Source organism: Sitophilus oryzae, unplaced genomic scaffold, assembly GCF_002938485.1.
Source record: "Sitophilus oryzae breed Bouriz unplaced genomic scaffold, Soryzae_2.0 scaffold_172_pilon_pilon, whole genome shotgun sequence".
Taxonomy (NCBI): Eukaryota; Metazoa; Arthropoda; class Insecta; order Coleoptera; family Curculionidae; genus Sitophilus; species Sitophilus oryzae.
The window spans coordinates 4,589,737-4,857,633 of NW_022146424.1; the positions used below are offsets into that span (position 1 = coordinate 4,589,737).

The 267,897-nt window shown below is 33.4% G+C and overlaps 2 protein-coding genes across 2 annotated transcripts in view; one reads left to right on the forward strand and one right to left on the reverse strand.

Annotated features, from left to right (window-relative positions):
• Positions 1–17,671: 17,671 nt before the first annotated feature.
• LOC115881559 lies at positions 17,672–149,272 on the forward strand. Its single transcript, XM_030899101.1, has 4 exons — positions 17,672–18,028; positions 143,478–144,574; positions 148,399–148,555; positions 148,621–149,272. Exons 2-4 carry the CDS (start codon positions 143,494–143,496, stop codon positions 149,270–149,272), a joined length of 1,890 nt encoding a protein of 629 aa, XP_030754961.1. The 5' UTR covers positions 17,672–18,028; positions 143,478–143,493.
• A 39,596-nt stretch (positions 149,273–188,868) lies between these two features.
• Positions 188,869–267,897, reverse strand: part of LOC115881607 — a 109,823-nt gene continuing 30,794 nt past the window's right edge. Inside the window, exons 2-13 of the mRNA XM_030899155.1 lie at positions 234,130–234,389; positions 230,714–230,853; positions 203,328–203,523; positions 201,072–201,182; positions 198,933–199,043; positions 198,105–198,317; positions 195,724–195,889; positions 194,130–194,399; positions 193,161–193,299; positions 192,977–193,100; positions 190,084–190,286; positions 188,869–189,235 (exon numbers count right to left, since the gene is read on the reverse strand). Of these exons, the coding sequence (XP_030755015.1) occupies positions 190,101–190,286; positions 192,977–193,100; positions 193,161–193,299; positions 194,130–194,399; positions 195,724–195,889; positions 198,105–198,317; positions 198,933–199,043; positions 201,072–201,182; positions 203,328–203,523; positions 230,714–230,853; positions 234,130–234,252 (1,779 nt within the window). The 5' untranslated portion in view covers positions 234,253–234,389 and the 3' untranslated portion in view covers positions 188,869–189,235; positions 190,084–190,100. The remainder of the gene's footprint in view (positions 189,236–190,083; positions 190,287–192,976; positions 193,101–193,160; positions 193,300–194,129; positions 194,400–195,723; positions 195,890–198,104; positions 198,318–198,932; positions 199,044–201,071; positions 201,183–203,327; positions 203,524–230,713; positions 230,854–234,129; positions 234,390–267,897) is intronic.

The window sequence follows — 267,897 nt, forward strand, 5'->3', positions numbered from 1 at the left end:
TATGGTCTCTTGTTTCTTTCGTTGAAACTTCAATTCCTCTTTGTAAGGATTAGTAGATACGTATTGTGGTAAATTGGAGCCTAACTCAAAACAGATAAATACCTAGTTAGTTTTTAATTGGTAACATTTAAGGCATATATTGTAATATGTCGGTTTTGTAATTTCACCCAACAAACATTTAAAGTTAAAATTACGCTAAATTAACCTCACCTGACTATTATTAACCACCTGTAAATTGGTCGAAATTTCCAAGAATTGACGTTAAAATTCCCAAAGTGGGGAATAAAACAAAAGTAATTTGGAAGTTATAAACAGGTTAACAGGTTATAATGTCTTGTATGAAATATAGGCTATGAGGTCAAAAATAACCGACCTGAGGTCATAACATGGTAAAATAGAGGTAAATTTTACTAAAATATCCTAATTTATACCCTACATTTTAACATGGGAAAGAAAGGGAAAGAATAAGGTAAAGTATTTTTCTTTTTAATATGTGTATGTAAATGAATTTCCCAATAATGAACCAGGAAGACACAAACAAGTGTAGTAATAACTGGCATGGCCGTTTGAACATTAATCCAATATGGATGAAATACCTACATATTATATGCACTTCCTAGTAAATGTAAATAAGTTAGTAAGAAGTGGATTACTGGATTCGCAAGATAATTATGTCTGCGGAGAAAATTTTTTAGAAAAAATTTGTGAGATGTAAATATTATAGGCGCTAAAAAATTATGCGCCATTAAAATTTTATATATTTTCAACAATTAATTTTAGAATAAATCGTTGCTTTCAAGGTTCTAACCTAACTTTTTTCAGCTAACTTCCTTGGAACACTTTTAAAGTTTTTAATTAGTTAATTTAACTTGTGGTAGGTAGTATTATTCATAAACGTCTGTTTATTTTTTTCAATAGTTTAGAACAATATCAAAGGTCAAGATTTCTTGCTTCCGGTATTTTTCCTTCGAGGTGCAAGTTAAAAAATGGGCTATATTAGGTTGAAGCTCATTTCTCTTCGCCTGACTTTTGGGGTATCGCCGGTAAAACAGAAAACTTTTATTTTCTTTGAGTGACAGTTGACAATGATATTTTATGCTAAGTTCGGTAATTTCTTCGAGCAATCCGATTAACTTTTCACAGTAATCATGTGTCCTAAAATGAGAATATTTATTGAGAGTCACGTGACATGTCAATTTTTTTTCCTTTTGCTAGCCGATGCAATTACCGAACTGGCCTAAACTACTAACTAACTAGAAAACAAAATTAGTTTTCTTTGCCTTTATTTATTATATGTATATAATAATCATATATATAATATAAATCATATTATTTTTTATGGCAAATAAACTATGAACCATACAAATGCAGCAAATGTTTTACAATATACAAATAAGGAATAGGTACATAAGATAATGGGTAAAATGTAAAATATATTTTAAATTTTGGGGTTTGAAAATCGATATAATTTAACAAAAAAATTCAATATCTACTAATAGTGATATATTATTATTTGCATTCACGAAATTTATATGTATATTTTGCAAGAATCAATGTTCGAAAAATTATATTTGCAAATAATACAATATCATAGAAAAAAAGGCGACAGCGATGGCTATGAAACAAAGATCGCTGTCATTTTATGTGTAAAATTATTCTAAAATTTTTGATTTTCTTGGGATTTAGGTTCGGGAAAAACGCTGAATAAGTTTTCATTTGGTTTTTCATTATTTTTTTTGGTTTAAAAAAAAACGTTTATAGCCTTCATCAGTGTTGTGTCATATGAAAAAAATAGTGTCGAATATAATCCCAAAAATTACATATACGAGGAATAATTATGTTTTCCATGTATTCTACAACATAATTAATCCGTAGTATCTAACTAGCGTGACGTCATAAATCTCGCTCCGAGGCTGTTCTATTAGAGACGGCATTGCATCAGCATGGCCGCAAGTTGCTAACCTAATAAAATTTACACTAGAAAAGCCCGCGGGAACTGTCAAATTCAAAGTTATTCTATTCCATTATTTGTAAAAGTTTTGTGTTTTGGGATTGTGAGTGTTATTATAGAGGACTTTTTGTTTTTATTGCACATAATGGACACGTTTAAGATTGTGTCGGTAATAAAAAAGAAACGCATTGAATATTCTTTCGTTCCCCACCAGTGGGAACAAGGTAATGTGCTATGACGTAATAATCCCTCGAAAACTATTTTAAACGGAAATCACCCCGAGGAAATTAAAAAAGGTAATTTTTAACCTGCCGTATGTCTGACTTTCTTCCAAGTCGAAAAACTAAGTTACTTTTACCTTTAAAGCACAATAGCGACTTATGAGGTCGAAATAAATTAAATTTTCAACCTAATTTGAACTCCTCCAAATAAGGTCCCATTTAAAGTTATTAACAACTAAATTTTAACATAACTTGAAAACCAAACAATGCTTTCGATCCCCGAGACAAATTTGAGGTTATAATAAAGTAACATTTGACCTACTTTAAGTCCCTGTAGTCTTAATGCCCTCAATAGGTTATCAGTAACTAGATTTTAAAAATGCCAGCTAACTCCAATGTTGCGACTTTTCAAAGGCATAATTTTAGGTTATTATTAACTAGTTTACGACCTCATTTTTAGATTTCTCGCACTTTATTCTCTATAAGAAACTTATTAAGTGAAATATAAGTAAAATTGAACCAAATAGTGATTAATTTTCCGTGGTCAATGGTTTTTTCTCCTTCCTATGCTACTTGGGCAGCTTCATACAAAAATTGTATTTTGTGGTGAATGGTATAAAATATGAGGAAGAAATCTACACTATATCGAAAGAGGCGTACAACTTATTTTAGATAGGAACTGTCGGAAAAAAAGAATTGTCCGATATTCAAGCAACCTTAAGAGCGATCAACTCAATAACCATCACTTCGAAGTTGTTCAAAGACTGTATAGAGAAGCTGAACATATTAGACAAAGTATAAAAGTTCTCCTATACTGGGTGCCAGCACACCAAATAATAGAATGTAATAAAAAAATCTAAAGCTAGAAAATAATGAAGAGAATACTCCAATAACTGGACCAGAAACGTTCTGCTTGGTGGAAACTAACTTAAAACAGAACTCAAGAGCCTGGAAGATTTCATCCGCAAACTGGAATGGGAATCTTCCAACGGTCTAAGACACTCAAGGGAATTCATCAGGACCTACGACTGAGAGACGACAACCATTCGTGCCATAAACTTTGGTACGATTGTAACCTTTGTAAAACCATCTAGATAATGGCTTTTGTTAAAGCCCTGAGATGGTATGAGTTATAGCTAAAGAAAGGGGGACACAGTATATCTATAAGGTCGAGTGATTAAATTATCCCCTCCGATACAATCTACATTGAGAACTTCAGTGTATTGAAATGAAATATTGTGAGCATAATATGTAAATTGTTATGATGGGATTTAAAATATATAGAGTTACAGTTTGCCCCCCACCCAAAAAGTTACATGTCAAAGTTTTATTTTTTATAATAGAACACCCAACGGTACTAGTAATATGGAATAACCAATAGTACCAATTTTTATATAATAAAATACAACTAAGCAACTTCAGAATAAATATAATTTAATTTTCACCTGTCTTTATACAGGGTGTTCCAGAAATAAGCGCAAATATTTTAAGGGGTGATAGATCTCGATAAAAGAAACATATTTTCTCTTTATCGTTTTTCAAATAAGTCCAAAATAACGGAGTTATTTTACTTTGAAAATTTCAAAAAAATGATTTTTTGGTAAAATTTTGAGAACTACTGGATCTTTTCTGGATTTTCTTTCTTGTAAATTTAATCTAATATCTATGTTGCCATATTATCAAGAAATTATGTTTTTTAACTAAAAACTAAAAAAAAATTCCACAATTTTTTTTCGCCAAAAAACCTCATAGGCGTGTTTCTAGGGTTGAACGATACTACCAGCTAAAATACTGGCATTTATTTCTGAGACATCCTGTATAGAGATACCTATACTTGTTTTATTGCAAATGTATTTTAAAGCAACTAACAAAAACTTAACACTAAAAAATCTTTGTTTCTAATGCCCATTGGATTTTTTAATGTCGCATTTTGTATTTATGGCCGCTATAGCATTTTTAAGAACTCGTTATTTTGCTTTTATGGCCACATAAAAATGAACGATAATGATCAGAATTCCACAGATAATAAAAGATTTTTAGTATTCCCTGTTTTTTCTTCTCTATATATTTGGTGACTTTAGTGATGTAATAAACTTTTAATGGCCTTATTTTAAAGATTTATTTTGAAAATCAAAAGCATATAAAATTTTTATTAACTAGAATTATAAAAACCGAATATAAAATTTGGGACATTATTATTAGCCGACCATACCAATAGGTATGTATATAGACGGACAGACAGACGGACGGACGGACGGACGGACAGACGGACAGACGGACAGACGGACAGACGGACAGACGGACAGACGGACAGACGGACAGACGGACAGACGGACAGACGGACAGACGGACAGACGGACAGAACGGACAGACGGACAGACGGACAGACGGACAGACGGACAGACGGACAGACGGACAGACGGACAGACGGACAGACGGACAGACGGACAGACGGACAGACGGACAGACGGACAGACGGACAGACGGACAGACGGACAGACGGACAGACGGACAGATCGGACAGACGGACAGACGGACAGACGGACAGACGGACAGACGGACAGACGGACAGACGGACAGACGGACAGACGGACAGACCTTGGACAGACGGACAGACGGACAGACGGACAGACGGACAGACGGACAGACGGACAGACGGACAGACGGACAGACGGACAGACGGACAGACGAACAGACGGACAGACGGACAGACGGACAGACGGACAGACGGACAGACGGACAGACGGACAGACGGACAGACGGACAGACGGACAGACACCATGAAAATATTTTGTATTTAGGGTCATTTATGAACCAAATAACTTATTTTGAGTGAAATTAAAAAAACTTTTTGCCGATCTTAATAGCCTACCATACCTATTGGTATTACGTAGTTATTTATAACGGTTGGTAAACAACCGGTATAACGGAGTTATTTTACTTTGAAAATTTCAAAAAAGTGATTTTTGCTAAAATTTTGAGAGCCACTGATCTTTTCTGGATTTTCTTCTGTTAAATTTAATATAATACCTATGTTGCCATATCCTCAAGAAATTATGTTTTTAACTAAAAAATAAAAAAAATTCCAAAAAATTTTGAATTTTCAATTTTTTTTTCGCGAAAACCAAACTATACTACCAGTTAAAATACTTGCACTTATTTTCTGGGATACCCTGTATAAAATCCTTAAGTGACTCACTGAATAATCACGACCCTGCTCAAACCACTAAAACGTAAGAAGCTCAATTTTGGCATACAGGTTGATTCTAGGGTGTAGAGGTTCGATAAGAAGGAATTTTCGAAATTCCAGTTCCAAGGGGGTGAAACCACCCCTCAAAATATTACAATATTTTGATTCAAAAAACGGTCAAGTTTCCGAAAACGGCTAAACACGTATATTTTATTTTGTTTTTTTACATATTTTAAGATTTTTATAAATGTAAACAGGGTGTTTCGAAAAATCTGGTCATTGATTAATCACGATTCTGCTTAAAGCGTTTGACGTAAAAAGCTGATTTTTGGAAAACGGATTGACTTTAGGGTGTAGAGGTTCGATAAGGAGGGTATCTCGAATCTCGAATTCTAAGGGGGTGAAACCACCCTCTCAAATAATAGAATATTAGAATATTTTTATTTAAAACCGGTAAGTTTTTCGGAAAAACTCTTAAACACGTATATTTTATTTTGTTGTTTTACTATTTTAAGATTTTTTAAAAATTATACAAGGTGTTTCATAAAATAAGATCATTGAGTAATCACGATTCTGCTTAAAACTGCTTGACGTTTAAAGTTTATTTTTGGCAAACGGATTGACTGTAGGGGTGTAGAGGTTCGATAAGGAGGGTTTCTCGAATCTCAAATTCCAAAAGGGTGAAAACGCCCCTCAAATATTACAATATTTGTTATTTTAAAAACGGTTAGTCTTTCGGGAAAACACTTGGACACGCATAATTTACTTTGTTTTTTTTTTCATATTTTGAATCTTTTTAAAAAATCATACAGGGTGTTCAAAAAAGTTGGGTAATTGATTAACCACGACTCTGCTTAAACTGCTTGACGTAAAAAGCTTATTTTTAGCAAACGGATTTTTCGAAAGTCAAATTCCGACGAGATGAAACTACCCCTCAAATATTACCAAGTTATATAATAATATCGCCATATTGTTTTTTCCCATGCTGACATAAATGTGAGAAAATTTTATTCAGTTTGTATGATAATGGAAATTCTTGCTTTGCTTTATCATCACCATTACAAATGATTAATTCGACGCGAACGAGGTCGCGGGTACACGCTAGTAAATATATAAACAGTTATTATTTACATCAATAAAACTCACCTTCTTAAGAGCACTTAAGGGCCACAAAAGGCCATTACCATCGCTAAATATTCCAATAAAGTTGTGAGGAGTTTTTATGACTATTAAGTTATCTTGTACCCCCATTTCGCACTAAGAAGTTCTAAAAAGAACAATATTCGAATGCAAGGCCTGCTAGTAAACATTTCCAAGCTTAAAGTATCCCAACACTATTTATTTAAACGAAAAACTCGTAATACAAAACTAAAGTGTCAAAACGAAAGACAATGTCAGGAAATAAATAAATAAATCTCTTTGAATAAGAAGACTAAGAAAGGAGCATATCAAAAATCTTAGGTCCACCGCGATAGGCCTCAAATATGGCCGACTTAAATTCCGGTTTATCAGTGCCGTTCTAATTTTATTTAAAAAATGTAAAACTATGATGTAGGGTAGACGTCGGGTAGACTCAATAATTTGTTAGTTTATCTTACGTTGTGAATAAATGTTGGTAGTTATTAAAATTGTTATCTTCTCCTTCTTTTAGAAGGCGTATCGCCTGTTTAGTTCCGGTTTCCTCCTCGTCTAAGCAACTCTTGCGAGGTTGACTGCCAACTGTCTTGCCAACGTTTAGGTGGTCGTCCAGTAGGTCTTCTGCCATGGGGTACGTTGTTGCGAATTATTATGGCCATTCTGTCGGGGCCCATTCTATTGACATGCTGGTTCCATTCTCTTCTTCTCTGCCTTATCCATCTGACAACGTCGTTTGTTTGGCACTTTTCTCTTATGTCTACATTTCTCTGTCTGTCCCTCAATGTGTATCCAGTTATCATTCTTAAGGTCTTCATTTCAGTAGTTCGTAGGATTCTCTTTGTTACTGATGTTTCAGCTCTGGTTTCCGCACCATATGTCATCACTGGTCGTATGCAGGTTTTGTATATTCTTGACTTACATTCTGTACTCAAATGTTTGTTTTTCCATATGGGATATTTAAGATGTCCTGATATTGCGGCAGCTTTATTGGCTTGTTTCCTTACTTCTTCTTCCAGGAATCCTGAGCTTGTAATTTTGCATCCGAGGTATTCGAATGACATTATCTGATCAATAGTTTTGTTTTTTATTACCAATTTGCACCGTAGAGGCTCCTTTGTAATGGTCATGCATTTGGTCTTATTTGTGGAAATTTGCATGTTAAGTTTTTCTGCCTGTCTGTTAAAAGCTTGTAGCATTCTTTGGAGGTCGTCCTCTGACTCTGCAATAAGTACTGCGTCATCGGCATAGCATAATATGTTTACTTTATGCATTCCCATTCGATATCCTAATCCAGTATTCTTGACGGTTTTTATTACTTGATCCATGATTGTGTTGAATATCAGAGGGCTGAGGCTGTCGCCTTGGCGAATACCAGTTGTAGTTCGAAGATGTTGCGTTAAGGTAAAGTTTGTTCTTATTTGGGTTGTTGTGTTTGTGTTTAAGTCCTTGATAAGTTCTGTGAGTTCTTTCGAGACATTACTGCTTTCCAAGATGGTGATGATGTCTTTTAGTTGGACTCTATCAAAGGCTTTTGTTAAATCTATAAAACATAGATAGGCTGGAGAGTTATATTCTAAGGATTTTTCAACTAGCCTGAGTATGAATAGTGCATCGGTAGTTGATCGGTTTCTTCGGAATCCTTGTTGTTCCTCGCTTATTGGCACTATTGACGATATTTTGTCCGCAATGATCTTAGTCAGAAGTTTTAGCGAGGTGCTCAGTTGCTAAAATTGTTATAAAATATAAAATTCCAATAAAAATAGATAAGTTATAATAATTATTTATAGCCATAAACATCCGATACGCTACTGAAGCAGGCAAGTCAAATTGACGTATCTAAATTCTTTGACATCTAATCTTTGACAAGTAGTAAATAAAAGCAAAAATGCAAGAAAAAATATATAATTAGTTAATTTTAAGTGAATTTCATCGGTTTACTACACGTATGTATATTATATAGTCACTTACTAGCGAAAAGTTGTTCCATTATTTCACTCGATTTTTGCCGAGATCTACCGCACGCTACACAACAAACTATTTTAGAGTCTTTTTCGATAAATCGTGATAGTGTCACTGTTAATTTAAGTTCTGCCACAATTTCCATCTAGATTTACGACCTTTATACAACTATCAGTAGTAGAGTAAATGATAAATAACATAAAATAAGCTCCGTAAAGACTGACAAATCCACAAAATTTCAAATCAAATTGCATGAATACATGGATAGCATTATGATGTATATCACCATGCATGAATACATGGATAGCATTATGCTCCTTCCTTAGCCTTCTTATTCAAAGATAAATCTAATCTAATAACCTGAATCTAAAGCTCGAAATTTAAATTCCCTCTCGTCAGCGCAGCGCGGAATATGTCAATGGTTGGCAACAATGAATTTAAAATCGCGCCCTCGATTACGTAACTAAAAGTTTAATTGATATCAAATATATATAAATAATCTAATGCAGGCCACGAAGCCGTTGTAAGAAACAGACGGGCATCGTAAATCAGATCTCTGTTGCTTATGACCATTAATGATATATGATTTGAATTTTTACCGAGAGAGCACTTCCCGCTTCGACATGATATATGCGAATCTCTGGCAAATTATTGCATATAATTTCTTGCAACAGGTAAATAAAATGGATTACGCTCATTATTAAATTTATAGCCGTTATGCACAAAAACATTTCGCTGATTAGACTATAAGCAAGGAACTGCGGCTAGATCGCAGATAGATACGTAGAGATAGGATTCTGGCTGGTATTACGGGCTTGGCATAAGGAAGAGCGTTACAGTTTATTAATTTTTACTGGGGAAGCAGTCGAGATGCGGCCAGTTTGCTAATTTGCCAACGATTTAAATCGCCAATCACGTTTTTCAGGAAATATTTGCTGAAGCTCCAATTTCTGTTATTTATTATATAACGGGCTAGGAAGAAAATCGATAAAAAAACTATTGACCAGCTCGTGCTTTTAATTAAAATTAAAATGTAAATAAATAATTAAAATATGAATAAATAATGAAGAAGCATAATATACATCGTTATTAGATTATATAGATTTTCATATCTACATTCACCGGCACGAAAAACGCACTGATAAAAAAGATAGACTTGAAGAACTAAAGTCGTTATCGTTCTTGAAAAAAAAACCAAGTAGCATTTGGACGTTATCTAACGTCAGGTATACGTCGCGTTCAATAAACCCGACGTCGGGTACCAACGTCGGTTCGACCGCCTGACGACCCTTATTTGCACCTAAATGGGGAATACAGATTCGGGTCGCCTCGACGTCGGTATCTGACCTAATAGGGAATGTAATTCTACCAATTACCAACGTCATATTACGTTGGATTTTAGTCGCTTAAAATTCGTCGCTAAGCACTTACGTTACGTTTGGTTTCATATTCGCTACCAAGAATACATAAAAAGCCTAACAAGAACTACCCTAATTACAAATGGATTCATAATCACCACTCGAATATAACTATAAGTGATTATTTAATTTCATATTATAATAATTCTGAATCATTAATCCAGACATCAGTGTTGTTAACGGAAGTCACTTTCTTGATATATCTGATTAAAATACTCCAGGAAAACAACGAGCGCCTTCAAATTTAGTAAGATTTATGAAATAAAAATATCTATAAAAAAGTAACTCGCAAAATATTTCTTTAATTTTCTAGCTGGTTTAATCATAAAACTGTACTGTGGTTCCCCCAAACTCAACCTTATTAATATTATTCTACTAGAAATCGAAATGTGAATATAAATTTAAAAAACAAAAAACGATTTTTTTAAAATGGCTGACAATCGGATACGTGTTAAGAATGGCGGATTTCTGTGTCCGACTTAATATGAACTACCAATATACCAATTCCGACCGGGTCTCCAACATTAGTCGTCTCACAGTGCTTTTAATTAAAATTAAAATGTAAATAAATAATTAAAATATGAATAAATAATGAAGAAGCATAATATACATCGTTATTAGATTATATAGATTTTCATATCTACATTCACCGGCACGAAAAACGCACTGATAAAAAGATAGACTTGAAGAACTAAAGTCGTCATCGTTCTTGAAAAAAACCAAGTAGCATTTGGACGTTATCTAACGTCAGGTATACGTCGCGTTCAATAAACCCGACGTCGGGTACCAACGTCGGTTCGACCGCCTGACGACCCTTATTTGCACCTAAATGGGAATACAGATTCGGGTCGCCTCGACGTCGGTATCTGACCTAATAGGAATGTAATTCTACCAATTACCAACGTCATATTACGTTGGATTTTAGTCACTAAAATTCGTCGCTAAGCACTTACGTTATTTTTGGTTTCATATTCGCTACCAAGAATACATAAAAACCTAACCAAACTACCTAATTACAAATGGATTCATAATCACTCCTCGAATATAACTATAAGTGCCTATCTAATTTCGTATTATAGTAATTCTGAATCATTAATCCAGACATCAGTTTTGTCAACGGAAGTCACTTTCTTGATATATTTGATTAAAATACTCCGGAAAACAACGAGCGCTTTCAAAATTAGGTAGATTTATGAAATAAAAATATCTATAAAAAAGTAACTCACAATTTTTTTTTTATTTTCTAGCTGGTTTAATCATAAAACTGTACTGTGGTTCCCCCCAAACTCAACCTTATCAATATTATTCTACTAGAAATCGAAATGTGAATATAAATTTTAAAAACAAAAAACGATTTTAAAATGGCTGACAATCGGATACGTGTTAAGAATGGCGGATTTCTGTGTCCGACTTAATATGAACTACCAATATACCAATTCCGACCGGGTCTCCAACATTAGTCGTCTCACACGACCGAAATCATCAAACCGTACGACCGACAATCGTATTATGACGTATATAATTCCAACGTACGCCACGTAACCTCACTTTGCGTTTTGCGTGTCAGTGATTTGTGGATTTGTGCAACTATATTTTAGTTTTTGTTTTCTCGTTAAAAAAATGGGCAGCCACTTTTTTAAGTTTAACCTCACATGTCGGAGGAGGATGGGGTCTGCTGGTATCCTAAGCTAAAAAATGAAATTAAGATGCACCAGTGTAATGCAGCATCTCTTCCGGATAAAAAGCATTTACGGGTGGAGGCAAGACATCACCACTACTATTATTATTTTGCAAAAGCCTCGACCTTTTTCTGTAAAATGTAGATGAATGTCTATCTTTTTAATGTTTTTTTAGGCATAATAAAAAATTTAAGTTTGTTTACAAAAACTTTTTATTAGGTTATGTTGATGATGTTCATTAGGTCGCAAATGCTACTTAATGGGTTGTATTTACGGACATAAATAGAGATACGTAAATGAAATTAGGTTATAAATATGAACATAAAATACAACAAAATATAATTGGAGGATAGTTTAGGGATTATCAGTGAGACGTATCATATTCGGACAACGGGTAGACGTCGGGCTAGTTCAAGTATATGTACGTCGTGCAAGCCAACGTGGACACGACGTTGCGAAATTAATAAAAATGGTACGTTGTTATTTTGTACGTCGACAGATCGTTGGATTTACCGACTCGGATCCAACGACGTCGCTTTTACTAAGAAAGCGGCGTCACAGGTCGTATCACGAGCACCCGACCAAAATTTGCACAAAGTCTGACGTCGCTTCAGGTCAGATTTAGTTCGAAGTCAGATAGATGCTACTTGGGAAATTGGTAACAAGAGAATTTATTTTAGCGTAAAAGAAAATATTTTGCCTGAAGAAAAACTCTCTTAACTCAAGGAAACTGGTTCTCTTGAAAAATTCGAAAATTTCTCTTGAATCTATTTTCATTCAACCAAGTGCAAGTTACTTTGTTTTAAGATAATAAGAAAAATACGCTAGGAAGTACTTCATTCAAGAAACATGGCCATTTTTCCAATAGCTAAATACTCTTTTGATGAAAAACAATAACGACACGCAAAGACGATGACGAAGGACGGTATATACAATCAGTCGGCAGTCCGATCATCATATCATAGTAATCACGGGTTTTGTTGCTCGGAATTTTGCATAATTTGCTTTTTAAACGCATATCGTATAACAAATTAGTGATCGTTATTAACATGTATTTGTAATTTTTTATGGATAAATTTTAGGATATATGGATTCTTTGAAGGAGTTTCTGAAAAAATGGAAATTAGAGCATTTATTTGCTCTATTTGAAGGTAAGAGACATTTACCTAATGCACCTGTTTAGATAATGCATGCGTGACTATAGATAGAATAAGAATATAGGTATCGATTTTTTTATGCAAATAATTACAAAAATTTTAGAATTTCAAGTCGTCGTATAAAAAAATCAAAATGTGACCAAAGCTTATAATTTTAATAATTTATTTGCTTTACTTTGATTAATCGCGATGTAACATTTTTTTGTAATTTGTAGAGTGATGAACCACCCCAAAAAATACCAAGGAGTGAAGAAGCAGAAATAACTACTATCGAGGAAAATAATATCACTTTACTTACTACAGACCAGGAAAACCTAAATTTATCAGAAAATAATATACCTCGTAATATGCCTGTATATGATAGACTTCTCTTAGATCAAAATAAATTTTAGTTGAGTCAATAGTATTCGCTATTGGTTTAAGAAAAGTGTCTCTTTAATCAAGAAATGTCCCTTTTCAATCAAGAATTTTTGCATGAATTAAAGAAACTGTTGTTCTTGTAGCAAGAACTTCTTTGCATATTCATTTTGGGTCAAGAGTGAAATACTTTGGACAGATAGATTCTTCTATTCTCTAAAGTAATTTTTTAAAGCTTATGAAAATATAGTTAATGTTTTGGGCAAAGAAACGTCGTTCTTGGCCCTATTGAAAAGCGCCAATCTTTTGGGTCAAAGTCATATTCATTTCGACTGAGAGATCTTTTTTTCAGTGCGGGCACCTTAAATTTTTCATGTATTTTAAAATTTTATACAGGGTTGTTCACCACATACGACACGGAGTATTGTAGCTAAAGGATTAGTTTTTTACAAATTGTAAGTTTTGGATTCGTTGCAGGACTATTAGGGCTACAATTTAAAAATAGTTTTACAAGATACAGAGTGTCCCAAATAAATAAAAATATCAAAGTTGTATTTTTTTAAATGGGATACCCTGTATATTATTATATTTTTAGTTTCTACGATTAAAATAAAGTTATATTCGATTAAGGTTTACCGCATTTTAATATTACCGTTCTTGAAATATTTTGATTTTTGTCAAAATACAGTAATAATTTTAATGCTTAATTTCTCCAGGAGTATTTAAGTTTTTCAAATAAAATATTGTACTGAAGTATTTTTTTTACTAAATTTATGTTGCAATAATAAAAATTATACTACTTTATATAGAGTGTCTAAAAATGTATTTAAATAATTACTAGGTTTAAACGGTAATAACTTGTTTATGTTAAATGGAACACCCTGTATATTTTATGAAAATCAGATGTCCAATTTAATTGTCTATCAAATTGTGTTTTACCATTTTTTACCTATCTCTTCAAGTTTTCTAAGCGCGTCAGATCAGAATACTTAAATCGGTAGTTAAGTGCGCGCTCAGCAAAAATTAACGACATATTATACGCTGAGTGTCTAAAAGCGCTTAGCGTTTCTTAAGTTACAGAATTCGGGCCCTGAGCCTATTAATGTCTTCAATGAGCTTCTTTGGCCATTCTTCTTCTTCTTAAAGTGCCTTCTCCATTCAGTGAAGATCGGCAACAACCATGGCAAATTCCTCTATATTTTTCGCTCTTCTCAGCAAAGTATGTGAGTCCAGGCCTGTCCAATCTCTAATGTTCTTCAGCCAGGAGCATTGCCGTCGTCCGGGTCCGCGCTTTCCCTCAATTTTACCCTCGATGATGAGCTGAAGGAATTCATACTTGCTGTGTCTCATGATATGGCCCAAATAGGCTGCTTTCCTCTTTTTTATTATGTCGAGGAGTTCTCGGTCCTTGTTCATTTGGTTTAGAACTCGTTCAATCGAGACACGGTCAGTCCATGGTATTCTCAGCATTCTGCGATATATCCACATCTCAAATGCTTCCAACTTATTCATTGCGCTTACTTTGAGTGTCCACGACTCAACCCCGTAGAGAAGTGTGGAAAGTACGTAGCACTTGACGAAGTTGTCTTTTATATGGATGTTGAGACGTTTATCGCACAGTAGGTTCCGCAATTTTAGGGAGTTTGATCTAGCCATCTCAATTCGAGCTCTGATCTCAATGTCTGGGTTTAGGTCTTCACTAAGCCATTACATCTGCCTTTGGCCATTACATCTGCCTTTTTGTTACCTCTGTGACCGTCGTTTTTTTAACAGCAATCTGAAATTTAGGGTATGCTTAAAGTGACTGACAGTAGACAATTTGTATTCGTTTAGATAATGATCAAGATAATGACCATCGTATACTTGGAAATAATCTTGGAGAATTTGTATCTGAAAATAGAAGCTGGAATTTGATCGGTCCAAGATGGTATCTGAAAGCCGTCGCAGGAGAGAGAAATCTCTCCAACGTTCTAGAGACAAAGTCGAGCTTCAGGTAAACGCGCACTATACGTATCCATTCACGGCGAATAAACGCCTACTTTGACCAAACAGGCCAGATATTATTAAATAGGTATTCTAGTATTTACTATATAAATGTTTGCAGCTTCTTGGGAGTTTGGAGCTTCTTGAGTTCAGCTTCTTGAGATGCGACATAACCTATGATAAAGATACACGAAAAAAAAAAAATTCCAGTCAGTGTGTGGAACTATCGCAAAAACATTTAAAAACAAAGCACGGCTAGAAACGCAAGTAAGACTGTATAATACATTACCGGTACCGATAGTATTATACGGAAGTGAAGCCTGGACTACCACAAAAATTAAAGAACAAAGACTCACAACAACGGAGATGACGTTCTTAGGAAAAATAAAAGGAATAAGTAGAGAAGATAGAATAATAAATGCTACAATATGAAATGAACTAAAAACACCATTAGAAGAAAAAGTAAGAGTATATAAAAATAAATGGAAGAAACATGTAGAATCAGATGACAGAATTCCACAAAAAATGCTATGATATAAAAAAATACTTGTTATTGTGGTGATTTAGTGTTTTTATTTTGCTGTGTAACACCAAATGTTCCAACCCTCAACTGTAATAGATGATTAAAACTGAGTTTTAATCATCTGCTTAAAGTAAAGAGTGGCGAATAAGTGTTTTATTTTGCTGTTGTAACACCAAAGTTTCCAACCCTCAGCTGTAATAAATACATGTAGCATTATTCTTGTGTAAATATTCTTGTAATAAGCATTCTAGTTATTTTATTACAATATATCTATGAGACTGGTCTTGGTTACTAACAATAATAATTTATAACAAAATTGTAGAATAGGTGCTTAAGTAGAAACTATATAAAATAAACTGACTTGGTTTGACAGTTTGACATGAGATCTCACAAATTTTTCTAGTGGAAGAATAATTTGCTCGACTTGGAATTTTTTTTACATTCTATGTTTTCGATGGGATCTCATTTATTCATTCTCACGATTCAAAATAATATTAAAGAAGTTTGACTAGTAAAGTCATATAATTCAAAAACTTTGAATTATTGTATAAAATCAGATAATATCAAACCGATTAATTCTAGTTTTCCGGCGACTTTCGTTATAATCCAAGCGAGGGGTGTCTCACTATTGGAATTACCTGTACATTTTCTTGGCAGTCGCTGGCAGTCATTGGCAGTCTTCCGGCATTCTCCTATAGTAATTACATGGCAGTCATTGGCAGTCGCTTGGCAGTAAAATGATATTTTGGCAGTACATGTACATTTTTCACCCAAGTGAGACACCCCTCGAATCCAAGTTTCAGCTTTAAAAATGTTTAATTCATGCTTGTTCAAAACCAATGCTTGTTCAAAATCATGTTTTTGTCAATTTTACACATATTTTATTTTTTATCTCGAAAACTTTAATAGATAGGTTAGTATAATAGAAAAAATATAAGATATAAAAGAAGTTTGCCAAAATGTAATAATATACTGAGTGTTGTATTTAAAATATCAAAGATGCTACCACTTTTCAAATTATCCGCCAATTCTGTTAATATTTTAGATAGATTAGAAACAACTGTCATTATGTAAAAATGGAAATTTTTAAAACAATTAGCGGTTCTCTTATTACCATTGCCGAAAAGTCAGTTACCGCTAGCGGGTAGACAGCTAAATTTTAGTCCATAAGGATATTTCGAGATTTTTCATTTTTTCCTTCTATTATAGGCTTAATGCTACCTAAAATTCAAAATTGAAGTTTGTGATACTTCTAGAAGCATGGTACAAAGAAAACAAGGTATGATCAGACAGCGGCTCCAATTTCGTTAAGTTTGCGCATACCACCTGTGACGTCATACGCCATACAAAAAAATATCCATATTGTTCAATTGCCACTAATAAAAAAGACCTAAAATAGGGAAGAATTAGGACATAACCCCAAAAGTTATGTCAAATCATCGAGCTTGACATTTGACAAATTAATTTCACATTTATTATGTGTCATCTGTTTGTCAATTTGAAATTGGCGCGCCGAACTTGCCGACTAATGGTGCCGTTTATCACCTGTGACGTAGTGACCAACCTCCGCAATATCATACCTTGTATTCTTTGTATCATGTCTTGAAGTACCTTGACGAGTTTAGACAAATTCTAGACATTTGGGCGACTTTTCAAAAAATGTTTCGCCTGTGCTTCTTTTTCACCCTCTCGTCACCCTCTATACTTCTTATTTTGAAAGTTGGCAACCCTACCCATAACCGTCTTAGAACTCTAATCTATCTAAGTTTTACACTTCTTCTAAAAGCTACGGATGAAGGACGAGGAGAATGTAACCTAGAGTTCAAAAGAAGACAACACTAGATCTGTGTGTGAAATAGTCCAATTTTCATCAAAAAAAGATCTAATCTAATATAGTTCGCCTTAAAATGATCTTGTCATAGGAATGGTCGTTTCAAAATCGTTGAATTTTACCTATGTGGTAGTTCTTCGGCCGTCGATGCAGATGGTAGGCCCGACTTCCACCTGTGATCGGCTGCAACCATCCGCGAACGGCCACCAGAACAGGTGGTCTCTAACTGGCGTACCGGCGCTCAGTCACTTGTTTTCACCGGCAAGAACACAACCGACAACGACGCGCCAATACGCGTTTCCATAGCCGACTTTTCGCGCCGACAGCTCGCGCGGAATTTCCCGAATTTCCACTGCAGTTTCCCCACGGAAAGCTCCAAGAGTTCGGTGTCAAAAAAAAACTTTTAAACTGTATTTTTGCCTCGAAGAACTGTTTAATTGATTTAACTAGGACATAAACTGTTTCATTTGGTAACATTTTTGTGTTTTATTTTGACTAGTGAGTTTTTTGTTTGAGGATGTTTGTTATTTGTGTTGGACAAGGATTGTTGCAGTGAATTTTTGGATTGATTTCGAATTGCCGAAATCCAATGGATAACTTTTGTTTTGGATAGTTTTGTCGGGTGAGTTTCGTTATTATCATTTTTACAAAATTTATATTTTGACAAATAAAATATACTCCCGGGTACAAAATTCCGCCACCCTAAAAATTTGACCAAGTTTGATGTTTCATAACTTTTTATTTTGTAATCCCATTTTTACGATTATAGTGCCAGTGTGAAGATAAATTTATCGGAATTACTTTTTAATATTTTAAGGGCTTATATTCTTCAGTTAGGTGGGTTCATATCGGGGTAAATCAAAACGGTTTTTGCAATAAATTCAAAACAGCCTGTGGAAAAAATGAGACTGGCATAATTTTGGACAAAAAAATAGTTTCTTGTAATCTTAGATGTATTCCTAACATTTCATTTTTTGATTATCTCTATTTTTTTATGAGAAAATTTTTTTAAATCATTTTTAAATAAAATATTGATTTTAGAGATTCTTTTATTGACAAAAACAGTAATTTTGTAATAATTTTAATAGCGTGTATGTCCACCTTTCGCAGCAATACCAGTTCGAGGTGTTCGTCGTATCGAATGTATCGAAGTATTAATGTACACTTTGGATGAAAAATAGAGGCAATCTACACTTATTACTTTGGATAATTCCTCCAAGATGATCATTAAAATAGGGACAAATTTAAAAGAGCTTTAATTTGAACTCAAAAAAATACAAAAAAATTATAGAAAAACTTCTTTCGGTCATAGTTAAAGAATATTTTAACGTGTTGTAGTTTTATGCTGTTATGCAGATATGTTGTAAAAAAATAAAATATTCAAAAATTTTGTACTATTAGGAAATTAAATATGTTAAAAAATAGAAGCAGCATTAATAAAAATCATTTCTGTATCGTTTTTTTGGATATATTTTTGGTCAAGGTTGAATTTTTATTCTAGATAATGAATATGTTAACCCTGATCCTAAAAACTAAAATAATTTATTCAGTGATCTATAATATATATTTTTTTTAATTTGCTTAATTTATATTAAATGAGATGAAATTATATCATAAAACAGCAGACCTCCGCTAAATTATTGTATGAATAAAGTTAAACTTGAAACAAACTGGTGTTGTGTAAAGGTTTGGTTTGGTTCAACGCAAAAAAAACTAGTAATCATGAAATGAAGACTAGTAATCATGAAATGAACTAAAAACGAAGACGAGGATGTTTATACTTTTCACTGAGCCTCCATTCTGGATGAATTATAGGATCGGAGAACGATTCTTTAATGAACAGTTGGTTTTGGGGATCAAAATGGGTATATAAAAAGATATAAAAAAAGAAATATAAGAGGTAAAATATAAATATGTACAAAAAACACACACAAAATGTGTAAGAGACCTATAAAAAAAAGAAAAATGTAGATACCGAAAGATAAACTTCAAGACAGTTACAAACATAAAATTGTAAAAAATAAAAAAAGAGAAATAAACAGATTATATACACTGAAATATTATCAAATTAACAATTCGCAAATTCGTAAATTCGCAATACAGGCGGCATTTTTCTGGCTTGAATCGTGTCGCACAGCGTGCGGGAAACTGGATACTTAGGATAGTTGTATATCTCGAGGTTTTGTCCTAACCTAACCACATTCGCATAATGTTGATGGATCTCTAAGAAAATTCTATATAACCTTCTGTTATATTCATATAATCTATACTTAATTACTTTGGAGTCTTACCACTTACCATTTTTGCCAAAGAATGCCTAGAGAAGCTAAAGAGTCCTATTCTGGGTACCAGCCCATCAAGAGATAGAAGGTAATGAAAAAGTAAACGACTTATCTAGAAAAGAAGCAAACATGGGAAGCCTCCAACTGCCCAAGACCAGGGAAAAAATTTCCTAGCACTGAAAACCAAGAAACCGAGAAAACCAAGATTTTCATTGTTTTGGTTAAGAACAATCTTCGGATTGTCACGGGATTTTTAACAGGACACTGTCGCCTCAACGAACACCTCAGTTAGATTGAAACTAAGAAACAACGGCGAATGCAGATTCTGTCGAGAAAATGGGGAAATGCCAGAACACCTCATCACTGAGTGCGTCGAGACGGCAACCATTCGTGTCATGAAGTTTGTTACGACTGATATCGGAAGAACTAACCTCTGTAAAACTGTCTCAGATAATGACTTTTATCAAAACCCTGAGCCTGTATGATGAGTAATAACTCGTTAAAACACAATAGATCTGTAAGGTTGCGGTGCCACTTTACACGATTCCTTCAAGATGACCATTAAAAGTGTTACCAAGACAAATAATCCTTTACTGATAAGTAGTGCAAGGTCTAAACTTAACATTCACAGAGTAATACCGATAAAAAAAGAAGAGTCTCGTTGACAAATCAACTGCAAACCACATTCCGATTTGAAACCATAGAAGAAGAAGAAAAAAACAATAAATCGGGACGTCCAATCGATCAAAACCGTTTCAAATTCATTTCGAATCGCTATTCGATTTGGTTTGATGAGAAATTTATCATGGACTCGAAATTTTGACGGTTCTTTTCAGATTGGGCTGCATTAATAAGACAAGGAACGAAAAAATATGATGTATGTGGTGTCAATCAAAAAACATTATATAAATAATTGATATCCTCTCGTGTTCTATGAATTTTTATTAAAATATTCAATGTTTGTTGGGATTTAATCTTTGGATTGTATCGTTTAAAATTATGATCTCTACAAACAGCTGCAGACACAATCGGTGAATTTAAAAATATTTCCTAAAAATTTCCTAAATATATATTCTTTATTACAGTAATTACAATTATTTCCTAAATAGATATTCTTTTTGAACAGCTAATGAAATCCACGTGAAAACCACCTGTTGCGAAATATACTGCGCATGCTTAATATATTCAGGAGCGTGTAAAAGTGTACAAATATTATCTGACTATAGTCATTTATTATCTGACTATAGTCATTTGTTACCTGACTATAGTCGCTTATTATCTGACTATAGTCATATATAAAAAGAACTCACCTGGCTCCTCAGCGCTTATATAGAGCGTCGGCTACCTCTCGCATGTACCTGTGATGTGTGTCATCAATATTTCACAAGTACACGGGACCTACTTACATGCAGTTTATCCCCGAATCCGAACGGCACTATTTGAGAGGCTGTACAAGGCAAATATACTCAAGGTGGTTTGCCATTGCCTTCCTTGAGGTAGCGGCTCGAGCGTCGCTCTATTTAGATAAATAAATATTTTTATTTAAATAAATAAAGCGACCGTACTGGCTGGGGATCGAACTCAGTACCTTCCGCTCCGCAGATCGACACTCTACCGCTGGAGCTACGGCCGCGGCCACTCTTTATAGAAACTATTAAGTTAAATAGTACTTTGTTGAAACTATTTTAACTATACTACTTCTTTTTTTTTTTTTTTTTTTTTTTTGAGGATGGTAAAAAATCTTCTTAGACGCCTGGTCTGTTGTTCTGGCGACCGAGGTGTGCCGGATTCCTACCGACTAAAAAAAATTCCACCCTATTTGGTAGACAAACTGCGCTGGAACTGCTCACGCATTACTTCGGCGCAGATGCCCCTCTCTACGTTAGACTTTGGTCATTCTTCAACCCTCCGTTGATCCAGCTCCTTCTGTCGTAGAATTTTTGATATAAACGCCACGAAAGCCTCCCATATATCTTCGTCCTCCACAATAGATGGTACTAAGTTTTCTTTTTTAAAGGGTACCTTAAAAATCCCCTTGATCTTTAATCTACCTGGTTCCCAGGCCGAGCATTCAAAAATGGTGTGACTGACATCGTCGATGGCACTGCTGCAATATTTACAGGCCGCACTAGCTCTTTTCTTGAAACGATATAAATAATGTTCGAAAGCTCCGTGACCGCTAAGTATCTGGGAAAGATAATAGTCTACCTGTCCGTGTTTTCGTTCAGTCCATCTTCTTATATTCGGGATTAACATATGTGTCCATTTTCCACCGTACGCCTCATCCCATCTTCTTTGCCACAGTTGATATAATATCTCCTTCGCTTCATTTTTGATATCAGCCTTATCTGTTCTTCCTGTAGTTTTTTGATCATATATATATATATAAGCCCTTTCCTTTACTACCAGGTCTATTGGTGGTATACCTGCGATTACGAATACCGCTTGCTCCGCTACAGTTCTGTAGGCAGAAACAACTCTCAAGGCGCTCCGTCGCTGAACTGATAGAAGTTTCTGTTTTTCTTTTTTAACCTCCAGTGCCTTTGCCCATATTGGAGCGGCGTACAAAATACTGGCGTGGACCACTTCATTTAAAAGTATCCTTTTCTCCTGCCTTGGACCTCCGATGTTTGGCATTACTCTTGCTAATTTAGCCACTGTTGTCTGAGCCTTTACCACTACTGCATGTATGTGTTCTTTGAAATTCAGCTTTTTATCAATTTGTACTCCCAGATATCTGAGGCTTTGACTAGGACTGAGGACCATTGATTTCCGTCCCATCCAACACAATCTTTGGATACGTAAAAGATCGCTTATCCGTTATCAGTACAGCCTCTGTTTTATGGACAGCCAGTTGCAAATTTTTCATCTTCAGCCAACGGTGTATTCTATCTAAACTGTCGTTAACTTCAATCTCCAGTTGTTCTGTTTTACTTGCCGTTGCCACAACAGCAATATCATCTGCAAATCCCACTATATCTGTGTTTTCAGCCATTTCCAGTTCCATAAGCTCGTCATAAAATATGTTCCATAGGAGGGGTCCTAGGACCGATCCTTGGGGAACTCCCATTGTTATGTCATACGTTTTTGTTCCTTCAGACGTTAGATAGAATATTTTTCTCTCTGTAAGATAGCTATTCACCATATTTTTCAAATATTCTGGGAAATCTTTTCTTTTCAAGGCTTGTATAATTTCTCCCCATCTTGCAGTATTGAAAGCATTTTTGACATCTAAAGTTACTAATGCACAATATCCTTTATTTTTCCAATTCCCTTCCTTTACACTCCTTGCAATGGTGATTACTCGATTGATTGCGTCGATGGTCGATATGCCTTTACGATATCCATACTGCCGATGTGATAATCCTCCTATGGTGTCCACATGGACCTCCATTCTTTGTAGTATTAATCTTTTCAGGAGTTTGGCACTGGTGTCTATTAGGCAGATTGGTCTATAAGATGACGTATTCTCTATTGGCTTGTTGGGCTTGTGTAGAAGGACCAAATTTTGCTGCTTCCATTTGTTTGGGAAACATCCAGAAAGAAGACATTCATTCACTGTGTGTAGTAGTAACTCCGGCCATACATCAATGGCTATTTTAAGAACTTCGTTTGGTATGCCGTCAGGACCCGGTGATTTATTTGCCGAAAGTTTTGTACTTGCTTGTTCTAGTTCGACTACACTAAAATATTTTAGTTCCATTGTGTTGTTCCTGCACACTTTTTTCTTTCCTCCGTCATATTTTTTATGCTGCTCCTTTGGGAAGAGTGTCTCTACTATTTGGCAAACCCAATCTGGGTCCAACAGTCCTGGTATATTTTCGTGTCCTATCCTCTTAAACACTATTTTGTAAGGGAGTCCCCACGGGTCATTTTCAATCTCTTGGCATAAATCTCTCCAGAACTGCTTTTTACTCGATCTTATAGCTGTTCTTAAAAGCTTTCTCCGACTTTTGTATTCCTCTGCTAGTGTGGTGTTTCCCTGGCTTCTTGTCCAATTCCTTCTAGATTGTAAACAATCTTTTCGTAAATTATCGATGTTTGATGTCCACCAATATACTGAGGTTTGGTCTGGTTTTGTTTGTCAATCAATGTCACATAAATGACATTGATTGGCAAAATAAACCAGAAAAACCAGCCTTCTCCCGCTGGTTAATTTGGTGCCAGTTATGACCGATATTTTTCAGTAACCGTGTTCCGTAATAAGAAAACTTTCAGGAAACCGGCAGAAACGGAACATAAAACCATAACCAAGGTAAGCCACGGAATACACCCTAAATGTGGCAACTTGACATTTTTTACAGCAGAACTACCCAGGGAGAAATTTAAATTCCAGTGGCGCCGAATATGTCCATGGTTGACAACAATGAATTTAAAAATGGCGTCCTCGATAACGTAACTAAAAATTTAATTGGTATTAAATATAGTTTAAATTTGTTTTAATTATGTGATGATAATGCTAACATGGTTAGCGAAACGTGCGTCCAGCGTAAAATTAAAGCGTTTGTGCTAAATTAGTGTATTATTTTGCCGATGAAATAGTAAAAATATCAATAAAAAATTAAAAATAAAATATTTGAAAATTAATATTCATTTAATAGGCTCTTGGCTATGATTTTTATTAGTTGTTAACTGTTTTAAATATTTTACTTTCATTGATCTCATTAAAAAATAATATTAAGTGATGATTTGCATAGAAAATGAGATGATCTATTGTATCTTGGTTAATTATTTAAAGAAAGGAAATTTATTAATTTCTCTTTCTTCTTTTATGGTCTACAATTTCGTTTCGATTCTTTTTTATTTATAAAATATAGCCTTTATTAATTTAAATCTTCATTTTAATTCTATTTACCAATATAATATATTTACAGTACCTACATAATAAAGTCACAATAATTTAAACTTATTTTGTTATGAAAACGTTTGTCTGCTATATTTATATTCACTAAAATATACAGGGAGTCTTAAAGTGTCATATTCTTAGGGGTGGTAGCCCAGGAACCCTATGAGGATTTTTTCGCGAAAAAAACAATAATTTAATTTTTTTCTTTTAATTTTCTTTTTTTTTTCTTTTTTTTCTTTTTTTTAATATCTTTATGTATCTTTATAATATATGGCAACATAGGTACTATATTAATTTTAGACGGCCGAGAATTCAGAAGATTCAAATGGTTCTGAAGCAAAAATATTCTTTTTTTAATTTTCAGAATAAAATAATTCGGATATGAAAAAACGAAGAGAAAATATGTTTCTATTACTGAGATCTACCAACTCTGTCATATGTGCACATATTAAAATATGTATCTGTCAAACCGACTCTGTATAGGTAAACATTAGCATAACTAGCAATTCATCCTGGGGGGGCCTAGGTTTGAACCTATGGGGTGCCTAGGGATTTTGTTTTTTAAAAAAAATATCATTAAAAATAAATACATTTTTTGAATAAAACGTTTACATGAAGTTCTCTATCAATAAATTTTATAAACTTGGTTATATCAACCCGTGTTCCAGTGGATTACTGAAATACTTACCAATTTTGTAAAAAAATAAAAACTAGCACACATTTTTTGAACACAGATTATTTTTAAATAATGTTTACTTCATCACAAGCAAAAAAAAATAATATTTAGCCAAGAGCCATCGTTCAGTCAAAATTCAAGATTTCTCTGAGGGATGCTCAGCAGTACCTATGGGGCCGGCACCCCTGTAGTTACGCCAATGGAGGTAAACTACAAACATATTTATTATTGCAATTATACTGATTTGAAAGTTTTAATTATCAAAGTAGTATTACACTACAAAAACCTACTAATTAACAAAACAAAACATATTCATATTTTCAATGCACAATTATATTGCAAATTGTCACTTAGTACAAGGATATATTATATTCTTGTATAACATTTGATCACAAACGTACATAATAATAGAATGTAAAAAAATCATATGAATTAATTTTAATATTTCTTTATAATAGTCAATTATTTTCTTATATAAGAACGAGTTAACTTTTCTTTATTCAATACACAATGATAGACTTTTTTTTTCTATTTAACTCTTTCTATTAAAAAAAACTTTATTAAAACGGTTGTATAAGAAAAATATAATAAAATATGTATGCCATTTATTGTCGACAACAATAATTATTCATTTTAAAACTAAAATATCGAGAAGAGAACCTTCTGTTACATTATTGGATAGGGAATAAAAATCATTAAAAGTTGATAGATGCTCAAATAGTTTTATGCTTATATACTACACTTTAGATGAAACAAATATTAGAGGCAATTCTGGAGATTTCTGCAAGATGATCATTAAAAGTAACAAATGTAAATGAGCCTTTAATTAAAAATATTTTTCTTAATTTATAAAAAAAATCTTGTATGTACTTGAGAAATAGATTTATATGTTAAAGTTATAATATATTATGTTCTAGTTTTTTCGTTATTAAAATTAAAAAAGCTGTCTAGACCTGAGTGAATGGCCTAAAATACACGGTACAATAAAAGTGTTTATATTTTTAATAGCAACGTATAATTAACAAGTTTAACATTAACACGGTAAGGCACCATTAAATATGAAATATGATAGAACGTGGGAAACACTGAGCTGCTGGTCAGTTATTTTCTTATATGTTTCTGTCATACTTTCGTATTATATATTATAGAATCCGAATATCACAAGAAGATTTTCTGAAATATTTTTTCTTTAAAAAAATTACTTGTACTTTACAGAATTAAATTATTTTTTGTAAAGAGCGATAAACAATAATTCATATAGTTGGCTATCCTGCAGGTTTTATTAATTTAATTATTGAATAAGTGTATTAAAAAAATACTTGTTAGGTTATGTGCTTGTAATATTTTTTTATAAAAAAAGGCAAATTAAGGTATCATAAACTAGGTTTATAAAAAAAAAAATGTTTGTTAGAAGGTATCCAATGTACAATAATCACTATCACTATCACTTCCACAAACCACTGGAGGTGAACAAAATGGATCGAGGAATGTGGACAGATATAACATTCCTTCAGGACTGACTAACCTAGTATACACACGGGTCAAAGACCGCTGAAAGAACAGGGGCTGGAGTATTTGGGGAAAGATCAAGGGTAAGCTTATCCTTTTCCTTGGGTAAATACAAATACTCAGCCGTATTCCAAGCAGAAATCTCCGCCATTCTACAATGTACGACAAAAAACAATGGAAGAGCTTATTCAGGTAAGATTGGGGTGCTTATGAGCCCAAAGGTATCGGCGAGATTCGTTTGGGAATTCCTAGGTGAACTGGAAGCTCTGGCACGAAGGAACAGAAATAAATTATTCTGGGTGCCGGGCCAGAGCGGCATCCAAAGCAACGAAAAATCCGATGAGCTAGCTAGGCAAGGATCATCGGCATCCTATCTTGTTACAGAGCCATTACTGGGAATAACCAAATATATGGCCCGTAGTGCACTAAAACTCTGGATGAGGATCCCAGAACAGAATACACACTGGAGAAACAGACAGGGGCACAAGCACAGCAAGGCCTTTATCCAAGGACCTAGCTATAAAATCGTAAAAGTATTTCTAATGCTTAGCAGGAATAAAGTGCGGATTACAACAGGCCTCTTGACAGGACACATGGTTGTCAAGTGTTACCTGAATAAGTTCAAACTGTATCAAGGAAGTCTTTGCTGCATATTCTGCGATGAAGATTCTGAAACAGTGGAGCACATAATATATGTCACTGCGAGGCTCTGGGTCATAAGCGACAATTTTTATTTGGGAAATCTAGGCTAGAACCGGAGGAACTTCCTATCAAGAACCTGCATAAGTTAGAGCAGGGCGCAGGGATAGGAGAATGGGTACAGATATAGAAAGGGGACAAACACAATAGACCTCACAGGTCGCAGTGTTTCCGGCAGGGGACGGCCCCTTGTTATTGAAAAAAACGTAATAAAATATATTTAAAATTAGAATTAAGGTGCAGATAATAAGGTGCCCGGTGGCGTAGAGGTACAGGCTCTAGTCTACCAATCTCAAGGTTGCGAATCGAATGGGGATGGGAAGGGGTGGGTTCGAATCCTACACCCGGCATTTCATTAGCCGGTTATTTTTATTAAAATAAAAATAGTTTGGGTACCTAGGGTGACTCAGCCTTAAATGAGTACTTGGGATTCACAATCCTGAGGTAATAATAGGCGGTTGAAGCGTAATGCTAGCCACATTACCTTCCTTGTATACAGAACGGCTCTAGTATGGCAAGCTGTACCTTGCTACTCCCAAGGCCTTAAACGCTATATACGGGAGCTATTGTTATTATTATTATTAAATTAGAATTAAGAAGTTCTACATATTTTTATAAATTTAAAAGGCAAAATGTACCTTTATATGGCTTATTATATTGTTCCGTCTTCGTTTGTTACACCCTGGTTAACAACATTTTGAAATCGTCAAACTATTATACGGTGCTCAAAATTGCCGATTTTGTATTGATCAAAAGATACTTCGCCGCGCCGGCGCCGATTATGTTTAATTTCTAACATTGTTTTGAACGTCAGCATGAAAAGAAGCTGTGATTATGTAAATATTCCTTTTCTATGTTGAATGCTATATCTGTATTAAAAAATGGCAATTTTTTACATTGAAAAAAAATTATATTGATATCACAAATGAGAAAGTCAAATCTTAGATGTAGATTATAGATTGTATGGGAGGGGGTAAGTTAATTACAGCAACCTTCTAGATCTATTTTGCTCCCCTTTGTTGAGTTATAACTTATCACACAGTCTCAGAGCTTTGACAAAAGCCAGTATTTGACACGGTTTTACAGAGGTTAGTTCTCCATCTCCGATATCTATCCTACCAAAGTTTAAGGTACAAATGGTTGTCCTCTGAGTGCACTCAGTGATGAGGTCTTCTGGTGTTTCCCCATTTTTCCTACTGAATCTGCATTCCCCATTTCCTAGCTTCAATCTACTGAGGTGTTTATTGAGAAGGCAGTGACTTGTTAAAAACCCAGTGACAATCCGAAGATTTATTTTACTGAAATCAAGGAAAATCTTTGATTTCTCTCGGTGATAAGTCCTTAGAAATTTCTTTGAATGTCTTAGACCGTTGGAGGATTTCCATCCAGGTTATGGATGGATCCTTCCAGGTTCTTGAGTTCTGCTTTAAGTTGGTTTCGATTTGGGAAGCAGAGCGGTAAGTTCATTTAGGTATTATTAGTTAAATACCTACTGTAGTTGAGATGGCTAAATTTCCTGTTAACCTCAAGTGATGGCATGTATAATAAATCTACTTAAAATGTCCTCACAATAATTTACTGATAATGCAATGTAAGAAACCTGCTTTGATTTATTTTATATTCTCCAACAGTATCAGCAAAAATAAATTGAGCCAAACTGACATTAAAATGTAATTTCACGGTTAAGATATTTTTTATAGCCATATAGCATTTTGGTGCGTGCAACTATTCTATATCAATTAAGCATAATTATACAATGTCAGATGTGATTTAATAATAACAGTCGACTAATTTGAAATGCACATTCTATGGAAAAGTGCAACAGCCAATTATGATCTAAAAGCGTACAGTTATTTTTCATAGAAACCGCTTCGGATTACTGTAATTCTATTACCATTCTTTAGTGGTTCAATACTATCATATTCTTGTTCTTTCTCTCGTTTTAAATACCACACAGTTCAACTTCACACAGTGGCGGGTCTTGGTAATTTTTTTAAGGATTCTTCAAATTTTATAAAAAAAATATTTAAAAATTACTTATTCCTAATTTCCCATTTTTTTAAATTTATTTACCATCTCGCCATGATCGGATTACTGTTTTGTTCTTTTTTTTAATTTTTCTTTGTCATGTGTGTCTTGGACGGCCAGTTCTTCTACTACCTCTCAATAGCTCTGTTAGCGATGTTGTTGCCGCTTCACTCGAATATGTGATCAATACACCTCTATTTCATCAGGTTGATCTCATTATACACTTACTTTTAGTTGGTTAAGCTCCATAAATCCTTATTTCTAATAGTGTTTGGCAAGCATATTCCTACAATTTTTCGCAGACAATGGTTTATGAATACTTGGTGTTGAATACTTGGAGTTGGAGTTGTCTCTGCACAATAAAATAATACTGACTTGACATTTGAATTGAAAATTTTAAGTTTGGTAAGTAGAGAGTAGACATCTAAATTTTGTTTAGCATTCCTAAAGTTATTCAAGCCTTATTCTATCTTTAATATCTTTCTCTGTGCCCGGTCTGTTATAATAATCAAGTAAGTAAAATTATTTACCTCATTTAGAGGTGTTGTTGCCATGATAAAGGGAGCCACACTATTGATACAGATTCTCATCGATTTAGTTTGCCTAATATTGATCTTAAGACCTGCAATTTCTGCTTCATTTGATTCAAATCAAATCTTCTTACTCAGCAGCAGCAAAAATACCATACTATCACGTGATATGCTGCTGCTTCCAAAACCAAAGCAAGAACAGAGGTAGAAGTATTTGGGCCGAAAAATAAATACCCCCAACCACATAAACAACCAACCCAGCATCCAGGGAGAAATCTACGCTATTGAAAGATGCGTACAGCCATTAGAGCCATCTAAAAGAAAAGAAGAGGCAATATATTTATCTATAAGTATTAAAAAGAAGAACGTTACTTGAATATGCGTTCATGTCTTAGATAGGAACTATCGGAAACAAGAAATAGCCGTCTTATCCGATAGTTAAGCAGCATTAAAGGGTAGTCAATCTAGTTATGGAAAAAGCAATGCAATGCTTGGTGTATCTCTAAGAGACAAGAAACCTAATACAGTTATAAAACAGCGTACACGAATAATAGATGCTGTATATCTGCTGAAAAAACTCAAATGGAACTGGGCTGGGCATATTGCCAGAAGAACGGACGATAGATGGACCAAGCTTATACTAGAATGGCGACCAAGACAGGACAGAGGCCAAGACTTAGAAACAGAAGCAGACCTCCGACAAGATGGTCAGATGACCTAAAGATATTTAGGGGAAACTGGATCCAAGTGGCGCAGGACCGAGAAGAGTGGAAATATTTGAGGAAGGCCTACGTCCAGCAGTGGACACTTCAGGCTGGTTGATGATGATGATGATGATGAATCTAGCTTTGCTCAAACTAGCTAGCTTGGCTAGCTAAGCTAAATCAAGTTAGTCACTATCAATTTGAAGTTGGTAAAAGAATGCTTAGAGAAGCTGAAAAAATTGAGTGACAGCTACACCACACCAAAGGATAGAAGGTAAAAGCAAACGATTTAACCTCTGCAAAACCGTTCCCGATATTGGCTTTAGTCAAAGAGACTATAATATGATGAGTTATACCCAAGAAAGGGACACAGTAGATCTATAATATTCCATATAATCTACATCTACAAGATTAAATTAAAAGATATATCATTTTTTTTTGGGTGCCTGCAACATTGCATCGCTTATGGACTAGCCGCCACTGACTCAAGGTCTATGACAGCAGGCGCGATAATCAAGAAACTAATTAAAAGCGCACTTTACATAATCAGCGGAGAGTACAATGAGCCCGAATGTCAGTTTCGTAATTTAACGACGAGCGATGTTCTCTGTCATGTGGCCGACCGACAGGTTGAACTAGGTGCGAAAGACTGTGTAATCGAAGACGGCAATAAGGAAGCGGTTCGAAACAATAAAAGCGCGGCTGGAGGAAGGAAGAACGACGAAAAGAAGCAAAAGAGAGTAGAAACGAGATGGGCATGTGAAAGTTGTTTCGAAATGTGCAGTGAAATTTGTGGGAAACTTATAAAAGGAACGTTTTAAAATTAAGTTGAAGTCATCTTTGTCCTCCTACATTTTTAAACTTGTATTTATAGTAGATTTCGTAAATAATGCCTATAACAAGCTTGGATTAGGTTTAGGTTATCAATCTTCTCTAGGTAGACAGAGAAGAGCTATTATGGTTCTTTTAGAGCTATTATAGACCTTCTCAGAGCTATTATGGTTCTTTTTTAACCTCTAGATTTTGTGGGGAAAATGGGAAAACACCAGAACACCTTATCACTGAGTGCGCCGAGATGACGAACATTCGTGCATGCTTTTTTATGACTCCAATACATTCAGACCAGCCCATTGCTGTTTTAGAGAAATTTTTTTGCAATTGCTCTTTGGGAGGCTGTAAAAAAGCATGTACATGCAAGCGAATAGGACTCACCTGCACTATGGCATGTGGTCAATGCAATGGTATTACATGTATGAACCCAACAAATGTGGAAGTGAATGAGGACTATCCTTAAGATAAGTTATCCCATTTTTGAGCTAAGGTTTTTCCTATTTTGTTATTAAACGTGTAAATTTTTCAATATACCTATGTCATGGGAAATTATTTGTAAAACTGCAATTTTTCTTATTCAATGTTTTTAAAATGTAAAAAACGCAGATTTAAAAAAGTTATCTCCGCCACTGGTAACTTACCTTTATTAAAAGATGGTTTTTATAGGAACTTGTATCCTAATAAATTTTTTGGTCTCGATATTTATCTTAAAAATGCTTTCATTTGAAGTTAAACACAGAATGGTGGGTTATTAAAACAATCCTCCTAAATTAAAGAATTCGCACCTGCGCCAATGAAATTCTAAAAAGTTTGGTTCTTTACCTATGTGGTAGGAAATTTTCATCTCTTCAATTTTTTACTCACGACTTCCTAAAATTCGTAGTTTTAGAGTTATTGAAGAAAAAGTAAAAAATGGCTATTTTTACCCTTTGTAGGGGTGGTTTTTGGGTGACGGGCTCAATGGTTCATCGCTGGGGTTTCAGAATGTTTAAAGATCTACTAAAAAATTGCAGCTTGTCTCTAACATGAGAAGTATAATTGAAAAATCAAATGACTTACCTGAAGGAAATTTGATTTAAATTATACGAGCATGTCCCATCCGAAATTATTACAATCCCACCCTAAACATGGTATCCCACCCTAAAGGCGGTCTAAGGTCTACAAAAACAGAATGAATTGGCTGGTACGGCGGAAGATGTGGGGGCGGCGTTGCCGCATTTTCTTTCTTTAAACGTTTGCACGAACACTCCAAGCAGACAGCTACTATACATGGTGAAAAATTGTAATAATTTCGGATAGGACATGCTCGAATAATTTAAATCAAATTTCCTTCAGGTAAGTTATTTGATTTTTCAATTATATGACTCTGCTTTCAGGTTCTCCCGAGGGTTCTCCAAAACAATCTCATTATTACTGCATACTCTTCATATCAGATCGGTTGATGTTATTGTTGTTAAGTCTCTTATCTACCATCGTTCTCTTGTCGAAATAAACAGTAAGAAGACGATTCGAGAGATGTTTTTGATGGGAGATGCGTGGAATCACGTCTAGATGGAATGTGCATTTTCTAAATTGTTTCTTTAAAACAATTTCGACATCACTATTCGTAAATAATGTCAGATGATCTTATCTTATTTTGTTAAATGTTTCGTTCTTTTTAGCAAAATCATTTTGGTGTTGCAACATCTCTATATTTAAGTAATTATTATCAGGCAGTAATCGTTAATTTAAAGCTTGATTTTATCTAATGTCATCAGATTATCAGAACTTCTGAAACTGTTTTATTAGACGTGGCTGTGCTAAAAAGATAAACTGTTGTCGATGTAGTTATACTTAAATATTTTGAAAACTTTTTTAATTTATTCTTTTTGATTTTTTTTTGCTCCCTACCAAGGGATTAGGTATGCCTCCTAAAACATTAAACATTTTACGGGATTTTTAAGTCTCCCAATGAACACCTAGAACCCACGGTGAATGCAGATTCTGTGGGAAAAATGGTGGAACACCAGAACACCTGAACACCTCTTCACTGAATGAGCCGAGACGACAACCATTCGTCATAAACTTTGGTACGACTTATTGACTGATAGCGGAGATGAAGAAATAACCTCTGCAAAACCGTCTCAGATACTGGCTTTTGTCGAAGCTCTGAGACTGTATGATGAATTATAACTCAAGAGGGACACAATAGGCTCTATAAGGTCGCGCTGATAACTTCCTCACTTTCATATGATCCAGTGACGGTGGAAATCACTAAATTTGACATTTAGACTATAAAAATTTTTTTGACAGCCAGTTTTTTTCCTCCAAAAATTTAGATATTTTTTTTTCAAAAACGGATAATGTTACCGTACACCGTGTTTGATATCAAAGTTCATAAAAAAATTACAGGGAATTTAAGTACGTAATAAAAAATGGGGATACCCATTTAAAATAAGGAACTGGTGACAACTTCCGGTATTTCCGGAAGTGCCGCCATAATGAAAATATTTTCAGTCGATAGATCGCGTTGTGCAAAAAATCTCCGATCTAGATATTGTAGTTCTCTAGAAAATTTTAATGAACGCTCCAGCCTGGGACATCCTCTATACTAGTTCTACATTTAAACATTCTATAAAAGTTATAAATAAAAAAATCAATAGCCATTAATCATTAACTTGAATGTAAGTAGGTACCTTCTTCTTAGATACTTTTATATTATGCTATTTGTAAGGAATTTGAATTTGTGTACTTAAAAAATGACTAAATTAACATATTTGATTAAAGTTAGATAGGATAATGTCAGATAAGATAATAGATAAGATGTGATTCTTAAGAGACTTAATTTGTGACTCTGCTTAGCCCATTTCTTGGTAGGATTATTGAAACAGTGCCTTAAGGCATTCTAGCCATTCTGGTACAACTCTTCTCGCCACCAAACGCGTTCGAACTTTTAATTATTCCCCTCGTAGCCATCTTGCAACAGTTAGACGTCTCGCCTAGTTCTCTCCTAATTGGAATCCTTATTTACGATCATAATTTCGATAATAAATCCTTTTTTATTATCATCTTCGTTCGGCTCATTTAACTCGAGATTTACAATGGTGTCTCGATGTTTCCCTACTGCAAAAAAGTTCAGTGCATCGAGGGTTTTATCTATATTTTCAGTGGTACAGTCAAATGTCAGTTTATCGGTACTAGTAATTTTACATGCAAAATTTATAAAATCCAGATTTGGTATGTTAGTATATGACATAAATTAGAATTGATTGACGTATTCAATTGTTTTCGGTCACTTCCGGTTTCACCGGAAATGATTACAACTTTTGATTTATAAATGGCACCCTCGGTATTCTGTTACATTATTCGATAGAAAATGGCACTCTGAATAGAATGACATACAAATGCCAACTTTTGACATTTTCACATATGGCTTATTTGAAATTGCAACACGCGATTTGACTCGAAATACCAAGTGTGTGGTATCAAATTATTCGTAAAAAAATGCTTTTTCCAAATATGCTAATGAGTCACCCTCGTTCCATTTGAAAAAATTGAGATTTGATTAAAAATACCATTTGGGCATCTTTAAACCGGCCAGGACCAGACACCAAAAACATTAGACGGTCAAATCTATTTTTCCCAGGCTCCTTGATTAAAAATTGGTGTTTTTAACACAGCCATGGCACTCTAGATTGAATTTTAAAGTACAATTTTTTATTAAGCGAGAATGTCAAAATTTGACATATGATATGTCATTCTATTCAGAATGTTATTTTCTATCGAATAAAGTAAAAAAATACCGAGGGTGCAATTTAAAAATCAAAAGTTGTAGTCATTTCCGGTGAAACGGGAAGTGGCCGAGAAGAATTGAATACGTCAATCAATCCTAATTTACGTCATATACTAACATACCAAATATCGTTTTTTTACCTGAAAAAATAAAAAAGTTATAGGGTTGAACCTCTTTTGAGATGCACCCGGTATAATAGATCAACAATGATTGAAAGATTTGGCGATAAATAAAGATTCGCGTGACAAATTTGGGTTCAGTGTTAGTATTATAAAGATGATAAGGGAGCTTATTCTTATACCGCTAACAAAAATAATTATTTTGTGCTTTAGGGAATGCATTTTCCATGTTGTCTCAAGGAGGCTGTTGTCGTACCTGTCTTCGAAAAGGGGGACAAGAATGATATATCTAATTATCGCCCGATTTTACTGCTTCCTGTTTTTTCAAAAGTCATTGAGAAGTGTATGGCCTCAAGAATGGCGTTATTCCTTGAAGAGAATTTATTGCTGAACGACCAACAGTTCGGCTTCAGGTCCGGACACAGCACTGTGCTGGCGATTCTGGACCCCGTGTCATTCATCTTGAATGGCTTTGAGGGTAAGGAACATGTTGGCGCGGTATTTTGCTATTTAAGTAAAGCCTTCGATTGTGTCTCACGAGTTGCTCATTAAAAAATTCGACTATTATAAATTTAGCGAGGGTAGTGTTGCCCTTTTGAAATCCTACATGGAGGGCAGAATACAGAGGGTGGTCGTTGATGGTGTGTGGTCGAGCCCAAGACCTCTTAAAAATGGTGTTCCACAAGGCTCAGTACTGCGCCCTTTACTTTTTTTGATTTATATAAACAACTTACCACATATCCGACGTGACGACCACTACGTTTTGTTCGCAGATGATACAGCGGTCTCGGTCAGAGGAAAAGAGCTAAAAGACCTAGAGGGAAGCGTGGATGACGCTCAAGCGAGGGCGGCTGACTGGTTCCGGAAAAATAACCTAGTTTTAAATGAGGCCAAAACAAATCGTGTAATTTTTTCTTTGAGGAGTGTGCCTGAGGACTGTCGCTTCTCCAGGGAATCTGTTCCATTTTTAGGGGTTCAGTTGGACAATGAAATGCGATGGGATGCTCATATTGAGCAACTATGCAAAAAGCTAAGAAGCGCGCTCTTTGTTCTGCGTAATTTGTCAGGTACTGTTTCCTGTTGCGTATTGCGGACGGCTTACTACGCTCTTTTTTATTCTTTATATTTTATTCACTTATATGACTCACCCTGTATAAGTTTTTTTTAAATTTCTACTATCATACCTCTAGCTTCTAGCCACCGTATCTCTGTTAATTCTGATTTGAGCAAAAAAAGTATAGAGGTCATTTTTATGTAAAATTTGACGTTCTACAACTTTTATTTGACCGTTTTTTCTAATCCTTACCGTTTCTCCCAAATTTTTCCCCCTCTGGTTTCTCATTTCTAAAAAAAATCTTTCACAATTATTTTTTAGATCTTTCAAAACAACTTATATAAAAAAATTGAAGTTTTTACCAAAAAATTCGTATTTGAAGACCTATTTTCTTGGGCTAATATTTTGCTTCTACGTATTAACTTGGTTTGTTCAGTATTCCGTATAACCGTTGGCATTTTCAGCACACAACCTTTCTACCGTATTTTAGGCCGAATAACATTTCGCAGCGGTATTTCTGTAAATGTTAGAACCCATCTTACACACATACGTACATCGTCGTGCTTCAACAACACGATCCGTCATTGTAATGGCGCACATTTAACTCTTTGCGTACCTAATTTTCCACATGTCGTCGCATAATTTCGTTGAATTTGTTTGTCTTGCCCAATAGAACATCGTTCTTTCAGCCACAGCAATAAACCTACATTTTGTCGAACATAAATACCTCAAATTGTGACTTATATTTTAAGGTTACAATGTGCAACATTGCATAGCGAAATAGATAACACTTGGTATAAAATGTGGTAAACTTATCTATATCAATTTAAAAACGGATTTAAATAAATAAACTTAAATAGGATTAAATATTAAAACGATAAGTTAATGTCAAAACTTTAATTACATAAAAGCACACCTATTTTTGCAATATCATATTCAAATCTAGAAAATGCCACTTTACCTAAAGACGAAAACATACGACCAATGTGTACTAACAGTCATGACCTATCAGGAAAGACCGTAAAAGACTGTAGTGGATGCGACAAAAGACCCAGGTAATAGATGTCATCCACAGAATCAAATCCCTCAAGTGAGTAGGCAGGACACCTTGCAAGAAGGACCAATGTATGGACCACAAAACATGGTACTTGCGAGGAATTAAGAGACCTGGAAGCTGGACGGAGACCAAACCTGAAGTGGGACCATTAGGAAATTAGCAGGGATAACTTGGGCCCGTATAGCCAACAATAGACAACAATGGTCCCAACTTCAAAGAGAGTGAACTAAATATGGGAGGGAGGCTGCACCATAATTGGAAATCGTTGAATAAGCTGAAAATGATGATGATGATGATTCAATATAAGCTTGCTCAATGAGAAAAGGAACTACACACACCGGAAAAATCTAGGGATATAATTTTATTAAAGTTAAAAATAAATGTTTTGAATAAACAACCACATATTTGTAGGCCGATTCTTTCTACTTCGATTGAAACGAAGTAGTCACACTAGTTATTAACTAACTACTCACACTAGTTCGAATTTAACCTGTACTGGCTATGTTTTTATGATAACTGGCCAGAATTCATTCAAACAACTCTGTTTAGTATTAAACGACATTATGGAGCGTAGACATCTTAACAAAGACGAAATGCTAAGGGCCATTGTTATGCTTGAAGCTGGAATGCGCCAAATATACGTAGCTAGAGCATTAAATACAACGCAAAGTGTAATATCGCGATTAAGTGCACGCTACCGTGAAAGTGGTGATGTTGCTGAAAGGCACACAAGGCGACATCGCATTACTACCCCTCAGCAAGATCATTTTTTTACAATTAAATGCTCGACGCCGACCGACTCTTACAGCACCAGAGCTTAGTTTAATTCTCCAGGAAACACATAATGTAACCGTTAGTCCTGACACTGTTCGCAATAGATTAAGGGAGGTCAACTTAAGAAGCAGACGCCCCTGGAGAGCTCAACCCTTAACGAGAGGAAATCGAGAGGTACGATATTTGTGGGATCAAGATCATGTTCAGTGGTCGAATGAACAATGGGCCAATGTTCTCTTCACGGATGAGTCACGCTTTGGAATTCATCCGGATTCGAGAAGGCTTAGGGTATGGAGAGAACCGGGAAATCTTATTCGGTTGGATCATGTTCAGGAAGTACAACCTTATCAAGGTGGAACAGTTATGGTCTGGGGAGGAGTCCAGTTAGGCCGAAAAACCGATCTCGTTTTTCTTGAAAGGTTTCTAACAGGAACCACATATCGTGATTTAATTCTAGAGCCTGTCGTGTTACCATATGCCAATGATTTTGGGAGAAACTTCATTCTCATGCATGACAATGCACGGCCTCATACAGCCAGAGTGGTAAATGTGTTTATCAATGCTCATCAATTAAACATCTTACCCTGGCCGACACAATCTCCTGACCTCAACCCCATCGAGCACGTATGAGACGCGGTCCAAAGAAGAATTTTAAGAATAGGTATGCCTCGTGAAACTCGTAGGGATCTGGTTCGGGCCGTGAATGCAACGTGGCAGGCTGTACCTCAAGAAGAGATCGACAACCTGATCAGGAGCATGGAGAGACGATGTAGGGCTGTAATGAACAGTAGAGGAGGCCATACCCTTTATTAAGTAAAAATGGTTTTATCTTTTTTTTTTTAATTCACAGTTAAGAGTTAAAAAAAATGTGTGTATTTTTTTGAGTTCAATATAAATCAAGGTAAATTTGAAAAATTCGGTAAATTTCGCATTCTTATTTCCAATACGTCCTGTAAACTATTTGTTTATTTTAATTTTATTATATCAGAAATGCAAATAATAAAATTACTGACAATGGGTGGATAAAATTGTAATATCCCTAGACTTTTCCGGTGTGTGTATTTTGATTAAACCTTTGTATTAAACTGAGAGACAACGCCAGTCTTACTATTTTTTTAATAGAAAATCGTTTTGCTTTTGAAATAACTTGCATAGACACTTAGTACTGACCCTGTATCAATGGTACTGTATAAAATGGAATGGAAATAATAAAAAACGAGTAACCTACGCGAGTTTCAGGAAGTCACTTAAAACGTGATTCATTCATAGCAGGTCTTAGCTGAGGCTCATCTGTCGGCAAAGATGATTGCGGTTGCAATTTACCACAGACGCCACGATTGAAGCATGATAAATGATAGGGATCTAAAAGATACTAGGTAAATACTGGGATGAATCAAAAATTAAATGTACACAGAAAGAAAATACCGTATGCTGGAAAAAAGGCGTCTTCGAGATCAAGTAAAAATATTGAAGACATATGAGCATTTGCTTATACGAAACTTAGCTCAAGCGTGTGACGCAGGGCAGATGTCCCTGACAGAGAGCTGCATCTTAATATAGTTAATTCAAGTGATATATAAAAAATAATTGACAGAATAAAATACGTCAAACTAGAAAAAGGAAGAGAGATCTGATTATGAGTATAATAGTCTAAGAGCTAGCAACGTTTTCGAGAAAGTATTTTAAGACGTCTGGCTCTTTGATATATCTTTTACTATGTTCTCTGGAACAGAATGCGGCCCGTCTGGCTGCCGATACCCGTTGCGTTCACTACTGCGCATCGAAAGAGGATCCTATATTTTTTATTAATTTAGTCCTCTAAATTCTAATATTGAATATAATTGGAGCATGTCTCAATAGCGCAGTGCTTAGAGTTTCCGACCACGAACCGATGATTCAGAGTTCGAATCCGGGTCAGGTCCAAAGACTTTTTTATTTTATTTTCGTTTATATTCTGATAGTAAAGTATTAAATAATTCTGGTAATTAAAAAAAACAAATTAAAAAGTCTTTGCCCTGATCCGGATTCGAACTCTGAATCATCGGTTCGTGGTCGGAAAGTCTACGCACTGCGCTATGGAGACATGTTTGATTAATATTCAATAATAGAATTTAAAGGACTAATAAAAATATAGGATCTTCTTTCAATGCGCAGTAGAGAACGCAACGTTTACCGGCAGCCAGAAGGGCCGCATGCTGTTCTAGAGAGTATAGTAAAAGATATATCAAAGAGCCAGACGTCTTAAAATACTTGTTTTTCCGACGTTGCTAGCTCTCGTACTATAAGAACGAGAAACTCAAAGCCATTTCTGATCTATGTCAGTCATAATCAGAAATGTCAGGCTCGTGCAAAGCAACGTCTTGTGTGACAGTTTCTTCTTAATTCTTTGATTATTTTAGGCGTATTATTTAATTTTGATCTATCGATTTATAAATATCTTTTTAATCTTTTTAATTTTTTAATAATGACCTGATGATTATTTTGAACCATAAATACACTGTTATCGGGCATTATAAATAATTTATGTATTAACTAATGACTTAAACTTCATTCAGAACCTCGTAATTAGTGGAATAAATTAATGGTTTCAATTACACTTTATACTTTTAAGTTTACGATCATTCACAATACTTATTTCAAAGCATAATTAAAATTAATAGAATATCCTAGCAACAGCTTGCGTTAGTCAGTTGTATCCATAGAGAAAGCCTAATATGTAGCTTATAAAACAATTAACGTTTGATTTATAACCACAATTTCTTTTGACGAAAGATAATCAAAGGCGAACATGACTTTTCTGGCAAATTTTGAAGTATACCTTACACCTTAATATGCATTTCATTTTGTATGATTTTAGATCAACATTAAAGACAACTTTATACGTCTTAACACCCTTTACAAATAAATATTTTATTATTTCTACCGTTTTTACTGGCTGTAAACGCGTTCTCTCGAGATCTGGGTTATGGAGGCAACAAATGGCATTACGGATTTAATGAATAAAATATTTTACAGTGCTCGACTTTATCGACGTACCTAAATCTCGAAATAATCGACTTATAGAACAAGCACAAACTATTTATGATATTTGTAATTCTTGTTTGATTTTATTGGCCGATAGAACTTGTTATAGATACTTAATGTTCTCATTAAAAATATTCCATTTCTTTAAGTAGGTTAAAGTTTGTTTTTATTTTATATTGAAAATAATAAAAACATATTTATTTTCTTTAATACATTTTTTTAAGAATACATAGTTTTCTATTATTTGTATTTAAAAAAATTGTGTTGGGTTGGTGAAACCTCTTCTTACTACTCCATTCAAGTACCTCTATCTAGGTGCCGAGTTTTGTTCCAATCGATCCATAATTAAGAAAACTCCTGACGATTTCGTCCATTTAGAGGCATCGGTTCGAAACGCCGAGGGCGTCATCTTGTAAAAAACCCGTCCCAATTATGCCGCAATCGACCAACTTTTTTTCTTCAATATCAAATCCTTAGTCCCACACTGATGAAGATGTAAACGAAACGTCGTATCCGACTTTGCATGGTGGGACCGTGTGCACCGTCGCTCACATAGCCTACCTACCAAATTTGGTCGCGATCGGACATCAACTTTTGACGTTCTTTACGTCAAAACTAACTGTCACAGTGACACGTGTCGGACACGGTGAAATTGGTCTTGATTCAATCCAAAGACATCTAAATGGGTAGACAGAACACTCCATTCATAAAACTCATTTTATTAGAATCATACATGGTTTGACACTTTTATGAGAGTTAAAAAGAGATGGGTACATAAATATGACAACATAGTTGAGTCACTTGGCTCTATCAGGGGCGTGACGGTGGCGTGATGTTTTTTTTTTATCAAAAATTGATGAATTTTATCAAAAATTGGCTGGGATTTTTGATAATTTTCCCTCAGACCAATTTTCCATTATAACTAGTTTTGCCTGAGGGTAACTCTAATTTCACAATCGAAAGCGCCAACACATAAGAAAATCTACGTATTTTTGTAATAATCTACTTATAACTAAAAGTAAGCATGGCTAAAGGTAAAAAAAACGACAACACTTAAAAACGAAATGACACTTACCGTCGAAATATCATTTCCGGGTTAGAATAGTCCACCTTTTTACAAACTATGCACTAGCGAATCATCGTAGATAGTTAAAAACTACTTTAAATAGTTTTCTTTGCAATAAACACTAATAATTATTAGAAAGTTGTTCAAAAGCTACGAAAACTTTCAACTACCGCAGAAAACTCACATCCGCGCGCTGTCAAATATATAAGTAGAATGAAAACAAATGAAAACGTCAAATGTCAGCGTAATTCCTACAGATTTCGACAATTTCGTAGTAAAGATGAATCCACAGCGATGCCGTTAGTTGTCATTGTAATTTCCCTAATATAATTTAATTAGAAAACTAAAAATAATTTCAAAGATGTAATCCTGGCACAATTTATGTATATTAATTAAAGTTATATACCTATACAAATATTTAGTTTAACGTTTCTATAGGTACCCAAAAAGATTAATAACAATAATAATATACCGCGTAAATCTGTCATCATCGATTTTTGTTGAACACGGTTCGTGATCGCGATAAAATGTAAATTGTTTTGGCTCCCATTATTTAGATGCCTTTGGTTCAATCCTTATCGACATACCAAAGTTCATTTAAAGGACGATTTTTTCGCCGTTGTTGATGGAGTTTCATAGTGCAAGAAAGGTCGTCAAAATATTTTGAAAATCATCTACATTCCGACTTTCAACCCCTTAGCTGACATAGGGCATGAGTTACGATGCTCCTAGATCGTTACCATTTTTCCTCTCGCGTCTGGTGTGTCATGACCGTGTCACGGTCACGGCCTTCAATTTTTATTCCCATAAACGCGTAAAGAAGACATTGAAGAACATTTGCGCGTAAAGCAGTTTCACTTTAAAAAAATATTCGATTTATATTTATTTTTTGAAATTTTAAAACAAGTGAAAATATGTGATCTACCTGATACCCTACCTAAAATTTAATAATGCATTATGCATTATTATTCAACAGAGTATGTATTCTACATACTATGTATTAAATATTGACCACAATTGAATTGAATAAGTAAAACATGGTTTCCGTGTAAGAAGGAAAAGGTATGAACAGGGTCGTTAAACCTCATTAAATGCAAGGATAACGTAAAGGTAAAGGTTGACACGATGCATGTTTACCGCCATTTTCAATTTGAATTTATAAAATGTAACGGTTAAGAGGTCGACTTAACATATTCCTTTCACATTTTAATTTAATATACCAGCAACAAATACATATATTTCTACAAACTTTATTTCTAAAACAAATTGTATATTCTTCTTCTTATCACGCCCTCTCCTGCCGAAGGTTGGCGATCCAAATGGCAATTGTGGCTCTGGAAACTGCAGCCCGGAAGATTTCCGCAGACGAGCGTTCAAACCATCTCCTCAAATCTTTTAGCCATGAGTTCTGGCGTCTTCCTACTGATCTTTTCCCTTGCACTTTACCCTCTATTATGAGGCGCAGTATTTCGTAGCCACCACCTCTCATCACATAACCCAGGTATTGCATTTTTCTTTCCTGGATGGTGTTCAGTATCTCTTTTTGTTCCTGCATGCGCTGGAGTACTTCATTGTTGGTGATCCTTTGTACCCATGAGATTCGCAGCATCCCCGTCTGTATATATACATTTCGAAGACTTCTATTCTCTTCTCGGTCTGTGAATCCAGTGTCCAGCTCTCACATCCATAGAGTAACACAGAGAAGACGTAGCATCTGGCCATTCGAGTTCTGAGATCCACACTGAGGTCTCTTCTTGTAAAAAATGATTTCATTCTCACGAAGATTTTTCTCGCTTGCTCAATTCTTGAAAATATTTCTCTTTTCGGGTCGCACTGACTATTGATGTTAGCTCCTAAATACTTTATTGAGGTCACTTGTTCGATTGTTTGTCCCTTGACACGCAGGTGTGCATTTATTGGAGTCTTAGAAAAGACCAATAGTTTGGTCTTGGAGACATTGAGATGCAGTCCAAACATCTCACTATAGTGGACTTGTATATTACCGTATACCAAAATGCTATATGCAGGGTAGATCTATACAAGGTATCCCAGAAATAAGTGCAAGTATTTTAACTGGTAGTATATAGTTCAACCCCAGAAACGCCTGTGAGGTTTTTTTCACGAAAAAATTGTTTTGAAAATTCAAAATTTTTTGGAATTTTTTTAAATTTTTAGTTAAAAAACATTGTTTCTTGATAATATGGCAACATAGGTAGTAGATTAAATTTACAAGAAAAAAAATCCAGAAAAGATCCAGTGAGCCTCAAAATTTGAGCAAAAAATCATTTTTTTGGGAAATTTTTAAAGTAAAATAACTCCATTATTTTGGACTTATTTGAAAAGCGATAAAGAGAAAATATGTTTCTTTTATTGAGATCTACCACCCCTTAAAATACTTGCACTTATTTCTGGGACACCCTGTATATCTAACCGGGAAACTTGGGCAATATATTTTACAAATAAAAATAATGGTGTAGAACATTTTTATTTTGTGCTTTTCCTAATAATTTAAGTGCTAATATTGATGTTTGGGCTAAAATCGATGTGTGGGTGTTTTTTGACATGAGAAATTCTATTTCGAAGCCTATATGACTATATTTTTTAACTGTTTTGAAGAGTAATAACTTTTGTCCGTACCTGTATTACCTATTACATTAGTGAAAATCGTTACAAGTAATGATTCTAAAAATATTTGCAATTGAGATGATCAATAAATGTCATCATTGATGAATACATATTCAACATGTTGATTAGATAGTTATTAGACTGAACTCAAACACATAAATTTGGAAATGTTTTTGTTGAAAGGTTCAACAGAAACCGTTTTGTCATAAGTTTTTCTAGAAAAATAATGATTATCTAATTTAAAAAAAAATAAATACCTAGGTATATCCCACATTTATCATTACACTCAAATGACTATCTAGTCAGCATGTTTATTTTTTTGTCAATGACGACACGTATTGATAATTTCCATTCCAAATATCTTGAGTAGTGTAATACAGGTACATGCGAAATTACTCTTCAAATCGGTTAAAAATAATATTATTTATACCGGGTGCGTCTCAAAATTGGCTCACTCCTATAACTTTTTTATTTTTCCAAATAAAAAAACGAAATTTGGTATGTATGATATAAAATAGGATTGAGTGACGTACTGAATTGTTTTTGGTCACTTCCTGTTTCATTGGAAGTGACTACAACTTTTGATTCTTAAACGGCAGCCTCATTTCTACCGTATGATCGAATAAAAACGGCGTTAGCGATGGCTGTGAAATGAAGATCGCTGTCATTTTATATGTAAATTTATTAGGGAAATATTATCGATCGTCATTTCCCAGCCAACTGGACGCCGTTTTTTTTTTGATCATATGGTATTTTATTTGATAGAAAATGACTCTCTGAATAGAATGTCAATTCATATGTCAATTTTTGACATTTTCGCATATGGTTTATTTGAAATAGTAACATGCTGTTCATAACGACAACTTGACTCGAAATACCAAGTGTGTGGTATTAAATTATTCGTAAAAAAATGCTTTTTCCAAATATGCTAATGATCCACCCTCGTTCCATTTGAAAAAAATGAGATATGATTAAAAATACAATTTGGACATCTTTTAACCGGCCAGAAAAAAAAACACTGAAAACATTAGACAATCAAATTTATTTTTCCACGGCTCCTTGATTACAAATTAGTGTTTTTAACATAGCCATGGCACTCTAGATTAAAATTTAAAACAGAATTTAGTTTTAATCGATAATGTCTAAAGTTGACATATGATATGTCATTATATTTAGAGTGTCATTTTCTACCGAATAAAGTAAAAAAATACCTAGGGTGTCATTTAGAAATCCAAAGTTGTAGTCATTTCCGGTGAAACAGGAAGTGACCGAAAACAATTATTGAATATGTCAATCAATCCTAATTTATGTTACATACTAACATACCAAACTTTGTTTTTTATTTGAAAAAATAAAAAAGTTATAGGGGGTGAGCCACTTTTGAGACGCACCCGATATAACAATTTCAAAAATACCCAAAGCAGTTTTTTTTTTCGCTGTTTTTCCACCTAAATGAGGCATAACCTTCAGGCCTGTAACCAGAAAAATTAAAAAAATTAAAACAATAAAAAGATCAATAAAATCAGGCAAATATATTATTATTACCGATAACGACTGCACTGTTCTCCAAGCTCAGACTACTACCGTTTTAATCGATCTTTCTCGTAAAATATTTAGGCAATGCCAAGCGATTCGTTCCGTCAATAAAAAATTCGACAAATTTGCAAGTAGCCAATATACCTAATGAGTGGCCGGAGTGTGTTTTTCCGTGACATACTCGTCAAGTCCACGTAGACTCTCCTGTATGCCGCCTGTATGTAGGTAGCTATCTATAAAATATATTGCTGTTTATTTAAATGTGTTTTGTAGTAAATTGATCAAATTCCAATATCGTATCAGCATTCTTGAAATTCCTTTCATAGACACAGATCCAGGAGACGTACTCTAGCTTACGTAACGCCCGCTAGATGATGCTTTTTTCAACTATAACAAGTTGTTCGTTTCGCCCACTCTCTCGACCTTCTAATCGTCCATATTTAGTATCCCTCGATGGCAAGAGGAGCGCGAATGCCGACCATCCGACGGCAACGTTAACAACAACCGATATTTTTGCCGGAAGTGGATTTCCTTCTCCTTCTGGTGAAGTTATTATTATTGCCGTTCGTTCGGAGCCTTGACCATAATAAATCGACGAGAAAAACATAAAAGCATTGTTGCGCGATGGTGATGAATCAATAGGTCGACCGTGTATAGGACGTGCCAGCTTGCGCCTATTGTTCTTCATACAGGGTGGACGAGTACTAGAATATATAAGTTCTTATGTCTGTCCAAGGAGTGATGGAAGATTTTTTTCTCTATATTAAGGAACAACCTCTAAGGCCTATTTTATTTATTCCGTTTCTATGTCTGCACATGTTTCTATGTCTGCACCAACTTGTGTGGGTCCTTGATAGGATGGGAGCATAGTTCCTCCACATTTAGCCTTGCTTTCCCAAATGAAGAGTGTCGCTGGCAATCCAGAGCCTCACAGTGACATATATTATATGCTCCGCTGTTTTTTTTTTTGATACCAGATTAGTCCGGTCTGAAGGAACGTTGTATCTGTCCACTTTCCTTGATCCATTTTATTTATCTTGAATGATTTGTATGTGAGGTAGTGATAAAGAGGGGCGGTTCCTCAACAAATGCATATGTGCACGTGAACTCCCAGATTTAATACCTCTCCGTTAGAAAAAAAAATAATTTAAATTCTATCTTTTTGTCATTAAATTTATTTATTCCAAAAACTATTCATCGTACACTCGAAATTTATACAGTATGTCCCGAATTGTCTTTACAAGAGGAAAAACTACACACACCGGAAAAGTCTAGGGATATTACAATTTTATGCAGCCATCGTCAGTAATTTTATTATTTGTATTTCTGATATAATAAAATTAAAATAAACAAATAGTTTACAGGACGTATTGGAAATAAAAATGCAAAATTTACCGAATTTTTCAAATTTACCTTGATTTTTATTGAACTCAAAAAATACACACATTTTTTTTTATTCTAAACTGTGAATTAAAAAAAAAGATAAAACCATTTTTACTTAATAAAGGGTATGGCCTCCTCTACTGTTCATTACAGCCCTACATCGTCTCTCCATGCTCCTGATCAGGTTGTCGATCTCTTCTTGAGGTAAACCACGGCCCGAACCAGATCCCTACGAGTTTCACGAGGCATACCCATTCTCAAAATTCTTCTTTGGACCGCGTCCCATACGTGCTCGATGGGGTTGAGGTCAGGAGATTGTGCCGGCCAGGGTAAGATGTTTAATTGATGAACTCTGCATGAGAATGAAGTTTCTCCCAAAATCATTGGCATATGGTAACACGACAGGCTCAAGAATTAAATCACGATATGTGATTCCTGTTAGAAACCTTTCAAGAAAAACGAGATCGGTTTTTCGGTCTAACTGGACTCCTCCCCAGACCATAACTGTTCCACCTTGATAAGGGTGCACTTCCTGAACATGATCCAACCGAATAAGATTTCCCGGTTCTCTCCATACCCTAAGCCTTCTCGAATCCGGATGAATTCCAATACCTGACTCATCCGTAAAGAGAACATTGGCCCATTGTTCATTCGACCACTGAACATGATCTTGAGCCCACAAATATCGTACCTCTCGATTTCCTCTCGTTAAGGGTTGAGCTCTCCAGGGGCGTCTGCTTCTTAAGTTGACCTCTCTTAATCTATTGCGAACAGTGTCAGGACTAACGGTTACATTATGTGTTTCCTGAAGAATTAAACTAAGCTCTGGTGCTGTAAGAGTCGGTCGGCGTCGAGCATTTAATTGTAAAAAATGATCTTGCTGAGGGGTAGTAATGCGATGTCGCCCTGTGTGCCTTTCAGCAACATCACCACTTTCACGGTAGCGTGGACTTAATCGCGATATTACACTTTGCGTTGTATTTAATGCTCTAGCTACGTCGATTTGGCGAATTCCAGCTTCGAGCATAACCATGGCCCTCAGCATTTTGTCTCTGTTAAGATGTATACGCTCCATAATGTCGTTTAATACTAAACAGAGTTATTTGAATGAATTCTAGCCAGTTATCATAAAAACATAGCCAGTACAGGTTAAATTCGAACAATTGATGCTAGGTGCTTTTTATACATTTGACAAAAAATGCACAAACACTTCTGCAAATATCCCGAATTTAGAAATAACAGTGTGACTACTTCGTTTTAATCGAAGTATAGAAAGAATCGGCCTACAAATATGTGGTTGTTTATTCAAAACATTTATTTTTCACTTTAATAAAATGATATTCCTAGATTTTTCCGGTGTGTGTATTTTATTATTATGGAGAAAAATACATTCTTCATAAGAAAAGTTGCTTGTTCTAAAACGGTTAACCCCGTTTATACTTTTTCAAATTTCCATACCGTTTTAGGGAAAATAAAAAACAGCTTGAAAATATGGTTGAATTTTTTCAAGCCTTAGTCCTAAAAATCAAAAGGCGTTTCTATCTAATTTTATATATAAGAAAAATTCTCGTTTCACAGTTTTAGATACTATACTCCTCCGAAACGGCTTGATCGATTTTGAGGAAATTTTATATGTATATTCATATTGAGTAGGTCTGAGATTAGGTTGTTATCTATTTTTTATATCCTTAAACGATAAGGGTGGTCCATCCCATTTTTTTTATTTTTTGGACATTTTTTTTTATGATGTGGTATTAAAAAATACATACAACCCTAAATTTTCACCTGTCTACCATCAACAAATCAAACCAAATCAGCCTAATGGTAATATAATTTTGATTTCATTTTTTGATAGATGTTTATTATTAAATTTGATTAACATCATATTTTTTGCTGTTTTTAGAAAAACTAAAGTGTTCTCGAGATATTTTAAATAGTTTTTTTCTTTGTGTTTTTCAGCAGTGTTTACAAAAAATAACTATTTTATTTTGTAGATTTTATTACAGTAGCCAAATACCCATACGACTTTATTAAAGTATACGTCACAACAGTACAGAAAAAAAAATGAATTAAGTTGACCTATTCCAATTTCTTTAATAATTTTATGTCATTATTCAGAAAAAGGGTTTTCTATACAACCCTGTCCTTTAGTCATGTCTGGAATGCGACTATGCAACCGTCTAGATGGGAAAACGGTGTAGTCGGCCGATACTTTATGGACAATTAGTTCGTGGGCCGAGTGGTTCTCGCGGTAAACCGTAAGTCATGAAGCAAAGCCAGTGCTCGGTTCCCATATAAAAACACCTTTTAAGCATGCTTTATTATTTGGAGTGTCGTTGTTGCTTTTATGCTATGTGCGAGGATGAGTCTGTTGTTTCTGAGTGGTTTATTATTAGATGTTAGACGTTGATGTCGTGAAGAAGGGGCTTTAATATGAATTATTAAGGTGGGCATTACTGTAAGTATTAGAGTGAGAGAGTTACCGTTATACTGAATAGTCTTAACTATTTGATTTTTAAATAGTACCATCGTTATTTTTTTACTTTATTCTATACCGGGTGCGTCTCGAAAGTGGCCCACCCCCCATAACTTTTTTATTTTTTCAGATAAAAAAACAAGATTTGGTATGTTAGTATATGACATAAATTAGATTGACTGACGTATTTAATTATTCCTGTTTCACCAAAAATGATTACAACCTTTGATTTTTAAATGGCACCCTCGGTATGTTTCTACTTTATTCGATAAAAAATTACATTCTGAATAGAATGACATATCATATATGTCAACTTTTGACAAAAATCGTATTTTAAATTTTAATCTAGAGAGCCATGGCTGTATTAAAAACACTAATTTGTAATCAAGGAGCATTGGAAAAATAATTTTGATCGTCTAAATTTTTTTCGTATCTTGTTCTGATTGGTTAAAAGATCTACACAATTGTATTTTTATCATATCTAATTTTTTTCCAATTGAACAAGGATTGCTCATTAGCATATTTGGAAAAAGCATTTTTTACGAATAATTTGGTAGCACACACTTGGTATTTTGAGTCAAATTGTCGTTATTAACCGCATGTTACAGTTTCAAATAAATCATATGCGAAAATGTCAAAAGTTGACATATTATATGTCATTCTATCCAGAGTGTCATTTTCTATCGAATAAAGTAGAATAAAAAAAAGCTAAGGTGGCTATTTAAAAATCAAAGTGTGTAAAAAACAATTGAATACGTCAATCAATTCTAATTTATGTTATATAATAACATACCAAATCTGGTTTTTGATCTGGAAAAATAAAAAAGTTAGGGGTGAGCCACTTTTGAGACGCACCCGGTATAGAAAATTATATTATGAATGACATTTCTTATTAACTTTTGATATTTTTGCTTAAAAATATTGTATTTTAGATTTTAATCTAGAATGTCATGATTGTGTCCATAACGAATATTTGACTCTTCATACCGTATATTGTAGGTATTTGTATTTTACTAAGAGTGGGTTCCAGGTGGAACCCTCCACTGCGGCCGCGAGGGCCTATTGTGGCTCAGTTTCTACAAGCTCTTTAATAGAAAAAGAGCATTAAAGTTCACCCTCAAGACCCAGCCTTTTAACATAGCCCGTTATGTCCGAGGGTGATATGTCTTCTAGGTCTGATAGGTCTAGCTTGGGTTTGCCAAATACCTCAAACCTGGTCGTGCCCCCAGCGGGGCAGGTACACATAACGTGCCTTCATTGTTTCTTCATCTTCCATACAGAGTCGGCATTCGGCGTCTTCCACCAGTCCCATCCTCTGTAGGTGTGATCTCAGCCGGCAGTGGCCCGTGTATACTGCAACTGCAGTAAGCGTACGCGCTCCGTTCCTACCAGCCTTTAGGAGTTCATCTATTGTACGTTTGGATGGCCCTGCTAGGATTGTCTTGGCATGTTTCATTCCGGGACTGTCATACCAGTCCCGAAACGTCGCACCCCTAACCCATTCACAGAGCCTGTCTCTTGCGAGATTTTTTGGTACGCTAAGTATCGGTTCTGGGTCCACGAATGGCGAGCCTGCACCAGTTTTGGCGAGGGAATCAGCACGTTCATTTCCCTCTAGGCCGACATGTCCCGGTATCCATATTAGCGACACTTTGTTTCCATCTTCTAATATATTGAGTAGTTTCTTACAATGAAGAATCGTCCTGGACGTGCTTTTCGTTGCCTCAAGTGCTTTCAACGCGGCTTGGCTATCCGAAAATATGCTTATTGTTTTCCCGGTGTATTGCTGTTTTACCAGCAGTTGCACACAGGTTTCAATCGCATATAGCTCAGTTTGGAAAATTGTGGTGTGTTTTCCAAGACTGTGGTAGATCTCAGTCTTTGGACTGCTGCAGTAAATTCCTGCGCCAGATCCTTTATCGTTTTTTGATCCGTCCGTGTACCAACACATTTCCGCAAGTAACAAGCCGTTTCTTGGCTTATCCCATTCGTCCCTATTCGGAAAAAGGACGTTGTAGGTGCGCGTCAAGAGTTGGATTGGTGGTGTGAGATCCGAGACCATTCCCAGAATCTCATCCGATTGTAGTTCGTCTACTACTCGGTTTTTTATGAACATGATTGTTCCTTGGCTCTCTCGTGCCATATTTAGAAACCTATATGTAGCCCATCTCGCCTCTCCCTCCAAAAGAATTTGAAGAGGAGGTAAGTCGAGTAGGGTTTCCATAGCCTTTGACGGCGTAGAATGAAAGGCACCAGTCACCGCTAAGCATGCTTGTCGTTGTAATTTTGACAGTTTATTCTTTGCCGTTGTCTGATATGCCCCATTGAGCATTTTATTCCTTTAAGGAAAATGTGTTCTAGATGACGTCGTTGTTACGTCACCAGGCCCTTCTTTTGCCTGATAAAAATAAACAAAACGCTGATACGTAACTGTTCCATAAATGTCACTAAATGTGACAAAACTTTGCTCACTGGGGTGGTACCAATATAGCAGTTGTAGTATAGTAGCAGTATGCGGTACCAATGAGCCAACCCTCGTTCAATTAAAAAAAATAATTCAAATACGATTTGAACATTTTACCCAGCCAGGAAAAGTCACAAAAATATTAGATCTTCGTTAAAAATTAATGGTTTTATCACAGCCATGGCATTCTAGATTGGAATTTAAATACTATTTTTAAGCGAAGATGTCAAAAGAATGTGATATGTGATTCTATTCAGAATATTAATTTTCTATCAAATTAGTTAAACATATTCCGAGTGTACCATTTAAAAATCAAAAGTAGTAGTTATTTCCATTGAAACAGGACGTGATCGAAGCTAATTGAATACCTAAATCAATCCTGATTTGTGCCATATACATCATACCAAATCTCGTTTTTTAGCTCAAAAAATATAAAAGTTATAGGTGTGAGCTACTTCTGAATAACACCCGGTATAGCTGGTTTCCATTTGGATTCTAACGTAATGGGGCATCTTACAAAAAATTACTTTTTATAATTCTGATTCAGTGGCGAACTACAAAGGTCGTTTTGAAGAAGAGAAATAAAATAATTTTGCCTTCTTAACGACTCTATTAGTATAGCTGAATATCCGTTTTAAATATATAACAGCCATTTAAGTCCTTCCAAGTCCTTCAATACGAATTACAATACTATATCAAACGTAGCGCAAGAACATTCTGTGCATTCCCTTCTCCGATATTATGCGCGTTGCATTATAAGCCACTTTTTTATTTCTGCTTGCTTTTTCGTTCGCTTCGAGAGGTTTCCATTGATGAATCAGAAATAAAAGGTATTTTACAAAAGGAAATAGTTAAGATACGTAGTACTCGTTATATAGTGAATAGTTTGTTACTTGATACTTTACGGATGTAAGAAGGCAAGATCGGGTTGCATGTTTCACATTGCTGAGTCTATTCAGAGTTTTTTCATGGAAGAACTAACAAGATAATATACAGGGTGGCCCATCGAAAACGTTCCGCAAGGCATAACGGCCAGGGTATTCTTTTTTTCAAAAAATCCAAAAACACGTCAATTTTGTTTGTGAGGGGGACAACTTAGACAATCTTTAACCCTCTGAGCGGGGGTGTCCTCCTCCAACTTTTTTCAAATGGGAAGGGGGGTCAAGTGGCGCCGCAATGAAAAGAGCTTTCTATTCTCTATATTTCCCCGCCTCGTTTTTGAAAATCGGTCGAGTCATTGAGGAAATATGAAGGATTGAAATTTGAAAAGTTTATTTAAACATTTATCAGAGTAAATGATAAGGATAAATTCCTTCCATCAAGTTACTGTGGTTTTTATCTTCTGATTTCTAGGATGTGTAGCTTTTTTTTCCACAAGGCTGTCTCAGATACTCGGCTTTTGTTAGATAGCTGTTCTGAGACTTGTATGTTGAAGTTATAACTCGTTATAACTCAAGATACTGGGGAACACACAGATCTATAAGGTCGCTTGGTAATTACCTCCCCTCCCAAACATTCTACATTCTACAACTTTGTTAATTATCATTCGCCAAACTCTGTTCACTCATATCTTTTTACAAAATTGCAAGCGACGATCAAAATGGATGTTTTCCTTGAGTTATTTACCAATTGAATTTTGTACGGGTGGAACTTGCGTTTTAATTAATATTACTTAATATCCTTTGGACTCTTGTACGATTCACGCCGGTCTCATTGGCTAATTTCTTGCCTTCTATCCAACAATTTGCAGAATTGATGTCGGGATGTTTCATTGAATATCTGCGCAACCCGATTGCCACATTCATTTTTTTTAAAATAAAAGTTCGATTATTTCCACATTTTCTGCAAGTGAGTATACCATAATACCTGTTAAAAATTTAACGATACTGAGATGAACTTCAACGCATAAGTCACAGAACAGCTATCCACGAGGAATTAAAACACCTAGAAGAAGTTCAATCTTGTGGAAAGTGAAAATTGGTAACATCTAGAAATAATAAGCAAAGTCAACAATTGGTCGAAGGAAAATAGCCTCTATCATTTCCTCGATAAATGTTTAGAAACTTTCAAAAAATAATCCTGCATATTTTCTCAATAATGCCACTGATTAAAAACATCTGCCTGAAAGTATAGAGAATAGAAAGCCTTTTCATTGTGGTATACTTGAGGCCCCCTTCCCATTTGAAAAAATTGGGGATGACACTTTTTATTAGAGTTTTAAAAAGATCTTGGTTCCTTTGGGGCAAAATATGCCACACACAAATTACTTTTTTTTTGATGTTGATGTTTAAACCCATTGCTTTGCTCTGTTCTCCTACCTTGTTGACCAGTTGTTGTAGGTCGTGTATATTGTCTGCAATTAAGACCGTATCGTCGGCATAGCGAATATTATTAATCCACACTCCATTAACTTTGACCCCCATTTCCACGTCCTCCAGAGCCTCTTGGAAAATAGCTTCTGAGTATAAATTAAATAGGACTGGAGACAGCACGCAACCCTGTCGCACCCCCCTTCTAACTTGTATGGGATTGGACATGGTATTGGACAATTTTATTTGTGCTGGTTCCAGTATAACTTCTCAATGCATTGGGTGTCTTTATGATCTATATTAAGTCTTTTCAGGAGCTGCATTAATTTGTGGTGCTGTACGCGATCGAATGCCTTTTCGTAGTCTATGAAACACAGGCACACATCCTTTCTCTGATCGTAGCAGTTCTGGACAAGCACCTGTGTTGCAACTATTGCTTCCCTGGTGCCTAACCCTTGTCTAAACCCCATTTGCGAATCGCTTATGTCCCTTTCACATTTTTTGTAAATTCTCTGGTGTATTATTTTCAGAAATATTTTTAGGGTATGCTCATTAGGCTTTTATTGTGAATTTGAAATTCTCAGTATACGATCTAACAATATGCATAATATTAATCGTAGTTATTATAAATAAATCACTTTCTACAAACTAGTTTCTAATGCTCTACATGTTCGAAAGGGTTACCACCTTGCCTATTGCACAAATTTATTATTCTTTCAATTTTATTTATAGCTCTTTGAACATATCTTCTTACAAAAGAGTATCTAAATATGTGAGGGAGGCTACACCATAATTGGAAATGGTTGAATAAGCTGAAAATGATAACCAAAATAAAAGCTAGCCAAATTCATACATTTTATTAAATACAGAAACACAAATAAAATACATTCATAAAACCATTTAAAGAGTGAATAAAAAATACTAATATTCGATAAAACTTCATCATTAGTTCTCATAACCACTCAGACACCTCGAAATGGATGAAAATCCGATTAATGAACGCACCGTATTGTTTAAATCCTTAATAATCATTTAAATTCATTAGGTGCGGTACTTCTACATCGAGAATAAGAGAGATAGAGAGAGAAAAAAAAGTATTACAAGGTAATAAGAAGAGAAATTTATATGTTAAGTGTTGCTCCGGGCGTCAAACAAGTCTTACTAATGTTTCTGCGTTCGGTTTTGTCTGTTCTGTCGGATTTCGTTTTTGTTTCGATGGGAACGAGAATTGGAGTTGATTGAGAATTGAGATTTCTTGTAGAGGTAGTAGGTACATAGTAGGACAGTGATGACGAACCATTTGAGCTCGATGTGTCGAAATTTTGAATAATTTTGATACATAATTTTCATGGCGTGTCACACATCATAAGAGCAAAGACTAAAAAAAAAGATTTAGATCTCTTTTTTCTATTAACAATCCCGTACGATTTCTTACGTTCATTCAAGATATATGGACCGTTCATAACAGCCAAAGTTGGTTAATAATAATACTATTATATTATTATTAGCGCCTTAAGAGCATTCTGGAAATTAAAAAACAGGGTTTTCTACAACTTGAGCACAAAAACGAAACTTGCAGTGTAATAATAATCCCCACCATGTTATATGGAAGCCTAGGTTCCGTACCGACGGTATACGAACGCGTTAAACAAGTTGCAACAGAGACATCTTAGACAACTGTTAAGAATCAAATGGTACCACTATATCTCAAACATATTGATCCTTGAAAAAGCTAGCTGCGAGAGCGCTGAAGTCGTGATTACGCGGGTTGTCTGCCCAAAAAAACGCCCGACTGTGCAAATCCCTGCCCATACAGCAAAGGACATTCACGATGTGTTTACATTATTAGATGTAGACACACGGTGACACAATTCCCCCGATGTAAATATGTTACGTTTACACATTGTAGTTCAACACGTATGCACAAAGGTTAAACGTCCGCCTCACAATGTAGCCACAGTATAGCATTTACGTATACACAAAGTAAGGGATACACAGTGTGCCGTAGGATACACAGTGCTTGTGTATTACGTTTAAACTCTGTTTACAAATTGCAGTTGTGACTACCGCGTGTATACGTATGTATTTTGCTTCGTATATACATCTTGTGCTAGATAAAACTACTTCTTATGAAAGAATTTAGGAAATAATACAAGTTTTGATGCCTAACTTTCCGTTCTTTTTAAGAAATATTTATTCAATGATACCAATTATATCTTTTTAGAACGAAAATTAGGAAGGCAAAACTTTGTATTTTCCAAAAGTATCTCGATCGTAAGTTCAAGAGAAGTAGCCTTAAAATTGTTCCATTTTCGTTTTGTATTAAATGTACTATTTTTCTTCCATAAAATGGATTAAGTGTTTAAAAAATAAAATTCTTATATTTCTTTATATCATGGGACGCAATAGCGCAAATAACACAATAATAATAATTATTTACACTGCAGAAACCAGAAGTAAGAAAACACTGTAAAAGAACAGAATTTGTATCAAAATGTATTAAAAATATAAGTACCTAGTATAACAACATACTAAAATGGTAAACACTGGTATATCGCCACGATTTGGTGGACTTCGTTTATTCATTTTTTCATCCTTTTTTTTCCTCCAAGCAGTTGGTTTGTTAGCATACTCATTCATCGAGCACTCTGTTGGACTTTGTTGTATTTTATTTCCAGATTAACAATCTCACCCTTAAATTTTATATGAAACTGATTATTTAATATTAAACATATCTGTATATTGATCCATCAATAACTTACCGAATATCAGTGTAAGATGTTCTTTCAAGTGTTTTAATCTTTCTTTTTCTGGTCCATTTAGATTTTTATTATTTCCAAATTAAAAAAAAAATATATTGCAGAGCTAACCACTTTATCATTATATGAGAATATTTGGAGTCTTCATTCATTGGAGTCAAAATTTGGTAAATTGGGTATCGAGTAAGGGAAGAGTCGCTGCTATAATATTAATAATACTCTTAGGAAGGTATAACAAGGTAATTAAAAACTTGTGCTTTCCTTAAAATCTCTTTTAAACTACACACAAACAGAACATGTATATAGAGCTTCCGAATGATAAAACAATAATGGCTGCTAACAGATACCACTCCTAGAAAGGAGAAAGGAGAGAGGACACATAAGATACACTTGCTCGGTGTGTCTACGCTGAGGTTATACGCGCGTGCGCACACATTTTATGCTAGAATGTGGACACAACAGTACACTATTACAAAGTGTATAGATATTTATATTATGTGTATCGTCACATTTTTACAAGGTGTGTACTATAGGCACAACTATGATACGAAGTATCACACATACATATGACTTATACATTGTATGTCTCATATACCGACGTCAGATTTCATCATTTTAATAATTATTTGTTAAGTTACAAAAAACTCTTTAGAATCTTGAGTGCATACGGTATACAACTATTAAACACTGTATCACACAATTCTATCAATATAAACCTGCGTGTATCTCATTTGTATATGTTAGAACTAGATGAACACTTAGGTTCACTTTAACATATCTTATTTCTCATGTGTCTCCCATGTAGAAACGTAATTTCATTTGGACGTGCTGTATGGGTGACTCAACTGGAGTGGGATCTTCTGGAGGAACCTAACAAACTCTGGAATGTCAAAAAGACATTCTTCTGTGGTTTCGTCACATCGAGTTATGATCGTCGCAAAGCCGTAGTAATTAACAGACTCATGTTAGGACATTGTAGGTTTTCTCATCAATTTTTACTTAAGGGCCAACCACCGCCTCTATGTGATAAATGTAGTAAACCTTTAACTGTCAAGCATATCCTTAAGGAATGTAGTCAGTTAATTAACCTAAGAGAGGCCTGCAATCTTTCGTCAGACATGTTGGTTATTTACTCTACAAGTGAGCAACCAAAACTTTTTGATTTTCTGGAAAGATCGGGATATATATCTAAAATATAGGTATCTAAAAAGCTACATTTTGGTCTAAAGCAACCAATTACTAATTCAATTGTATATATTTTTACGTTTTATTGATTTATTCCATGTTGTCTGTACCATTTACTTTTTATTTATACAAAATCAGTGTCTGTACTCTTAACATATAGATACAATCTGTCTATAAAAGTGTTGTTTAGTAAAATGTCAAATATTGTACTGTAATAAAATAGCAGGCGATACGCCGCTAAATAGCCTTTGATGCTGATGCGGCTTGAAAGCTAAATTTCTTCTTCTTCTTCATACCTCTGCCACGCCATAAGCCTCTGCCACTTCTGTGGGCGCTCTGCCTAAGACCTACAAATGGCATTGATGAGCCTTGTTCGGTCATTTAATCTGCCTTTCCGTTGTCCCTATAACCTATTACGCCAACATATTATATATTAAGAGAATATCGTTACGTAATAAGGATAATAATTATCGGGCATTAAATGAAAGGCTGGTCGCGTTAGCTAGCTGCCTCGGGTTTAGAGAAGAAGAATAAAGGAAGAGAAAAGAAGAAGAAAACACGCTCTAACGGATTAATGCAGTTCGGTACCGATATTTTCTTCTATTTGGCTGCCTCGGTAGTGAATGGTACCGACATTGAAAGAGGAACGCCGCGCCTGTGTCGATTTTAATTCCTCGATTTTGTTCAAGCTTGATTTGAGCCTTCTCTATTTTATGTAGAATGTAAAAATAGTGTCCCAAACTTCAGTGGGTGATAATACAGATAAAAATAATCAAAAAGTTTTTCGGAGTAAGTTATAGTCCTTGAAAGGGAAGATCAAAATAATATAATCTTTTGTTTACAGCGTGATAGACTCTTAATGGATAAAGTAATTTCAACATAATATGACATAACAATCTAGGAGGTTTTTACGTAGGTCCTCTTCTTTTGATCCAAAACGGGAACTGTTTTCAAGATATTTATGTTAATATACGTTAATTTTTGATAGGTAACTAGTAGGAATTTGAATTGAGTGCATTAACAATTTTTATCAATGTAGTTACATACCAGATATGCCCTAAAAATTAAATATATTATTTGATAAAAATCTTTTTATGTTATTTATATGACAGCATCAGACATGATTTCAAAGCTTGCCTGTTTATATTTGAATATATTCGTAAGCTTTTGAGTCACTGTTTAAAATAATCAATTACCACTTTTGTTATATTGTTATATGGACAAATAAATAAATATTCTTAGTGATGTTGAACTATCCTGTATGCCTTGTTTTGTGTTAAAGTATATATGATGGAAATGTTTTTTTATAGGTTTGCGAATTAGTACCTACGTTTTTGTTTGACTTATAGATGACGGTCACAATGCTAATTAAAATAAGTTCGCACTTTATTAACATAAAAAATAAACATATTCAAGTTATTTTTGTGTCTATTATATCAGTTAGCGAGTTTATACTATTATTCATAGATAATGAAGTTACTGTTTATTCCTTGTCACGGGTTCATTGAAAGCAAATTTTTATTAAATATGTAATACAAAGGCTAACTGAAGTCTGTAAAAATAATACAAAAAGTTCCTATATCCTGAAATACTTCTCGATGAAGTATTTTAGGGCATAAGAACTTTTGTATAGTCTATAAAATGATTAACTTTGAATTTTGACCGTTATTTTTAACAATTTTCTGCCAAAAAAGTTACTGATATTCTTTAAATTGAATGCCTGAACGAATCAGATAGGTAACTCTTTTTACTTTCGTGAAATAGAAAAGGAAAATAATAAAACAAGTGACAGTTCTTCCTCTTCTTGCAAAAATCAACACGAAATGTCATAATTGTCAAAAGTAAAATGTCATCAGCTTTTGATATTTCTAAATATCAGACCAATACCGTCTCTAATAGAACAGCCTCGAGATTTATGACATCGCGCTAGTTAGATACTACGGATTAATAAATATGTTGTAGAATACATGGAAAACATTCCTCGTATTTTTGGTTTGTATTTTAAAAATTATATAGTTTACATGAAATATACATAATATACAGTTAATATTCTTCTTCTTCTTCTTATCACGCCCTCTCCTGCCGAAGGTTGGCGATCCAAATGGCAATTGTGGCTCTGGAAACTGCAGCCCGGAAGATTTCCGCAGACGAGCGTTCAAACCATCTCCTCAAATCTTTTAGCCATGAGTTCTGGCGTCTTCCTACTGATCTTTTCCCTTGCACTTTGCCCTCTATTATGAGGCGCAGTATTTCGTATCTACCACCTCTCATCACATGACCCAGGTATTGCATTTTTCTTTCCTTGATGGTGTTCAGTATCTCTTTTTGTTTCTGCATGCGCTGCAGTACTTCATTGTTGGTGATCCTTTGTACCCATGAGATTTGCAGCATCCGTCTGTATATATACATTTCGAAGGCTTCTATTCTCTTCTCGGTCTCTGAATCCAGTTCGAGTTTTCTCTAGTGAATCCAGTCTGTGAATCCAGTTCGAGTCTTCTCTATTCTCTCGGTCAGTGAATCCAGCTCTCACATTCATAGAGTAACACAGAGAAGACATAGCATCTGGCCATTCGAGTTCTGAGATCCGCACTGAGGTCTCTTCTTGTAAAAAATGATTTCATTCTCACGAAGATTTTTCTCGCTTGCTCAATTCTTGAAAATATTTCTCTTTTCGGGTCGCACTGACTATTGATGTTAGCTCCTAAATACTTTATTGTGGTCACTTGTTCGATTGTTTGTCCCTTGACACGCAGGTGTGCATTTATTGGAGTCTTAGAAAAGACCAATAGTTTGGTCTTGGAGACATTGAGATGCAGTCCAAACATCTCACTATAGTGGACTACGGAATCTATAATGCTTTGCAGTTCTTGTATATCGTTGGCTATTATAACCGTATCATCGGCATATCTGATATTGTTTATTGGGATTCCATTGAACTTGATTCCGCCCTGGATTCGATCCAGTGCTTCTCTAAATATAGTCTCCGAGTACAGGTTAAACAGGAGCGGAGACAAGACGCAACCCTGCCGAACACCCCGTCTGATTTGTATATCTTCCGATGTTGACTGCTTCATCTCAACTACCGCCGTTTGATGCCAATAAAGTTCTGATATGAAACGTAGGTCTTGTTCGTCAACTCCGGTTGTTCTTAGAATTTTGATCATCTTCTGATGATTAACACAGTCGAACGCCTTACGATAGTCTATGAAGCATGCAAATACATTCACATTCATGTCCCTACACCTCTGTGTCATTACATTTAAGGAGAAGAGTGCTTCACGCGTTCCGAGTCCGTTTCTGAAGCCAAACTGGGTGTTGTCCATCTGATTTTCGCACTTCTTGTAGATTCGAGTGTGGATGATTCTAAGAAAGGTTTTGAGGAGATGGGACATAAGACTTATCATCCGATAGTCATCACATTGTGAGGCGTTGGGTTTCTTTGGCAGGGTTACGAATGTTGATTTAAGCCAATCTGACGGTATTTTGCTTGAGCTATATAATTTGTTAAATAATGCTGTTACCAAATCTAGACTGCTGCTTTCGTTATCTGCAATGAGTTTAAGTATTTCAACGTTTATTTTATCGGGACCGATAGCTTTTCCGCTTTTCTGCGCTTTTATTGCATGAACAACTTCGTCTTTGGTTATTGCTGGAGCCTTTTCATTCAGTATGTGATCTATCGGTGGTGGGGAACAGGGGATCATTCAGTATGTGATCTATCGGTGGTGGGGAACAGTTAATATATTCAATATATATACCTATTTGTAGTAATAAATAGTTTGACAAATAAACTATGAACCATACAAATGCAGCAAATGTTTTACAATATACAAATAATGAATAGGTACATAAGATAATGGGTAAAATGTAAAATATATTTTAAATTTAGTTTACATGAAATATACATAATATACAGTTAATAAATACAATATATGTATATACCTATTTGTAGTAATAAAGAGTTTAACAAATAAACTGTGAACCATACAAATGCAGCAAATGTTTTACAATATACAAATACAGAATAGGTACATAAGAAAATGGGTAAAATGTAAAATATATTTTAAATTTTGGTGTTTTAAAATCGATCTAATTTAACAAAAAATATTCAATATCTACTAATAGTCATGTATTATTATTTACATTCACAAAATTTATATGTATATTTTGCAAGTATCAATGATCGAAAAATTATATTTGCAAATAATACAATATCATAGAAAAAAATGCGTCAGCGATGGCTATGAAATAAAGATCGCTGTCATTTTATATGTAAAATCATTCTAAAATTTTTGATTTTCGTGGGATTTAGGTTCGGGAAAAACGCTGATTAAGTTTTCATTTCGTTTTTCATTATTTTTATTTGGTTTAAAAAAAACGTTTCGGCTAACATTATAGCCTTCATCAGTGTTGTGTCATATGAAAAAAATAGTGTCGAATATAATCCAAAAAATTACATAAAAAATACTCATGGCTCAAGTCGTACTCCATAGTCAATGTAGATAGTTTTAGTGTTAAGAATAATAATTTTAAAAAATATGTGGGCATCTTTTGACCACCTTATGATTTTGGTCTAGTTGTTTTTAATTTTTCAAATTTAGCATACCATATTGTTATCTGTGATTGAACAATTTTTGTGATAGATATAACTTTTTGGCTTTGTAAAAAAATTTTGACTTTTTAATTTGTTGTGATTGTATTTTATAAATTTGACCTCTGTAATTGTTTTAGCTTTTGGGCCTGATGATGGGAATAGTTTAAATTCCCGAAACATGTCGCCCCCTTGCTTTTTTGAAGCATTAAAATTTAAATTATACAACTTAAAGATTGTGAGTTATTTGTCCTTTTACCCGCCTTCAAAGGTTTTGCTTTGATAATATGTACTCACACTGGGTTAGAGGACGTTTAGAGTTTTACAACCGTTTAGTTATAACGTTTTTATATCACTACTTTTCTAGTATTTCAGTTACGTTATGAGATTCATAACACAACTAGTGGTGTTATGAATCTATAACACAACTAGTTTTTATAATAATGACAATTCCCCACAATTATAATTAAAAAAATGAGACAAATGTCATAGTTAAAGGTGGGCGACTAATAAACAAAAATTAAAACAGCATTTTCTTATTTTTCGGTTGTAGATAAAAAGTTGTACATGACACGTGCGTTTAAACATGATTACAACACTCGTGTGATTAGAACGACTCGGTCTACGACCTCGTCGTTCTAATCGTTCACACTCGTTGTAATCATGTTCATAAACACACTTGTACTGTAAATAACTATTAACAACATTTATTGACAACGTAAAACAAACTGAACAACTTTGAGTCTTGCCTATTATATTTTTACACGTTTGAAATAAAATTGCAGTGGCACTGAGAAATCGGAATTTAAGTCGGCCATATTAATTTAACGTTAATATTTTTTAAGTTTGTCGATAGGCTCCTTCCTTAATTTTTTTTATTGGAAGGGTAATCTTATAGCCGGCATACCAAATCATGAGCCGAAACCGTTGGAAAATCCATTGCTTCATTCCGAAACCTTTATCGCCTTGTACGATCAAGGAACTAATATTTGCCGTAGCTGCTGCCGCTAATTTCATTTAACGACGTTATTAAATGGCGTTAATTAAATCGATGACACGGCGATCTTCCCTCTATCGCCGGCACCAGGTTACGTTTGCTATTGAGCGGTCCAAACACCAGAGAAACAAGTTAACCTAGAGAGGTTTTAAAATACTTCTTGATACAGTTGTCACTGATTTTTTGATGGTATTAACGCAATTGGCAGCAGCCCAACTGCAATATGGAATAAAAGAACTCAATAGGGTTAGCAATTCGGGAGCGAGACTGGTCTTGCTCATCACTAGCGTTAGATCTGCAAAAACAAGGCCAAGACCGACCAGTGCAAGACATACGCAGGACTAAGATCCAGTATGCAAGACGCAACAAAGACAAACTCAAAGAATAGCGAAATCTTTATTTACTTATTACTCCTTTTTTAATTTATTCAATAAAAAATAATAAAAAATGTCAACGAATATGTGATCTCTGGTAGGCGTAACAATAAGCTAAATATATTCGGTAAATTTGCAAGTATAGCCAATATAATGAGAGGGCGGAGTGTTTTGCGGTGACATACTCGTCAAGTCCACTCTCTGCCACGTGTATATAGCATATGTAGAAAAAGCATTTTTTACGAATAATTTGGTACCACACACTTGGTATTTCGAGTCAAATTTTCGTTACGAACCGCAAGTTATAATTTCAAATAAACCATATGCGAAAATGTCAAAAGTTGACATATGGTATGTCATTCTATTCAGAGTGTTATTTTCTATCGAATAAAGTAAAAAAATACCGAGGGGTGCCACTTAAAAATCAAAAGTTGTAGTCATTTCCGGTGAAACAGGTGACCAAAAACAATTGAATATGTCAATCAATCCTAATTTATGTCATATGCTCACATACCAAATCTCGTTTTTTTAACTGTAAAAATAAAAAAGTTGTAGGGGTGAGCCACTTTTGAGACGCACCCGGTATACCAGAAAACCATAATACCAGATCTATTAATATCTAATAATTAAGATATCAATGACAGTTAATAAGAAACGACGCCTCAGTGAAGTCATGGTAGGCTTTGGAAAAAAGTTGCTTTTGACGTAATAGTATAATCGTCAAAGTGTTATTAGATCAACATTAGCTAAAGCTCTAAAAACAAACATGTTTTCCAAAGAGACATAAACATAGTAGAGAATCTTTCTTCACAGACTTGATAAACAAGAGCTCAGTTTATTAAACAAAGGTTTAAAGTTTGCATTGCCCAACTCTGGTAGCGCTTTGGAGGAAATCGTCGTTGGTGTTGAAACTGCTATTCAGCACTTGCCCGAGGCTTCTAAAGTATTTACAAGAGAGGCTTGTAGAAATCAGTTATCAAAAAATATCGTTTCAAGTAAATCATTAAAATCTAACAAGGAGCACAATATTGTCAAGAGTTTGCGTAACAAAGATTGTTTCTACCTAAAAGCTGATAAGGGAAATAAGGTTGTTATATTAGATAAAAAAGACTATTACGATAAGGCTAACAACTTAATCGATAATGGCCCCTACATAAATTTGAAAAAGAATCCTTTGTCTAAGATGGTAGCAGACGTTAAAAAAACTCTAAAAGAATGTAACACCCTTATTGATCTTTCTTTAAAGAGGAAATTGCAAGTATCCAATCCCTCATTACCAAAATTGTATGCTTTGCCGTATTAGCGGTTTTTTTACCGAAGAAAGGCATTTTTAGAAAAGCAATCAAAAGATAAAAAACGCTGCTAAGACTATGAAAATATTGATATAATAATATTTTGATGTTTAAACTATCTATATAAAAGCAACTTTTTTCCAAAGCCTGCCATGAATTCATTGAGGTATCGTTTCTTGTCCACCGTCATTGATATCTTAAATTATTAGATATTAATTTTTGAATAAAATAATATTTTTTATGTTATTTTTTATTAAAATGGCCATAATCAAGAGGGCTAGTGATACTGTGTTAGAAAAATAAGGCAATTAAGGTCTTATATTTTCGTATTTATTATAATTTTGCTAATAACTTTGGTTTGGAAAAAGATGTCTAGATGCGGTTTTCGCTGACTTGTTAAGCTTTTACTACTCTAGCTAAAATTACATATACTATCGCATTTATTTTTTTTTGAAAAAACGCGCAATAATGTTTGTTGGATTGTAAGACAGCGCCCCCTAGCGTCTACATTCGAAAGCTTATTATTATTGTTTATACCGTAGAATATAGAGTAAGAAACGCTCTTTTAAACGAGCTTTCATTTGTTGGATTCTGATCATCCAGTCCGGAGTTATTAACATTTAAATAAAAACAGATCTAACCTTTCTCCACCACTTTATTAGCAGATAGGGAAAATGGTTCTAACAAAAAAGATCCAAAATTTACTGAAGAATTTGAAGCTATTATTTATATTACACCGTATCTAGGCAAAATTTCTTAAAAATTCCATTTGGATATTTTCCATAGAAGTTACGCCCTCTAGCGGCCGTCCTACAAACTTGAAAATAATTTCTAGTAATTTCTCATGGTCTCTTTAGTTATAAATCTTTTTTTCTAGTTTCTACGACTAAAACTTTCCGAGATACAGCCGAGAGCTATTCTTAGTGGGACACCCTGTACATAATAATATTTTTATCAAAGTAATTTCAAATAATCTGTGCGATAAAATCCCTTGGTGTATTCCAGCTTAAAATAGGACTACGAACGATATTACAAATGAACAGGCACCTTTGTATTTACTTATTTCTCTGGGAACCCGACGGAAGAAAAGAAGTCGCGTACCATCGATGAAAAAAGAACACGTCCGATGCATTCTTCGGCCCGATACGGAGCTGATAGGGCGTCGATAAAATCGTGGAATTTTCTACGGATTTTTTGTGTAGCCTGTGCAATCCGATGTTACGAAACTCTCCGCTTAGGTATCAGTTATGTAAGCTAATTTCTTCTGCGAACATACATGGCATAGATGAAGTTCCATATTTTACATTTTTCATATATCAAAAAATTAGTACATTCTTGAGCCGTATAGAATTACACTTTTTAATTTATAATCAACAGTGCTTTAACATTTTAGTAGAATGTAGATTGCAGAATGTACGGGAAGGCGGTTAATCACCGCGGTTTTACAGATCTGGGGCAGGCCCAGGACTTTGACAAAACCCAGTAACTGAGACGGTTTTACAGATGGTATTTCTCCATCTCCGATATATTGTATTTTGTGTTTTACTAAGAGTGAGTCCCAGGTGGGACCCTCCACTGAGGCCGCGAGGGCCTATTGTGGCTCAGTTTCTACAAGCTCTTTAATAGAAAAAGAGCATTAAAGTTCGCCCTCAAGACCCAGCCTTTTAACATAGGCCGTTATGTCCGAGGGTGATATGTCTTCTAGGTCTGATAAGTCTAGCGTGGGTTTGCCAAACACCCCAAACCTGGTCCTGCCCCCAGCGGGGCAGGTACACATAACGTGCTTCATTGTTTCGTCATCTTCCATACGGAGTCGGCATTCGGCGTCTTCCACCAGTCCCATCCTCTGTAGGTGTGATCTCAACCGGCAGTGGTCCGTGTATACTGCAGTAAGCGTACGCGCTCCGTTCCTACTAGCCTTTAGGAGTTCATCTGTTCTACGTTTGGATGGCTCTGCTATGATTGTCATGGCATGTTCCATTCCGGGACTGTCATACCAGTCCCGAAGCGTTACACCCCTAACCCATTCACAGAGCCTGTCTCTTGCGAGATTTTTTGGTACGCTAAGTGTCGGTTCTGGGCCCACGAATGGCGAGCCTGCACCAGTTTTGGCGAGGGAATCAGCACGTTCATTTCCCTCTAGGCCGACATGTCCCGGTATCCATATTAGCGACACTTTGTTTCCATCTCCTAATATATTGAGTAGTTTCTTACAATGAAGAATGTCCCCTTACAATGAAGAATCGTCCTGGACGTACTTTTCGTTGCCTCAAGTGCTTTCAACGCGGCTTGACTATCCGAAAATATGCTTATTGTTTTCCCGGTGTATTGCTGTTCTACCAGCAGTTGCACACAGGTTTCAATCGCATATAGCTCAGCTTGGAAAATAGTGGTGTGTTTTCCAAGACTGTGGTAGATCTCAGTCTTTGGCCTGCTGCAGTAAATTCCTGCGCCAGATCCTTTATCGTTTTTGGATCCGTCCGTGTACCAACACATTTCCGCAAATAATATGCCGTTTCTCGGCTTATCCCATTCGTCCCTATTCGGAAACAGGACGTTGTAGGTGCGCGTCAAGAGTTGGATTTGTGGTATGAGATCCGAGACCATTCCCAGAATCTCATCCGATTGTAGTTCGTCTACTAGTCGGTTTTGTATGAACATGATTGTTCCTTGGCTCTCTCGTGCCATATTTAGAAACCTATATGTAGCCCATCTCTCCGATATAAGTCGTATCAAAATTTGTGGCACGAATGGTTGTCGTCTCAGTGCACTCAGGCGATGAGGTGTATTGGTGTTTCCCAACAGAATCTGCATTCGCCATTGTTGCTTAGCTTCAATCGACTGAGGTGTCCATTGAGGAGACAGTAACCTGTTAAAATCTCGTGACAATCCTAGATGTTCTTACTTAAATCGAGAAAAATCTTTGACCATCCAGGTTACGGATAGAGGCGGGAATTCTAGTTCCTTGGTTCTAGTTCCTCTAGAGTTCCTTCCTTAAACTAGATCTTTAGTTCGCAATAGTTCACGACTAACATTGACATTCCCGTTGCTTGCTAATAGGTCTCGTTGTCAGTCAGAACTATTCACAGTATGATCTGTATAATTTTTATAATGTACGAAATATAACGAGACGTGTAATTGCGTCTGTTAAAAACATATTGGTAAGTTTTATTGCAGAGAAAAAAAAATAAACTCAAATCAGAGTTTAAAAACCTGTATCACAAATCAATTGGAGCAAATAATATGAAATTTTTACGAAAAATTGCATTTTCCGCACTTCAAGTTTGTTATTTTTGTCTAAAAATTCAGAATATCTACTTCTTTTTATAAGATATTTCCTAATTTTAGGGACATATAGTGAAACATTCCATAAAATATAATAAAACCATAAATTCCATAAAGAACAAACTAAAAATCAAAAACAGTATCCACAACAATTTTCTGTGGTAATTACGCCGGCTGTGGCAATAGGCAATGCCGAATCCATCGTCGTCGCCTTGTATTATATCTCGGTAAACCTGTGAACTAGTCTTTTAATTAGTTCCTCTCAGTCCTTTCGGTACGGGACAGATAACATACGGCTGGCACTCTCCATTCCCGCTTAGCATCGGTATACGATCGCGCTGGCCGATCCGTATGTAAACTAGTTCTTTTATTCTAATTCTAATAATTTATTATATTTAGTTCCTCTAGGTCCGGATCCGATAAACACTCTCCACTCCTGCCTAGCATCGGGCTAATATCGCGCTGGCTGATCCGTCGCCGTCGCATATTATTATATATCGGTTACAGTCTCGATCCCGGAATAGGTTCTGGGGAACTAGTTCTTTGAGAAATCGGGAACTAGTTCCTTTCATTCCGGGGTCGGAATAGTTCATTGGAACTAGTTCGTTCACGAACTACACACCTCTAGCCTCTAGTTACGGATGAAGCCTTCCAAGTTCTTGAGTTTCGCTTCGGTTCTGGTTCAATTAGTTTAGTATTCGCTCCTTTTCTAGCTAAATCGTTTACTTTTTCATTACCTTCTATCTCTTGGCGGGTGAGATGGATATTTCTTGTTTCCGATACTTCCTATCTAAGATAAGCTGTACGCATCTTTCGACATCGTAGATTTCTGCCTGTAGATTGCTGAATTAGGTGTCCATTATTTCGGAGTATTTAGTTTTCGTCCAAAATACCTTAATCATCCCTATTCCCGTGTTGGTTTGGGAAACATCAGATTTCCAAGTTATGGTATGGTCTTCTTTAACTGCGGAAAAAACGTTTCTCTCTTCCAATTCTTTGTATTCCTCCATACTACATTGAGGTGTTTCTCAAAATTGTACATTCTTAGTATGACAACATTTTAGGAGCGGGCAGAACGCTTTTTTTGTTACAAATACAAGTATTTTTATTAAAATTTGGTTCTTATGACTAATCAAAAACATCAACGAATAATTTTCTTCGAATAGAACTGTATACGAAATTAAGTTTGTAGCTCATATTCCAGTTAAGTAAATCAAAAATTAATAATTGCTAAATTTTTAATGATTTAATTACATAGAAAAAGAGTGTAAGACCTAGTAAACTTAGAAAGTAGAATCCGCCATGTTATTTTTTCTTTTTACCTAATATATTAACTTTAATTACTTACGTAATAAAAAATATGGGTTAATATTTACGAATTCACCAGAGACATAATAAAAGAACCAATTAAGAAAGTTCAGAAGAAGGCGATCTAATTTTAATTTTAAGAAAAACATCTTGAGAGTGATGCTTTTCTAAAAATTGTCACTTTAATCGCAATAACGCTTTTTAAGTTAATGTAGTTTAATGAGTTGACAGTTTAAGTAGGTATAAGCACACTTTTTTATAATTATAAATGATTTAAGCTTCATTCATCACCTCCAAATTAGTGGTTTCAATTAGCATAGAAGTTTGTTTCTCTAATATCAATGTAAGCACTCACACCGTCAAAATTAGTGGTAGTAATATTCAGTTAAAAAAAAAGTTAATAAACTTTTAACTTTTCCACTAACTATACTTCAAAATTTGCGAGAAATGTCATTTTGGCCTTTGATTATCATCCGTCAACAGAAATTGTGGTTAGAAATCAAAATTTGATTGTTTTTTAAGCTAAATATTAGGCTTTTTCGATGGATACAACTGACGCAAGCTGCTGCTAGAATATTCTATTAATATTAATTGTGTTTTTTAGACATTGTGAATGATCGTAAAAAATCGTATAAAGTGTAATTGAAACCACTAATTTATTCCACTAATTGCGAGGTTCAGAATGAAGCTTTAGGGCATATTAAATCATAACACGAAAGTATGAAATATAGCTATTTCATAAAAAATTGGATGTTTAATAAATAATAATGATGAAATTATTTATTTTTGTTTGTTTGAAACTTGTAGACATTATAGTATATTGGAGAGATTAGTGATGAGATGATGATCAGAATGATGAAGAATATGATGATGATGACCCATATAAATCTATAAAACTAAATCCCTTTGAGTAAAAACATTCCAACAACGCAATCTAAAATCCGTTTAGGAATTTTGCAATCTCAGATCGTTTCTTGACTTGTTCGCGTCGACCCACAAAGACAAGACCTAGAAAAAGCCAAATATTCCACCTTAAGAAACATTGCTCTACGTGTAAACAGGCCTTTATTAATCGTCTTACTTTACAAACACCGTTTGACATCCATTTGCATTGCTAATGACGATTCGAACAATCGGTTCGACGTTTTTTATTCTGTCCAAGGTACGCGCACGTTATTGGACTGGAATTAAATTTGTCGCAAGACAAATTTATGTACGCCCCTGGAAAAAAAATAAGAAAAACAGGGCTTGAGATGTCGGTTGCAGGAAGCAGAGGTTTTTGTAGGACGTCATTGGTATGACTGGGTCGTTGTGTGGCATTGCACGAATATAAATCGTAACAGAATTAAATTATTGATTGGCGGGGTAATCGAGTGTAGTAAGTGGAGTTTTGGTGATAAGTTGATAGCTGACATTGCACGAATGTAAATATAGTTTAAGAGAGTTTCTGATGGAAATTTGACGAATTCAAAACATTGAGTAATATAGTGTTCTGTCAATGTTCTGAAGAAATATAATAAACACTGGGGGCACGAAAAATATTTTCATGTATTTTAAAGTTCTATACCGGGTGCTTCTCACAAGTGGCTCACCTCTATAACTTTTTTATTTTTTTAGATAAAAAAACGAGAATTGGTGTGTTAGTATATGACATAAATTAGGATTGATTGACGTATTCAATTGTTTTTAGTCACTTCCTGTTTCACCGGAAATGACTACAACTTTTGATTTTTAAACGGCACCGTCCGTATTTTTTTACTTTATTCGATAGAAAATTACATTCTGAACAGTCAAATTTTAGTTACGAACTGAAAGTTATAATTTCAAATAAACCATATGCGAAAACGTCAAAAGTTGACATATGATATGTCATTGAATTCAGAGTGTTAGTTGTTATCAAATAAAGTAAAAAATACAGAGGGTGCCATTTAAAAATCAAAAGTTGTAGTCATTTCTGGTGAAACAGGATGTGACCGAAAACAATTGAATACGTCAATCAACTCTAATTTATGTCATATACTAACATACCAAATCTTGTTTTTTAACTAAAAAAATAAAAAAAAGTTCTAGGGGTGAGCCACTTTTGAGACGCACCCGGTATACAGGGTCCGGCAACAGTTCGTCGGGCATCTGTAGCTCCTAGAATAAAAAAAAATGAGACTTTTGTTTAAGTGCAAACCTAAAGTATGTATGAGGATGTATTTTAGGAAAATATTTTTACTTCTATAGGGTGGCTCAAAAAAGTGTGAGTGGATCGGGATGATCTTTTTAAATGTAACACACTGTATATTATTGCATTTTTGGCTTTCTTTCCGATTACTTTACATAATTCTAAGATATGAGTAAATATATTTCGAAAATTTGAAAGCTATTAAGAAATAAATAAAAAATATGTACCGGGTGCGTCTCAAAAGTGGCTCATCCCTATAACTTTTTTATTTTTTCAGATAAAAAAAGGAGATTTGGTATGTTAGTATATGACATAAATTAGGATTGATTGGTGTATTTAATTGTTTTTGGTCACTTCCTGTTTCACCGGAAATGACTACAACTTTTGATTTTTAAATGGCACCCTCGGTATTTTTTTACTTTATTCGATAGAAAATGGCATTCTTAATAGAATGACATATCATATGTCAACTTTTGACATTCTCGCTTAATAAAAAATTGTATTTTAAAATTCAATCTAGAGTGCCATGGCTATGTTAAAAACATTAATTCTTCATCAAGGAGCCTTGGAAAAATAGATATGATGGTCTAATGTTTTTAGTGCCTTGTCCTGGCTAGTTAGAAAATGTTCAAATCGTATTTTTAATCATATCTCAGTTTCCTGGGGGTGCCATTTAAAAATCAAAAGTTGTAGTCATTTCCGGTGAAACCGGAAGTGACCAAAAACAATTGAATACGTCAATCAATCCTAATTTATGTCATATACTAACATACCAAATCTTGTTTTTTTAACTAAAAAAATAAAAAAGTTATAGGTGTGAGCAACTTTTGAGACGCACCCGGTATTTTTCTACCTTCTTTAGAAAAATTATTACAAATACAAGAACTGTCGTGAAATTAAAACTATATTAGGTATTTACTTTAGATGATCTATACTTACTTTGCTTTAAATATCTTCAATTATACAGGGTATATAAAATTCTACGCCAAACTTTCTAAATTATAAAATAATTTTTCTTTGTTTTTTTTTTAGATAGCAATATCTCGGAAATTGTCGAAATATATTTACTCATTTACTCATTATAACATCAAGATCTGAAAGGAAGTCAAATATGCAATAATATACAGGGTGTTCCATTTAAAAAAAAATCATCCCGATCCACTCACACTTTTTTGAGTCACTCTGTAGAAATTAAAATATTTTCCTGAAATACATCCTAGTACATACTTTAGGTCTGCACTTAAAAAAATTCTCAAGTTTTTTATTCTAGGAGCTACAGATGTCCGACGCACTATTGCCGGACCCTTTATTTTGTTATAGGTAGTTCTTTTTTCTTGACATTAGTTCCCATCTTTTTATTATACGACAAAAAAAACAAAATTATTTGGGAAAAGTTTGAAATACCATGTGGAATGGTTTATGGAAAGGTTATGAATAAATATCTTCTGTGGGAGTGTAGTGTATAATTTTATTATACAAATGTCTTTTGCTATTTGAGAAGATAAATTTAACGTTTAGTATGATGGTAAAGCTTCAAAAATCCATAAGTTTCACTAAAGGCCTGGAGGCACTGGAAAATTATTCTGTCTTGGATAATTTGTTGTGATATGATTGTATATTTAATACACAAGCATAACACACCAATAAAATACTCTAGGAGAGGAAATGTAAATGTTATTATAATCTTACATATGATTCTTAATTTCATTCTGAGTTATTTTCCTTGGAAGAAAATCGAAACTCCAACAAATAACTAATCCCCTTTTGTAGGTACTATAAAACGCTTAGTTCAACGCCTACAATAATCAGTTTATCACAAGGCCTATAAGTTAAGGTGTCAAATGTTTCTGAAAAAAAGCTCCTTCAAGAACAAATTTTCATGTAAAACATACAGCTTAGCATTATAAAAAGGAATAAGACCTTAAAATAAATTACGATGACATTTATTGTATTTATTAGGGTATAGTTTTACATTGGGATAAAATACCTGATGGGTTTAAAAAAAGCTGGGAGACGATGATGTTACACCTGTGGTGTTTGCTTACAGTTTCGTTTCGCAAAAATACATAAATAACGCAGAAAATGGGGAAACGCCAGAATACCTCATCACGGAGTGCGACGAGACGACAACCATTCGTGCCATAAACTTTGGTACGACCAGTTTCGGAGATGGAGAACTAACCTCTGTAAAACCGTCTTAGGTACTGGCTTCTGTCAAAGCCCTGAGACTGTATGACAGCTCAAGAAAGAGGGACACAATGGATCTATATCAATGACTAAAGATACAAGGACATGTAACGCCCATATACGGGCTGCAACAGAATTTGTAATGTTACACGCCATTTTTTTGGTTGTAACGAATAAGTCATGAGCTGGTCATCAGCGACAATTTTAGCGATTTTTAACAGTTTGTGTGTAGTGAACTTTGTATAAACTTTATTACAATGGTGATTAGTTCTTCAGCTTTCAATAGCGATAATAAAGGGCCAGGAGTTTTCCATAGGTAAATAAACAGTCCCCTCCACCTTTTTAGAGTTTTCTTAATTTTCTTATTGAATTCGATACTTATTTTTCTGATATTAGATGTACTTGATATGGGCTAAACGTCGATACTAGTTTTGTACCTTTTTTTAACATTTTAATACGTTTTTTTCGTAATTAAGTAATATAATACTACAGCAGGACTACCATGGACTGACTGTGTCTCGAATGAACTAGTTCTAAACCAAATGAACAAGGACCGAGAACTCCTTGACATAATAAAAAAAGAGGAAAGCTGCCTATTTGGGCCATATCATGAGACATAGCAAGTATGAATTCCTTCAGCTCATCATCGAGGGTAAAATTGAGGGAAAGCGCGGACCCGGACGACAGCAATGCTCCTGGCTGAAGAACATCAGAGATTGGACAGGCCTGGACTCACATACTTTGCTGAGAAGAGCGAAAAATAGAGAGTAATTTGCCATGGTTGTTGCCGATCTTCACTGAATGGAGAAGGCACTTTAAGAAGGCACTTCAAGAAGAAGAAGAAGAATACTACAGCATACACCATAGGCGTAGTCAAAACATTTGTCAAAAATATAAATATCTCTTCAAGCAGCTAAGTTAAGATAAATATGTGCCACGGCACATATTTATCTTAACTTAGCTGCTGATGTTAAACTGATATTAGCTGATGTTAAACGTTTGGTGGTATGGTAACAATTTAGTCTCGGGTGTTATTATCCTTGTATTCTTTAGTCATTACAGCAAGAATAATGGCAGGAAATAGATGTGTTAGTGCACTACAGAAAATTATTAAGAGTAAGTATCTCTAGAAGTTTAAAAATCAGAATGTACCAAACAATGATAAGACCAATAGTGCTGTATGCATGTCAAACGTGGACGTTCAATGCAACAGAAAGTTTGAGGCTAGAGATTTTGGGAAAGAAATACTGACGAAGATTTTTGGAGGAAAGAAGATAGACAACATATGGACCAGAAGAACAAATGAATAATAAAAGAAACTATATTGGGCACCGAGTATAACGGGAGTAGGAAGAGCACACAGACTGAGATGGCTGGCACACATTGAAAGAATGGCTGAAGCAAAAATTCCTAGTATGATAATGAAACGTGAAATAGGTGGAAAGAGAAGGAGGGGTAGACTGAGAACCAGGTGGAAAAAGGATGTTGAAGAGGACTTCAGAAGGTGTTTATAAGTGTGGATGGGTGGAGAATAAAGGCAGACAGAAACAAATGGAGAAAGATAAGAGCTTTTAGAGCTGTTAATTATTATAGTATATGTTCTTTAGTCATATAATCAACAATATATATATTAATTGAAATAAAAATGTCCACAGATAGGGCAATAACCAAAAAACTCGAATTTTTCTTACAATACAATAGACTATGAGGTCTTTATCGAAATAGGCTATAAATATAATTTTTTCCAAAAAAAAGTAAGCTGTCAATATGATATAAAAATGTATGATACTTTTTTTGTGTTTGTTTCCCCAAAAACATGAAAATGTAAGAGGCAACTATAGGAAGAGGGGTGATATGGTCGAGAAGTTGTGTCTAAAGACATGTCGGCCCGGCTTCCGGAATCCCATTGTTTTTTCGGTGTCCGTCTCGGTTGACGGTCCCGGTGAATCACCCACATGGGACACGAGACGTCTGGTGGAACGGCGTGGACTGCGGCCGACATTATGGGAATTTTTCTCACCATTATACCGTGTCGAGACTCTTTTTACAGGATGTTCGTAAATGGGTGCTCTTTGTCGGATGAAATCAAAACTGAAAGTGATCGTGGTTTAGTTTTTTCTTCTAGAGGCTTTTTAGTACAATCTAATAAAAATAAATGTATTGCTCATGCATCTGTAGATGTTAGTAATGTATGACAATTGCTTCTTTGAATTTAAAGAACATAACATACGTAAACATTAAAAACAAATTAAAAATAATCATACAGAAAGTTTGAAGCACTTTGATTTTACCCTTTTAGTCAAAGGTTTTACCTCATTAAATAATTATTATCAGGTAGTATTTTTTTTTGTTAATTTTGAAGTTTAACTTGATATAATGTCATTTTAACAGAACATCAACGGTTTTTGTAGACGTATCTGTATATAAAAAAAAACAGTGTTCTCGAATAGTTGAATTTAGATATTTTAAATAGTTTTTTTCTTTGTTCTTTCTATTTTTTTGCTTCCGACGACGGAAAGAGATATACTTTCTGAAACGTTAAGCATTTTTTTGTCCGTTAGAGGCAAATTTGTTTACTAGTAAGCCACTGCTGACAATTAGTCTTCGTTGGATTAAGCAGCAGTGCTAAAAATAACTATTTTATTTTGTAGATTTTCATATAGTGGCGAAATACCTATAGGACTTTTTTGGAGAGTACCTAGACTACTATTACAAAAACAATAAACATTGTTTCTTTGGTTTACTAATTACCAAAATTGTTGTAAATCGTTACTGTTTTTTTTTTCAAAAGCGAATATCTCTAAAAAAGATCTTGAGTTGAATAAAAAACAAATTATTGCAAAAGGTCCTACTCTAGCAGTGATGGTTTAAAGTCTGTAACGTAGTAACACTAGTCGAACACTCCACTGACTGGACCATCACCGTTCTGCTTCCCAAGTTGAAACCAATTTAAAGCGGAACTCAAGAACCCAAGAACGGTGAACTAATAGGATTGCTCATCCTCATAAGACGTACGTTCGCCTCTTCCCGCGCTTCAGCTGACAGTTGCGACGTCATTGTAGCCCTTGTCAAAGCCTTCGTGGCCTTGTCATGATAGTGTGTATTATTAGTTGCCTATGGTAAACTTATAAAAAAAGTATAAAAATAACAGCTGAGAAATTGATTAATCACGATCCTGCTTAAAGCGCATGACGTAAAAAGCTGATTTTTGGAAAACGGATTGACTTTAGGGTGTAGAGGTTCGATAAGAAGGGATTTTTCGAAACTCGAATTTAAGGGGGTGAAACCAACCCTCAAATATTAGAATATTTTTATTTAAAAACCGATGAGTTTTTCGGAAAATCTCTTTAAAACGTATATTTTATTTTGTTGTTTTACATATTTTAAGATTTTTAAAAATTTATACAGGGTGTTTCATAAAATATGACCATTGAGTAATCACGATTTCTGCTTAAACTGCTTGACGTTTAAAGCTGACGATTTTGGCAAACGGATTGACTGTGTGGGGTGTAGAGATTTGATAAGGAGGGGTTTCTCGATTCCAAGAGGGTGAAATGCCCTCAAATATTACAATATTTGTTATTTAAAATACGGTGAGTCTTTCGGGAAAACGCTTGGACACGCATAATTTATTTTGTTTTTTTACATATTTTGATTTTTTTTAAAAAATCATACAGGGTGTTCCATTTATATTACTACTTATTTTAAAAAAAGCTGTAAATATTTAATAGCAATCAAAATACGGATTGCGCTGGTTTCACTCTTTTTGGTGGGGTTAGATTGATTATTTGGTGGAGTTAGTTGCGTTGGTTAAGTTGGTTATTTGGTGGTATTGATTGCATTGGATAGGTTTGCTATTTAGTGGGGTTGGTTTGGTTTTTACTAATTTACATTTGTTTAGCGTTGGTTAGTCTCTGGGGTAAGTTGACATTTTTATTTTCGAGCCGGCATCTGTAAGCCTGAATTGTGGAACCCGGCACCGGCAGCGGAGTCACTTCCCTATATATACTTCCGATTACAGGGTGGTCTGGTCACAATTTCTTTCTTCATAGTCTAAATACATTTGTAAAACATAAATAAGGGATAAAATTTGTTGACACACCCGGACCTCCGTTTTCCGTTTATTATAGGCGCTCTGTGCTCTCAGCTCCATTGGAACGAACTATAATTATTATAATTATCCCTAAATTTCATCTCCCAAAAAAGGGCAAAAGTCGGTACAAACATTCCGTAAAAATTGGTTCTGGGAGTTTAATATTTTGCACAAAGGTAAATTCATCCCCTAGAGAGGTGAAATTAGTGGTGGAAATTTATATTTAAATTTGTAAAAATCTCGTCCTAAGAATATACAATAATTTTGTTATTAATAATTTCAAAAGGTTTCTTAAGTAACGCAATGACTATATGAGGGGCGACTATGAAAATTCATCCCCGAGGAGGGTAAAATTAGGGCTGAACAATTATAAAGCAAAACATAAAATAAAAACCTGTTCATTCAAAACATTACACAATAAAGGTTTCTCTAGGGATTCAATAAAAAAATTCATCCCTTAAAATAAGGGAAAATGATTGTAAATATTCGTTAATATTTGGTATAGAAGTATGATATTTCGGTGTGGCATACTTACGAAGCGTTTTCTCGAAACTCATTTCCTAAAGGGGTAAAATTAAGGGCAAAATTTTATGAAAATTCGTTACTACTATGTGGTTTAGAAGTACATAATATTTATGAATTAAAATTTGGCCAAATATGCTTAAGTATAATTGGGAAGCAATAGTATAGAGTAGAAGAAACGATTTTTGAAAATTCCTCATCTCGGGGTTGATATAGGGGTGAAAGTTGGCATGAAAATTTATTACTACCTGGCATAGAAGTATAATATTTTTACAAAGTTTATGTAGTTAATAAGTCGATTATTTGATCGAACTGTATGTCTATTTAAATTCGCTTTTTTCATATTAGAAAATCTAGGTATTTTCGGAAAAAAACACTCACAGTTTTTGATATAATTTAGTCCTAGAAAATCTAAAAAATGTATCTTCTTCAGTTTTTAATGAAATGTTTTCTCATCCATTGAAAGCACATTTTTTTAAAAGTATTTTAAATAAAATCAAAACAAGAAACTTAAACTGAATAGCTGAATTAACTAAAACAATACTAAGAACACCGTGAACTAACTAAATGTAAACCAACAAAACCCAACAGAAAACTAAAATCGGAAACAGCTAATAATAATGATGTATGTAATATCCATGTGAAACAACTGAAGAAACTGACTTAAAAATAGGGATGTGCCAAAATAACCGGTTATTTCGATAACCGGTTTTTTTTCAGTTAGTAACCGGTTATTAACCGGTTAATTTCTACGTCAGTTTAACCTAATAACCTTCAGTTTTGGTCAATAACCGAGGTCGGTTATTTTCATTTTAGCTAAGTTCGGTATTTTTATCTTACATATTTCACAACAGTTTTTCTTTTATTTATCGAGATTTGTCGGAGCCATAGACAAAGAGTCGAAGCATAATACTGAACACTTCTACTCTACTACCCCAGCTACTTCTTCAAATATGAAATGTCAATAATCTGTGGTCAATAATGTCATCATAATATCATATAATGTCATGTCAAAGTCAAACTGGCATCCTTCGTTAACCTTAAAAAAATAAAAAAAAATAAAACTCGTTCTCTTCTCGTTTTTGCTTTATATTTCATATTATTTTGCAGTATTTAGTGATAGTGCTTTTTATTTAAAATTAAATACCATGGCAGACAGCTCAGAACAACACCTAGAAGGCACTTCTGGCACTTCCACTTGAAAAAAAGAACTTTGACTTTGGACCTTTTTCCAGAAAAGGTAACGGCATTTAAAAGTGCATTTTGTGTAATAAAACTTATAAGACTGGTGGAGGCACAACAAATTTAAAGAATCATTTAAAACTTAAGCATCCATAAGTAGTGTTTTTCCTTCACTTTTTGGTGTGTTTGAGTTTGTATTGGTTTTAATAAATTAATTACAAATATTACAATTAATTGTATCTTTTATTTTTACACGGATTACGAATCTAATTATAGATAAAATAACCGGTTATTAAGATAACCGGTTATTTTAATATACATTAACTGGATCAGGTTAAATTATTATGTAAATTAACCGGTTAACCGATAACCGGTTATTTTACAATAACCTCCCATCCCTACTTAAAAATCCTCTGAAAACCTTCAATATTCCCATCTTAGATTCCCATATTCTTTTTCTAGGACACTGTTGCCAATTCTACTTACCAATTTGTATAAACTATATCGGTATCACGGCACATGCAAACAATATGGTGTATCTGTATCATAAAAGTACCTATTTGCTATATAAAAGATCAGCTGCTAAATTTTAAATCAATTTAAAATATCAAATAAAATGATAGTAGTGCATAAAACTATTAACAAGCAGGATATAAAAATAATTAAAGATAATTTAAGCTGGCTAATAGTAGATAGACTTTAGAAAAATATTTGAAATTAACAGCTGGAAGTACAGCTAAATACAAACGGCAAGCTGACAACAAAGATCCTATTCTTTAAGAATTTTATATTTCTGATATTTTATATCATTTTTAATTTTAAAGATATCGTCATTTTCTTTATACATATGTATTGATCTTTAACCCATTGTTAAAGTTTGTAAATCTTCATACTTTACAAATAAATATTAGCTGATATTTCCTAACATCATGTAATTATAGTTATTTATTGTTATCCAGGAGAAAGCGCTAATACAAGTACATATAACATTTAATTCTCACATAAAAAAAGTTCAAGCTGGCAATCTCGCTTTGACTTTATAATCGTGCGGCGGCTGCGACGGCCAGACGAGACGGCGCGGTGTATCAAAGGCAAGGTTAAAGGCGAGAAAGAAACGAAAGAAATGGAAGCTTAGGAAGGGGGGGAGTGCGGGAACGATTTGAAGTGACCACGGCTGTTTGTTTGGCCGAATATTTTGCCTTCATCGACGGTATCGCCGCTCTGTCGTCGCACTCCCGAACATAGGTCTTTTTGAACACAAAATTTCCCATAAGGTGTCGCATCTGTTTAAGTTAGTTTGTGGCGGAACTCAAGAACCCAAGAACGGTAAACTAATAGGATTGCTCATCCTCAGAAGATGTACGTTCGCCTCTTCCCGCGCTTCAGCTGACAGTTGCGACGTCATTGTAGCCCTTGTCAAAGCCTTCGTGGCCTTGTCATGATAGTGTGTATTATTAGTTGCCTATGGTAAACTTATAAAAAAAGTATAGAAATAACAGCTGAGAAATTTTGAGTTAATTATTTTGTCAATTTTAAATGCGAAAAAGATGTCTTTAAAGTTTTTAGAGCTATAGAGTGTATAAATACGTTCATTTTGTGTTGTGGATTGTGACAAAGTGCCCACGATTTTATTTATTAATTATTTTAAAGGAAAATATGGAAGTACTCTAAAAAGAATGCTTGTAAAAGGTGATGCTGGGATCTGCTGTTCTTAAAAATGCATTATCCGAGTATTTAATACGATTTATACAGTTAATTTTCTTTACTGCATATATAAGGTGCTTAAATAAATAAACTAAATAATGAACGTTTTGCATTCGGTAACCAATAATGCACGTGTGTGTATTATTGGTTGCAGGATAAGGACTAATAACCATGACAAGGGCTACAATGACGTCACAAAGCGAGTAGTTTTTGCATACACCTGGCGGACACTTTTGGCTGAATGAGCAGTCCTATTAGGTTAACTGTTCTTGTCAAGAACCTACAAGATTCTGGAATGAGAATCCTTGAACGGTCTAAGACACTTAAAGAAAGTTCTCAGGATTTACCTTTATAATTTTTATTATATACAGGGTGGTCCGAACTGTATTCCGGAAACTTCGGCAGCATATTGTATGTCCTAAAATGCTTAGTTTCGGAGATACAGAGTGTAGAAGTTTCAATTTTATTTCAATTTTTTCCAAATAGTTTCTTATAGTGTATTTCTTATAGTTCCAAGTAACGTCAATATTTGGATGAAAATTGGTGTGTGGGAGTTTTTTGACATGAGAAATTTGATTTTGATGTCAATATGATTCTTACTTGTAGAGGGCTCCACCTACATATTTTTTAACTGGTTTGAAGAGTTATAACTTTTCGTCCGTACCTGTATAAAACTATTAATTAAAAAAATATACATTTGCGACGTGTTTTATGTAAAAAAGGTATCTTGGTAAAAATCGCTACGAATAATATGGCTCTCGAGATATTTGGAATCGGAATTATCAATACCTGTCATCAATGACATAAATTAAACATGTTGACTAAATAGTTATTAGGCTGAAATCATAAATTTGAAATGTTTTTGAGCCAAAGGTTCAACAGAAACTGTTTTGTCATCACTTGTTCGAAGTAAAATTTAAAATTAATTATAAAAAATAAAAAGTTCCCAAATTTATCATTTCAGTCAAATAACTATCTACTCAACAGGTTTATTTTTAGTCAATAATGACATGTATTGACTATTTCCGTTATAAATATCTTGAGAACGGTTGCTCGTTGCGATTTTTACAAAGATATATTTTTTACGTAAAAAATCACGGAAATGTATATTTTTTCAATTAGCAGTTTTATACAGGTAGGGACGAAAAGTTATTACCCTTTGTTGAAGATTGAACTTTTTCTTTGTTGATAGTATTACTCAGAGGTATTACTATTGCAATTAAAAACTTGTATTAAAACAGCGGACGTATTACTGACAACTTTATTGTTCCGCCATCTTCTTTCGTCTTTTTTGACAGACAGACTCTTAAGGTCGTCCCACACGTACAATAACTAAAGGCAACTTTACATATAAAAATAGGAAAACAGGAAACAATAAAAACACTGAATGACTATTAAACACCCTTCAAAACAGTTAAAACACATGTAGGTGGCGCCCCCTGCAAATACGAGTCATATTGACATGAAAATCGAATTTCTCATGCCAAAAAACTCCCAGAAACCAATTTTAATCCAAATATTGACGCTACTTCAGAAATTATTTGGAAAAAATCGAAATAAAATTGAAACTTCTACACCCTGTATCTTCGAAACTAAGCATTTTAGGACATAGATTTAGACGATCTTTTTTACTTATTTTTATGTGCAGAATATGCTGCCGAAGTTTCCGAATTACAGTTCTGACCACCCTGTATATATATATTTTTTTACCGAGAAAAATCAAAAATTTTCCTTGATTTAAGTTAGAACAATCTTCGATTTTTAATAGGACACTGTCTCCTCAATGCACACCTCAATAGAATGAAGCTAAGAAACAACGGCAAATGCAAATTCTGTGAGGAAAATGGGGAAACACCAGAACAACTCATCACTGAGTGTGCCGAGACGACAACCATTCGTGCTACTGATATCGGAGATGAAGAACTAACCTCTGTAAAACCGTCTCAGATACTCGTTTTTGTCAAAGCCGTCTGAGACTGTATGATGAATTATAACTTAAGAAAGGGAGATACAATAGATCTACAAGGCCCAAGTAGCATCTATCTGACTTCGAACTAAATCTGACCTGAAGCGACGTCAGACTTGTGCAAATTTAGGTCGGGTGCTGGTGAAACGACCTGTGACGTCGCTTTCCTATTAAAAGCGACGTCTTTGGATCCGAGTCGGTAAATCCAACGATCTGTCGACGTACAAAATAACAACGTACCATTTTTATTAATTTCCCAACGTCGTTCCCACGTTGGCTTGCACGACGTACATATACTTGAACTAGCCCGACGTCTACCCGTTGTCCGAATAGGATACGTCTCACTGATAATCTCTAAAGTAACGTCCAATTATATTTTGTTGTATTTTATGTTCATATTTATAATCTAATTTACGTATCTCTATTTACGTCCGTAAATACAACCCATTAAGTAGCATTTGCGACCTAATAAACATCATGAACATAACCTAATAAAAAGTTTTTGTAAACAAACTTATGCCTAAAAAAACACTAAAAAGGCATTTAGACATTCATCTACATTTTACAGAAAGAGGTCGAGGCTTTTGCAAAATAATAATAGTAGTAGTGATGTCTTGCCTCCACTCATAAATGCTTTTTATCCGGAAGAGATGCTGCATTACACTGGTGCATCTTAATTTTATTTTTTAGCTTAGGAAACCAGCAAACCCCATCCTCCTCCCACATGTGAGGTACTGGTTCCAATTCTTTTAAATTTTGTATATACTATCTTAAAAAAGTGGCTGCCCATTGTTTTAAAGAGAAAACAAAAACTAAAATATAGTTGCACAAATCCACAAATCACTGATACGCAAAGTGAGGTTACGTGGCGTACGTTGGAATTATATACGTCATAATACGATTGCCGGTCGTCCGGTTTGATGACTTCGGTCGTGTGAGACGACTAATGTTGGAGACCCGGTCGAAATTGGTATATTGGTAGTTAATATTAAGTCGGACACAGAAATCCGCCATTCTTAACACGTATCCGATTGTCAGCCATTTTAAAATCGTTTTTTGTTTTTAAAATTTATATTCACATTTCGATTTCTAGTAGAATAATATTGATAAGGTTGAGTTTGGGGAACCACAGTACAGTTTTATGATTAAACCAGCTAGAAAATTAAAAAAATATTTTGCGAGTAACTTTTTTATAGATATTTTATTTCATAAATCTACCTAATTTTGAAGGCGCTCGTTGTTTTCCGGAGTATTTTAATCAGATATATCAAAAAGTGACTTCCGTTGACAAAACTGATGTCTGGATTAATGATTCAGAATTATTATAATATGAAATTATATAGGCACTTATAGTTATATTCGAGGAGTGATTATGAATCCATTTGTAATTAGGTAGTTTGACTAGGTTTTTATCTATTCTTGGTAGCGAATATGAAACCAAACGTAACGTAAGTGCTTAGCGACGAATTTTAAGTGACTAAAATCCAACGTAATATGACGTGTTGGTAATTGGTAGAATTACATTCCCTATTAGGTCAGATACCGACGTCGAGGCGACCCGAATCTGTATTCCCCATTTAGGTGCAAATAAGGGTCGTCAGGCGGTCGAACCGACGTTGGTACCCGACGTCGGGTTTATTGAACGCGACGTATACCCGACGTTAGATAACGTCCAAATTCTACGTGGGGGGGTCGCGGTGATTAAACTACTCCCTTCCATACAATTTTCATATCTACATCTACACACAGACTAGACAGATGGGCTTGTTAGAAATAACATTTTATCTGACTAGCATATTAGTTTGTGAGTGCCATTAAACCATTACTCCCATTAAAGTAGAGAAAACGTAACTTGCTCGCTTTGTTCTACAAATCAAATAACTGGAGCCCGTTAGTTCTGCTATCGTCGTCACCAATAACGCTAATAACTATTTTTGTCGTTTTGTATTTATTGCGGGCTCGCGCTCCGCTTGCCGCCGTGCATTTTTGCCATGATCTGCCAGCGTTCTTTCACTCGTTTTTCACCCGACCATCGGTTCGTAACACTTAACACAAGTAAAAATTTGTCGAGAAGTCGACCGTTCCCATTTAAAAGTAGCACTCAGCACACTTGTTGCATAAATAAACGGTTTCGTCGTTTTGCGCGAGTACGTCAAGTGCTGTGACGATCGTTATATTTGTAGTTTTTGAAGGTTTTGCAAATGAAGGCGCATGTTATAGTTATTTAATTACATATCAAGGGAATTATAAGGAATTATATATTTTATTTCTTACTGAATTTAGTATATTTTGTTCTATTTTAAAACGACACAAATGTTGCATTTGTTAATCTTCCAGTATATTTTTATTAACGCTTCTGGTAGGAACTTTGTTGTCAGGTTACTATTGCTTGTTGCAATGACATTCTCCCTATAATTTTACATATAAAATCATAAACTTGGAAAATTTATTATTCTTGAACCTTGTAATTAAATATTCTGTTTTTTTTTTATTTTCTTGGGATTTAGGTTCGGGAAAACTCTGATTAAGTTTTCATTTGGGTTTTCATATTTTTATTTCATTTTTAAAGGAAATAACCAAACGTTTCGGCCAACATTACAGCCTTCATCAGTGTAGCTAGTGTCTATAACAAAATGCCAATTTCAAATTAACTTATCACAAAAATCTATTAATTTTTTTTTTTACACATTATTTATACAAAATCACGAATACATAGTTAAAATTAAGAGTCAAGTAGTTAATGTATAAAAAACCTTAAGTAGCTAAGTGTGACAAAATTTATGTAATAAACACAATAATTATTTACAAAAATTTTTATTTTTTTTTTCATACTTATTTACCCGCTATTGAAAGTTAAAAATAAAATCTTACAACACTCACCAAAATCAAAAAAACAGTGCCGAACATAATCCAAAAATTACATAGAACAAATTCACAAACACACACAGCATAATGTTTACTATAATTAATAAAACTAATATCAACTTGTCAGAGGATGGCTACATATTTTTTTTTTAAATGATTATTCGTAAGACCAAAACGATCCACGTATGTATATTGACTACGGCTGAAATCGCACTAAACCTAATTTATATTTCATTGGCCAATAAACTGTAAAAACACTATTCTTTTTATGGTTTCCAAAATATTACTTCTTATATATACATGATTTTTTTTTATATAAAACAGGGAGAAAACAATAAACAAATTAATTTACAAACTAAAATACACTTGATTCAAGTTTTTTATGTCAGTTCTATCATTCATAGATTCAGGTTCTTTTTTAATATAGATCATTTCCAAAAATTCTCTTTTATGCTTGTTGTATTCAGTGGCTAAAATTTTGGTCTCCTGATAATTCATTTTGTGATTTGTCGTGCTTTCATGTTTAGTCAGAGCAGTTTTATTTTTTTTGTCATACTTATGACCTTTTAACCGGTTTTCTAAATATTGTGCTGTTTGACCAATGTAGACGTTTGGGCAGTCTTGACAGGGAATTTGGTATACTATATGAGTTTTTTTATTAGTAGGTATTTTACTCTTTAGGCGACTAAAATGCTTTTTTAACGTGTTATATCCCTTGTGACATACGGAAATATTGCTTTTTTTGAGTAAATTTTGGAATCCCTCAGACACTGTTCTTATATAGGGGAGTGGTAGATATCCGTTGTCTTTTTTGTTTTTATTGCTACTAATATTTGAGTTTATTTGTTGTTGATTTTCTAATAGTTTTTTTTCCTAGATTTTATGATACCATTTATTAATTTTTCCGGATAGCTATTCTTCATTAAAACTTCTTTGATTTTTTTTAAGGCATTTAATCTGTATGGAGGATCACTAAGGATTAAAGCTCGGTCTGTCAAGCCAATAACCACAGATTTTTTTTGGGATATGTGATGTTGAGAGTGGAAATTTAAGTATCTGCCGGACCATGTATTTTTTGTATACCATTCTGTTAAAACTTTATTATCACTGTGATGTAATGTCATATCGAGAAAGTTGATTTTGTTATCTGTCTCTTTCTCGATAGTGAATTGTAGTTTATGGTTATAACTATTGAAGGACGTTAGTATAGAGTTGCATTTATCATTTGGTACTGCAGTAATAACGTCATCAACATACCGATAATAAAACGGAATAGAAAAATTAAGATTTGGTATTATTGAGTCTTCTAGATCTTCTAGAACCATTTGTGCAATAACGCTTGAGATTGGCGAGCCCATTGCACACCCTTCGATTTGTTTGTACACTTGTTGTTCGTACATAAAATAAGTGGAGGTAAGACATAATTCTACTGCTTGTTTAAAATCTTGTATAGGAATATCTGTAAATTCTTCAATTTCATTCCATCTTTTTTCGACAATATCTAGTGCCAATTTAATTGGTATATTTGTGTAGAGAGAAACGACGTCTAAAGATATTAATGTATAATTGCTCGGAAGTTGTACATCTTTAATTTTGTTTTTGAAATCCCATGAGTCTTTAATATATGAATTTGTAGTACCAGTTACTTTTTGAAGGATATCTTTTAAAAACTTTTCAAAAAAAAAAAAAAATTAACAGATTTTTGTGATAAGTTAATTTGAAATTGGCATTTTGTTATAGACACTAGCTACACTGATGAAGGCTGTAATGTTGGCCGAAACGTTTGGTTATTTCCTTTAAAAATGAAATAAAAATATGAAAACCCAAATGAAAACTTAATCAGAGTTTTCCCGAACCTAAATCCCAAGAAAATTAAAAAAAAAAATCATAAAATGACAGCGGTCTTCATTTTATAGCCGTCGCTGACGCCGTTGTTTAGATCGTATGGTATTAAATTACCTCTTTGTTGGGTACCTAGGTCGACTCAGCCTTAAATGAGTACTTGGGATTCACAATCCTGAGGTAATAATAGGCGGCTGAAGCGTAATGCTAGCCACATTACCTTCCTATCAAGAACCTAGTAGCTCATAACATGTAAAGTATGGCAAGAAAGATTACAAGGATACTCTTCTAAAGTGGTTTGAAGGGACTGGCAGCGATAATAGCAAAATAGTGACAAAGAATCCGAATGTGGGGAAAATTTTGCCATAGAGAGCGATCATAATTCTGAATTCGAATTAGAAGGTAAAAAACGGTTTTTAACTAATGTCTAATGGTATGTAGCTGTATATGTTTTGATATAGATGATGAAAATATGGATGTGAACGATCAGTAAACTAATATCGAAGAAAGTGAAGAGAACAATTTGTTTGGAATGCGCAAAAAAGTGTGTAGGGAACAAGCCCATCTTTAGGCATTGTCATTTTTTTATTCTTTATATTTTCTTTTGCTTTTTTTGTGCTTAATCGATAGGTTTTTATATGCTAAATATAATAATCAATATATTTTTTCATTTTCCTTTCGCTTTTTTTTCTATCTCGATGAGAAACAAAGATATGTCAAAAATCCAAAATTAGTACTTTTATTTCAAAAATATAAAACATGTTCGCATAATATAAGCATTAGATCATTTTTTCCTGTAGTTTTAATGCTAATGATTCACTCCACTTACAAAAAATCTGTTAGACACGAACAAAATATGATTTTTTTTTAATGCGTCTCTCAGACGGTCTGTTAGTATAGGAGCGACTATTTCACATGTTAGTACTTAAGGGTTAAGCGGCCCTCACACGATCAATAATATTGTCAACGTTTTTTATTGTCAATATTTTATCAATATTTGAAAGTTGGCCTGACGCGGTCAATACATATATCAATATTAAGTTTTGTGCAGATATTATGTGAATCTATGCCAAAAATTAAAGATAAAAAGCGTTTCATTTTGGCAGTGAGTGTCAGCCAGTGAGAAAAATAGAGGAAAAAATTTAAGAAAATACGTTATATAAAAAATGGATATCTAAAAAGAAAAGTTCGGCCAACTAAATCTTCTAGAGTACGTTAAGAAACGGGAGCCTGATGATTGCGATCTAAAACTGGTGAAAACAACGACGGCGATGTTTCGTCTTCCGCCATGGTTACGAATACACTATGTTCTAATGTTATTCCAATTCTTTTTTATCACAGGGATTTATTTAATACTTACACCGTTTTCATACTATAAATTATTATTTCCTTAGATGGAACACAGCTCCCACATTTTTATTATTTATAAGATTTTTTTTCATAAACGTGGGACTAAGAACATCATCATTTAGTACAATGAGAGTAGTCATCATTTGTATCAAATAAACCTAGTTTGAATAAATTGCCTACAATAAAAGAGAAGTTTTGCATTTTTGTCCTCTAGAGCCATATGTTCGAAGCACTGTGCGATCCCTCGAAATTATTAGGATTTTTTTAATTATGTATCTATTGGAACCAAACTCGGCACCTGGATAGAGCCCGAATGGAGAGGTACATACATATTTTTTTACTCGTAATTGCATGTGAGCGCCTAGCCCAAAAGAGATAATGGTAAATGAACCTTTAAATTTAAGAAATAATGAAAAAGAAACACATGCCTCACATTTATCAGATGATGATACGAGAAACGTGTGATGTACAATGACCGTACCAAATGATCGAAATAAAAAAAAAGAGCTGGACCAATTTTCAAAGTTCATTGTACAAGTTGCGCGTGTTCGTTGAAAACAGTTAGGTAATTTCTCGACAAAGGTTACTGTTTGTTGTCGACTTGCAAAATTAGATCGGCGAGCGAGAGTCATCGGTGTTTGTTTATGGCAGATGGAGAAAAGGTCAGTCTTGCTTCGGAGAACAAGCCATTTCATGCTTGATTCTTTTCGTTTTGAGATACTCTGTCTTTCTCAATCTTTTATTATAAGCTTTTATTTAACTTGCTTTGTATGTATGTATGTTTGTTCGGGGCAAATCTTGTAAGCTAAATTAGAACCACTTCCTTTCATTGTAGGAAATTGAAATTTGGCATGTAGGTTCAGTTCCGATGACAATACATTTTTTTGCAAGGCATGACCCGAATTTTTTGACAGCTATCAAAATGGCGGCATTTTTGAGGTTTTTGATTTTTTAAATTCTATTTATGAATTAGGCCAGTAAGCGAGGATAAAAATAGGGTATTACCAGGGGCGGATCGTGAATTTGTGGGATCGTGTTGATCTGGTGTAGAATCCATCACAGTTGAATAATATTTTGTGTCTTTGTGTGTTTTTAATAAGTACGATACTCGGTACGAAATTATCGGTTTTGGTCGCAGCTCCCGTTGTTCAATGTGTTCACGAATGAATGGATCGAACTCTGCCAATAGCTCCAGACCCTCCATAAAATTACCATTATGTGGAGAACCAAATACTTCCTCGGAACCTCTAAATGCTAAGCCTCTTATACTCAAAAATTTTACAACTACAATTACCCGTTTTAGGACATTGTGATAATATTCTGTTTCTTTTCTTAATTACGCAAAGCTAGATCGATTGTCATATGTCTCCTGAAAACGGACTTATTTTCTTTTCGTATCAACCACACTAACATGGATTTCTTATGTTCATTAGAATTTTCGTCGGTTTCTAAACAAGTTTCTATGTGTTTCCAATCAGAAATTCCGGTCGTGTATTGAGAATAAGTTTTAAAAAAAAGTTTCCAAGGCAAACAAAAAACAGCGTCAACGCTGGTTGAATATATTAGCCAAGATCTTTCCAGTGATTGACCATTTTTCATTTTTTTAGTGAAATGGCTATTTGAAAATGCTCTGTTTTGTTCCTTGTATTTCTTTTTAGAAGCTGAATATATATTTTTTGAATTTTTATTTTGAAAGTCAGTCATTTCATGTGAGAGGATGTCATTAATAAAATCATTATTTAGCAATTCTGGCCACAAGCCCACGTCAACATATTTCTCAAACTCAAAATTAATATTGTCTAAATTTCTTTCCGTCTCGGTGTTACCATCCTGTCGCTGAACACCAATATCGATTGCCGGTTGATCAGAGGGTTGCTGGTAGTCAAGACTTTGCACATTTTCATCATTTGTCTTTTTTTCTTGGTGTTGCGATTTGCTACTCCCTTTAGATAGATTCTCTTCAGATAAGATCCCTCCCTTGTCGCTTGTTGATGGATTTTCAGCGATTTCGTCGTTAGTTTTTATGTTTTGATTGGAAAAAAGTCCCAATTTTTGCACATTTTTTACTTTCTTTTTTTCGATCTAGCTGTAATTTGCGTTTCTCAGCTCCACTTTTATACTTTCGACCAGACATTATTGTAAATTAAGACTTTGATTTTTTTCTGATAAATAAACAGTGAACGAGATAATCGTTGCATTTGAATACGTGAATACTTTGTAATGAGTGCAGTAATTAAAAATTATGGTATTTTTTTTTAATTTTAGATTTTTTTTTAAATTCAAATTATCGCCTATTGTTTTCAGTGGGGTCTGGGGGCCCCCTGTAACCTCGGGGCCCTGGGCTGCAGCCCAAACAGCCCTTAGGTAGATCCGGCCCTGGGTATTACCTCTGAATGCATGACACCCGCACCGAGTGACGTTAAATTTTAACATTGAATAGAGATAGTAAGAAACAAAAGTTACATAGTAGCGATGTGTGCTTTCACCCTGAGGGTGAGTGCGGGGGTGAAAAATAAATCACCCATTTTAATTGCAAAAATCAATAAAGGGATGAATTCTAAGCAAAAAATGTTCTATAACATTCTATAACATTTTTTCAGAAAATTAATATTTTCCGAGTTATTTAGCATTGAAAATGTTGTTTTTTCATATAAAAATTCCATATTTTTCTGCATTTTTTTATAAATAACTCGAAAATCTTGCGTTTTATCGTAAAACTCATACAAAGCAAAAATTGATTCATTTTTTGTTGTTTACCGTAGATGTAGTAATAGCCGAGTTATCACTCTATAAACTTGATTCTTTATTTTTCGAAAACTAAATTGCAATCTGCTTTTATCGTAAAATAATGGCGAAAGAACACATTTTTCGAAGAAAATAAATATGACTGTTTTTAAAGTGCTTGAAATGACCTTTTAAATGTCTTTTTCAAAAGGTCTTAGCTCAAAAACTCGCCGAGTTATGATAAAAATAAAATGGTCACCTTATTTTTCGGAAAAAAATTAATAACAAAATCTATAACTAAAATCATGTTTATGAATCATTTTTTTTTTCAATAAGTCAAGTTACAACAGATTACGCATTAGAAACATCTTGATATCGATATATTTTTAGTACGTTACTGAGGTAATGAAAAGACAGATGAAATGTCCAGACTAGGCGCTGCAGAAGCAATTCCAAAAATGGCCAATAAATAATGGAGTTCCAACAAATCTCTTGAATGGTGGAAAAACTTATCAGAACCAAATCAGAACAGACGCAGGCGAAGCAGTTCATCGCCAAGACTCGCTCCGGAGATTTCTGAATATGGCTATTGACTCACAAATAAAACTACTGAGTTTCCTGATTGTTTACAAAATATTACTTCGACTAATGAAAGCACTTTTACAAATTGTGGTGTGTTCATCATAGAAATAATGAACACATTTAAAGTACAAAAATAATCCCAGACACTTTAGAAAAGTTAGACTTCAAGTTCGTTTGAATGTGTGGGCAGGTATTTACGGTGATTGATTATTAGGACATCATTTCTTTAATGAACGTTTAACTAGAGCAACATATCTGCAGTTTTTGACAACCCATAACTCTCGCCAATATTTACGGCAGACCTGGTAAGCAAAAATACTGCCAAAAAAGTGAAATTACTAACAGGGCAGCTCAATAAGCATTTAAAACTGATGGGACTGATGGACGAAGCCATGGGCAAACAATTTTGTACTAGACAATGATAAGTCAAAGGCAAAGACCTATATGGAAGTAACAGTCTCAAAGTTAGACTTTTTGACAAGGATACGACTGGATATTGTCACTTAAAGAAAACAATAGAACCACAATACAGTTATTTAGTGTTTTTGTGATATTTTCTCTTGTACTTGACCAGCAAGAGTATTAGTGGATTGATTATTAATAGAATATAATATGATTTCGGCAGGCAATAACTTAAAATGGCGAAAACCTCTGTAAAAGTATTCTAAATTCACGTATTTTTTTTACATCCATATAGCTAATCTGGAGGAGCCTACTTTCCTGAAAATATATGGGTATTTTGCCACTAAAACAAAAAATTGAAAATAAAAATGCTGTTATTCCTAAAATGTCAATGGGCTATTAGGATTCAAATGGAAATCAGCAGATTTACCCATCATTATACGAGCATGTAGCCATATACCATCAAATATGATATAACGACAAACCCAATATCGACCAACGTTAAATTTTTATATAGATTTTTAAAATGCCACAAGCAAAAAACTAGAGTAATTTTAACAAGCTTAATTGCTTTTGATGTCGCTTTGATGTAAAATTAGTTTCCTATTTTACGTTAAAGAATTTTGAATACCAGGAATTTTATTTTAATTTTCTAATACATAAAAACGTGTTTGGAAATTTTATATGTGACCTAATTTACTTTGATTTAAGTTTATTTTTGATTTAAAATTATTCCATAATTTTTTTGACCTGCAAACATTATTTTTGGAGTTTTTTTAGAGCGAGAATATATTTTTGTCCAATTTTTTTGATGTTACTGTTCGCCAAAAATTGGATTTTCAGACAATTAAAATGTTTAAACTAAACTGGTGGTCAAGAAATGCCTTAAAACATTTTTTTTTCTAGGTTCTGTAACGGTAAAAATAATTTTAAGCCTATTGAGTGATATTTTAATCTATTTTTCCTGATTTTACACCGAAAATTCTCACAGAGTTATTATTATTATAATTTCCAAATAGAGGTGGGATATGGTTTAAGCCATTTTTTAATCTTTTTTACAGTAAGTGTGATTATTTTTTACGTTTTGTGGTATATTAGATTTATGATTTGGCTGACCTTTACGTCAAAAATTCGATTTTCACAGAATTATCGTTTTTAAATTATTGGTGATATGGTGGTTGATCACTGAATATATCTTTAGGCTTCTTTACGGTAAAAATGATTTTAGGCCTGTTGAGTTATACCAATTTTATTTCTTTGTCAAGCCTACAGTCCAAATTATCAATGCATATTATTTTAAATTTACTGTTTATTATGGAGATTTTTTTTTCTATAACCGTATCTTGTAGGATCTATTTTATTACTTCTTTTTATGAATTTGAGGAAATCCTATTTACATTGATCTATTTTATTATTTGGCTATTTTCATTTCCATACTATCTTACATGTTAAAGTCGCCTGTAAAATTATTATTTAATTTTATTTATTAAGTAATAACTACTAATATTAGTAAGAGAAATAAATGTAAAGGTCTTGACATAGGAAAAAACAACAACCTTGCATTAGGTTTTATTTTACATCTTTTTGATCTAAACCGTAACTGCAAGTTTAGTTTTCCAATGTTATTCTATGATTTAAAATTTTCAGAGTTTAGACTCTGCCGATTTCTTTTTTTAAGTGTTGTGAATTCAAGGTATTTATTTTACTATTTAATTTTAAGAACTTTATCATATTTTTAAAAAATAAGAAGCTTTTTTTTTGAAATTTTTATACATATATTTTTATACTTAATTATTTGTTATTTTTAGTACTTAACATGTTTTTGACAGTAACAGTTTTAGACATTGTGAATTATCGCAAACCCTTAAGTATAAAGTATAATTGAAAGCACTAATTTATTCAATTAATTTCGAGGTTCTGAATGAAGCTTTAGAAATATATGCTGGTTTTTTTTAAAGATCTGCTTGTACTATTACAAGAGAAGGAATTTTGTGTAAAGCATTTTTAAAATATTCTAAACGATTAAAGCTTGATTTTCATGCATCCGTTGTCCGACGATACGATGATACGATATTAATTTTATTGGTTGAAATTAAAGACTTCGTTTGGGTAACCGTTTCTAACCAATCGAAGACTTTAAATTCAACCAATAAAACTAATATCGTATCATCGTATCGTCGGACAACGGATGCATGAAAATCAAGCTTAATTTGTAGATAAAATGAATGCATCATACTAGTAAATAGTAATAACATTATTTACAAGCGGAAGGCTACATTAATTATTCATTTATTACATAATATAACACTAATAAGTTGTGCTCTATCGGTGTCAAATTACTTTTACTTAGCAACAATAGGAAAAAGTAATTAAACTGGTATAACAATGGAGAAATATTAATGTTCGGTCATATCATCTTCGGTTATGCAACGCAAAACAATTGTAAAGATAATTGGCATGCCAGGCAATTTGTTTTTATAATAGTTTGAAAGAGATAATACCATTTTCTTTTACATAACTTCTTAAGTTTAATTATACATGGTTTTCGCACAATCCGCGTATTATTACCCATTAATTTTAGAGCCTAAATTAAAATTATTTTTTTTTATCATAAAATATAAATTATCTCAAAAATTTGAAATAGAACACGTTAGAGGTGCTACAGAATTGTGCATCTATTATCTTATAGTCGAAGGTTCCTTTAACTTTAGAATAGATAATGTGAGTCAGTCCACAAAAACGTTACGAAGGCACACAATACGAAAAATATTCATTATTCAATAAGAAACCGTTGTAAAGGTCAGTTTTTATCTTATTTTCCTCTAAATATCATTATTATTTGAGAGGTACCTTACATTCAGAAGTGGGATTTTTTTGTGTAGTGCGTGAAAATTTCCGTAGTGAATTCTTGTATTTTTGTAGCAAAATTAGCGCAGTACTCCACTTATTCGAAATGCTTATCTTCGTTTCTTAGTGTTAGAAGCCAAGTCAAAAAAGCGTGAGTCAGTCCACAAAAACGTTACGAAAACACACAATACGAAAAATAGTCATTATTCAATAAGAAATCATTGTAGAGGCCAGTTCTTATCTTATTTTCCTCTAAACAACATTATTATTTGAGAGATATTTTTCATCAGAAGTGGAATTTTTTGTGTAGTGTGTGAAAAATTATCGTAGTGAATTCTTATTCGAAAGTAGTAGTCCATTTATTCGAAAAGTTTATCTTCGTTGCTTAGTGCTAGAAGCCAAGTCAAAAAGGCGCAAAATCTAAAACCCTCCAAAATACAGAATATACCAGGTCTTCATATGAAAAAACAACCAGAGGGACTTCAAATTGGTCACCTTCTGCTCATTAAAATTGCCTACCCAGCAATAACGACAGAAACGACTAGTGGAGATATTCAAAGGTGTTCAGGTGTTCTTAAAGTGATTGAAGTGCTACCAACGACCGATACAAGGTGAAAGAAGATATACCTGCTACAAAACTAGCAATTCTTTATAAAGCGGTAGTATTTTTAAAAAGGTCAGGACCCACTTTATTTTTTACTATAACGGCCATTAAATATTAGTATAAAAAATACTCACGAAATCTTTCGTGACTTTTACATGCAAAGATGTGGGTGAAAAGCCAGCAAAGTGAAAATTATTACATCATTTCCTTTCAATCACGATTTCGTACCTAACAAAATTATTAATTTGTTGAATTAAACTGAAAAAGCGTAGTACCAAATAAATGACATTTGATGGTTATTTTTAAAAGAGATTTCAATAAAAAACAAGAAAGCAGTTTTCGTGTGATTCAAGTTGCATGAAAAAGTCACTTTCCGTTTCTTTTATAGCTCTTTCGTGCTCGAAATCACTAAATTCTAGAGCTTATTTGGCGAAGCCGACACAGTTTAGAGCTTAATGGCTACTTGTCGTGACCTTATAAGTTCTTAAATATGAAATTTTCTATTTTATGTTATATACAATATCAATAGAGAGAAAAATAAATATTATAGTCGGTGTTATACTTTAACAGAATAGATATTCAATTTAGTTTTTTTCTCTCACAGACAAATAATATAAATAAACAAACCTCATTGCATGTTAAAACGAAGGTACCTAGGAATATAAGGTGTTCCAATATTCCGTGGACATAGAACTATTATGTATTTTTGGAGTGAAAACAAGTTCATTGGACACAATTTATAAAAGTGCTTAGTTTGTCCGCTAGAAGGCATCAAACTTTAAAAATATACTCGTACACACATTTTTTCAGATATTTTGAGAACCGTTATTCCTATTTGAATAAGATTTCTATTTGAATAAGTGCTTTAGCATTTTTTGGTAGTCACAAAAATCAAGAAAAAATACAAATAGTTTTAAATGTTATATTTTTTCTATTTTTAGTCCTATTTTCTTGATTTTTTTTTGCAGACTGGATATAAATACATCACCTTTAATTCGTAAACTCAGTTTATTATAAACTTTAGTGTTTGACTTATTATACCAGGTTAATCGAAGAGTTGTTTTTTACCCTATTTTTAAAAGACCCCGTGCAATAATTTCGTGGGCAAATTTTCCTAAAACATTATTTTTCGGTTAGAACCAGATCTCCTGAATATTTTGTTTCTTGACTCATGTCAACACATGCCTTGGTTAACTTTTAAGAGCAAATTGAACTTGCCACAAACATTTTGCAATTTTTTCAATTATCGTTGTTTTTGATGTTATTTCATAATGACGAGGTGGATTTGTTGAATATTGTTGTGTACGATTGAATATGGTTTTATAGTCGAAAATTGTGCAAAAGTCATTGATCTTGTTGGAGATGATCGAAATTATGAATATTCTCTTGATACTAGTTGAAGAAGAATGGGAAAAAATAACACAATATATTTGCAGCCTCATTAATAGCATGAACCGACGGCGAAGTTTTTTGTTTGTTTGTACACTTAGTTATTACAGTTATTTTTTTAATATAACTGTAATAACTAATATATCCTTAGTTGTGTTAAACTAAGCGAGTAATAGTGTCGATATAACATAACGACAATAGTCACCAAAATCACCTCGTGATAATAAAATATCGTTATAAATTAACGATAGTTGAAAAAATTGCAAACTATCGGTGGCAAGTTCATTTCGCTCTTAAAAATTAACCAAGGCATGTGTTGACATAAGTCAAAAAAGAAAATGCTAACGAGACTTGGTTCTGATCGAAAAATAATGTTTTATGTTGTAAAGTTACTAACTAAATGATTGCACAGGGTGTTTTAAAGTTAGTTTTATTCGATAGAAAATGTCACTTTGAATAGAATGACATATCATATATCAACTTTTGACATTTTCGCGTATGATTTATTTGAAATTAAAATTTGCGGGCAGTAACGTAACGCCGGTTTGATACCAACTGTGTGGTACCAAATTATTCGTAAAAATGCCTTTTCCAAATACGCTAATGAGCCACCCTCGTTTCATTTGAAAAAGTCGAGATATGATTAAAAATACGATTAGAGCATTTCCTAATTGGCGAGGACAAGACACTAAAAAACATTAGACGATCGAATCTATTTTTCCAAGGCTCCTTGATGAAGAATTAGTGTTTTTAACATAGCCATGCACCCTAGACTGAATTTTAATATACAATTTTTTATTAAGCGAGAATGTCAAAAGTTGACATATGATATGTCATTCTATTAAGAATGTCATTTTCTATCGAATAAAGTCAAAAAATACCGAGGGTGCTATTTAAAAATCAAAAGTTGTAGTCATTTCCGGTGAAACAGGAAGTGACCAAAAACAATTGAATACACTAATCAATCCTAAATTATATCATATACAGTACGCCTGTTCGTTCTGTAGCTACGGAGTATCCGTGAGAGGGGAAACGATATTCTCTCGATGTTTTGCGTAAAAAAACAGACGACGCGTCCCATCAATAAAAAATCAACAAATTTGCAAGTAGCCAATAAAATGAGTGGGCGGAGCGATTTGCGGTGACGCACTCGTCAAATCAACGTATAAAATATATTGCTGTTTATTTAAATGTTTTTTGTCCGCATTCCTTTCGTAGACACAGATCCAGCAGATGTACTGTACTAACATACGAAATCTCGTTTATTTATATGAAAAAATAATTTGATTTACAATACCTTTTCTTTATATAACACAAAAACTAAATGGCACTTCATACTTTCCTCTACAGTTTGCTAAAAAAAATCATGAAAATAGGACTAAAAATAAAAAATATATCACTTTTAATAAATTTAATTTGTTTTTTTTGGATCTCAGTGTAGTTTTTCCTGAAATATGTATATCGAACGAAAAACATTCGTCGTCGTTTTTCTTGTATTCGGCCTGTCAATTAGAAAAAGCAAAAATATGGCGGGCAATCTCCCGAGGTGGAAAAGAAATACAGTTATGCGCAGGCTGCGTGCGGGCACTTAATTCATATTAATTACGTCGTTTATTCCTGCACGTGTGAAAACCTGTTATCGAGATTTTCCTGCGGTTTTATCTTCCTCCGTCTTCCTGCAACCGTTTCTTGATGGCTACGCCAGCGCATTCCTCAGGAATTTCTTTTTTTTTTCTTATATCGACAACGTAGACAAAGATTAGAAAGACGTAGGGCTGTCCTAGGAGAAACACAAATCAGTCGCATTCAATTAGATAACATCCTTTGAATAAAAATATCAAGGAAGGAACATATCAAACTGATTCTATAAACCAGATAGGGCTGTACTAGTTATTTTCTAGTTTGGTCAAATTACTTTAAAAATATATAAACTAGCACAAAGGGAGCATATCTTCTTAATAACATTTTTCAAAAAGCCAACAAATAAGGGAATGGGGGGTGGTCGATTTTTCACTGGACCATCCTTTACTTTTCCAAAAATTAAGAATGAACTTACTTGTCAAACCAAACCAACCTGGTATACAGAGGGATCAAAAACGTCAAAAGGCGTAGGAGCTGGGATAGTAGAGTGCTGAAACAAGGGAGATCCTTCCACGTAAGCCTGTAAGGATGTCACAATTTTCCAGGCAGAAATAACGGCAATCCACTATTGTGTGGAAGAAATAATAAGGCAACAAAGAACAAATCGTTTTGTGGCCATCTTCAGAGAGAGCCAAGCGGCGCTAAAGGCACTCGGCTCTACTATAGTGGGACTGTGTGCGTGCTCTGAATACTTTAGGCGAATGTAGCACTGTTACGTTGGCCTGGGTGCCAGGGCACGAGGGTCACAAGGGTAACGAAAAGGCAGATGAAAGGGCCAAGCAAGGCTTATCAATGCCATTCATAGGCCCAGAACCCTTCTGCAGCGTTGCAAAGGCGGTCACGAGAATGGCCACGGAACGATGGATGGCCAACAAATTTCTAGAATGGTGGAGAAACTCACCAGGGCAGAGACCGGCGAAAAGGTTCATTGTAGAACATTCGCCAAAATTCACAGTAGATTTGATGAGCAAGGACAGAAAGACAGTCAAAGCTGTAGTAGGTCTACTAACAGGGCATTGTAAGCTAAATAGGCATCTAAAGCTGATGGGACTGACAGTCGAAGCTATGTGTAGGTTCTGCCAATCTAAAGAAGAAACGTCAGAAGACATTTTATGTCGGTGTGAAAGCCTGGCAAATGTGCGGTTCTCGGTAATAGGCAATGATGGACCATTGCCAGGGAGCTACATGGAGGGTTCAGTCTCCAAGTTGCTAAACTTTGAAAAAAATATAGGACTGGAGAATATAATCTAAGGATCAGAAGAGGACCACAATAGATCTGAGAAGGTCGCAGTGGATCAAAAGCCACCTCTAAGAACCTAATCTAATCTACTTGTCAATGGTTCCCATACCTAGAAGATGCAGTTAGCGCCGTCAAAAAATTAATTTTAACGGTTTTTGATGCGAGTGTAATAACTGCCTTCAGAATATAGTGTTTAAAAGTTATCTACCCTCGTAAGATCACCGATCTAACTCGTGATATATACCAAGTGATTTAAAGTCGTCGAATTTTGATATGGATTTACATTGGGTTTACTACAATTTTGTATCAAAAGTATTATTAATATACATAGTTAACCGTTATCTAACTTCGTCAGAATAATAACTAACCAATCCGAATCAGTAACTGATTATCAATTGACCTCCGACGCGCCAGAAGAACGGTCCTCGACGATAATGAATGACTTTCTATTTATTTTAGTCAAGTGTTCTTGGGGAGTCTGCGAAAATTGCAAAGATTAACGCAACAACCGTCAAACAACTTTCACTTTGCGTCTTCTCCGACTTGTATTATGAAGCAACTTGTCATCTCGTTGTTTGTTTAATAAATGATCCTTTATTAGCAAACCTATTCAAGAGAAGCAGTCAATTACTTTGTTTGCCTCTTGCAGTTTGTTGCTTTTAATGAATTTTAAGTTTTCAATATTAACGGGGTGAATTATTTCAAGAGGATACTCCCCAAAAATATATTGTAATCTTTTTAAGTTAACCAATGTCCAAAATAATGCCAAAGTAGGATCGAAAATACGAGTAACCTGTGAGTAAACTGAAAAATTGTGACGCAAAATAAGTCAAAAAAATTAAAAAAAAATCGAATTTATGTGTCAGGTTAATAAATGTATAATTAATAATTATGTATTGACATGTGTTGTTTTCCTGAAAATAATTAACATTAAATTTCGATAACAAATTACTCTTGGTTTTTTGAGTTTTTGGACTTTATGCAAAATAATTAATTATCATTATCGTGATCGTTCTCAGCTTATTCAACTATTTCCAATTATGGTGTAGCCTCCCTCACATATTTAGATACTCTCTTTGTAGTTGGGCCAATTGTTATCTATTGTTGGCTATGCTGGTCCAAGTTATGTCTGCTAATTTCCTAATATCATTTTGTATTTGTATTTTACTAAGAGTGGGTTCCTGGGTCACTAAGGGTTTACTAAGAGTGGGTCCCCCTATTTTACTAAGAGTGGGTCTCCACTGCAGTCGCGAAGGCCTATTGTGTCTCAGTTTCTACAAGCTCTTTAATAGAAAAAGAGCATTAAAGTTTGCCCTCAAGACCCAGCCTTTTAACATAGGCCGTTATGTCTTAGGGTGACATGTCTTCTAGGTCTTATAGGTCTAGCATGGGTTTGCCAAACACCTCAAACCTGGTCCTGCCCCCAGCGGGGCAGGTATACATAACGTACTTCATTGTTTCGTCATCTTCCATACAGAGTCGGCATTCGGCGTTTTCCACCAGTCCCGTCCTCTGTAGGTGTAATCTCAGCCGGCAGTGGCCCGTGTATACTGCAGTAAGCGTACGCGCTCTGTTCCTACCAGCCTTTAGAAGTGCATCTGTTCGACGTTTGGATGGCCCTGCTAGGATTGTCTTGGCATGTTTCATTCCGGGACTGTCATACCAGTCCCGAAACGTCTCACCCCTAACCCATTCACGGAGCCTGTCTCTTGTGAGATTTTTTGGTACGCTAAGTGTCGGTTCTGGGCCCACGAATTGCGAGCCTGCACCAGTTTTGGCGAGGGAATCAGCACGTTCATTTCCCGCTAGGCCGACATGTCCCGGTATCCATATTAGCGACACTTTGTTTCCATCTCCTAATATATTGAGTAGTTTCTTACAATGAAGAATCGTCCTGGACGACGTGCTTTTCGTTGCTTCAAGTGCTTTCAACGCGGCTTGACTATCCGAAAATATGCTTATTGTTTTCCTGGTGTATTGCTGTTCTACCAGCAGTTGCACACAGGTTTCAATCGCATATAGCTCAGCTTGGAAAATCATGGTGTGTTTTCCAAGACTGTGGTAGATCTCAGTCTTTGGACTGCTGCAGTAAATTCCTGCGCCAGATCCTTTATCGTTTTTGGATCCGTCCGTGTACCAACACATTTCCGCAATTAATAAGCCGTTTCTCGGCTTATCGCATCCGTCCCTATTGGAAACAGGACGTTGTAGGTGCGCGTCAGAATCTCATCCGATTGTAGTTCGTCTACTAGTCGGTTTTGTATGAACATGATTGTTCCTTGGCTCTCTCGTGCCATATTTAGAAACCTCTATGTAGCCCATCTCGCCTCTCTCTCCAAAATAATTTGAAAAGGAGGTAAGTCGAGTAGGGTTTCCATAGCTTTTGACGGCGTGGAATGAATTCCTAATATCATGGTCCCATCTCAGGTTTGGTCTCTTAATTCCTTGTGGGTACCATGCTGTAATTTTTGCGGCCCATCAGTTGTTCGTCCTTCTACGTGTTCTGCCCATTGCCACTTAAGCGATTTGATTCTGTGGATGATATCTATTACCTAGGTCTTTTGTCGTATATCCACTTTATTCTTTTACGGTCTTTCTTGATTATTCGCAGCATATTTCGTTATTAAATTAAAAAAAAACATCTTCACTTCCTATTTCTTAGACAACGAAGGTTACAAGAAAGAAGGGGCATAGGAAGAAGAGATGGCAATAACACAGTTATTTTATAATTGTTTGTTGTACATAGTATTCAGTTTGAAGTGGTGTAATTAACCTGTTACAGGTTTACTACCGCATTTATAATACCCCCTAATGCGTAATTTATTGTGGGGTACAGTCCAGTGGTTTTGATTACCTCAGTTATATTTTTATGTAATGCAACGGTCAAAATTATACGCATTCGTACAGATGTAAGTTCATTTAGAGTTCAGAGTAATAAAAAATATTTTCGTAAACCAGTGAATAAATAGAGCAAGGAAGAAGAATATCATCAAAATTATCAGGATTGTGATGATGGTTATTTATTATGACTGACTATTATGATATACGTTTATACGTATATCATATATATATATATATACGTCAATAAATCTTATTAGCTACTATTAAACGTTATTAAAAAATGTGTATTTGTATGGAAATAAATTTATGTATTATAGATATTAACTTTCGGTTTTTGGGTTTTTAGGTTCTATCTTTTAATTCATCATTATCATCATTTTCAGCTTATTCAACAATTTCCAAATTATGGTGTAGTGTATCATATACTCTCTCGTAGTTGGGCCCATTGTTGTCTATTGCTGGCTATGCGGGCCCAAGTTATAAATAAATAAATAAATGCTTTATTGTCAAAAAGTATTACAATTTTTAGGCAAAGGTAAAGTAAACAAACAAACAAACAAAAAAGAATACAAAACAAGTATACAAATTACATTGTCAGTCTTATTGTTTAAAATAAACATTTATAAATGTTTACAATCTTAAAGAATAAAACAAATAAAAATAAGATTCAAAAATATTTTGAAAGTTTATCGTAAATATAGTAATAGCAAATATTAGACCAGTGTTTACAAGATCAAATTCGATTATCAAAATATAAGTCATTTGCGGCGTAGAAAGCCTTGTCTAGTAAATAAAATTTCAATACTTTGCGAAATGAAGAAAATAATGTTATGGATTTGATTTCAAATGGCAGGTGATTGTGCATTTTTGAGTTGTATAATATTGAACTTTTAACTAACTCTGAGCGTGGAGTAGGTACATAAAGATCTTGCTCCGCGTTCCCGAGTGGATAAGTGTGAGATGACCTTTCTTGGGAAACTGATACATGCTTACGTATTAGGCAAAGGATTCAAATATAAATAAGGAAGAAAGAGTTAATATTTTTAATTTTTTAAAAAAGTCCTGGCAATGAGTTCTGCTGTTTATAGTCCCAGTGAATATCGAACAACTCTCTTCTGGAGCTTGAAAATGCAGTCAAATTGAGTCGCACAACACGCACCGCAGAATGGAAGGGCATATCTGAGGTACGACTCAAAAAGTGCATAATAAACAGTTCTAGCCACCGACAAGTTAAGCTCTTTAGAAACAAAGTCCTTTCCACTCTATACTTTTGCGGTCTCTCTTGGATATTCCCAGCATATTTCGGTCCATTGCGCCGTTGTGCGACCTACAATTTTCTTATGATAGTGGCATCTTCAAAAATATTTATTTGCGTTATTTCAATTCTAGAAATCATTTACAATTCTTCGGACAGTTCTTAAGTTATATAAACAAAAACACTTATAAACTAGTACGTCTGGTCACTTTATTGACTATAATTTCATTGACCAAATACTTAGCTTTTCCAGTTACTAAAACTAAAACTTTGTCTTTATCACTCTGAGCGTTGCGTATTATTTCTATAAAATCTATCCATCTACCGGGCCCGGATTAGTTCTAACAACCATCTTTAGTTGCGACCCAGGCCGCTAATTAAACAACATTCTGTGACGTCATGCGTGTCGTTCTTCTAGCTGCCCGCCGTTTCCATTTCCATTTCCATTAGAGCGACCGTTGGTATGGTTGCTTTCTTCTTTTCCGCACGTGGGTTTCTTCCCGCTTCGCGTTTCAAGATAAATCCACCTCTTGATCGTTGCGAGAAGATGATGAGTTCCTGTGAGTAACGCGCCGACTTGAATAATTAAGCTAGACTATCCGATAATTAATTAACAAACAAATAGAAGTCCCTCACGCGTTTGCATTTTGGACACCATTGACATATTTTAAGCTATTTACTTACCTGCACATGGTTTCAGTGAACAGATCATACTATAACCTGGTATACCGATGCTTTCGATAGAAAATCAATGATTTTTCTTGACTTAAGTGAGAACAATCTCCGAGACGACAACCATGAGTGTCAGGAACTTTGGTACGACTGATATCGGAGATGCAGAACTAACCTCTGAAAACCCGTCACAGATAGAAAATTTCGTCAGAGCCCTAACATTTTATGATGAGTTAGAACTCAAAAAGGGGGCACAATAAATCTATAAGGTCGCGGTGATTAACTTTTCCCCCTCCCATACAATTTACGTCTACATCCTAGATCATATATACTTACGTGGATAAGTAAATCACTATGGAAACTGTCGCAAACATATCAACGACTTCTATTTATCTTCTATTTTTGTTGCACACGCGGTGCTTCTACTCTATCTATCCTTGTCGAGGACCTATCGTCCACGCGCCAAATTTGAACATTAATTTTAAAAATATAATTTATAAAATACATATATTTGAACAATAAATTAAATGTTTACTGTCACAAAAACTAAATTATATAAACAATACATTTAGCCACTCCGTACGAATATCAATATTCTCAGGAAATCTAACCAGAAAGTATGCATGTGGTTTCCGATCCGATAGTCAAGCAGCACTAACGCGATCAACTCAGTAACCATCAATTCGAAGTTGGTCAAAGAATGCCTAGAGAAGCTCAACAAATTAGGCAAAGAAAATAAAGTCCTCCTACTCTGGGTGCCTGCTCACCAAGGGATAGAAGGCAATGAAAAAGCAAATGATCTAGCTAGAAAAGGAGCGAACACTCCACTAACTGGACCAGAACCGTTCTGTTTTCCAAACGGGAACCAACTAACAGCGGAACTGAAGAATCTGGAAGACTCCATACGTAACTTGAAATGGGTGTCCTCCAACGGTCTAAGACACTCGAAAAAGTTCCTCAGAACTTACGACCGACAAAAATCAAAGGTTTTCCTTGATTTAAGTAAAAACAATCTCCGGATTGTCACGGAGTTTCTAACAGGACACTGTCTCCTCAACGAACACCTCAGTAGGCTGAAGCTGAAAAACAACGGCGAATGCAGATTCTGTGGGGAAAATGGGGAAACACCAGAACACCTTATCACTGAGTGCGCCGAGACGACGACCATTCGTGCCATGAACTTTGGTACGTCTGATGTCGAGGATGGAGAGCTGGCCTCTGTCGAGCCGCCTCAGATACTGGCTTTTGTTAAAGCCCTGAGACTGTATGATGAGTTATAACTCGTTATAACTCAAGAAAGGGGAACACACAATAGATCTATAATGTCGCCGTGATTAACTCCCCTCCTAAACATTCTACATTCTACATTCACGCAGGTGGTTTAATATAAATCAAAGAACAACTGAATACTTTACTTGCCTAGGAAAAGATAATTCGGGGATCTTTACATTAGAACTTCCACACACCAAACACTTTCTAGTCATTTTTACGAGTATTTAGAGAGTCCAACGAAAAAATATAGAAATATAGTTGCACAAACTTAAAATTAACTTCTCACTGAACACACTTGCATCCTTGGCTATTTAAAAGCGGTCGATAAAAGAGTAATTAATACAATTTTTAAAATAAAAAAACGCAAAAAACAAGCGTCGTTACACAATGGAAATAAGATTATGACAGTATGATGACAATAAAAAGTTGGTTTCCATAACAATGTATAATTTGTACTTTCTAAACTGTATAACATTGTGATTATTTTGGAAATAAGTGCAACTTTTAATGCACATGGGGGGCGCAAAGTAAGGTCCTCGAGAAAGACAGACCTATTGAACGTTTCATAAGTGCAATAAAGAAGGTTTGAAAATGGCATGTGGTGATGTTGGAGACATATTTTTATATGCTAAACTTATGGCGTTGATTTATCCATGCACGTAAGTATATATGATCTAGGGTCTACATAGTCAACATACCGATAAAAATAATTTTAATAGGCAATAAAACACTGAGAGATAAGCGAATTGTAAGCGGAACGACCCTGTACATGAAAATATGTAACCAGGATTAGGTTTCGTAGTCAGATGGCAAGCTGGTGATTATCGGAAACGGTACATACACAGAATTGGCGCTCATCATACGCCCCGAGATTAGAACAAGCGCGAGTCCCGTTTTATTTCACGCCTGTAGCTCCACAACTTATCATTTCTATTAATTCACCACCGCCCATTCTTTTTCTCGTTATGGAGATACAGTTTCTTTTTGGCTTGATGACTTGACATTGTTAAATTAACTACAAGTAATTTCTTATTGGCTTAACATTTATCATATAATAAGTGATTTTATTAAAGTATAACTATAGTATAAGTATCAGAAAAAACATCGAGCAAACACCAGATGCAGTAACCAAGCATCACTTAGTAAAACTTTATTTGTTTATTCCGTTGCTTAACTTGGTTATGGTTTTATGTTCCGTTTCTATCGGTTTCCTGAAAGTTTTTTTTTATTACGGGACACGGTTCCTGAAAAATTCGGTTATAACTGTCACCAAACTAACCAGTGCGAGAATGCTGGTTTTTCTGGTTTTCTTTGTCAATCAATGTTATTTATGTGAAAGAAATCAAGCAAATATTTGAAGTTCGAGTGAAATTCTCATTTGATTTCTAAAATTTGTAATCATATTTTGTATTTACATCCAAAAGCAATAGAGGTAGGCAGTAAATATAAATCAATTTCATTAACTAAAGAGAATGATTTTTTTAGGACCATTTAAACTCATGCAGCCATTCTTTCTTAAGGTCAGTCTAACGAGTTTAACAGTTTATTAATAAAGTACTTTTCAATATTAAACACCATTGAAAAGAAGAAGCAAACGTATAAGAAGGAAATAAGTACATTAAAAATGCATAAAAGATAACTTTTATAATAGAGGTATTGAAATTTAGAAAAGGTCAGCATTTGACGTTTCCTGTATTTTACCCTTTGAATAAGAAGACTAAGGAAGGAGCCTATCAAAAATCTTAGGTCCACCGCGATGGGCCTCAAATATGGCTGACTTAAATTCCGGTTTATCAGTGCCGTTCTAATTTTATTTAAAAAATGTAAAACTATGATGTAGGGTAGACGTGGGGTAGACTCAATAATTTGTTAGTTTATTTTACGTTGTGAATAAATGTTGGTAGTTATTAAAATTGTTATAAAAATATAAAATTCTAATAAAAATAGATAAGTTATCATAATTATTTATAACCATAAACATCCGATACGCTACTGAAGCAGGTAAGTCAAATTGACGTATCTAAATTCTTTGTCATCTAATCTTTGACAAGTAGTAAATAAAAGCAAAAACGCAAGAAAAAATATATAATTAGTTAATTTAAGTGAATTTTATAAATGATCGGTTTACTACACGTATGTATATTATATAGGCACTTACTAGCGAAAAGTTGTTCCATTATTTCACTCGATTTTTGCCGAGATCTACCGCACGCTACACAACCAACTATTTTAGAGTCTTTTTCGATAAATCGCGATAGTGTCACTGTTAATTTAAATTCTGCCACAATTTCCATCTAGATTTACTACCTTTATACAACTATCAGTAGTAGAATAAATAATAAATAACATAAAATATGCTCCGCGTAAAGACTGAGAAATCCACAAAATTTCAAATCAAATTCAAATGTGTCAAATGAATCGTCAAACAGAACTGTCAAGGATCCCCACTCTAGAGTCCTTTTTCCGCCCACCATGCATGAATATATGGATAGCATTATGCTCCTTCCTTATTCTTCTTATTCAAAGATTTTACCAAACCGTTCCGTATCAAACCGATGTTTTTCAGGAACCGCTCTTTACCGTAGTTTACCGGTCTGGTTCGCCTGGTTTTGCAACGGAATACATCCTTAGTGTTGAATTTAAAAAAAAACCCTTATAAAAACTCCACAGCGTAGACTTTTTGAGGAAAAAATATATTTCTCCGAATTTGATAAGCGCCAATCTAAAGGCGTATAAAATCTATTATGTGCTAATAATCTAGTTGTCGAAAATATTGAAATTTATGATAATATCATAAATTATACAGGGTGGGCCACTGAAAACTTACAATGGCTATAATTTTTAAACCAAAAAAGATACCAAAAAAATAAAAAATACCGTTTCTATAATATCGAGGGGGAATACATATGACGTATTTTTTGAACCACCCCGACCTACCCCTAAGGCGGCACCACTACTCACTTGAAAATCTTAAATGGCAACACCCCACTTGTGGCGCCTTTTTGGAAAGCCTATGAAAAATGCTAAACGATGAACATAAAGTTTTTAGGGTGAAATTGAAAAACTACCCCTTACACGAAAAATTAAGTGGACATTAATGAGAAAAGTGATTTTTTCAGCATAAGTTACAAATTGGGACCCAGCTAAATGATATTTTTTTCAAACTACCCCAACCCACCCCTAGGTGCCACCCCCTCACTTCTAACCTCAAGATAGCGATACCCCACTTGTGACACCTCTTTGGAGAGAGTATAAAAAATGCTGAACGACTGTCATAAAAAAGAACGAAAAAAATAGAGCCTAAAAATAAAACAAAAATGTCAAAACGTGTCAAAATCAATAGAATGAATTATTTTTGTATCCATGAACCATTGCGAGAAAAAAAAAGCTGGTACAAAGAAATTTATTATAACTCTTAATGAAGACCTCATACACTTTCAGCAAGATGGAGCCCTTTCGCATTATTCTATTGTCACAAGGCGGTGGTTGGATAAATATTATCCAAGGCAATGGATTGGCAGAAGGGGTCTAATCGAGTGGCCGCCAAGGTCACCTGATCTCACTCCTTTAGACTTTTCCTTGTGGGGTTACACTAATTCCATAGTCTACAAGACAAAACCAGGTTCGTTGCAAGAATTTTTTTGCAAGGACTTTCCAAAAAGTGAGAGAAATATTTCCAAATCGTTTGTATTTTTGTATGGAACAAAACGGCTGTCATTTTGAGCAATTATTAAAATAAATTATCATTTTAAATTTCTTTCAAATTGTCACACCTACATTTCTTCTCACTAACCAGTAATTAAGTTGAAGTCTGTATGACCATCGTTTAGCAATTTCAATTAGCTTTCCAAAGAAGTGTCACAAGTGGGGTATCGCTATCTTGAGATTAGAAGTGAGGGGGTGCCACCTACGGATGGGTTGGGGTGGTTTGAAAAATACTTCATTTGCGTCATTTAGCTGGGTCCCAATTTGTAACTTATACTGAAAAAAAATTTTCTTTCATTAATGTCCACTTAATTGTTCGTGTAAGGGTGGTTTTTCAATTTCACGCTAAAAACTTTACGATCATCATTTAGCATTTTTCATGAGCTTTCCAAAAAGACGCCACAAGTGAAGTGTTGCCATTTATGATTTTCAAGTGAGTAGGGGTGCCTCCTAAGGGGTAGGTCGGGGTGGTTCAAAAAATACATCATATGTATTCCCCCTCGATATTATAGAAACGGTATTTTTTATTTTTTTGATATCTTTTTTGGTTTAAAAATTATAGGCATTTTAAGTTTTCAGTGGCCCACCCTGTATTTGACAATACGCTTCATAAATATTAAACTAATTAACGTTCGGGTTTCTTTTATGTCCACGGAATATTTGGACACCTCGTAACGTTTGAAATTGTTTAAAAATGATTTGAGGTTTGAAAAAAATATTTTTTTTTCATACGTTACAAAAGTATTAATTTTTGCGACATGATTGACGATATAAAAAGTAATTTTAACGCCTAGGCATAAAAGTAAAGCTCTTTTACGCCTAAGCATGAAAGTATGAAAATATTAGTTATTTTTTATACAAGACGATAAAATGGTATTTTATGGTCGACCGAAAAGATTAATTCACGAGCGATGAAATCGCAAGTGAATTAATTTCGGAAGACGATAATGCAATTTTATCGTCGTGTATAAAATAATATTCTTTTCCATAGCGAGTTACATTTTAAAAAATATTCAGAAATTATTATTTCAAGCAATGTATTACGAGTAGAAAAAATATTGTGCTGTGTTGACGTTGGTTTCTATGTAATTTGACAAATAAATAAAGCTGTCTCTTTAGTTGTCAGTTTTGAGTCAATATTTTGTAATTCTCTTTCGTGTCGATTGCTGATTGAATTGGAGCCAGAAATGGCTCAAAACGAAATAAGTAAATTACCAACAGATATTCAGGCTGAGGCGACAAACGCCATATCCAAACTACTTCCATTTAAATCCCGAATAACTTATGAAAAGGAATACAAAAATTTTCAAAAATGGAAGCAATTAAAAAACGTGCGAGAAGAAATAAAGTGTTTAACCTATATCCTCGCTGTTAAAGTATCATTTAATCTACCCTGGCGGTTAAAGTACTACTTTATCTACTATTTTTGATAGATATAAGGCAATTTTAACAGTTGTTATGGAAAAAATTTCACAACACACTAGTTTGTTCTAACTTCAAAAACTCACGCGTGTGTCATTATTTATTTTATATGCATTTATACATGTAAGTAATGTCTGTATAAGTAGTGGCTATTTGATAAAATTACTTTTTGTATAGTATTTTGTTATTGTCAATCACGTTGCAAAAACTAATACTTTAGTGACGTTTGAAAAAAACCGTTTTTGCCCGAGGTTAAAGCGTTTTTAACTAAAACAATATTGTGTGCATCCAGCCTTAGGGGGTGTTTTACGATCCAGTATGTAATAAAGTTGTTTATGCAGTTACTGTTAAACAGGCACGTGGAAAATATGATTATGTTATTGGTTAGCGACTGTTTCTAAATGCGAAAGGTAAACGATCTGTTGACTTTTGCGTCATCTCAGCGCCAATAATAGGTGTTGTCAACGCAATTATTATTTGCCCGACCGACAAACTCGACCGACTCTGCGTGCGAGAGACGTGAAAGTCTCCGCTCGGCCATAAATGGGCGAACATCTTCTTAGGAAATGTAAACTTTGCTTACTCGGGCCTCAAACAATCAGCTATTAATGGAATCGACGAAGAATTTATGTTAAATCTGCCATTTTGGTTTGTTTTCCGTCGTTTTCTCTTCTTGAAGTCTATACTTGCCCGAAGGCTTGATCATTGCATCACTTATAGAATAAAAGACACAAGTTAAGAGTATCTTAATTTGATTTTTTAATAAACATTGTATTTAACAACGATTTTGGATTTTGATAATTAATTTTAATATTTTTTTCTCAAAATTAACGGATCATTCTATGAGGAAACACTGCGACCTGTGATACCTATCCAACATCATTCAGACAAAAACCTACGCTATCGAAAGATGCGTACAACTTGACTCAGATTAGGAACTATCGAAAACACAAAAATAGCATCTCATCCGATAGTCAAGGCAGTCTTAAGAGCGATCAACTGAGTAACCATAAATTCGAAGTTGGTGAAAGAATGTTTAAAGAAGCTGAATAAATTAGGCAAAGAAAATAAAGTCTTCTTACTCTGCCAGAAAAGAAGCGAACATTCAACTAACTGGACCAGAACCGTTTTAATTGTTTCATTTAAATGGAACACCCTGTATATTATACGTGAATCAGATGCACAATTTAATTGTCTATCAAATTGTATTATGCCATTTTTTACCTATCTCTTCAAGTTTTCGTAGAAAATGCATTTTCTTATAATTTAGATCTCATTTATCACTATATCCCTGGAATATTGACATTTCACATTTTAATAAAGCACCATATGTACGAAATGTACAGGTGGTAAAAATAATAATATTGCAAGCCGATTTGCTTCCAAAAAGAAAACTATTTAAATCTTTGTAAAATAGTATACCAATAATTAAATATACCACCATTATTTCCGCCCAAAAATTAGTTAATTGCATACTTAATTGTTTTAATTAATAAATTATTCTAAATAAATGTGCATTTGTCTCAGAAATCAACATAATAATAAGTTATGAGAACGAACGTCTCTGTTGTTATCAATAAGCATTCGTCAAAAAATGAAATAAAATTTATAAGGTGTTATTTTTTACCAGAATACAGATACAAAATTCATTTTTTTAGTATTTGGAACAATTATTATTTATTAATCAACATAAACAGTCAATTAATGTAGTTTGGATACTGGGATCATATTAATTGGTCATCTTTAACAAAAAATATTTAAACAGTTTTTTTTTATTTTGTAATGAAAAGGGAACTATGTCGGGAATATTAGTATCTGTACTCTTTGAAACTTTGTTACATCTTTAAAAATAATCAAAATTATCAATATTCCATGGGTATATAGTGATAAATGATAAGAAAATGCATTTTCTACGAAATCTTGAAGTGATAGGTAAAAAATGGTATAATACAATTTTATAGACAATTAAATTGTGCATCTGATAATGAATGAAATGTATGATTGTATGATAAAGTCGCGACCCTGATTTAGAAGGTTGCGGCTAGGGACCTTTTAGGTATCGAAGATCATTAAAACAATCAATAGACAATAAATAAGAATAATAATATATTGGGTGATTTTAATGATAAATCTTAATATTCTTGTTCTTGATAATAATAACTAGATTTAAGCTCGAATTTAAGCTGACTCTCCTTGAACTGTTAAGAGCTTTCGATATAAAAAAGAATAATTTTTCTATCATTTTTAACTTAAATTAAAAAATATCTATAAACAGGTTTAGTGAAACGTTTATCTGAAAATTGGATTTTATTTGTTGATTGATTATTGCGTTAGTGTAGCGTGAAATTGGTTCATATTAATATGCATCGATTTCGTGATAGCTTGTGAAAATGTCATGAATAATACGAGGATGGTCCAGTTTTTAATAAAAAAACCCATTGCAATTAATAGCTTTAAAAGGTTTTTAATGGCGATGAATTTTGAAAAAATAAATCTGGTATGAAAATTCAGATCTATTAAATAAATCATTTTAATTGTTTATTCTATTCTTAATTGACTTAATAGCTTCAAAGTAAAGGAGTTAAACTAAAATTCGATGAAGAATAGTTTCTCTAGTCTCACACAATATGTTAAAAGTGTTTAAGGACTATTATTTTTTTATTAAAAGAAATAAACCACTGACTTCAAATTCTCTTGGTGTAAATGCCTGTCAATAGAAATATGTTGTTGATTTAATGCCAGTCATTAAAAGCTTCAGCAAAATGGCTTACTGATACTAAAAGAATTTTGGACTTCGATTGTTTTTAATAAATTTAAGCGTTATTAAGTTAAATATATTTAGCTAATTCTTTATGTTTCAGTCTGATGTATCACTCACCGTTATCAAATGTGAACTATCAATATAGCTGTAGTCAATTACTACCAATAGTTTATAATAACAAATAATGCAGTTTTCAGATCTCAAATTGAATTTGGAATCACCACAGTTGTAAATGTTAAATTATGAGTTAAGGCTTTGGAATTATTTCTCTTTTGATTGTTGTAAGTTTCGTCTATACAGGGTTGTTCACCACATACGACACGAACGATTAGATTTTGGCAAATTGTAAGTTTTGGGTTTGTCGAAGGACTATTAAAGGCACAATTTAAAAATATTTTTACAAGATACAGAGTGTCCCAAATAAATAAAAAATATCAAAGTTGTATTTTTTAAATGGAACACCCTGTATATTATTACATTTTTAGTTTCTACGATTAAAATAAAGGTAAATTTGATTAAGGTTTACCACATTTTAATCTTACCGTTTTTGAAATATTTAGGTTTTTGTCAAAATACAGTAATAATTTTAATGCTTTATTTCTCTAGGCGTATTTAAGTGTTTAATACCAAATATTTACTGAAGATTATTTGTTGATCAGATATTGTGCTGGAATAATGAAAATTATACTACCTTATACAGAGTGTCTAAAAATTATTTTAAAAAATTACTAGCTTTAAACGGTAATAACTTGTTTAATTTAAATGGAACACCCTATATATTTTATGAGAATCAGATGCATAATTTAAATGTCTATCAAATTGTATTAAACCATTTTTTACCTATCTCTTCAAGTTTTTGTAGAAAATGCATTTTCTTATAATTTAGACCTCAATTATCAATATACTCAAGGAATATTGACTGACATTTTAGATTACTTTTAAAGATGTAACAATTTTTTTAAGAGTACATATGCTAATATTGTCGATATAGTTCGTTTATTTCATTAAAAAATAAAAAAAATTGTTTAAATATTTGGTAATGAGGGCTAATTAATATGATTCCAGTATTCAAACTACATTAATTGACGATTTTTTCGATTTCATTCTCTGATGGTTATTATTAATTTTCATTAACGTCATATTTTTGCTGTTGTTACAGTATCACATTTTTCGATAACTACTATCAAATTTTGTGTTCTCTAACATTTTAAAACAGCAGAAGATATGACGTTAATTAAAACTCATATCAATAAAAATGTATCAAAGAATGAACACGAAATTAAACTACCATAGAAACGCGTTTTGATTTTTACGACTTCCAAAAGGAAAAAATCCAACTATATTTTCATATTTGTTTAATATTCTCTAAAACAGTTTGGAAGTTTGGAAATAAAAAAATTTGGATTAAGGTATGCAAAGCTTCAGAATTTGCCATAAAATAGCGAGCAATTTGTTACAAAACTACATAAATTATATATCACTATAATCACAAAACTTCAATCTTTGTCGGTATTGTAACAGAATTTTAAATTATTTCTTTATTTTCGAGAAAATGTAGTCCAAACATAAGGTATATTTTGTTGATGTTTGACCATCAAAATCTTAAAAATAAAGAAGTTATCTAGAAATGTGCTACTATACCGACATAGTATAATCCTTTATCTTTAATTTTTATTTCTTTTTGGAGGAGAAATTAAAATCAAGCTAAAGATATCCGGTCAAATCGAAAGTAATTAGGAATGTTACCAACGGACGAGTGAAATGGAATGTTTTTCGTCCTCAGTTAGCGAGCGAACCTTCAAAATCCAGCTCGCGTTTCGAAACCATCTCAATTAGGCGGATCTAGGCGGATCTAATGGGCGTTTAGACGTGAATCCGACCGCGACTATTAAGTGGATACGAGTGGTACCTTTCTGTTTCGCACATTCTCCCAAATCACTGTCGTTCATTAAGAACGAATAAAACGACCAAGTATTCCCACGCTCAGGGAGCGATCAATTTTTTTCACTTTTATTTTTAAAACTAGTTAATATACAGGATGGTACGAATTGTATTTGGGAAACTTCGGCAGTACCTATATTTTGCAGATAAAAATAAGTAGAAAAGGTCGTATTAATTCATGTTCTAAAATCCTTCGTTTCGGAGATCCATTTCTGAACTAGTAACGAGATTTTCATAAAAATTAGTGTCTGTGAGTTTTTTGGACATGATAGACATTTGAATTTAGATGTCATCATGGCTCAAACTTGTAGGGGGCCTCCCCTACATGTTTTTTACTATTTCGAAGAGTAATAACTTTTTGTCCATACCTGTATAAAACTATTGAGTGAAAAAATATAAATTTCTGCCATTTTTTATGTAAAAAAAGTCTCTTGGTAAAACTCCCTACGAGTTATGATTCTCGAGATATTTGGAATCCAAATAATTAATATATTATGTATGTCATCATTAACAAAAATTAAACATGTTGACTATATGTAATTATTAGATTGGAATCATAAATTTGAAATATTTTTGTGTCAAAGGTTCAAAAGAAACTGTTCTCTTATAATTTTTTTAAAAAAATTATGATAATTCAAAAAAAAAATAAATAAAAAGTTCCCAGATTATCATTTCAGTTAAATAACTATATAGTCAACATGATATTATTTTTTGTCAATAATGACATGTATTGATTATTTACTTTCCAAATATCTTGAACGGTTAGTCGTAGCGAATTTTATCAAGAGGTATTTTTTACGTAAAAAACGGCAGAAATGCATATTTTTTCACTCTGTAGTTTTATACGGGTACAGATGAAAAGTTATTACTCTGCAAACCAATTAAAATATATTGGTGGTTCCCCTACAAGTACAGAACAAAACAGATACCAATTTTCATCCAAATAGTTACATTAGTTCAGTTATTTGGAAAAAAAATAAATAAAAATGAAATTTCTCTTTGCATTTCCGAAACGAAGCATTTTTGGACATAAATTTATAGAAACTTTTTACATATTTTTATCTGCAGTATATGCTCCCGAAGTTTTTCGAATATATTTCGGACCTCCCTGTATGTAGAATGTAGAATATTTAGGAGGGGAGTTAATCACCGCGACCTTATAGATCTATTGTGTGTTCCCCTTTCTTGAGTTATAACGAGTTATAACTCATCATACAGTCTCAGGGCTTTAACAAAAGCCAGTATCTGAGACGGCTCCACAGAGGCCAGCTCTCCATCCTCGACATCAGACGTACCAAGGTTCATGGCACGAATGGTCGTCGTCTCGGCGCACTCAGTGATAAGGTGTTCTGGTGTTTCCCCATTTTCCCCACAAAATCCGCATTCGCCGTTGTTTCTCAGTTTCAGCCTACTGAGGTGTTCGTTGAGGAGACAATGTCCTGTTAGAAACCCCGTGATAATCCGAAGATTGTTTTTACTAAATTAAACTAAAACTTTGCTTTTTCACGGTCATAAGTTACGGATGGAGTCTTCCAGATTCCTCAGTTCCGCTTTCAGTTGGTTCCCGTTTGGAAAACAGAACGGTTCTGGTCCAGTTAGTGGAGTGTTCGCTCATTTTCTAGCTAGATTATTTGCTTTTTCACTGCCTTCTTTCCCTTGGTGAGCAGGCACCCAGAGTAGGAGGACTTTATTTTCTTTGCCTAATTTGTTGAGCTTCTCTAGGCATTCTTTGATCAACTTTGAATTGATGGTTACTGAGTTGATCGCGTTAAGTGCTGCTTGACTATCGGAGAGGATGGCAATTTCCTGTTTTCGATAGTTCCTATCTAAGATAATATGTACGCATCTTTCGATAGCGCAAATTTCTGCCTGAAGGATACTGGGGTAGGTGCCCATTGGTTCGGAGTATTCAGTTTTCGGCCCAAATACTCCTATCCCTGTCCCTGCTTTGGTTTTGGAAGCATCAGTATACCACGTGATGGTATGGTCTTTTATATGCTGAGTAAGCGTTTCTTTCTTCCAATCTTTTTTTATTACTCAATACTACAGTGAGGTGTTTCTCAAAGTAAATTATTGGTATGTCATCCACTGGGAGTTGGAGAAGTGGAATTTTCTTTTTGAGGGTGTTCCAAGCCCCTGACCTGAAAATTCTCCCAGTACTGTTTCCGTCAGTGACCATTTTAATCATTGTCGCATTGGCATAACTACCGACGACAATATGCAGTGGTGTTAGGTCTAGAATGACCTCCATTGCTGCTGTTGGACATGTTCTCATGGCACCTGTGATGCAGATACATGCCAGTCTCTGTACTTTGCACAGAACCTCCCTGTATAGTACTAATGGCATTTTTGTTATTTATTGCCTTAGGTGAAATTTAACTTCAGCGATAGTGTTTTCTTTTAATTAGATTAAAAACGACATAACAAATTATTACCTAGTGCTTTCTTCTGGCTAAAAAAATGAGTTTCTGACGGATTCAAGAATTTTATTTAAATTGAAGTGTCCTAAATTTCAACCTTATCATTGGGATCTTAATGGGAAAATGACAACTTAAAAGTTTAAAAAATTCTAATCCTTCCGAAGCTTTTCGGAAAACATTAATATGTTCTCATTTTTATTTTTTTTACTCGTTGCTAATGGGGAACTTATTTAAAAAAAAATATTACTAATTTTGATAGACAATGAAACATAAATAGACACGTATTTTTTCTTTTTTTCGTACGTTGAATATTGACGGAAATATAACTTTTTGAAAAAATTGCTCAAGCGTGGTGTATGACGTCACGCCATGCGCCACGCTCAGTATATCTATATATAAAACACAAAAACTCTTGTAACGTTCGAAACAATATTGAACTAGGAAAAAATTAAAAAACACGTGTTTTTTAATTTTTTTAAATTCGCCACAATTTCTAATAAAGAAAACTTAATTTTTTAGGTAAGTTCTACATTGTTCTACACGATCGATGTCTAGATTTCAAAACCGACAGTTCGTTTTTAAGTTGCCATCATCAACTTTCTTTTTTTAAATATGGCTCTGGGTTTTTTATCAAGGATTTTAAGAGGTTCAGTTTAGGTCTCAATAAAAGGTCTCAAGAGGTCTCAATAAATCTATCCCAAATCGGTTCTATTTATACTATATCAGAAGCATCTAGCTTCCTATTAAAATGTTTTTGAAAGGAAAGAAAATTCAATCCTCAGAATATATATATTTGTATAATCATAAGTGTGTCAGAGCGATTATTAGTTTTAGGCAAGACTATTGCGGAATATTCTAATATCCGTTACAAGGTAGGAAAACATTAAACAAATTAATGAATTAACAAACTTTATGTCAATTAAACAATAGTCAAACACCAAGCTATTAAGAATGTAATTAATACTGCGAATTTTAAGAGAGAAAACCAAATATTATATAATATTGACTATTGCTGTTAATAGTTGAAAGTAATGAAAATATTAAGTATTATACAGGGTGTCATTGAAATCGTGTAAAAAAAATCGGGTAGTGAGAGTACTCCTAAAAATAGTAAAAAAAGTTCGTATAAGTATAGGACGGAAAATGCATTTTAAGGAAGTTAGGGGCACTGAAAGGGTGAATTTAAAAAACGGTTGTTTTGAAATTGTAGGTTTAAAAAACGAGATAAAATTTCGAAAAAAAGATCCTCTGAAAAATTATTTGGAAAAGCGGAAAGGGTAGTTTTTCCAAGGGTAGGGGGTTGTTTTGTGAATAACTTTTTTGTGGTTATTTTTTTTTGCAACATGGGTCATTTTTTGAAAACTACATACTTTTTCTACAAAAAAGGTAATCTTGTTGCACATCACCCAGAGTGATGGGTTTCGAGAAAATTGAAGGCAAAAACTTTGCTCTGTTGGGTTGCTAACTGGTTAATCAATATAAACTTATGAAAGTTATGGCGGTTCAAAAGTAACCAAGTAGTATAAATAATTAATTGGAAAATCAAAATTTCATGATTTTTAAAACATCTTATTGCTTTAAAAACGAAATAAACCAATTACCAAAATTCCTTTTTAAAATAATGCATTCCTTAATTCATTAGTAAATGTTTAAAGTGACCACCATTCATTGCAAAGCTCTTCGTCAGACATCTGCTCTTCGTCTTCAAGATCTGAGTACCCTGTGGAATATCCTTGGTGTTGTCCGAATTTGATTGGACCAGTCAATAATGCGTTGCCGGAGTTGCTCTTCAGTATTAAGCTGGATTTATAAACTCGGAAGTTGGCGTTCAGTTGAGGTTCAGTTGCAGTTGGATGTTCGCGGCAGTTGAGGTTCAATATTTTCGCATTTATAAACTGTCAGTTTCGGTTGTAGGTTAGGTTTGGAATTGTGAAAATTTCGAACGTTTTTCTTTCGATTTAAAAATACTTTTGGTAATTGTCAAAGTTCAAACACAGAAACACACCAAACCAAACACAGTAATACACGATTACGCAAAATATAAACATTACATTAAGAGAAATAATGAAACAACAATAAGGGTCATTTTCCAATGCCACGGCGTACTGTGCTTCACGTGATCGACAGGCGCTTATTCATTGGCTGTCGCCGAACGTCGCCAGCGGTTGCCAACTGCCCGCAACTGCCGACATAAACATTGACCATCTTTGAACTCCGTTGAACGTAAAACGAACTGCCAACTTTTCGACCAACTGACTTTATAAATGCGCGCGTTCATTTCATAGCGTTGAACATTTTGAACGGCAACTGAACCTCAACTCCCGAGTTTATAAATCCAGCTTTAATCGGCACTGAGTAAACTAAAGCTTTCAAGTGGCCCCAGAAGTAGAAATCTAGTGGATTATTTCGTTTTTTAAAGCATTAAGATGTTTTAAAAATCATGAAATTTTGATTTTTCAATTAAGTATTTGATAACTACTTAGTTACTTTTGAACCGCCATAACTTTCATTTAACCAGTTAGCAATCCATCAAAGCAAACTCTTTGCCTTCAATTTTCTCGAAAACCATCGCTCAGGGCGATGTGCATCAAGAGTTACTTTTGTAGGGAAAAGTATGTAGTTTTTAAAAAATGAACCCACGTTGCAAAAAAAATAACCTCAAAAAAGTTATTCACGAAACAACCCCATACCCTTGTAAAAACTACCCTTTCCGCTTCTCCAAATAATTTTTCAGTATCGCCATTTGATTTATAGGGCCAAAATTTATGGCAGAGGATTTTTTTTCGAAATTTTATCTCGTTTTTTGAGCCTACAATTTCAAAACAACCGTTTTTTAAATTCACTCTTTCAGTGCCCCTAACTCCCTTAATATGCATTTTCCGCACTATACTTATAGGAACTTTTTTTACTATTTTTAAATTATATTTTCAATAGATCTGGAAAGGAAGCAGTGTAGTAGTCTAATCTAATTTAATAGACATTATTTGAATCTCTGGACAATGAGGAAGATGCATATATTTTATTTTTCGCCAGAAACTAATTTATTAGAATAAATATGTATAAATGCAAAAAAAAAACTTTTTTTCTTGAAAGCAGTACGACAATTTTATAAAATGGGCCATTAAAATACTATGGATAACGCAAACGACGCCTCGCGAATTGAAACGATATTCTATTGGCCTGACGTCACCCGCCGTTCTCGTCGACGCGCGATCGACGTGTTCCGTTTATGTACGTATTTAGGTGGTGTACTAAGACATTTTTGTTGCTTGTAGGGTTGATTGAAGGAGCTTTTTATGCTTTTTTGTGCAGTTATTATTTGTATGTCTTGTGTGTTCTGAGAATTTTTTAAGTAATGGCAGATTCTGGGTTTAAAGGTTAAAAGCACAATCAGATAACTTGCCAAAAGTGGATGCTTTTATGTTGGCTGCTTTTATAAATACAAATTCCCAATTTATTGGTGCTGAATTACGAGGAAAAAAACAGAGAGGTATGTAACATTTATTCTTTGCAGTACTGAGGCATATTTAAGTATAAGTAGGTATCTACTGTTACAAACTTTTATATAGTTATAAATTAATGTTATAAACTTATTTTTCAGATCAGGTAGGGAGACGTATGGAGATAATGCTGTAGGTTATGTAGAAGTGAAAAGAGACAAAAATATTTGTTTAGTACGTGGAAAAATAACTCCAGAGCATAGCGTGAAAAAGAAAGTTTTTTTTTATATATTGATACTCCCTTACCCTTGTTATTTTTAAAGATTGTTTTTTTTTCACGAAATTATAGGAAATAAATTGTTTATCAGTAATGAAAATATTATACAAGGTGTCCCATAAGCAAACGCCAAAATCAAGTTACTTTTTTAAGTGAAACACCCTATATATTTTTGGATTCTTCGGAAATTTCTAGATATTCTAGATATATTTCATGTATAATATCCTATACCTATCTTCAAATGTTTATGAAATATTGACAGTTGAAAAGCGAAAAATACCTACAATTTTCTGGACCACCTTTTTTGAGACACCCTGTATAACTAGAATTAATTTTAAAAGAGAGTATATGAAAAACCATGCAACTTTTTTATTTAATGTTTTCTTCTAAAACTTGCAGTTAAGGCTGTATGTGGGTGTCAAAATATAATGAATAACCCTGTACATTCAAATTTCATATACCTATGTAAGACAATATACATAGATATATGAACTTACATCAAAATGATCTTCACAACAATAAATCGTAAAAATAGAGGATAATTTAACGTTTTTCTTTTCATCTCTTCTCATGGCCTTGGATCATTTTTTTCTGTTTTCGCCCATCCATTACTATTTATAAATATCACTAATTACTAATTATGTATTAATTAACACAAATAACTAAAATTTTGACTGGGATTCAACAGCGTTTAAAAGCAAACTGTGTAAAATAAACACGCGTCTGGTTCCACTCAAGCAGAAGAACGGCGGGTGACGTCACAGCGGCAAGGCGCAGTAGAGAGCGTTTGCCCGGCCATTTAAATTAACAATATTTAATTATTTTATATTAGAGGCATTTCTTAACGGATATCAACGGTTTTTTTTTTGTTCAATTTGTAATTATATGAACTATTTTTTAAAACCATTATTTAAAAACATGCATTTTCCTCATTGATAACTCTAGCTAGGTTACTAGAAACGAAGTACTTTAAAACGACTAAAGAAATAACATTAGAGAAAGTTATATATATTTTAATAACAAAATAATATTTTAAATAAAATTCAATTTAATGTGTCTTTTATAAATATAATTGATAAAAACTCACTACTGCATTATTTAAATAATATGCTATTTAAAACTAATGCGTTTTCCTTTCATGGTCGTAATTGGCATTTAACAAACGTCCACTTACACAGAACCAAAACAAGGAAAACAAAACAAGACACAGCTCTTTGCCGAAGAAATTTCTCCAAATATAGTAAATATATCATTAGCGATATCTCCAAACAAACTTTCTAATATTTCCCATAACCAATTTGTCAACTATGTTATTCTTTTTCTGTGTACTCACCTGTCTCTTTTGTTATGTTGTAAAATGTGTATAATTTTTAAATAATAGTTTACAGTGATGGTAGATTATGTGATAGCTCACAACTGTGGTAAGGATTTAACAGACATCATTAATTTTTCTGCCAAATGCATTGTACAATACAGTTTTTTGTATATTTAAGGTTGATTTCAAAAGCTACTTTAATCGTTCCACTTTCTATTAAAAATGACAAAGCAAACTATTTATTTAATTATCTGTTGCTCTCGTTTTTCAAGATATTAAGTTTAACCACTAAAAAATGAGCCCCTTAAAAAGTCTAACCGCACTGTATTGTCTGTTATGTTCTTGTTTTTTTACACAATCAGTTTTAAAACACTTAAATTAATTATAACTAAGTGGCTATCAGAAAATGAGGTTTTCTAAATCATTGACATTGACACTTTAGATAGAAAAAAAGTAAAATATAACACAAATTCACCACAATACACCAAAACACTTTACTTTTGCACTGGACGCGCGTTTCGCTAAGCATGTAAGCATCATCAGTAGATGATTAGAACTACTTTAGATGATTATGAATTTAAAATTAACCTATTGTCATCATCGTCATCATCATTCTCAGCTTATTCAACCATTTCCAATTATGGTGTAGCCTCCCTCACATATTTAGATACTGTCTTTGTAGCTGGGCCCTAGCTATACCTGCTAATATAGTTGATAAATTAATTAGAAAACGTAGGTATAGGTTAATGATTTCTGAAAATTCGACTTTTCAAGTGGAGAAAGATACGTCTAAATATTTTTCAATACCGTTTGATAGAGAGTTATCCCGTGGTCTAAAAGGAATTTTTAAGAATGTCAATTATAAACTTGTGTATAGTGCTAATAATAAATTACAACAATTATTAGGTAATCCAAAGGATAAAACACCTCCACTGGAAAGGTCGGGTATTTATGAAATTTCTTGTAAAGATTGTAATCAGAAATATGTTGGGCAAACTAGAAGATCAATATTAACTAGATTTAAAGAACATTTAGCTCAGATAAGATATGGTAGACCGGATAAATCTTGCGTTGCCGAACATATTGTTGATAAAGAACATTGTATAGATCTTAATAATTTAAAATTAATTAAACAAGTCTCAAATTACAGTAAATTAGATGCATATGAAAGCATCAGAATTAATAAATGTAAAGATAGTATGAACAGGGTCAACGGTCCAATTCCTTCAAGTTCTTTGTTCCTACTACTCTAGTGGCGGAAATTAACTGTTACGCTCAGTTGGCTCTGACTCGGTTGGCTAGATTTTGCCACGCTCACTCGGTACCTACTGGGCGAGTATATAAACGCTCAATTTGTAGATTGTACTTTAGTTTATAATCATCTGCTGATGATGCTAACATGGTTAGCGAAACGCGCGTCCAGCGTAAAAGTAAAAGTGTTTTGGTGTATTGTGGTGATTTAGTGTAATTTTATTTTGCTGTGTAACACCAAAGGTTCCAACCCTCAACTGTAACCTGCTAATATCCTCATATCATGGTCCCATCTCAGGTTCGGTCTTCTTCTAAGTCTCTTAATTCCTCGTGGGTAACTGCTGTAATTTTTGTGGTCCTTCTGCTTCCCGTCCTTCTTGCCAGGTGTCCTGCTCATTGCCATTTGAGGGATTTGATTCTGTGGGTGACATCTAATACCTGGGTGTTTTGTCGTATCCACTCTATTATTTTACTGCCTCTCTTGGTTAGTCCCAGCGTTTTTATTTCCCAGTTAAACCATTTTGAGAGTCGTTTCACATGCATAGGTCATGACTGGTAGTACATATTGGTCGAATGTTGTCTTCTTTATATAGAGTGGCATTCTAGATTTGAGTATGATGACAGAGCGAGAATTTTTTCCATAAGTACTCCACACTAACATACCCAAGTAGCATTTTCACGACTTGCGACCACATGTTTACTAAACACAACGTTGGATTAGTTACAAAAAATAGTTAGCTCCGTACCTTGGGTATTAAAATAAATGTAAACGTTTTTGTAACGTTGTACCGACGTTGAACTAGTACTACAACAAAGTAAAAGCTCCTGCGACGTCGAATAAACGTTGTCTTCTAACCTTTTTTGCTTAAGCGATCTTTAGGTGATTCGGACAACGTAGTTACAATGTTGGGCAATAAAGAGTTTTCCGACGTCACTTTCAGGACCTATTCCAATGTTATGTAAACGTCGTTTGTTTTACTAATTCCAACGTTGTTTAGATTTCCTTTTTCTTACGTTGGTAGGACGTCGAACCACTACCTTTTTGCAACTGTATTGAACCATAACCATAAATCTTAAGTTTTTACTTCGTTCTGTTCAGTCAGACAGTTCAGTGCTAGTTTTTATAAAAAAAACTTAATTAAAATGGGACGAAAGAAAGGCACATATAAAACTAAATTTAAATATACATCGACATATTACCGATACTTTATCCACTCTCTCGTTTATTTGGAACATAGAGGGCGGGACAAGCAAATTTTGCTTTGACGTTGGTCTAGACTCTAGAATTACTAAATTAGGCAATCTTGCGACTAGTATACTACCTGTTAAGGCCTAACTGCGACTTTATTAGTCCAGTATGCGACTACTCGAAATACTCCATCTTAATCTCCTAAACAACAACAAAGTGAAAGCCGCCATGTTGTTGAATAAGAAAATGTTTCGTTCCTAAAATAGCAATTCCTGCTTTTTTAATACATTAACTTGAAATATTTGACCCTAAAAAACACGCGGAAACAATTTTTTTTTCGACTGCGAATAAATTATTCTCATTTTACTAAAAAAAAAATTCAAGAAATTTTTTAAAACTTCTTTAATTTTAAGTCCCATTAGTATTTTTCAAAGTAGAAACAATACATTTATCAAAAAAGTTGTTTGCGTTTAACTTTTTTGCCTTGAGTAACGAGTTACAGAGTTGGTTAAAGTGTTTCAATAATTATGATCTTCAAACATCCTCCACACTTAAATACTTTTGTTTTGTTTTCCTTTACTGCCATCTGGCATATGTCTCTAACTAAATCATAAAAATAATATGTTTACTATAATTATCCCAATTTAGGATAAAACGCGACTTGGACGCCATATTATTATAGTTTTGTAGTTCTGTGTACTTTATTGCTGGCTGTATTTAGTTCGTTAATTTGTGTTTGTAGTTCTTTAGGACTACTGGCTATTAGGAGTATGTCGTCAGCGAATTTTAGATGGTTAAGATATTCTACATCTATTTTTAATCCTTTGTTGGTCCAGTCTAGTTGACGGAGGATTTCTTCTAGTGTTGCTGTACCTTATTATATTATTAACTAATTTATGATTTTTTAATTTAATCCAAAAATTTTTAAAAAAAGAAACGGAAAACCTGCCATATTCCATTTATTTAAGGAGGAGGATTTTAATTTATTAAAAAACTGAGGATTTATGTTCCCCTATCATAAGCACACTTGAAAGATGATAAACCAGTAACTCAAGAGAGATTCCCATATAAATCCTGGTTGACATAAATCAGAATACCGTTCTCCATTTTTCCGTAATTAAGCAAAACATTTTCTATATTTGTCGTATTGCATGTCGATGTGCACTTAAACTTGCGTAACGTTAGATAATATACAATAAAAAATAAAACTGGCTGCTGGAAAAGGAGTGTGTACTGTCATTGAAGAATAATCTCGTTGCTTAATTGGAGGCGAATAAGCAAAATACCAACCGGTGTAATTATTACAAAAACGTTACTAGACCTAACGTAATAGCTTAGATTGAGAATTATGCTCGGATATGTAACCGTACCAACCCAGAGAGCAAAAAACAAATAATTAGAATACATTAATATTTATGTTGGTTCGTGTCAATGTCAACTAATCGTTTATCGGCTGTTTTGTGTTGAACTGTTGGCTGCACTTTGTTTATTAACGCGTGGCTAGTTGAATCGGATGCAACGATGATACATGAATAATCTAACTGTATAATCTTAAATGTCAAGATCGATATATGTGTCTATGTTAGGGCTAATTACGGAAATCTTGGCATTAACTGCCGAAGGTCGAGTTTACCAACAGTATTTATAATGTAGTTATGAATTTGTTTTTTTTTTATTTTTAATAATTAATTATTAACATTTATTGATTTATTTCTATATTAACTTAAACCCTACACTTACTTACTTATTGCCATTACTTGCTGACAAGTACTTGACACGCATCAGAAGATTTTCTTTGATGAGGTTTTCTGTGACTGAAAAGCCCCATATGTGATGTTATCCCAACAAACATTTGAAATTAAAATTACGTTAAATTAACCACCTGGACTATTATTGACCAACTGGAAATTGGTCGAAATTTCCAAGAATTGACGTTAAAATTCCCAAAGTGGGGAATAAAACTAAAGTAATTTGGAAGTTAAAAACAAGTTAACAGATTATAATGTCTTGTATGAAATATGGGCTATGAAGTCAAAAATAACCAACCTGAGGTCATAACATGGTAAAATAGAGGTAAATTTTACTAAAAATAGTCCTAATTTATACTACCTATATTTTAACATGGGAAAAAAAGAGAAAGAATAAGGTAAAGTATTTTTCTTTTTAATATGTGTATGTAAATGAATTTCCCAATAATGAACCAGGAAGACAAACAAGTGTACTAATAACTGGCATGGCCGTTTGAACTTTAATCCAATATGGATGAAATACCTACATACAGTGTGTCCACGGATTGACTCCCAAAGAGGGAAAACTTTTTTATTCGTGGGTTTATGAAAAAAAGTTATTCTTCATAAAAACTCCTGCTTGAGCTTAAACGACCAACAGGCATATTGTTTTGACAAATGTATATACCGAGTGTTAAAAAGTTTAAAAAATATGGAAAACGCTAAGAACAAAGTACTTGTATATGTAAAATATGATGAAAATTTATTAATAAAAGTTCTAGGGATTGAAAAACTACACCACGTTACCACATTTTTTTTAACACCTAAATGTACAGGGATTGGTAAAAGATTCCTCTCCATATAAAATACCATTTACTCTAAATTAATTTTATTTTTTTTTGAATAACTTTTAAATCATTGTTTACCTTTACGCAATTGCATTATTTCCCTTTTTAAATTAACCAATGGAGGCTATAAAACTCGTACACGCGACGAATGAAAAATAAAAAAAATATTGTTGCAAACAAATAATAGATAATAAAGGCAGGTTGTTGCAGGTCTGTAAAAAAAGTTAATTTAGAGTAAATGGTATTTTATAATAATGATAAGAATTGGCTATAACTCAGTAATTTTTCGAAGAAAACATATTATAGCTTATATCGCTAAAAAGCTTAAAAAATGGCGCTTTATATTAAGTCATGGTTTCCATTTAAAAAAAACGTATGTTTGTGTCATATATCATTCAGCTTTAGAAAAAAAACGGAGGACACGGTCTCATTAAGGGTGTGATTATCTACAACTTTTATCTGAAAACTTTTTGTTTAAAATAGCTTATAATGGAATTAGAGACAATTTTTAAAATAGGCGAAATTTGTTTTTTTTTTTCAAATATCTAGTAAGCCATGAACTTTTTCAAAAATCTGAAAGGCGAATATTTATGACTCCATAAAACTGCAATTCTTTCCCCATTTAACCGACTCTCTATCTCCAGTAGTTTCCGAGATACCCATAGAGAACATCGTAGGAAACTCACCCTGTATAAATTACTACAAAATCGGTTAAATTTTATAAAAAGAACACATTTTTGTGTTTGTAGTTCTGAAAATTAACCATACCATTTTATTTTAACCGTGGTTTTAGTTTCATCTGTACCTACAATTAATTAATAATTTGATAAGAAAATCGCTTATATGGTGATACAAGAAAATGAATATTAACATTTAAAAAAGGTACTTAAATTGAATTCTGGTAATTATATTGATTTAAGTCATTTTACCGACTCAAGTTGCAGAGCATCATGATTTAAGTCAAAAATATCGACTCTCATAGAAAAGTTTTGTAAAGTCATAAAAACGTCTTTAAAAAAATAACTTGACTTGAAATAAAATGATTTAAGTCAAAGACATAAATCATTTGAACTTTGTGTTGAATTTAAACCTTTTTGATTTTAGAAATGACTTAAGACTTAAGTCTTTTTAAAACTGACTTCTTGCAGCTCTGTAGAAATACTTCTTCTATAAAGTTTTCACCATAATCTCCAACCTACAACCTCTGCTTACATTATAGCGACGTTTAAAGGTGTGAACTTAAAAATAGCGTAATCCCTATCTCGCAAAACGTTTATCCTGCCCAAGCAACACACCCAGCATAATTATTATTCTATATTCCGATACCAGATTCTCGTATTCTTCATCCGAAATGGCAGAATCTCTTAGCCGGCCCATTCCAACGGTACAAGAAGCAATTTGCTCCGACATAATCTACGATATACGATATTTTTCCAACTGGGCGACTTATCGCCAGTACTACCTTGCCATACCCATTAGCGGACGTATTGTCGGGATTATTTATTTATTTAGCTATGCGCTACGGTTTCTTGGCAATACAGTCGACTTGTAAATAACAAAGAAAACGGTTTACGATTAGACTGGATGCCGAATGATGTTTATGATTCAGAAATGCATTAACTATCTATCGACTTGATAGATTCGGAAGAAAAACTAATTGGTTTAGTTGAGACATTAACTGGATTCAATAAAGAGGAATGCTTTTAGGTCTAGGAAAGGTCTATCCTTTAAAGGAAGATATCTTTTTGTCGGATCCTTTGAGGATGAGGTTTCTGTATTTGCTTAAAACGTAGATAAATGTTTTATTTTTTAAAAAATCTTAAAATTTTCTGTTTTTTTCTAGGTAAATAATATAAGTTCTTAATATCTCAGTGAATCTACAACCACTACATATATACAGGGGGGTTTGAACTGTATTCCGGAAACTTCGACAGTATATTCTGCAGATAAAAATAAGTAAAAAAAAGTTCGTATGAATGTATGTCATAAAATTTCTTAGTTTCGGAGATATAGAGTGTAGAAATTTAATTTTTATTTTGACTTTTTCGAAATAATTTCTGAAGTAACGTCAATATTTAGATGAAAATTGGTGTCTTGGGGTTTTTTGACATGCGAAATTTGATTTTGATGTCAATATGACTCCTATTTGTAGGGGGCGCCATCTACATGTGTTTTAACTGTTTTGAAGAGTAATAACTCCGTCCGTACATGTATAATACTATATACCAGTTGAAAAAATATACATTTTCGTGATTTTTCACCTAAAAAATGTCTCTTGGTAAAAATTGCTACTAGCAACCGTTCTCAAGATATTTAGAATGGAAATAGATAGTCAATACATGTCAATATTGACTAAAAACAACCATGTGGAGTAGATAGTTATTTGAGTGAAATGATAAATTTCGGAACTTTTTATGTTTTTTAAATTAATTATAAATTTTACTTCGAAAAATGATGATGAAACAGTTTCTGTTGAACTTTTGGCACAAAAACATTTCAAATTTATGATTTCAGCCTAATAAGTATGTTTAATCAACATGTTTAATTTATGTTAGTGATGAGAGGTATTGATAATTTCGATTCCAAATATCTCGAGAACCTTAACTCGTAGCGATTTTTACAAAGAGACCTTTTTTAGGTAGGAAAAGTCGTAAATGTATATTTTTTACTCACTGGTTTTATAAAGGTACGGACGAAAAGTTACTACTCTTCAACCAGTTAAAAATATGTAGGTGGTGCCCTCTACAAGTAGGAGTCATATTGACATCAAAATCAAATTTCTCATGTCGAAAAACTCCCAGATACCAATTTTGATCTAAATATTGACGTTACTTCATAAATTATTTGGAAGAAATTGAAATAAAAATTAAACTTATACAACCTGTACCTCCGAAACTAAGCATTTTAGGACATATAATTTATAGGAACTTTTTTTAATTATTTTTATCTGCAGAATAAGCTGCCGAAGTTTCCGGAATACAATTCGGACCACCCTGTATACGGATCAGTCAGATATATCATATAAGGTTAATTTGTAGTCAGCAGAACATAAGCCAAACGCATAGTGAAGAAATCTGAAGTTAATAGAGGAGCAAAAAGTAAACAAAGGTTAAAATAATTATGCCAAGCAGAAAAGACTAAAATAGTAGTAATAGTAGGGCTGAAACAAGGAATATTTTTTTTCCTGTGAGCCTCTCCAACAATGTTACAATTTTACAAGCAAAATAACGTAAATCCATTATTGTATTGAAGAAATATTATGGTAGGAATTAACACACCGGGTTTAGTTGTCATCTTCACAGATCCTGCAGATAGCCATGAATCGCTAAATGTACTCAACTTCGCAGAGGTCATTTCTAGATTAGTGTTGAATTGTTTGCTCAAATGCATTGGGCGAACGAAATTATACCTTAGCTTGGGTTCCAGGGCACGGTAATCAGAAAGGCAACGAAAAGGTAGATGAGATAGTTAAACAAAGCTCATCAATACTATTCATAGTATCAAAAGTCTTGTGCGGTTCTGTGGGTAGCCAAGAAATCTCTAGAATGGTGGAAGTCTTCATCAGGGAAACAGAAGTTCATAGAAGAACATTTGCCAAATGGCAGACCTGATATGCAAAGACAGGAAGATTGTCAAAAATATAGTGGATCTACTAATATAGCATTGCAAACTGAATAAGCATCTAAAACTGATTGGATTGACGGACGAAGCCATGTGCAAATTTTGTGAATTAGAAGAAGAAACGACACAATGCATTTTATTTTAGTTCGATAGCCTAAAGGTGCGTCCACATTGCTCGCGAGCAGGCCGAACGAGCACGTGAAACACGAAAAATATGGCAAACAGTCAGAGTTTGGTTTGGTTTGGTTGTGATTTTCTTTTGTTGAGATGTTCGCGGCGCTCGCGACGCTCGCGGTGCTTCACGTGCTTGCGATCTCATAAAATACCTGTTTCGACTGTTCGGCTCTGTCGCGGTACACCAAAGAGACGCTTCGGAGCCATACATATATAAATATACCATTAATAAAATATAACTCTATATTTATATTTCCTATTATCTTAATCTGATCTTTGAGAACTTTATTTATATTTTGACATACGCCTGGTATTATTTTTGAATTGCTTTGCTTGGAAACTTTGAATAAATAACCCAAACTGGTATGTGAGTCTCTAGTTGCAATGAATCTTAATATTATGGCCAATCTTTATTTAGCTCTTTCTTTAACCGGAATACACCTCCTAAAAGTTGTATTTTTCCTTTCTAGACGGGGGCCACCTAAGTTAATAAGTCTTTCAAAATCAGTAGCGGACATACGATAAAAAATCTTAAAAAAACATTTTGTCTGTTTCTAAGTCGCGTAGATGTTTTCTTTCATTGTGCTGGGATCTACTTTTGAAATTATTAGACATCCAACACCGCCTTTTTCCCCTCTTTTTCTCCTTCGTTTTGCAATAATGATCGCACTAGCAGCCTCTATTAAAAATACTTCGGTATCATCCATGACCGAACAGCACGAACGCAAGCACTACATTACAATGTGGACGCCGTTGCTTGCGACCCGAAGCACAAGAAGCAAGAGCGCGAGCAGGATCGCGCGCAATGTGGACGCACCTTAAGAAATCCGTTCGCTTCAATCCAATACTAGCGAACGAATATTCTATACATAAGCGGCATAAACGGTAATAAGCAGACTGGTAGACCGTTAAGTTCGCGCCAGTTGTTCGCGATATGAATCATTTTCGATGAAGACATCAGGAAATTGTCGTAAATAAAGCGATCGCGCTGGAACGGAATTGTCCTTTGGGGAGAGAAAGCTACCGCGGCAGATGGAGCAGATTAATCAAATTAAAAAAATTCACAGATTTTGCAACATGCGCAACCATCATAGGCGTATTGAAAATACCAGACACAAGTCGGCGGTTGTCGACAATCACCTGTTTTTTACATTTTATATTAACTTGTGGCGTCATTTGGAAGAGCTCAATAGAAATATAAAAGAACTAAACCTTCTTCGTTGGAAAGCAATTTGACATTTGTGACGTCAGCACTCCGGCAGTCTAACGTAAACGTATCATTGATCGCTATTCAGAAATATATTCCAGATACGTATAATGAACAAGTTTAACGTTCGCAACGTTAAATAATTTTGATATTTGATTTTTATCGTGATGGTTTTTTGTAAAAGTGAAGAAAATATTGATGATATGAACGTGTGCGGATTCGTGATTGGTCACGATCACGGTCACGGCACTATGACGGGCTCCTATATCCACGTAGGAGCCCAAAATATACAAAAGTCAGTTTAGCTTAAGTTTAGATTAGGTCTATATTTTTTATTAATGCAAAATCAACTAAAACCTAATTCTAATCTAACCTAAACTCACTTCTTCTTTTGCATATTTCGGGCTATTACCTGGATATTCCTAGGTTTAACCAATATTCGCAACCAAACCAAACTTAGGTGTAAATTTACAAGTACAAAAAAATACTTTTCACCAATTTTCACAATAAAAATTAAAAGTTATAAATCATAATATTTTTTTATAGAAATGAGGGAATAAGGGTGAACGGGGTGCCGGTAGACCAAGAGATACTTGGAACGTAAATGTTAATTTATACTCGAATGGAGTTGCCTCACAGTATAGGCATATTTTGAACCCCTACCGTGCATAGTTACTGTAGATAAAAATAAATTAAAATATAGTTGGCTTCAACGATAATTTGGTTTGCAGCTTCTTTTCATCATACCTAATAAAAAACCGTCACAACCACTACTCATAGTATGTACCTATGTATTTTTAAACATCATTATGAAATTAAAAAATACATAGGTGCCTATAATATGAGTAGCGGTATTTTTTTTTCGTTTCATCATAACGGATTTTGTTGTGCTGAAAATAAGCAGCAAAATATATTATCGATTGCAACAACTATACCTAGTTTACATTCAGTATGTCCAATTAATATAGAACATTATAACTATGCATACTTTTAAAAATTTGCTACCAATATATTTTGATAGTTGAGTTTTTGAAATTATTTGTTAGCTTCTTAAACAAAACAGGCCCATAATAATTCAAATCTTTATCATTCAGTACTTCCAAGAATTATGAAGTAATCTCACGTCAAAATTTTTTAAAATTATTGCATGCCTTATGGATTTGCAAAGTTAACAAAAATATTTCTTTGCATACCTTGCAATTAATATATTTAATCCAGTTTATCAGTTCTGCATCATATCCGAAATTTAGAATGTGTGTGACACAACGAAGAATTAAAGTGCAACATGAACCACCAGAAAAATATCAAGTAAAAAAAAATTGTTAAGTTTTAATTACTAGTTACGCAGTCCTTCCCCCCATATTGGCTTCCCTCTTGCCTAAAATCTATATTGTCTTTCCTAACATTTTAAATATAAATGATTGAAACTCATGCAAGTTTACCATAATTTAAACTTAAGATAGTCCCTAATTATATTAAAATATAACACTTACGAAGTTAATAAATATTAACTATTTCTACTTATTTTTAATCATTTAATAATTCTGATAAAAACACGCTTGATTTTTTTATTTTAGAAATCATACGGGCTATAATAATTAATATGACTATATTAACAATACTTAAATTAAAATTTATTTGAAGGAATGCTACTGTATTACAATAATTGTAAAACACATATGTAATAATAACTGGGAATAATATAATAATTATTTAAAACTGCTCATCGCGTTATCGATGTCGGCGTCTTGTCACTTTTATTTAGTCTTGTCAGTATTATTTTATTAGCCGTTTAGGTATAGTTTGAATTCACACTTTGCAGATTTTAATGTGCCATTTGTGGTTTTTTATTGGATTTTTTGCATATTTGGTATATTCTATGAAGTGATTTTTAAGTGCTCCTGGCCATTTTTCAATTATTAAAGTGCCTATTTAGATACATTTAAAATGAGTTAATTAGTGTATAGTATTTGTATTATGAGTTTGTTTATTTTATGAGATGTATTTTTTTCCCATTAAAATAAACATAGCTTACTAGATCACTAGCTAGTCATTTTTAAATACAGGGTGTTAATTAAGTATCTGGCCAAACTTCAGGAGGTGATTCTTTGAATGTTTTAAGGTAAAAAGTTCATATAAACATGTGTCCGGAAATGTATAATTTTAAAGATACAGGGTGTCAAGGTGTTTTCTAATAGACCTTTTTTATTAATATCCCAAAGATCCGTTGGCCGATTTTGTTGAAATTTCAATGTTGTGAACTTTGATAAGTTACCATGTTGTGAACTTTGATAAGTTGGCACTAATTAAATGATAATTATTATTTACAACAATATTCAAAGGATAAAATCTTATCCCAATAAATATTTAGCAACGCCTTGGATTCATGTGTTTTTACGCCTATTGGCAGTGGAAACCATGCAAGCTTTTTCTTTGACCTAAGTTGTTAATTAAAAATTATTATATTGATTATAATCATAAAAAATATAGGTCCTAATAGCCTAAATTTTAGCAAAATGCATCAGCAGATCCGATGAGATCCGAGTTATTATGTTTTGGAACTTAATGATTTAATTAATTATTCCCTTTAATGCATTTACCTATCCTCCTCGCCAAGAAAAAATATTGCATTAGTCTAAATTTATTATTTATGTGATTCCACTCTTTCACGTATAAATTTGCCCCCTTGCTCTCATACGGAAACTGTACCTAACAACCCATATGCCTTGACGCATATTCTTTTTATAATAATATGGGCTTTCTTTACCCGCCGGCCCAGACAAACATCCATATCCATAAAAATAGTTGGCCCACACAGATAAATTAATAAGACCTCATTTCGGCCCCCAAACGTCCTTCGATGATCAACGCCGGCTAAACTATCGCCTTACGTGTTGACAAGTTGATTAGGCAGGTTATTGAACTCGTGTGGCATCGAGCATGTCGTTTTTTCAAAGATGGGTCCCATATAAACGCGGCCAGAAGTATTTTCAATACTAAAAAAACATAATTGAAGCGATTATGTGTGCTTTTGCCGACCGTTCACTGCAAATATTATTATGTATACACACTTTTTTAGATTAAATCGAATGCATGCGAGGAATTCTTGGGTTTAAACTAGATCGAAATTCGTATCAGATGATTGGATTTTGTTATGATGCTTTAATATTAACAATATTATAATAATACTAATAATCAATCCGACACATAATTTTTGCTTAAAAAAATTAAAGTCAGTTACATTCAGGGTCAAATCGCTGAAAATCTGATGCGCGGAGACTGTGTTAAAATAAAACAATTTTTTTGTATAAAAAAATAAGTATTTTGAGGCATGGACGTGTATCAAATATAACATCAGAGATATTTTGAAAAAAAATATAAAATTTTTCGACCCGGCATCTGAAAGGTGAAGATATTTAGGACATACAGAGAAGACCAGGCTACTAGTAACATAGCAAGTTGCCGGACGAATTTACGTTTACCCGATTTGTGTTCGTACTAGAGATTCACTGCCGGCTAGTCGGCAGTCGGTTGGTCAGGCAGTACGCAGTTGCAGTTGTGCTTGGACGGGTCGGTCGTGACACTAGGAATACGACGCGAGGAGTACCGAGTATTTATTATTTTCATTTTAAGTGTTTACTTTCACTTAAGGTAACATTTAAAATAAAAATACTTAAATATTTATTATTTGAGTGTGTTTACAAGCCAAAATAAAAAATTGTTAAATTCTCTAAATCCGAAAAAAAAACTCAAATATTACTCTAAATAAAAAAAAAGTTATAACAAGTGTTCAAAAAGACCACCTTCTTGTGCTAGACAGAAGCCTAGGCGGTCGTAAAATCCCCGTCTGACATTGGCTAACATATTAGGGCTAATAGTTTGGAAAGCCTCTCATATCTTTACTTGAAGCTCATCCAGATTATTGGCCCTATTATGACCATACACTTTGAATTTTACATAACCCTACAAAAAGAAATAATTGGGAGAAAGATCTGGTGATCTAGCGGGCCACAAAATAGTTTCGTGTTCACTAATTAAACGGTTGGGAAAAGTATTGTTCAAATATTCTTAAACAATACGGGAATTGTGGGCAGGGCAACCATCTTGTTGAAACCAGACATTGTGGAATCTTTCTCCCAATAACTCACGAATTCTAGCGACAATCTGCTGCTGTAACAAGTCCAAATACTTTGCAACAGTTAAATTACCCTTTATAAAAAATGGACCAATCATATTCTCCCCTACAAAACAACCCCAAACACTTGCTTTAACTCCTGTTCTTCATTAATCAACACATCAGGCGTTTTGTGTTTTTGTGCGGACACGCACCCATGTGTTTCAAAATGATTAATAACTCTTGATATAGTAGGTAAAGATGGAATTGGCCTGTTTACAAAAGTTTGTGGAAAAATTGTTTGTATATCCCGATAAGACCTATTTTGGAAATACCATTTTAGAATTTGAATTTTCTCACGAACTTCGTAAACATCCATTATTTTACTTAAAAAATAAATTTTACACGAGAACTATCGCGAGAATCTATGTATTCGTTTTGGCTATTAAAACATGAATAAATACAAATTCTGAAACATTCTTATCACATAATATCTACCTATTTTTATTTTATCGCATTTTTTCGCCTGCTTTTTATCCGGCGGACGGGTATACGCTAATTCGTCTGGTTCTGCCTATGTTACTACTACGGTGGTCCGGTCTGTATATCCACATGATTTTTTTTTCTTAGAATAGGTCGAAGAATCACCTCCTTAAATATTAGCATGTCGTTAAGGAATATTCTGTATATATTTCTGTTTATATTTTTGTAGTAAATTGATTGTACTCCAATATTGTCTCTGCATTTTTGAAATTATTTTCGTAGACACATATTTAGTGACTATTGCAAAAAGGTCTGCAACAAAAAATACAGCACTAGTTATACTTCTAAATAGGGCATTAGTGATACGATCACCTGAAGAATCGTAAAAGACAAAATAAAATATCAAAAATTATAGACAAACGGTTACAGTAAAAGCCTTTCTCCATAATATCACAATCGCCGAGTGCCTTAATAGCACCATAGTTCCACTGCATCGACATAAATCACAATTATTTTTTAATTGTGACCCAAGGCGGCGAATTCCCGCGCAGATCCTGCCGAGATTACCCGACGACCTATCGACTATCTCCGCTAAAACAACTCTATTATCTTCGTTTCATTCCTCTTCTGCCCCATCTACACGTTGCTTTCTTCTCTCTCTCACGTATGTCGACCATGGATAAGTCTCCGTTATCTTTCTATCTTTTCTCTTCTGTGTGTGTGCCATTCGTAACAACGCGATACAGTTAGTCGTGTGTTCCCCTATAATCGATTCTATCGGCGCATACCTGCTGGATAATGCAGATACGGCACCTGGGATTTAGAAAGAAGAGGGAAAAACAACGGGCTTCTGTGATCCGATTGGCCGATAACGAATAGAAAATAGAAACACAGTGGCGTGAGGAAACTTAAGCTTTAACCTTTTGGCGGTCGCGCTTCATTTTTTACATGAACCGTCTGCCTGCTAAATTCAAGAGGTCTTAAGCGTTACTAGTGGTGTAAGACATAAAATAATATGATAATCAAATTAAAAACTCTTTATTTGACTTGCTTTATCACAAAAAGCAAAGATAAACATAAAATATATAACATAAAACACGTAGAAATACAAACTAATAAATATTGTTTAAAAAAGGAAAATAAATAATAATGAAAAAGTGAATCCTTAGAAAAGTGATTACAGAACATTTGTGTGTGCTCCAAACATACGAAATTGTGACACTGTACATAAGAGTAACGAGTTCACAATGCTGTTAACCTATCACAATGCTGTGCCGATCCTCTGGCAATACTGTATTCAGCGCTTCAGAATCTGAAATTTATTTTTTTGTATCAGAATTTATTTCGGGCCCTTCTATAATATCCACTTCTCCTTCTTCCTTGTCATGGTCATGTTCAGTAGTCAATTCGTCATCTTCGTAGTCAATTCGTCATCTTGTTCAAACAGTCTTGCATGAGCTGTTGCAATCGTTTTTGCTTTGCCTTATATGAGTACATCTAAAAAATAATACTTATTTAATAAAAAAATGTCGATTGTTCGCTTCTTTTATCACAATTTACTCATTATCAATCAAAGCAAATCAGTAAAATAACTTTAGTTTTTTTACTGAAAACTTTTTTTTTCATAATCCTACCAATTATTTTAATTAATTTTTTTAAGTGATAAAAGTGCTGTTTTGCCAGTAGTCGGACAGTGCTTGCCAGTGTCCAGCCGGGTAGTTACCATAAGTCGGGCATTTTGTGATTGGCTGATTCTGCACAGTCCTGTATTTAATATATTATGTATAATATTAAAGCGCAAATTTAATATTGAACAATATATACCGTAATACAAAAGCCAAAGCAATAAGACTCTTTGGCTTTTGTATTACAAACGAGGTCTCTTTGGGATCAATGGACGCCTTTTTTTTAATTATATACCGTTTTTTGTTGTTTGATATCTGCATATATGAAAAAGCCATCTTTAAACGATCATCGATACCAATGCTGTTCATAAAACCATGCTTCCATTAGTAAACAGCATTTTCAATTTTTCTTCTTTTAGATACAACTTTTTCAACTGTATTAAGTAACACCTGTTTTTTTTATTGGAAATACGCAAACGACTTAGTTTCCAATCCAGGTAACATTTCTCTTCAATTTCTCTGGTTAAAACAAGTGCTGGTTCCATTCGTTTGCAAACGTTGGTTATTTGTCTTTAAAATACGGTCCTGTGCTGACACACCATGTTGACTTGGAATCTTGTACTGACGTTGCATGTTTTACGCAATTTTCCCTCTTCTCGGACAGTTTGGACTGTTTTTTATAATGCATCTTTGTTGTATTGATGAAAATTCCCTTTTACTTTAGGATTCATGTTTGAAAATAACCAAAATCTCATAAAAATCAGTCTGAAAACTGCAATATGACGTCGAAAAAGGGTCCAACCTCCCAAATATATTAAATTAAGCGTTGACTGGTGGTCGGACAGCTTTTATTTCCTTTGATCTGTGTTTGTGTTGTGTTTTTGCTGTCCGACAACTAAACACTACCAAAAACTCATGTTTAATTATATTTCAAACGAACAGTAGTTATTACATATAAATTATCAAGAAAAAGGCTAAAACAAAAGAGTCCTTTTTCCTGGTCTTCTAACTGGACTTAAACAAAATTATATACGAGTTTATTGGACACCTAAATTTAACATTAAAATTATGAAAAGTATCTTTTTTGTTATTTGAAATAATAGTTTAGACTATTCTGCATACACGTAAAGTTATAGGTACTTCATAAATTAAATACAAAATGTTTAACTTATCTTACAAACTATCCCACCTCCACCTTTAACAGGCAAAAATTAGGAAGCACAAACGTGTGGTTACTTTCCCGAATTTTTCACGTTTTTAGGGTGACAATTTAGGCAAAGAAAATGTAATAGAACAAAGCGAAAGAATTGGTAGAATTGGGTTTTTAAGTATTAGAAGGCAATACTAAGCCATATTTAACTTATTTTCTAATAAATACGTTTTGTCCGACCACTGGCATATAGACCCTACATACCGTAGCTTTTTCGAATCTCGACAAGATCTTTAGGCTCATGACGTTTTAAGTGCTTGTCGGTCTGACCATACATTGATGAGCTTATCGTAGTAAGTTCTCCTATTGTTTTTTTTTCGCGCATATGACACTTACTCCCGGTAATATGACACTTTAGTTGCTAAAATCAGAATACACAAAACTTGTTACTAAGGTTATTATATGACATATTTCTAATATATATTTTTTGTTTCAGATCATGACCTGCCAAGATGCCCATCCTACTTCTAAGGCAACCGTCCAACACTTCCTTGGCGGCCATCGTGGAGAAATCCCAACGTCAGCCGAGCCATACCCACTTAGGCTACGACCTCCAACTTAAAAACAACCAGCTCGACCTTGTTCTACTCTCCAGGCCTCCAGAACACGTACCAAACCCATCGAAAGTACCTCTAGAACTACCTAAACCTTTAACTCCTTTAAAACTGTCACCTGACGAAGGATTTGAGAGCGATATCGATACTATCTCTATAGTAAGCAGTGAAAATGAGTCGTTTGCTGTTGACAAAGTTGGACAGAAACCTGTTCTGGCTGAAACGGATAGTGCCAATGGAGGGTCGGGTACAGAAAGTGAAACGGAAGCGGAGAAAACTAGTACATTGACTCCGAAAAATGCCAACACAATTAAAGAGGGCCTGGACAAGCAACTGTTTTTACACCAAGCTAAGGAAACTTTTGATCTAGTCGACTGCGTTTGTTATTCCGATGTGACGTACCCTGACGTTTTGATATTCGTCATAAAAAGCGAGGCTCTAGTGTTCAGGTTTGAAAGCCTTCAAAAATTACAAACATTCTACACGAATTTTACAACTTTGAAAGCCGTGACCAATCAGAAAGCTTACAATTTGAGTAAGAATGTTGCAACGAAATATAACTTACTGCACAGAACAGATCACAATGGTGTTACACACATTGAAATCAAGAAACAGAACGCTAATAACAAACCTCAGAATTCTTCGAACAGCGGTCATTCTAATATAATATCTATTGATACACCTGATGGGACGATATCAAATAGGAAACTGTTTGAAGTTGAAGATTCCAAATCAAACAAGCTGAAAGACGTAAATTTGCGTCAAAGGGCCGAGAGTAAGCTGATCACCGATATGAGGTTGTTGAACGATGCCAAGTTCAACACGATCAACAATAAGGTGGGAGGTAAGAAGATGATGGTGAGGAGCAGTTCCATAGAGAATATTTTAAATGTAGATAATAAGGAAAGCAATCTAGTCAAAGATGATGGTGTAGTTGGTACATTGAGGAAGGTGTGGAATTCCGCAGAGGATTTGTTAGGTGAGTTTATTTTTATTCTGTTTAAATCATTTTTACTATAATAACTTTTTGTCCCTACCTGTATAAAACTACTGACTTCTTCTTCTTGCGGTGCCGTGCCTGTCTTCAGGCGTTGGCGATCTCCATGACTATTTCGTGGAAGAGTTCTCTATCTTCTGCTGCATGAAACAGCCTCTCCACCCCCAGACCGGTCCAGTTCCGTATATTTCTGAGCCATGACAGTTTCTTTCGACCTACCCATCTTCTACCTTCGACTTTTCCTTGAATAATCAAACGAGGAATATAATATTTGGTGCCACGCATTATGTGTCCGAAGTAGCTCACCTTTCTGGCCTTGATGGTGGTTAACAGTTCCGGATCTTTGTTCAGCTGTCCAAGAACTTCCTCGTTGCTTATATGTTCGGTCCAAGAAATTTTAAGAATTCTCCGGTAGCACCACATTTCAAAGGCTTCTATTTTATTTATATTCTCGACTTTTAGCGTCCATGTCTCACATCCGTAAAGAAGAGTGGACCATATGTAACAACGTAGTGTTCGCAATCGGGTTTGCAGTGACAGGTTTCTATTAGTGAGCGTGGTATTCCATTTTTTGAATGTTCTACGTGCCATTTCAATTCTTGCCTTTACTTCTTCGTCACATGTATTTTCACTATTTAGCCAGCTTCCTAAATATCTAAAATGTGGTACTTGTTCAATATTGTGTCCGCTGATTTTTATCGGGATTGGATTAATTTGTATTTTACCCACAAACATCCATTTCGTCTTCTTGATATTTATATTAATACCCCATTTGCAACTAGCTTCATGAACCCTATCTAGCAACGTTTGCAAGTCTTCCATGCTTTCTGCGACAATGGCGGTGTCGTCTGCGTACCTTACGTTATTTATGATCTCGCCTCCAATTTTAAGGCCTTCTATTCTGCCGGATAAAGCCTCGTTAAAAATGTTCTCCGAATACAAATTGAATAATAACGGTGACAAAACACACCCCTGTCTTACTCCTCGTTTTATTGGGATGCCATTTTTAGTTCCTTCATCGACCCTAACAGCAGCAGTTTGATCGTAGTACAAGTTTACTAAAAGGCGCATGTCATAGTTGTCTACGTTATACAATTTCAGATGCCGAAAGATCTCTGTATGTCTGACTCGATCAAATGCTTTTTCAAAGTCGATGAAGCACACATAGATGTTCTTGCGAAATTCGCTGCACTTTTGCCACAGTAGCCTCATGCAAAACAGGTCTTCATGTGTGCCTAGTCCGCTACGAAATCCAAACTGCTCTTTTCCGATGCTCTGTTCACATTTAGCATATATTCGGTTGATGATTATTTTTAAAAGTATTTTTAACATGTGGCTCGTCAGACTAATAAACCTAAAGTCATCACATTTACTCGCTTTGGTATTCTTGGGTAAAGCAATAAATATCGATCTCTGCCAGTCGCCAGGTAATTTTCCACTTTGGTAAACCTGGTTAAAGAATGCTGTCAAGACAGATATACTGTCGTTGTCGACTACTGACTACTGAGTGAAAAATATACATTTCCGTGATTTTTTACGTAAAAAAATTCTCTTGGTAAAAATCGCTACGAGCAACCTTTCTCAAGATATTTAGAATGGAAATAGTCAATACATGTCATTATTGACAAAAAATCAACATATGAGTAGATAGTTATTTGACTGAAATGATAAATTTGAGAACTTTTATTTTTTTTTAAATTAATCATAAATTTTTCTTTGAAAAAATAATGATAAAACAGTTTCTGTTGAACTTTTGGCATAAAAACATTTCAAATTTATGATTTCAGTCTAATGGCTATTTAGCCAACATGTTTAATTTATGTCAATGATGACTGGTATTAATATCAGAAGATAATTTAGATTTCAAATAACTAGAGAACCATTACTCGTAGCGATTTTTGCCAAGAGACCTTTTTTGCGTAAAAAAACGCAGTAAATGTGTACTTTTTACTCAGTCATATAGGTACGGACGAAAACTTATTACTCTTCAAACCAGTTAAAAAATATGTAAGTGGCACCCTCTTCAAGTAGGAGTCATATTGGTATCAAAATCCAAATTTCTCATGTCAAAAATCTCCCAGACACCCATTTTCATCCAAATATTGACTCCAGTTCAAAAATTATTTGGAAAAAATCAAAATAAAAATGACATTTCTAAACCCTGTATCTCCAAAACTAAACATTTTAGGACATACATTTATACGAACTTTTTTACTTATTTTTATCTGCAGCAAGTTTTCGGGATACAGTTCGGACCACCCTGTACAATACATTTCGTTCAAAATGTATGAACACTTTTAAAACTGTTCGTTTTTTAATTCTTAATTCTGCGCCTATAAAAGAGAAATACTATTACACTTACATTAATACTACTACAGGGTGTTGCATTTAAAAAATTGAGATAGAGAATTTTAAATATTGCAATATTGCGTCCACGCCATAAAAAATACACTCTATGAGATGTGAGTTTTTCTTCACGGTTTTTTTCTGGTATCCTGGGTGTTTAGGAAAATATATCTAATAAAAAACATCCAGACAAGAGTTTTCATCCAAATGTCGAGGTAAGGGCTCGAACTCACTGACGACCAGGTCGCAACGACCTGGCCGTCGCGTCGGCTGGCCGGATGTATTGTGTTTTTAGCTGCGGCCAGATGAACGACCAGTTTCAACAGATTTGTCAAATCTAACGATTTTTTACGTTTTACCAATTAGAAAATATTGTTTCAGAAATGTTAAAATATCCGAGTTAACTAAAAAGCGAAGTTGCTATTCACAACAAACAAAAAGCCTTGTGTACGCGCGAAAAGGGAGATATTCTGTTTCTTTTTTCTACTGATATGGCGCCCTTATCGACTTTAGAAGTAAATATATTAGGGCCATCGTAAAAAAAGATCGTCAGACACTGGCTCTAAATATAAGCAGGTAGAAAGTTTAGCTTCCAGTTATTTCAATGTTTACAATATAACGAAGAATCTACAACAGTAATTACTTCTATTTTTATGAATGTTTAAGTTACTTTCTTAATTTTTTTTTCAAAATAATGTACCTAGTAGAAATATAGTCTAATGAACCCTGTTTGAAAAACGTTAAATTAAATATCATATTTAAAATACAGTTGTCCTCCTTGTACATGACTACAATACAACTAAAAAAACTAATTTAATAAAAAAACAAGTGGTTGTAGAAAAACTTTAAATATAATTTTTTTTTAATTTTTTAAACATCGAAACTCAAAGGTATAATAACAGGTATCATACCAACCATAAATAGAGTAGGTATGAATCGACCCTTGACAAAAAAAAAGGGATTTGATCTAAGTTTACCTTTGATCCAGTTTTCTGCACGTGTGCAAAAACTACACTAAAACACTATATTTTATAGAAAATAAAATATTGTGCCTTGAATTTGAGGGATTTCATCTGAAAAATTATTAATTTGGAAGAAAACCGGCAACAAGCGGTAGAAAATAATAATATTTCCGTGCAGTCTTCTGGTCGCAATGACCAACGGACGGCCAGGACGTTAGTGTGCGCTATATCATTTGATTTAATGGTTTTAGAGGTAGCTGCGGCCTGGCTGTTGCGACCTGGTCGTCAGTGTGTTCGAGCCCTAATTCAGAAATCATTTAATTTCAAAAATTTCGAAAAAAAATGAAACTTCTATACACTGTATCTCCGAAACGAAGTATTTTAGGACATAAATTACACGAACTTTTTTACTTATTTTCATCGGTAGAATATATTGTCGAAGTTTCCCGAATACAATTCTGACCACCTAATGCTAATTATCATTTTTTATTGTTCCAGATTCCGATAATCCTCGAAGACCTGAACGCCGGAGAAAAAAGAAACCTGCACCCCCACCACCCATCGCAAAACCTGAAAAAGTCGAGGATGTCTTCAGCGGACAATTCGTCCGAGTCAACGTCCATCTAGACAAAGACTTGGTCGCAAAAACCGACTGGTAGTCAAAAGCAGTGCTAACGAACCACACCCCAAAAAACTTGGCCAAAACTTCAACATTCTCAGTTCTAAAAACAATTTCACTTCATTCCTCAAATCGAAAATCGAACCGAAAGCCACTGGTCAGGTTCTGAGGTACCACCAGGACAATGCAACATTGAATAGACCAACACGAACGCCACTGTACGAGAAAAATAAATTTTGGACCAATTCAGTACCGAGAATCTTAAAGAAAACATCTCGAAGTAAGAGCGAGACTAGAAACTCACCTCAGAACTTTCAACCTATGGCCTACAGGTATATTGATACTACCATGGACTACCCTTACAACACCTCCATGCAAGACAACGCCATGTTCCTTACCGCTACAGGTCTCAAGCCTAAACCTCACAGCACGGAAACTTTACAACGTAAACCTTACAACGTTGAGACACAACCACGTATTTCTTACGCGTATAACGTTACCAGCTTGCCCAAACACCAAGAGAACAACATGGGCAATAGAATTTTTGGTCTGACGCCTAAACTGAAGGATTTCAGTAAGGGTGACAGTGCTGCCAGGTTGGGCAACAAATGGGGAAGTGCTAGCGACTTAACGTTTCTCAGTAACGATAAAAATAACCTGAAGAGTAGCATAAAGAGTGGGGAAGGCGGTTCGAAGAAAAAGAACGAGAAAAAGGTGACTTTCAGTGCATATAACACGGTTCAAGTTGTTTGAAAAGGAAATAGATCGGGTTTTGGCGTTTGGTTTTCGATCATCACGAATGTGAATGGTGAAAGTGAATTTATCTCCAAATTTATAACCAGAGCAACGGATGGAAGCGTATCAAATATTTCGGGTGTGAGCAAACTGGTCCACAATCAGATCTGTACGTCTTAAGATTAAAATCAATAGTATTACATTTTTTGCTTTATTGCTGCTTCTTTGTGTATACAAAATGTCAAAGAAATAGTGTATCTTACTTCGGTGAGTGATTCTACATAATATAAAAATAAAACAAAACGTTCCTATGAACATAATATGCCCTAAGAAGTTACAGTTCCCTCGAAAGTTCAATTAAAAATAATATACAGGGTTACAATTTAAAAATATTTTTACAAGATACAGAGTGTCCCAAATAAATAAAAAATATCAAAGTTGTATTTTTTTAAATGGAACACCCTATACATTATTAAATTTTTAGTTTCTACGATTAAAATAAAGGTAAATTTGATTAAGGTTTATTACACTTAAACCTTACCGTTTTTGAAATATTTTCAATTTTGTGAAATTGCAGTATAAATTTTAAGGCTTCATTTCTCCGAGGGTATCAGAGTTTTTAATACTAAATATTTACTGAAGTTTATCTATTGATCAGTTATTGTGTTGCAATAATAAAAACTTTAATGCCTTATACAGAGTGTCTAAAAATTTATTTTAAATAATTACTAGCTTTGAAAGGCAATAACGTGTTTAATTTAAATGGAACACCCTATATATTTTATGAGAATCAGATGCACAATTTAATTGTCTATCAAATTGTATTATACCATTTTTTACCTGTCTCTCAAGTTTCCGTAGAAAATGCATTTTCTTGTAATTTAGAACTCATTTATCAATATATCCATGGAATACTGACATTTTAGATTTTATTTTTAAAGATGTACCAAATTTTTAAAGAGTACAGATACTAATATTGTCGATATAATTCGTTTATTTCATTAAAAAATAAAAAAAAACAACTGTTTAAATATTTGTTAAAGAGGACCAGTTAATAGGTATGATTCCAGTATTCAAACTACATTAATTGACTGTTTGCGTTGATTAATAATAATTGCTCCAAATACTAAAAAACAGAATTATGTATGTGTATTAGACAGTGTGGTAAAAAGTAACAGCTTAAAAATGATATTTAATTTTTTGACAAATGCTTATTTATAACAACAGAGACGTTCATTATTATAACTTATTTTATTATATTGATTTCTGATTCCAATCCACATTTATTTAGAATAATTTATTAACGAACACAATTAAGTATGTAGTTAATTAGTATTTGGGCGGAAATACTGGTGGTATATTTAATTAATGGTATACTCTTTTATAAAGATTTAAATAGTTTTCTTTTTGCATACAAATGGGCTAGTAATAGTATCGTTTTACTAAAAACAATAATATTACTAGCCTGTACATTTTGTACATTTGTTGTTTTAAAAACAATCTAAAATGTCAATATTCCATGGGTATATTGATAAAATAAATGAGGTCTTAATTATAAGAAAATGCATTTTCTACGAAAACTTGAAGGAATAGGTAAGAAGTGGTATAATACAATTTGATAGACAATTAAATTGTGCATCTGATTCTCATAAAATATATAGGGTGTTCTATTTAAATTAAACACGTTATTGCCTTTCAAAGCTAGTAATTATTTAAAATAAATTTTTAGACACTCTGTATAAGGTAGTATAATTTTTATTATTGCAACACAATAACTGATCAATAGATAAACTTCAGTAAATATTTAGTATTAAAAACTCTGATACCCTTGGAGAAATGAAGCCTTAAAATTTATACTGCAATTTCGCAAAATTGAAAATATTTCAAAAACGGTAAGGTTTAAGTGTAATAAACATTAATCAAATTTACCTTTATTTTAATCGTAGAAACTAAAAATGCAATAATATACAAGGTGTTCCATTTAAAAAAAATACAACTTTGATATTTTTTATTTATTTGGGACACTCTGTTTCTTGTAAAAATAGTTTTAAATTGTAGCTCTAATAGTCCTCCAACGAACCCAAAACTTACAATTTGTAAAAATATAATCGTTTAGCTACAATACTCCGTGTCGTATGTGGTGAACAACCCTGTATATTGTTTATTATTGAAAACATTAATGAACAGTTTATCTTGAAATTTGGTACCATTAGAGAAATGTTTAATGCCAAAGCGAATTGAGATAGTGTAGAATTACGTAACAGCCCTGAAAGCTGAAAGGACACGTTCCTTTAGGGTAGAGAGTACTACTACTGGTACTTTTTTATCCTTATGCATACAGTAATTTCAACAAGTGACATAAAAAGCTTGGACTTAAGAAAGGTGCTCTTCGTTTAGTTCGAAACGGTGAACGGTTTTCAAGATATCTGCGTTTAACGGTTACGACGCGTTCATTTTAGTACTAGCGAAATATTGAAATTAATAATTTATTTATAATTTCTTTACATTTTATCATTTCGCTAATACCCTTCTAATACTAAAACCGACGCATTTTAACCTTTAAACGCAATTTTTTTTTTGCAGCTCTGACTGTACCTATAAGGATAAAGGAAGTACCACAAGTAGTACTCTCTATCCTAATGAAAAATACCCTTTCAGGGCTGTTACAATTTTACACTATCGCCATTCGCTTTGGCACTAAAATGTGTGTAAAGGTGCGTACTCACTAGAGCATTTTGGTTCGAACGAACCAAGCGAGCCGAGCGCGCACGAACGAACTCGGTAAGGAAAAGATCGCGATGTTCAGAGTGCTTGTTGCGTTCGTTGTGTTCCCACGTTCAGTTGTATTTAATTTTTATTCGCGCTTTGAATCTCTAAATGTAGATTTTTCACGTGATTTCTTCTTTACAGCTAGGTTAGAAATCATGTGATATTTGCCAAATCTTTCCATTAAAAAAAACAAGCTTTATTGTTATATTCGTTATAATTTGTGAAAATGTACCTTTTCCCGTTACAATAGATTTTTTTCCTTTCGCCTTCTCCCTTCTGAAACTTGCCAGAAGACTTTCAATTTTTTTCGTTGCTTCTCCAGAAGCACATCCCATGATCTCATCTATCTGCCTTCACGCATCAAATTTCTTAACTTTATTATAGTATAATCCATCACAAAGCATTGAATATTGTTCATAAATGTCTATTAACTGAAGGCACTTTTCTCTATTCCACTCCATTTCGTTTGAGCAAAGAAAAATCAAAACAATGAAAATGTTTAGCCGCGAATGCTCCGAATAGCACTGAACAACGCATCCTCTTTGAGCAAAATGCGTGAACCGACAAGCCGGCGAAAATGTTTGGCGCGCTCGGTTCGGTGAAAACACGTATTCACTTGCCGAATTTGGCTCTGCGCGCTCGGCTCGTTTGGTTCGTTCGGAGCAAAATGCTCTAGTGAGTTACAACCTTAGTTAAATGCTAATAGTGAGTTACAACCTTAAGAGTGTAAGAGTACAAAATTTCAAGTAAAACGGTTTACCAAAGTTCTTAAAAACAAAAAAAAATAATATTTTTATTTACTCTATCGAGGACTGTAATAACTTCTTTAGGAAGCTTATTTGCTACAACACTAGAAATCTGTAATAGTTCCATTAATAGAATATTTCAGTACTACATGTTATGTTAAATACAGTACGATCTTTAATAAACTTTACAACTAGAGCATGAAATTGCATGTTTTAACATTTTTCTTATTAATATTTATTGTGTTTAAGTTATTTTTTGTTGGATATGAGCTGATATATTTTCGTAAGTATCTAAGGCATACATATTAATAGAAAAAACAAGTTATTGCAGAACGTACCTATTTCTAGTAATAATTGACTAAAATTTTCAACCTAAATATGGACCAGTTTGCTCTCATCCGTCTTCCTTAGGTATCAATTTTATAAATTCCAATCTTATTAACGTCTTTACGATCTCTTTTTAGTAGGGATGTGCGTCCAAAGAGAAAATGTCGATTGATAAAGAATCGTTCTCGATATATTCGATTTATATTTCGATATACCGAATTTAAATCATTTTAATATTATCATAATGGAGTTATGTTCAAAGTTGATACAATTAAAGTAGCGCCCATTAATCAAAATAATGTCAATTATCAAAAAGTTTAAGAACTTTGCAATTGGTGGAATAAATTAGTGGTTTCAATTAGAGAAGATGTTTGTTTATCTAATTTTAATATAAGCATTCAGAACGCCAAAATTAGTGGTGGTAAATTTCAATTAGTAGAAAATATTAACAAACTTTTAACTTTTGCCACTAACTTAACTATACATCAAAATTTGCGACTAATGTCATTTTGGCCACTGATTATCATCCGTCAAGAGAATTTGTGTTTATAAATAAAACGTTTATTGTTTTATAAGCTAATTATTAGGCTTTCTCTACGGATACAATGATAATTGAAACCATTAATTAATTTCGCTAATTAAAAAAAAAACAATTCTAATACTGAATAATATCGATATTTTTATAAATCGATATTTTTCCACATCCCTACTTCTTATTAATGAAATGAACGTTAAAACACGTATCGAAAATGTAAGTCGTGACTCGACCATAATTTCGTTATTGCTCGATAATTTTTTTTGGGCGGTAAATTCCGTAAAGTTAGTGTTATTATTTTGAAAAATTGTATTGTGCCGTATTTTTGAACTGATTATTCCATTACCATGATTATTGCCTTCTTTTTTGTTTAGGATAGATCGTTACAAAGCTACATTTTGTTGTTGCGTCGTGAATGGAATTTCTTTTGTTGGCTCGAAGCTTTTGATTGACTGTCATTCATTAATTTAATGCAACTTTTCCTTTTCAAAACGTAGGTAGAGTCAAAAGCTTCCGAGATTTTTTTATATTTTTTGTAACTTTGATGATAAATATCTTTGTTCATATTAATGTTATACTCTCAAAAAAAAAGATATTAATTAAATCTAATTTCATATTTTTGTTTAGAAAATATGAATTTTGTATATTTCATTGTGTGGTTTTTAATTAAAAATTTAAATTTATATGAACTCTGGAATATTGGTCATCCAAAAAATTATAAGAATTGTTTTAGATTCGTAAAAAAATGATGATACCATTTTTTATTAATAACTATATACACTCCCCGGCACGAAAAACGGGCACCTTTTTTCATGTATTTGTAAAAAAATTAAAAAAATTTCATGTATTTGAAAGTTTTATATATTATGTCCTAGTTTACCGATTTTGATGATCTTTTAAGCAATTTGTAGCTGAATTATTTGAGTTTTTAATATCTCTTTCTAAATTAAAAATGAAAGTTACCATCTATCAATTATACGAGGGAACACAAAATGTTGTTATTTTAGTGAAAGTTTGGAACACCCTGTGGAATATGTCAACAAAACAAGGAATTTCAAAATCCTTTTATCATCTATTGGCATCTTTCCTCGATAGTTTATTTTTTGGTTCATCTCAATAGCTTTATTTTTTTGGAGATATTCGATTTTGAAGAAGACACATTTTTTCGAAATTTTTTCATTAAAACCGTGCTTTTTCTTTTGGCCCGTGTCAACAGACCTATGAAATAGTGTTTATAATTTGTCACTGTTATTGAAAAATCATGTTATTATTGTCTGTTGGGCAATTATTCTAGCTTTTTTAGTCCAGAAGGTGTATCCACTATAGTTGCTTTTATTGAAGATCATAGAGATCAAAATTATGTTGCTAACAGATTTAGATGGGCACGAAATATAGTGTATTCTCTTCCTCGATAAAAGGTCATATGCTAGAAGTCCAGGAACCTTCGTATCACGATGTCGAATAGAGACAATTGACTTATTGTAATGAATTGCACTTAAGGAACATATATGTAAGTCAATGGGCTGTAAGAAGAAGATTAAACGAAGCAAATCTTATGTCAAGAAAGCTTGCTTCGGGACCACAACTTAATAGATCTGTTGACCAGGACCAAAAGAGAAGGCATAGTTCTAATGCAAAAATTACAAAAAAATGTTAGTGTCTTCTTGAAAAGCTAATATCTCCAACAAAAACTAAGATATTTAGATGAACCAAAAAGCTAACTATCCAGAAAGGATGTAGGTATCTGGATGATAAAATAATTTTTAAATTCCTTGCCGCCTTATCGTCCACAGGGTATTTCAAACTTTCACCAAAATATCGACATTTTGCTTTTCCTCGTACAATTGACAGATGGAACTATCATTATTAATTTCGAAAGAGACACTAAAAAGCTAAATAATTTAGCTACATATTGCCTCAAAAATCATCAAAGTCTACCGATTAGGATAAAATATATTAAACTTTAAAAGTACGTCAAAATTTTAAGTTTTGCCATTTTTTCGTGCCGTCGAGTCTAAAATATATACGACTGATTAAATGGAATAAACTTGTAGTATATTTAAGTTCGACGATATATGTTTTCAATTATATATAATTACTTTTTCCGAAACATACCAATAAAATTCAATTTTATTCATATTTAACCTTGTTATATTAACACGCAAGACTCTCTAAAGACCCTGTGGTTGTGTACCGTAAATGGAGAGTTTTATATATTTCTATAGATTAACTTGTATAGCGTGAAACAATAATTATGTAAAATACGACCAGATTTGCCTGTTTTACATTTATATTAGAGCCGGTTGTAGCGAGCAGCTTTGCAACAAACAATAGCTAAGTAGAGGAAACTGTTATAAAATGTATATTTACTGTATTTTTTAGCCATGTATATATGTATAATTATGTATAAATGTTGTTTTTCAGTCTGTAAACCTTATATACGTATAAATAAATAAACGTTATGTGACCTCTGAGTTTTTTTTACTTTGTTAGATTTCGTTGTTAGAATAAAACCTACAGTTTGTTTAACGAAAGGGTACCTGACAATGACAGTTCTGTCTGTCATTTTAATTCTGAAATAATTGTAAAATAAAAAATAGTATATTGATTTATTAGCAGTGAATATGACTTTTTGTGGCGAAGCTGTACATTGGACAGCCTCGTAAAGAAGTTCCTTTTGTTAAGGTCGAAGAAAAAGGAATAGACTTTCTAATATACCATAGGGTACTTCATAAATATTTAAACATTTGGTCACATTTGTGTTCAAGTTATTAGTAGTTAAATTTTGAGATTTTTTTAATAAATCTTTGATTAATTAGAAGCATAAATGTTTGCTTTCTAGTTTAAGTATTTTAAGAGTACTATAATAATAAATAAATAAATGTTGAAACGATTATCAAAATATAAAAAAAATATCACATTGTGGCTCTTGTTAAAAAATATGTTTCAAGCAGATATACTGGATGGCATGTGTCCATCAGCAGTTTATCAATAGCTGAAGAAGTAGGATTCTTCGGTTGTGGGGTATAAATTCATTATTAAATAACATTATTATCATCAAAAGAATATATTAAAACCGAATTATAACAAGAAAACTTTCCTGGAGTGAGTCCTTTCGAACAGGATGGCATGTGTCCATCAGCAGTTTACCAATAGCTGAAGAAGTAGGATTCTTCGGTTTTGCCCTTTGTCCACTGCCGCCGTCGTCATTTTGTTTCTCTTATCGGACACAGACGCTTTAATTACGTCTGCAGGCGATGCTGTCGTTTTTTAATCCCTCTCTCTCTCTCTCTTTCTCTCCTTTTAATGGAATTCGTTTCTTTTCACCCGTCGCAATCGAACCTAATGGAAAACAACTTTAACTTGTCCGACGACAGAAATATTAGTGGTAGCCAGTTTTTCGCATCCTTTTTTGCTAGCTAGCGAAACGTGGTGTGTGCTATTTCTTAATATTTTATACATTTACCAGTGTGGGATTGAGGTGCATGCTCTAAGCACATAAGCGTAGCAATGTTATGTTAGCCTGGGTATCATAGCACGAGGGTAAAGAAAAGGCAGATGAAATGACCAAACAAAGCTTATCAGTGCCATTGGTAGAACTCTAAAACGGAATTTGGGCGGCCAACAAATCTCTAGAATGATGGAGAAATTCACCAGGGCAGAGGCAAGCGCAAAAGTTCATAGTAGAACATTAAGCAAAGACGGAACATTAAGCCTAATTAAACAAAAAGAACCTAGTACGCATAATTGTAATTGTCGCCAATGGAAACTGTCCCACGTGGGTAAACCTCATGAAATGGAAAGTTTCCGACGACGACTAGTGCAGAGAATGCGGAGAGGAAGAAGAAACCACCTGCTGTGCCACTGTCCGGCACTGGAATACCGACGCTTTAAAACTTTAGGGCAAGGTTTTTTGGAGGGATTATAGGAAGCCAACATCAGCGACATCGAAAACTTTGCAAATGGAGGTCTGGTACAACAATACAGGGGTATTTGGGGAAACTTTGCGAGAGGAAGGTCTGGTACAACAATACAGAGGTATTGCAATGGGCCCAAGGCCTCCGAGTGAGGGATTAAACATGATCCCAAACCCCAGCAACCTAATCTAATCTAACCTAAGCAAAGACGGAACAGTCAAAGCTGTGGAGGGGCTACTAATATAGCATTGTAAGCTGAGTAACTAAACCTGAGCCTAAACTAAACCTAATGGGATTGACGAACGAGGACATGTGCAGTTTCTGTTAATAGGCGACAGTCTGGCAAATGTGCATGTCTAGATAAGCACATAAGCATGTATCAGAGAGCTACATGGAGGGTTCAGTCTCCAAGTTGCTAGACTTTCTGAAAAGGATAGGCCTGGAGAAGTAATCTAAGGATCAGAAGAAGACAAGTAAAGTTGAAAGTAGAACATTCTCCAAAATTGATGGCAGACTTAATAAGAAAAGACAATATAGCCAAAGAAGACCCATCCCTGCCTAACTCCTGTATTTGTTAGGAAGGGGTCGCTCAGTGATCCATGTTGTGATACTCTAGACTTGTTGTTGTTATGGAGGCTATTACATACTATAAGAAATTTGTTGGGCACTCCGAACTTTTGCATAATTCCCAGTAGCGTGGCAAATTCTCGCGGGGCTCCCCCGCAAACTTTATTAGGGCCCCCCGCTAAGTATACTCAAAAATTCCTTCAAATACATCATTATCATTATTGTCATATCTGCTTGAAACATATTTGAGCCACAATGTGATATTTTTTTTTATATTTTGATAATTGTTTCAACATTTATTTATTATTATAGTACCTACTCTTAAAATACTTAAACTAGAAAACAAACATTTATGCTTCTAATTAATCAAAGTTTTATTAGAAATTATTAAAAAAATAATAAATTTAGAAAAAAAAAAGATTTATTAAAAAAACTCAACATTTAACTACTAATAACTAAAACACAAATGTGAACAAGACATTTTAAATATTTATGAAATACCCTATGGTATATTAGAAAATAATATTCCTTTTTCCTCGACTTTAACAAAAGGAACATGTTTACGAGGCTGTCCAAATCTACCTCTTTTGCTCGATCATTCTCAATTGATATTATGGCCACTATGGCCAGTGAGCTTAGGCAATTTTGGGACGTAGGTAGTAGACCTCGCAAAACTTTTTATTATTTTCAGCTTAGAAAAAGTTCTTTCTGGTTCAGCGGATGTTACAGGGAGAACCAGAAACAACTGGAATACAGTGCAAATCTCAGGTATACTGCTAATCAGTAATTGTTGGTACAACAATACAGGGGTATTGCAATGGGCCCAATGCCTCCGAGTGAGGGATTAAACATGATCCCAAACCCCAGCAACCTAATCTAACTTAACCTAAGCAAAGACGGAACAGTCAAAGCTGTGGAGGGGCTACTAATATGGCATTGTAAGAAAGAGTAACTAAACCTGAGCCTAAACTAAACCTAATGGGATTCACGAACGAGGACATATGCAGTTTCTGTTAATAGGCAACAGCCTGGCAAATGTGCATGTCTAGATAAGCACATAAGCATGTATCAGAGAGCTACATGGAGGGTTCAGTCTCCAAGTTGCTAGACTTTCTGAAAAGGATAGGACTGGAGAAGTAATCTAAGGATGAGAAGAAGACAAGTAAAGTTGATAGTAGAACATTCTCCAAAATTGATGGCAGACCTAATAAGAAAAGACAATATAGCCAAAGAAGACACATCCCTGCCAAACTCCTGTATTTGTTAGGAAGGGGTCGCTCAGTGATCCATGTTGTGACACTCTAGACTTGTTGTTGTTATGGAGGCTATTACATACTATAAGAAATTTGTTGGGCACTCCGAACTTTTGCATAATTGCCCAAAGTGCACCTCTGTTTACAGATTTGAAGGCTTCTGTTAGGTCGATGAATGCAACATAAAGGCTACTCTGCTACTCTCTTTATTTTTTCCTGTGGTTGACGGACGGAGAATATGGAATCAACGGTAACCGCGAAAGACCGTTTGCGATTCTGGGAGGATTTTTGCTGGGGGAATGTGGGTGCAGGCGGTTTGACATAATTTTTACCAAAACTTTTCATCCTAAAGCATAGTTTACACGGGACAGAAAATTGCGATAGAACTTGCTAGAGTAAATTGCGATAGTGTTTACATTTAAGCAAATTTTAAAGAAATTTCTTGCAACAAGTACTTTGTGACAAGTATACTAGGCATATGCTTTGAGCAAGAAATTGCATGCACGTATATACACGGTATGGTGTATATTGCACAAGTATATTGTTTAGTAGAAAAATGTCGCGCCGTAAAAAGAGGCTGCAGCCACTGCTCTTCTTGTTGCAATTTTACGCAAACAGTCAAGAAAATCTAGAAAAAGAATATGGGTTAAAGAATGGATTACCAGAAGTCCTAGTCTTGGAGCTTACGCGATCTTATTAAAAAAAATAAGAAATGAAGACCCAAAGCATTTAAATAATTTTCTGCAAATGTCAGAAGTCGATTTTACTTTTTCTTTTTATAATTTTGTTCCACTCCTGGTTTGCTTGGGTACGAATATTATGTAGCTTCCGCTGAATCTCGGCCTCAAATGTGTTGAATTTGTCAGCTATAAATTTGATTGCTTTTTGCTTTTTAGCTCTATCTCTGTAAATTTTCGATTTTTTTGCCACAATTCTGGAAATCCTTCAAATAAATTAATCAAAGTGATGGTATCTTCTTTCGACCACATATTCCATTTTAATATCGTTATTTAACACGCCTTCGAAGATCACTTGCACCAAAAACTTTCAACAAGACGGAAATAAATTTTAACTTGCCAGAGCACTCTCCCAACCTGTTTCCACTTGCAAGCGTCTTTCGTCGCAACCACTTCCCCGCCAGTTTTGTGCAATGACTAAAGAATATAAGGACATGTAACGCCCCTATACGGGCTGCAGCAAAATTTGTGACCTTTTTTTTTGTTTTGGTGGCAAACAATGAGTCACCAGACGCAATCATTTGGTCACCAGCGACAATTTTAGCGATTTTTATTAGTTTGTGTGTAGTAAACTTTGTATAAACTTTATTACAATGATGATTAATTGTTCAGCTTTCAAGTGTAAAAGCAGCAGCGATCAGAAAGAGCCAGGAGTTACGTTTCATAGGTAAATAAACAGTCCACTCCAACTTTTTAGCGTTTTCTTATTGAATTCGCGATAATTATTCTTCAATTTCAATTAACATCTATATGTACTTGATATGTGCTATACGTCGATACTAGTTTTGTACCTTTTGTTAACATTTTAATACGTTTTTTTCGTAATTAATTAGAATGACACACCATAGGCGTAGTCAAAACAATTATCAAAAAATATAAATATTGCTTCAAACAGCTGGGTTAAGAAAAATATGTGCCACGGCACTGATTGGTGTCATCGTCACAATTTGCGCTCGGGTGTTATTTGTCCTTGGATTCTTTAGTCATTGGTTTTGTGACTTGCTGGGAGAGTGCTTTCGGATACTGTTTACATTATGCAAGTTTGGTAGAAGTGCTCTCAGACATATACTTGCGATAATTTACTTGCCCGTGTAAACTACGCTTAAAGCCAGTAGGGAAATTGCCCAGTAGTTTCCGCAATCTGATGCACTTCCTCCGTTCTTAAATATATTCATTATATTCGTGTTTGTTTATATATCAGAACAAAATCCATTATAGGCTTGGAATAAAAGAATTCGAACTAGGCATCGTGTTGTGTTGTGACAATTTCAAATGTTAATAAAATTGCCAAAAAAAAGTTAACGCCATCAGCATTTTACAGCTTCATAGTTTCTCACACCGATTTGACCAAAAGCAAAGATGGATTCAAGCAGTTCGACGAGATAAGTGAGTAAATAAAGGGCCTCGTTACACAATCAAAAAATTAAATTGACATATACTATAAGAGGATAAAATATAATTTGTAATATTATTGGCACTCATTTTATTGAATGCTTGCAAATTTGTCGCATTTTTATTGATGGGACGCGTCGTCTAATTTTTTACGAAAAACATCGAGAGGATATCGTTTCCCCTCTCACGGATACCCCGTAGCTACAGAACGGACAGACGTACTGTAGGTCAGTTAGTTCTTCCAAGTAAGCTACTGGCTACAGGCCAAATTTTGTCCATCATAAAGATTCGCTGGCAAACAAAGGTTAAACCACTGCACGATAGTCAGCATGCATATAGAGCGGGCAGATCCACAGAAACTGCTCTGTACCAGTTAACTGAGCTAATACAGGCAAGACTGGATAGCAAAGAAACAGCACTTTGTGCCTTCTTGGACATTGCAGGGGCGTTTGACAATATACCTCACAAGGTGGTCAAGCGATTTTTTGAAACAAGAGGGGTGAACAATACGATAATTCGCGGGTTTTGGGAAATGCTCTCAACACGAACAGCAGAAGCTGAGATGAGAGACCAAAACTGTAGTTGTTAAAACAACGCAAGGAACTCCACAAGGTGGAGTGACCTCCCCCCTACTGTGGAGCTTGGTAGTGGATGAACTACTATAGTGTATGCAGATGACATAGTCATGATTGCACGGGGGAAACATGAAGGCACCCTGTATGATATTATCCAAAGAGGACTCCGCATCACTGAGAGAGATGGTGCAGGACTGTCGGGCTGAGTATCAACTCAGATAAAACCGCGGTAGTGCCATTCACCAGAAAGCGAAGTTTGAAAAACTTGAAAAGGATCCATCTAGATGGAAAGGAAATACTGCCATCACAGGAAGTGCAATATCTAGGAATAACCCTGGATAGTAAACTTCTCTGGAACAGGCATATTAAGAACATTACCAGCAAAGCCACAAAGGCTCTCATGATATGCAGAAGACTGGCGGGAAATAGGTGGGGCTGCGCCCCTAAAATTTTGCGCTGGATGTATACCATGATAGTAAGACCCATGATTACATATGGAGCAGTTGCTTGGTATACAAAACTAGAGCAGCGTACAGCAAGGCAAAACCTGTGCAAAGTACAGAGACTGGCATGTATCTGTATCACAGGTGCCATGAGAACGTGTCCAACAGCAGCAATGAAGGTTATTTTAGACCTAACACCACTGCATATTGTTGTTGGTAGTTATGCCAATGCGACAATGATTAGAATGGTCATTGACGGAAACAGTACTGGGAGAATTTTTAGGTCAGGGACTTGGAACACCCTCAAAAAGAAAATTCCACTTCTCCAACTCCCAGTGGATGACATACCAAGAATTTACAACTTTGAGAAACACCTCACTGTAGTATTGAGCAATAAAAAGGATTGGAAGGAAGAAACGCTTACTCAGCATATAAAAGACCATACCATAACGTGGTATACTGATGCTTCCAAAACCAAAGCAGGGACAGGGATAGGAGTATTTGGGCCGAAAATCAAATACTCCGAACCAATGGGCACCTACCCCAGTATCCTTCAGGCAGAAATTTACGCTATCGAAAGATGTGTACAATTTATCTTAGATAGGAACTATCGAAAACAGGAAATTGTCATCCTATCCGATAGCCATGCAGCACTAAACGCGATCAACTGAGTAACCATCAATTCGAGGTTGGTCAAAGAATGCCTAGAGAAGCTCAACAAGTTGGGCAAAGAAATAAAGTCCTCCTACTCTGGGTGCCTGCTCACCAAGGGATAGAAGGCAATGAAAAAGCAAATGATCTAGCTAAGAAAGGAGCGAACACTCCACTAACTGGACCAGAACCGTTCTGTTTTCCAAGCGGAAACCAACTGAAAGCGGAACTGAAGAATCTGGAAGACTCCAACCGTAACTTGGAATGGGTGTCGTCCAACGGTCTAAGACACTCGAAAAAGTTCCTCAGAACCTACGACCGAGAAAAATCAAAGGTTTTCCTTGATTTAAGTAAAAACAATCTTCGGATTGTCACGGGGTTTCTAACAGGACACTGTCTCCTGAACGAACACCTCAGTAGGCTGAAGCTGAGAAACAACGGCGAATGCAGATTCTGTGGGGAATATGGGGAAACACCTGAACACCTCATCACTGAGTGCGCCGAGACGACGACCATTCGTGTCATGAACTTTGGTACGGCTGATGTTAAAGATGGAGAGCTAGCCTCTGTGGAGCCGTCTCAGATACTGGCTTTTGTTAAAGCCTTGAGACTGTATGATGAGTTATAACTCGTTATAACTCAAGAAAGGGGAACACGCAATAGATCTTTAAGGTCGCGGTGACTAACTCCCCTCCTAAACATTCTACATTCTACGTTCATTCCTTCTCTCGCTTGATAGGCTGGCACCACTAGTAAGAGAACTTTATTTGTTTTGTCTAAGTTGTTCAATTTCTCTAGGCATTATTTGACCAACAACCCTGTATAAAATGTTCATGTATGATGGGGGTACTTGAAAGGGTTATGAAGGGTTTCTTGCACCCTGTTATCCCCTCTTGGACTCCTCTACTATTAGATGTTTTGAGGTGTTTCTAATAAACGTAGTCAGCGTCGATCTAATTAAGATATTGTTTAGCAGGAAATAAAGGGTTGTAATCATTGGGGCATCGCCGCGGACACGTGCGTTTTCTAAGAGAAATAACTGATCTTCGATGGCGATTTTTAATTCTAGAATCCGTCTCTCTCGTTCTCTCTTGTATTTTCGACTTTTTTTACCACGGTAATTACTTCCGTTTATTGCCACCAGATGTTGTAAAAGAGCATATTTTCTTCTTAATTAGTTCCAATCATAAATTCGAGTCGTTTTGTTTCGTTCGTACAAGCGTGAGTGCGTTCGGCTGTCTCTAAGCCGTTCCGTAACGGGACCTTTTTAATTGTAAATTGAGAATACATAAAACTTCTATAATTTTCCATTTATGATACCGTAGGACCGAGTATGGAAATTAGGAAGACCTCAATTAAACATTTTCTTTGTCATGAATTAAAATTACAAAATTCTTCGTAATGTTTTTAGTGAAGTAATTGTGAGTTGTTGCTACGACCGACCTGCCAATTTTGGAGAATGTAATCCATCTCTATAGGTTACGTCCCCATCTTTAAGTGCCTGTTGCTGTTATTAAACCCTCTACACCGTTGTTAAAAATTTTTCTGTATTTTCCTTCTCAGAAAAATTGTCGTAAAGTCTGTCTATGTAAATGTTGGCGAATGTTTTACATATTATGTACTATGAATAGTTGATAGATGAAACAGTTGGTGTTAACTAAAGATGACAGTCGATTTTGATCATAAATAAAGGAAACAAGTTTAGATTGGAAAGTGCCCATAAGGACAATGTAAGTATTATTTGGCGCTATTGATGATGAGAGCAAATGGACCTAATTGGAATTTCGTCATGTTTAGTAATGAAACAAAAATAGGCCTAGTGTCAGACTCGCGACGAACTTTGGTCTGTGGAGCATCTAGAAAACGAGCACGCTTGAATGCAGCTCAACCCCGTATCCCGTTTCAAGGGGGAAGCCATTATGGTATGGGCAGGTATAATGCACGGAGCTCAAACTCCTCTTGTTTTTATTGATGGCACAATGACAGTGCCTCATATCTTAGAGACGTTTTAGAGCCTATTGTGCGTCCATTTCGAGGGGCAGTAGGGTATGAATTTGTTTACATGGACGATAATGCTCCTCCTCATCGCACTTTAGCGGTTCGCGAATTTTATGAGAAAGAGGGTATAAGAAAACTGTGGTGGACACTGATGTCTCCAGATATGAATGTGATCAATGAATGAAAACTCCAAATATTCTCGTATAATGATAAAGGGGTTAGCTCTGCAATATATATTTTTTTTTAATTTGGAAATAATAAAAATCTAAATGGACCAGAGAAAGAAAAATTTAAACACTTCAAAGAACTTCTTATACACTGATATTCGGTAAGTTATTGATGGATCAATATACAGATATGTTTTATATTCAATAATCAGTTTCATATAAAGTTTAAGGGTGAGATTGTTAATCTGGAAATAAAATACAACAAGTCCAACAGAGTGCTCGATGAATGAGTATGCTAACAAACCAACTGCTTGGAGAGAAAAGAGGAGAAAAAAAATGACTAAATGAGGTCCAGCAAATCGTGGCGATATACCAGTGTTTACCATTTTAGTATGTTGTTATACTACGTACTTTTATTTTTAATACATTTTGATACAAATTCTGTTCTTTTACAGTGTTTTCTTACTTCTGGTTTCTGCAGTATAAATAATTATTATTATTGTGTTATTTGCGCTATTGCGTTCCATGATATAAAGAAATATAAGAATTTTATTTTTTAACCACTTAATCCATGTTATGGAAGAAAAATGGTACATTTAATACAAAACAAAAATTGAACAATTTTAAGGCTACTTCTCTTGAACTTACGATCGAGATACTTTTGGAAAATACAAAGTTTTGACTTCTTAATTTTCGTTCTAAAAAGATATAATTGGTATCATTGAATAAATATTTCTTAAAAAGAACGAAAAGTTAGGCATCAAAACTTGTATTATTTCCTAAATTCGTTCATAAGAAGTAGTTTTATCTAGCACAAGATGTATATACGAAGCAAAATACATACGTATACACACAGTAGTCATATAATATAATATATATATACATATAATATATATAATACACAAGCACTGTGTAGCCTACGGGACATTGTGTATTCCTTACCTTGTGTATACGTAAATGCTATACTGTGGCTACATTGTGAGGCGGACGTTTAATCTTTGTGCATACGTGTTGAACTACAATGCGTAAACATAGCATATTTACATCGGGGGAATTGTGTCACCCTGTGTCTACATCTAATAATGTAAACACATCGTAAATGTGATTTGATGTGCTGTATGGGGTGTATGTTGACAAGCGCCTACTATTTTTCTATATGCAAAATATAAAAGACAACCTTTGTACAACAGGGCCTTTTAAAGGCCCCTTATAAAAATATCGTTTTCCTCTACCCGACGCTTATCCATTATGTCGGCGTGTTCTAGCAGCGTCCGTGCGACCTGGCGACTGCGGTTCGCGCATTATGTAACCGCATTCCGAGCGATTTTCCGGCCGCGGAAAGGGCAAAATCCGCCCGTCCCGTCCGGCAGCCGCGCTACAAGGCCAATTCTACGCTACTTTTATCGGGCCCGTTCGCGGCCCATGTATAACAATCATTCCGATAGATCATTTACTATCTCTTTAACGGGCCGCGATTATCCGTAAACGAATAATTCAAGAGTAGCATTGTTGCAATATTTTCTAACTGTTTAGAATATATTACTATGGCGTAAACCTTCGTTATATTATATTGGACATTAAATAATGTGTATACCGGGTGTTGCATCGTCGGACGGGACGTAGGAAATCTCATGTAAATTTTAATGGGGTCAAGTATTGGCTTCCTTAATTATTTTAGAGAATAATTCTATTTACGTTTATTGAAGGGCACTAAAACCCACATTCAAAAGAGTTTTTTGAGATATTTTTGATTAGCTCGTTTACGAGTTATCGCCGATTTCTTTTTAAATATTTCTTCTTTTTTATGGCCCTGTATTTACTTATGAGCACCAGTCAAGGTAAAATATAACTGTTAAATGAAGTTGTCATTTCAGAAATTTACCTATTTAGTGCTTTATTATTATTGAAAACTCATTCTTACATCGGAAATCTTAAAGATGTATTTATAAATACAAATTAATATGAATTAAAGTAAAATAAAATAATCAATTACAAGGTTAATTATAGTATTATTACAATATTCAATCACTTATTAATTGAGGTACTATTAAATTGTTAGAACTTAAGGATTTAAGAAGATATTCAAATATTCCTCCATCGACTGCTAGACAATAAAATTCTCTTCTTACATTCATAAAATTCTCTTCTTATATTCGCTAGTTGGTAAACTGAAATTTTATTGCATTCGGCAGAAATAGCATTTTTTAACTCGTCTAGATTTGGGTATTTTTTATCCTTGTATATCCTGTTTTTTAAATGGCCCCAGAGAAAGAAATCATTTGGCAAAATATCAGGAGACCTTGCTGGCCAATTTACTGTATGATTTAGGCCAATAACGTTTCCGTTAAAACTATTGTCTAAATATTCCCGAACAGCCAGGGTACTATGTGTCGGGCAGCCATCCATTTGGTACCAAACTTCCTGATTTTCCCTAGCGGCATCATGTAAAGCAGGTAAAATATGATTTTCGAGTAGTTCCAGATAATATTTTGCATTTAAATTTTGCGTAAGAAATAATGGCCCGATAATATTGTGTCCGAATATCCCTGTCCAAACATTTACTTTCTGTGGATATTGCGTCGTTGTCTCGGCAAACATGTGTTGGTTTTCTTTGTTCCAATATCGATAATTTTGAACATTGAGTTCATTATTTAAGGTAAACGTGCATTCGTCAGTGAAACATATGATTTTTAAAAATTCCCTATCCGTGTTTGCTCTTTCCATCATATCAAAACAAAACGCCTGCCGCCGTATTTCGTCCCCATCTCGTAACTCTTGGTGCTTTTCATATTTGAAGGAATAGTATTTATGTCGTTTCAAAATTCGAACCGCTGTAGTGTGATCTATTCCTATTTCATCCTCAAGTTTCCTTGTGCTGATCTTTCCATCGTTCTCTTCCACGCACAATAAAACTTCCAAGTCGGTATCATTTCTTGCATCTTCTCTTTGTTCCTGCCTTGCTTCACATCTGCAGTTATTTATTAGGGTACGTTTGATCTCAAATCTCTGGATATTCCTTGCGATTGTAGATTTTCCAGGTATCGGTCTATTCGGATACAGAGCAGCAAACATGTCCAAACCAAACCGAAACCTTTTGATAACTATTTTCTTGATAACACCATTTAATCATCAATACTTTTTCTTCGGTAGTGTAATTCATGGCTAATATTTTCGATGTAGGTATGAGTTTTTAATAATAATAATAAAGCACTAAATAGATAAATTTCTGAAATGACAACTTCATTTGACAGTTATCTTTTACCTTGACTGGTGCTCATAAGTAAATACAGGGCCATAAGAAAGGAAAAATATTTAAAAAGAAATCGGCGATAACTCGTAAACGGGCTAATCAAAAATATCTAAAGTGATTCTTTTGAATGTGGGTTTTAGTGCTCTTCAATAAACCTAAATAGAATTATTCTCTAAAATAATTAGGGAAGCCAATAATTGACCTCATTAAAATTTACACGGGATTTCCTATGTCCCGCTCGACGACGCAACACCCGGTATATGACCTAGGGTTAAATCATTCCACTCATTCCAGATCATTCAGACAACCATTAGTGCTATAAACTTTGGTTCAACCTTTGGTTCAACTGATATCGGGGAGATGGAGAGCTAACCTCTGTAAAACTACTCAGATACTGGCTTTTGCCAACGTCTTATGATGAGTTATAACTAAAGAAAGGGCGAAACAATGGATCTGTAAGTTCGCGGTGATCTGTGGCGGTGGTTAAGTTTATTACATTTACATACAATTTACAATTTACAAGAGTGAAATGAAGTAAGAATATTTTTGATTACATACTAATTTAAAAAAATGTACCTTGTTTAGTTAGTCGGAAACCATCATCATACAACATTTAAATTGATGATAAAGATCAAAAAGGTTGCGAATTTTGACTTGTGTTATCCATTGTTTTCTTATAAAATTATCTTATTTAACAGAAATCCTTCATAAATTATCTATTATTTATTTTCTGCTGCCCCCCTTATCCTGGCAAATATACGATCCATATTTTTTGCATTTCTTTGTTATACAAACGAACGAGAAAGAATGAAAAAAGCGCAGTTAAACATGCAACCATTAAGATAATCTCGGTACTCACCCAACCCACGCATTGCTTCCATTATTTTTTATAAGTTCTTTCACCGTTTCAGGTAACAGTGCAAGTAAAAGTACGTAATTAAACATAATATTTGAATGAATAATCATTCTTCATCATTGGCTTTCACACAGAGGCTTATGAACTGGCTGCTAAGAGAATGACTCTCTTAAGAGGCCGTTAGCATCTTCCAGTTTATTGTATGAATAGAATAAATTGAAATTATTTTAATACGTTATCACTTTGTAGTAGTAAATGTAGATGTAGATGTAGATTCTATGGGAGGGGGCAGTTAATCACCGCGACCATATACAAGATGGTCCGAACTGTATTCCGGAAACTTATTCTGTAGATAAAAATAATTAAAAAAGTTTGTTTAAATGTATGTCCTAAAATGCTTTGGTTCGGAGATACAGGGTGTAGAAGTTTTATTTTTATTTCGATTTTTTCCAAATAATTTCTGAAATAATGTCAATATTTGGGTGAAAATTGGTCTCTGGGAGTTTCTTGACATGAGAAATTTGACTTTGATGTCAATATGACTCCTATTCGTAGGGGGCGCCACCTACATGTGTTTTAACAGGGTTTTAACTATTTTAAAGGGGTACTGTTTTAACGAGGTAGGTACTGTTTTAACGAGGGGTAGGGGTTGGGGGTTGTACAACTTTACATCCGTACCTGTATAAAACTACAAAACTGAAAAAATATACATTACCGTGATTTTCTACGTAAAAATGTCTCTTGGTAAAAATCGCTACAAGCAACCGTTCTCAAGATATTTAGAACGGAAATAGTCAATACATGTCATAATTGACAAAAAATAAACATATAATATATTGAGTATACAGGTTGTTAATTTGATTATTACTCGCGGCAAGAGCTTTATGGCTGAAATACGGCAACCTTGGCCCGCTCGTCGATAGACAACGCGATGGGACGAGTCGGCAGAAAACCCTATTATCTGACAAACGAATCTAAAACAGCAGAAGAAATTCGGGCAAAAAAAGTCGATGTTGTCACGTTTAATTATAGAAAAGCAAAGTTGCTCGATATTACCTATAAATTGAATATATTTTAGTTCATTTCAGCATACATAATTATATATATGCTAATATGTTGACGCAGTTCTTATTGTAATAATGTATATTTATCTAATTAACAGTTTTCGTTCATTCTGCTTATTATAAAAGGTAAAGTATTTCCTTAACATAATGTTCGCTTAGGGTAAGCTGGCAACGCTGACAAAATTCATCATGGCATCCCGGATTCAACCAGTCTGATTGGTCGAGATTCTCGCACGTCTTGCCGCCGTTACCCCCAACTTTATGCCCCTCTCTAGGAATAGTAGAAACTGTCACTACTATTGAAAAATCCAGTGGCGGGCTTATTGTATTGTGTTTTATATCTTTAACTTGATTTTTGTGTTTATTGTAATTAGTACACGCGTTTTAACAAATATTACTATATTTGGCAAATGACTAAACAAAATGTAGGTACATTTAAAGTAAAATAATATTATAAACTTTACTGGAAAATATTATAAAAATTCCTGATATATTTTTATGAAACACCGCACGCTCGTGGATATTTTATGAATGAAATCGGTCATGATTTTAGAAAATTGCGATCCCCTCACCGTTGCCCCGGTGTTTCAGATCCGTTTGTCAGACTGTATAAGTGCATGCTTTCTCAATAGGCAGTGTTGCCATTCTGTTCCCCTATAAGTAACTGTCCAGTTAACAACCTGTATATTATTAGTAGATATTTGACTGAAATGAAAATTTAAAAAGTGTAGGGGCCTTTTTATTTTTTTAAATGAATCATAAACTTTTTTTGAAAAAATAATGATAAAACAGTTTCTGTTGAACAGTTGGCACAAAAACATTTCAAATTTATGATTTCAGTCTAATAACTACTTAGTCAACCCGTTTAATTTATGTCAGTGACAGGTATTGATAATTTCGATTCCAAATATCTCGAGAACCATTACTCGTGGCGATTTTTACCAAGAGACCTTTTTTACGTAAAAAATGTCGTAAATATATATTTTTTTACTCAGTAGTTTTATACAGGTACGAACGAAAAGTTATTACTTATCAAACCGGTTTAAAAAAAAGTTTTATGGTTTGGTTTTGTTGCTATTGTGTCCCCTTTTCTTGAGTTATAACTTATTATACATTTTCAGGGATCCAGGAAAAGCCACTATCTGAGACGGTTTTACAAAGGCTTGTTCTCCACCTCCGATATCAGTCGTACTAAAGTGTATATGGTTTTCGTCTGGGTTCACACGTTATGGTAGTAGTGGAAAAGGTTGTCAAAAATAATTAAAATTTTCAGTGGAAATATTACAATCTATTTTTATATCCATACTGAGATTTTATATTATTTAACGGAAATATATATATACCGGGTGCGTCTCAAAAGTGGCTCACCCCTATAACTTTTTTATTTTTTCAGGTAAAACAACGATATTTGGTATGTTAGTATATAACATAAATTGGGGATTGATTGACTTATTCAATTGTTTTCGGTCACTTCCGGTTTCACCGGAAATGACTACAACTTTTGATTTTTAAATGGCACCCTCAGTATTTTTTTACTTTATTCGATAGAAAATGACACTCTGAATCGAATGACATATCATATGTCAACTTTTGACATTTTGGCATATGGTTTATTTGAAATTGTAACATGCGGTTCATAACGACAATTTGACTCATAATACCAAGTGTGTGGTATCAAATTATTCGTAAAAAACGCTTTTTCCAAATATGCTAATGAGCCACCCGCGTTCCGTTTAAAAACATTGAGTTATGATTAAAAATACGATTTGGGCATCTTTTAACCGGCCAGGACAAGACACTAAAAACATTAGACGATCAATTCTATTTTTCCAAGGCTCCTTGATTAAAAATTAGTGTTTTTAACACAGCCATGGCACTCTAGATCGAAATTTAAAATAGAATTTGTTTGTGAGTGACTAAGTCAAAAATTGACATATGATATGTCATTCGATTCAGAATGCCATTAACATGTCAATATATCGAGGGTGCTATTTAAAAATCAAAAGTTGTAGTCATTTCCGGTGAAACCGGAAGTAACCGAAAACAATTGAATACGTCAATCAATCCCAATTTGTGTCATATACTAACATACCAAATCTCAATTATCTGAACAAATAAAAAAATTATAGGGGTGAGCCACATTTGAGACGCACCCGGTATAGCTCACATTTAATAAACAAAATTTTAAGTGTGAATGGCTTCTTAATTATCAGATTAAATATACAAAAATCATTTCTGTAGGCGTTGTTGTATTGAAAGTTAAGCCTTTTATTTTGATTTTTTTTAACATTCACTTCGAGTTTATTCAACTCTCTCAATATCGCCTTAAAACCAGCCTAAACAAAATAATAAATAAATAAACAAGTTTTTTTGCAATATCTATAATTATCTCTGTAGCTTCGTAAGCGAAGACACTCCTCTTGGTTAAAAGAAAGTTGATTTAAGACTACTTTCCATTTGTTTAAAACAAATTGTTTATAACTTGACCAGTCAGTCTGTTGTTGTTACTTGTTCTATTATTTTTTCAGGTTTAAAGCCATTTAGCAATATACATATTTTTAATAAGCAGTTTTTGTTCAATTTGGGGGTTTTATCTAAATTTTATTCATATTTTGAATTGTAATTATGATATAAACTAGCTGATTTATAAAGGCTTCATTGAGAACATCGCAATTAGTGGAATGAATTAGTTGTTTCAATTAGCGTAGAATTTTGTTCCTTTAATTTGAATGTAAGCATTTAAGCTTCATTCAGAACCTCGCAATTAGTGGTTTCAATTACACTTTATACCGCTTTATACTTTTTAGTTTAATATCATTTACATTACAATGTCTAAAAAAAAATAATTAAAATTATTAATAAAATATACTACTATACTATACAACTTGCGGTAGTCTGTTGTATCCATAGAGAAATAATATTTAGCTTATAAAACAATAAACTTTTGATTTATATAATTTATATTAATTTAATTATTTACACATTAGGACAATTATATTATAAATTAATATAATTGTCCCTAATTCTATTATAAGCTATTTTAGACAAAAAGTTTTCAGATAAAAATTGTAGATAATCACATCCCGAGTCACATCCTTAATGAGATTGTGTCCTCCGTTTTTCTTAAAGTCATTTTTAACATATGTAGAATGTAGAATGTTTAGGAGGGGAGTTAATCACCGCGACCTTATAGATCTATTGTGTGTTCCCCTTTCTTGAGATATAACGAGTTATAACTCATCATACAGTCTCAGGGCTTTAAGAAAAGCCAGTATCTGAGACGGCTCCACAGAGGCCTGCTCTCCATCCTTGACATCAGACGTACTAAGGTTCATGGCACGAATGGTCGTCGTCTCGGCGCACTCAGTGATAAGGTGTTCTGGTGTTTCCCCGTTTTCCCCACAAAATCTGCATTCGCCGTTGTTTCTCAGTTTCAGCCTACTGAGGTGTTCGTTGAGGAGACAGTGTCCTGTTAGAAACCCCGTGACAATCCGAAGATTGTTTTTACTTAAATCAAGGAAAACCTTTGATTTTTCTCGGTCATAAGTTCTTAACATATGACACAAACATATATTTTTTAAATAGAAATCATAGTTGGTCATGACTTCATAAAAAACGCCATTTTTTAAGCATTTCGGCGATATAAGCTATAATATGTTGTCTCCGAAAAATTACTGAGTACCTAATAGCCAATTCTTATAATTTTTAAACAATTTCACTTACTTAGCCATGGAAACAAGTTTAATCGTCTTTGCTCTCAGAAATGTGAAGCTGTTACATCCACACTTTGTAAATTAAAATAAACAAAAATTGTAAATATGAATTTTCCAAATGAAGAAGAGCGTGTAGGATTATTGGTTGAACTTTTCTTGACCATACATTTTCGAGGATACGTTGCCCGGTGAATGTTACGTTTTTTAGAGAACAGTTTTCAAAACATGTAAGAAATGTTAAATTTAGTTATAGCCAATTCTTATCTTTCTTGATTAATTTCACTTAGATTGCATGGTATTCTTATTCTGTTATGATTTATAACTATAAGAAGTCGGAATATCTTATTAAACGGTTCAACATTACAACAATTCCAATTTACATTACCCAAACTAAATCTTAAAAAAAAAATAATATCACTACATACACTTTAAGTTATTTTAGAAAATGTTCAAAAAATCCGCAATTGTTTTGAGTTGCATCATTTTAAAACTGAATTACTACCTATTCTCACAGAAGGACCGGTCGACGTAATTAAACTTCTCTCGTACCGCCACTTCGAGTGCCTCTCTTAATTCATAAGGTTTTTTGTAAAAAAATGTTATGTTTCTTGTTAACCATATCGCATAAAAAATCTAAAATGGATAGGCCCGGTGATCGAGGAGCCTCATGCAATTGGTCCACCTCTTTCTATCCCTGAGTCTACATGAGTCTATATAATTATGATGTAAATAATGGTGGGGTCATAATGAAAGTCATGTTGGAACCCCTCTATTGATGCGCGAGTGTCTACACGCCTTTCTTCATTTGAAAATTTCATATTTACAATTTTTGTTTATTTTAATTTACAAGTGTGAATGTGACAGCTTCACATTTATGAGAGCAACGGCGATTGAACTTGTTTCCATGGCTAACTAAGTAAAATTGTTTAAAAATGATAAGGGCTATAACTCAGTAATTTTTCCAAGAAAACATATTATAGCTTATATCGCTGAAAAGCTTAAAAATGGCGCTATTTATGAAGTCATGGCCAACTATGGTTTCCATTTAAAAAAACATATGTTTGTGTCATATGTCAAAAATGAGAGGCTTTAGAAAAAAACGGAGGACACAATCTCATTAAGGATTTGATTATCTGCAACTTTTTTCTGAAAACTTTTTGTCTAAAATAGATTATAATGGAATTTGGGACAATTTTCAAAATAGCCAAAATTTGTTTTTTTCGAAATATCTAGTAAGCCATGAACTTTTTAAAAAATCTGAAAGACGCATATTTATAACCCCACAAAACTGCAATTCTTTCCCCATTTAACCGACTCTCTATCTCCAGTAGTTTCCGAGATACCCATAGAGAACATCGTAGGAAACTCACCCTGTATAAGGCTGCGGTGATTAACTTTTCTCCTACCATATAATCTACAATCCACTAGTGATCTGATCTATTATGATCGGTCGAAGGTTTAGATTTATCTGATCTGGTTTCATTAGCGTTGTTAAAGTGATTAAAACTCCTTTGATTTCTCTTATAACAATTTCAGACCACACAAAGAAACCTTGCTTCCCCTAATAAGCTAGCTCAACTTTCCCCTGTTATTTATTTTTCGCATAACATCTAATATTGTCCGTAACAAGTGAGTAGGTATGCAAAATGTGCAATCGAAGAAAGTCTAGTCAATGCTAATAATGCAAGTAGGAAATTTTCTCCAGCATCAGAGTATCTCTTGCAAGATCACGTACCAATTGCTTGATAATTAATGTCAACAGACACCACGCTCACTTCCTGAACATTTTCTATTAAATTTAATGTTACAGGAAACAATTTTTAAGTATGAGGATGTGAGGAATTATAAAGAATTCTCAAGTGATGAAAAATATAATGCATATTAACGATAATTATATCCATTATTTTCTCTCGAGCGGTATCTACACAGTAGGTATAACATAAATGCATAACTAGATTTCGATTTAGGGTGGGGTAAAACAATGTAAAAGTGGGTACAAAAAATTGTCTTTTTACCTTATCCGGTTGTTTGAAGAAATAAGAAGATGCGCAACCTTATGGGAGATGTTGTAGCACAAAACCTGTCTGAAATGTTACCATCGGCTTGTCCGAGATTTAGTTTAGCTCTGCGCCGCTGCGAGCTGATATTCGTTTACAGCGTAGCGGAACACTCAACCGTAGTTCTGCTTTTAATCGACAGAGTGAGTGGTTGCCAGAGACAGTGTTGCCAGAACTACTGATTAACCCATAGATTTGCGGATTTTGGGTACAGTAATAATACGGATTTTCTATCAGTAAACAATTTAATATAATATTATGTCAGTAGCGTGTCGTGGATAAAAGGGCGGAGGGGGCGAAGACCTTAAGGGGCGCAATGATCAATAAAGGATCAAATAAATTACAAACTTTTTTTAAATAATAAGACTACATGAAAACTTTTATTTTTTTTAATTATAAATTTGTTTATTAAAAAAGTTAGTATACAAAACAGTTATTCCAAAGATGCAGGCGTCTTGTTTTAAACGATTTAAAAGAATCAATTATTTCGTCTATATTTAGATCCAGGGCTGTGTCTGCTTCAATACTGAGAAGTGATAAATAATCCTCTGGTAATTATTAATTCTTCCTAATCTACTGAAAGATCCTTCTGCACCAGCACTGTTGGTGGCTATAGTGTAAAAAATCTTCAGTAATGCACATCTTTATGTAGATAGGATATGACTCTAGGTCATTGGAAATTAAAAATGATAAATATTCGTCAGGTGCAAATTTGTTGTCATTGCATTAATTTCTCCTAATAAACTGCAAAAATGTTTATATTCATCAACTAAAGAATAATCCATAACAATCCATAAGACATTTTAAATTGTCATCATTGACGTCCATATCCATCCATATTGGTCCATATCCAATAAACAATTAAATTTTTGGCATATATTAAGGAAGTCTTCAAAATGATTCTCTAGAGTACCAGTTGAAATGTCTAAAGTACCATAAAACACTGATATCTTCAAATTATCTTCAGAATTTTAATGTAGGTAATCATTCTGGATTTCATCATGATTTTTCTTTTATTCTTTGTCTTTTTTTGGAAAATGATGTTGACGTATTGCATTTATTTGCCAAAATAGTAGCCTGTTTCTAAAAATTTTCAAAATATTTTTCACTTCTTAATGAATTGAGATCTATAGTTACTGCAGTACTCATATGAGCAGCTGTACATAAGTTGATATTAACCTTTTGCAAGTGCGATTGGACAATATATTAATTTTATTCAGCACTTCATTATAATCGATTATATTTTGGTCGGTGATTCCCGAATTTATTTCTATTGCGACTGCTTTCCTCTTCTTTTTGGCGGCGCGCGCCGGTGCAACGTTATGTCTAGCCATTGAATTTTTATTTATAGACAATGGTCTAGCGGTAGCGTAGTTTCAAGTTTCAAACCCATATGGAAACTTTCGTACGTAGTATATACGCCTACTTCATTAGAGATTTAAATTATTAAATATAAGAATGTTTGCTTATATTTAAGTTAAGTTAAAAAACAAAAATAAAATGTGAGAAATATATACGTCATTTTTTTATCTTGAAGAGCTCAGGGCACGGATGGGCATCGCTTGTTTTAGCGTTAAATTTAGTTTTTCTATTTTTTCAAAGGGCGCCAGGGGCGCCAAGCTCATAGGGGCGGAGGAGGCGTTCGCTCCCCCTGGCCCCCTATACGACACGCCACTGTATTATGTGATTAAACGAAGAAAAGCGTCAGAGTTGGCTTGGAAATAAAGATTGCTGTTATTTAATATGTAAAATATTATGGTAAATGTCAATAATCACCATTTCCAAGCCAACTAAACTACTTTTTTCGATCATACGAAATATTCAGCGCCTCTAAAAGAATTGTTATTTTTGTTGTTTATTCGATATATAACAGGAAAACATTTTCAATACATAAACGTGGATTTTTCATTGAAAGATATTTTCGTCAAACGTATTACAGATATTACACATTTTAATATGGCAACACTGTCGCTTTCAGATGCACAGATGCACACTGTGATCTTCGATATGCCTTCGCCGCCCGAATTAGAGAAAATAGATGTCTTATGCGTTGACCGCAGAACGATTGGTGTCACCACCGTACAGCATTTGAGACGTAAGGGGAAATCAAATCAGTTTCGTCACGAATTCGCCCATTAAGTTGCGTATCTTCCCAATTCTTTCAATCAACGATAAAAGTCAATAAGATTTCATGGCCATTTATCTATATTATATTTATCATATTATATGCTAATCTATTTTAATAATTTTCTCTCTAAAATTTAAATTTTTAACATATATCTTTCTGTTTATATATTAAATACAAACTCATGACACAAGAGCTGTTAATTATTTAACCAAACCTAAATCTAATTATCTATTCACAAGCCTTTCTAAAATTTTCATATTAAACATAATTAATTCTGAGCAAAAAACAAATTTGCACGACCTTAACAACAATGCAAATTTCGTATTGAAATTTATTTAAAGAAAAATGCGAAAAATCCAATAAACAATCGAAAGGGGTTACGTAAAATGTTTTCAAGTACTTCCACTTTATTTTCCTGCAAGTGATTTAATAGCTATATTGTGTTAGTTATATCAATTAGTATGAGGTATGTTATTTTAATAAACACTATTATTAAATATAAGAATAGTAATTAGATAAAATGGTATAAGAGTGTGATGTAATTTGTTGTCTTTTCTATTTAATTTTATTCAATAAAAATGAAGATGCGTCATATACAGTGTGTCTCATTTCAGTTTGGTTTATAATGCTCAGAGAGACAGGTTGGTGCAAACCTATCTCACTTTTTAATAAAACGGAAGAGATGCTGTAAACAAAATTTTCATAGCCCTCCTTGTTTCTGAGCTACAAGGTCTTTTTGAAAATTTTTGCAATTTGCGACATCCCCTGTACCTATTGTGATTCATACGGTATCTCCGTTAAGGTAGTATCAGACAGAGCTACTTTTGTTGCACAAGTTTTTTGCAGCTAAAAGTTGCATACACTGTTCATACACCATCAGAAAGTAGCCTAAAACGCGCAGTTTTTATGCAGCAGCTGCCTAAAAAAGTTGCAGGTCGACACTACATGCTTTTCATATGTTCACACCAAAGCTATATAACATATTTTGGTAGCCGCAGCCTTGGAGAGGCAACATTCTGGTCCGCAACCAGATTTGGAACTTTCCATTTTTGAACGTTCTTTCGAATATTGTGCACGCAACGTGTAAATTTTCTTTTTTATATCTTCATCGGGCATATGTAATTCAGAAGAAATTTCCGAAATAGCGATTCGTCTTTTCGTTTGGTTGTGATAGAATGGACTTTTTTTACGTTACATAAACACTCCTTTGCCTCTACCGCTTCTATTAAACATTTTACTTGTTCTCTATTCCAAATCGCTTGTTTTCACTTCGACGACATCGCAATTTGTCGGTTAATTCTTTACTAAATACCTACATACAAATCCTGGAGTTAACTGAAAAAAAGTGTATACATTTCGGGCATACTAACAGAATACTGCACCGATGTCCGCAGTAAAAGTTTCAACTGATTAGTAATCTTTTGCTGCACTTGCAACCTTCCTCAACAACTGTTCACACACGGCTATTTCTTATACTGCGCGCAACAAAAAAGTAGCCTACGCAACCAAGCCGCGATCGCAACGTTGCAGGTTGCCTAGGTATTCACACTTGCAGCAGATCAAGTTGCGCAGTTTTTTAATGTGCTGCGCAACAAAAGTAGCTATGTCTGATACTACCTTTACTAGTGAAGATAGAAGGGTGCGGTTTGTACAAACCTATCCCACTTTTTGTTAAACGGAAAATTTTTGGGTATCGAGAAGATGAAAATTGTTTCTTTTAGAACTTTTTACGTAGAATAGATACGCAACAAAAAAGTAGCCTACGCAACCAAGCTGCGATCGCAACGTTGCAGGTTGCCTAGGTATTCACACTTGCAGCAGATCAAGTTGCGCAGTTTTTTAATGTGCTGCGCAACAAAAGTAGCTATGTCTGATACTACCTTTACTAGTGAAGATAGAAGGGTGCGGTTTGTACAAACCTATCCCACTTTTTGTTAAACGGAAAATTTTTGGGTATCGAGAAGGTGAAAATTGTTTCTTTTAGAACTTTTTACGTAGAATAGATACAGTGGCCTAGTCTGATTTTCTACAAAAAAATATATTTTAGAAGATATAAGGTAAAATTATGTTTTCTCAAATAGAATGTAAGTATTAATAAATTATATGTTCTGGCTTGCTATGAACTTCATAAAAATACATAACACTCTATATTTATTTTTACTATTTGGTGCAATATTTGAAATATATAATTTTGTTATTAGTAGGCTGTGATAGATAATAAAAATAATCAAAATGGTGTTTACTAAAATATTCATACACATACTAAAATTTTCTTTGGGACTAAAATATTTTGGTTGAATATATCTTTCTTTTTTTATCAGGTGATTTATTATAAGGGGATCGGTTTGCAAATATCTGAAAGCTTGCCTGTTTTAACATATTCCACAGGGTGTTGAAAAACCAACTTTCACCAAAATATCAACATTTTGTTTTCCCTCGTATAATTAACAGATGGAAAGTTTCGTTTTTAATTTAGAAAGAGGTACTAAAAAGTCAGATAATTTGGCTACATACTGCTTAAAAAATCATCAAAATCGGCTCACTATAACAAAATATATTAAACTGTATAATAGCTCAAAGTTTTAAGGTGTCCATTTTTCGTGCCGGTGAAATGTATTTCGAAAACTATACATTTCAGTCATATACTTTTCTACTGAAACTCGTCTTTATTTTTTTACTAGAATCCGAAAATTATATATAATTAATATATAGGGTGTTCCATTGCAAAAATCACAACTTTGACGAGTAACTTTTTTTGCGGAGACCCTGTAGAACTCTATATAATTTTAGAAAATGGTTTAAATTGATTTCCATACAATAAGTTCAATAAAAACTTTTGTTCTCCCTGCAAAAACCGCGTCGTATATTACGCGCCACCCTGTATAATTCCATTTCAATCATAATTTCAATGATCAGAATATAAGCATAACAGGTGTAGCTTATACATTAGATTCATTTATTTCAATAAATTTACTTAGAAAAAGAATTAAACAAATCAAAAAATTAATAAGAAAATAATTAAGAATTTACTAAAATTACTAAAATAAAAAATTAAAAGCAGCGAAAAAAAATGGGTAAACATTTTAGTATTTTATCTGTAAAATACAATACAGAAGGGGTTTCACATTAACCCTTAAGTACTAACACCCCGTCTCACAGACGCAACGGACTAGCTGACATATGATATCTCCTCTCCTCTACACTTCTAATTATCATCCAACTATGTAATTTCAATACGCATCAAAACAAGTAAAAGGCCGGCAGGGCAATTTGCGAAAGTGTGTAGTTTTCGAAATATTTTAGTTCAAACTGTCGATGCCGTCTGACAGACGGAGTGTTAGCGTTAACGTAAGTTTTTTTTTGAAATTTGTGGAATGAATCAAGAACCTAGTAGCTCAAAACATGTAAAGTATGGCATGAAAAATTACAAGGATACTCTTCTAAAGTGGTTTGAAGGGACTGGCAGCGATAATAGCAAAATAGTGACATAGAATCCGAATGTGGGGAAAATTTTGCCATAGAGAGGGATCATAATTCTGAATTCGAATTAGAAGGTAAAAAAAACGGTTTTTAACTAATATCTAATGGTATGTAGCTGTGTATGTTTTGTTATAGATGATGAAAATATGGATGTGAACGATCAGTAAACTAATATCGAAGAAAGTGAAGATTGTTCAATTTGTTTGGAATGCGCAAAAAAGTGTGTAGGGAACAAGCCCATCTTTAGGCTTTGTCATTTTTTTATTCTTTATATTTTCTTTTGCTTTTTTGTGCTTAATAGATAGCTTTTTATATGCTAAATATAATAATCAATATATTTTTTCATTTTCCTTTCGTTTTTTTTTCTATCTCGATGAGAAACAAAGAGATGTCAAAAATCCAAAATTAGTACTTTTATTTCAAAAATATAAAACATGTTCGCATAAAATAAGCATTAGATATTTTTTTCCTGTAGTTTTAATGCTAATGATTCACTCCACTTACAAAAAATCTGTTAGACACGAACAAAATATGAATTTTTTTAATGCGTCTCTCAGACGGTCTGTTAGTATAGGCGCGACTATTTCAATATGTTAGTACTTAAGGGTTAATACATTAACAGTAATTGAATTCCGAGGTAACAGTCTCTGGGCACTCCACTACTACTAAAAAAATAAATACACGTTTTCTTTTTGGTAGACCTGTATTTATTGAGTATAAAACCTCAATTATTTTAAGAAATACCGCCCTTATTAACAAAATATTTTGTTATTATTATTCGTAACTCAGTAATTACTCTTATTCCCATACCTGACCTAAAGACCGATCTTCACAAACCATCCAAAAAACCTGCATATTTTGTTACATTGTATACGGACAGAACGGTAAAACAATCAATTTATTTTGATCTCTGGACTTTTACCTGTCACAATCATAAATAACTACATATTAAAAACAATTTTTAAACTTTTTTCCACACGCGTCAGTCTTATTTTAGTGTCTTGATCACCTTGATCGAGCAGACTTCTGTTTGTCGAAACAATTTTGATGAGAACGACAATTACCGAAAGGTTACTTGTCTTCATTTTTAAACTAAATAAATAATTATATAGATATACATTGTATGAAATCGAGTTTTTTAGTATCTAGAACGGATGACATGACGCAGATTTTGTCTTTAGAGGTATTTGTTTTCGGTATTTTAATTCAGCTTTATTAAATTAATTTTTAAAATGACATATAATCAATGATTTCACATTGTGATGTTTTTAGTTTGCCAATTTTTTTGATGAGAAGGTATAACCATAGATAAAAGAAAATAATCTACTATTAAGATAGATATGAAACTTAATAGTAAAATTTTGGGTCAAAGCGCCCCTCCGTGTTTTTAGTGGAGACTACGTTTAACCCAGCGCCTTCGCCTTTTCTGCTGTAAATGTTTTTTATGCTTATATTTGAATTCAAAGGATTTATTTTTAAAGTTACACTGATATATTAGTATATCAGAGTAACTTTAATAAAACATAAGAATATATATATTTTACAATTTATTTCTTTATTTATTTTACAGAGTTTCATGTAAATGATAGTAAGTCGACTGGCTGTCTAATGAATAGATCCAGATTTATCCAGAGCGAAAAAAAAAACAAACAACGAATACATACCATATATTTTTTTTTTATCTAAGATACATCCCAAGCAGCATTTGGACGTCGGAACAACGTTGTGTCACGCGACCAAATGTCGGGGCGCAACGTCGGCACAACCTCGTGCCAACCCTAGTCTGCACTAGTTTGGAGAATAATTTTTGGGTCGAAACGACGTTGGATACGACGTTGGCTAGAAGCCTAATTTAGTACAAACTGCAACGTTGTTTAAAATCCTAATTCAGAAATACACAACTAATATGGCGTCTAAGTCGCGTTTTATCCTAAATTGGGATAATTATAGTAAAAAATATTACTTTTTATGATTTAGTTAGAGACATATGTCAGATGGCAGTGAAGGAAAACAAAACAAAAGTATTTAAGTGTGGAGGATGTTTGAAGATCATAATTATTGAAACACTTTAACCGACTCTGTAACTCGTTACCCAAGGCAAAAAGTTAAACGCAAACAACTTTATTGGTAAATGTATTGTTTCTACTTTGAAAATACTAATGGGGCCTTAAAATTAAAGAAATTTTCTTTTGAATTTTTTTTTTTCGGCGTTGTCAGTAAAATGAGAATAATTTATTCGCAGTCGAAAAAATTGTTTCCGCGTGTTTTTGGTCAAATATTTCAAGTTAATGTATTCAAACAGTAGGAATTGCTATTTTAGGAACGAAACATTTTCTTATTTAACAACATGGCGGCTTTCACTTTGTTGTTTTGGAGATTAAGATGGAGAAGTTCGAGTAGTCGCATACTGGACTAATAAAGTCGCAGTTCGGCCTTTCAACAGGTAGTATACTAGTCGCAAGATTGCCTAATTTAGTCATCCTAGAGTCTAGCTTGTGCCGCCCTCTATAATATAAATAAACGAGGGAGTGGATAAACTATCGGTAATATATATGTCGATGTATATTTAAATTTAGTTTTATATGTACCTTTCTTTATGTCCCATTTTAATTAAGTTTTTTTTTATAAAAACAAAACAGCACTGAACTGTCTGACTGAACAGAACAATGAAGTGAAAATTTAAAATTTAAGGTTATGGTTCAATACAGTTGCAAAAGGTAGTGACTCGACGTCCTACCAACGTAAGAATAAGGAAATCTAAACAACGTTGGAATTAGTAAAATTTTGGGTCAAAGCGCCCTCCGTGTTTTTAGTGGAGACTACGTTTAAAACAGACGACTTTTGCATAACGTTGGAATAGGTCCTGAAACTGACGTCGGAAAAGTTTTATTGTCCAACGTTGATATATTACGTTGTCCGAATAACCTAAAGATCACTTAAGCAAAAATATTTTACAAGACAACGTTTATTCGACGTCGCAGAAGCTTCCTACTTTGCTGATAGTACTTAGTCCAACGTCGGCTGTCGTAATAAAACGTTTAAATTTATTTTAATAGGCGTAAAGCGAACTATTTTTACATGTAACTAATCCAACGTTGTGCTTAGTAAACATGTTTTCGCAAGTCGAAAAATGACACAGGGATACCTTATCGTCTTTGGAAACACGTACATTTTGCAGTTTTGTTAGTTTCTTTGTAAGATGCAACACAACAAGAAAACACCATTTTTATAGTTAATAAATAATGAAACTATTTCTGACTATGATATTTAAAATTTAGATAGATAGAAAATTAGAAAACAAACGAGTATTTGCAAACGCAGGCCCAAATTCAATAAAAATAAAAAAAATTCCTGCGAAAATCAGGCTTTTTTCACTGAAAAGGTATTTTTTGATTTATCAGCAGTCATTGTCAAGTTGACAATATACAGGGTGTTTTCAAATTAGTCTAAAAAAATTATGATGTGATTCCTCATGTGTTCTTAAAACAATTTTTATATAACCATTGGATCTAAAGTACTTCCTTTCTGATCTACAGGGTGTTAAAATTAAAAAAAATCGATTTTTTTGCTTAACATAAATGGTACACCACTGCTTTTTTAAAGAAAATATATTTTTTTCTTGACTGGCCATCCTTTTTCAACAAAATTGATCTTTTGAGTTTTTCTTGTTCATCAAACGGTTGTCGAGAAAAAAATAAATATACTTATATTTTTTAGATTAATTAGGAAACACCCTGTATATGCATATCACAGGCAACCAAATAAACTAGTAACCTCTAAAAATTATTTTTCCTACCACTAGCGACATACCGTGTTTTTAGTGTGTACTAAATTATTTTATCAAAATTTCACCATATAAGTTTCCAGGCAATGGGTATAACCGAGGGTATAATGCAGTAGCGGCTCGTGGCCATTATTGTGGGGAGGTCAATATCTAAAAATATTGCGTCGATTTTTTTTAAGACGCGCCCTCGGACGCGCCTAAATTTAATTGGTTTCTTACAAGGTACTTGTACGTTTTTTTAAAGGAAAATAAATCTAAAAATAAATATAAATTCTGTTAAAATGAAACCTACCCTTTCATTTTTAAACAGGTGGTCTAGTGTCATTTCACTAAAAATCCAGTCAATGTTCTTTACACAAATTTTCCACGGTAGGATTTAAAATACACATAAATAATAATGTCACAAAAATATAAATGCATATATACACATACACAATTCTAAAAGTCTTATTTCACATTTTTTTATATGTTAAGTGAATGCGGCGTTCTTTCTCTAAACGTTTTTCGAAATTTAAGCAATTTTTTCTTTTAACCGCACGATTTAACAAACTAAACACCATGTTGTCTATTTTAAAATATCTATTCCCGAATCCGTCAACTACAGTTCATCATTTATCCATAACTAGAAAATTATGAATTATTACCTACACAAATTTCGCACTACACGTCAAACTAGATGGGATTTCTTTCGATATTAAAAATTTAAATATTGCTTTATATTGACTCAACCAAATATTATACGCGATAAACGATACAAAAACTTAGGTTGTTTTATAATTTGAGTTTTTAAAAACATTTTCATTTTCATACCCTAGGTATATCTCTACTTTATTCGATAGAAAATGACACTCTGAATAGAATGACATATCATACGTCAACTTTTGACATTGTCGCTTAAAAACAGATCGTATTATAAATTTCAATCCAGGGTGCCACGGCGGTGTTAAAAACACTAAGTTTTAATCAAGGAGCATTGGAAAAATAGTTTTGATCGTCTATTGTTTTTCGTGTCTTGTCTAGGCCGGTTAAAAGATGCACAAATCGTATTTTTAATCATATGTCAATTTTTTTAAATGGAACAAGGGTGACTGATTAGCATATTTCGAAAAAGCATTTTTTATGAATATATTGATACTTGGTATTTCGAGTCAAATTGTCGTTATGAACCGCGTGTTACAATTTCAATTAAACCATATGCGAAAATGTCAAAAGTTGACATATGATATGTCATTCTATTTAGAGTGTCATTTTCTATCGAATAAAGTACAGATATACCTAGGGTGCCATTTAAAAATCAGAAGTTATAGTCGGTTCCGGTGAAACAGGAAGTGACCAAAAACAATGGAATGCGTCAATCAATCCTAATTTATGTCATATACTAAAATACCAAATCTTGTTTTTTTATTAGAAAAAATAAAAAAATTATGGGGTTGAGCCACTTTTGGGACGCAGCCGGTATAATAGACAGTACCGGGTTAAATAAATGTAGTTTTCATTTTATCCACTTCCTAAAAGCTTGCTTTAATGAAACAGATCCCTGTTTTCTCTAATTTACATAATAAGACATCACTTACCAGAAAAAAAAATTACAACAATCATGAAGTTTTTTCTCTTTCCTCGTCGCCGATTTTATTATAACTATAGAATAGATCCTGTTTTGATTAACATTCGGGGTGTAAATGTTTGACTAAAATTAAAAATTAATTTATTAATTTCAAAAATTAAATAGGTAATTTCGATTATATGTATATTAAATTTTTTTCTATAATATGTATTTTATTATTTTTATCGCTTTTGGACGTTTTTTTTCTAAACTTTTATTTAAAAAACCTCTCCTAAATCTTAATAAAATATAAAAAAGTTAAATACGATATATTTTTAATTGAATTATAGCTTCATTAAAATAAAAAATTACCCGGCTATGGTACGGAGAGTTCAGGTGTACTGAGGAACGAAAGACAGTGTTACATTCCAGAGCCATGTAGGTGAAATATTCAAAATGGTTCCAGCAAAAGTTTCCCAATTATGACGGATGATGGCGCTGATCGTCAAGATTTTTGGACAGGGATTTTGCTTACCGACAATACGACCTGAGCTACGACCGGACCAGGACCAATCAGAATGATCAGTCTTTCTTGGACATTTGCCGCGGAGTGTGTTTTAATTTCTGTTGTGATAAGTGTGGTTGTGTTTGCAGTTTGATTTTTCGGTTTTGATATTACCTATGTTAAAATTAATTTTGAAGTATTGTATCACCTGTTTTTATGTATTAGTACTTTTTTTAGTTCAATGATCTGATATGTTATGATTTGTTAATGTTTGTTTAACAATTGTTATACCAAAGAGGTTATACTTAATATATCAATTTGCATAGCCTAACTTTTTTATCAATAAACTTTGTAGATTTTCAGATTATTTAATTCCTTTTGTTTCCGTTTGTAATTTTATTTTTAAGACATATTATGTGATTGTTTCAGATAATATGTTTTAAAAATAAAATTGCAAATAGGGAATAAAAATAATTAAAATAAAAAAGTGTATTTTACAATTCCCCCGGCCCCGCACCCCTTTGGCTAACCTGTAAATGTCAGCTTTGTCGAGAGATAGCGTTACGAAAATGGAACCGAATTATTACAATTAACTTGGGCTTCTTTTTCATTAGTATATTCTTTGTTACATTCCTCGTCAGAGTCGTCAGGGAACGACCGTTACGACGGAGACAACCTATCTATCGCTCGTGTTGCACTCGTTAGAGCCTAAAACAATAACACAACAATAATAAGACATTGTCTGACCGCATCTTCCAGCTATTTATGAATGAGATGCTCAGTCTATATTTTATTTTAAGTCTATGGTTTGTACAAACCGCACCCTTCTATCTTCACTAGTAACGGAGATACCGTATGATTTCAACCAAAATGGGACACCCTGTATATCCTGTGAGACCCTAATACCATTTTATAACAAGAAATAAATAAACTTAAAATAAAACTAACTTTTTGTACTATTATCATTATATTAGTAATATTTACAGACTTTAAAGAAATATAATTAAAACGTTCTTTGTATTGTTGATTTTTTTTTTCACAACTCTAGTTTCAAATATATTTGAATGGCACTTAAATATTAACATCTTTTTATATCTATAATAAAAGAAAATAACATAATTTCTTCTTAGAAATATTTAGTTCAGTTTCATTAAATCATAAAAAATATCTTCATATTTTTATTCATGATTATTAAACATGAACTTTACGTTGTATTTTGAGCATTGAGCAATTTTGATCAGTGTGTACTAGTATTTCCTATTTATTTTATTTATACAATGTGATTTTCTACATTTAGAAATCTAATATACATACATATACTCGTATATATTAATTTAGTTATGTAAAATGCTTATCATATATCTAAAATATCTATATTAAGAAATCCTTAAACGGTAATTTATTAATTTATTTTAAATTAATATCATAATGGTTTGTTTCAATGTCTGTATTACTACTAAAATAAACTAAAATTTATATTCAAGTTGATGAATATACGAATGCTTCTTCACAAATTTTGTAAATCTGCAACAAAAATAAAATATTTAAAAATTTTTCACAAAAAATTACCATCTGGTACTGAATAATCTGTAGTAAAAGCTTGTAAAATTTTATAACAGAGGTATAATTGATATAGCGGGTGCGTCTCAAAAGTGGCCCACCCTTATAACTTTTTTATTTCAGAAAAAAAAACGAGATTTAGTCGGTTATATGTCATAATTTAGCATTGATCGACATATTCAATTGTTTTGGTCACTTCCTGTTTCACCGGAAATGACTACAATTTTTGATTTTTAAATGGCACCTTCGGTATATTTCTAATTTATTCGATAGAAAATTCAACACTCTGAGAAGAATGACATATTCTATGTCAACTTTTGACATTTTCACTTAAAAACAAAATCGTAGTTTTTTCGTCGTTTTTCGTCCTTGGCCGGTTAAAAGTTGCTTAAATCGTATCTCAACTTTTTCATATGGAACAAAAGTGACTCATTAGCATATTTGGAAAAAGCATTTCTTTGCGAATAATTTGGTGTCACACATTTGGTATTTCGAGTCAAGTTGTCATTATAAACCGCATGTTACAATTTCAAATAAGCCATATGCGAAAATGTAAAAAATTGACATATGATATGTCATTCATGAGTGTCAGTTCCTATCGAATAAAGTAAAAAATACCGAGGGTGCCATTTAAATACCAATACTTGCAGTAATTCCTAGATGTAGTACGTAAATCAATCCTAATTTATGTCATATACTAACATACCAATCATTTTTTTATCTCAAAAAATTAAAAAGTTATAGAGATGAGCCACTTTTGAGACGCTCCCGTATAACAAATCAATAGAACTTATTATGTAGCAATGTTATACCTATCTATCTACAATTTTTATCTGCGTTGTCCTCTGCCATTAATTTGAGCGCCTGTCATTATGACAGGTCCAGGTGTCATTCCGCGCGGGTCGTACATGCCTCGAGGTACCTCAGATCTTTCGATTTCATCTCCGGAAAGGTCAAGATCCTGCACCATCTGCATTATTTCTCGTTCTTTTTTTATATCCTCTCGATCTATATCCTAAAAATCAACTTCTTAATTATACCTATTACAAAAATGCTTTGAAAATATATTTTTTCCAGATAATTGAGACCGTTTAAAGTAAGAAACAGTAAAGCTTCATTCAGAACCTCGCAATTAGTGGAATAAATTAGTGGTTTCAATGAGGAAGATGCATATATTTTATTTTTCGCCAGAAACTGTTCAATTTATTAGAATAAATATGTGTAAATGCAAAAAAAAACTTTTTTCTTGAAAGCAGTACCACAACTTTATAAAACGGGCCATTAAAATACTATGGATAACGCAAACGACGCCTCGCGAATTGAAACGATATTCTATTGGTCTGACGTCACCCGCCGTTCTCGTCGACGCGCGATGGCCAGCAGCAGCCAGACGTGTTCCGTTTATGCACGTATTTAGGTGGCGTACTAAGACATTTTTGTTGCTTTTAGCGTTGATTGAAGGAGCTTTTTATGCTTTTTTGTGCAGTTATTATTTGTATGTGTTGTGTGTTCTGAGAATTTTTTAAGTAATGGCAGATTCCGGGTTTGTAAAAGCACAATCAGATAACTTGCCAAAAGTCGATGCTTTTATAAATACAAATTCCCAATTTATTGGTGCTGAATTACGAGGAAAAAAACAGAGAGATATGTAACATTTATTCTTTGTAGTACTGAGGCATATTTAAGTATAAGTAGGTACCTACTGTTACGAACTTTTATATAGTTATAAATTAATGTTATAAACTTATTTTTCAGATCAGGTAGGGAGACGTATGGAGATAATGCTGTAGGTTATGTAGAAGTGAAAAGAGACAAAAATATTTGTTTAGTACGCGGAAAAATAACTCCAGAGAACAGCGTGAAAAAGAAAGTTTTTTTTATATATTGACACCCCCTTACCCATGTTATTTTTAAAGATTGTTTTTTTACGAAATTATAGGAAATAAATTGTTTATCAGTAATGAACATATTATACAAGGTGTCCCATAAGCAAACGCCAAAATTAAGTTACTTTTTTAAGTGAAACACCCTATATATTTTTGGATTCTTCGGAAATTTCTAGATATTCTAGATATATTTCATGTATAATATCCTATAAAAATTCAAATGTTTACGAAATATTGACAGTTGAAAAGCGAAAAATACCTACAATTTTCTGCACCACTTTTTTTGAGTCACCCTGTATAACTAGAATTAATTTTAAAAGAGAGTATATGAAAAACCGTGCAACTTTTTTATTTAATGTTTTCTTCTAAAACTTGCAGTTAAGGCTGTATGTGGGTGTCAAAATATATTGAATAACCCTGTACATTCAAATTTCATATACCTATGTAAGACAATATACATAAATATATGAACTTACATGAAATGATCTTCATAACAATAAATCGTAAAAATAGAGGATAATTTAACGTTTTTCTTTTCATCTCTTCTCATGGCCTTGGACCATTTTTTTCTGTTTTCGCTCATCCATTACTATTTATAAATATCACTAATTACTAATTATGTATTATTAACACAAAACTGTGTAAAATAAAACACGCGTCTGGCTCCACTCAACCAGAAGAACGGCGGGTGACGTCACAGCGGGCAAGGCGCGGTAGAGAGCGTTTGCCCGGCCATTTAAATTAACAATATTTAATTATTTTATATTAGAGGCATTTCTTAACCGATATCAACGATTTATTTTTGTTCATTTTGTAATTATATGAACTATTTTTAAAACCATTATTTAAAAAATATGCATTTTCCTCATTACACTTTATACTTTTTTTAGTTTACGATCATTTACAATGTCTAACAAACACAATTAAAATTAATAGAATATCCTAGCAACAGCTTCCAATAGTCAGTTCATAGAGAAAGCCCAATATTTAGCTATAATATATAAATAATAATATATAATAATAAAATAATAAACTTTTAATGTATAACCAAATTTTGTCTTGACGGATGATAATCAAAGGCCAAAATGACATCTGTCGCAAATTTTGTATTTGCTGATTGCTAGTGAAAGTATAATTACTGAAAAGTTAAATGTTTGTTAACTTTTTCCACTCAATTGAAAATGCCTACCACTAATTTTGCCGTTCTGAATGCAAATGCTAAAATTACAGAACAAACTTCTACGCTAATTGGCACCACTAATTTCGAGGTTATGAATGAAGCTATAGTTTGGATGAATCTTGAGCACAGTCGAGTTTGAGTGACAGACAGTAAATTTTGAGCACAGTTTAATTACTTTATAAATATTAGAAATGTATATTTGGAAATATTATTAATCAGGAAGTAACAAATATGTCAACTCCATATAAAAGTACATTTTGCCTTTTAAATTTATAAAAATACGTAGAACTTCTTATCTACTAATAATTTTGATAAAAAAAACATTTTTTTTGGACCAAACCTTGTGAGATACCTTAATATAACCTTTGAAACCTATATTTTTAATACACTTATTCAATAATAAATTTAGAAGACATTGGAGACTAATTAATATATATATATATATATATATATATATATATATATATATATATATATATATATATATATATATATATATATATATATATATATATATATATATATAATATACTTGATACGATCCAAGTGGCGTCCAAATAAGACGTGCGCAGCGTCCAAATATATTTCATCCAAGTACACTTTGACCGTGTTAACTAAGCTCTTTATCTTTATACTTACATCATGAACTCCATTTGGTATAGGACTGGCAAACTTCAAATTCGCCAAACTTCCATAACTTCGACTTCGGTGTTCTTGCCTGATAGAGTAAGAGAATGCCCTTTCATTAAGGTGGCCTTTTTTCCTATAAATGAAGTTATGTAATATGAATATCAATAATATTTTGTTAGAATTATAAATCTACCTATATATTCCTGTGTTGAATGGACTTTCATCATCTCTTATTAAATTTGGATCATCAAGTCCGTTCATACTTTGGGCTAATTTTTTATTTAGTTTGCTTTGCTTTTCCACAGATCTTTCTCTACTTCTTCGTTGTTTACCTAAAATCAATAACATTGTTGCTAAATAATTGTAATTTACGGATAAGATGCTGATGAATCAGTTACTAAAATAACGGAATTGCTAATGGGGAAAATTGTTTACGATCGATTGTTGATCGATTGATCAACACAACGATTTGTTTCTCAGTCTTGAGTGAACACCGCCTACAAGACTGACTGCAGTAATTTTTAATCATATTCTTGCTGGTATTTTAATTTGTAGCTTTTCCTGGGCCGTATTATAAGTTTTCCTAATTCGGAGGTAGATTTTTGCAAGTAGCATTTAAATGCCCATTCTGAATAAAACAAAATTCTAGGCGAAAGCACAACTTTAATTAACGCCTATTCAAAAAGTCTAATACAACTTTTATACAAAATTATCTGGGGAGATAATATTTAACCTTTTCAAAATTTACAAGGGATTTCCTATGCCCCGTGTTCTCACACGGTATACAGGGTGTTTCAAAATGTGCCATCTCTCGTGGGGAGAGCAGAACAAAGAGAAGGGGTGTAAGAACTATTCCTCACGTAAAAATAAGATTTATTTTTCATATCAACATAGGTCAGATTCTGCTTTGTTTCGTAGCTACAGGGTGTTAAAGTCTTAATAATCTTTGGATTTATTATAACTTTCTTCCAAGTACTTTTAGTAATTCGTGTATTTCGATAGTAAATCGAAAAAATATTAAGATTTCAACACCATGTAGCTACGAAACAAAGCAGAATCGGACCTATGTTGATATGAAAAATAAATCTTATTTTTACGTAAGGAATCTCCTCACGAGAGATGATACATGCTTTTTAAAACACCCTATATATTTTATACTAACCTTGACTTTCCATTGTAGCATAATGTTGCATCAGGTAAGCTTCGTGGGGAAAGTTGACTGGTTGGTAGCTAGCTACAGGACTGAGCGCTCGATTACTGGGCATATAAATCGGTTCCTCCATGGGCACTTGTTTGTGTTTCTTCTTCGATTTGGTTAAAGTTGAAGGCGCGGGTGCTGGTATGATTACTGGTCCTATTGGTACCATGGGAGGTGGTATAGGTCTCGCTGGTATCAGCATCTTGCCTTTCGGCCTATGAGAAAAGGTATTTCCTAAAAGAAAAGACAATAACAATGAATAACTTTTCTGTAAATAAATTGATCGTGGATCGCATATTCAAATCTAGAAAGGTATTGAAATATATGTATAGAAAACATATATGAAGCGAACCAAATTCAAGCCAAAATTAACGCGGTACTGACCAAACCAGTAAAGGTAGGCCGTGGTATCCGACAAGGTTTAGTTAGGTTAGGTTAGGAACCCTCTTCTTTTCAACATCATTATGAACGAAATAATAGGAAATGTACGTTTACTGAAGGGATACAGTATGGGCGACCAGGAAATTACTATTCTGTGCTATGCCGACGACGCCGTATTGGTAGCTGAAAATGAGGACGATCTACAGCTTATTACATCGATTTAACTGCACTGCCAAATCACTTAATATGATAATATCGACCCAGAAAACTAAATGCATGACGACAATAAAAGTACCACTAAGATGCAAACTGGAAGTCGAGGGCAATGCTATCCATCAAGAGATGAAGTTTAAGTATCTAGGCTCAGGATATGGTGATGTAGAAGCGGAGGTGCGAGAACGGACAACGAAGGCAACCAGAATAGCAGGATGCCTGAATGACACGATATGGCGAAATAAAAACATTGAGGTGGAAACTAAAGCGAGAATTTACAAAGCAACGGTACGACCAATAATGACATACACTGCAGAAACTCGACCTGATACAGCGACAACTAAACAACTACTAGAGACAACCGAAATGAGAGTACTACGCAGAATAGCTGGAAAGACGCTTCTGGACAAGGAGAGAAATGAAAGCATAAGAAGAGCATGCAAGGTAAAAAATGTAAATGAGTGTACTCAGCAGAAAGGAAGAATGGAACGAGCATATTAGCAGAATGGACAACAGAAGGATAGTGAGAGTTGCACGCGACAAATCACCGCTAGATCGCAGAAGCTTAGGACGTCCACAAAAACGATGGAACGACAACTTGTGAGACTGACCCTTTGTCTGACCGGTAGAGAAGACGAAACCAAACAGGCGATTCGTTTACTATGAAGAAGGAAGAAGAAGAAGACGAATGTATAGAAAATACTTGAATTTAAACAAAAAAAATATAAAAGTATAAAGAAGAGAGATGACAACAAGTGTCAAATCGAATGGTTTGAATCTTTTCAGATCATTTCAGTAAATGTACGAGCTAAATTTAAACATACTGAGATGAGATGGAGATACATTTTCTAGTGCTTTTTACTTTAACCAAAAAAAAAATTGTTTTTAAGAAACACGAGAAAACTTCTTGTAATAATAAGGCACAATTTTATAGACATTATTTATAACAAAAGTGGTAGTTTACCATGATGTTTGAAAAACTTTGGATTTGGTAAGGTTCCTTGGTACGGTCCTGGCGGTGGTCCTACGATATATACAGGTTGAGGAGGGCCAGGGGGCATGCTCATTTCCCTTAAATCTCTTGGCATGCTATGTCTTGGTTTCATTAAGGTTCCTGAGACGCTACTAGCCTAAAGAACAGATAATAGAGTTTATAAATTGATCAACAAAACCAAAGTTTCAGCTATAATATGAGTTTTTAAATAAATTCAATTACTTCTACTGCTTATTTATTTTTAGCTTCATTTTTTCTTTAATTTAGTTAAAAACATCAAGTTTAACTTGATATTACTAATATACAAATTAATATACCCTGCTGGTGAGGCAAACTATGCGGTCTGGATTTTAATGCCTGTGACAGAGAATAAAATATAAATAACCGGTTGACAGACAGAGAGACAAAATCGAAAACGACATACAGTGTTGCCGGTTTTTTTACATTTGTAGGAAAATGTGTGTAGAAAAATATAAGCTATTTTAAAAACTTTCATGTATACTACTGAAATGAAGATAATATACCTAAGCAATATACAGACCGGACCACCGTAGTAGTAACATAGGCAGAACCGGACCAATTAGCGTAAACCCGTCGGCCGAATAAAAGCAGGCGAAAAAATGCGATAAAATAAAAATAGGTAGATATGTGATAAGAATGTTTCATAATTTATATTTATTCGTGTTTTAATAGCCAAAACGAATACATAGATTCTCGCGACAGTTCTTGTGTAAAATTTATATTTTAAGTAAAATAATGGATGTTTACGAAGTTCGTGAGAAAATTCAAATTGTAAAATGGTATTTCCAAACTAGGTCTTATCGGGATATACAAACAATTTTTCCACAAACTTTTGTAAACAGGGCAATTCTATCTTTGCCTACTATATCAAGAGTTATTAATAATTTTGAAACACATGGGTGCGTGTCCCCACAAAAACACATGAAGCCTGATGTGTTGATTAATGAAGAACAGGAGTTAAAGCAAGTGTTTAACCGTTCAATTAGTGGATATGGAACTATTTTGTGGCCCGCTAGATCACCAGATCTTTCTCCCAATGATTTCTTTTTGTGGGGTTATGTAAAACCCAAAGTGTATGGTCATAATAGGGCTAATAATCTGGATGAGCTTCAAGTAAAAATACGAGAGGCTTTCCAAACTATTAGCCCTAATATGTTAGCCAATGCCAGACGGGGATTTTACGACCGCCTAGGCTTCTCTCTAGCACAAGAAGGTGGTCTTTTTCAACACTTGTTATAACTTTTTTTTTTATTTAGAGTAATATTTTAGTTTTTTTTGGGTTTAGAGAATTTATTTATTTTTAGTTTTGGCTTGTAAACACACTCAAATAATAAAGATTTAAGTATTTTTATTTTAAATGTTACCTTAAGTGAAGGTAAACACTTAAAATGAAAATAATAAATACTCGGGACTCCTCGCGTCGTATTCCTAGTCTGTCACGATCGACCCGTCCAAGCACAACTGCAACTACATACTGTCTGACTAGCCGACTAGCCGGCAGTGAATCTCGAGTACGAACACAAATTGGGTAAACGTAAATTCGTCCGGCAACTTGCTATGTTACTAGTAGCCTGGTCTTCTCTGTATAATCTATTACAGCTGTAGTAAAATGAGTAAATAAGAGTGAAAAATAAAGTTTCAACCCTAGATGCAAGATTTTTCTTAAACGTTTAGTTGCGCGGTTTGAAATTTTGATGCAAAATCCGGCAATACCGCATAGAAGAAACGTATTGACCCAATGCTTATCTCTTTTTAATACATTGTTTGATTTTCCACTGAGCTGTCTACATCACTGTCTTACACGTTAAAATCCAGACCGCACAGTTTCGATGACCAAATCGGTACCTCTATCTGTAATCCAAATGTTTACTATCCTATCCACTGCGCCACTAATATTATAAAATTGTATATCGATACGTTTATGATCGTAAATTTCAAAACTAAATATGAAGCATGTCTTTTTGGTATCAAAATAAGTTCATTGGACATAATTTACATTTACAAAATATACAAGAGTGGTTCATTTATTCGTTAGATGGCATCAAACTTTAAAAAATTAAACACATTTTTTTAAGATATTATTAAAACCCTTATTTCGATTTGAATGGGATTTGGTGTGCTGTGTTTTGCTACCGCATTTTTCCTCTTTTTTTTCTTGTAAATTTAATTTACTAATTACATATGGTGTCATATTATCAAGATGTTGTGTTTTATAATTTAAATTTAAACACAAATTTCGTGTATAAAAAAAACGCATATCAGCAGATTTCTTATCTAAATATCTATAAGCAGTTTAAGAGTGAGTAATTAAATAGTTATTAATATCTTACTTTTCCATTCATAATAGGATGGTACAAATCTTCCCTCGATCCTGCCAGTGACTTTGACAGACCTTTACTCTTCTTCTTCTTCTCTTTGATTGGTGGCGGAGGTACAGATACAGGTTGCGCGATTTGTCGAGGTCTAGAAGGCCGGCTTAACGTAGATGAAGGTGCGTATACGTCATAAATGCCGTCTAGATTGTCTTGACTACCTGCCCAAACCTACAAACAAGAAAGTCTTCAGAATTTATTTTGTGGATAACAACAAAACTTCTACTAATTTTTTTCAAACGTCAAAAAGTATTAATTTTGCGACGTGATTCGCAATATAAAAACGTTATTTTAACGCCTAGGCATAAAAGTTTACGCCTAAGCACAAAAGTACGAAAATATATTATTAACAAATTATTAAACTGATACAAACAAATTCAACGAGCGTAACCATAGTTTCTCGATTTATAATGACTTACAAAGTAATACTTTTAAATATTTTTATATAATTTGCAACGTTTGGAATTGTTTAAAAACTTATTTGTGACGTTTGACAAAAATAGCATGTTCTATTCGGAGTAAAAATTCGCCTGTAATGTCAAACGTACAGCCTCGCCATAAAAGTGTCATTTTACTCCTAATAAAACAATAATAACAAATAACACTAAATATCACCTTTTTAAACAGCTTTTATAATAGACCTGATCATCAAAGTTAGATTATCCATTTACACAATGTCTTCAAACAGGTTTACAATTTTTTGGGCTGTGATTATTTTTAATGATAAAACGTTCAAGATAAAATATTGGAGAATATTTAATGGGCATTAACGATTTAAGTACCCACCTTGTGGTTCTCGTCGCCATTGTATATGCTAATGTCATCTTTACCGTTGGTTATGGTGTTTATGGTCATGGTAGAACCGGACTGGGAACGACTCATCTTCCATTCTTCTATCTAAAAAACGTCGAAAGTTGGTTAACCATGATTAAATTTTTAAAATAGTCAAATTTTAACGTAAATATTTTAAATCGGTGATAATATAATATTATTTACAGCTGAGAGAAATAAATTAATTCAAAAAAATGTTTAACACTTTTTTATTTATTAACACTTTCTTATTAAAAAACAAAATATGTTTAACACTTTTTTATTTAATAATAAAATTTACCGGTAAGGAGATTATTCTCTACTGAATTTAAACCTTAAAAATCTACGAATTTTGAATTGCACAGAAGATGATTCTGTTGAATAATAAAGAGAAAAGTTAGTTTACAGTGAAGTTAAATGCGAGTTTGAGAAAGGAAGATGAATAAAAAGTCTTACAGTTGGCCAGATACGAGGGTTGCCTTTCAAGTTTTTCAATCGCTTGATTCTTCACTTGTATTGGGCACGTCGCAATCATTCATTAGAGGATTGAAGAATTGTTAATGCCGAATGGTATACAACAATTTGTTTGCCAACGATCTTCGATGAAATAAGGAAAAAGAACAAAAAACGTCGCATCATTCTTCATCACGAATATGCCAGCTAGCTCCCACAAAGCACGTCAAACAACTGAGTATTTGAAGGAGAAAAAAATCGAATTAATGTCATATTGCCTATAGTGACTTTTCCTTGTTCCCCACTGTCAAACAAAAAATGCGCGGACAGCGGTTTTCACCACCTGAAAAAGCCGTTGAAGACTTTCAAAACAATGTTTCTACGATATAAGCTTCAGAGTTGAAAAATGTTTCTAGAGTTGGTTTCAGCGTATCCAAAAATGTATAGATCATAAGAGCGAATATTTCGAAAGCAATAAAACACTTTGTTTCGAACTTGTTCGTTTCTGTTTTACTTTTTGTAAAAACTTAAAAGGCAACACTCGTAGAAGAGTCAAAAATCTTTTTATTTTTATAATATCTGCCAATAATAATGACATGGTTAGTATTATCATTGATAATGCTAACTTAGCTAGCACCATTAGAGTCTAACCATCAATTGAAGTTGGTCAAAGATTGCCTAGAGAAACTGAGTAAATTAGGCAAAGAAAACAAAGTCCTCTTAGTCTGGGTACCAGCTTACAAAGAGATAGAAGGTAATGAAAAAGAAAACGATCTAATTAGAAAAGGAGCGAACACTCCCCCTAGCTGGACCAGAACCGTTCTGCTTCCCAAGTGGAAACTTCATAAAGAACTCAAGAACCTTGGAGGATTACATCCGGAACCTGCAATGGGAATCCTTCAAAGGTCTAAGACACTCGAAGAAATTTCTCATGACTTACCTTAAGTAAGAACAATGTTCAATTGTTGATGCTAAGAAACAACTGCGAATGCAGATTCTGTGGGGAAAATGGGGAAACACCAGAACCTCATAGAGTACGCCGAGACGACAACCATTCGTGTCATAAACTTTGGTACGTCTAATATAGGAGACGGAGAACTAACCTCTGTAAAACCGTCCCAGATACCGGCTTTCGTCAAAGTTTTTAAGATGAGTTATAACTCATGAAAGGGGGGGGGGCAAAATATATCTGTAAGGTCGCTGTTATTAACCTTCCCTCCTCCGATAAAATCTACGATCTAAAATCTAATATAATCTATATTGTTTTTTTAATATTTTAGGAGATATGCTTCCGGAATTACATATTTCTTCTTATTTCTTGTAGATTTATTAAAGTATCTAATTTACGTTCATTAATACACATCAAAGAAGCCAAAACTAGAAATATTTAAAATCCGGAAATAATGTAGATTTAACAATCTTCTCCTCCAATATTAGAACCCAAGCTGCTTAAGTAAAGATTCAAGATTCTCACAAAAAATAGTCATTTGTTGGCTAGACTAGATAACTCCAAACACCAATTACCGGTTCTGAAACAATATTATTTTAAGACAGCTACGTGCGACCAAATTAAACAATACCGTGCTTGGTAGTTTGTTTTAACAATGAACAAACAGATGTCGAAAATAACGCGAACACCAGTTATTATGACAGTTTACTAACCTTATCTTTGTTAGTCAGCCTTTCGGATGCCAGGGTGCCGTAAATACTTCCCGCCGTGTCAACTTGCTTCGCATAACTAGAATCGGCGTAGGCATGAAAACAACACCTAACCTAAAAAAAGAAATAAAAAAACTTTTGTTAATGAGTCTGCCATTTTCATCCAATTTAAGGGTTGAGGCAAAGTTCTAAAGAGCTGAATGCTTACATTGACTAAATTTGACTATCAACTTTCATTGAATCTGATTAAATTGAATGTGTTTTTTTTAATATTAATTTCTTTATATCTTAATTAACTGTTGGGAAAAATTATTGAGATAAAATTAGTTATTTTTTATACAAGACGATAAAATGGTATTTTATCGTCTACGAGCGATGAAATCGCGAGTGAATTAATTTCGGCAGACGATAATGCAATTTTATCGTCGTGTATAAAACAATATTTTTTTCCTTATCGAGTTACGTTTTAAAAAATATTCAGAAATTATTATCTCAAGGAATTTATTACGAGTAGAAAAAATGTTGTGCTGGGTTGGCGTTGGTTTCTATGTAATTTGACAAATAAATAAAGCTGTCTCTTTAGTTGTCAGTTTTGAGTCAATATTTTTTAATTCTCTTTCGTGTCTATTGCTGACTGAATTGGAGCCAGAAATGACTCAAAATGAAATAAGTAAATTACCAACAGATATTCAGGCTGAGGTGACAAACGCCATATCCAAACTACTTCCATTTAAATCCCGAATAACTTATGACAAGGAATACAAAAATTTTCAAAAATGGACGCTATTAAAAAACGTGCAAGAAGAAATAAAGTTTCTAACCTATCCTCGCTGTTAAAGTATCACTATACTATTTTTGATAGATATAAGGCAATTTTAACAGTTGCTATGGACAAAAAGTAGTAAACAAGTGGTATATTTAGTTAAGAACAGTTAACTAAAACAGTTCAAACATACTAATGATACTAACACGGTTAACAAATGTTATGCATGTTGCATGTTATGAATGTCTCCAGTTTTAATATTTAAGGAGAAACTGTCTGCAAACTGAAGTACTGAAAACATTTTTAAGTAAGACACAAAAGTTCGTTACCTTTGTGTCTTAGTGAAGGCAGTGAAGGCAGATTAAATGGATAAACAAGATCCATCAATTCAATTCATAGGTCCAGAACCTTTCTGCAAAAGCAATTTCAAAAATGGCCAAAAAATATCTAAAACGGTGGAAATATTCGCCAGGAAAAAGGAAGGCTAATCAGTTCATAGTAGAGAAGAACATTTACCAAAATTTATGGCAGACGTGATAGAAAAAAACAGAAAGATTCTCAAAACCCTGGTACGTATACTAAGACATTGCAAGCTCAAAATACATTTGAGGCTGATGGGATCAACACATGAAGTTATGTACAAATTATGTTAATCAGAAAAAGAAAAAAATATATATTATTTATTATTATATTAGTTGATTCCATTGTACTAGACAATGATAATAGATTTTTGAACGTATCGGTCCTTGAAAAAGCTAACTGCGACAGTATTGAAGTCGTAATTACAAAATTCCGCTTAAGATGGGCTGGTCATGTATGCAGAATGCAAGAAAACTGCATAACAAAATATCTGCTTTATGGTGAGCTTAAGAAGAGGCCAGGTGGACAACTCCAAAGGTACAAGGATATTTTCCACGAAAACTTAAAGGGGATTAACATGCAGAATGAGTAGGATGAAGCAGCTCAGAGTAGAACGCAATGAAGAAGAATTGTAAAGTCAGTTAACAGCGGCAACCAAAAAGTAAAGAGGCAACAAAGCAATGAGATTTTTGAATGTCCGGAGTGCGATAGAGAGATATTCAGTCACAGAAAAGCTCATGAAAGAAAACGCCTTGCATGACCATCTTCTGATGCGTGTCAAATATTCCTCAGCGAGTAATGGCAGTATAGTATAATATAGTTGGTACAGAAAAGGAAACGACAATTTTTGAAAACCTATAGGTAGAAGATAAATAAAAGAGTATTTACTGGTTGTCTTCAGTAATATTTCACAGGCAAGTAGGTCTTCATGTGTGTGGTATTGATGTTGGAGTCACCTTCTCTAAAGTTGTGTCAAATACTCGTCAGCGAGTAATGGCGGTATATAGATTTTTTGACAAAATATTATATTTTAAATTTTAAAAAGTTTGAGAGAACTGAAACTGCTTCAAAGGTATTGAAATTATTTTGGCGAAAGTCCTGTTAAACTACAATTCAAGTATAACGGTTTAACTTACTAAAGCATTTGCCGCTACCTCCCTCTTACAGATGAAGGCGTGGCACTCCAGAACCTTAATTCCCGTCGTCCTTCTCAAAATGGCGGCGAATAGGGGAGGATGCGTCGGATTGGGGGCTCTGGCAAATGGCGAATCCAGGGGGAGAAATTTCGGCGATGGCGAATGAAGGGTATTTTTTTCTGGGACTAGAACATACCTGCAAAAAGAAGAAAAAACGTAAAGTTGAGTTTTAATCATTTGCTGATAAAGCTAATATAGTTAGAAAAATATATATTCATTACAGTCAATACATTCACAATTGTTTTCATAACTGACAACTTCTTATTTTCGTCTAGCTGTCTCTCCGTCTGAGAACTCCATTCGGGTACCTCTATCCAGGTACCAAGTTTGCTTCCAATCGACCCATAATTAAGAAAAATCCTGATGATTTCATCCATTTATAGGGATCGGTTCGAAACGTCGCGTGCGTCATCCTGTAGCCCGTCGCCAATTATGCCAAAATCGACCCACATTTTTCTTCAATATCAAATTCTTAGTCCTACCCTGATGAAGATATAAACAAAACGTATCGACTAAAGACGACGTATTAACTTTTGACGTTTCTTAAGTCAAAACTAACTGTCACAGTGACTCATGTCTTAAACGGTAAAGTTGGCGTTGGTCCAATCTATCTACATAGCAAATTTCATTTAAATCGGACGGTTTTTTTATTTGATGCATTGATGATGGGGTTTCGTAGGGCACGAAACGTCGTCAAAATATCATGAAAAGATGGGGCTCTTCGAGCACCATCTACATTCCGAGTTACGACGCTACAAGATCAAAAAATCAACGTTACCACTTATCCTCTCGCGTCTCGTGTGTCACAGCCTTCAAATTTTACTCCCATTGCGCGTAAAGAAAGTTTTACTTCAGTATCTGAATAATTCAGCTAAAATGTGGGCTAGCCCCTAGCATATTTCTGTAATATAAAGCCTAGATTTTTTTACTATACACTATTTTACCCAAAGACAGAAATTTTGCAATATGAAACTTAAAACATTCTATAACAAATTATACAGCAGACGCTAATAATGATGATGAATATTCTCATGTACACTTTAACCGGTAATTTTATTGCATAGCAAAAAAGTTTTTATTATTTAAAAATAACAGGAGAATGTTAATTACGAAACCCGTGTAAAATAATTACTAGGAACATCTTTTTAATAGCTATAATCAATGATATGCACTTTATAATTCAATATCTTCCTTTTACTTTTTTTTTAGCTGATTGATTGTCGATGCAGATAGGAATCATCGTTTGGTAATTTTGCATCTTTGATGGTAGATTTATTATTGTTTTGCTGTATCTTCCGTGTCTTCTAAAGTCAAGTTTAATTGAATTACATTGTATTAAATTAGCTATTCAGTAATGAAATTAGAAGATTTCTTATTTTAAGAAAAGGACTTGTAATTACATTTAAAAAACAAAGAGTTTAATCTAGGCATATTGCTAAAAAAATAAATCCTGGACATCTTAGAGAACTAAGTAAATATACAGTATGTCCCCAGATTGTCTTTACAAGAGGAAACACTTTTTTATTATTGACATTTTAAGAATAACGCATTTTTAACAAAAATTTTTGCTTGTTCTAAAATGGTTTAATCTAGTTTATACTTTTCCAAATTTCCATACTGTTTGGTTTGGTTGTTATTATTAGAAAAAAACATGATAATATGATTGAATTTTTCTCTAAGTCCTAAAAATAAAAATGCGTTTTTATAGTAATATAGTTTCGCTTTCATTCTTTGATCACAAAACATCCCCCTTTTTTTTCATTTTCTGTAATGGCAATGACTGGAAGTAAAAGCTTTACTGTCCGAACAAACACTAGAGGCGCAGGCGTTGCTATTCATTAAAAAATTAACAATTATTCATTTGTTTTTCAAATATTTTTATTTCGTTCTGTTTGGTGAATATTCAGTATGTGATTTTGGTAATTTCCTCCATTGTTATTACTCAAATTATTTTAACAAAATGGAACACCTAGTATATTATTCCAATATTCAATGGAGAATTCATGTCTCTTCAAAATACTATTCAGGTTGCCTACCCCTCTAACAAAGATTTTCCTAGATATTTTCATTTACATGATTTGATCTGGGTAGATCTTTATTATTTGATAAAATCTAGGGTGGCTATGCTCTGACGTTACTTCAACATAGCTGTCTAATTAGTCCATTAGTCATGTCAAAAAATTCTCAGAAATTTGCCGAAAATGCAAACTTATCCTACATCAGAAAGAATTGATATGATTCAATTAGTTGGTGAATGCAGTGTACTAATTAACAGAATACTTGAATGCTCCTGAGTTTATCTAGTTTTTTATGGGGATATGTTAAAGACAGTGTTTAAAAAACTCGACCAACTATTGTCGACAACATAAAAAATAATTATTGTAGCTGCTTTTCGAGGTAGAACTCCATCTTAAAATGAAAAGATCCTTTTGAAAAGACAATCATTTTATGCAGTTAACAGGAAAGGAAGCATTTTGAGCAATTGATTTCATCTAGCTAATTTTTGTCACATAATAATTATAGGTTTATATCTAGTTTTAATTGTGTAATAATAATTAAAATATATTTTAAACGTGTATCTTTTTATTACCATTGAGTATTTTACTCTACAACCTTTATTTTTTTTTTATTTTTGTTAAATTAACAAAAGGTATAAAACAGCCACCTACATTTTTTCAAATAATAAAGATCTACTAACACAAAATAATAAAAATTAAAATATCTAGGAAAATCTTTGTCTGAAGGGTAGGCAATCTTAATAATATTTTGAAGATATCTAAATTCCCCATTGAAAACCGGAATAATATACTGGGTGTTCCATTTGAAATAAAGAAGTAACTTGCTTTTAAAAGTGACTAATGTTCCATATTAATTTTGTCTCACCCTGTATAACTTTTCTGGTCAAATTTCAATTTAATTTAGCATACAACGGTTACTGTAATTAAATATCAGGCTATACAAGGTCAACTAAAATTTAGGTAGCTGTTATCGATATTTAAAATTAACTTTTAATTTTCACAAGATGTGAGTTATGTCAAAATCCTTAGATTTTAGGTACCTATATGCTTCTTTAATAAAACTCACTTTTATTTTTTTCCTAGAATCAATTAATATATAGGGTGTTCCATTAGAAAAAACACTTTAATGTATAACTTTATTTATTTAGGGACACCCTGTATTTTTATTTAGGGACACCCTGTATGATTCTATATATTTGTTTAAAATGCTTTCAGTTAGCCTACATATGCTGCCAAAATTTCATTTCGATATAAACTACCGTTCTCCTTAGAGCTTCCGCGGCGTATGAAAAGCGCCACCCTGTATATAACACATTAAATTTGACGAAAAGTTTTTCTGTCTGCGTTTTTTTGCATCTGAGTACAGAATAATCAATTAATATAATTTAAAGTTTAATATTTTAAATTTTAACTACAAAATTACGAGTAATCAGCGCGAAACCAAAGCCATACTCAAATAATGCACTTTTTCAGAAACTGTTAATATCCACTTCATTATCGTCCGAATGCAACCCGTACACTCGTAATCATCTTATAATTAAATCAATGGTGCAAAATTAATCGAGCCGACCTTCTCCATGCAACCAGACCGATGCCGATGCCGCTGATGGATTCACCGTTGTTGTTGTTGCTGGTGCTCCTGCAAATATTTTTTTCTGCAGCAATTACGAGTTTCCTGCTAGTAATGACGGTTCTCACGAAAGACGCCAGACAGAAGAAACTGATTATAAACGGGGCAGGATTGTATTCGAGTCGATTTAGTAAAATTGGGGCTTGGGTTTGATTGATGCTTGTGATGTAAATCGACAAAAAGGGGTTTTCAAATATATCTTTCTTATGTAGCAATATAGTAATTAACTAGAACATATAAGTATGTAGTATTAGTATTATAGTAGTATTTATATAGTATCTATACACTCCTGAGAAAGATTCCTACACAGAGTCCGAGTGAAAACAGAAAAAAAACCATCTCTTGTATGAAAACAAACGATACGACTGATAAGGTGGGGATAGAGGACGATACAGGTTGAATTTATATCGCATGTGTCACTATATGGATAGAGTTTTTAGATAGAGCAATAGACTATTTTAGCAACAGATTAACATCTCGTTTTACTACTTTTTTATTCTAAATCAAATACGCGGAAAACTGTGATTCGGAGCAGCTACTTAAAAGCCAAAGTAGCTGCTCAATTTCGGCATAGAAAACTTATTCATACCAAAAGTAAGTATGTGCTCATTTTTTTAGCATCTACTCCGAGTTTTGTTGAGCACTTGCTATGAGCATGTACTCAATTTTTATTAATACCACCCCATATCTGCTAGAGTAACTGCCTAATAGACAATAATATAATCATAGATAAAAGAAAATAATCTTCTATTAAGATAGATATGAAACTTAATAGTAAAATTTTGGGCCAAAGCGCCCCTCCGTGTTCTTAGTAGAGACTACGTTTAACCCAGCGCCTTCGCCTTTTCTGCTGTAAATATTTTTTATGTTTATATTTGATTTTAAAGGATTTAGTTTTAAAGTTACACTGATATATTAGTATATCAGAGTAACTTTAATAAAACATAAGAATATATATATTTTACAGTTTATTAAATATAAATTTTGACTACAAGGTAGAAAGTAAATCACAATATTTGATAAAAGTTATAAGTATACCATTTTTACAGTTAATAAATAATAAAACTATTTCTGACTATGATATTTAAAATTTAGATAGATAGAATAGTAAAAAACATACCGGTATTTGCAGACGCAGGCCCAAATTAAATAAAAACCAATTTCTTTTCTGTGAAATTCGGGCTTTTTTCACAGAAAAAGTATTTTTTGATTTATCAACAATCATTGTCAAGTTGACAATATACAGGGCGTTTTCTAATTAGTCTAAAAAATTGTGGTGTGATTCCTCATGTGTTCTATAAACAATTTTTATACCATTGGTCCTAAAGTACTTCCTTTCTGATCTACAGGGTGTTAAAAATTAAAAAAATCGATATTTTGCTTAAAATAAATGGTGCACTACTGCTTTTTTAAAGAAAATATATTTTTTTCTTGACTGGCCATCCTTTTTCAACAAAATTGATCTTTTGAGTTTTTCTTGTTCATCAAACGGTTGCCGAGAAAAAATAAATATACTTATTAAGAGCCCGCCTTAAGCCGTTTTCTAACGATTTTTTATTTTTTAGATTAATTAGGAAACACCCTGTATATGCATATCACAGGCAACCAAATAAACTAGTAACCTCTAAAAATTATTTTTCCTACCACTAGCGACATACCGTGTTTTTAGTGAGTACTAAATTATTTTATCAAAATTTTACCATATAAGTTTCCAGGCAATGAATATAATATGATTTTTCAAAGACAGTGACATTAGGTAAATCAAAAGGGCAAGGGCACTGTTTTAATATAAAAAATACGAAAAAAATGTTAGTATAGTCTATAAAATGAATAACTTTGAATTTTGACCGTTATTTTTTACCAACATGGCAAATATAAAAGCCCTCTATCCAAAAAGTTACTGATATTCTTTAAAATGAGTGCCTGAACGAATCAGATAGGTAACTCTTTTTACTTTCGTGAAATAGAAAAGGAAAATAATAAAACAAGTGACAGTTCTTCCTCTTCTTGCAAAAATCAACGCGAAATGTCATAATTGACAAAAGTAAAATGTCATTAGCCTTTGACATTTCTATATCAGACCAATGCCGTCTCTAATAGAACAGCCTTGGAGCGAGATTTATGACGTCACGCTAGTTAGATACCACGGATTAATAAATATGTTGTAGAATACACGGAAAACATAATTATTCCTCGTATTTTTGGTTTGTATTTTAAAAATGATATAGTTTAGATGAATTATACATAATATACAGTTAATAAATACAATATATATACCTATTTATAGTAATAAATATTTTGGCAAATAAACTATGAACCATACAAATGCATCAAATTACAATATACAAATAATGAATAGGTACATAAGATAATGGGCAAAATGTAAAATATATTTTAAATTTTGGGGTTTGAAAATCGATCTAATTTAACAAAAAAACATTCAATATCTACTAATAGTGATGTATTATTAATTTGCATTCACAAAATTTATATGTATATTTTGTAAGCATCAATGTTCGAAAAATTATATTTGCAAATAATTCAATATCAGAAAAAAAGGCGTCAGCGATGGCTATGAAATGAAGATCGCTGTCATTTTATATTACAGTTGAGGGTTGGAACCTTTGGTGTTACACAGCAAAATAAAAACACTAAATCACCACAATACACCAAAACACTTTTTTACTTTTACACTGGACGCGCGTTTCGCTAATCATGTTAGCATCATCAGCAGATGATTATAAACTCAAAATAAACTCATTTTATATGTAAAATTATTCTAATTTTTTTATTTTCTTGGGATTTAGGTTCGGGAAAACGCTGATTAATTATTTTTTTGGTTTAAAAAAAACGTTATAGCTAACGTTTGTAGCCTTCATCAGTGTTGTGTCATATGAAAAAAATAGTGTCGAATATAATCCCAAAAATTATATATACGAGGAATAATTGTTTTCAATGTATTCTACAACATAATTAATCCGTAGTATCTAACTAGCGTGACGTCAGAAATCTCGCTCCGATGCTGTTCTATTAGAGACGGTATTGCAGCAGCATGGCCGCAAGTTGCTAACCTAATAAAATTAACACTAGAAAAGCCCGCGGGAACTGTCAAATTCAAAGTTATTCGTTTTACAGACTATATCTTCTTCACTAACGAATATCTAAAAAAAGATAAAGCTAATTGAGATGAATCAAAAACAAACCATCGAGGAAAGATACACCTAGATGATAGAGTGATTTTTAAATTCCTTGCTTTGTTAACGTACTCCACAGGGTTTCCCCTCGTATAATTGACAGATGGCAACTTTAATTTTTAATTTAGAAAAAGATACTAAAAGTCAAACTATTTAGCTACAAATTGCTTAAAAAATTATCAAAATCGGCCAACTGAAACAAAATATATTGAACTTTAAAATACATCAAAATCTTATAAGTGCCCGTTTTTCGTGTCGGTAAGTGTAGTAGAAATATAAGTAGAAAAATAAATTAGCAGAAATAAAAACCGCCATCTATTTGTAAAATAGATGCTTAAAAATGTACCTATTATACTAAGCGGTATTTTTGACACCTATAAGATTAGGTTTGTTGGCTTTTATAAAAACCGTATGCTCGCATACAAATTATATAAAGGACGATGATCTTTAACATGGAGGACATTAGATATTCTGTTAGCAGTTAGAACCAAGGCGCTAGGCTATATCATGAATACCCAGTGCGTTGTTATTACATAACGTTAATTTCTTTTCTTTTTTTGTCACTATTGTATGATAGCTAGTGTCTTAAAATATATTTTTATTCCTATAAAGATTTTTTTATTGGTTTATTGAAAGTTTTTTTAATTCTTTTATGGCTTGCTTTTAGTCTTTTAGATTTTTCATAAACTTTACTAGAACTGTTTTAAAAAACATTATGAAAATATCTATCATTGAGTTATCATTGCCTTGTTTTTCCGAATACGATTTTTTGGTTCTAGATTTCAATTCATAAATCTAAAAACAAATTAAACAATTAAGTCTATATACTTAAAAAAACAAATTAAACAATTAAGGCAGTTACTTATTACAGTTGAGGGTTGGAACCTTTGGTGTTACACAGCAAAATAAAAACACTAAATCACGACAATACACCAAAACACTTTTACTTTTACACTGGACGCGCGTTTCGCTAACCATGTTAGCATCATCAGCAGATGATTATAAACTAATATCATCATCAATCAGTTTATAATCATCTGCTGATGATGCTAACATGGTTAGCGAAACGCGCGTCCAGTGTAAAAGTAAAAGTGTTTTGGTGTATTGTGGTGATTTAGTGTTATTATTTTGCTATTAGAATACTGTTAAATTATTATTTTTCAAATCAATGAATTGGAACCAATGAACGCATATTGATAGCCTCCTCGATTCCCGGATTTCGCCGTTCTCGATTTCTGATTTTGGGAATTTTTGAAATACGAAATATATCGTAGGCACTACAACAATGTCGAACACCTGAAAAATGCTTTAATAATTCAAGATTTAGATATTTGCAAACCCATCCCGTTATAAAAAAAAGAAAAATATATTCACAGTTTCAGTGGTAACAGTTATTTCAAAAGTAAAATATATCAATCCTAAATAAATTTTAATATGTGTATGACTATTTTAGTAAATAGCATTTTGATTTTTTGTTATTTATCACGGCCTAATAATCAGAAAATGATATATTTTAAATATTGCAGTAAATAGTGAAAATAAATATAGAGTGATATATATTTTTGAGAAGCTCATAGCAAGACAGATCATATGATTTATAAATATACAGGGTGTTCCATTTGAAAAAACATAACTTTAGTTCATATTTTCAAAATTATTTTTTTGGTAGAAAAACAGACTACGCCACTGTATTCTACGTAAAAAGTTCTACAATAAGCAGTTTTCGCTTTCTCGATACCTTTAACAATAACAGAGATACAGGGGGAGTCCCAAATTGCAAAATTTTCGAAAAGACCCTGTAGCTCAGAAATGAAGAGGGCTATGAAAATTTTGTTTGCAGCATCTTCCGTTTGACGAAAAAGTGGGACAGGTTTGTGTAAACCGCACCCTTCTATCTTCACTAATAACGGAGATACCCTATGATTTCAACCAAAATGGGACACAGTGTACGTTCAAAAAGACCAATTAAATACAAAATAAATTCTACAATAACGTTATAAGTGAAATTGAGCAATGCAGACATATTCTGCAATTCGGCAACCTACAGAGAATGCTAAAAATTTCTTGAACTAAGTACTCATTATTGTGAACGCCTTTGGGGCTCCATTCTCGTCTATACGGCCCTGACCCATGCGTGCAAATAAACAATGTTGCCACTCTTACTCTTTTTAAAGGTTTCTATAATTTCTTATAATATGATAATGTTAAATATGTATTTAGCAAAATTGACTACCCAAGTATGACTTTGAGAATTTCTCAGGCATTCATATCTAATCTGCAAGGGCTATTGACAGTACAGAAGACGATTAAAAAAAAAAGAAAAAGGTTTAACTTATTTAGCTGACATTTTTCTCAGGATTTGGTTTGATTTGATCTTCGACTTCGAACTTTTGATCTTCCAACCCGAAATCCAGCTTGTTCTTCAGCTTCGTAGTCAGCGAATTCGTGTTCTATTCTGGCCTTAAGTACCTTTCCATATAGCCTGCTTCTTTACCCCGCAAATGCAATTCCCCTGTAGTTTTCGCATTCATATTTACTGCCTTTTTTATGTATTGGGGTACGATACGATTCTTTCCATTCTTCTGGAATCTCTCCGGTATTGGTACAAGTTTGGTATAGTTCTGCTAGGTGTTCCTATAATTTTTGGGTTCCAAACTTTATTAATTCTGCTGGGATGTTACCAGGGCCGGGAGCTTTTCTGTTTCTTAAACCGTTGCATGCATATTTTACTCCTTTTATAGATATTCTATTGTGTTATTTCGTTATAGGATCTTCAAATTCGTCTCGGTCTTCTTGTAGCAGATCAATAAATTGTCCCACTTTTGTAATGGAATTGAGGATATCTGCGTTTTTCTCCTGGCCCAATGATTTTAATATTTTCCAGCTCTCAGTGATTTTGCTTCCTCCAAGATATGTTTGGATTGTTGTGCATTTCCTTTCCCAGGAAATTTTCTTTTTTATGTGATCTTTTTCCTAATTTTTGCTTGGCTTCTTTAAATCTTCTTGTTTTTATTTTGTTAAGAATCTTTGGTTTAGTTCCCTTTTTTCTTTAATATCTCTTTCAATGTCCTCGTCCCACCAATACGGTGTGCATTTATACATTCCGTACATGTATACGGCACCTAGCACAATCCCATTGGTCAGATTTGAATTTTAAACCAATTAAACTCCGAATGCCATACACGAGTATGGAATGTGAGACAGTGCCATGCGCACTTACAAAATGTTCCTGGTAATTATGCTTGCAGCAGAAAGTAACGCCCGGGTATAGCTAATCTTGCAAGAGTAGTTGTGAATCCGTAACTGAGGCCATCGCTTCGTGAACGAGAGGTTCGTGTTTCAAATCTCACGCCGGACCATAACTTTTTTATTTTTTTTACAACTGTATTTATTTAAAAAAAACTGTAAATATTTAATAGCAATCAAAATACGGATTGCGTTGGTTTCACTCTTTTTGGTGAGGTTAGATTGATTATTTGGTGGGGTTGATTGCGTTGGTTAGGTTAGCTATTTGGTTGGGTTGGTTTGGTTTTGGTTGGAATGGTTTATAACAAAGCGTTAATAGTAATGTCTAAAATATACCTCCCTACATATGAGCCTTGGTTGCTTCATAACTACTAGGTAGTACATTCCGTAATTGCATACGCATTGCGTATGGCACTCGGAGTTTAATTGGTTTAAAATTCAAATCTGACCAATGGGATTGTGCTATTATATAAAATGCATACGGTGTCCCTTGCATTGTCCTTTCGTATGTACCCAAGGCTTCATTTGCGGACTCTTTTAAGCATTTCTTGATGTGGTTGTAATGTTCTTTGCTATTCTCAAAGTGTGTCTTTTTAAGCTTTTGATTGAGTCTCACTGCATATAGTTTTATGGTGCTTTCGTGTTCTAAGCTATCTATGTCCTATCACGTGTAAGACCCTGTATATTTTACCTCATAATATTCTAGATATATTTTAAACGCCGTAACAAAATTACACCAATTTTGTCGAGTTAGGGAGAAAAGCTTATCGCTCCAGATTGTTTAGACTACGTAAAGGCGTGCGGCGATAATATAAACAGAACGCTCTGGTCACGGCACTTAAAAAAAATATCTTAAGGCTCATAGTTTTTTATGAAAGACGCACACAATATCGGAGAGGTTCAGTTTAATATTTAGGTTGGCATTTAGTTGCTTTTGAATCTTTTAAAGAAGTGGAGTGTCGCTAAACGTTAATTTAAATACGAGCTAAATAATTAATTTAAATAGTTATAAAATTGTAATAGTGTTGTGGCAGTGTTAAAGATCCATTAAAGGGTGAGTTCATTCACTGAGTATGCATTCTCTACATGTTTTGTTTTAATTTATAACTGATTTATTTAAGAGTATGAATTTAAAGAGTTATCTTCTCTATAATTATTTGTTTGTATCTGTAACTGAAACAGACCTTTGCGTTTGGTGTCATTGCACGTCTCAGTACAGGGTAAATATATTGTTTTTAAGTTATTAGTAGTAGTGGCAAGGGTTCACTAGGCTGGTGGCAAGGGTTCACCAGTTGTTTAAAGAGCTAGTGGCAAGGGTTCACTAGACTGATGGCAAGTTTTCACCAGTTGTTTATAGAGCTAGTGGCAAGGGTTCACTAGACTGGTGGCAAGGGTTCACCAGTTGTTTAGAGAGCTAGTGGCAAGGGTTCACTAGGCTGGTGGCAAGGGTTCACCAGTTGTTTAGAGAGGGCTCTTCGCGTTTAGTGCCGTAATATGTTTTGGACATTTGTGAAAGGGTGTTTGTGTTTAATACCCGTTGTAACATTTGAACTGTGATATTTTACCTTAATAATAAATATCAGGAATTTTGTAGGACCGGCATACTCACAAAGATTTTTTTTTCAGGCAACTCTATGTCATGAACCATCCTGAACAAGAACCTGCCTTACCCATAGCCGTTCAAATTAAAGTTTGGTTTCTTTTAAGTTTTTGTTTATTTACTAATGATTATTTTATATTTTTTTACATTTATTAAATTCGATTAAAATTTAATATGCTCAGGCTTTTTGGTACCATACTCGTTTGGTCCATTTTGTCATATTGATATAGTTGTTCTGTATGTTTTGTTGCAGTTTGTTTAATAGGAAACCCTATTTTTGGGTTTAATAGATGATGATCGCTGCTTTTTTTGTATTTTATCCTGCTATAAAATTATCATACAATAAAACTGTACCCATTGACAAAAGCCCAGTGTCCGGCGACATCGCATCCTCACCATAACAGACGCACCTGCGTTACAAACAAACCGCCGTCCACAAGAACACGTAAACTACGCTGGAAAGAAAATACTTGGCGTCGATAAGAAAAATCTGTTAGAATTGCGTAAGGCAAACAGGTTCGAAAGGAATTCAAGCAAAGAGAGACACACACACAAGCGGCGTGCCTTAGGAAGGCACGGACGCCTTAAATGTTTAATTCATTATGGATCCATGGACGATAGCCATCGTTCTCGCAGTGCTGCCGTACCAAGGACTGCAAAAACAATGACACTAATTTAGCAGTTTCTTTTTTGCTTTAGGAAATATACCGTTTTCTTTATGAGACGCTAGGTAAAAAAGATAAGGAAGCCGTAGTTATTTTTCCTTTTTTTATTCTTTTTGTTCCTTAACAAAGTCTCTTTTTATATACTTGGGTGTTGTGCAAAATAAAAATATGAATGAGAATAACGATAGATTACAATTTCTAGATGTATTAGCTTATAGAAATACTAATAATTCCTTGGAATTTGATATATCTATAGAAAAAATATATACATTCCTAATGAGTCTTAACATAGTTTTGAACATAAGATAGCTACCTAAGTTATTATAATAATTTCTTAGTTCATAGACTACTTAATATGTTATCTGTGCTACTTAGTTATTCACTTACCAACGAACGATATGAAATATATTTGATATCAATTAAACTTTTAGTTACTTAAGCGAGGGCGCGATTTTTAAGTTCATTTTTGCCAACCATGGATACATTTCAGCGCCGCGCCGCGCCGGGCTGACTAACTGGAATTTAAATTTCGCGCTGGTGATTCAGGTGGTAGCTCTGCTGTAAAAAATGTCAAATTGCCGCATTTATTTCTTTATTTCCTGACACTGTCATTCGATTTGACACTTTATTTTTGTATTACGAGTTTTTGGTTCAAATAAATAGTGTTGCCATACTTTAAGCTAAAAATGTTTACTAGCCGACCTTGCAGTCGAACATTGTTCTTTTTAGAACCTTTTTTAGTGCGAAGTGATACAATATAGCTTAATAGCCGTAAAAAACTCATCGCAACTTTATTAGAATATTTTGAACGGGAAAGCGGGAGTAATGGCCCTTTATGCCCCTTAAGTGCTGTTAAGAAGGTGAATTTTGTTGATGTAAATAATAACTGTTTATATATTTATAATTAATTTCTTTTTGTTTTCTAAAATATTTTGATTAAAAAAATATATAAATTTGGGCAACCTTTGCCGGTCAAGCTTATAAAAGTTTATTTGATATGAACTGTAGAAAGAAATTACATTAGGAATGTAGCTCAGTGTAAGTAATGGAGATTCTCTTTGATTAGTTGATAAAATAATTAGAAAACGTAGGTATAAGTTTGTGACTTCTGCGAATTCAACATTTCAAGTGAAGAAAGATACGTCAAATTATATATTCAAGACAATTTGATAGAGAGTTATCCCGTGGTTTAAAAAGAATTTTTAAGAATGTTTATTTTGAACTTGTTAATACCGCCAATAATAAATTACATCAACTACTAGGTAATTCTATAGATAAAACCTCCAAACCTCCACTGGAAAGGTCGGGCATCATTTATAAAATTCCATGTAATGATTGTTACCAAAAATCTGTTGGGCATACTAGAAGATCGATATTAACTAGATTTAAAGAACATATTGCTCAGATTAGATATGGTAGACTGGATAACCTATTGATATAATTGGATCTATTAATAACATCCGATATGCTGACGATACGGTGCTCCTAGCTGGCAATGAGAAGCATTTGCAGTGCCTGGTGGACAGAGTTAGCAGTATTAGTCAGAGTCATGGTCTTAAAATAAATATAAACAAAACAAAATTTATGATTATCAGCAAAATATTGAAAATATCAGGATACAAGTGGAAGATCAAAATATAAAAAGGGTAAGAAGATTTAAGTACTTGGGTTGCTGGCTGAATGATAAATGGGATCCTGATGAAGAAATCAAACGTAGAATTGAAATAGCCAGAAACACTTTTTTTCAAAATGAAAACTTTACTCTGCAACCAAGACCTGAATCTGACTACTCGATGGCGAGCTACCAAATGCTATGTACTCTCTACATTGTTATACGGAGTCGAGGGATGGACGTTGAAGGCACGGACCATGTCACGCTTGGATTCATTTGAGATGTGGTTATACCGACGAATGTTGAAAATACCCTGGAACCGAACGAATAACAAATCTCGAAGTATTAGAAAGAATGTATAAGGACCAAGAACTATTGACTACAATAAAACGACGGAAAGCAGCATATTTTGGTCATATTTTTCGAAATAACAAATATAGTTTCCTACAGCTGATCGTTGAGGGAAAGATTGAAGGATGACGAGGCATCGGTCGTAAACGGTTTTCCTGGTTGCGGAATTTGCGCCAGTGGTTTAATATAGGAGAGGCCAGTGCAATTATCCGTTTGGCTCAAGACAGGGAGGAATTCCAATTGATGGTCACCAACCTCCAATGAGGAGAAGGCACATGAAGAAGAAGAAGACTTATATAGGATAGATCTTGCGTTGCTCAACATACTGTCGAAAAATATCATTGTATGGATGTTAATAATTTAAAGTCCCAAACTACAGACAATTAGATGCTTAGGAGAGCATCAAAAATAAAAAATAAATCGACTTGAATAAAATAATCTGCTTTAAATCAACTATTTAGATTACCCAAGTCTACTAAGTTACATGTCCGATTATGCGGATCAATTTAAGCATGAAGCGATTGTTATTTCTAATACACCACGCCTTCTTTTAAATTAACATTTATCGGAATGAAAGAATAACTTAAAGAGGTTAGCGTTCTCTTTGTTACAGGTCAGAGAATACCGTGAATTTACAGGTGAAGTGCTTCGGGCTGAAAAATACCCATAGAGCGAGCTATATTGTTTTATCGATATTGATGCTTAGTGATTTGTAGAAAGGAAAAAATGGAATATGATTTCTTAATAAAGATGTATGCGTAATATAGCTATTGAACGGTGCAATTATAGCTTTAAGATTAATCGTTTAACATGTTTGAGTTTGATTGCTTTGAGACATTGATTGATATAAAACAATAGATCGATATTTTTTAAAGAAGTGAAGTTTGAATCTTAGTATCAATTTATTCTATTTCAAAGATTGAAGTTATGACTAAAAGCTTGGACTTTAAATAAATAAATAAATAAATAAATAAATGCCTTTATTGTCAAAAATTTTTTCAATTTGTAGACAAAGGTAAACTAACCAACAAAGTAAAAAAACATGGTACACAAACAAACAAACAAAAGATAATACAAAACATTATCACAAATAATATTGTCAGTCTTATTGTTTAAAATAAACATTTATAAATACAAAAATAAAAATAATATTCAAAAATATTTAGTTAGTTTATAGTAAAATATCTCTAAATAAATTTATTTCGATGTCATTAGTAAATATAGTAATAGCAAACATTAGACCAGTGTTTACAAGATCAAATTCGATTTTCAAAATATAATTCATTTACGGCGTAGAAAGCCTTGTCTAGTAAATAAGAGATCAATGCTTTGTGAAATGAAAAAAATGATGTTATGGATTTGATTTCAAATGGCAGGTGATTGTTGCTGTAGAATGATGGTTGTTTAGGCTGGAGTATACTTTATCAAGGAGCGAAAACATAGCGAAATCCAAATTGATATTCAGTAAGTATTTCGTACTTAAACAGAAAAGATACCAGCCTTCTTTTAACCAACCTTTCTATGATCTTAGATAGCGTTGGAAGGAGTGCAATTGGGCGACAGTTAGAAGCTTCATCTTTGTCTCCTCCTTTATGCAGAGGAATGATTATTGCCGTCTTAAGACATTTTGGAACGACATGTTTATTAAAGTTGTTAGGTGATTCAGAGTGCTTTCTGGCAGATTCGAAAACATTTTTAAAGTTAGCCCGTCGGTCCCAGAAGAGATATTTTTGATGGTATTAATTGTACTGCGAAGCTCTTCTAAAACTACGGGCGAAAAAAAGAAACTGTGTAAGTTTACATTATCATTAGAGAGATAATTAAGATTATAAGATTTAACTCAGAAGTATGAGTGTAAAGTTTAGTTGTAGATTGTATTGGATGGGGGATGATCTATTGTGTTCCCTTTTCATGAGTTATAACTCATCACACAGTCTCAGGGCATTGACAAAAGGGAGTATATAATACGGTTTTACAGAGGTTAGTTCTCCATCTCCGATCTCAGTCGTACCAAAGCTTATGGCACGAATGGTTGTCGTCTTGGCGCGCTCATCAGTGATGAGGTGTTCTGGTGTTTTACCATTTTCATCCGCAGAATCTGCATTCACTGTTCTTTCTCAACTTCAATCTACTCAAATGTTCATTGAGGAGCGTATCCTATTAAAAACCCTGTGACAATCCGAAGATTGTTCTTACTTAAGTCAAGGACTTTAGTTGATAACCTATATTTTTAAATCAATACATACAACCAATTTTAGAACATCCTATCTGCATTCTATTCACACAAAAGTTTATTATTCTATTTCTAGTAAATTTATAATAAAATAGAAGTTAAAATATGTTATAGAGCTAACAATGTATAAATTGGTCGTTTTTTTGGCATACAATAAGGTTAATAGTTGTATGGAATTTCTCATAAATATAATATTATATTTTCTTGAATATTAATAACTGAAAAAAAATATGTTAAGGAGGCTTCTAGGTTATTAAAGAAAGCAACATGCCGGCAATTGTTTCCAGTATTCGTTTATGTGGGAAAATATATTACATTTATATAAAATAACTTAAATATGAAATTTCTACGTGTAACTGAGCAAATTCATTTATATATATTTGCTTCCTATAAATTATAACGTATTTTATTTTTGCAAAAATCTCCATTTTTAAATAAATTTTATGTTCTTTAACTGAAAGACTTTCAAATGCTTTACCAAATAAACTTGTCTCACATTGGCATTGATAACTTCTTGTTTGTTGTTGCACTGCTTGTTGGTTTTGTGCAAATCAAAATTGAGAATTTCATCAATGATTAACCGAAGGCCTAGATAAAATAAATTAATTTAAATCTGTGTCTAAATCAAAGAAATACAGAAAATGAATTTTAAATAAATTCGGTTTGGAACTTCGCCATCTTCCTCAATTGACAGCTCCTGTCATGCACGCTTACGGCTTATTTGTAATAATGAAAGTAAAATAAAAACACTAAATCACCACAATACACCAAAACACTTTTACTTTTACACTGGACGCGCGTTTCGCTAACCATGTTAGCATCATCAGCAGATGATTATAAACTAGGTTTGGTTTGGTTTAAATGTCGAAAGTTGACATATGACATGTCATTATATTCAGAGTGTCATTTTCTATCGAATAACGTAAAAACATACCGATGGTGCCCTTTAAAAATCAAAAGTTGCAGTCATTTCCGGTGTGAAACAGGAAGTGACCGAAAACAATTGAATAGGTACGTCAATTAATCCTAATTTATGTCATATACTAACATACCAAATCTCGTTTTTTTTTTATCTGAAAAAATAAAAAAGTTATAGGGGTACCCAATATATAAAAAATATTTGAATTGAAATGTAACCGAAAACTTAGAGAACAAATGACAGCAACTGTCAAATCGATTAGACTGAATTAGTCGAATATTTTAATGCACTAGGATAATCATATTCAGTTGTATTGCGCCGATGACAATTTATCGGAGGTATCTTAACAATGTCATAATTCATTACTCATTACTGAAACAAGTCTTTCAATAATACGGGATTCATATTCGCAGTTATTTCAAGGACAAATGTCAACATTCTCGTTTGCCTACTTCTTTAGGTTGGGCATTGAGATGACCTTAGTGACGCTTTTTCATTGCTGTAACGGAAAAATTAGATTCACATATTGATATTGTCACAAGAGGTATATGTTATACATGTCAGTCTACATTCTTTGCTTCAATAGACAGGTTACACATGAACAAGAGTTGTTTTTTTAATGTCATTTTTATGATAATGTAAACCAGGCTAAAATACACTCCTTTTTTATTTCAAAAGCGATTAGAATAATGCAATAAATACATGTATTTTAATAAATGCTGTATTAGAACAATCATTTTTTGCAATACTATGATTGAACTGCCCAAATTTAGAAAATTATGCATCTTTCCAAGTTACTTTGAATTCCTCTAAAATATTTTATAATTTTAGATCAAGATTTTAACTGTTCCTAAATCCATATATTTTACTACAGCAAATTGGTCTACAATCAACTAAAAAAAGCATATGAAATCGTTCCAATAAAGCTGCCTAGCTTGATTTTACTTAGAAGTAATAGAGTTTTGGTTTAGTTACTTTTGTTATACGAACAACAGGAAATTATAAGCTTCAAAAAAAAGTAAATAAAAATCCAGATCCATATTTAGAAAAAAAATGTATGATGTTTCCAAAAGACAAAGGTTCTAAGTGATTTTTGACGTCACCAGATGTTGAAGCTAAAAGAGAGAAAAGATTTCCAAAATGTGTTTATATACCGTATGATCGAAAAAAAGGCGTCAGCTATGGCAATGAAACGAAGATCGCTGTTATTTTATATGTAAATTTATATGGGAAATGTCATCGATCGTCATTTCCCAGCCAACTGGACGCCGTTTTTTTTTTCGATCAAACGGTATTTCTTCCAGTCAAAATAAACCGGTAAAAAATAAAAACGAAAACCAAAAATGTCAGTTTTCTGTCATAGTTCCTGACATGGCAAAGATAAATTCAGTTACTAAATGGATTTTATCATTAGGTTCATCGACAGGCTCTACTTTGCCCTAATTTAAGCCACCCTTTATCTTTCGAGAGTCGAATTTGAAATACCTGGTATATGAAAAATTAACATTTAAAAAAATATACAGAAAAGTCTACAGACTTCGAGACATACGAAAATCAAGTCCATTTAGCGTGTGTCCAAATTTTGACAAGTTTTATAAAACGACAGTTTTGTTTAGACTGACGTTTAATTTCATTTTATTTAAACTTGATAAGTTCGAAATTATTTATCTCAAATTCTTGAATTGCATTTAAAAATTACGTTAATGAGAAAAATCAGATAATTAAGTGGATTTATCAGAACAACTCGATTGAAGAAAAAAAAACGGGATTCAGACAAGCTTTCGAGAATAGACCGGTGCCTTCAAAAGCCTCCATTCACAGGATAAAAGGAAATTTTGAAAAATATGATTGCGTTACTCCCCACATGCATAAGAAACCAAAAATTGAAGATAATTCTCGTGAGGAAACAGAAGTTTTAATATGCGTTGCAGTTGTGGAAAATCCAAATAGAAGGTGTGTACAAGTTGCTAAAGCAGTAAATTCAAGTACAGTAAGTAACAGTTAAAGGGTCCTCAAAAAATATGGTTATCGTTCAAGAAAAGCTAGAAAGGTTCATGAAATTTTCCCCGACGATGAATTTCGCCGTATGGAGTTTTTGCGAAATAATGATGGAAAAGGTAAATCTTGATGAAAATTTTCTTAGAAAAATTGTTTTTACTGATGAGTCGTCCTTTTCTTTATTAAATCGGCAAAACTCCGCGCAAGTGCGATATTGGTCAAGAGAAAATTTGTATAGGTTTTATAATGTGCGAACCCAATATCCACAAAAACTAAATGTTTGGGCGGGTATTGTAGGGGAACACGTTATTGGACCATTTTTTATTGAGGGCAATTTAAATACTGCGAAATATTTGGATTTATTTGCAACAACAAATTGTACCAGCGATTCGACGATTATTTGGCGAGAGATTTGGTGATATATGGTGGCAACAAGATGGATGTCCAGCACACAATGGTCGCATTGTGCAAGAATATTTATACAATACTTTTGGCAATGGACTAATTAATAGGCTGGAACCATCTTGTGGCCGCCAAAGTCACCTGACCTCTCGGTGAATGATTTATTTTTATGGGGGTACATAAAATCTAAGATTTACGGCCATGAAGAAATTCAAAACTTGGAGCAGTTAAGACAGAAAATATTTAATGCCTTTGCCACTGTCACCTCTGATATGCTATCCGATGTGAGGAGGGGATTTTATGATCGTTTGGGTTATTGTTTAATGCAAGAGGGAGGCATTTTTGAACAATTTTTGTTATTTTTAAATTTCACTATCCTGTTTTTTATCGTTTACCCATTACCTACCTTGACGAACATGAGAAAACAAAGGTCCTTTTCAGGACCACAAATGTTTTGATTGAGAAATCTGTTAATTTTTTGGATTAAAAAAGTTGTTAATATAATACCAATTTAAAAGTGTTTTAGTAGTTTTAATACACACTATGATATAAAATTTATTATTATTATAATGTACATTATTAATACTATTATTCATTCGAAATGGCATTAAGGCCCAATTGCACCAATGATTTAAATTTTTCTTAAAAGATAAATAGAGTTTAGAATGAGCTGTATTTATATTTACTTTAATATTCACCTTAAATGAGGGAATTTGACTGATACAATTTTTGAATTTGAATTGTTTTTAATGATACTAACAATTTTAGTTCAATTTTTAATAAAATTTATTTAATATTAATAGAAATCCATGAGATTTGAAACCTCTTTTAGCGATTTATAACATTCTCAAATGAATTACAGGTCCAGCTATTTTCTATGAAAACCACACAGCTTTTTTCATAGTCGCTGCCAGTTGCTATAAAAAACATAAATAAATGAATAGGGTCATTCTTTATTCTCTTAGTTTCATAGTAATTACGTTTTTAAAGGAAAAATCACAGTTATAACTCGATTTAAACTAAGAAGACCTTAAATATCGCGGTGCAATTGGCCATACATTAATGTCAAAACTAATTTTTTAAGGTGTGAAAATTGCGACACGCGCTAAATGGACTTCTCTGATGTCTCGAAGTCTGTGGACCTTACATACAGAACTGAAAAATATTACTCTTCTTGTGCAAGACATAAAGCTATAGTTGCATAAAAATTACAATAAACTATGTTATATAAAAAAGTGAAATAACGAACAGAAAAAACAACCTAATCTGCCTGTCTTCATGCTTGACAAAGAATTACACGGTACAATTTGATTAATTGGAGAATTTATAGTGTTGGAGAAAAAAAACATGGTTTAAGTGGATCTTACTCAACCAGATCTCTTTAGCTAGGTATAGTTTCTTTCACGATTTAATTTGAGTTAATGTTTTCACTTAATTAGAATCGTGTAAGTTCTCTTATATTGTAAGTAATGTAACATACTAGCTTTCGTTAAGTAGGTAGTACTTGCAGAATTCTTAATTTACAGGATTTTGAATTAAGTACTAGGCACATAGAAACTATATTTGATACCAATTAAAATTTTAGTTACGCAATCGAGGGCGGGGCGAGATTTTTAAATTCATTGTTGCCAACCATGGACATCGGCGCCTTGCTGACTAACTGGAATTTAAATTTCCCTCTGGGGATTCAGGTGGTAGCTCTGCTGTAAAAAATGTCAAAAGTTGCCGCACATATTTATTTTATTTCCTGACATTGTCAATCGTTCTGACATTTTAGTTTTGTAATTTTTTTGTAATTTTGTAAGTTTACTAGCAGACCCTGCAGTCGAACCTTGTTCTTTCTAGAACCTCTTTTAGTGCAAAGTGTACAAGATAGCTTAATAACCGTAAAAACTTCATCGCAACTTTATTAGAATATTTTGAACTGGAAAGCGGTAGTACTGGCTTTTTATGTTCCTTAAACGCTGTCAAAAAAGGTGAGTTTTGTTTATATAAATAATAACTGTTTGTATATTTATAATTAATTTATTTTTGTTTCCTAAAACATTTTGATTAGAAGAAAATATGTAAAAGTGGACAACGCTGTGCCTGTTAAGTTTAATCATGTGACTAAAAGTTTAATTGGTATGAACTATACATAAAAATATAATATTTGTTAATTTTCGTTACTGGCAGAGTCTTCATTCATTAAATATGCTAAATTATTTATTATATGTACTTAATTCTAAATTAGTCATATAGATATACGAGTTTAAAATAATATTAATTGATCATTAAGAATCGACAAAATAATTATTTTGTTGATTTATAATGATCGATCACTTGTTGCCCTAATTTAATCCACCCTGTATCTCTTACCATTTTCAAAATCCTAATAGTGAGAGTAGAATTTGAACCACTTGGTATATGTGACACAAATAAATGTGTCGAAATATTAGAGCTATAGAGGTGTGGACAAAGGTTAAAAATGAACCATGATAATATATTGAATTGGATCAATTTAAAAAGAAACAGTATATAGAAATGTCAAAGCAAGGTTATACAATATTCGATCTTAAAAAATTGATCCATCCTAATTTTCGTCAGATAATATAGACAGACCTAATAAGTTGTGGTCCCGAAGCAGGCCTTTATGACATAAGATTTGCTCCATTTAAATCTGTTAGCGACATAATTTTGATCTCTGCCATCTTTAATTAAAGCAAATACAGCGGATACAACTTCTGGACTTAAAACCATCTCTGCTAGAGTAACTGCCCAACAGGCAGTAATAATATTATTTTTCAATAACAATAACATTACATAAATCAGAAACACTATTTCATAGTTCTGTTGACTGGGACTAAAAGCAAAGGCATGGTTATAATGCAAAGATTACGAAAAAATGTTGTGTCATGTTGCAGCGAATATCTGCAAAGAAAATAAATCTATTGAGATGAACCAAAAAATAAAATATCGAGAAAAGATGCACCCAGATGATAAAATGATTTGCAAATTTCTTGCTTAGTTAACGTCATCCACAGGGTGTTCCAAACTTTCACTAAAATAACAACATTTTGAATTCCCTCGTATAATTGACAGACGGAAACATTCATTTTTAATTTTTTGTTTATCAAAATCGGTCCACTATAAATTTTAAAATACACCAAAGAGTTTATAAATGAGCCTTTAAATGGCCTTTCATATGCATTGATTATCTAATCACAGAATAATAACAATGCAAGTAATGCGTAAATGAGTTTTTAACAAGTCTTGTTTACGTAAATGAAAACTAACATATTTGTTAATAAATTTTCCTGGTAAATATAATATATCGTAAGTTAAAATAATTCGAATACTATAAAGGAAATACTAACAAATTGAACAATTTAAAAAATTTAAATAATTAGTTTAACCTTCAAATTAATATGGGTACTACAGAGCTGTTATCAGGGAATAACTTGCTTGAATAAGTTTTAGTTTTAAAATCGCTACGTATTCAAGGCGAATTAAATGACAGTGAATGTTATTTATTTAGTTAAAACTTATGCAATGCAGTTTTCTACAAAAATAATTTAATTTTGATTCCTAATTTTCAGCTTATGTGACTCTCTTTGTAGTTAGGCCCATTGTTGTCTATTGTTGGCTATGCGGGCTCAAGTTAACCTTACCAGTTTCCTAATATCATAGTCCCATCTCAGGTTGAGTCTTTTTCTAGGTCTGTTAATTCCTCCTGAGTACCATGATTATATGTTATCTGTGGTACCGTGCTGTAACTTTAGTGGTCCATCTGTTGTCTGTTCTTCTTACCAGGTGTCCTGCCCATTGCCATTTGAGGGATTTGACTCTGTGGATGACATCTATTACCTGGGTCTTTTGTCGTATCCACTCTATTCTTTTAGGTCTCTCTTGGTTATTCCCAGCATATTTCGTTCCATTGAACGTTCTGCGACCTGCAGTTTCCTTATTATGACCGTTTTAAGGGTCCAGGTTTTGCATGCATAGGTTATGTCTGGTAGTACACATTGGTGGAATGTTTTCTTCTTTAGATATAGTGGCATTCTGAATTTGAATATTATTATGATTGAATTTAATATATTGTCGATTAAATTGAAAAATTATATTACTTTAGTACATTATATTAGTTTAGATTTTTAAGATGACAATCGGCCTGTTCCACCGCGACTTGGACACATTCTAAAAGGGACGGCTGTCACGGTCTTTCTGCCGGGGAGCAAAGGGAAAGAGACCACCTTCCTTCTGAGTTTTATCTAGGCTCCAATGTAAGGACGTCGAGTTGGCGAGTCATTAACTCGAGGGACAAGGGTCATGGTCAGGTCCTCACAATAAGAGTTGACCTTAAATCCAAGGAGGCAATAGAGAAAGACGGATATATCCTCTATTATAGATACGGGACAACACCCGTATCAGGTCTAAGAAGAGACCAAGTTAAAGAGGTGGAGAAAATGGAGATAGATCCTCCAGCCTCCACTTTACGATTACCTCAGCCGGAGTCAAGCTACTCGACTGTGAAGGGCACGGAGGACCAAACTCCAACCATGGAAGGGTGTATACCTTGGGAGGAAGAACATCTGTTGTCAGAGAAGGATGGGAAATACCTTTGACTATATAACCCCTGGAAATACCCTGTCCCCCCTACAACAGGAAAATGCATGATGGGCTATATAGACTGTGTAATGACTTATAACTCAAGGAACGGGACATAATAGATCTTTTTTAAGCCAATAGAATGTGGAGTACCTCAAGGCTCAGTACTAGGCCCTATTTTGTTTCTTCTTTTTAATAACGACATTGCTAACATAAACATCAGTGGTAAAATATGTCTTTTTGCGGACGACACTAGCTTCACTTGGAGCAACAAGGACGTCACGGCACTTCATAGGATTATATCAAATGACTTAATCACCATTAAATCTTGGTGCGATTCGAACTTCCTGAGTCTAAACATTTCTAAGACTAAAGCTTTGTCGTATAAAAACTCGCTGCAGCCTTTTGTACTTATCAACACCACCATTTTGACGTCGTAAAATCTGTAAAATTCTTAGGGATTGTTGCAGACAATCCTCTGAAATGGGACATGCATATCGACGCTTTGTCGAAATAATTAAGCTCTGCCTGTTTTGCATTAAGATCTGTTTCTAAGGAGCTTAGCTTGTCAGTGGCTAGAACTGTTTATTGTGCACTTTTTGAATCGCACCTCAGATATGCCCTTCCATTCTGGGGTACGTGTTGTGCGACTCAATTTGACCGCATTTTCAAGCTCCAGAAGAGAGCTGTTCGATATTCACTGGGACTAGACAGCAGAACACATTGCCAGGACTTAAAAAAATTAAAAATATTAACTCTTTCTCCCTTATTTATATTTGCATGTATCAGCTTCTCAAAAAAGGCCACCTACCCCACGCACAGAGTTAGTTAAAAGTTCAATATTATACAACTCAAAAAAAATGCACAATCAGCTGCCATTTGAAATGAAATTCACAACATCATTTTCTTCATTTTGCAAAGCATTGAAATCTTATTTACTAGACAAGGCTTTCTACGCCGTAAATTACTTATATTTTGATAATCGAAGTTGATCTTGTAAACACTGTCTAATATTTGCTATTACTATATTTATATAAACTTACTAAATATTTTTGAATATTATTTTTATTTTTTTATTCTTTGACATTGTAAACATTTATAAATGTTTATTTTAAACAATAAGACTGACAATGTAATTGGTATACTTGTTTTGTATTCTCTTTTGTTTGTTTACTTTACCTTTGTCTACAAATTGTAATTTTTTTGACGATAAAGGCATTTATTATCTACATATCCAACATTGGATGGAACCAGGCTGAGAAAGATGAAGGAAAGGCTACTAAGTCTATACTCATACTTGGTGCGGTTTTCTGGAGACAGGGAACTAACCAAACAATGAATGGAATTTATAACATAAGTAAAATTATAATTTGTACTAAAAGCATTTACATACATGTAGCTTATTCCATCAACCTCGAGTCTAGCAAAGCGAATCAAATCTATAAACATTTCTGTGAAATATTCGATTTCCTTCTTCCTACAGCACTGGCGTAACGGGAAAACGCCAGTCGTGCGTGAAAAGAAAATATAGATGGAGGAGGGTGTATTGTATTGCCAAGAAACGTAGCATTTGTGTATGCCAACCTGCATTATTAATTATCAAACTGTCGGTTGTGAGACATAATATAGAAAGAAACGGATTTAAGGTCGACATGTTTCAATGCTGGAATTTATGGTTGTTGAACTGTATCGCGCATAGCGGTACAGCTTTATAGTCGCTTCTTGGTCTTTATCGCTGCTTTTGTCTATTATGTTCTTGCAAAGAAAGAGGATGCCGATATTTGTTTTATTTTTTATCCTTCATTCAAGCATATCGCATAGCAATATACAGGGTCCGGCAATAGTGCGTCGGGGTAAGACTTTCTGATTCATTCAGTTCAGCTGACCCAATCCTCTGTGAAATATATTACTTTTAGCTTTTCGGGTATATACTTTCTTACACATTGTAGAAAGAAATTCTCTTTTCTGCTACAGCAGCAGCCTCTTCGTGTACACGTGTTTTTAACTGAATGAACCGCGGTCGCCATTAAACCTGCAGCATTTTTTAGGTTATTATATAGTTCTTATCACGAAATTTTTCCTCTATACTTTTCTACATTTGGCATCTTGTATGATAATGCCATGACTTAGACGAAAAAAACCTAGGCAATACCTAGGCAGTGGATATAAATCTGTTCTGATGTAATGCTATGTTACAGTCCATAATAAGAATATTTGGATTTTCGATACATATTAATATTTTATTATCTAATCTAGTTTAAACCTTATTTAACTCTTCTCTGCTGTCTCAGTAATTTTTAGCAAATTAATTTTAGCAACATTTTAAACAACAATTTAGACTTGGCTTTTAGTTCTCAGACTTGGCTTTTAGTCCGTCCCCAATTCAAGCCAAGGTTCGTCAAATTCGTCTACCTTTTTACAAAGGGGAGCTCGAAAAATATTGCACCGAGGTTCCCAGTTGTCAATCTTTGCTACCGTATTCTTTCCGAACAAACAACAGATGATTATTAAAATTATAAGTGTTCCAGAGAAAGACATTTTACAATAGTTATTTTACAAATCGGTGTTTATATTTAAAAGCAACTGACGGTTATACTGATGCAAATTGATTAGTTAGTTATGAATCACCAACGATCTTAGGTCACTTTAGTTAGAAGATTAACCATTTAATTTTTGCTAATCCAATCTTTTTTGAGTTCTGATCGGGACCGGCCCACCCGCCAATCTTTCCACAGGCCCACCGGGAATTTTCCCGTTTTCCCATATGGCCCATCCACCCCTTGCTACCATACATAATTTTATGGGAAAATATAGTTATTGTTAAATTATCTACAATTTAAAATAGCTATGACTCGTTAGATATCGACTTACCTAACTGCGGCGCAGTAATGCAGACTTTCTATGGGAAAAAACCTGGTAATTTTCTTGTGGTTTTCATCGACATTTTCTAATAGAATTCCGTTGGACCATACGCTCAGCCAGCTATCGATACCTTTGGCTCCAGTTGCACCCTACAAACATTCAATTTTATTAGACTTAACAAGTCAATATAGTTGTTTTAGTAGTTAATGCCTGAAATCACTCACTTCAATATATTAAATACCAAACCGTTGAGTTAAGTCTACTATACCAGGTGCGTCTCAAAAGTGGCTCACACTTTTTTATTTTTTTTTCAGATTCAATTATTTTTGGTCGCTTCCTGTTTCACTGGAAATGACTACAACTTTTGATTTTGAACTGGCACTCTCAGTATTGTGTTACTTTATTCGATAAAAAATGACACTCTGAATAGAATGACATATCATATTATGTCAACTTTGACATTTTCGAATATGGTTTATTTAACAATGCAACATGCGGTTTATAACGACAATTTGACTTGAAATACCAAGTTTGTGGTACCAAATTATTCGTAAAAAAATGCTTTTTCAAAGTATTCTAATGAGCCACTCTCCTTCCATTTGAAAAAATAGAAATATTATTAAAAATACGATTTAGGCATCTTTTAACTGGCTAGGACGAGACACTAAAAACATCAGACGATCAAATCTATTTTCCAAGGCTCCTTCAATAAAAATCAGTGTTTTTAATACAGCATATGGCACTGTAAATTTAAATTTAAAATACAAGTTTGCTTTGAGTGAAAATGTCAAAAGTTGACATATTATAATATCTACCTAATTCCATTTAGTTCGTCGTAGTTTGAGACCGTCATTTCCAATTATATAATGTAAAAAAATACCGAGGGTATCATTTAAAATTCAAAAATTGTAGTCATTTCCGGTGAAACAAGAAGGGACCGGAAACAATTGAATACGTCGATCAATCCTAATTTATGTCATATACTAACATAGCAAATTTCGTTTTTTTATCAGAAAAGATAAAAAAGTTGTAAAAAGTAAAAAGTTGAGATGTATCCGGTATGCAGTATCTTTTAAGTAAGAGTTATATAATATTTATATCTAAATGTTTAAATTATGTTCTGTGTGATTGTTCTTTTTCTAAAACTTCCGGATCTATACAGGGTTGTTCACCACATACGACACGGAGTATTGTAGCTAAACGATTAGATTTTTACAAATTGTAAGTTTTGGGTTCGTTGAAGGACTATTAGAGCTACAATTTAAAAATATTTTACAGGATACAGAGTGTCCCAAATAAGTAAAAAATATCATAGTTGTATTTTTTTAAATAGAACACCCTGTATATTATTCTATTTTTGGATTCTACGATTGAAATAAAGGTAAATTTGATTAAGGTTTATCACACTTAAACCTTACCGTTTTTGAAATATTTTCAATTTTAAGAAATTACAGTAAAAATTTTAATGTTTCATTTCTCCAAGGGTATCAAAGTTTTTAATACTAAATATTTACTGAAGATTATTTATTGATCAGATATTGTGTTGCAATAATAAAAATTTTACTACCTTATACAGAGTGTCCAAAAATTTATATTAAATAATTACTAGCTTTAAACGGCAATAACGTGTTTAAGTTAAATGGTTACTCTGTATATTTTACGGAATCATATGCACAATTAATTGTCTATCAAATTTTATTATACCATTTTTTACCTATTTCTGCAACTTTTCGTAGAAAATGCATTTTCTTATAATTTAGACCTCATTTATCACTATACCCATGGAATATTGACATTTCAGATTTTTTTAACATATATGCAGAAAATGTACAAGTGGTAAATATTGCAAGCCTATTGGTATACCAAAAAAACCATTTAAATCTTTATAAAAGAGTATACGAATTAAATATACCACCATTATTTCCGACCAAAAATTAGTTAATTACATACTTTTAAATTGTTTTAATTAATAATATTCTAATATATGTGGATTAGAATAGTATTCTAAATAAATGTGGATTTGGCTCAGAAATCAATATAATAATAAATTATGAAAATAAACGTCTCTGTTTTTATAAATCAGCATTCGTCAAAAAATAAATAAAATTTATAAGGCGTTACTTTTTACCACACTGTCTAATACTCACACAAAATTCAGTTTTTTAGTATTTGGAGCAATTATTATTAATCAACGTAAACAATCAATTAATGTAGTTTGAATACTGGGATCATATTAATTGGTCCCCTTTAACAAAAAATATTTAAACAGTTTTTTTAATTTTTTTACGATATAAGCAAACTATATCGACAATATTAGTATATGTACTCTTTGAAAATTTGTTACATCTTTAAAAATAATCTGAAATTTCAATATTCCATGGGTATATTGATAAATAAGGTCTAAATTATAAGAAAATGCATTTTCTACGAAAACTTGAAGAGATAGGTAAAAAATGGTATAATAAAATTTGATAGACAATTACATTGTGCATCTGATTCACGTAAAATATATAGGGTGTTCTATTTAAATTAAACACGTTATTGCCGTTTAAAGCTAGTAATTATTTAATATACATTTTTGGACACTCTGTATAAGGTAGTAAATTTTTTATTATTGCAACATAATCTCTGGTCAATAAATAATCTTCAGTAAATATTTAGTATTAAAAACTTTGATACCCTTAGAGAAATGAAGCCTTAAAATTTTTACTGGAATTTCATAAAATTGAAAATATTTCAAAAACGGTAAGGTTTAAGTACGATGAACCTTAATCAAATTTACCTTTATTTTAAGGGTAGAATCTAAAAATAAAATAATATACAGGGAGTTCCATTTAAAAAAATACAACTATAATATTTTTTACTTAGTTGGGACACTCTGTATTTTGTAAAAATATTTTTAAATTGTAGCTCTAGTAATCCTTCAACGAACCCAAAACTTACAATTTGTAAAAATCTAATCGTTTAGCTACAATACTCCGTGTCGTATGTGGTGAACAACCCTGTATACTAGGCATTTTAAATGTTTCTATAAACGGCATATTATTAGGCACATTTGCATACATGTATGCCATAACTTTTCACTAGATTAACCATCGTCGTATCTCCTAAAGTTTTTAAGATCCCAGTGGAGTCGAATTTGAGTTATCTTGTATAGATTAAAAGAGGACCATAATATATATGTAACGGATGCAGTGGAATAGGTCAATAAAAGAACCACCTCAAAATATTTAATCTAATCTACCTAATCCAAACATTTAAACAGATAAACATTTCTTTGGTTGAGCTAGGCCTTATAATATTCTTGAGAGTGAGGAATTTAACTTATTTTAATTCTGTTTTCTTGAACTTTTGCGGTTAACCCAAAATACAATAACAATCACACTTTAAAATAATATATAACTATTAATGATTGCTGAATTTACCTGGTCTGGGTAAAGTTCTTGTAAGGGTTCTTGGATTCCTTGAAGACCGTCCTTTGTCTGCTGAGGCACGCTGGATCCCAAATAGAGAACGCGACACCTGCAAATCGGGGTGGATTCGGTCATTTTCAGGGGTTGGTGCTACAATTAGGTATGAAATTGGTAATTGCAGGTTACAGTTCCGAGATTTTTATGGTTTTGAGCAGGTTAAGTTGAGGTTAGAAGGTTTGGACGGTGGAGAACTGGCATGATGAATGAAATATCTGAAACAAGAATAATGCTTATATAATATACCTACTGTTTATTTCTCATAAAAAATATAAATAGGCTTAGTACCAGATTAGTACTAAGAAATTTAAACAAAAAATTAACTTCTCACTTAAATAGTAGAGTATGTATATACAGAGAAGACCAGGCTAGTAGTAACATAGCAAGTTGCCGGACGAATTTACGTTTACCCAATTTGCGTTCGTACTCGAGATTCACTGCCAGCTAGTCGGTTAGTCAGGCAGTACGCAGTTACAGTTGTGCTTGGACGGGTCGGTCGTGACAGACTAGGAATACAACGCGAGGAGTGCCGAGTATTTATTATTTTCATTTTAAGTGTTTACCTTCACTTAACGTAATATTTAAAATAAAAATACCTAAATCTTTATTATTTGAGTGTGTTTACAAGCCTAAACTAAAAATAAATAAATTCTCTAAACCCCAAAAAAAATTAAAATATTACTCTAAATAAAAAAAGTTATAACAAGTGTTGAAAAAGACCACCTTCTTGTGCTAGACAGAAATCTAGGCGGTCGTAAAATCCCCATCTGACATTGGCTAATATATTAGGGCTAATAGTTTGGAAAGCCTCTCGTATTTTTACTTGAAGCTCATCCAGATTATTAGCCCTATTATGACCATACACTTTGGGTTTTACATAACCCCACAAATTTTACACGAGAACTGTCGCGTGAGAATCTATGTATTCACATTTTGGGCTTATTAAAACACGAAGAACACAAATCTATGAAACATCTTATCACATACATAAAGTACGTCTGTCTTACAGCTACAGGGCATCCGTGTGAGAGGGGAAACGATATTCTCTATGTTTCGCGTAAAAATTAGACGACGTCCCAACAAAATTGACAAATTTGCAAGTAGCCAATAAAATGAGTGGGCGGAGCGAGGCAATGCACCCCTGATCGACGTAAAATATATTGTTTATTTTAAATGTTTTTTGTCCGCATTCCTTTCATAGACACAGATCCACCAGTCTGCTTTTTATCCGGCGGACGGGTATACGCTAATTCGTCCGGTTCTGTTTATGTTACTACTACGGTGGTCCAGTCTGTATAGGCTTGGTGCATTTCAGTTGATTTCAACGAATTCCGACCGCAACGCTTCAACGACAGAAATCAAAAATTATATTCAGTATGATCAAGCCGCCCGCGCCCGCGCCATCCCGGTTACAGTTCACGTTGATCGTATTAAAATAATATTGAAATAGTGGCTTTGTCATACTATTTAAGTATTTTAGTTTCTTGCTAGTGCAGTTATTGAAACTATAAAACACTCAGGTACGAAGTCTGTGCGATGTAACGCTGTTTCAACCAGTAAAAAATAAGTGAAAAAGAATTTGAACTAGGCATCGCGTCGTGTTTCAAATATTAATGAAATTGACCAAAAATTGTTAACGCGCAAAAGGAAAGCGTAATTAGGGCGTTGCTGGGTGCAATAACATTCAATAACTCAACTTTCCTAGATATTCAACTCTCCCGAAACAACATTTTATAGCTTCATAGTTTCTCACATCAATTTGATCAAAAGCAAAAATGGATTCAAGCAGTTCGACGAAACAAGTGAGTAAACAAAGTGTTACACAATCAAAAAATTAAATAGTCATATGGATAAAATATAATTTGCAATATTAATGGTATACTTTTTTTAATCGACTAGTGATTAAATGTTATGTACCTTTAGATAAGTTTGTCATAGCCGAAATAGCCCCAATTATGCCCCACTAGCAAAACCGGTGATTAAAACTATGCTCGCTACCGTAGTTAAACTCATCTAAAAAGTTTTTTTTAACTGGAATAATAAATTATAATACAAGTGAGACCTTCTGAAAATATCAAAATATTTACTTTTTTATTTTTATTTTTAGAATTTTCACAAATTATACTTCCTAACGCTTTTAGAACAATTAAATAACACATTTCTCGTATACTCGCTATTTAAACCCGTGTATTTGTATATATCAGTTGTTTACGATATTCTCCGATGGTGGCAGCACCGGCGGAGAGTGGACCAAGCTTCTTCTTCTTTTAGAAGGCGTATCGCCTGTTTAGTTCCGGTTTCCTCCTCGTCTAAGCAACTCTTGCGAGGTTGACTGCCAACTGTCTTGCCAACGTTTAGGTGGTCGTCCAGTAGGTCTTCTGCCATGGGGTACGTTGTTGCGAATTATTATGGCCATTCTGTCGGGGCCCATTCTATTGACATGCTGGTTCCATTCTCTTCTTCTCTGCCTTATCCATCTGACAACGTCGTTTGTTTGGCACTTTTCTCTTATGTCTACATTTCTCTGTCTGTCCCTCAATGTGTATCCAGTTATCATTCTTAAGGTCTTCATTGCAGTAGTTCGTAGGATTCTTTTTATTACTGATGTTTCAGCTCTGGTTTCCGCACCATATGTCATCACTGATCGTATGCAGGTTTTGTATATTCTTGACTTACATTCTGTACTCAAATGTTTGTTTTTCCAATCTAGATGGAATTTAAGATGTCCTGATATTGCGGCAGCTTTATTGGCTTGTTTCCTTACTTCTTCTTCCAGGAATCCTGAGCTTGTAATTTTGCATCCGAGGTATTCGAATTACATTATCTGATCAATAGTTTTGTTTTTTATTACCAATTTGCACCGTAGAATAGGCTCCTTTGTAATGGTCATGCATTTGGTCTTATTTGTGGAAATTTGCATGTTAAGTTTTTCTGCCTGTCTGTTAAAAGCTTGTAGCATTCTTTGGAGGTCGTCCTCTGACTCTGCAATAAGTACTGCGTCATCGGCATAGCATAATATGTTAACTTTATGCATTCCAATTCGATATCCTAGTCCAGTATTCTTGACGGTTTTTATTACTTGATCCATGATTGTGTTGAATAACAGAGGGCTGAGGCAAATTTTTGAACTCTCGCCTTGGCGAATACCAGTTGTATTTCGAAGATGCTGCGTTAAGGTAAAGTTTGTTCTTATTTGGGTTGTTGTGTTTGTGTTTAAGTCCTTGATAAGTTCTGTGAGTTTTTTTCGAGACATTACTGCTTTCCAAGATGGTGATGATGTCTTTTAGTTGGACTCTATCAAAGGCCTTTGTTAAATCTATAAAACATAGATAGGCTGGAGAGCCTATCCATTCTAAGGATTCTAAGGATTTTTCAACTAGTTGCCTGAGTATGAATAGTGCATCGGTAGTTGATCGGTTTCTTCGGAATCCTTGTTGTTCCTCGCTTATTGGCACTATTGAGGAGATTTTGTCCGCAATGATCTTAATCAGAAGTTTTAGCGAGGTGCTCAGTAATGTTATTCCTCTATAGTTTGCAGTCCTCTATAGTTTGCTGTCTTTTTAAAAATGGGTATTGTTATACTTTGTTTCCATTCTTCTGGTATTTTCTTATGATAGCCGTGCCTGCGTTTTTTATTAGTTCGTTTGGTATTTTATCTTGATTAGGAGATTTTCTATTCTTAAGTTTCCTTATTGTCTCTTCTACTTACTTGTAAGTGATTTGCGCATGATCTTCTATATTATCTCTTTGGCTTGTCTCTTGTGCTTCCATTGGTTCATCTGTTTCTGCGTAGTCTCTGAAATATTTTTCCCACGTATCTTCTGCAATTGTTCTTAGTTGTATTATGGACCAAGCTTATAGAACAGAATGAGTAAATATCTACCATAAAGTAAGTATTTTATAAGAGTATCAAATATAATAACTATATCATTATGGCGGTTCATTTCAAAAAAATCCAGTGGGTTTATCAAGAATATATTTATGTATACATATGATTAATTTATAATTGATGAATACATTAATAACTAACTCGTACAGAATTCGTCTGACCCCTGCCATGATACAATCTGAATACATTACAGAACATCGGAAACGCTGGTCAAAGCCAAGAATTTGCCGAAGGGCATATTCAAAACGATCATCATAAGCGGAATTTGTGTCGCTCGGAGAGAAATTTTTACGACAGGTGCTTCGCTTTTATTACAATAGTAAACGTCGATAGAAAGCAAGCGTATTTACAAATTTGATGTTCAAATTAGCGAGTTCTGAATGGATTAGGAACAATACCATTAGGATTTTCATAAGGTTTAATTTTAAATTATTTTTGTAGAAAGTGACAATTACGGATGCCAGCTGTGGTGTTGAAAAGATCTGAAAATTTCATGTAAGAGTTCACATAGCGAACGGTTGTATACTTCCGGAAGCCTTTTTTTCAACGCCATTCATAGATGCAGAAATCATCCGCTGATAGTCAAGGAGGCCTTCAAGGAAGCGACAACTCAGTAACCGTCAATTCAAATTTGGTCAAAGATTGCTTAGAGAAGCTGAACAAAGTAGACAAGTCCTTCTATCCTGGGTACCAGGTCACCAAGGGATAGAAGGTAATGAAAAAACAAACGATCTAGCGATAGAAAAGGAACAGACAGTATACACTGAAAAAGTATAAAAACTTGTAAAAATAAAATATTTTTGCATAGTTTCACAAAAAAAATATAATTTTACAAAACAGTTTATTAATATTAAATGATTATTAACAAACGATATTATTTTCACAACGAGTTTTATGTGTTTAAAAATTAAATTTAAATCAGTAATACAATCTTGTAGTAAAATCGCATGTCTCTATACATATTCACAAAACATGTATCAATTTACCATAATATGTTGTATTAATCGATTGAAAACGTAGTTAGAGGAAAGATGAGGAACATTTTAATATAAGCAGTTTTTTGAACAGGTGGGAGTCTCAGAGCGTGGGTGATAAGTGTTTTCATAATTTAAGGGTATAGGTATATTATATGAATTATGTTTATACAGGGTTGTTCACCGCATACGACACGGAGTATTGTAGCTAAACGATTAGATTTTTACAAATCGTAAGTTTTGGGTTCGTTCAAGGACTATTAGAGCTACAATTTAAAAATATTTTTACAAGATACAGAGTGTCCCAAATAAATAAAAAAATCCAAAGTTGTATTTTTTTAAATGGAACATCCTGTATATTATTGCATTTTTAGTTTCTACGATTTGTATAAAGGTAAATTTGATTAAGGTTTATTACACTTAAACCTTACTGTTTTTGAAATATTTTCAATTTTGTGAAATTGCAGTCAAAATTTTAAGGCTTCATTTCTCCAAGGGTATCAAAGTTTTTAATACTAAATATTTACTGAAGTTTATTTATTGATCAGTTATTGTGTTGCAATACAAGAAAATGCATTTTCTACGGAAACTTGAAGAGATAGGTAAAAATGGTATAATACAATTTGATAGACAATTAAATTGTGCATCTGATTCTCATAAAATATACAGGGTGTTCCATTTAAATTAAACAAGTTATTGCCGTTTAAAGCTAGTAATTATTTAAAATAAATTTTAGACTCTGTATAAAACAGTATAATTTTTATTATTGCAACACAATAACTGATCTATAAATAAACTTCAGTAAATATTTAGTCTTAAAAACTTTGATACCCTCGGGGAAATGAAGCCTTAAAATATACTGCAATTTCACAAAATTGAAAATATTTCATAAACGGCAAGGTTTAAGGTTTATTTCATAAACGGCAAGGTTTAATTAATAAACCTTAATCAAATTTACCTTTATTTTAATCGTAGAAACTAAAAATGTAATAAGATACAGGGTGTTCCATTTAAAAAAATACAACTTTGGATTTTTTTATTTATTTGGGACACTCTGTATCTTGTAAAAATATTTTTAAATTGTAGCTCTAGTAGTCCTTCAAAGAACCCAAAACTTACAATTTGTAAAAATCTAATCCTTTAGCTACAATACTCCGTGTCGTATGTGATGAACAACCCTGTATATAGTTTTTGTAAATATAAAGCCAGCCCTCTTAGAAAACACAATCTCCATTTATTATAAATATTTGCATTTTAATTTTAGCGACTTTATAAGTAAACATAATTGTTCCATATCAACATATCTCTAAGTATTATTTATTCTTTCAGACTGTGTTTCGGAGGACAAATTTAATAGAGGACCGTAGTATATAGAGTCCTCATACATCCATAGTTTCCAAGTTGACTCTTTGGATTAAATACTTTTTTTTCCATATTTTTTTATTTTGTATCTAAAGGTAGTTTTGTTCCTATTTTGGTTAGGCGCAGAATTCCAGTAAGGTTCTTCTAGACAAGAAGAGATGCAATAAGTATCTTACATATATAAGTTCTGTTTTGTGACTTTTTTATTAACCTTTATAATAAATATTATTATTATAAAGTGATTTATTAATTTTATTAATATTTACTAATGCTTTGTGAATTTACAAAAGTAATTGTAAATTCACTATAATAAAATGTTTTAATTTGTTGTTACTCTATAGTAATAGTACAAGAATTTGGCAATTTTAAAAGATGAATTTACAACTAATAAGTAAATTTACAATGAGATAAACATTTTTTACTGAACAGGAATTTTTTGAAGAGAACAATATGTCTTCAAGGATCATCTCGGTAGATTGAAGCTACTGTGATTGAAGGCTAGTAGGCCCACCACATAAAATCTATCTATCTACCAAATTAATAGGACCAGTTTGAAAATAAGAATATATCTTTCAAAACTGAATGATTTCCTGTCATTGGCTATTTCTACTCATCATTACACAATAATATATCAATCGTAAGGATAACAAAAACTTTCGCCGTTGCGTTCGCAGAAAATGATGGAGGTGCAGCTACCATTGCATCCGAACAGATGGGAAAGTAAATTGGATCGTTGCGTAGCAGGTTACAGTCTGATTATAAGTATTATCCCAGAGAAATAAGCCAACGCAGAGAACGTTTTTGGAGCACTTATCAACACAATCTTTATATTTTAGTTTTCAACTTGTAATGTCTCAAGAGGAGTCGACTTCGTACGATAGACGAAGTTTTTCATAGATAAATTTTAGAGATATAAACACTGATTGTAACATTTTAATACTTATTATTACCATTTTTTTAGTTTCTTGCTAAGATTTACAATAATTTCAGTACATTTAAAGTACAGGGTGTCCCATTTTAATTGAAATCATACGGTATCTCCGATATTAGTAAAGATAGGAAAATGCGATTTGTACAAACCTGTCTCACTTTTTTGTCAAACAAAAGATGCTATAAACAAAATTTGCATATCCCTCTTCGTCTGAGCTACAGGGTTAATATGGATCATATCGAGAAAATGAAAACTGATTCCTGTAGAACTTTTTACGTAGAATACAGTGGCGTAGCCTATTTTTCTAAAAATATTTTTGAAAATATGAACTAAAGTTATATTTTTTCAGATGGAATACCCACTACATTTATAAATCATATGATCCGTGTTGCTATGAGCTTCTCAAAAATATATATCACTCTATTATTATTTGTTATCTAATTTTGTCTTGTTCTATCTTTCCTTTTTCTATATCTATCTAATTCTAATCTACAATATATAAAATGTTAATGTTTATCTCTGTCGTCTCTACTGAAGTAACGATTTGCTCTAGAAAGTTGCTTTTTTTACTTAAAGTTAGCTAATTGGTTCTTCTAAAAACTGTCGTCGCCGGATTTTTTGTTTCTCATTTAATTAAAAAATAAAAATAAAAAGTATTTTTTTCCTGATGTCGTGGAGGATGCGACAGGCTTCAACTAGTCTATTATTATTTTCACTATTTACTGCAATATTTAAAATATATCATTTTTTTTATTAGTAGGCCGTGATAAGTAACAAAAAAATCAAAGTGGTCTTTTAATTTCATTTAATAAATAGTCAGTAGTACACATCATATTAATATTTTATTTGGGATTGATATATTTTATTTTGGAATATATTTTACTTTTTTTATAACGGAATTTATTATAACGGGATGAGTTTGCAATTATCTAAAAGCTTGCATTATTAAAGCATTTTTCAGGTGTTCGATATTGTTGTAGTTGCCATGATATATTTAATTTGTCAAATAAACCCAAAATCAAAAATTGAGAACGGACAAATCCGGGGATCAGGGAGGCCATTTGGGTCCATTGCATTGGTTCCAATTCATTGATTTGAGAAATAATAATTTAACAAAATTGTAATATTTTTAAAGTTGTAAGGGGGAATCCCATCTTGCTGATAGTATATTTCACGTAAATTAGCTAAAGGAATATCTAAAAGTTCCGGTACGATAGCTTCGAAGATTTACTAATAGCGGTAGAGAGTTAAGTTTCCCTAATACATAAAGAACTTATTAGTGGCTCCCAAAATAAAACAAGAGATAGATAGCAGTATGCTATTAATAATTCTTTAGTTTCTTTTATTATCAATCATGGCCTACTAATATGATCTTTTAATAAAAACTTTTAAATATTGCAGTAAATAGTAAAAATAAATATAGAGTCATATATTTTTGAGAAGCTTATGGCCAACCAGATCATATAATTTGTAAATATACAGGGTGGTCCATTTAAGCAAACATAACTTCCTCGATAATCTGTTCATATCTTCAAATATTCTTTTCGTAGAATAACAGACTACGCCACACGATTCTACGTAAACTGTTTTACAATAAACAGTTTTCATCTTCTCGATACCTTTAAACTATAACAGAGATACAGGTGGTGTCTCAAATTGCAACATTTTTTAAATGACCCTGTAGCTCAGAAACGAAGAGGGCTATGAAAATTTTGTTTACGGTGTCTTCCATTTGACAAAAAAGTGGGACAGGTTTGTGAAAACAGCACCCTTCAATCTTCACTAATAACGGAGATACCGTATGATTTAACTAAAATGGGACACCCTGTACAGGTATAATTTATACACATAAAAAAGTGCACCAAACATTCAAAAATTAAAATTTGTGAAGCAAAACATACAAAAATATGTTTCAAAGTGGTTACAGTAATGTCGTTGTTGTCCTCCATCTCCATCTCTGATATCAGTCCTACCAAAGTTGATAGCACACATAGTTGTTGTCTCGGCGCACTAAGTGATGAGATGTTCTGATGTACGTGTGGTCATTTTCCTCACAGAATCTGCATACGTCATTGTTTCTTGGTTTTAATCTACTGAGGTGTTCATTGAGTTAAAAAACCCATGGATAATCCAAAGATTGTAAGTCCTGAGAAATGTTATCGAATGTATTATACAGTTGTGATTCCTATTCCAGGTTACGGATGGAGTCTTCCAGGTTCTTGAGTTCCGCTTTAAGTTAGTTTCCACTTGCTAAACAGAACGGTTCTCCAATTAGAGGAGTGTTTTTCTAGCTCCTTATCTAGATAGATCTGCCTCTATGGTTACTTATTTCGCTGAGAGACTTATGCAGTTCGTTCTTAAGGCGTAACTCCGATTAATCATTTACACTGTGACATTTTCTCATCATTTATCATCTTTTATTTCAGCCACGGATCGTTAAGAGTCATTTATGAAATACAGTTCTCGAGCGCGGAACAGTAACCTGCAACCAGCAATTAATATCAGATCACTAAAAAAAATGTGCAATTTATTTCTTATTAAATGCGGGGTGTATTGTATGGAGCTGCTTATTAACAATAAAGGATACTGGAACAAGCTTTAATTTAAAAGCTCCGTGTAAAAGAAAGCTCTTTGTTTGAAACTTCTTTACGCGTGATGGGAGTAAAAATTCAAAGCCGCGATCACAAGCTAGCATTACGCAAAGCGTCACCAAAATGGTTACGATCTTGGAGTGTTGTAACTCTGGTCCTATGTCTGTAAGCTAGGTGGCTGAAATTTGGAATGTAGATGTGGCTCTAAAAGCCCCATCTATTCACGATATTTTGACGACGTTTCGTGCACTACGAAACCCCATCGTCAAATCAAAAAATCGTCCGATTTAAATGAAACTTGACATGTCCATAGATTGATCCAAAGCCACCTTGACCGTGTACGGCACGCCCAACAAACATTTGAAGTTAAAATTACGTTAAATTAACCACCTGGATTATTATTGACCAACTGGAAATTGGTCGAAATTTCCAAAAATTGACGTTAAAAGTCCCAAAGTGGGGAATAAATCTAAAGTAATTTGGAAGTTAAAAACAGGTTAACAGGTTATAATGTCTTGTATGAAATATGGGCTATGAAGTCAAAAATAACCGACCTGAGGTCATAACATGATAAAATAGAGGTAAATTTTACTAAAAATAGTCCTAATTTATACCACCTACATTTTAACATGGGAAAGAAAGAAAAAGAATAAGGTAAAGTATTTTTCTTTTTAATATGTGTATGTAAATGAATTTCCCAATAATGAACCAGGAAGACAAACAAGTGTGGTAATAACGGGCATGGCCGTTTGAACATAAATCCAATATGGATGAAATACCTACATAAAATACGCACTTCCAGCAAATGTAAATAAGTTATTGCACAGGTTATTGGTAAGAAGTGGATTATTGGACTCGCAAGATAATTATGTCTGCGGAGAAAATTTTTCTGTGAGATGTAAATATGATAGGCCCTAAAAAATTATGCGCCATTATAATTTTATGTATTTTCAACAATTAATTTTAGAATAAATCGTTACTATCAAGGTTCTAACCTAACTTTTTTTCAACTAACTTCCTTGGTACACTTTTAAAGTTCTTAATTAGTTAATTTAACTTGTGGTAGGTAGTATTATTCACAAAGGTCTGTTTATTTTTCTCAATAGTTTAGAACAATATCACAAAAAAATATTTTTTGAAAACAAATTGGATAAGAAAATGGCCGCTAATGGTGTTTTCAACTATTCGTCTATGAAGTCCGCTTTCTTTTTATGAGGTTAAGATTTCTTTAAATTAATAACCTCAAAGAAAACAGAAAACTTTTATTTTCTTTGAGTGACAGTTGATGATATTTTATGCTAAGTTCGGTAATTACATCTTCGAGCAATGCGATTAACTTTTCACAGTAATCATGTGTCCTAAAATGAGAATATTTATTGACGGTCACGTGACATGTCAAATTTTTATCCTTTTGCTAGCCGATGCAATTACCGAACTGGCCTAAACTAGAACACTAACTAACCAAACCAAATTAGTTTTCTTTGCTTATTATTTGTAAAAGTTTTGTGTTTTGGGATTGTGAATGTTATTATAGAGGACTTTTTGTTTTTATTGCACATAATGGACAGGTTTAAGATTGTGTCGGTAATAAAAAAGAAACGCATTGAATATTCTTTCGTTCCCCACCAGTGGGAACAAGGTAATGTGCTATGACGTAATAATCCCTCGAAAACTGTTTTAAACGGAAATCACCCCAGAATCGATTTTAGTATTAGCTAGTTAGGCATAGACTAAAATAAAAACGTGGGGCCCATTAACTATTGCTGTAATACTTTTTTCTATACTAAGTGTGGATTGCATCGACTAACTATAATCGTAACTGGAGATTTTGACAATCAATAACCAGCCGTGGCGGCTTCACCAGCGAACGCCGAGCTCAATTTTCAACCTAATTTGAACTCCTCCAAATAAGGTCCCATTTGAAGTTATTAACAACTAAATTTTAACCTAACTTGAAAACCAAAAAATGCCTTCAACCCGAGACAAATTTGGGGTTATAATAAAGTAACATTTGACTTACGTTAAGTCCCTGTAGTCTTAATGCCCTCAATAGGTTATCAGTAACTAGATTTTAACAATGCCAGCTAACTTCAACTACTTGCTACTTTTCAAAGGCATAATTTTAGGTTATTAACTAGTTTACGACCTCATTTTTAGATTTCTCGCACTTTATTCCCTACAAGAAATTTATTAAGTTAAATATAAGTAAAATTCAACCAAATAGTGTTTAATTTTCCGTGGTCAATGGTTTTTTCTCCTTCCTATGCTACTTGGGCGTGTCACTGTGACAGTTAGTTTTGACGTAAGAAAAAGTTGATTAGCTGACGGTCCCATCCTGCAAAGTTGGATACGACGTTTCGTTTACATCTTCATCAGGGCGGGACTAAGGATTTGATATTGAAGAAAAATGTGGGTCGATTTCGGCATAATTCGGGACGGGCTACAGGATATGCTTATCCAAAATTGTTCAAATTTGGCATGTGCATTCAGCATACGCAAATCTTAAAAAAAAAACTTTGTATGACTTGGCTGTAAATTAATAGGGAGCCAATATTTAGAAAGTTCAAAATTTGCATGAGACTTCCTATATGTTTCCAACGACGATGCACCACCCGGTTTATGACTCGATATCGTTTTGTCTAATAATACTTATTAACTAGTGATGATACAAACATTGCTCATCGCTCAGAATTGCTAAAGGGTATTTAGCATTTTAAACAACCACAAACTTAATTTCAAACCATTATATTCTGTATAAAATATTTATTTGCTGTTAATACTTGTTGCTATTTGCATAGCTTTGTTTATGAAAATATCAATCGACTGCTTTACCCAAAACATCTCGATCCGGTTTTGTTTTTTTTTTTTAATTATACGGACGTGATTCAATGTTCACTTTCGCGCATTACCTTGACTTTCAAACAAAATGGAAAACTTTAATTTTCACTATTTCGCAGTTTTCCCGCAATGGTATAATGACGACATAAAAAATATCGTTAGATTTTCTTTCTGCGAAAATATCTTCTAGTAAAATTAAACTGTTAATTAAAGTTTTCTGCTACACCGAATATGCCACTATATGCTGTATACAGGGTGGCCCATCGAAAACGTTCCGCAAGGCATAACGGCCAGGGTAATTTTTTTTTCAGAAAATCCAAAAACACGTCAATTTTGTTTGTGAGGGGGACAACTTTTGCCCCAAAAATGGGGCAAAAGTTTTGCCCCAAAAAAATTTGAAAAAAATTAATTTTGAAAAAAAAATATCTTGGCCGTTATGTCTTGCGGAACGTTTTCGATGGGCCACCCTGTACATAGGGTCCGGCTCATAGAATAAACAAATTTGGGAATTTTTTTTAAGTGTAAACCTAAAGTATGTATGAGGATGTATTTCAGGAAAATATTTTATCTTCTATATGGTGGCTCAAAAAAGTATGAGTGGATCGAGATGATTCTTTTAAACGGAAAACCCTGTATAGTATTGGCATTATTGCATTTTTGGCGTCCGTTCAGATCACTTTTCATAATCCTAAGATATGGGTAAATATATTTCGGTAGTTTCAGAGATATCGATAAATAAATAAAAAATCTATATTTTTCAGCTTTTCTTAAAAGAAATACCTATTAAAAATACATGAACTGTCCTGCTATAAGCTATATTAAGTATTTACTTCAGATTTCAGATGGTCTGGACTTAACTTTGCTATAAATATGGTAATCGTAAATCATACACGATGTTCAAAATTCTACGCCAAACTATCTAAAATATGAAATAATTTTTCTGCTCCGGTATAATATTTTTTATTAGATGTAGATTTAAAAAATAAACATTTTTTGTATTCAAAGTATTTTAAAATTTTTAATGGTTTTGCAGATACACGCAATTTTATTTCATATGGCTCATCAACGATAAAATACGAGAGAAAACCCATTGGGTGGCTTTGATATAAATTTACTGTGGAAAATGCCATATGAAATATAAAACCGCGAATATCTGCGAAACCGTTAAAAATTTTGAAATACACTAAATACAAAAAATTTTCATTTTTTAATTCTCCATCTATTGAAAAATATTATGCTGGTTGTTCCATTGGAAAAAAGGAAGAAAAACTATTTTATATTTTAGAAAGTTTGGCGCAGAATTTTGACATCCTGTATGATTTACGTTTACCATATTTATAGCAAAGTAAGTGCAGACCATCTAAAATAAAAACCTAATAAAAAAAAATTGAGTTCACAACATTTCTTGTATGTTTAATACTTTTGATAGGAAAGGCGGACAAATACCTATATATTTTTTATTTAATTATTAATTATCTCTGAAACTGTCGATATATATTTACTCATATCTTAGGATTATGTAAAGTTATCTGAGAGGAAGCTAAATATGCAATAATATATAGGGTGTTCCATTTAAAAAAAATCATCCCGATCCACTCACACTTTTTTGAGCCACCTTATTAGAAGTTAAAATATTTTCCTGAAATACATCCTAGAACATACTTTCGGTTTGCACTTAAACAAAATTCACAAGTTTTTTATTCTAGGAGCTGCAATATTGTCGAACCCTGTATATTATGTACAGGGTGGGTCAAATTCGACGCTTTTAAATGGAAACACCTTTTTCTATAGAAGATAGACAAAAACTAATATCGGTGTCTGGAGCTCAATTTTTGTCAAAAGCATGATGGTGAAAACCGCATATCGATATCTGTTACCGTTTCGGATTACGGGGTGTTTTTCAAAAATATGCATTTTTAACAAATCGCTGTAAGTTTTTTGCTATGGAAAATTTTGTATTTTTATGAAAACAGTTCCAAAGCACCTTTTTACGTAGAATTTAATGGTTTAAGTATAATTTTTTTAAAATTAATAATTTAAGAATTATCAACAGTAAATTTGATTTTTTATATGGGACACCCTGTATATTTTTAATTTATTGAAAAGAATTTAAAATTACCTTTCCAAAAACATAACACACTTGATATTTGCTCGATTCCTTTTCGAGATATAGAGTATATAAAAATTCGCCCGCTTTAAATAAGTAGGCTTTAAACGGCACCGGCTGTAACGCAAAAAAATTCTAGCTGTGAGCGAAAAAATTCTAGCTGTAAAACGAAAATAATATTTGCTATGAGAGATACAGAATTTTATAACAATTTAAAATATATTTAACCAACATCAACACATTTAAACTATATCTAATAACAATAAAAATAAATAGCAAACCAAGACATGAGATTTTGCTACAGGTGTTCGACATATCAACCGTCTTTTGTTATGGACAGACGGGACAGTTTTTGAACATTTTTCACGGAATTCAACTCAGTGGGGGTGAAAGATACCCTCTCATAACTGCTAAGTATTTCTAATTCTTGTCTAGATTATACGGAAGAATAAGGAACCTTTATTCTTCCGCAAATATATCCATAGCATTAGATCCATGGGCACTAAGTAAGGCGGCCTCGAGGGCCAACGGCTGGGATCTTGGTTAGCTATTCAATTATTCTTGAAATTGGCTGCAAAAATTTGCTGATAATTTCAGCGTTCAGAGGCGGTGCGTCGTCTTGCTGGAAAAATATGTTTTCGAGTTCCGTTCCACACCATCAATATGGGATCCAAAGCCTACTAGTTAAAAGTGGCGAACTTTTAAAAATTCTGTATTTCGAAAGGGATTATAACAAAATATCAAGTATGCTATATTTTTGGAAAGGTAATTTTAAATTCTTTTCAGTTAATTAAAAATATAGAGGGTGTCCCAAATAAAAAATCAATTTTTCTGTTGATAACTCTTAAATTATTAATTTTAAAAAAATTATACCTAAACCATTAAATTCTACGTAAAAAGGTGCTTTGGAAATGTTTTCATAGAAATACAACATTTTCCATAGTAAAAAAGTTACAGCGATTTGTTAAAAATATACATTTTTGAAAAACACCCCGTAACTCCGAAACGGTAACAGATATTGATGTGCGGTTTTCACCATCATGTTTTTGATGAAAATTGAGCTCCAGACACCGATATTAGTTTTCGTCTATCTCCTACAGAAAAGGGTGTTTCCATTTAAAAGCGTCGAATTTGACCCACCCTGTACAACAATAATTTGAAAGACGTTCTCTTATTAATCCGAAATAAGAGCTATGAAGAAACACTAAACATAATAAATTAGGTATATTATCCGGATATCAGTTTAGGCAAACAGGTTGTTCAAACTTCTCGGGGAAATTTTTCGACTGGTAACGCATTAAAATAACTCGTAATAGGCCAGGCGTGTCTTTATGTCATTAGCATAAATTAAAACGGTCTTAGAGGAGAGGAAATCTTGGGCGAGATGGAGAATTATAATATACAAGCTTTAAAACAAGCTATTTGAAGTAATGATTATTCATTCATTTAATAATGGCCATTTAAACTATTAAATTTTAAGTGAAATTTACCTGTACATGTGGTGCGTCAAAACACCAGACAAACAGATTTTATGAAAAAGTTGTATTAGACTTTTGTAACGTTTTTAGTTCGTTACATGTTTTTTTTATATATAATATATGATGTCTGGCCTATCATCACCGGATTCCGTCTCGTTCAGGCCGGATAGTTTATTTGACGCGTAATTTTTACGTTCCCTAGTCGCCAACCCTGTTATCGTTCGACAAAACCCTGTTACAATTCTGTGGAGGCGCGCGCTGTCAACATCGCTTCTGTCAACTCTCCGTGCTTAACCTCACTTTGTTTTGACGCTCTGTTGTATCCCAGCTTTTAGAAATGGTGATTATTTAAATCTTGCTGTATAATCTGAATCAGCTGCTATTTCGAGGCTACAGGTAAAGATGAGTTATTACCTTTTATAGATTCGATATTATTATTGAATATTTTTAGGGTAGAGTTATGGATGTCCCAACTTGTATTTGTGTTTTGCTGGCACGTTGGCGTCCCTTTTCTTTTGTCCTCCAGAATGTGACATGGAAGAAAGGACATGTTGTTTATTATTTATTGAGCCCTCGGAAGTATTTCGAGGTAGGTTTATTTTGTTTATTAGGCCTTGTTTGGTTTTAAACAAGAGTTTCATATTTTTAGGGTCCAAGGTACGGACTATTTCCAAGGTACGGACTATTTCCAAGGTACGGACTATTTCCAAGATACGGACTATTTCCAAGGTACGGACTATTTCCAAGATACGGACTGTGTCCAAGGTACGGACTATTTCCAAGGTACGGACTGCGTCCAAGTGCCACAGCGTGGATGTAGCTTGAGTCCCATGCTGCTTCACTCCCATTTCTAAGCCTAGTCAGTAGCTACGGCTGTAGTGATTCATGGTGTCCTCAATCTGGCCCCTTTTGTTGTTTTGACCAACAGGATCGCCGACAGACAGTACAGAGATGCGAGACCACCTCACGCTGCTACTGTTTGAAGCAAGATTACATAAAGAACAGCTAAGTGTAGATTTACGTTCTAGTTTTTATGTTTTAGATTTTCTATATATTCAGTCTTAAACAGTAACGTACATTTTAAATAATATCGTACAGACTATATTTAGTGGTTAAATTATTAAGAACATTTATGTCGATTCAGTAGTTACAATGTGATTTAGATTTTAGGTTTCATTATATTACGCCTTGTAATAGTATTACTTTCTATAGATATTATTATTGCGCTATATTAACAGATGAATAACGAGACATAGATTCTGGAATCTACAGGTTGCAACACATCAGATTTAACACCGCATAAAATTTATCAATTTAAATAAAGTAATGCTACTTTTCTTATATTTTCTATAACGTTACACGCATTGTATTTTTTCATAGTCTTTTCATAGAACATATTTAATATTATTTACATACATAATTTTACTCAACAAATAACCACTATAATAATTATTAAAATTGTACAATGCTATTTACAATCAGAATTCATCATGAATAAATATAGTCATTAGTTTTAAGTAATATACAACTGTGTTTTCTTTCTCTGTACATGCCTGGCGCCCAATATCTATTTCTTTGGTTTATTGTTATTAATTAGTTTTCTTTCCAGTGAAATACCTTATCCACGACTGCTCTCCGATGAAAAGCTGCCGTTTGCAGTGGTAGTTGTTTAAAAAACGCTACACTTTTTTGAAGAGGCGTTAATGTTGTACTTTCCTCTAGAATTTCGTTTTATTTGGAGTAGACATTTAAATGTTATTTACAAAAATCCACCTTCAAATTACTAAAATGTTATAATGCGGCCCAGAGAAAGCTACAATTAAATACCAGCAAAAACATGACTTTGTCATTGCGAATATAAAATAGGTCTTCAAATACGAAGTTATGGTAAAAACTTAAATTTCTGATATAAGTTGTTTTGAAATATCTAAAAACGAATTGCAAGATGTTTTAAATTCACCCCGGAAAAAGGGTGAAATAAATAAATAAAATTATTTGTTCAAAATTTCGGAGAAACGTATAGAATAACATAGGGTGGCCAACTAAGAATGGAGGCCGGCTGTATCTCAGAAAGTACTTATCGTATAACTTTGGGAAAAAAATTCTAATATGTAAATTGACCAAGATAAATCTCTGGAAATTATTTTCAAGTTCGAAAAATGTCCGCTAGGGGGCGTTTCTCTGATAGCCAATCAGAAAACAGGATTTTTCTCAAAAATATGCAGGTGAACAGGTATTTTAAATATTACTATTATAATCATCGAGAAATTTGTATTTTTTTTATATATGAGTGCAACTGTACACTCAAATCGCTTGTCGCTAAGCTTTTATATAATATAAAATTGTGTAATATCATAATAAAAGTTTTAAAGAAAAAGTTTATTTTTTCTTTTTAATGTATTTAAATAAAAGCTTGTTTTTAAGAAGTTTTTTTTCCAAAATTTATTTTTTACTTTTTAAGTTATGCTGGTTTCTCAGTGCCATACACTTAAACTCAATTCTTTTTCTTAAATAACTACCTATGGGTATCCTAATAATATGTGTATCGATTTTCATAAAAAAGGAGAACTTTAAAAAACGACAGCTATCAAATTTGACAGTTCAAATGTGAGACAAAAAAATGAAAACCGACATGGGGTAGGGAGCATTCAGCATTCTTTATGTAATCTTGCTCCTGGCCAGGGTTCGGAAGTAGTTAATTAAGACGTAATTTACTTGATTAACTACGTGTAGTTTTTCTTCAAAAACTACGTCTTTTCCTGTTCATTAACTACATGAAAACTACGTTAATAAACTATGTATTGAAATTATGAATAATTTCCCTTTGTATGAGGTCTGTTTCCCATAGCTACTATAACTGCCTGTATACATTCCGTTCATACTGTCATTGATGCTGCATATAGGTATCATAATCATCATCTGGCAATAACGATAATAAGCATTAACCAGAACTGACGATCTTAAAAAAGTACAAACAGAAAAAAAATTGTAAAAAGTACCCTAATACTTTGCATTGTTTCCCTTGGCTATTATAACTGCCTGTATACGTCCGTTCATACTGTCATTGATGCTGCATATATCATATTGCGTTATGCTTTCCCATTCTTCTTTAAGAACCAATCGAAGTTCATTTAATGAAGCTGGTACAGCTTCGCCACCTCTAGCCCTCCTGCCAAGCATGTCCCAAACGTCGAAAATGATGGGCAGTTCATAGTAGTATACAGTTCACAATAATCACCAAAGCCGGCTTGTCATATTGAAAAATAACTTAAAAAAAATGATAATTGAAAAAATTGCAAACTGATGGTGTCAAGTTCATTTCGCTCTTAAAAATTAATCGAAGCGTATTTTGACATGATCCAAAAAACAAAATGCTTAGAAGACATGGTTCTGACCGTAAAATTATATTTCAGGAAAATTGACACACGAAATTATTGCACAAGGTGTTTTAAAGTTAGGGTAAAAAACAACCCCTCGATTAACCCTGTATAATATGCTAAATACTAAAGTTTATAAAAAATTGAGTTTACGAATTAAAGTTGATAAAATTATATACAGGTTGCTAAAAAATTCATGAAAATAGGGCTAAAAATAACAAAAATATAACACTTTAAATTTGCCCAAAAATTTCTCCGTTGCGTTTTTTTTGCATCTGAGATTATTTGAAGAAAAATAAAATGTTATTTGGGCGAAACTTTGAAACACCCTGTGGACCTGTGGAGATCTTTAAGAAAACAGTGACTTTAAAAACTACATCATCATCAAGTTGTATATGTTCTCAATAATTTGTATTTTGAATCATATCAATAGGTACCTTTAAATATATTGGAGATATTCTCCTTTGAAGAAGATAATAGTGGATTTACAGCAATTTTAGTATTAAAAGCAGATTCTCATGAACACACCTATGAAATAGTAGTGTTTTTGTAATGTCACTGTCATTGAAAAGGTATATTATTATCGTTTGTTGGCAGTTACTTTAGAGTTCGGAAGTTGATCTTTACCATGTTCAATTAAAACGACAATATGGCTCTGTTAGAGCATCCGCAAATCTCTGTTGGAGCAAGCATATTAACAAATATAATTTATATTAGGGGAGCGGAGGGCAATGGCGCTCGCCTAAGCAAAAATATGGTTTTTGTTAGTTATATTAATAAGAGAAGGTTGAAAATTGATCTGAGTAAAGAATATTATTGTTTTCACATTTAGTTATATTCACTAAAAATGCAAAAGCAATTCGCTAATGTTTATCATCTTCTAAAACGCAGGTGATTTGACATAATTTGACGCAAATTATAGCCTAAAATTGTTTGATAAGCCCCAAAAATCTTAAGTCGAGTTCGTATGCATCTGCATCCGTACATCCTTCCGTCATTCCAATAATATTGAAGTATGATTTGTAGTTTTTGAAATAAACCAATAAAACTGGTTAAAAGTAACAAGAAACGTATGAAGGATTTATATATATATACCCATCAATAGTTAACTTATAAAATATTAGAAACTTTTTTTAGTAAAATAAATAGATTGTTATGGATGATATCTGCATGTTTTGGTATCGTCTGTTGAAATGTTACCTGATTAATAAAACAGGGTATATTCTTGACAGTAACATTACAACAACAAAAAACACATCTATATCATAGGTATGTTGATGAGGACCAAAAGCTAGACATGCTTTCAATACTAAGATAGCTACTGTAAATATATCCAACAAAAAAAACTGTTAAACTGAATCTAAAAATAAATTATGGAGAAAAGATGTATCTTGATAAAGTTTTTAAATACCTTATTTTAACGATGAAAATCACGTTTATAGAAGTTTCGGCAAGACAACATCTGTTGGATTAAATTTGATTGAGAATTCTACCATTCTGTGAATCCAGTAAAAACATATTACGTTTACGGTGTTTTTGAACTACTTGGATCAGCGAACATCGAACGGTGAACGATATGTATTATTTTATTGTTCACTTATTTTTTCACTCTATTTCATTGATTAAAGTTGTATCTTAGGTAATTCTTTTATATTTGCGATATGTAATATTATTGTGCGATGTAGCTGTGTTCTGTAACTATAAAATTTATATAAATCAGGATTTTACAGAAAATTCTAGACATATACATATATACTATCGAAAAAAGGCGTTAAAGACGACTGGGAAATCGATTCTTCTGAGGCATCGATGATAATTTTGGCGAGGTCAAACCCTAGAGGTCTTTACTTGGCCTCTACATATTAAAATTTTCATGTTATTTTAAAAAACTTCACATATTTAAATATTCTTTTTATACTTGAACCCATTATTGTCTATTGTGGGCTATGCGGGCCCAAGTTATATACCCAAGTATTCTTCTAGGTCTCTTAATCCCTTTTGGGTACCATGCTGTAATTTTTGTGGTCCATCTTGCCAGGTATCCTGCCACTTGAGAGATTTGACTCTGTGGATGATATCTATTACCTGGGTCTTTTGTCGTATCCACTCTATTCTTTTATGGTCTCTATTGGTTATTCCCAGCATATTTCGTATCAATGAGCGTTGGGCAACCCGCAGTTTGCTTATGATGTCCATTTTAAGTGTCCAGGTTTTGAATGCATAGGTCATGATTGGTAGTACACATTGGTCGAATATTTTATACTTTATATAGAGTGGTGCCTATTCTAGATTTCAATATGGTTGAGTTTCTTCCATAAGTACTCCATGCTGACTTAATTCTTCTGTTGATTTCTGGTAGTAGAGATCCCGAGCTGTGTATTAGTTGTCCCAAATATATATATATATATATATATTTGGGATTAGCGTCTATATAAGTATCACTCTTATAGTCACTCTTATAAAGTATCACACAAAAAGTATCACACAAGTCACTCTTATAACTTTTATTTTTTCATTTAAAAAACGAGATATAGTGTCTTAGTATATGACATACATTAAGATTGATTGACATATGCGTTCCTGTTGAATTGTACCAACTTGTTTTGTTTGTGATATTCTTCTACTATTTCCAGTGTATTTGTTTTGTTTTTTGTTGTATTTATTAGAATGCCTTTTCTTTCCACTAGTTCGTTTTACATTAATTTGATTTTTGCTAAATTCATTTTGAGACCCACTTTATTGCTGGCTGTATTTAGTTCATTAATTTGTGTTTGTAATTGTTCAGGAGCAGTATTGGCAATTAGGACTATGTCATCGGCGAATCAAGATGGTTAAGATATTTTCCATTTATTTTTAATTCTTTGTTGGTCTAGTCAAATTGACGGAAGATTTCTTCTAGTATTGCGTTAAACAGCTTTGGGGATATCGCATCTCCCTATCGTACTCCTTTGCCAGTTGAGAACTCTGGGGTTGTTGTATAATATCATTACTGAAATTGGTATTAACCACTGTTATATGACACACTCTGTATAAAGTTTTTGTTGATTTTTTTTACTTGTACACACTCTAAGAATTAAATGAAACAAGAAATAGTTACAGTTATATTTAAACTTACTATAAGTATATAATTTCATTAAAAACCGAGCAAAGCCGGTGCTGAATTAGTTATTAGCTAGCGCGTCACGATTCTGTTACAATTCGACGCTCTTCCTATGTAAATCCATTCTTTCTCTTTCCATTTGAATATTTATCGCGTTAACTAGACTGGTAAAGTAATACTTTGCCGATTGGTAGTTTCGCCCGTATATGATACCTAGATATTACATTATACAGGGTCTCCGATAATATACAGGATGGCCCGAACTGTATTCCGGAAACTTCGGCAGCACATTCTGCAGATCAAAATAAGTAAAAAAGTTCGTATAAATGTATGCCCTAAAATGCTTAGTATAGGAGACACAGGGTGTAGAAAGTTCATTTTTATTAAGATTTTTTTCAAATAATATATATAAAAATAAGGTCAATATTTGGATGAAAATTGGTGTCTGGGAGTTTTTTAACATGAGAAATTTGATATTGATGTCAATATGACTCCTACTTGTAGAGGATTCCACGTATATATTTTTTAACTGATTTGAAGAGTAATAACTTTTCGGCCGTACCTGTATGAAACTACTGAGTAATAAGATAAATATTTGAAACGTTTTTTACGTAAAAAAAGGTCTCTTAGTAAAAATCTCTACCAGTAACGGTTCTCGAGATATTTGGAATCAAATTTATCCATACCTGTCATCATTCATATAAATTAAACATGCATGCGTTGACTAAATAATTATTAGACTGAAATCATAAATTTGAGATGTTTTTGTGTCATTGATTTAAAAAAATAAAAATTTCCCAAATTTATTATTTCACTCAAAAACTATCTACTCAACGTGTTTTTTTGTCAATAATGACATGTATTGACTATTTCCATTCTAAATATCTCGAGAGCAATTGCTCTTAGCGACTTTTATCAAGAGACATTTTTCACGGAAATGTATATTTTTTCATTCAGTAGTTTTATACAGGTACGGACGAAAATTTATTAATCTTATTCTTAACAGTTAAAACACATGTAAGTGGCGCCCCCTACAAACAGGGTCATATTGACATCAAAGTCAAATTTCTTATATGAAAAAATTCCCATACACCAATTTTCATCCAAATGTTGACGAAATAAATTAGTTGCATGGGGAGCACAACGTATAAAAATAGCTTCCCGTGGGAAACTTCATGAAGGGAAGGTGCCAGTGGAGTTGTTTTATCAGAAAAATTATGTATTCCATTAATTTTTATTAAGTATTGCGAAAAAATAATATTTTGGTTGCTGGTTGGATTTAAAGTGAAAAAAATTGAAAAATATTGTGTTATATTACTCTTACCAAAATAAAATATGGTCTACGTTATATGAGTTCATGTATTTAAAAAAAAATTAAGTGATACATTTGCACATATATATTAATAAAATTACAAATCGGCATCATCACTATCAACTTCATCACTACCTTCGTCGGCAAAATCAGGCGGATGCAAATTATTACAAGTTGATTGGTCCGTATTACAACTACACATTTCTGTGCAAGGCATATTGTTTGCTAAACATTGACATGGTGGTGAACATAGATTTTAAGACACGAACACCTAATCAGTTGAAGTAGAGACTCTGGAGCACATGGTTTTTCACACATAACAGGGGTAAGTACTCCCTCTTCCAAATACCAGCCGTGCCCAACTGGATTAGGGATGACTGCATTTGGTTCATCATCTTTTAACCACACAAAGGCTTGAAGATTAGCTCTCTTAATTGCGGGTACAAGGGAACCTCTAGCGGGGGGTAACTTATCTCCAAGGGCTTGTTTGGCAGTAAACATTGACCATCGTAATTCTGCAAATGATTTTGTTAGAGTGCTTGCTTTATAAACTCGACAAATAAATATTTCTAGCTGATGCAAAATATCATCAAGTACTAAACCACTGGTACCAAGTTTCTGCAAGGCAGTAAGTTCTTCTTCACTCGCTGAAACAAATGCCTTCCAGTATGAAAACTTTCCTTTCCCAAACAAACTTCCGGTTGTGTCACACCGAGATATTGCATGGAACCCGGGCAGTGCTGAAAATTTTAGTAGTCCCAGTAAAATATATATGTTTTTAACTGATATTGCCTCGCCTGACGATGGTACAAAAAAGGTGTTTTCGTACAGCCTTGCATAGCGCCTTACTAACAAAACTAAAATATCTGTATCATTAGAAAATACCAGTAGTGTATAAGTATAATTTTTGTGTCGGCTTCTTCTTGAGTACTCTTTAAACAATCCAAAGAGCAGTGCGTCGCAGAAATTTCAATGCGCCATGAAACAACATATTTTGTTGCTGATATCTTGGCTGATATCTCGGCATATCTTGGAATTCTATGTGCAAGATAGGTGGTAAATTCTATTCATTCATCAGCATTTGTTTCAGCGGTTAATTCATCCTTGGTACGAGTATGTGACAACAACTTTTTCAAATTTATGTTTGATATGTCAGTTGTGTCACATATTTTGTACTATATTGCGACACCGTCATGAAGCCTCTTATCCCTAAGTAAGGTTTTTATTGATTCGTCCAAGTACGTGTCGAAAATAACATGAAGTTCATCATATTGCCAGTATTTTCTTTGGATCTTTTGGGCGAACAAATCTACAATATGATATTTTTTCCACGTGCATCAAAGGCTCTACTTATATTCTATCCTGAAACAAAAGAAATAAAATTGAAAAGTCTTACATACTCAAAATATATTCCAAAAACTGACACTGATGGCATAAAATAATCTGTTTTTAGCTTAAGATGGAATATCATCGAATCTATCATTTTTTCGCAATGCATGTTAGGCATATTTTTTTCAGCTAGTAGAAATACCTTTCGATCGAAATAAGATAAATTGGAATCGGTTCAGCAGGGACCGAGATATGCCACTTGGTTCATAATGAAGCGACGGCCATCTTGGATGACGTCATCATAGCCACGCACAACATCTGTGAAAATGTCACCATCGACATTATTAGACTACATGTTCTTATCTATCGATTAGTACCACTAGTACCTTCCCTTCTTTAACTTTCCCACGGGACACACCATGCTTCCGTACTAAATAGAAATAAAAATGAAACTTGTACACCCCGTATCTCCGAAAGTAAGCATTTTAGGACATACATTTATACGAACTTTTTTACTTATTTTTATCTGCAGAATATCCTGCCGAAGTTTTCGGAATACAGTTTGGACCACCCTGTATATCGTCCTCTATTTCACGCAAAGGCGTAACTGAAAAATCAGAAAAATCAGTTACGCCACTTGGGACTTCCTTATTGAGCACTAAAATATTCAAATGCACTATACATATTAGCTAGCAATGGGAACTATCGAATGAATTAGACTATCGAATGGTTAATGAATGAATGATTTCAACTATCGAATGGTTTTATTCGAGATAAAATCATTCATTCATTTCGTATACTAAAGCATGCTTGACAACCTCGCCGTGCGACTAAATGGTTATCGTTGAGCCACGACTATCGAATGCTTTTGATAAATGAAATTTAGTATTCGTTTGATTTTTGTATGCGTCGGTGCAGTATTAGTTCTTCAAAATTTTATAACTTCGCCATTACAAATGCCTGTGCTATTTTTGCGCGTTTATTAAAATAGTTAAAATACTAAAATAGTAGTTATTTTTTAATTTGTATTTATTGACGATTGTGTGCATGTGCAGGTGGTCAAAATTTTCCGAAAATTTGTGTGATTTTCATATAGTCCGATCTTTCAATTATTTAATTTTATATGGTATATGATCTATTTTTTAATGGAGAAATTTTGAGAAGTAGCAATTTTAAAGAGATCAGATGATCTTACAATTAATTTTAAAATACATATTTGTATTTTAGATGTTTTTAATAATAAGATTAGTTGAACTTAATAATCATATTTAAGTAATTTTGGTTGTATAATCATATTTAAGTAAGTGGTTATCGAACTCAAACTATGGGGTGAGAAAATTAAAATGAAAGTTTTTTCACGTGCCAATTTAAAAAAAAAGTTAACGATGTTTATATTTTGTTTATGCTAATTCTGTTACATGTAGTTTTTTTGCGAAAAAAAAATATTTCATTTATTTTTTTTAAAAGTAAATGCCAGTAAAAGTAAATATAATTTTTAAATAGTAATATAAAGCACCTAATATAAATAATTTTGATTTCTAATTATTTATTTATATTTTCCTCCCATTACACTGCATGCTTAGAAAATTAATAAATGTTTATATTTCATGATTTTAAAATTTGTAGTTAATATAACAAATTAGTTCTGTAGTTATTATTATTTAATAAACCAACGTTGCCAAAAAATTTAGAGACTATATTATTTTTAAATAGGATCTAATATAAATAATTTTGACATCTAATTTGTTGTTTATATTTTGCTACTACTTAAAAGAAAATATTTATATTAAATGATTTTAAATTTTGTTGTTAATAGGTATAACAAATTATTACTGTTATTATTATTTATTAAACCAGTCTTAATTAATAATAATTTAATTTAGTCTTTGCTAAAAAACATTAAAAATAATTTTCCTACATCAAAATAACAAGTATTATTGCAGTGTAACAACAGAATATTAATAAAAAAAAAATACAGAATATATAGTATGTCTATATATTCCCTAATTAACAAAAGCAAACAATAATATTCTTTGCTAATATCAACTAATAACAAAATATGGCAACAGCATATTTCATAATGTATTTTCTGTGTAAATACTAGCACCTCAATAAAAAATAATGTGTCCTTATCTATATCTGACTCCGCAAAAAATCAAAAGATACCGGCTTCTTTTCATAGCTTTGCCACCGACCGCTGTCGGGTTTCTCGGAAAAAAACCTACGTCGCCGGGCGACAACTAAAATTCAGTTAATATTTTTATTATTATAATAGATCCTGACGAATGAATGAATTTCATAAATGAATGAATTTTATAAATGAATGGTTTTTTACTGCCGAATTACTAGAATACAATATTTCAAGGCAGATGACGGATCTATTCGATAATTTTTATTCGAATAGTTTTCAACGAATGTTTTCTTACTAACTATCGAATTATTCGATAGTATTCATTCGATAGTTCCCACTACTAATATTAGCCATAAAAAGTGTGACTTTGTGGAAATTACTTTAGTAACGTAAGCTAGTAGTGGGAAATACATGAATTAGACTTCTTTTTCTCATTATGCTTCTGGTATTGTATTAACCTAATGCTTTTCAATTACGCTGTTCTGACAGAGCTTTAAATCATTTTGTTCCTCGAAGCCAATTTAAAGTTAAAATACTAAAAGATTATATAAATGGTTTCAAATTGAGAAAATAGATATTTGGTCACTGCGGTGAACGGATGCAGTATGTCAATGTCAGCAGTTGAATAAAAATGCTATATAATACAGTTTATATGGAAAGTCGTTATCTCTACTTATCCTGTAAACTCGGTTGCAACAGTATTTAAAGTAACGTGATTTTCAGGAAATCAGAATGTATAACAATTTTAATCAAATGTAATTTATTATTAAACTAAAATAGGTTATTCGGTATTTTTTACATATAATAAATATTTTTTCTTCTTATATACTCACCGGCACACGAAAAACGGGCACCTCAAAAATTTTCATATACACTTGCGTGCATAGAAATCGGCCCCAGGCAAAATTTTAAAGTTAGTAACTATATATTTTTTTAGACTCTATTTGTCAGATTAAGAAAAATACATGCTGTTTGAAGACAATTTCATATTCTTTGAAAAGAGTTTAGAGATATTAATTTGTATTTTGGTTTCTTTGAATTAAAATTATTAAATTAATGCTTGAAACAAATTATCGTTTTTTATTACTAAGAGGTGTGTTATTATTTATTTATTTATTTATCGACAATTAACTAAACTAGAATTTTTCAATAAAGGGTATGACTCCCTCTTGCTCTAACAACATCTCTCATACGATTTGGCATAGATTCGATCAAATTTGATATTGTTTCTTGCGGGATGTTAAGCCACTCTTCCTCTACTGCAACAATGAGCTCTGGGATAGCAGTTGGGGCTCTTCGTCTAGTACGAATTCTTCGTTTTTGCTCATCCCATAAATGTTCTATCGGGTTTAAGTCTGGACTGCATGCTGGCCATTCCATAACCCGAAATCCGACTTCTGAAATGTAATCGTGTACGATTCTTGATGTGTGTGCCTTCGCATTGTCATGCATAAGTAATATAAATTCGTTTCCAATGTAGTCGACGTAAGGTACCACATGAACTGCTAAAATCTCCTCAATATACCTAGCACCAGTTAAACCTTGTCTCCCGTACCGACGCGACGGTCGCCCCAACGGATGAAAACTGGGTCGGTTCAGCGCAGTCATAGAAATTGTATCCCAGATCATGGAGGAACCACCTCCATAAAGCAATCCGCTCCTCAATGCAGCATTCTGCGAATCGCTCACCTGGCCTCCGGGACACTTTTTCTTCTTTGGTTTGCCACCATAGAGGCATATCCTGGTCTCATCTGAGAATAAAACAGATTCCCATTGTTCTAGTGTCCAATTCAGATGTTCCAGTGCAAAACGCAGGCGTGCTTGACGATGAGCTGGGGTAAGTTTTGGACCAATTGCGGGTGTTTTGGGGGTCATGTTACTTTCCTTCAATCTTCGTCTTACTGTCCACTGACTAATAGTCACTCCTCGTATTTCACGGAGCTGTTGTTGCACCTGAATAGCATTAAGACGCCGATTTCTTAACATTGTTGACACCCTAAAGCGGTCATCATGATCCGTTATATCTCTTTCTACCAGTTCCAGGTCGACTACGAAAGGATGGAGTCTCCTCATATCGTTCACACACTCTTCTAACCGCTCCGCGTGTCATATGTAGTTGCCGAGCAACAGCTCTCTGTTTAAATCCATTTTCGATTAAAGCGATTCCTTGGGTCGGCTTTTTCCGGTGATGTATGCATTAAATTGAAGCACTAATCAAATAATGAAACACAACTAATCAAAGAATAAAAGAACAATGTGAAAATTTCGATTACAAAGGTAGTAATTGCAATATTTGACAAGTTTGTTATTCTTATTGTCACCACAACACAAATACCTTTTATTTGTTTACCCGTTGGTACGCATATAAACGATAAGTACCCTGAATAAATTTATGCTCATATTAAAGTATGTTAAATTGTCTTTGAAACAGCTCGTATTTTTTACTTGCCATGATAAATAGATTCTAAAAGACACAGTTAAAACCAAAAGTTCACAGTGGGCCGATTTCTATGCACGTAAGTTTATTTTAACCTGAGATTTTAATATTTTATATATTATGTTCTAGTGTACCAATTTTGAAGATTTTTTAAGCAAATTGTAGCTGAATTATTTGGCTTCTTAATATATCTTTCTAAATTAAAAACGAAAGTTGTTATCTCTCAATTATACAACGGAAAACAAAATATCGATATTTTGGTTAAAATTTGAAACACCCTTGAGTACGTTAACGATGCAAGGAATTTAAAAATTATTTCATCATCTAGGTGTATTTTTTCTCGTTAGTTTGTTTTTTGATTCATCTCAATAGCTTTATTTTTTTTGGAAAAATTCGCTTTTGAAGAAGACACTAAAATTGTTTCGTACTTTTTACATTAAAAATATCATATAATTACTGCCTGTTGGGCAGTTACTCCAATATATTCCACAGGGTATTTCAAACTTTTTTCCTCGTTTTTCTTCGTTTGTTTTTTCTCGTATAATTGACAGACGGAAACTTCGTTTTCAATTTAGAAAGATATACTAAAAAGTCAAATAATTTAGCTACAAATCGCTTTAAAAATCATCAAAATCTGCTTACTAGAACAAAATATATTAAATTTTAAAATACCTACATCAAAATTTTAAGCGAGTGTATGTTTTATAAATAACTCGTAACCAAAAATAGGTAAAAAGATTATTAAATTATAGAAAATTTGCGCTTTCTTGAACTCTATAACGTCATGTTTCAAAATATAAAAATTATTCGTAAATTATATCGATTACTTCCGAAGATGATTTAATTTTTTGACCCTATTTAAAAAGTTATCTACAAAAATAATAAAAAAATATATTTGTATCAAATACAAATTTTAGATTCTAATGCTATATACATATGTTCTGTTCTACAAGTTGATATTAGATTTACAAACTGACATTTGGTTTCCGGGATACCATCATCACACACAGACCTGGTTTTCTTATCTTCTTTTTTAAAAGTTTCTTCTTCTAGGTTGCAGGGTTGTTTAGATCATTTTTATATCTCTTCTGGTCTCCTAAATTAATGTAGTGTAATTTTTTATGAGAATGTGTTCCTTTTAATTTTAATCACGAAAGCCAGTGAAATTTTTCAGTCACTCTTGGCCTAAAGTTAAATAAATGTTTCTTTTAATATACTTACTGTGTTAGACGGTTTAACTGTTATCACACTTCAAGTTGTTATAATTCTAGTTATTTCCATAATATAACGTAAGTAAACGCATTACACTTTCTACATTAGGCTACAAATAATTCACCCAATGAAAAGTAAAAGTAGGTTCTTCATCATTATTCTGCATACTTAATCAAACTAAAACAAGTATCGTTTGCAGTTTATTATAAAAACTTGTCGTCACGGGATAGAGCTATAGATTTTAATTCATTTCTTTCCTCAATGATATTACTACACTGCGTTACTTGTTTATAATTTATATATGTATTTTGCTTCGTATTTGATGTAAGTACATGTTTTAGCTAAACTTATGTGTTAGAATAATGCTTATCGAATTGCATAAATATGTAAATGCAGGAAAGAGTTACTGGTAGTAGAATATATGCTAATAAGTAAGAAAAACTAATTTATTATTTTGTAAAGATGAATTTAATCGTTCTAGTAATTTAAGAGTCTAAGTAAAGTGAGTGAGATATGAGTTATATAGTAAAGAGTATCTATTAGAAAATATAGAAGTACCGTGTGATCGAAACTGCCGGCGACGATAGACTGGTAATAGAGTCAATCAAAGAAGGAGGACCAGAAATCATCAAAGTTTTAAATGTCCTATTTAATAAATGCATTGAAGAAGAAATAACCCCATCACAGTGGAACAACGCAACTATCATTATTGTACACAAGAAAAATGTGACGTGTTATAGACCTTAAAACTATAGGCCGATCAGCCCTCTTAGCCACGTATACAAATTATTTACTGAAATACTCACCAAGCGTTTGACAAATAAAATAGACTTTTTTTCGAGCGAACAAGCAGGTTTCCGATCAGGTTACGGAACAAATGACCATCTTCTAACAGTCAAGGTCCTTATCGAGAAATGCATTGAGTATAATAGACCGCTAATGCTTGTCTTCGTGGATTTCGAGAAGGCCTTCGATTTGGTAGACCAGTGGAAGCTTCTAGAGACACTAAGTGAGAGTCGCATCGATCATCGATACTCCTCAATCATAAGACATATGATAATGCCACGGCAAACGTCAGAATATCGACAAATCAATGCACAGACAAATTCAATATCGATCGAGGGGTAAGACTAGGCGACACACTGTCCCCTAAACTATTCGTTGCTGTGCTAGAATGTATGTTAAAAATGATAAACTGGGATTCAACAGGAATTAACATCGATGGCAAATTGATAAATCATTTCTGTTTTGCAGATGACATTATTTTTAATAACAGACAACATACAGGAGGCACAGAATATGCTTGATATGCTGAATGATGCTTCGGAAAAGTCGGTTTGAAAATTAACTTGTCAAAGACACAATACATAATATTAATAACATACCTTTGTATCAGTATTGGCAAATACTTAGGCATGAGATCATATTAGAAGGGATAATCAGGCCCACGAAATTCTACGAAGAATAGGTTTGTCGTGGGCGGCATTTGGAAACTAAGGCATATACTGAGATCTGATATTCCATATGTTTAAGAAGAAAGATTTTAACTAGTGTGTCTTGCCTGTCCTCACGTATGGAGCTGAAACGCTTATTTTGACAAAAAGAACATACATAGAATACAGGTCATGCAATGGAAAATGGAAAGGTCTATGTTGGGAGGTACACTCAGAGATAAAATACCCAATCATACAATACGAAATCGAACAGGAGTAAGAGATGCGGTGATATCTGTCTTACATCTTAAATGGAATTGGCAGGACATGTATTAGGATGACAGAGGGACGGTGGACAAAGAGACTTGTGGAATGGAGACCGAGACACGAGCCTATAGAAGCAGAGGACGCCCTCCTAGTCGATGGACAGATGACATTAAGAGGGTGGCTGGAAACTGGATCCAAGTGGCACAAAATAGAAGGAAATGGCTAGAGTTAAGGGAGGCTTTTGTTGAGCAGTGACGGTATAAGCTGCTAAAATGATGATGATGTGATCGAAAAAAAAACGGCGTCAAAGATGGCTGCTGGGCAATGACAATCGACAATAATTTTGACGAGGTCGATCTCTAGGCGTCATTTACTAAAATTGACATAAAACTTGTCAAAATTTAACACTAATTATAAAAAAAGATTAAAATGATAGAACGTTTCCAGTATCGTAAAAACAAATCTATTTCCAAAAAAAAAAATATTTTTTCTTCTAGAATTTGACACTACACCGTTTATAATCATTTTTACCCAGTATAAAAATAAATTACAACCTTATTAAGGCCAAATGGCAGTGAGCGCCATTAAACAATAAAGAAAGTAAGTGAAGACGTCAAATAAATGACGACTAGGGTTGGACATCGTCAAAATTGTCACCGATCACGTCAAAAAAATTCCAAACGAAATGTACAAAGATGGCTAGCACCTGAAAATTTAACATTATTATAGAGATACAGGGTGCTCCGGTGGTGTAGAGGTACAGGCTCTAGTCTACCAATCTCAAAGTAGTGGGTTCGATTCCCACACCCGGCATTACATCAGCCGACTATTTTTCTTAAAATAAAATAGTTTGGGTACCTAGGTCGACTCAGCCTAAATGAGTACTTGGGATTCAAAATCCTGAGGTAACTATGGTTGAAGCGTAGTGCTATTAGCCACATTACCTTCTTGTATA

Excerpts from the sequence above, each read along its gene's own strand:
- LOC115881559 (XM_030899101.1), top strand. The coding sequence starts at position 143,494 with ATGCCCATCCTACTTCTAAGGCAACCGTCCAACACTTCCTTGGCGGCC. Across the intron at positions 144,575-148,398 it reads TTCCGCAGAGGATTTGTTAG|ATTCCGATAATCCTCGAAGA; the intron begins GTGAGTTTATTT and ends TTATTGTTCCAG. Across the intron at positions 148,556-148,620 it reads TTGGTCGCAAAAACCGACTG|TTCTAAAAACAATTTCACTT; the intron begins GTAGTCAAAAGC and ends CAACATTCTCAG.